The 243,793-nt window shown below is 37.7% G+C and overlaps 7 protein-coding genes and 2 long non-coding RNA genes across 9 annotated transcripts; 3 read left to right on the plus strand and 6 right to left on the minus strand.

Moving 5' to 3' along the window:
- The first annotated feature begins 15,763 nt into the window (after positions 1–15,763).
- Positions 15,764–33,544, plus strand: LOC123879063 (glucose-6-phosphatase catalytic subunit 1). Its single transcript, XM_045926568.1, has 7 exons — positions 15,764–15,953; positions 16,616–16,780; positions 17,850–18,041; positions 18,471–18,601; positions 19,323–19,519; positions 20,529–20,650; positions 32,786–33,544. The coding sequence occupies exons 1-7, from the start codon at positions 15,901–15,903 to the stop codon at positions 33,012–33,014; spliced, it is 1,089 nt and encodes a 362-aa protein (XP_045782524.1). The 5' UTR covers positions 15,764–15,900; the 3' UTR covers positions 33,015–33,544.
- Positions 33,545–50,651: 17,107 nt separating this feature from the next.
- Positions 50,652–59,290, minus strand: LOC123879070 (cuticle protein 1-like). Its single transcript, XM_045926579.1, has 3 exons — positions 59,169–59,290; positions 51,568–51,749; positions 50,652–51,147 (listed from the first exon to the last, which is right to left on the minus strand). Exons 1-3 carry the CDS (start codon positions 59,181–59,183, stop codon positions 51,069–51,071), a joined length of 276 nt encoding a protein of 91 aa, XP_045782535.1. The 5' UTR covers positions 59,184–59,290; the 3' UTR covers positions 50,652–51,068.
- A 48,815-nt stretch (positions 59,291–108,105) lies between these two features.
- Positions 108,106–192,483, minus strand: LOC123878970 (diacylglycerol kinase 1). Its single transcript, XM_045926374.1, has 24 exons — positions 192,125–192,483; positions 147,341–147,425; positions 143,392–143,459; positions 125,434–125,507; positions 124,887–124,998; positions 124,068–124,182; positions 122,663–122,827; positions 121,631–121,753; positions 120,762–120,886; positions 119,184–119,260; positions 118,340–118,500; positions 117,834–117,947; positions 117,280–117,371; positions 116,743–116,883; positions 115,842–116,094; positions 115,054–115,140; positions 114,111–114,201; positions 112,946–113,048; positions 111,850–111,936; positions 111,420–111,575; positions 109,992–110,136; positions 109,801–109,869; positions 108,747–108,859; positions 108,106–108,400 (listed from the first exon to the last, which is right to left on the minus strand). Exons 2-24 carry the CDS (start codon positions 147,420–147,422, stop codon positions 108,308–108,310), a joined length of 2,646 nt encoding a protein of 881 aa, XP_045782330.1. The 5' UTR covers positions 147,423–147,425; positions 192,125–192,483; the 3' UTR covers positions 108,106–108,307.
- On the plus strand, positions 151,747–154,296 carry LOC123878971 (protein ALP1-like). The gene is made up of 2 exons (XM_045926375.1): positions 151,747–152,042; positions 153,342–154,296. The coding sequence occupies exons 1-2, from the start codon at positions 151,747–151,749 to the stop codon at positions 154,228–154,230; spliced, it is 1,185 nt and encodes a 394-aa protein (XP_045782331.1). The 3' UTR covers positions 154,231–154,296.
- On the minus strand, positions 152,039–154,724 carry LOC123878972. The gene is made up of 2 exons (XM_045926377.1): positions 154,298–154,724; positions 152,039–152,876 (listed from the first exon to the last, which is right to left on the minus strand). Exons 1-2 carry the CDS (start codon positions 154,479–154,481, stop codon positions 152,134–152,136), a joined length of 927 nt encoding a protein of 308 aa, XP_045782333.1. The 5' UTR covers positions 154,482–154,724; the 3' UTR covers positions 152,039–152,133.
- A 3,838-nt stretch (positions 192,484–196,321) lies between the features above and the next one.
- On the minus strand, positions 196,322–199,005 carry LOC123878973. Its single transcript, XR_006798917.1, has 2 exons — positions 198,964–199,005; positions 196,322–196,557 (listed from the first exon to the last, which is right to left on the minus strand). It is a non-coding gene; the product is annotated as an uncharacterized LOC123878973 (long non-coding RNA).
- Positions 199,006–219,173: 20,168 nt separating this feature from the next.
- Positions 219,174–223,163, plus strand: LOC123879090 (dihydrofolate reductase). The gene is made up of 5 exons (XM_045926627.1): positions 219,174–219,457; positions 220,753–220,924; positions 221,640–221,750; positions 222,449–222,646; positions 223,031–223,163. The coding sequence occupies exons 1-4, from the start codon at positions 219,372–219,374 to the stop codon at positions 222,635–222,637; spliced, it is 558 nt and encodes a 185-aa protein (XP_045782583.1). The 5' UTR covers positions 219,174–219,371; the 3' UTR covers positions 222,638–222,646; positions 223,031–223,163.
- On the minus strand, positions 222,498–223,111 carry LOC123879098. The gene is made up of 3 exons (XR_006798946.1): positions 223,016–223,111; positions 222,714–222,940; positions 222,498–222,638 (listed from the first exon to the last, which is right to left on the minus strand). It is a non-coding gene; the product is annotated as an uncharacterized LOC123879098 (long non-coding RNA).
- Positions 223,164–226,000: 2,837 nt separating the features above from the next.
- On the minus strand, positions 226,001–243,301 carry LOC123879082 (ornithine decarboxylase antizyme). The gene is given in 8 exon segments (XM_045926601.1): positions 226,001–228,712; positions 229,253–229,365; positions 229,816–229,911; positions 230,630–230,748; positions 231,740–231,836; positions 231,838–231,844; positions 232,345–232,446; positions 243,018–243,301. Coding segments are annotated over 8 exon segments (789 nt in total). The 5' UTR covers positions 243,119–243,301; the 3' UTR covers positions 226,001–228,558.
- Positions 243,302–243,793: the final 492 nt, after the last annotated feature.

Consider the following 243,793-nt stretch of genomic DNA (forward strand, 5'->3'; position numbering starts at 1 on the left):
ATGTAGCTTGCATAGATTAAAGTTTTGGCGACGGCCAAATCTGGTCTTTCATGATAAGAGTAGTTTTTCTCTGAATAGGTAATATATCGAGTTATCTAATTGATTAAACTATTCAGATTAAGGAAAGTTCTTTCAGAAATAAGAAAATATCTATTTATCGAATTTTTCCGGCTTTTAAGGTGGAAGCGACGGGCCTGCCCGCGAAATTCAAATTTAATTAGGTTTTTCGCAATTTGTGAACTAATACGACAACGTAGGCTTATGGCATTCTAGTTGCGACAATACTATGCAGTATCTTTTAATATAAACCAAATTAAATTTGAATTTCGCGGGCAGGCCCGCCCGTCTCATGCCCCTTAATTCACAATTATTATCATACTTATGTTCGCAAAACTTCGTAAATTATAGCCTATTAGTTTATGCCCGCGACTTTGTCCGTGTGGACTGCACAAATTTCAAACCCCTATTTTTCCCCCTTAGAGGTTGAATTTTCAAAAATCCTATCTTATCTACGTCATAATAGCTATCTGCATGCAAAATTTCAGCCGATTCGTCCAGTGGTTTGAACTGTGCGTTTATAGATCACTCAGTCAGCATTTCCTTTTATTAACCCCCGACCCAAAAAGAGGGGTGTTATAAGTTTGACGTGTGTATCTGTGTATCTGTCTGTGGCATCGTAGCTCCTAAACTAATGAACCGATTTTAATTTAGTTTTGGTGGCTTGATCGAGAGTGTTCTTAGCTATCTATAACTAAGAAAATCGGTTCAGCCGTCTGAAAGTTATTAGCTCTTTTCTAGTTACTGTAACCATCACTTGTGGGGGGTATTATAAATTTTTAATTTACACTTGTATTAAGTACCTATTTAGATTATGTAGTGATAATCATATTTATCTATTTACGAAACTTTATTGAAAAGCCTGAACAGGAATAAACACCTTGCTCTTGGGGCGCAACTATCACACTAATATTATAAAGGCGAAAGTTTGTATGTGTGTGTGTGTGTGTGTGTGTGTGTGTGTGTATGTTTGTTACTCCTTCACGCAAAAACTACTGGACGGATTGGGCTGAAATTTAGAATGGAGATAGATTATACCCTGGATTAGCACATAGGCTACTTTTTATCCCGGAAAATCAAAGAGTTCCCACGGGATTTTTAAAAAACCTGTATCTACGCGAACAAAGTCGCGGGCATCAGCTAGTGGTCTATAATTATTATACTCTAACTAAGTATATTATTGTCTTGTATAAATAGTTCCACGCTTTTTCCGCAATAATATGGCGAGGTACTTTTCTGGCCAGGCTTTAAATTAAATAAAAAAAAAAGTATGTAACCTCCTTTCGAACGTTTCCCGTAGTAACCTAGCATAACCTAGCATTGTTAATACCATAAAGCTCGCGCAGTTTCAGAACGGTGAGCGTACAATGATGGCCGTTTATCCGAGCCGCGGGAAAATGGCGGGAAGCGTTCCGAATGACGTTAATTTTGGCGCGAACCGCCATTTTGGTCATTCATTCGCCGTGTAACTGAAATGGCTTGTCTGATTTGTTTTTGAACGACATAAATTACGTGGATATCGGTGGAATAAAACAAATAGTATCTGAAAATTGTGTTTATTTTTCGCTAGCTTAGTCACCCTGACTTACCTACTTCTTAATATAAACTTACTTCTACCGGACGTGGATTCTACGATTTTCGGAAGACTTTCTATTAAGTGTTTAACAATATTTAGACGTGCCTTTACACAAGTTTAAAAAATCTATTAAAAGTATGCTCCTGAAAAAAGCTTATTATACAATAATTGAAGATCATGTACCTACTTAAATGACAAAAAAGCTTGGATTTGACTCGCTCCAGCAATACACGGCGCTGCAATAGCTTGTATAGTAGGTACAGTATGGCATATTATTGCAAATTGAATACTTGAAAAGAGCAATTGCCGAGTTTCTTGTTGGTTCTTCTCGGTAGGAACGGCATTCCGAACCAGTGGTAGATTATTTTGACGATTCAAAAGCACTTGTAAAAGTTTAATTGAATAAAAATATTTTGAACTAGCTGATGCCCGCAGCTTCGCCCGCGTGGATTGGTCAGATCCCCTGCAGCATCAGGATTGAAGAGTTGGACTCCAAACTTTTTATAAAACAATGTTGCAAAGTTCCTCTATCGATTAAAAAAGAAATGACGCAAATCGGTTTAGAAATCTCGGAGATTTCGGTGTACATAGGTAGAAAATCATAACTCCCTTTTTGAAAGTCGGTTAAAAAAAAGTAGCCTATGTTACTCCCTGGTGAATTTTCTACTTGTCTGTGAAAATCCCGTCAAAATCGGTTCAGCCGTTCCCAAGATTAGCCTTTTCAAACAGACAGACAGACAGACAGACAGACAGACAGACAGACAGACAGACAGACAAAAATTTTAAAAACGTGTGATTCAGTTATGGTATCGTTCAAATAACCATATGAGCTTAATATGAGGTAGTTATTTCGAAATTACAGACAGACACTCCAATTTTATTTATTAGTATATAGATTGAATACCTACTTGAAAAGAGCAATCGCCGAGTTTCTTGCTGGTTCTTCTCGGTAAGAGCGGCATTCCGAACAAGTGGTAGATTATTTTGACGATTCAAAAGCACTTGTAAAAGATTAATTGAATAAAAATACATATTTTGAATTTATGAATAAATAATTTATTCTTGACATAGTCATCATCCCAATTTTCTAACTAAGTAGTAGGTATAGGTATTAGAGAAAAGTTCTATATTTTTTCACTGTAGGAAAATACCTATCTACTTATTTACGTCGGTACATGTCCTTCTGCCCTGTCAATTTACTGTTGTGTACAAGCGAATAAGTACCTACCCATACCTTTCTGTGGGGTTAGTACAAGATTTTATACCTCACTAACGTTGATAGAAATCGAGCATCAAAATAGTTTAGCGTTAGAGTAAAACGGACCATAACAACCTTGTTTTAAAGGTTAAATTTACAGCCAGCGTTCTAAGCGGAAACATTGCAAAAGTAGGTAAATTAAATATGTACATAAATTTTGAGAAAGTACTCGCCATATTTGCTCTATGAGCCAACTGTCATGTCAAAGTACGGTTTACCCTTAGATTAAGCAATAAATCGTACTCTTGATAGGACAAGGCCTTTTTCAAAATTTATTCAACTTTAAATCAAGGACCTTTAGGCAGGATTGGCCCTACCTTTCGCTCGAATCTACTCTCCTCCCCTGACAGCCTTTCCCCCTCCCTCGAACCTATAAATATTTTTAGAATTTTCGCGACCTACGCTGGTAAACATTATGGTCTTTAATTATTAATCATCAAATTCTTAAAAATGTCACTATACTTAGGATAGGAACTATCGAAACGATGATGAGAGAGATCCCCTCATATTAAGCCCCCCTCCTCGTCCCCACCTCCTCTCCTCCCCCGTATTGAAAGCCACATTGAGAGCCATCGAAACGTTGATGAGAAATAAACTCCCATACTAACCCCATTGAAATAGAAGAATAATCCGTTGAGCAAATAAAACTTTTACACCTCCCCCCGGTCTCCGCTCGGGGGCGCTCGTAAACACGGGCCGCGACCCGAATCACGGATATTCGGGCGCAATCATCCCGCCATCTGCAGTATTTTTACCCGGGACAAGTAAAATGTTACCCGGGTCACACCCGATACCTGTTTTATTCAGGGGTTAGGGAAATTGTGTTATGTTTGCGTTCAAAATGTCCGTTTTCGATACATGTCAAGTTTAGGGGTCTATAGGTAACAGCTAATAGGTCCTACCTAGTTTTTTTTTATTTGTACCAGAAAGAGAAAGGTGTAAAAATTAAGGCAAAAGGAAAGAAAAAGTTGACAGGGAAGCACGTATCTCTATTAGAGATTTCTATCAGTGACCCTTGGCAGTGCGAGAGGTTAAATAGGAATCAGAAACGGGAAGGCAAATTGCTTCGTACCTTATGAATAACTAACTATCCATGGACTCCGACAACTTTGGTTAATAAGACTGGTTTTACTCATAATATTTTTTTTTTCAAATTGGTAGCCATGAAATATCCAGTTAAATAGATAAGTACGGTCTATACCTACCTGGCTGATTGATCTGCGACTTGCCTATAGCCATTTTCTTCTTCAGGGAAAATCTTTTACTAGGACACTGCATCATCACTCACCACCAGGTGAGATAGTAGTCAATAGCTAACTTGTAATGTAAAAAAGTAGCTAGGTATGATAATAGTAGGTACTATTGTACCTCTACCTACATACTTACTCTACCATCTCCTTTTCTACCAATCTGCTTTCTCTATCATTTTGTTTTTATTCCTCAAGTTACATCAAGAAAATCACTGATTGTTACTTGTTGTTACTATTATACTTACCAAATTAATAAACATTTTTTTTTTATAATAGAAGCAATGCTTTTTCTAATAATAGAAATGCTTTATTGGGAAAATAAAAAGTTCACAATCATCAAACCAAGGCAATAAACAAAATTTTTCTAGAAATCGGCATCTCACCTAACCGTACAAAATCACTCCTTACCATTTTACAACTAACCAGAAAGAAATTGTAACAAATTATAAAACAAAACCCCGAAGGAACTCCTTTATTGCTCAGGCATAATGAATTAAAGACCTTTGTTCTCGCCACACAAAACGGCGAAAGAAAAAAAAACTTGTTTATGGTTTGGAGGGAAACATTTTGACATTTTGTAAAGAATGACGTTTATGGTTGCGTTCGGGAATCGGTCCGCAATTGTTCAAAAAAGGTTCTTTTTCATGTCGTTTAATGGAGGGTTCCCGCTGCGATTATGTTGTTTATTTCTGCTACCGGTAGCAAATGATTAGTTTCGGTGGCCATTCAAATGTGTAAATAATCTCGTCTCTTATTGTCCCTCGAGGCAATGACCAAACAGTTTAGTGTCGTTGACAAAATATTTGAAAACTAATGCATTCGTTGAAAGGTTGTGAAATTAAGTAAGGTTGAATAAAAAAAGTTGGCATTCCTTCACTCTGATATTAAATTGTTTGATAATATTTTACATTTCTCTGATGGGAGGCTTCGGCGGTGGCTACTGGCAAGTTATCACTTATCACGTACCGGCAAAGCTGTGCCGCTAAGCGATTTAGCGTTCTGTTAACTGTTAGAAACCGATTAATAATAGTATGGATTTAATAAAAACTAGATACCTTCCTGGTGAGATCGATGTCAAGGGCTAACTTGTACTTATTTGAATTAAAAAACTGTTTTACAGTCATTTTTGCTAGATGACGCCCACGGTTTTGCCCACGTGGAATTAGGTTTTTAAAAATCCCATATGTACGTACCTACCTAACCTTTATTTTCCTGGACAAAAGAAGCCTATGTTTGCCTAGCCTGAGTTTGTTGTGGGTTCTTCTCAGACCTGGGCGCGTTTGGAACTTTGGTAGCTTAAGTTTTAATTATCACCACACATAATCATCTTACAAATCCATCGATATATCAAATCTTACAATTCTGACCATCAATAGGTACTTACAATGTTACCTATTTTGGATAAATGATTTGACTTTTGACTTTTTGACTTATGGTCGTCCATGGGATGCAAGTTATCTAAATTGGATGTCAAAAATTAGCAGACAGACAGACAAACAGACACACTTTCTCAATTTTTATTAGTAGATAAACAGGAATTAGGTACGACTAGACTACTCATATCATTTCCACCCCAAGAAAATTCTCACTCATAAGCACCATAAGCAAAAACAATAAAGCTTCCATCATCCCTTGTAATATCATAACAAGATTTAACTTCATTTATTATTTAAAAAAATTCGCGTCGGAGTCAACCCTTGCGCTCGTCCCAAGACACTCATGAAAATAAAATCATGGCGTCCGACCCGCGCAGATTGAATTCAAAATTGGAATCAAAGACAATCCTGTTTTTTCTTTTTTTTTTCCTGGGAAAAGAAAATATGCGTTCTTTAACAATCAATCGAGGTGGCTTAGTAACACTGATAATAGTAACAGTGGTTTTTAGGATTTTTAGTAATTTTAGAAGACAGAGAAAAAATTCCAATTTAGTGGCTGTAAATGCGTGTATGTAAATAAATTAAATTAAATTAAAAATTGTTTATTTCATGTAACCTATGATTTCAGTATCCCGAAGAGGAAACCTTTTTTTGGGAATAGGAGAACTACATCTGTGTCAGAAGACACCGCTCTTCCATAACAATATTATCAGCATTATCATGCATATTACGTGTGTGCATTAGGTAATAGGCGTATGTAATATGTATAGGTACATGTATTTATTTGTGTGTGTGTGTGTGTGTGTGTGTGTGTGTGTGTGTGTGTGTGTGTGTGTGTGTGTGTGTGCGCGCAGGAGTGTTTGTGTGTGTGAGAGTGTGTTAGTGAATGAGTAAGGTTATGCGTGGTGTAAGTAGGTACCTATTTATGTTAATTAATAAAATTTGGCGTACCTACTTAATGGGATTTACTCATTAAGTAGTTCATTACCTATCCGAATGGGATAAAATGAGATGACATAATAATATTATTTTACACTAGATGATGCCCGCGACTTCGTCCGCGTGGATTTAAGTCTTTTGAAATCCCGTGGGAACTCTTTGATTTTCCGGGATAAAAAGTAGCCTATGTGCTAATCCTGGATATTATCTATCTCCATTCCAAATTTCAGCCAAATCCGTCCGGTAGTTTTTGCGTGAAGGAGTAACAAACATACACACACACACACACACACACACATACAAACTTTCGCCTTTATAATATTAGTGTGATGTTACAGCTATCACAATGACGTCATCACAAATCCAACATGGTGGATGAGACAAATAAATACCTAAGCAAAGACAAAGTTTTTTTCTTCTTTTTATTGCGACAAATGGCGATCGAGTGAAGGTTGGGTCGCCCGCGTTAAATATTGTATTAGCGGAGGATTGCCAGCCTTTGTGACTTGGTAAATAATGGATTTTTAGCACAGATAAGTAGATAAAATAAAATGTGAGATCAACGCAATATACCTAGTATTAGTATGCAGTACAAGAAATAATAATTGTATCTATAATTACCTATCTATAATTTCTAACAGACACAAATCATGTTAAAAGTAGTTAACTACGGCAAACATGTATAAAAATATTAATATCTATGCATGTATGTACCTAATTAGTTAAAGAAAAACGAATTAAATAGGTATGTACTTACTAAGACAACAGGAGACCTGTAGTATAGGTAGATACATTATTTTTTTTTGCTCTCTCGTCTGGCTTTACAAAGATTAGCCAATGTCAAGTTTGTAGTTATTTGTAACAAGTTAGCGAAACTATACAAGTATGGACCCCGTCTGTGCCGGCGCTCGCCGACACACGCACGGCACCCCCTTAGAGCGCTTTCCAGTCAGTCAAAAAAAAAAACACTCCAAAAAGACAGAGCACGCCCGCCAGCCAACACCAACACAGACGAAGTCCAGGTAGATACATTGGACATTGGAATGCAAGTTATTAATGTCTGAATATTATGTTGCTTTATTAAATACCTAAATAATAATGCGCAAAAAAGTTTTTTATTTCTTCTAGCTTGATTCGTGATGTCTCAATATTTGCCAATTTCTTTTGTAAGTACAAAAAATAAAAATAAAATAAAGAGTGGCTTAAAAGTTAAAACTAGATGTGACAAAGCTTTCTACCAGAGTCTTTGTGGACTTTAGCATATTAAAATCGAAAACAAAAGCAAAACGCCTCTTATCTTAAAAAAAAACAAAAGAGAAAACCTCAAAATAAGAGACAAAACGACACTATAAAAAGCGTATATCCATAATGGCACATCAAACACGCACTAAAAGCTTGCTTTATAAATGCCCCAATATGTCACAGCTGAAAGTATCAACCAATAAAGCGGCAATTAGCCGCCGGAGTTTTTTTTAAATTCATAAATAGAACGGGGGCGCCATAATGTGATATCCTTGTTTGTTTTTAAAAAGAGAACACCACTCAATTAGACGGATAAGTGTTTAAGGAGATACTTATAAGTTATAAATGGGTCTTTTTTAATGTCAGTGTGCGTGATTATTTTTGTGTTTTGGCTTTTAATTGTGCGATAGAGCTTAGAGACTTTTAGAGAACGGAAGTTTGTATAAAATAGGTAGGTAGGTACTTAACGTGTCTCGTTTTGATAAACTATACCCGGTTTAAGAGTTATAGCAACTTTTTTTACAAACACAGAATGGATTTTGATTTAAGTATAGTCATAATATCGATAGGCACCTATTCGTAATTTCAATTGTAGGAAGAGACAAAAAATTAGTCACTATTTCGGAGGGCCGAAAAAACCAGATTTTTTCCTCTTAAAATCCTTTCCATGTGTAAAGTCGTCAAAGTCGTAAGAATTTAGGTAGTAATTTTTTGTGTTATTTTTAAAGGCGCTATCTAAATTGATCTAGATCCTTTATTGGCGAAAATAGGTATCCTTTAAGCCCTATCTAAGATAAGAGATAGCTTCTGGGGGCGAAATTTGGTCAAGATACATATTATTCTCTTGACCAAATTTCAGCCATGGCAGCCGATCTCAAATTAACCAATCTATAATCTTTGATAGAGCGTAAAGGGAACATGGTTATGTATCTTCGCCAATATAATTAATTTGGCGTGATTGTCATCTAATTATCATTTATCTAATTAATTTAGTAATTGATAAGTGCCTGTCGTAGAGACGATGGCCGTTGGAGCTGGAAAGTCAAGTGTGGGACGCCCTCCAGCACGATGGACCGACGATATAAAGTGGCTGGCGGTAAGTGGCTGGATGAGGAACGCTGAGGACCGGGTGTGGTGGCGCTCTATAGGGAAGGCCTATGTCCAACAGTGGACATCCACAGGCTGATGATGATGATGAATGTCAATAGGTAGGTACGTGCGTAAACGTACACAGACGTCAACATCAGTGAATATCGCAGTTAAACCACTTATATCCAGTTGAATCCGCCCCCGATCCGGTTAAAACCGGCTAAATCCGTATTAATAGTCTGTCAAATAGACGCCGAGGGCGCCCGGCTCGCACCTGCGCCTTTTACACCCCCGGGGTTTAATCATTTAAACCAGAAACAAACAAGACGCGCAGCGGCGCTATGGCAACTGCACTGCAAGGAAATTTGATTACTACATTTTTTACCCGACTACGGCATTGCCAAAAGGAAGGGTTATGATTTTGCCAGTCTATGTACCTATGTATGTATGTTTGCTGCATACAGATTCTGTGTGTTCCACCGTAGCGCTTAAACTACTAAGCCAATTTTGATGACTGAGGTGTTAATCGATTCGTTATTATGGCCAGGGTGACTTAGGCAACATTTTATACGAAAAAAATCGACCTTAAGGATGTTACATCTAAAAAAGTGGGGTCTCCAAAGTTTTTTGTGCTTTAATATCGAGTGGGATATCAAATGAAAGAGGGAAAATTCATATAAATGTAGTGCAATGTTAAAATACACCAAGCGAAAAACAGTTTTACTATATCTATCGGAAGTTCGCGGGTAATAGTAGGTTTTTAGTGCTGTTTAACTTCATCTTGTTAGAAAATCCGTTGGAGAACTAAAGCATAGAATAATACTTATTAACTATGTACCTATAACCAGGCCGACTCTTTTGGTCATGTGGTTTGAGATATAATACAATGGTGACGTGTCCTGATACCATTTTATCTCTTAAGAGAAAGAGATATTACGCAATAGAAAAAGAATATTTTGTTAAGCTTTAGACAGTAGTGTTGTTTTAGTAGTCCACGAAGACAAAGTCACAAACATAAGCTATGTATCATTGCAAAACGTATCTTTGAAAAGAAACCATTAAGTTTCTTGCTGGCTCTTCTCGGTAGGAAAGGCATTCCAAACCAGTATAGTGGGAAGTACATAGACGATTCAAATGTAGGTATTTATTATAATAATGTATCTGAGAAATTTATTTTCAAAATAAAAAATCTTTCCTACTTAGGTATTTCTATAAGCGAGCGTGTTAGGACTTAGGAGTTAGCAGGAACGTTGAACACTTAGCCGCCCCGCGTTCTGTTTGTGTAAACCCTTATTCGGGGGTTTTAATAATTGACTGTGTTTATTTATTTTTTGTTTTGATAGGTATAATAGTTACTTGACTTCGTATAAGCCCTTCTATTCTGTTTTATTCTATGGGGAATTATGATCACTTTTTTATTGTTGATGACAGATTTGCTTGACTGATAGCTATTTCACCTGATGCTACTAATCTGTTTTTATGGAATATTAGCCATGCTTATCATGACTAATACTCCCCTTTCCCCTCCAATTAAGGGGCATGAGACGGGCCTGCCCGCGAAATTCAAATTTAATTTGGTTTTTCACATTTTTTAAACTAATACGACAACGCAGGCTTATGGCATTTTCAATTGCGACAATGGCAGTATCATCCTCACAGGTTTTATAAAAATCTTTACTTTAAAGGGTCCAGGTTAAGAAATTAGCTGTAGTATCAACTAATTCTGACACATTAGTCGATACTAGAGCTAATTTCTTAAACTGGACCCTTCCCTACCTACTAGTCAAATCAGCAACTTTATACCAATGTATGGGACCTTTTATGGAACACATAGGTAAGTCGATGTGACGTCATAAACATTTGACGTTCTTTTTTAGTTAAACTGATAACTTATATATAAAATGGTTAGCAAACTTAAAACTTACAATGGCAGTGGAGTCTGTGGACATACGAATTTTATAAGACTTTTTAATAATTACTAATAAATAATTTAAACTTGACATAGGCACCACCTCAATTGTATTTCAAAAAGTGAAGAAAATTCGTACGCTTGTGTGTGTATCGTAAATATGTATTGCTGATGCAAAAATGTCAAAATTGTTTCCCTGCCTTTCGGTCTCCCCTATTTACTATCGCATTAATTTGGGTTCCGTACCTCAAAAGGAAAAACGGAACCCTTCTAGGATCACTTTGTTGTCTGTCTGACTGTCTGTCTGTCTGTCTGTCCGTCCGTCCGTCCGTCCGCGTCGTGTCTGTTAAGAAAACCTATAGGGTAGGTACTTCCTATTGACCTAGAATCATGAAATTTGTCAGGTAGGTAGGTCTTATAGCACAAGTAAAGGAATAAATCCGAAAACCGTGAATTTGTGGTTACATCACAAAAAAAAATGTGATTCAATTTTCAAAGCAAGATAACAGATACCAAGTGGGTATCATATGAAAGAAATTTACCTGCATATTCTAAAACAGATTTTTATTTATTTTATTCATAATAATTTTTGATGTATCGTGCAAAATGTCGGAAAACTACCCGAGTACGGAACCCTCAGTGCGCGAGTCTGACTCGCACTTGGCCGGATTTTTTTCTCATGAAAAGCTTCAAATCATAATAATTATTAAATAAAGCACACAATAAAAACTCGATATTACTTTACGGCCTAAATGAGTGTACTAAACTGACTTTTAACATTTCTTTTATTACTGTTTTAGTCTGTGATGAAATATGGCGTCTCAAAGTTGCCGCCAAAACAAAAGATGTCCGAATTTTATTGCGACCAAATTGCGGTAGGAACTCTGGACTCTGGTTACAATATAACCATTATGCACTACCGTTAAATGACTAGGCAATGAATAGAGCTGTAAAACCATTTCTATTTTCACCATTTCGGCTTTCAAAGACGTAATAGTCGCTTAGAGCCTCAATAGCTCAACCGGTAAAGGAGTGGACTGAAAACCGAAAGGTCGACGGTTCAAACCCCGCCCGTTGCACTATTGTCGTACCTACTCCTAGCACAAGCCTGACGCTTAGTTGGAGAGGAAAGGGGAATATTAGTCATTTAAAATGGCTAATATTCTTTTTATAAAAAAAAATTCTAACATCATTACATCACGTAGGTACTTAGGTAAGTAACTTTTTGGCAGTTTTAACATTTCAAAGCCTAATTAAAGTTCCGCCCGCATCTATAGAAAGGAAAAAGGGACCCTCATAGGATCACTTTGTTGTCTGTCTGTCTGTCTGTCTATCTGTCAATTCGGGGGAATCAAAACCTATCAGGGTTCTTCTCGTTGACCTAGAATCATAAAAGACAGGCAGCAATGTCTTGTATGATTATAAAGCCCGCCCATGAAGCCCGCTGACAGACAGACATTGATATGTCTGCCTGCCAGCGGGCTTCATCACATGAACCATACTGGGTAGAGAGTTAGAGGATAATATTCACAGAGTAGATAATATGTACCTATTTCTATTGCCGCTGTAACAACAAAAAAAAAAAAAAAAACAAGATGGTGTGTTTCAAAATGGCTGCCATATAGTAAACTAGCTGATACCCACGAAGTCGTTCGCGTGGATGTAGGTTTTTTTAAAATCCCTTGGGAACTCTTTGATTTTCCGGGATAAAAAGTAGCCTTTGTGCTAATCCAGGGTATAATCTATCTCCATTCTAAATTTCAGCCCAATCCGTCTAGTGGTTTTTGCGTGAAGGAGTAACAAACATACACACACACACACACACACACAAACATACAAACTTTCGCCTTTATAATATTAGTGTGATAGTGTGATTAAAAAAAATTGTAAGTACTTAGTGTTTTAATAAATCCATCCTGTGTGAGTCTAACTCGCATTTGACCAGGGTTTTAGGCTTTCCTGTAAAATTGCTAATTTTGACTTAGGTACGTTTAACGTGGTGTTAGAAGTTAGAACATAAAGTGACAAAATATGTTAGTTGTTGGGACGTCCTTGAAAGAGTTTAAATGGCGGGAACGGTTTGACAGGCCGCCATGATTGTTTTGTATAAAAAGTTGTTAGCTTTTTAGCGATTGCGGTTACTTTTTTTGCAGAATTTACGATAAAGTGATGATTCAATAGAACAATCCAGTTTTAATTTGGGAATTACGGAAATTCATACTTAGTTTCTAGTCTGGTCTAGTCTGGAGGCTTCGGTCATGTCTAGTTACCATTCTACTTGCAAAATCAAGTAGGTTCAAAGTCCGCTGAGGTTCCAAAATCTACTTACCCACCCTCCCCAAAGGGCAACCCCCTTCCATAAAGAATTTTCGCCTGAGAGCTCAATAATCGGCAGGTTTGCGAATTAAACTCTATAATATGCATGTTATTACTTTATTATCTATGGTACACCCCTACATAGGAAAGAAAGGGATGGAGAGATCTATTATGTATTTTTATCTATAGGAGGAAAAGAGACGGTTAGAGGGGTAAAGGATGGGTATTGGGTAATAACCCCCCCTTTTGTAGGGAGGTGCAGATTATATTTTAATGCAATAATTCTACGTGATCATACCGCGTTTACGAGTTTGAGCGGTTCACACCAGACGAATGAGAAAAGGATCAATCTCAAGATATCAAAGAAAGCAACAAAGAAAAAAAGACCGGCCAAGTGCGAGTCAGTCTTGCGCACCGAGGGTTCCGTACTCGGGTGTTTTTTCGACACTTTGCACGATAAATCAAAAACAGTATGCATAAAAATAAATAGAAATCTGTTTTAGAATATACAGGTAAAGTCCTTTCATATGTAACCACCTTACTTTGAAAATAATAATTATTTGTTAATGAACACATTTTTTTTTGTGATGTAACCACAAATTCACGGTTTCCGGACTTTTTCCTTTACTTGTGCTATAAGACCTACCTACCTGCCAGATTTCATGATTCTAGGTCAACGAGAAGTACCTTATAGGTTTTCATGAAACACACGACAGACGAACAGACGGACAAACGAACGGACAGACAACAAAGTGATATAAGGGTTCAGTTTTTCCTTTTGAGGTACGGAACCTCAAAAAGGTTGGAGCCCTTTCCAATCTGAGAGGAGACCAGTGCTCAGTACTGACCCAGCAATGGCTGAGTCAATGCTCAGTACTGACCCAGCAATGGCTGGATCATGGTGATGATTGTAAATGGTTATAATACCTACATTAAAGTATAGCAGTATCTTCAGACTAGTTTTAACAATGTAGTCTCATGTGCGGTTGGCTGGTGAGAGCTTGAAGATTAAATTTGTCGAAATACAACAGAGGTTTACACTTTACAGAGTGTAGGTACATTCTAGCAAAAAGTTACAGCAAATTATTTAAAAATTAGCTAACGCCCGCGACTTCGTCCGCGTGGATTTAGGTTTTTTGAAATCCCGTGGGAACTCTTTGATTTTCCGGGATAAAAAGTAGCCTATGTGCTAATCCTGGATATTATCTATCTCCATTCCAAATTTCAGCCAAATCCGTCCAGTAGTTTTTGCATGAAGGAGTAACAAACATACACACACACACACACATACAAACTTTCGCCTTTATAATATTAGTGTGAAAACCCAGTCAAGTGCGAGTCGGACTCGCGCACCGAGGGTTCCGTTCTCGGGCATTTTTTCCGACATTTTGCACGATAAATCAAAAACCATGGTGCATAAAAATAAATAAAAATCTGTTTTAGAATGTAATGTGTATGTATAAGAAACCTATAGGGTACCTAACCTAGGGCTTCTTGACAGACACGACGGACGGACGGACGGACGGACGGACAGACAGACAGACAGACAACAAAGTGATCAAGCTATAAAGTGACAAGCTATAAGTGTTCCGTTTTTTCTTTTGAGGAACGGAACCCCGAAAAAGTCCTTTATTATCTTGTACTATGGTACCGAACCCTTTCTGTGCAAGTTCGACTCGCACTTAAAATGTTGCTCATACGTGGCAGTAATCACTTAACATCAGGTGAGCCGCCTGCACGTTTGCTCGCTTTTTTATAAAAAAAAAATAGGGGTTTCTTATTATTTAATTTTTTTTTTTTAAATTATCGGCGAAACTTGTTGAACGCACTGTACCGCTACCATGGAATAATATTCAATTATTAAAACAATAATACTCCTTCACAGGCCGCCCGGGACCAGCGCCATCTACAGGACGCTTAGCTGACTCAGCCTTGGGGAATTTTTCCAGCTCAATCTTAGGAAAATTAATAAAACCTCATTCCGTGCATTTTCTGCATATTTTTCCCTATTTTTGTTTTCGTAATTTCATAAATTACTACTCTCAGACTGGAACATATTTATTTTATATATCAATAACCATTGAGCTTAACATTAGGTAGTTATTTCGAAATTACAGACAGACACTTCAATTTTATTTATTAGTCTAGATATCGCTGACTATAAAATATAATGAGTGTTCATTCATAAATCATACCTACCTAGGTACCGCAGTGTTAATTTAAAATTCTTCCAAATATATAGACCCAGTAATTCCATAACCCAGTAGTAAACGTCTTAGTTTAAAAAAAATAATTTTTAAAATCTAAGAAAAGTTAGATAATCCTTTGTAAGAACCTCGTTTAATAACGCAGCGCCATCTAGTATCGAGTAGCAAAGCAAAATTATTTATAATATTATTCTATATTATGTTTCCGCCGTTCAAAATTTAATAAAAGTTAGATTATCCTTTGTAATAACCCCGTTCAACAGGCAGCGCCATCTAGTATCAGGTAGTAGAGCAAAATTATTTATAATTATATTTGTTTTCACCGTTCAAAAATAGATGCAAAATATTACAATTTTATGTGCCTAATTATCCCTTCATTATTTCAGCAAATATACAATATTTTAAGTAATTTATAAACCCATTTGTAAAAAAATTAAACCCTTTATTTTCAGATTGAAGATATTATGGAAGCTCCTACTCCACTTAATTTTGAATGGCAACACTATATCTGTCAATGTCAATTTCTATAATGAATGTCAAAAAAATTGTCGTATGGCCCATTTGTTATGATTTAAAACTCGTTTGTACAATTATCACAAAAAATTATTTTACTTCCTCAATTATTAAACCAAATTACAATGGTTATGTAAGAAGTGAGAAAAAAGCAGTGTTTCTTCCGCCATGGAGCATGTCTACGCGCTCGGCGTATCTTGCATAGAGTCCATACAGTACTGGTAATAGAAAATTATGAAATATTACAATAAAACTTAAAGTTATTCTCATCTAATTACTATACAAATCATGCCCGCGTGGAATGGTGCCAGGAATACTGGCTGCATTTCCACGCTGGACAGCCAGGCTGATCCGTTGCGCAAAAAATGAGCCAGCCCTTCTGTCACGAACGGCATTCCGAACCAGTGGTAAATTATTTGACCATTCAAAAGCACTTGTAAAAGTTTATTTGAATAAAAATCTATTCTATTCTATTCTATTGGACTTCTTGTTTTGGGCTCATCAAAATCCTAAAATGTATATATTTTTGATTTTTATTCAATTTAACTTTTACAAGTATTTTTGGATCGTCTAATGCATCTACCACTGGTTCAGAATGCTTTTCTATTCATCATAACATTATACATAACTTCTTTTATTTTCTTGAGAAAGAAAGCTTAGGAACTAGTTGCCTTAACAGCTTGGATAGTTCTAGTAAGTTTAAGTGATGTTGTGAAATGGTTATAGGAAAAAGTATACCTGGCTGAGTTTGTTGTGGGCCTCTTCGCAGACGAGGGCGCGTTGGAACCCTCATAGCCTGGTTTTAGGTTATAAATTCCACAATTGACAATCAAATTGTGTGCAATGGTAACCAATTTGAATAAATGTTTTGATTTGATTCCAGGTGTGCAGGCTGGTCCAGTTATTTCGAGTTAGTAAACCACTTTGCAAACCCACACTATGTGATGGAGATCTTGTTCCCTCTGATCTCCATAATAGACTCAGTGTTTGCCTCACAGCTGCTCCTTTGTATGGCATTTGGTGGATGGCTGAACAGTGTTATGAAATGGTGAGGCATGGTCATATCTCCTGGTACTTTTACATACTTTTTACTGTCTTAAATACATTTTTACACAAAAATAATGCCATGTGTGGACCCAGTGTAATGGGAGAGCTGTTATATATATATATATATATATTTTTTTAAATAAAGAATATTAGCCATGTTAAATGACTAATATTCCCCTTTCCTCTCCAACTAAGCGTCAGGCTTGTGCTAGGAGTAGGTACGACAATAGTGCAACGGGCGGGGTTTGAACCGTCGACCTTTCGGTTTTCAGTCCACTCCTTTACCGGTGGAGCTCTTCTTCTCTCTGGGCTGGTTTCCGCACTTAAATACCGGTGGAGCTATTGAGGCTCTAAAATGTTAAAAATATCACAATATCAAGAATAATTTCACCCACAACTTTGCTGATTTTGGTTTTTATAAATCCTGTGGAACTTTGATTTTCTGTGATGAAAAATAGCCTATCTCCATTCTCCAAGATGCAAATTGATGGCGGGAAGTGGCTGGATGAGGAAGGCTGAGGACCGGGTGTGGTGGCGCTCTTTAGGGAAGGCCTATGCCCAACAGTGGACGTCCACAGGCTGATGATGATGAAGTTCTATAGGTCTCATGTAACTCCATTTATGGGCAGTTACAAGGTGCATTGATAACAAAAGTCGTACAATCACACTAATCACACTAATATTATAAAGGCGGAAGTTTGTATGTGTGTGTGTGTGTGTGTGTGTGTGTGTGTGTGTGTGTGTGTGTGTGTGCGTGTGTATGTGCGTGCGTGCGTGCGTGCGTGCGTGTTTGTGTGTGTATGTGCGTGCGTGCGTGCGTGCGTGCGTGTTTGTGTGTGTATGTTTGTTACTCTTTCACGCAAAAACTACTGGACGGATTTGGCTGAAATTTGGAATGGAGATAGATAATATCCTGGATTAGCACATAGGCTACTTTTTATCCCGGAAAATCAAAGAGTTCCCACGGGATTTCAAAAAACCTAAATCCACGCGGGCGAAGTCGCGGGCATCGGCTAGTCAAATATAATACCTAACCTAACCTACATTTATGATTGATTAATAATTTTCAGGTGGTTATTAGAAGACCGTCCATACTGGTGGGTCCATGAGACCACATACTATGCAAACTCCCACCATCCACAACTGCAACAGACCCCACAGAGCTGCGAGACCGGTCCGGGCAGCCCCTCCGGACACAGTGTTACTGCGGCTTCCATTCTCATACTAGCTGTCATGTGGACCTCACATATTCTCAACGACAGGTAACTTCAAACCCCACAAGTATTAAAAGGGGTCAATAAACTCCTTAAGTATGAAAAGGGGTTAATAACCCCCATAAGCATGAAAGGGGTTGATTAACCCCAAAAGTATGAAAATAGGTTAATTAGCCCCATAAGTTAAAAAAGGGGTTAATAAACCCGATAAGTACGAAAAAGGGTTAATAAACCCCATATGCGGGAGTAAGGGGCCGAAAAGACCACCAAGTGCTAAAGTTCGGTAAGTGTAAATGAGAGAATTAGAAACCCTCTAAGTACAAAAAGAAGGTCAATGAGACCCATAAATATGAAAAGGGGTTCATAATACCATTAGGTAATAATAGGGGTGACCCCCTCATGTAAGAAAAGGGCTACAACAAACCCCATAATAAGTGTTAAGTCCATATTAAGAGGTTAACACTTAATTGATTGCAGGAAGTGGGATGTTCGATGGTGGAAAGCGTGCGTGTACCCGTTGTTCGGCGCGGCGCTCGGCTCGGTCATGCTCGCGCGCATGTTCGTCGCCACGCACTTCCCGCACCAGGTCCTGCTCGGCTCCTTGCTAGGTAACTCCTCATCATCAACCGATGGATGTCCACTGCTGGACATAGGTCTCTTACAGGAAGTGGGACATTCGATGGTGGAAAATTTTTTTGGAAACATCCACTTTTTTGGTGTAACATCCGTTAGGTCATTTTTCTTTGTGTCAAATCACACTAATATTATAAAGGAGAGAGTTTGTATGTGTTTGTGTTTGTGTGTGTGTGTGTGTGTGTGTGTGTGTGTGCGTGTGTGCGTGCGTACGTGCGTGCGTGCGTGCGTGCGTGCGTGCGTGCGTGCGTGCGTGCGTGCGTGCGTGCGTGTGTGTGTATGTTTGTTACTCCTTCACGCAAAAACTACTGGACGGATTGGGCTGAAATTTAGAATGGAGATAGATTATACCCTGGATTAGCACATAGGCTACTTTTTATTCCGGAAAATCAAAGAGTTCCCACGGGAATTTTAAAAACCTACATCCACGCGAACGAAGTCGCGGGGGTATCAGCTAGTATAGCCTATGGCACCCGGACCTTTACAACAAATCAATTGACACCTCATTCATCAAAATTGGCCCAGTCATTTAGGCACTACGGTGGAACACACAGAATCTGGATACAAATACATACATACATATCTAGACTGCTAAAATCATAACCCTTTCGGCTTTGCCGCAGTCGGGTAAAAATAAACGTATTTACTTTCTTTCTTTTGAATCGTAGACATTACTCAGTATACCTTATTTTTAAGGTCTATTCATGGCGCCAGCGCTATGCATCTACGTCACGGATCCGTTCATCTGGCGTTACAGCACGCACAGCACCATGCCAGTGAAGGAGGCAGTAGTGTGGCACGCGGCGTGTGCCGGCCTGGCGATGGCGATCGCTGTGCTCACCTACTGCAGTCTGAGGCTGTGCGGTATTGATCCAGACTTTACTGTGCAACTGGTAATTATAATCACACTAATAATATTATAAAGGAGAAAGTTTGTATGTGTGTGTGTGTGTGTGTGTATGTTTGTTACTCCTTCACGCAAAAACTGCTGGACAGATTGGCCTGAAATTTAGAATGGCAATAGATTATACCCTGGATTAGCATATAGGCTACTTTTTATCCCGGAAAATCAAAGAGTTCCCACGGGAATTTTAAAAAAACCTTCATCCACGCGAATGAAGTCGCGGATATCAGCTAGTATTCTACTATAGCACGCACAGTAGCATGCCAGTGAAGGAGGCAGTAGCGTGGCACGCGCTGTGCTTGGCGATGGCGATCGCTGTGCTCACCTACTACAGTCTAAGGCTGTGCGGTATTGATCCAGATTTTACTGTGCAACTGGTAACTGATATTACTATCTTTTGTTATACATATGTGTAAAAATTTATAACACCCCCGACAAGTGAAGGTTACAGTAACTAGAAAAGAGCTGATAAATTTCAAACGGCTGAACCGATTTTCTTAGGTTATAGCTAAAAACACTCTCGATCAAACCACCTTTCTAACAAAAAAAACTAAATCTAAATCGGTTCATTAGTTTAGGAGCTACGATGCCACAGACAGATACACAGATACACACGTCAAACTTATAACACCCCTTTTTTTTGGGTCGGGGGTTAAAAATTAGAAGAAAAACTGTGTTTTTACTTTTTTAATATCTTTTAAAATGAGTGAGATAATGAAGATCAAAGTGCGCTTGCGAGCTCAAAGTTATTCGAAATACTTGGGGTCTGGCCATCAATTGTAGTTATATCAAAATAATCTACAAAGAATTACAAGTAAAATTGTGTTTTTTACTTCTTTAATATCTTTGAAAATGAGTGAGACAATTGCTGTGTGCAAAATGAGAGCGTGAAAGAGTAACAAACACACACGCACGCACACGCACACACACACACAGATTACGCTACATTATACACATTTCTAATATGTAAATATTAAATAATCTTATTTTCTTTCCAGGCATACCGCTGGTGCGAGGCCCCTGACAGCATCCACGTGTCCACGACGCCGTTGTATGCGCTGGTGCAGTGCACCGCCAGCCTGCTCGGCTGGGCGCTCTGCGTCACACCCGCCGTCGCTGAGTAACTATTATTTTATCTACATTTTTAGGGTTCCGTACATCAAAAGGAAAAACGGAACCCTTACAGGATCACTTTATTGTCTGTCTTCTGTCCGTCATAGAATAGAATCATGAAATTTGGCAGGTAGGTAGGTCTTATAGCACAAGTACAGAAATAAATCTGAAAACCGCGAATTTGTGGTTACATAAAAAATTAAAATGTGTTTCAATTTTCAAAGTGTTAGCTTTTTCAAAAAAACTATTTAAAATTTAACATAATAAAACAGATATTTGACTCATTCGACGTCACACGATCGCTTCCGAGCAGCCATCTTGAATCGATTTGTATAAATACGGCTGCTTGACGGTTTTTAAGCCAGTAGACTCGCCCGTCTGCCGACGAGTGCACACGCAACGAGTTGCACCGGCGTTCGGAGCCCGTTATTCACAGTTCGGTCTTTAATCGCGCGACTTGCCTGACCGAACCACTTGCGTCCAGCAGGAGGCGTTTCGGAACCACACGATCGTGCTTCCCGGTCTGGTTTCCCGGTCTGCCACAAGCGGCAAGCCCCGGGAGCCGGGCCGGCGGGGTCGACGTGCCGACGCCTTCAGCTCGGGCCACGCCAGGCAAGACCGCTGCCGTACTTTTTCGCCGTCCCCAGCGCTCGACAGCGCTCCGCGCCCGCGACTTGCGCAGTGCGCATGCGTTCAGAAGCCGGTGGTAACGCGCGGTAAGTGCATTATGCCGCCACCGCCGCTTCCGCAGCGCCGCGCGACGCGCCCGCGCCCCATCCGCCGCAGGGTGTTTGTCCGATCGACGGACACCCTTGAGGCTATCATCGCGTCGGGCCAGGCAACTCTCGCCGCCCGCGCTGCAGCAGCCCTGCACAGCCCGGCAGTGGGCGCCGGCGAAGAATCTTTCGCCGCGAGCCCACTCGCACTATCGCCGGCTCCTTCCTCCCCGGCCTCATCGCTGCCGGCCATCGCTTGGCCGGCTAGCTCAGCCGACCCGCGCGTCGCCGATCCGCGCGCCGCCGACACGCGCGCTCCCGCGCCCCGCGCCGTGGCGCCTCGCCACGACCCGCGCGCGGCCGCGCCGCCTGTCGCCGCGCCGTCCCGCGCCGACCCGAGAGCGGCCGCGTCTCGCGCTGACGTGAGCGCCGCCCCGCGCGCCGTACCCGCGCCCGCGTCCGCGGCCACACCGACCGCCGCGCCGCGCGCATCTCTCCAACCCGCCGCGCCGGCGACTCTCTCTCCGTCGCCGCACGCGCCGCGCTTCCCGGCCCCACAGGACAACATTGCTGTGGGCCGTTTTCCCTCTCCGCCGCAAAGGAGAGGAGAGAAAACACCGGCCTTCACTCCGCCAAATATGCCGGCCCTGTCTCCGGAACCCATGGAGACCGCGCCGGCGAGTGAGCCCGGCCCCTCCTACGCAGCTGCTGCGGCCGCTGCAAAGAGGCCCAAGACGACCCCGTCGGGCACCGCTCCAGTGCGCGCTCCTGCGCCCGCGCCCGCCGCCGCCGCCTCCGTCGACCCCAGCAAGACGCCGAAGCCGAAGGCCGCCCGCTACCCTCCGCTGATCGTAGAGGTGCTGCCGGACTGGCCCACCCACTTCAGGGAGCTGAAGAAGCTCCTCGGCCACGCTCCCAACGGACGCCCATTTGGCAAGGGCGTCCGCTTCATACCCAAGTCGGACCAGGAGTTCCGCGCCATCCAGCGCTACCTTACGCAGCTGGAGAGCGCCAGCGGAATCTCCTGGTTCTGCTATTCGCTGCCGGCTGAGAGGAGCCTCAAGGTGGCGATCCGCGGCCTTCCGGCGAACACCGAGCCGGAACTCGTCGAGGCAGAGCTGCGCGAACTCGGATACGTCCCCGAGCACGTGAGGACGATCCCCGCGCGTCCAGGCAGGCCTGGATGCCTCATGTTCGCGCAGCTGCAGCGAACTCCTGACATCACACCGGGCATATACGAGGTGCATGAGCTCCTCTGTATGCCCGGCATCACCATTGAGGCCTGGCGTGGCAGAAAGGGGCCCGCCCAATGCCACAGGTGCCAGCAGTGGCGGCACAGCTCGGTGAATTGTCACCGACCCATAGTCTGCGTGGCCTGTGCGGGGAACCACGCAGCCAGGGACTGTCCGCGCCCCAAGGAGGAGCCACCGACGTGCGCCAACTGTGGCGACGCGCACACGGCGAACAACGCCAACTGCCCCGTGTTCCGCAAGGAGCTGCGGAACCGCAGGGCGGGTACCGTCGCGCGCACCGCACCGGCGCGCGCCGCCGCCGCCGCCTCAACCGAGGCCGACGCGCCCGGCTCGCTCATGGCTGCCGCCAACCAGCCACAGCAGCAACCGGGCCGCAAGCGCCGCCGCAGACGTGGCAAGCGCGCGCAGCCGCGCCAAGACACGGCGCCGGCCGCGCCACAGCCCTCTGCCAAGCGCCCGACGGCGGCCGCATCCGCGGCTCCCGCCGCGCCACAGCCTCCTACCAAGCGCCCGACGGCGGCTGCACCCGCGCCGCCCGCCGCCCAGTCCAAGCCCACCGTGGTCGCCGCTCCCGCGAGGGAGACGAAGGCGAAGCGGAAGGGCGCGCCGCGCCCGGCACCTCAGCCGGCCCCCGGCCACTTGGACTCCAGACTTACCAAAGTCATCGGCACCCTACACCAGGTTCTGTTGGCAATCCAGGAGCAGCGGGATCCAGCCCCGCTGATCCTTGCTTGCATCATGGAGCTCTGCAGCTCTGAGTGAGCTCCGTGTAGCATTCTGGAATGCCGACGGGCTTTCGTCACAAAAAGCCCGTCTTTTCAAGAACCTGATGTCTCAGCGTCGAGTGGACATCGGCCTGATCAACGAGACTCACCTCAGACCAGTAGACCGGTTGAACTTTTCGGGATACCACGTCTACCGGGAGGACCACGCCTCGCCGATCGGGACTGCTTACCGGGGATTAGCAGTTTTGGTCCGTCGGAATATCATCCACCAAGTGCTGCCAGTACCACAGCTGCAGACGACTTACGCACTGGGCGTGGAGGTCTGCATTGACCGCCAACCCACCCGTGTGTTCGCCTTCTACAAGCCGCCGACGAATCGCCTCGCAGTGACTGACGTCCACACCTTGCTGGACTCGCCACTGCCCACGATTATCGCCGGGGACTTCAACGCGAAACACACGGCGTGGAATTCCAACCACGTGTGTCCGGACGGCAGACGCCTCCTGGACGATGCAGACCGCCACGGGTACGTGGTGCTGGGGCCAGAGGTCCCTACGCACTACCCGTACGCCACAGCATATACGCCTGACGTCATCGACATAGCCGTCACCTGTGGCTTGTCCGCCACGCCGACGTTAGACGTATTGGATGACCATCTCATCTCCGACCACCAACCAGTCCTCTTGACGCTGAAGACAACGCCGATGACTTCCCTTCTCCCTCTGCCAAAGCATCGCCAGGACTGGCGAATCTTCGCCGAGCACATGGCCGAGCATTCGCCGTCCTTTAGAGTGGAGAGCCCTGCAGACGTCGACCGACTCGCCGAGGACCTCAGCGCGACTATGTCCACCGCGCTTCGAGAGTCCAGACTCGACGCTGCAGCCTTGCGAAAACCACGCCAGCTCCCATCCTACATCCAAGCGATGCTGGAGGAGAAGAGGAAACTGCGCCGGACATGGCAAAACCAGCGGTGCCCGATCATGAAGACGCGGCTCAACGCTCTGGCCGCCAAGATCTCGGAAGCGTTGCAAACTATCGCTGACGAGTCTTGGCATACGGCCATCGAGCGAGCCGGCGACGACTGGTCTGGCATCCACCGCCTTTGCCGCCGACTCTCCGGGAAACCGCCTCCGATTAGGCCCCTCTTGGCCGGTGACGGAACCCCACGTTACCGTGCCGAGGACCGCGCGGAGATCTTCGCGGACCACCTGGAGACGCAGTTCTCACCGAATCCGACCACAGATGTGCAGCACGAAGAAACCATCGAGCGACACTTGGAGGCATACTTCGAGTCGCCGATAGCGCCGACGGAAGACCCCGTCGTATTTTCCCCTGGACAAGTCCTTCGGATGATTCGACGAACTAAACTGCGCAAAGCGCCCGGCCCCGATCGAGTCACCAATGAAGCCCTGCGTCACTTACCCCCGCGAGCAATCGCGACGTTGACGCGGCTATTCAACGGGATACTCCGTACCGGGCACTTCCCATCGTCGTGGAAGCTCGGCCGAGTCATCATGATACCGAAGCAGGGGAAAAACATCATGCAGCCTGGGAGCTACCGTCCCATCACGCTGCTGTCGACGACCTCGAAAGTCTTCGAGAAGTTGCTGTTGCTGCACATCACGCCTCACATCCAGCCACGCGACGAACAGTTCGGTTTCCGTGCCGAACATTCCACCACGCTCCAAGTCTCGAGGGTACTGCACCACCTCGCTGCCGCCATGAACAAGCGAGAGCGGTGCATTGCAGTATTCCTCGACATGGAGAAGGCGTTCGATCGCGTCTGGCACACCGGGCTCATCTACAAGCTGTCCACGTCTACTACTCCTCGTCGAGTAGTCAAGACTGTGGCCACCTTTTTGCGAGACAGACGTTTTCAAGTGGCGGTTGAAGACGCCCTGTCCACGGAGCGCCCCATCCGAGCCGGTGTGCCTCAGGGAAGCTGCCTGTCGCCCGTCTGCTATGGCAGATACACGGACGACATCCCAGTGGTCGGCGACGCCATGCTGGCGTTGTACGCCGACGACGCTGCATTCATAACAAAGTCGATCAATGGACCGCACGCGGCGATCAAAATGCAGCGTGCACTGGATGCACTTCCCGCTTGGCTGAATGACTGGAGGCTGAAGGTCAACGTGGCGAAGACTCAGGCGGTATCCTTCGGGCGGACTGCCCCGCCGCCACGGGTATCGCTCTTAGGAGAGACCATCGAGTGGACGCCCTCGGCCAAATACCTGGGGGTAACCATCGATAGGGGACTCAAGATGCGATCCCACGTGAAGAACGTGGTCACGCAGACGCGCGCCGCACGGGCTCTCTTGCGCCCAGTGCTGGCGTCCCACCTGCATCTCCGTACGAGGCTGTGCGTCTACAAGACGTACGTCCGCACGCGACTCACTTACGCGGCCCCAGCTTGGTACGCGCTACTAAGCGAAACGGACCGCAAGTCGCTGCGGGCGCAGCAGTCGCTAGCGCTCCGCACCATCGCCGGAGCTCCACGCTTCGTACGGAACGCGGTCATCTCCAGGGACCTGCGCATGGAGAGCCTCGACGACCACGTCCGCCGCCTGAGCACCTCGATGTTCGCGCGCGCTGATGGAGCGCAAGCCCAGCACCTGCGGGGCATCGCGCCATACCATCGGCGTCCGCCGGACAAGTTAGGTCTGCCACGTGACCTGACCACCTGAATAGTCACCACTGCTTCCCCGCCGCTGGCTGACGGGCGCTCGCCGGAACATCGCCGGCGGGCTCGACCTCGCCGAGCCGCGGGCGTTAGCCTCAAGGACATCCCACGCCGCCGCAGTAGCCGATCGCTCGCGAACATCCGCGGGCTCGATCGCACTGCCGTGCGGCCACTACCGGACATGACAATCCGGAATTGACACCCAGACCAGTGGTCCAACCCCGTGCCCCGCCCGCAGTCGCAGGCGGCGTAGCCACCACTGAAGAGGGCCATCGCCCTGACCAGTCACCCCGGGACCCGAAAGGGTCCGCGTGGACGACCTCGAGATGATGATTTTAAGCCAGTCTCGCTCCGACTCGAGACTCAACGACTATTAAATACTTTTGTGTTTAGGTCGCCAATTTGATTGAGTGGTTGCAATAGCAATTGCGCCCCGGTCAAATTAATATTGCAGTTAGGTTATTTAAAGATTAAAACTCTTGATAAGCCTCTACGCGTTGTGGCTTATGTCCTCGCGCAAGCTTAATATGAAGGAACATTTAATAACTTATAAAAATAGTTAAATTATAACGCCCCTTTTGGTCTAAGCTTACAAAAGTAAGATAACTATGCCAAGTGGAGTATCATATGAAAGGGCTTTACGTATACATTCTAAAACAGACTTTTATGTATTTTTATGTATGATAGTTTTTGATTTATCGTGCAAAATATTAGAAAGCACTTGGCCGGTTTTTTTTTTTTTTTTATTATTTATTTATCTTTATCTTTCGTTGTTGTAGCGCATGGGGTATGTTCGCGGATTGACACATGTGCAGACTAATCAGGCCTGTCTTAGATACAGTTTTAGGATTAGATAAAGATTACTAACATTCAAATTCAAATTCAAATTCAAAATGTTTTTATTCAATTAGACTTTTACAAGTTCTTTCGAATCGTCAAAAGCATCTACCACTGGTTCGGAATGCCCCTCCCACCGAGAAGAACCAGCAAGAAACTCGGCGGTTGCTCTTTTCAAAGATTTGATATACAATATTATGCCATGTATAAAAGCAATTGAAGTCCTGCGCATTGCTGGAGCGAATCGAAGTTCAAATCCACGCTTTTTTATCATTTACATAATCTTCGATAGTATAATATGCTTTTCTCAAGAGCATATTTTTAATAGATTTTTTGAACCTGTGTAAAGGCAAGTCCAAAATTGACTGAGGAATTTTGTTATAGAAGATTATACCCATTCCCACAAATGACTTTTGGACCTTCCTGAGACGGAGTGTAGGAGTCGCAAGCCTGTTACGGTGTCTAGTCAGCCTGTTGTGTAGATCGCCAACCTTCTTGTAACTAAGAATATTTTGTCTTACAAAAATTATGTTGTTGTAAATATATTGAGAGGCTACGGTAAGGATACCTATTTCCTTAAATTTTTCTCGAAGTGAATCGCGTGGTTTTAAGTTATAAATTGCGCGTATTGCCCTTTTTTGTAATACAAAAATTCTCCCAATATCTGCCGCTCTACCCCATATTAAGATTCCATAAGACATAATACTATGAAAATAAGCAAAATATACTATCTTTGCGGTCTCCACGTCAGTTAATTGTCGAATCTTTCTAACCGCGTAAGCAGCAGAGCTTAGTTTGCCAGCAAGAGTTGATATATGGGTGCCCCATTGCAGCTTCGCATCTAAGGTTATCCCCAAAAATGTAGTAGTCTCTTCTATTTTCAAAATATCATTATTTATCATTAAATTAATGTTACTTGTGTTCTTGGTATTGGGCAGTGCGAATTCAATACACTTAGTTTTTTTTGCATTTAAAAGTAGATTATTTACAGTAAACCAGTGAGTTACCTGAGATATGGCACCATTTATATCGTCAAAATTGTCCTTATTTCTATCGACTTTAAAAATCAAAGACGTATCGTCAGCAAATAGTACGATATCGCAAATATTTTGGACTACATATGGTAAATCGTTTATGTATACTAAGAACATGAAAGGACCTAGAATAGAGCCTTGAGGAACACCCATTAGTGAGGCTGATCCGGATGACTTCACATCATTCACACATACTGTTTGAATACGATCACTAAGATAGGACGCAATGAGACCAAGCGCAGTGTCTTTGATTCCATAGTGGCTCAATTTAACTAAAAGAGTCTCGTGCTCAACGCAATCAAATGCCTTGGATAAATCACAGAAAATACCAATGGCATTCTGTGACCCCTCCCACGCATTGAATATATGCTTTAACAGCATTGCGGCCGCGTCTGTTGTTGATCGACCTTTAGTGAAGCCATACTGTTCAGAATGGAGTAGCTTATTTAAATTGAAATGCTGAAGCAGTTGGTTGAGCATGATTTTCTCAAATATCTTGCTCAGTGTTGGCAAAATTGAAATTGGCCTGTAATTGTTTGGATCACTTTTGCTACCCGATTTAAAAAGAGGTATCAATTTACTACATTTCATGAGATCTGGAAAAGCGCCTGTATCCACAGACTCATTAAAAATTAAGGCTAGATATGGCGCAATAATATCAATAATATTGTTAATTATTTTTACTGATATTCCCCACAGATCTCCGGTTTTTTTGCTTTGTAAAGATTTGAACACTTTAACAATGTCATATGGAGTAACGTATTCAAACCTAAACAACACACCGCATTCAGTGACATTGGCCCTGAGAAGATCATAGGCTTCTGTTGGTGAAGAGCTTAGGGAACTAGTAGTGATGACTGGAATGTTCTGGAAAAAATTCTCAAATGTATTTGCAATTTCAATATTGGAGTCAATAATACGGTTATTAATTTTTAGCTCCAATTTATTGTTATGCACTTTTTGTTTCCCAGTTTCATCCGTGATGATATCCCAAGCTGCTTTAATTTTATTATCAGAATTAATAATTTTTTGCTTTATGCAGAGTGACTTTGCTTGTATGCAAACCTTTTTGAATAATTTTGAATAATTTTTTACATATTCAACAAATGTGGGAGTGTAGTTATATTGTTTTTCTGCATACAAGTCGAACAACTTATTTCTACTTTTATAGATGCCAACAGTAGCCCAGTCACTAAATTTAAGATTTTTAAACAGTTTTTTTTCTACAATTTTAAAGGTAGAATTAAATTGAGAGTTTATGAGATCAAAAAAAGCATTATAGTGTTCATCCGGACCACCCTGAGTAAAGTCAAGTTTAGGTAAAGCAGTTAAAACCTTTAGTTTGAACTGCTTTACCTTTTTAGTGGTTACTGGCCTATACTTTATTAACTTTGTTATGTCTTGATTATCACTGGGAACAGATATCATTTGTCCACAGTGATCGGATCTTAGATTCGTCATGATCGATTTTGCGACAATCTTACAGTCACAGAAAATGTTATCTATACAAGTGGCTGAATTTGCAGTTATCCGTGTTGGTTCATTGAAAATTTTCTGTAAATTAAAGCTTTTAAATAAATTGAGTAATCTGTCAGTAAAAGAAGTGTGAAGCAAAATATCAATATTGAAGTCTCCACAAACTAATATCTTTTTTGATGACCTACATATCCGCCTCAAGGCCTCTTCCATAACGTCCTCAAACAGAACAAAGTCACCTGAGGGGGGTCGGTACACGCAGACGACAATATAGCGCTCCAGCTCAACACAGGACAGCTCAATAGTGCGTTCCAATGAAAGATTAACAATGTCTTTCCGTTCTTTATAATTGATATTGTTGCGGGTTAATATTAAAGACCCTCCGCGTATAGCTTTCTTTCTAGAGAACGCACTTGACAATTGATAATGTTTTAAATTTACTATTAATTGATAACTATTGAGCCAATGCTCAGTGAGGCATAAGATGTCAATATCAAATTTTTTAATAAATAGTTCTATCTCATGTTCCTTGCCAGATAAGCCCTGAATATTTTGGTGTACAAGATTGATTTTACATAGCTTATCTGTTGTCGCACTACTTAGTTTAAAATCTTATTACTGTTTACAGTAGTGTCCATGCAACTATTTGTATCCAAACTATTATAATAGTTTGTATCCAACGTAAAAAAACTGGAATTAGTAGTATTACTAATTAGGTCTATATTATTAGTACAACATGTACCGTTTTCAAAAGAACTCAAGCTAAAAATAGCTGTGTCTTGTATATTACAAGCTACCAAGGTAGCTATTTGTTTCTTATAACTAAGGGGCAAGTACATTGTATCCTTTGTCAGTGAAAATTTTTTTATAAAATTATTCGTGTCTATTATGTGAATATAATCCCTATGGCCAAAACTTAAATTATTAATAAGCATGTTGAGTTTATAGACATACCTATTTTGTGCTGGGGTTAAAGTGCAAGAGTAAGGAAAAGTGCACAATATGAATTTACAACCCGTATTTTCTTGTAGGTCCAATAGGTATGCAAAACTTCTTAAAATTTGTTTTTTTGTTATTTGCATGCTGTCACCTATCAACAAGACAACTGTACTATATTTATCTAAACAGCAGCCTTTTAAATTTTCAATTATATATTCATATGGTGCCCCTGGGTTACATATGTTGATCACTGTTTGATGTAATTTATTACTTATTAAATGACCAAAGTCTTTTCCCAATCCATCTGAAACAACAAATGTTTTCCGCTGAGGGCAATGTAACGAGGAACCATTGTTTTCACAGCCTTTTTGTTGTCCTATACACTGACTGTCCACTGGCATTTCGTCCGGAACCTTATTTGAGCACTCACATCTATTAATCAGAGAGTCAAGACGATCTATATTATAATTACTTAAGGCTAACAGCTCATCAGCGGCCAGTATATGCTCACCGACCTGTTTCTGTGACAGCTCGTACTGGGAAGTAACTGTTTTCAAGGAGTTTTCCAGTTTTAGAATCTCCTCATTAAGACTCCGAACGTCAGTTTCATATTGAACTCTCATCTCTTGCAGTGAGGAACAATATGTATTGAGCTTATTTAATAAATCTGAACGTTCTTTCCTAAGCCTAATGTTTTTATTACATAATTTCTGAAATTTTATTAATTTTTTCGTTTTTTTAATTAATTTACCAATTTTAATGTATTTTTTAATTTTTTTGTGACTATTTAAATGGATAGTTTCTGAATGTGGCTTATTATTAGCAGCACAAGGGCTGTCACAGGTCAGGTCAATTGTCAACACTGGTGCTGTTGAGGATGAAGCAAGCAGCTCATCATACAAGTTATTTGTTTTTTGTGTTTCATAACTTGCTATTTGTGACTGAAGGTCACAAATTAACTGTTGAGATTGGCTTAATTCATCCTCTAACATAGATATCTTTCCCAGAGCCTCTTCATAAGTTTGTATGCACTGATTGAACGACCCTACTGCCAACTGAAGTTGGTCGCGCTCCTCTGATAACAAAGTATGAGCGTTGTGCAGGTTTGCAAGTTCAGACTTTAACTGTGAGTTCCTAGCAATAATGATTCTCATCTCAGCTTCACTTTCATCTTGTTCCTTCAGTAATTGGGTATTTAATTGTTTAAGTGATTTTATTTCGTGTAAAGCATTTTTCAGTTTCTGTTGTTCTTCAAGAGCGGCAGCTTTTCTGGTGAACATAGGAGCCATCTTGTACTATATACCTGAAACACACCAATAGATATATGTAAGTGAAGGAAATGGAAAGTGTTAGGAGTCTAGCAGAGAGAGGATGAGAGACAGCGAGATAACAAAAGTGAGATAAGTTAATAGACTAGGAAGAAAAGTTAAAATTAGTTTCCTGGTATGTTGACTAGGTTTATTACCTATATCATAAAATAAACTAAACAAGTAATAAGTAGGTACTTGATGCAAACACAAATAAAGAGGCCATAGGAAAATTTAGTCAGACTTACACTATGCCTAATAACTATTTATACCTAACTCAGGTGGACTATGTCGTACTGTAATCATTATGTGTACAGTGGAATGTTAGTTTTGTCTGAGGCAGTAGGTACAGACTGTACAGATCATTCTTCAACTTCACTTCCACTGTAAGTCAAGCAAAGCGAGAACAAGTTTTGCCTAAGTGTGTGGAGGGACGTGTCTCGAGATTCTCGAGTATGTACGAATACCTATCGTGTAGGGAGTGTTGGATTACTGAATAAGTTGTATAAAATAATAACAGATACTCCCCCGGTAAAAGTCCGTTATAGGTTAGTTTAGTTCCATTAGTTTTAAGGTGTGTGTGTTACTAACAAAATATGATCTTTGGTCGAAATAATAGATTAAAAAAGTTATGAATAAAATATGGTATTAAATTAAAATCTTAGAAAAGCGTGAAGTTCACTCTGTCACCCAATATATATTCAGGAAAGGGATATCTACCGAAAACACGGTTATTGATCTTCTAATAAAATCGTGAGAAGAATAGACTGGGGCCAGTAATGCATAGGAGTATATTTGGATCTGGCCAAGGCATTTGATACTGTCTGTATCCCCATACTGTTAGATAAATTGGATAGAATCAGCGTTAGAGGTACTCCGTTGCGTTTATTGGAAAGTTACTATACATACAGAATACAACAGGCTAAAATTGGTGATGCCCGAACTAATGAAGCATCTGTTACGTATGGCGTACCGCAGGGTAGCGTTCTGGAATCGACCCTGTTCTTAATATTATATAAACGATCTTTCTCTCATAGATCGAAAGAAATGCAATATCTATTCATATGTAGACGATACTTTCTTAATTTTTCATGGTGACACGTGAAAAAAGGAAGGGGAAAAATAAAAAATATGTACTTCCATTTTATTCTAATAATTTTTCTTTTTTTCAGGTACCGTCATTACACAAAAAACCGATCGCTACTAGTATCGATATTCGCGACCGGAATATCGATATATTTACTGAAACGTCTAGACGCGAACATCACTAGCACTAGTGGTGTGAGTTTCTACGCACTGCAGTTTATATTGAACGTTATTAAACCAGCTTTGTTGCTTAGGGTTGTACCTACTTTGGCCATGTGGCCGTATTGTAGCGGAAAGAAACAAAAAAATCTATAAAAAATCGGTTTTATAGTGCAAAAAAGCAAACACTTCAATAATTATAACATTACATTACTAACACTTTGATAAGTCGCATCGGCAAAATGGGTTTGCGCAGAAAAGCGTCGACTAAAACCGAATGTACACCAATGAAATATAGACCTTATTGCTTGACGTTAAGATTTTAAACGCAAGAGCAAAAGAGACTCATGCTATCTCACTCATAATTCGCGCGAAACATGCAACTACCAATATAGATATTTCACAAAATACTTGATGTAAATGTCATCAGTAGCTTATTATAATGCTTCTACAATAATTACTGACAGACAAATAAAAATAGAATAAATAATAATATGTATAAATAGAATGATACTGCTCAATGTTATCGATAAAATTGATACGTATTTTCGTCACTAAAATCGATAGCGCATAAATACTGATATTTCAGATTTCAGTCACAAAAATCGATATTTCATCGATATCATTATTATAAATTAGTCGTGTTGTAATCGATGCAAAAAAATTGGTTGTCTGTGAAGTCAGTTTACTGACGATAGTTGAACGTGACAACAAAGGCCGATTGTGCTTCTTTGTCGCTCGTTCCGCGCTCTCGCTTGCACTTCAAGCCTTACATGGAACGCCTCAGACCGAGGTAACGCCGCATGAGTCATGTTTTTTCGTGCGTGCAGCCGGCTCTATCGAATTATAAGACGTTGTCACGTCAAAAAATCATAATTAGTGGAGTAAACGAAGCATTTTCGTCGGAAGTCCTCAGAAACAGCTCCGATTTTGATGATTTTTTTTTTAAATTCTTGTTTTTTAAACATTGTTTAAAATTTAAGCGTTAAGAAATTTCTTCCTTGTGCTATTGTTTTATCGTTTTTTTAGCCAATTTTCAACTTATTTTAAAGTTTTGTACATTATTAGTTAGCTGAGAATGTGTAAAAGCTTTGCAAATAATTTGCAGGCCAAAAAATTCGGTAACTTTAAAAAAAAATAGCGTTTTTGGCAAAGTAGCCCAATAGAAATTATGAAACTGGTACAGTCTTGGATCCCTAACCGGGGAACCTACAAAGATTATTTTTATTTTAGTATTCACAATTATTAATTGAGATGTCTAGTACTTAGAAATTAAATAAAAAGTCGGCAATATGCCTTACTTTTTTTTTAATGAATTTTAAAAGAAATAAATACGTATTTTTCTGAAAACGATCAACAACTCAAAAACGGGCGGTTTTTACCCATAAGTGTTTCGAGATCATTTGTAGCATTTGACCTCCTCTACAACTTCTCAAAGAGGAGGTAGCGTTTTTCTGGACTTCGTGTATAAATATCGCACATATGGATAAAAAAATTATTTCCCCGCTTCAAAACGTTTCTGATTTCAAATAATGTATAAAAAACAAGAATTTGAAAAAAAATCATCAAAATCGGAGCTGTATCTGAGGACTTCCTAAGATTGGCTATTTTACGGCTTTATTTACTCCACTAAATGGATACTTATTAGTTATTACCTATCCATATATTTTTCATACTTTATCTCTAAAGGTTATTTATTGCTGTGCATTTTTTTACATTTAGATTTAAGGTCTTCTCAACATTACAAGGACTTCTTATAATATTATTACTATGGTTTGCTCTTAGTAAGGCTAAGCTAAGTAAAATAATTGCTCTAATCCGCATAGTAGTGTGTGTTAAAAATTGAACCTTATTGTTTGGTTTTAAGGTACATGAGACGGGTCTGCCCTCGAAATTCAAATTTAATTTGTTTTTTCGCAATTTATAAACTAATACGACAAAATAGGCTTATGGCACTTTGATTGCGACAATGGCAGTATCATCCTCACAGGTTTATATAAAAATCTTTACTTGAAAGTGTCCAGTTTAAGAAATCAGCTATAGTATCGACTAATTTGTGAGTAACTTATGTCAAACTCATTATTTTGACTAATTTCTTAAACTGAACACTTTCAAGTAAAGATTTTTACATAAACACGTGGAAATGATACTGCCATTGGCGCAACTAGAATGCCATAAGCCTACTTTGTCGTATTAATTTACAAATTCCGAAAATACAAATTTTTGAATTTCGTGGTTAGACCCGTTTAGTGCGCCTTAACAATTTGTCCATAAACTAGACCAGGACTTCGTCTGTGTTGGTGTTAGCTGGCGGGCGTGCTCTGCCTTTTTGGAGTGTTTTTTTTTTGTTAAAACTGACTGGAAAGCGCTCTAAGGGGGTGCCGTGCGTGTGTCGGCGAGCGCCGGCACAGACGGGGTCCATACTTGTATAGTTTAACTAACTTGTTACAAATAACTACAAACTTGACATTGGCTAATCTTTGTAAAGCCAGACGAGAGAGAAAAAAAAACTAGACCAATTGCCTTATGAAGTTCTTATAATGTAAAGAAGCTAAGAAATTAGACTAATAGTTACCTATTGCACTAAACATATTGCTGTGATAATTGTACAAAGTACTTCGTGTTTAATATAGGTGCTTATTGTTTATCATTTGAAACACCAAATATGACTTGATTTGCAATAAAATATATTTTTGAACACATTCTGAGTTTTATTTTCGACTTGCTGATGCCCGCAGCTTCGCCCGCGTGGATTGGTCAGATCCCTTGCAGTGATATGAAACAATGTCGCAAAGTTCTTCTATCGATTAAAAAAGAAATGACGCAAATCGCTTCAGAAATCTCGGAGATTTCGGTGTACATAGGTAGAAAAACACAACTCCCTTTTTGAAAGTCGGTTAAAAAAGTGGCCTATGTTACACCCTGGTCAATCCTCTACTTGTATGTGCAAATCCCGTTAAAATCGGTTCAGCCGTTCCGAAGATTAGCCTTTTCAAACAGACAGACAGACAGACAAAAATTTTAAAAACGTGTGATTCAGTTATGGTATCGTTCAAATAACCATATGACCTTAATATGCGGTAGTTATTTCGAAATTACAGACAGACACTCCAATTTTATTTATTAGTATAGACTAGCTGATGCCCGCGACTTCGTTCGCGTGGATTTAGGTTTTTTAAAATTCCCGTGGGAATTCGGCCAATGCAATGATTTCATGTAAACACACCTTTATTTCGCCTGGCCGAATTCCTTGAGCCAATGTGTACGGGGGTCTTAAGAGGTCTTTCCGTCCCTCGCTCCATACAAACGTAGTTCCAATTTCATTTGAATATTAAGCAACCAAAGTCCATGAAACTTTGCAGACATATTCTAGAAGAAACTAATAATATCTATGTCTGTGGTTTTCCAGATTTCTGTTAAAATATTCAGTTTCAAAGTTACTCGGTCTTAAAAATTTACATACAATTCTTATAATATTAAAACTACATATTTTTGGAAAAATCTAAAACACCACAGGCACAGATATTAGTTTCTAGAATATGTCTGCAAAATTTCATGGAATTTGGTAGCTTAATATTCAAATGAAATTGGAACTACGATTGTATGGAGTAAGTGACGGAGAGAGCCCTGTTAAAGTATCAATAGACTTGTTATACAAGTTTATTACAATGACAATTTACAAGCAAGAATGTATATAAAATCAAAATAATGAATGGTATTTATTTGATGTCCTCATTTACCTTGGAAAGTTGAAAATTATGTATTGATTTCTAAAGAGTACTGGTTTAAAATATTGCCTACCTACATCAATTTGATATAAGGACTATTTGCAATTTATTAGAGTTCCGTTACTTAAACGGAAAAAAAGAACCCTTATAAAATTCAAAATTCAAAATGTTTTTATTCAATTAAACTTTTACAAGTGATTTTGTATCGTCAAAAAATCTACCACTAGTTCGGAATGCCGTTCCTACCGAGAAGAACCAGCAAGAAACTCGGCGGTTGCTCTTTTCAATTACATATTCAATTTACAATAATATGCCACTTTATAGGATCACTTTGTTATCTGTCTGTATGTTGTGTCTGTTAAGAAACTCACAATGTAGGTACTTTCCGTTGATCTAGATTTAGAATCATGAAAGGCAGGTTGGTAGGTCTTATAGCACACATAAGGGAAAAAATCCGAAAACCGTGAATTTGTGGTTACATCACAAAAACAAGTGTAAATTAAAAATTTATAACACCACCGACAAGTGAAGGTTACAGTAACTAGAAAAGAGCTGACAACTTTCAAACGGCTGAACAGATTTTCTTGGATTATAGCTAAGAACACTCTCGATCAATCCACCTTTCAAACAAAAAACTAAATTAAAATCGGTTCATTAGTTTAGGAGCTACGATGCCACAGACAGATACACACTTCAAACTCATAACAACCCTCTTTTTGGGTCGGGGGTTAAAAATTAAAATGTGGTCACGAACAAATAATTAGTATTTTCAACTTTTAAAGCAAGATAACTATACCAAGTGGGGTATCATATGAAAAGGCTTTACCTACCTGTACAATGTACATTCTAAAGTAGATTTTTATTTATTTTTACGCATAGTAGCTTTTGATTTATCATGCAAAATGTCGAAAGATTACGACTAGTACGGAACCCTCGGTCGCGATACTGACTCGCACTTGGCCGGTTTTTTATTTTTTATTTGATTATCAACCGACAGGTAAACGTCCACTGCTGGGCATAGGTGTCTTGTAGGACCTTCACTTCCACACGCCGTGGTCTTGCGCCTATTATTTTTTACCAATATCCATATCCATATCCGGATCCGAAATTATATATCCATAACATCCCTAGTTTATATTAAAAATCTTTACTTGAAAGGGTCCAGTTTAAGAAATTAGCTCTAGTATCGACTATAACTCTGCCATTCTAGCTTCTAGTTGGGGTTGGGACCGTTGGGGTCCCAACCCCAACTAGAATGTCTAACTAGTCTATCAGTTTATCAAACAACTAGCTGATGCCCGCAGCTTCACCCGCGTGGATTGGTCAGATCCCCTGCAGCATCAGGATTGAGGAGTTGGGCTCCAAATTTTTTATGAAACAATGTCGCAAAGTTCCTCTATCGATTAAAAAAGAAATGACGCAAATCGGTTCAGAAATCTCGGAGATTTCGGTGTACATAGGTAGAAAAACACAACTCCCTTTTTGAAAGTCGGTTAAAAAAGTAGCCTATGTTACTCCCTGGTCAATTCTCTACTTGTCTGTGAAAATCCCGTCAAAATCGGTTCAGCCGTTCCCAAGATTAGCCTTTTCAAACAGACAGACAGACAGACAGACAGACAGACAGACAGACAGACAGACAGACAGACAGACAGACAGACAGACAGACAGACAGACAGACAGACAGACAGACAGACAGACAGACAGACAAAAATTTTAAAAACGTGTTTTTCAGTTATAGTATCGTTCAAATAACCATATGACCTTAATATGTGGTAGTTATTTCGAAATTACAGGCAGACACTCCAATTTTATTTATTCTTAGATGTGTTCTGTTTATTGCCAAGATAACTTCGTCGGGTTGGTTTTCTTACGGATCTCCTCATTTCTCATTTGATCACGTAGAGAAACTCCAAGAATAGCTGTCTCCATCACCCGCTGGGTGACTCGGAGCTTTTTTTATGAGTCCAGCAGTGGACGTCCACAGGCTGATGATGATGATGATGATGATGATCTATCGGCAGTTCGCGGGTAGTAGTCGGGTTTTAGTGCTGTTTAACTTTACCTTGTTCGAACTATGTGCCCTGCCCATTGTTACTCTGGTTCTCCTACGGATCTCCTCATGTCTCATTTGGTCACGTAGAGAACCTCCAAGCATAGCTGTCTCCATCACCCGCTGGGTGACTCGGAGCATTTTTTATGAGTCCAGCAGTGGAAGTCCACAGGCTGATGATGATGATGATGATGATCTATCGGCAGTTCGCGGGTAGTAGTCGGGTTTTAGTGCTGTTTACTTTATCTTGTTCGAACTATGTGCCCTGCCCATTGTTACTCTGGTTCTCCTACGGATCTCCTCATGTCTTATTTGATCAGGTAGAGAAACTCCAAGCATAGCTCTCTTCATCTCTGACTCTGACCTTTTTTATGAGTCCCATATTTATAGTAAAACTAGCTGATACCCGCGACTTCGTTCGCGTGGATGTAGTTTTTTAAAAATCCCGTGGGAACTCTTTGATTTTCCGGGATAAAAAGTAGCCTATGTGCTAATCCAGAGTATAACCTATCTCCATTCTAAATTTCAGCCCAATCCGTCCAGTAGTTTTTGCGTGAAGGAGTAACAAACATACACACACACACACACACACACACGCACACACATACAAACTTTCGCCTTTATAATATTAGTGTGATGTCTCCGATCCACAAAGAGTATGTAATCTACTACGTTACCACAAATTTTTTTTTGTCATATTTATTTTGACACTCTTTTTTTTAAAGAATACTAGCCATGCTAATCATGACTAATACTCCCCTTTCCCCTCCAATTAAGCGTAAAGCTTGTGCCAGGAGTGGGTACGACAATAGTGCAACGGGTGGGGTTTGAACCGCCGACCTTTCGGAATTCAGTCCGCTCCTCAACCGTTGAGCTATCGAGGCTATACCTATTATGAGGCCCATATTTATAGTTAGTGAAAATGTCTCCGATATATTTATTTGTTTTGTCATATTTATTTTGACACTCATTTCATTGTGTTGATAATAAATACATATTTACGATAGCATTCATTGATTTTTACGACAAACTTATATGTCCTTCATCACTCGCTGCACAGTCCATACAAACGTAGAATTTGATTCTCATTTGAATATTTACCAATCAAACTCGTTGTGTTTTAGTAGACGCGTTTTAGAAACTAATATCTGTGTCAGTGGTTTGCCAGATATTCGTAAAAAACCCGATCAAGTGCAAATCGGACAAAAAATCTTACGTCGAAGTACCTATAAAGTCTAATTTTTAGGGTTCCGTAACTCAAGAGGAAAAACGGAACCCTTATAAGACCATTTTGTTGTCTGTCTGTCTGTCCGTCAGTATCCAAATGAGAGCGATATTACATAATATTATGTGTGGAGCGCACTACGAATAACCTTCTCATATTAAGTGCACTGCTATAATATTAATTTTTATAATATTATTTTGAACCTTGTAATTTTGAATGAGGTTGTTAAGGTTGTTATAGCATTGTTGACGTAGACTGGTTGAAATTTATTAAAATAGGTCCTTAAAGGTCCTTATAGGTCCTTAGGTAAAGCGAATTTATATCGACGTTGTTTATGGTCTACGGACGGACAAATAAATTGTTATTACGGTGAACCTACTTAGGTTCAAGACCTACAGAATACAGAAGTATCTAGGTACCTACCTAATATCTACATATACATATCTACACTATTTATTTATTCCGATAGGTACAAGTTAGCCCTTGACTGCAATCTCACCTGGTGGTAAGTGATGATGCAGTCTAAGATGGAAGGAGGCAACTTGGAAAGGGTATAACACTATAACATAAAAAAAATTGGACTACATTTACGGGGAAAAAAACGTTATCGCCTTTGTATGAAAAACAACTAGACGATCCTTTTAAGAGGGCTCTCTCCGTCACTCGCTCCATACAAACGTAGTTCCAATTTCATTTGAATATTAAGCAACCAAAGTCCATGAAATTTTGCAGACATATTCTAGAAACTAATATCTATGCCTGTGGTTTTCCAGATTTCCGTTAAATATTCGGTTTCAAAGTTACGCGGTCTTAAAAATTCACATACAAATCTTTGAGTCTTGTAATTTTAAAACTACATATTTAAAAAAAAAATCTAAAACACCACAGGCACAGATATTAGTTTCTAGAATATGTGTGTAAAATTTCATGGACTTTGGTTGCTTAATATTCAAATTAAATTGGAACTACGATTGTATGGAGTAAGTGACGGAGAGAGCCCTGTTAAACTAATATAGGTATAATAAATTATAGAAACTAATTAATTATGCAATCAACTTGTAAACGCTAGGTGCCGACCTAGCCGACACATGTTTTAAGGCTATAAACCATCTTGGTTGGCATTTTGCTTATCCAACCAATGATACAGATCTCAACCAAAGATAGAATCAATGAAAAATCCTTTTACAATCTATACTAATAAATAAAATTGGAGTGTCTGTCTGTAATTTCGAAATAACTACCTCATATTAAGCTCATATGGTTATTTGAACGATACCATAACTGAATCACACGTTTTTAAAATTTTTGTCTGTCTGTCTGTCTGTCTGTCTGTCTGTCTGTCTGTCTGTTTGAAAAGGCTAATCTTTGGAACGGCTGAACCGATTTTGACGGGACTTTCACAGGCAAGTAGAGGATTGACCAGGGCGTAAAATAGGCTACTTTTTTAACCGACTTTCAAAAAGGGAGTTGTGTTTTTCTACCTATGTACACCGAAATCTCCGAGATTTCTGAACCGATTTGCGTCATTTCTTTTTTAATCGATAGAGGAACTTTGCGACATTGTTTCATAAAAAATTTGGAGTCCAACTCCTCAATCCTGATGCTGCAGGGGATCTGACCAATCCACGCGGGCGTAGCTGCGGGCATCAGCTATGTAAAGTATTATTTAAATGATACGAAAGCTTGTGAATGAGTTGCCAAACAGCTTTGATATTCTAATAAGTATAAGTGATTTTGTAAAGTGTTGATAGTAAAAAAACCGGCCAAATGCGAGTCAGACTCGCGCACTGAGGGTTCCGAACTCGGGTGATTTTTCCAACATTTTGCACGATAAATCAATAACTATTATACATAAAAATGAATAAAAAACTGTTTTACGATGTACAGGTAAAACCCTTTTATATGATACCCCACTTGGTACTTATAGTTATCTTACTTTGAAAATTAAAACACATTTAATTTTTTTTTTAAATTATGTAACCACAAATTAGGGGTTTTCAGATTTATTCCTTTACGTGTGCTATACGACCTACCTACCTGCCAAACATGATTCTAGGTCAACGGGAAGTACCCTATAGGTTTCTTGACAGACAGACAGACAACAAAGTGATCCTATAAGGCTTGCGTTTTTCCTTTTGAGGTACGGAACCCTAAAAACATACGAGATTCAATTCAAAAATGTTTTTGAAAATTAAGGTTAAATTGTGATTAACCAATCACAAGCGAATTTAGTGGCTCAATGAGATATTAATTGTCTCTGTCATTTGCATGGGATTAGGTGACAGAGAGAGCGATGTACTAACTTCTTTCCGTGGATGAGATAGTAAACTTCTTTGAAAAAGTTTTTAAAACAGTGTTAAAAATCTTAGGTGTTTTATATCAACGGTTTTTAACTAGAAATGGTATCGATTGCAAGACATCTTCTTTTTTAAGGCAAAAAAAAAAATGTAATGCCAATTTTTATGGTGCTTACCATACCTAATTAATCCTTATTTAGTACTAAGTTAAACACTAATAAAGATACGTTTCTTCGTATAAGGTCAGCCTATAATGTTTTTAGTATTCAAATATACGAATAATAAAGTTATTATGCCTAATGCTAGTACCAATGTAAATATTATATCCATACTAATATTATAAATGCGAAAGTGTGTCTGTCTGTCTGTCTGCTACCTTTTCACGGCCCAACAGTTTAACCGATTCTGACGAAATTTGGTACAGGGTCAGCTTACATCCCGGGGACGGACATAGGCTACTTTTTATCCCGGAAAATCAAAGAGTTCCCACGGGATTCCTAAAAATCCATCCGCTTAACCGATTTGTATGAAATTTGCTACCGAGGTAGCTTACGTCCCTGTTATAGCTAATTTCTTAAACTGGACACTTTCAAGTAAAGATTTTTATATAAACCTCTGAGGATGATACTGCCATTGACGCTATTAAAGTGCCATAAGCCTACTTTGTCGTATTAGTTTACAAATTGCGAAAAACCAAATTAAATTTGAAAATTAACATTGTACTAAGTATATCTATATTTATGAACGCAGAATTTTTTCCTCTTTCATTTGATATGGTTCGATACAATAAAAAATTTTTTTGGAGATCTCTGCCTTTTTGGATGTAACATTCGAAAGGTCAATTTTTTTCGTATAAAATGTAGCCTATGTCACCCGGATCATAATAAAGAATCGATTGACACTTCATTCATCAAAATCGGCTCAGTAGTTTAGGCGCTACGGTGGAACACACGTAATACACACACTAACCTAATCAACATAGACTGCTAAAATCATAATAGACTACAGGCCCATGTTGAAAAATGGATGGGTCATATGAACCACCAGGTGACGTATACAGGACGATATAAGAGCATAAAATAATAAGATTCAGCACTATGCCGTCACTTGTAAGCTGTCCAACAGAGTGCTGGTGAGAATTCAAAAGTGCAGGTAGAGTGAGTACATTTTGGTCATATATTTTTGTACGGCATTTTTACCATCGATAGATCCATGAAAAATAATAAGAAAGCGCGCAGTGCCGTAAAAAAATGGTGCGCCACAAAGTCAGTAAATTGTTTGATTTTCTGACCTTTTCCGGGGTAAATTTGGTCATTTAATTCTGTACGGCACTAGTTTCATACTGTTTCAATACAGCCTCTAATCCATTATTCCGCAACGCCGTACGAAAATCATGCGACAAGGGGAAAAAATTGAGGGTAGCAACCCCCTCTCTTTTCGTGGTCCGGGGGGTGATTTGAAAAAGTACGGCTTTGATTCCAAAACATTATCTAGCACTCAAAAGTACTATTAAAAATAATGCCGTCAAAAAATTAGTGTTCATTTGAATGTGTATCAATAATTATCTTAATTTCATGGTATACTTGATTTTTAAAGCTGTAAAATCATTTGACTCTGTACGGCAACTTTTTTTTTAACATGATAGTGTAAAATACTATTGTTGTATAGTATTGCCGTTCAAAAAAAACTGTTCTAAAAAAAATTATAGAGAAATACAAAAACTGAAATTTTTCAAATTATTGCAAAAGTTTAAATATTCATAGATTAATAAAATATAGCAATTTTCTACGCTTTTCCCTTGTTTTAAATAGTATTAAGATAAATAAATTAGGAAAAAAATTTGCCGTACATTTTAATGCAGACCATATCTTTTAGGCTGATGAAAATGACGCTACCATTTTAAGGGTGTAGTACTTTATGGCCATCTGATACTGTACGGCATTAACATATTTTTGAAGAGAATAATTGATAATATGATAAAATCACTATGCCGTCTAACTGAAGTGAACGGGTGTGTATATAATATCCACATCCCCTACAAACCTTTGGACCAACGAAAATGTACGGCATGTAAAAAAATATTATCTATGCATAAAACACTTTCAAAATAAATTAATTTTATGTTGTTTCAAATCACCCCCCGGACCACGGAAAGAAAGGGGGTTGCTACCCCCAATTTTTTCCCCTTGTCGCATGATTTTTGTACGGCGTTGCGGAATAATGGATTAGAGGCTGTATTGAAACAGTATGAAACTAGTGCCGTACAGAATTAAATGACCAAATTTACCCCGGAAAATGTCAGAAAATCAAAAAATTTACTGACTTTGTGGCGCACCATTTTTTTACGGCACTGCGCGCTTTCTTATTATTTTTCATGGATCTATCGATGGTAAAAATGCCGTACAAAAATATATGACCAAAATGTACTCACTCTACCTGCACTTTTGAATTCTCACCAGCACTCTGTTGGACAGCTTACAAGTGACGGCATAGTGCTGAATCTTATTATTTTATGCTCTTATATCGTCCTGTATACGTCACCTGGTGGTTCATATGACCCATCCATTTTTCAACATGGGCCTGTAGTCTATTATGATTTTAGCAGTCTATGTTGATTAGGTTAGTGTGTGTATTACGTGTGTTCCACCGTAGCGCCTAAACTACTGAGCCATGAACCACTCATATGACCCATCCATTTTTGAACATGGGCCTGTAGTCTATAACCCTTCCTTTTGGCTTTGCCGTAGTCGGGTAGTTAAAATCGAACTTGTATTACTCGAATCATTTCCCGAATTAAAAATACAAGAAACTGTCAAAAATCAATCAATTTAATGCTTCTTGATGGAAGAGAGGGGTCTCTCCGTCACTCGCTTCATACAAACGTAGTTCCAATTTCATTTGAATATTAATTAAGCAACCAAAGTCCATGAAATTTTGCAGACATATTCTAGAAACTAATATCTATGTCTGTGGTTTTCCAGATTTCTGTTAAAATATTCGGTTTCAAAGTTACGCGGTATTAAAAATTTAAGTACATACAAATTTTTGAGCCCCTGTAATTTTAAAACTACATATTTTTAGAAAAATCTAAAACACCACAGACACAGATATTAGTTTCTAGAACATGTCTGCAAAATTTCATGGACTTTGGTTGCTTAATATTCAAATGAAATTGGAACTACGATTGTATGAAGCGAGTGACGGAGAGAGCCCTGTTAATGATACCATTGTGCTTGGATGCATATTACTTTTTAAATCAATCATTATTTATGTAAAACATTATTGCAATTCAAAAATCGTTACCTCCAAATATGTATAGTCCGCCATTTTCTTCCGCCATAATTATGTCATGCGGTCAAAGAGATGTCATATTACTAGAGGAGCACATTTCATATATCAGACGTCGAATATGCATAAAGCTTGGTATCAATATGAATAACAATAAATGTTTATTTACAAAAAACTTATGTTGACATTATGGATATATAATTTCGGATCCGGATATGGATATGGATATTGGTAAAAAATAATATCGGTTTCGGTTACGGTAATGGATATTAAATTATTTCGGATTATCCGATAGTTTCGGTTACGGATATTAATTTTTTAAGGAACTGTAAAATGTGAACTGATGAAAGTGTCGCATTCCAGCGGAGTGCACAGTTAATTCGTACGAGTGTAGTATTTAGTTAGACTCCGCCCTATCCGAAACTATCCAAAACTTTTATTACGGATTCAGTTACGGTTACGGATATTTTTTTATTTCGGATATCCGATTGTTTCGGTTACGGATATGGATATCCATAACAACACTAGTTGACATAGGTATGCTTTGGACCCCTAACTCCCAAAAAAGTAAAAACTGTGTCATGGGAGTTCCTTCCCTGTTTTTGTGTAGTGTGGTGTGTGTGTGTGTGTGTGTGTGTGTGTGTGTGTGTGTGTGTGTGTGTGTGTGTGTGTGTGTGTGTGTGTGTGTGTGTGTGTGTGTGTGTATGTGTGTGTGTGTGGGCTGGCAATTATTATGCTTCATCATCATCAGCTTGTGGATGTCCACTGTTGGACATAGGCCTTCCCTATAGAGCGCCACCACACCCGGTCCTCAGCCTTCCTCATCCAGCCACTTCCCGCCAGCCGCTTTATATCGTCGGTCCATCGTGCTGGAGGGCGTCCCACATGTATGTATGTATGTTCGTATCCAGATTCTGTGTGTTCCACCGTAGTGCCTAAACTACAGGGCTGATTTTGATGAATGGGGTATCAATTGATTCGTTGTAAAGGTCCGGGTGGAATAGGCTATATTTTATACGAAAAAATTGACCTAACGGATGTTACATCAAAAAACGGGAGTCCCCAAATATTTTTTTGCTATTGTATCGAGTGGGATGTCAAATGAAAGAGGAGAAAATTCAGAGCTCATGAATATAAATGTACAACAACATTAAAATATACCAAGCGACAGAAAAACAATTTTACTCTAATATTTTAGCGTTTATTAAGATCGCAGTTGGGTTTAAGTTTTCAACTTTATCTTTGGGTAGCCAATCTTTGGGTTTGGGTAGCCATTTATGATTCGTTATTTTAATTGATGCTGTTCTAGAAATACTTCCACTCCATGGTCACTGGTATTTAATGAAACCACCTCCAAAAGACGTTCCGACACACGTAGCAACCTTGCATTGTCAAAATAATATGTGACTGATATGGTTGGTATTGATATTGTAGGTTAGAAGGAAGGCCAGATGTTCATTGAAGAGTAACATTGACAGGTAACTTCGTTATTTGCATAAAATTACCGTTAAGTACCTATTGATTTTTAACCCCCGACCCAAAAAGAGGGGTGTTATAAGTTTGACATGTGTATCTGGCTGTGGCATCGTAGCTCCTAAACTAATGAACCGACTTTAATTTAGTTTTTTTCTTTGAAAGGTGGCTTGATTGAGTGTTCTTGGCTATAATCCAAGAAAATCGGTTCAGCCGTTTGAAAGTTATCAGCTGTTTTCTAGTTACTGTAACCTTCATTTGTCGGAGATGTTATAAATTTTTAATTTACACTTGTTATTACTCTGGCTGATGCTCGCGATTTGGATATAGATTTTTAAAAATCCCGTGGGAAATCATTGATTTTCCGGGATAAAAAGTAGCCTATGTGCTAATTCAGGGTATAATCTATCTCCATTCTAAATTTCAGCCAAATCCGTCCAGTAGTTTTTGCGTGAAAGAGTAACAAACATCCATACTTACATACAAACCTTCGCGTTTATAATATTGAGTAGGATTCTGGCATACGTTTTCCTCACGATGTTTCCTTTAAAGTTAAGAGGGGTCTCTCCGTCACTCGCTTCATACAAACGTAGTTCCAATTTCATTTGAATATTAAGCAACCAAAGTCCATGAAATTTTGGAGACATATTCTAGAAACTAATATCTTATGCCTGTAGTTTTCCAGGTTTCCGTTAAAATATTCCGTTTCAAAGTTACGCGATCTTAAAAATTTACATACATATCTTTGAGCCCCTGTAATTTTAAAACTAAGTACATATTTTTAGAAAAATCTAAAACACCACAGACACAGATAATAGTTTCTAGAATATGTCTGCAAAATTTCATGGACTTTGGTTGCTTAATATTCAAATGAAATTGGAACTACGATTGTATGTAACGAGTGACGGAGAGAGCCCTGTTAATATAATAACCTAATATCTAAGTTAGGTAGTCAAGATTTCCTTAGGCATTTTTTCCGTTTACCAAATAAATTCATTAACAAGTGTAAATTAAAAATTTATAACACCCCCGACAAGTGATAGTTACAGTAACTAGAAAAGAGCTGATAACTTTTTGAACGGCTGAACCGATTGTCTTGAATTATAGCTAAGAACACTCTCGATCAAGCCACCTTTCAAACAAAAAAAACTAAATTAAAATCGGTTACCGGAGCTACGATGCCACAGACACACAGATACACACGTCCAACTTAAAACCCCCCTCTTTTTGGGTCGGGGGTTAAAAAAAACTGATCGACACAGACCCTATTTGTAATGGATGAATCATGTTAAGTTTACTGTCACAATTAATTAAACATAGACAAAACAACATTTTTGCATGTATTTAATTAAAAAATAGCATGCTCAAATATTTGAGTAATTACATTCAATTAGCGCTTCCTTTCGGTACTTAAACGGTAAAATGCAAAAGGAAGAATTGACGTTGGATATTCTCGAACTAAAAAGCCGCGATAGCCTAGTGGTTAAAACGTCCGCTTCTTATTTGGACGGTCGGGGGTTTGATCCGAAGCTATGTGCATTTTAAGTCAGTTTTTACCCGACTGCGGCAAAGCCAAAAGGAAGGTAATGATTTTAGCAGTCTAGTATGTATGTATGTATCCAGATTCTGTGTGTTCCACCGTAGCGACTAAACTACTGGGCCGATTTTGATGAATAAGGTGTCAGTTATGTTCACACGGACCCGTATGAAGCGATTTGCTTCCTCGTTTCTAATACACAGTGCTAGAATATGGAATGCCCTTCCAGCTTCTGTTTTCCTCGCTAGCTATAATATTGGTGCCTTCAAATGAAGAGTGGATAAGCACCTCTGGGCAGGCGCGCTCCATCTTAGGCTGCATCTATACATATAATAAAATTGTAGAAAAGTGGTGTCTGTACAATGGAAATATATAAAAAAAGTAGCAGGGGTTGTTATTATATCGATGCCGAACCCGAAATTGTAATTAATTATTTTTTTGTCTGTTTGTCTGTTTGCCTGTGTGTTTGTGCACGCTAATATCAGAAACGGCTTATTCGATTTAGATACGGTTTTCACTAATATATTTTAGTAAGCTTCACTTAATATTAAGTGTTTATTTCATGTCAATCGGTTCATAAATAAAAAAGTTATGTCAATTTAAAGAATCACGGCGAACATTTTTGACGTACAGAGTACGTACTACACGCCTCGCGCCTGAGCGTCCGTGGCTATATAAAGCGCGCTGATTCCACGCGAACGAAGTCGCGGGCACAGCTAGTCATTTCCTACTTGGTGTGATTGTAGTCAATTGCAAGCCCATTTAGTTAAAAAAAAATATCGATGGCTTTAAGCAATTATTATATCACTTGCTGTTACGGTGAAGTAAAACATCGTGAGGAAACCTGCACGCCAGACTTCGTCTGTGTTGGTGTTAGCTGGCGGGCGTGCTCTGCCTTTTAAGTAATTGAGTGTTTTTTTTTGTTAAAACTGACTGGAAAGCGCTCTAAGGGGGTGCCGTGCGTGTGTCGGCGAGCACCGGCACAGACGGGGTCCATACTTGTATAGTTTAGCTAACTTGTTACAAATAACTACAAACTTGACATTAGCTAATCTTTGTAAAACCAGACGAGAGACAAAAAAAACCTACTAATGAATTCATGACGCTCAAAACAATTAAAATACCTTTCACATGCCTTAGAGACATCATACTTGGACAGATCATATTTAGATGTTACCTAGAGTTAGTCCTTGCATCACCCAAATTGGTGGATATGTTTTAATAAGTAGGTAGATAGTTACAATGTATGATAGTAGTCTTGGGCCGTAGTATTACGTAAGTGTAAATTAAAAATTTTCAACACCCCCGACAAGTGAAGGTTACAGTAACTAGAAAAGAGCTGATAACTTTCAAACGGCTGAACCGATTTTCTTGGATTATAGCTAAGAACACTCTCGGTCAAGCCACCTTTCATAGAAAAAAAAACTAAATTAAAATCGGTTCATTAGTTTAAAGTTACGATGCCACAGACAGATACACAGATACACACGTCGAACTTATAACACCCCTCTTTTTGGGCCGGGGGTTAAAAGCGGTCCTTTCAAGTTCATAGAAGTTTTGTACGAGTTCTTTTCCGCATTCAGCTTTTTGCAGGGTTATCACATTGGTCGAGTTTTAAAGAAATGCTGTAAGTCCAGTGACGGATTAACCCTTAATCAAATTAAGCAATTGCCTAGGGCATCACGTCTGAGGGGGCACCAGAAGAAGCACAAAAAATCCGTCCTTAGGGCATCACGTCTCACTCTCACGTCACCAAAACCCACACCAAAAAAAGTTTCTAGGACTAATTTGAAAATTCGCGCGTTTTAAATTGACATAGAGTCCGACCTAGAGTCATAACCCCACTCCCGCTTGCCTACTTCGAATGCCCCCGAAAGCCGCAAGGCGCATTTCAATAAATAAATAAATTATGCTTTGGTTTTTATTGTTGTCGCACCTTCTCCACTTCTATTAAGTACGTTACATCTATCTCATCATCTTATTTTACAAAAAACTAATGTTTTTAGGCGGTAAAGGTTTTCTAGTTGATATACGGATAGGGGGGCCCACAGGCATGGATTGCTTAAGGCATCATGTAGTCTTAATCCGTCACTGTGTAAGTCCTCATATCTCTCACGGGTATTACGCTACGAGACCCACTATTTACACTTTATCTAACACCTTGTATCTAGGGGAGTTAATGAAAAAAGAAAATGTTTAGTTTTACATATTTATTTACAATTTTTTACACATTTTTTTACAAAAAACCAAAACGCTGAGCAAAAATCAGTTCGAGTTATTTACAATTTCATAAGGTACGTGTAAAATATGGCAGAGACATTGCTAATTTACACAGAATTCTTACAAAACATTAATGTTATTGACATACAATATGGGCGAGTATAATAGCATTCAACTTGAAGATGAATGACATTCATATTTCATACCCAAGCAGCATAGCATTCAATTTGACAGAATGTCATTCAACTTCTGAGCTATGCTGTGTTGGTATAGAGATGAAAGCAATTAAGCCCTATTTCGAAGAGTTGTAAATGTCACAGTGACGTTTTGTGTTGAAGTCTGGCATTAACATATGTCTTGGGTCCGGAAGGCTGGCCTGGGGTCTAAACTGTTCACCAGCAGTATGGGTAGTTGGGGCAAGCAGCCGCGTTGAAGTTGGCCGGGTATTTAGGGGCAATATTAGCGTGGGGGCTGAAACAAAAAATATATATATTGTTAAATATGTAAAAGAAAAAATCTGACTGACTGACTAATCCAGTAACTCACAGCTCTACTGGACGCATCGGGCCGTTTGACATGCAGATAGCTAATATGACGAAGACAAAGGATTTTTGAAAATTCAACCCCTAATGGGCTAAAATAGGGGTCTGAAATTTGTTTAGACAACGCGGACAAAGTCCCTGTCGTAAGCTAGTTTTTTAGTTTTAGCCTACGATTCAATTAGGATTATCAAACGCAGAAAGGTCTGTTCTATTTGAGACATGTTCTTAGACGTGATCCGTCTCTTTCACACCATAACTAATGGGAAAAATTGAAGGAAAGCTTCTTTAGCGTGATGCAATTGTGCTCAGCGCCATCTAGTTTTTAATTAAGTAAACTTGCTCTACTTACTCAGCGGGTGCTACGGGCAGGATGGAGGGGTTGTACACCCACTCGGGGATAGGCTGGCCGTCCGGGGTGAAGCGCGCGAGGGTGTTGGTGTCGCAGAAGGGGTAGTTGGGGCAGATTGCGGGGTGCACGCCGGCCGGGTACTCGCGGGCGAGCGCTACCGCGGCGACGACGCAGACGATGAACTGGGGACAAGTGTTGTTAGTTAGTTAGTTAGTTTCGTGTTTGGTTATCACTACCTCACTGACACTACCCACTATACTTTCATATACCTACTATGTATAATAATATGAATACGAAAGTGTGTTTGTTCGTTCTTCAATGACGTCGCAAACGGTCGACATGATTTTTTGCATGGGTATATAGTTAAAGATGTGAAGAATCACATAGGCCTTAAAAATCCATGGAAACGAATTTTCGGACTCCGGAAAATCAAAGAGTTTCCACGGATTTTTTTAGAACCTAAATCTACGCGGATGATTTTTATCACACTAATATTATAAAGGAGAAAGTTTGTATGTGTGTGTGTGTGTGTGTGTTTGTTACTCCTTCACGCAAAAACTACTGGATGGATTGGGCTGAAATTTAGAATGGAGACAGACTATACCCTGGATTAGCACATAGGCTACTTTTTATCCCGGAAAATCAAAGAGTTCCCACGGGAATTTTAAAAAACCTACATCCACGCGAACGAAGTCGCGGGTATCAGCTAGTAGTTTATAATAAGTAGATTTTTTTTCTTAGTTGCTTTAGACTTTAGATTTTAATTTAGCCACGCTAATAATATATGTCTGGTTCACATTTTTAACCGACTTCAAAAAAAGGAGGAGGTTCTCAATTCGTCGGAATCTTTTTTTTATCTTCAAGGTAGGTACAATATTTCCCTCTAATTCTATTCCACGCAGCTATTAAAAATATGGTACGGAACCCCTTTAGGGCTCGAGTTCAACTCGCACTTGACTGTACTTTCAGTAAAATTAGTAAATAGACGGTATATATTCTGATCGCGTTTACGTACAGTTAAGCGGGGTCTCTCCGTCACTCGCTCCATACAAACGTAGTTCGTCTCTCCACAAAATTCGTCGTACAAAATTCGTCGTACAAACCAGTCATACTCAATGGAATTTTGTAGACACATTCCGGGAACTAATATCTATGCCTGTGGTTTTTCCAGATTTCCTTTAAAATATTCGGTTTCAAAGTTACGCGGTCTTAAAAATTCACATACAAATCTTTGAGCCCCTGTAATTTTAAAACTACATATTTTTAGAAAAATCTAAAACACCAGAGGCACAGATATTAGTTTCTAGAATATGTCTGCAAAATTTCATGGACTTTGGTTGCTTAATGTTCAAATGGAATTGGGACTACGATTGTATGGAGTAAGTGACGGAGAGAGCCGATAGTTCTGTTGAGTCATACTCAGTGCATCCAGTTTAGGCCAGGGACTTATTATTTCCTAACTTATGACTCCTGTACGCATTGACCCAATGGGAGAGCTAAGTTTTTTTATTCAGATACAAGTTACCACTTGGCCTGTAATTTCACCTGGTGGTAAGTGATGATGCAGTCTAAGATGTAAGCGGGCGAACCTAGAAGGGGTATGGCAGTCCGCAGTACCCCTTTGGTTTCTATACGCTAAATTGCTTGGCAGCACGGCTTTGACGGTCGGGTGGTAGCCACGGCCGAAGCCTCCCACCAAACCTTATAATATGATGTATAAGCGCTGATTGCAAATAGGGATATTTCCAATTAATCAAATCATAATATGTAATTTAGAAATTAGATATTATAAATATCAAAATCACTACCGGGAATCAAATCCAGGATCTTCTATTAAAAGTCTCGATAGCTCAACGGTTGAGGAGCGGACTGAATTCCGAAAGGTCGGCGGTTCAAACTTCACCCGTTGCACTATTGTCGCACCCACTCCTGGCACAAGCTTTACGCTTAATTGGAGGGGAAAGGGGAGTATGTCATGATTAGCATGGATAGTATTCTTTAAATAAAGAAAAGACGTTGTCTAAAGTAATCAAAAATGTATGTTTGGATGTTTGTCATACAATTTCACGAATATAAATATGTAATTCTAATTAGTTTCTGAATTTGTAAATTACATTGAACAATGGAATGCAGTTATTCAAAATCAATTGTCATCGAGTAAAGGTCGTCGCACACTACACAGACTCGAGTCCGGCTCGATCCTTATCAGAGTGAATTAGAGTGAGGGAAATCTCGGTTTTAATCCTGACCTGATCAAATATTAGGCTAGGGATGATGTATAATCTTTTTGACGTGACAACGTCTTATAATTCGATAGAGCCGGCTGCACGCACGAAAAAACATGACTCATGCGGCGTTACCTCGCTCTGAGGCGTTCCATGTAAGGCTTGAAGTGCAAGCGAGAGCGCGCAACGACCGACAAAGAAGCACAATCGGCCTTTGTTGTCACGTTCAACTATCGTCAGTAAACCGACTTTACAGACAACCAATTTTTTTTTTAATTTATAGACTAGCGCTAGGTTTCCAACACTGCGCTATCCGATGCGAAATCACCATTCTAACACGTTGGGACCCGAACTGTTATGGTTTTTCGGATAAGTGGAGTCTGTCTAATGTGCGAAGACCTTAAGTATAAAACCGGAATGTAATAAACGACATCTAAACACCGAATTTATAGAATTTATTACTCACAAACGATCTGATAATTACTATGTTATGCCACAGAATATAGTGTAACAAGCTAATGCCCGCGACTTTGTTCCTGTGGATATAGTTTTTTTATAAATCCCGTAGAAACTCATTGATTTATCGGGATAAAAAGTAGCCTATGTGCTAATCCAGGGTATAATCTATCTCCATTCCAAATTTCAGCCCAATCCGTCCAGTAGTTTTTGCGTGATTGAGTAACAAACACCCATACATCCATCCATACATACAAAATTTCGCGTTTATAATATTACTAGCTGATGCCCGCGACTTCGTCCGCGTGGATTTACATTTTTCGAAATCCCGCGGGAACTCTTTGATTTTCCGGGATAAATAGCTTAGTATTAATCCAGGGTATAATCTATCTCCATTCCAAATTTCCAAAGTAGTTTTTGCATGAAAGAGTATCAAACATCCATACTAACTTTCGCCTTTATAATATTACTAGCTATTACCCACGGCTTCGCTCGCGTGACTCAAGGTTTTAATAATAACTCTTTATTCTTTATTTATTTGCATTCATGTTTTACATCATAATAGAAAATAATTATAATATTACAACATGAAGCCCACACGCCCCGTCAGGGCGCTGCAAAGTGATTAGGTACATATAAATAAAATGTCACGTATATAAAAATTAAAAAATAAAAATTAAAAAATGTTATGATTAATGTTATGATGAATTAAAAAATTAAATAATTGAGGATTGTTACAATATTTTTGGTGCAAAGCTTAAGTTATTTTATCATGTGTTAAAGCATGCTATCCTGCGGGAACTGTTTGTTTTTCCCGGATAAAAAGTAGCCTATGTCCTTCCCTGGAATGTATCCTAAGTCCGTACTAAACATTAAAATTGGTTCAGCGGTTGAGCCGTGAAAACGGCTACGTTTTCTGTCTGCCTGCTAAGACAGACAGACACACTTTCGCATTTAAAATATTAGTATGGATCGATTTAGAATAGGTAGTGTAGGCATGTCATGTCGAATACGCGTAGGCTGGCAAACAAACTTGTCGCGGTTTGGTATTTAGATTGTTACTAGCTGACGCCCGCGACTTCGTCCGCTTGGAATTAGTTTTTTCGAAATCCGGGAGAACTCTTTGGTTTGACGGCATAAAAAGTAGCCTATGTGCTAATCTAGGATATTATCTATCTCCATTCCGAATTTCAGCCAAATCCGTCCAGTGAAGGAGTAACAAACATACACACACACACACACACACACACACACATACAAACTTTCGCCTTTATAATATTAGTGTGATGTGAAGTGTGATGACCGATTGTTGTTCAATTATGTACTACTAAAGATGCCCGCGACTTCGTCCGCGTGGATTTAGATTTTTATAGATCCCGTGGGAACTGTTTGATTTTCCGGGATAAATAGTTGCCTATGTCAATAACAGGGACGCAAGCTACCTCGGTATCAAATTTCATGCAAATCGGTTAAGCGGATAGGTTTTTCGGAATCCCGTGGGAACTCTTTGATTTTCCGGGATAAAAATTAGCCTATGTCCGTCTCCGGGATGTAAGCTAACTCTGTACCAAATTTCATTAAAATCGGTTTAGCGGTTGATCCGTGAAAACGTAGCAGACAGACAGACAGACAGACAGACACACTTTCGCATTTATAATGAAAAATCACGCTTTTCAAGGCATACTGCCAAAACTTCTACTCGGGAAGCTTGTGGGTCAACTTTTCAAAAAAGGCCATAGACACCCTAAGGGTGCAGTATAATAATGGTTTTAGGATGCTGTTGGGCTTGCCGCGGTTCTGTTCAGCCTCAGGCATGTTCGCAGACGAGCGGACTGATGACTTCTTTGCAATAATGCGGAAGAAGTCCGCATCACTGCTGAAAAGACTGCGCTCAGGTTCCAACAGCATCCTGAACATGTTTACGAGCAAGATGGACTCACCAATGCTTAAACACATTGTTAAAGTGTTGGTGAGGCCACCTTTGTAAATAATTCTGTCTGTTGCCACGAATATAGTTTAGGTAAGGTACTAACATTAGGTTTTTAAGTGTCTGTATACTAACAAATTGAGCCATAGTTGCTTTAAATAAAAGGATTATTATTATTATTATTATTATTATTATAATATTAGTATGGAGTATGGATTTGTCAACCGTTACTGTGATAGCCTAATCGTAGTGTTAGCTATTAGAGTGAGGGAATTCTCAGTTTGATCCTGAATCCTTGAAATGAATTTAAATGTAGAAACACTCTACAAATATTGTATGTTAAAAAAACCTGGCAAGCGCGAGTCAGAATCGCGCACCGAGGGTTCCGTGCTCGGGTATTTTTTCCGACATTTTGCACTATCGAAAAACTATTATGCATAAAAATAAATAAAAATCTTTTTAGAATATACAGGTCTTTCAGGCCAGCCCTTTCATATGATACCCCACTTGGTATAGTTATCTTACTTTGAAAATAGAAACACATTTTAATTTATTTTTTGTGATGTACCTAACCACAAATTCACAGTTTTCGGATTCTTACCTTTACTTGTGCTATAAGACACCTGCAAATTTCATGATTCTAGGTCAACGGAAAGTACCCTATAGCTTCTTGACAGACACGGCAGACAGACAGACAGACAACAAAGTGATCCTATAAGGGTTCCGTTATTTCTTTTCATAAAAAAGACTTCAAGAAAGGAGTTGGTAAATTCGACGCAAACATTTTTTTTTTAATTTTTTCACCATTTTAAGCCTAAAAAAGTTATTATTTGTTCATGAATGTGTCAGTTTCCAAATATCGTTCTATTATAATGTAATTAGGTAAAAACTAATTATTGTTATGAGTAACAGTGTAGGAGTAAATGGTGCATAACCTTATTGCAATAGATAGGTACGAAATAGGTATTGCTTACGTAAAACACTATTTCGTTGGCGGATTTCGTGAAATGGTCATAATATGTCACAAAATAGACGATTTTTAGGGTTCCTTAGTTTCAATATATAAAAGGTAAAGACCACAGCTCAAACTACTGGGCGAATTGGGCTGTAATTTGGCATGCAGATAGCTATTATGACGTAGACACCCACTAAAGGAGGATTTTTCAAAATTCAACCCCTAAGGGGTAAAATAGGGTTTGAAATTTATGAAGTCCACGCGGACAAAGTCGCGGGCATGTTTGGTTTCTGTATGTCTGTATGTCAAGTAAATCATACTTAAGTAAATAGAAGTAACCCGGAAAACCAAAATGAAGTAAACCGGAAATCCTACGGGAATAATTAATTAATAATTGTAAGTCTGTTAAAAATTGAACTGAAAATACGATTATTCTAATAATAAATAAATTGTTTATAAAATAAAATAAAAATTGTTTATTTTATTTTTATTTTATTAATTACATGAATTTATTTATTTATTTTTGAATACGGAACCCTATCATGTACGTTCCGAGACGAACTTAGCCAGTTATTTTCACAACTTTGTATGGACAAAGAGGCTGACAAATAATAATGATTTGTTTTGTGATAGTTCTATTACATGGTTTAAAGCGATCTTGAATACATAAAAACTAGATTTTAAATTAGATTTTTCTTCATGAGAAAATTTCAAAAGCACAACGAAAATGAGTACCTATCTGTATGTGGCTTTTATCTTTTTTTTTACTCGATTGGGGCAAAGTCAAAAGGAAGGGTTATGATTTTAGCAGTCTATGTATGTTTGTATCAAAATTCTGCGTGTTCCACCGTAGCGCCTAAACTACTGGGCCGATTTTAATGAATGAGGTGTCAATCGATTCGTCGTAAAGGTCCGGGTGTCATAGGCTACATTTTATACGGAAAAATTGACCTAACAGATGTTACATCAAAAAAAGTGGGAGACTCCAAAATTTTGTTTTGCTATTGCATCGAGTGGGATGTCAAATGAAAGAGGAGAAAATTCTGAGTTCATAAATATAAATGTACTACAACATTAAAATATACCAAGCGACAGAAAACAATTTTACTATGATATTTCAGCGTTTATTAAGACGATCGCAGTCGGGTTTTAGTTTTCAACTTTGTCTTGTTTCTTTTTTTTTACTGTTTTTTTTTAATTATAGGTGTCTACCTACTTGTAAATTGGTAAATGTTGCCTCACAAAGCTAACATCCATAACTCTCTTCTGTTTATCTGTTTGTCAAAAAAAAAAAAACATCAAAATTCAAAATGTTGTTGTTCAAAAAAAAATCTACCACTGTCTGTCTGCCTGTCTGTCTTTCAAGACCCGTCAAGGGTATCAAAATCTATACAGGGTACTTCTCATTGAATTAGAATCATGAGGTGTTAATTTCTTATAGCACAAATAAAGGGGATAGTCCGAAAACCGTAACTTTGTGGTTATTCATAAAAAAAATAGTGTTATTTCTTGTACGGAACCATTACGCAACCTTTGTGTACGAGTTCAACTCACACTTCACCGGTACTTCTTGAGCTCAATGCTAATATTAGTATCACAGATTTTCATTTTTCAGGGGCATTAATTGACCTTAGGAAAATTAGCGAACAGATTTTCCTAGCTTAAAAATTACCTATTTTCTTAACTATTTGCTTTTTGAATATAATTATTTGATTTTATTTTTATTAGCCACAAAATTGAATTTGAAAATAAAGTTGTAATTTCATATTGATTATTCCATCGATTTAAATACTATTTAGTCTTCATAATATACATCGCATAAAATTATTTATTTATTTTAATTTAAGTTATTTATTTATAAATAATATTTTTAACAATTAAATAAATTAAATTGTACTAAATTAAAACAAAAAATATATTGATAAGTTTCACCACCAATTCACAGTTTAACGTCTTCACACACATTGCAAAATTTTGATTTGATTTATTTAATTTAATTTAATTTATTTATTAATAATAATAAATAAAGGTCGCTCACCAGTTTAGCGTACATGTTTGTTATCCTCTCGACAAAGTGAGACTGATAATGCGACCCAGTATGCTCACAGTATTTATACTTTTACCGTCTGCCCTATATTATAATTATCATTTTGATATTATGGTACATATCATTTATATGAAATCACACTTCACACTAATATTATAAAGGCGAAAGTTTGTATGTGTGTGTGTGTGTGTATGTTTGTTACTCCTTCACGCAAAAACTACTGGACGGATTGGGCTGTTTAGAATGGAGATAGATTATATTCTGGATTAGCACATAGGCTACTTTTTATCCCGGAAAATCAGAGTTCCCACGGGATTTTTAAAAAACTACATCCACGCGAACGAAGTTGCGGGCATCAGCTAGTACGGTACTAAAAATGGAATGTTTTCCCTTATTAAAGTATCAAGATTGTTTTCTTTTGGAATTGCTTTTGCATTTATATGGAGCGAGATATAGCTTGAATTGAAATTCTTGATATTCGATCGTTTACGATTGAAATTCGTGTGGAATGCAAACTTTTATGAATGAACAATTAATAGGCGAACGTTTTTCTGTCTGTTTGCTAACCCCCGACCCAAAAAGAGGGGAGTTATAAGTTTGACGTGTGTATCCGTGTATCTGTCTGTGCATCGTAGCTCCTAAACTAATGAACCGATTTTAATTTAGTTTTTTTTGTTTGAAAGGTGGCTTGATCGAGAGTGTAGAGCTATAATCCAAGAAAATCGGTTCAGCCGTTTGGAAGTTATCAGCTTTTTTCTAGTTACTGTAAACTTCACTTGTCGGGGGTGTTATAAATTTTTAATTTACACTTGTTCACGGTCTATCCGTTTAACCGACTTGGACGAACATTGGTACATCTTCCATTGGTATCGGGAAACGAACCTTGGACTTCCTAGTCCTCATAAGACTATAGTAGGTACTTAGACGCTTACCACTTTGCCATAGTGGTGGTTAAAATTAATAGCGGTGTCCTTTGGAAAGTGCTTAATTTGACTATTAAAATATGCCTCTAGGCTAATACACAGTTTATTTATTTACAATTATTTTTAAATAATAAATGTCAAACGTGTTAGTTAAATTTCAATCAAGAGGGGTCTCTCCGTCGCTTGCTCCATACAAACGTAGTTCCAATTTCATTTGAATATTAAGCAACCAAAGTCCACGAAATTTTGCAGGCATTTTCTGGAAACTAATATCTATGCCTATGGTTTTCCAGATTTCTGTTAAAATATTCGGTTTCAAAGTTACGCGGTCTTAAAAATTCACATACAAATCTTTGATCCCTTGTAATTTTAAAACTATGTACATATTTTCAGAAAAATCTAAAACACCACAGGCACGGATTAATATTCAAATGAAATTGGAACTACGATTGTATGGAGTAAGTGACGGAGAAAGCCCTGTTAAAATACTTGTACGAAGCATTACGATTTTATTAGCTTTGAATTAATTTGCTTTTTCCATTGATAGCGTAGTAGAAGGCGTCCGCATTCTATTTAAAAGGTCGGGGGTTCGATCCCGGGCATGCACTTATAACTTTTAATTATAAATATCACTTGCTTTAACGGTGAGGAAAACATTGTGAGGAAACCTGCCTGAGAGAATTTTAGAGTTCTGTACCTCAAAAAGAAAAACGGAATCCTTGTAGGATCACTTTGTTGTCTGTCTGTCAGTCCGTCCGTCCGTCGTGTCTGTCAAGAAACCTATAGGGTACTTCCCGTTGACCTAGAATCAGGAAATTTGGCAGGTAGGTAGGTCTTATAGCACAAGTACAGGAATAAATCTGAAAACCGTGAATTTGTGGTTACATTGTTTAAAAAAAAATTAAAATGTGTTTTAATTTTTAAAGTAAGATAACTATACCAAGTGGGGTATAAGAAAGGGCTTTACCTGTACATCCTAAAACAGATTTTTGCTTATTTTTATGTATAACTAGCTGATGCCCGCGACTTCGTTCGCGTGGATGTAGGTTTTTTAAAATTCCCGTGGGAACTCTTTGATTTTCCGGGATAAAAAGTAGCCTATGTGCTAATCCAGGGTATAATCTATTTCCATTCTAAATTTCAGCCCAATCCGTCCAGTAATTTTTGCGTGAAGGAGTAACAAACATACACACACACACACATACAAACTTTCTCCTTTATAATATTAGTGTGATAGTTTTTCATTTATCGTGCAAAATGTTGGAAAAACACCCGAGTACGGAACCCTCAGTGCGCGAATCTGACTCGCACTTGGCCGGTTTTATAATATTCAGTATAGACTATGGATATAACTTGAAATACGATCTACATTATAGAATTAGATCATGGAATTACTACTTTTTGTGAATACATACTTGTTATTATATCAAAAGTGTCATACCTACTTACTGTTTTTGCGACATTTTTTTGTAAACCAATAAGACGTGAAGGAAGTTGTTTTTGTTTGTTTATTTTTATCTATAAATAACGATTGACATACCTACCTATATCCTACGGAATTTTGCGTCTCTTTTTAGGGTTCCGTAGCGCAAGGTTGCCAACAACGGAACCCTATTCCTAAGCCTGAGATCTAGAGTAGAGTTTATTTCTATATATTTATCTAGAGTGAATTTGCTCAGACCTAAGAGGGCTCTCTCCGTCACTCGCTCCATACAAACGTAGTTCCAATTTCATTTGAATATTAAGCAACCGAAGTCCATGAAATTTTGTAAACATATTCTGGAAACTAATATCTATGCCTGTAGTTTTCCAGATTTCAGTTAAAATATTCGGTTTCTAAGTTACGCGGTCTTAAAAATTCACATACAAATCTTTGAGCCCCTGTAATTTTAAATCTACATATGTTTAGAAAAATCTAAAACACCACAGACACAGATATTAGTTTCTAGAATATGTCTGCAAAATTTCATGGACTTTGGTTGATTAATATTCAAATGAAATTGGGACGTTAGGACTGTATGCAGTAAGTGACGGAGAGAGCCCTGTTAAGCTTCAGTTAAAACGAGACGGTTTTATGTCAGCAGTATAGCGCTGTCTCGTTTTAACCAAAGTCAAAGTGCGGTCTATAGATCTTAACCTAAGACTCTGATGTCCATCCGTCCGTCTGTCTGTCAGTGGGCTATATCTCGTGAACCGTAATAGATAGAAACTTGAAATTTACACAGAATGTGTATTTCTATTGCCGCTATAAAAACAAATACTAAAAATTTCAAAATGGTTGCTATGAAAATTAAAAAAAAAAAGTGTTAAATCTTGTACGTACGAAACGATTTGCTTCCCCGTTTCTAATCCGAACCGCTAGGATATAGAACGCCTTCCGGCATCAGTTTTCCCTTCCACTTTTAATATGGGTACCTTCAAGTCAAGAGTGAATAGGCAACTTCTAGGCAAGCGCGCTTTATCTTAGGCTGCATCATCACTTGCTAGCAAGTCTGATTGCAGCCAAGCGCTAGTCTATAAATAAAATATAGTACGGAACCTTTCGTATGTGAGTCCTACTTACACTTGCCCAATTTTTGTTATTTATAACAGGTTTGCGTTATCCGTAATCGCAAATTAATTATTATGACCAACTATAGTGCGCGACAGATTGAGATGGCAACCGGGGTGGGGATTTAGTGAATTAATTTTTTTGAAACCCTAAAGTAAAAAACCCCTAAACTTTAAAGATTTGTGTTCCCGACCAGTTAAGTAAACAGTTTACGCAACAAGATAAAGTCGAAAACTAAAACCCGACTGCGATTGTCTTAATAAACGCTGAAATATTATAGTAAAATTGTTTTCTGTCGCTTGGTATATTTTAATGCTGTAGTAAATTTATATTTATGAACTCAGAATTTTCTCCTCTTTCATTTGACACCCCACTTGATACAATAGCAAAAAAATATTTGGAGACCCCCACTTTTTTCATGTAATATCCGTCAGGTCAATTTTTTTCGTATAAAATGTAGCCTATGTCACCCGGACCTTTACGACGAATCGATTGACACCTCATTCATCAAAATCGGCCCAGTGGTTTAGGCGCTACGGTGGAACACACAGAATCTGGATACAAACATACACACATTCACACATACATACATAGACTGCTAATATCATAACCCTTCCTTTTGGCTTTGCCGCAGTCAGGTAAAAAATCTTCAGCGTGATTAAAGGACAAACTTATAAAGAAACACATTTACGCATTAAAATATTGGTATAAGGTCGGAAGTATGGATAGGTATTTATTTATGAATGAAATTACAAATTATAAAATCACTAAATCATTTTAATTAAATTGAACCTCACGTACCGTCTACAAACTGTCATTCACTGTCAATTAACTACAATATGGAAGTAATTATTCCAGTTTCATTTAAAAAACACGATTATTGTTGTCTTAATTGACAATTAAAAAGAATACCATATCGAAGTGGCATCGATTATTTATCTTTACTTATCATGCCGACGAAAGCCGGTCAGCAAATCGGCTGTAAAGGTTAATCGATTTAGGTCAATGACTGGATGGGTGACCGACTTTTGAGGTCTTTTAAAAAAAAAAGAATATTAGTCATTTAAATCATGACCAACATTCCCCTTTCCCCTCCAACTAAGCGTTAAGCTTGTGCTAGGAGTGGGTACGACAATAGTCCAACGGGTGGGGTTTGAACCGTCGACCTTTCGGATTTCAGTCCGCTCCTATAACCGTTGAGTTATTGAGGTCCTTGGTCTAAATCTACTAAGGTCTAAATATATTTACTAGATAATTCCCCGGCATCTATTTGGGTTTTTATAAATCTCGCGAGAACTCTTTGATTTTCCGGGATAAAAAGTAAAGTTCCATGTATTTCTTCGGATTACAAGTTATATCCAGGTAACCTATGGTCAAAATTGGTTAAACGGATGGGGCTTTAAAAATTCCTTGAGAACTTTTTGATTTTCCGGGATAAAAAGTAGCCCATCTCTGTAAGTATCTAGCCGTCAATTTGGTTAAACAGATGTGTCGTGAAAACCTAGCAGATAGACTGACATACTTTCGCATTTAAAATATTGGTATGAGATATGAAGCATATTATTTTGTTCATGAATATGCAAATTTACAAATGTCGGTCTTTAATAATGTAATTAGATAAGTATAACATAATATTATTGTTATGAGTAACATAGAATAAATACCTACTTAGCTTCAGCAAAGGTTGCCTGGTGGAGATTGCTCTAAGCAATAAGGCCGCCTTTGCACACAATTGTTTTTTTTTTCTGTTTCTTCCTTTCGTGTTGTGTTCCTTTTCATGTTTTTTTCCCACTAATATTATAAAGGCGAAAGTTTGTATGTGTGTGCGTGTGTGCGTGTGTGTGTATGTTTGTTACTCTTTCACGCAATAACTACTGAATGGATTTGGTTGAAATTTGGAACGGAGATAGATAATATCCTGGATTATAATATAATAATTATAATAATAATAATAATCTTTATTCCAGATATTATATCCATTTTGTTAGTAATACAAACAATTGCCTAAGACTATGTTAGTAACTAGGTTAGTTTATTTATTATATTATATTTTAATTGACTAGATACCCACCCATGAGACACTAAGAGTGCATGTGCAAACCAATCCAGTGTCTCATAAATGGATTATCTAGTTTTTCAGACAAAGTCTTCAGAATGCCGTTGGAGCTACCACGGACTCTGCTCATCACCGATGCTGCTCTTTTTCTCATTTTTTAGCACATAGGCTACTTTTTATCCCGGAAAATCAAAGAGTTCCTACGGGATTTTAAAAAACCGAAATCCACGCGGGCGAAGCCGCGGGCATCTTCTAGTATGCAATAAAGATTTCATCTATCTATCTAAATTCACCATAGTACTTACCTGGATTACCTATAATTATTCTGTGAGAATACATGACTTATTCGGTGACTTAACAGAGCTCTCTCCGTCACTTACTCCATACAATCGTAGTTCCCATTTCATTTGAATATTAAGCAACCAAAGTCCATGAAATTTTGCAGACATAGTCTAGAAACTAATATCTGTGTCTGTGGTGTTTTAGATTTTTCTAAAAATATGTAGTTTTAAAATTACAGGGGCTCAAAGATTTGTATTTTTCTTTAAAAAAAGGCCCAACTTTGTGCTCGTTTTTCTAGACAACGAAGCAATTTAATGAAATTTGGAAAAACCACAGACCTAGAAAATTTAATGAATATTATGTAGTAAAAAAATTATCGTTATATATTTTATATTGTTATAATTATGTGGGAACTACGAAAACCAGAAATTACACCCAGAAATCTTGAAAATTTCGTGCTGTCTCGATTTGTGCAAGCGGGGTGGTGAAGTGCGGGGGACGACACGTGAAACTGACAGAAACGGACAGTCTAAACACACGGGCCACATTTAGACTGCACCCGACTCCAAACTTGTCGATAGGTCTAACTGAATACATTTCAACTTGCGTTAGACGTATGCGTTACCTACTCAGACGTTGCCTGTAGATAAAAATATGTCTCATGTTTGCTGGCAATAGCGTATGCATCAAACCCTGCAAGTTGCAACTCTCTTGCAACCTATTCCTCACGCAATACGCACAGCTTTAATATTATAATTTTTGACAATGTATACTATATGTAATGCCATATCACAGGTCACTCTCTGATTTATTGCTAACAATTTACTTCCAAATGCAAAGAAATCTAAGTGTGTTGAATTCACACTGCCCAATACCAGGACCGTAAATGACATAAATTCATTGATAAATAATCATATGTTGAAAATAAAGGAGAACCCCGTGTTTCTCGGTATAATGTTAGATGCAAAGCTTCTATGGAACACCCACATATCAACACTTGATGGTAAACTCAGCTCTGCTGCTTACACTGTTAGAAAAATTCGACAGGTACTGACGTGGAAACTGCAAAAATTGTATATTTTGACTATTTTCACTGTATTATGTCTTACAGACTCTTGCTATGAGATAAAGCGGTAGATATTGAGAAAAAAATGTATTACAGAAAAGGACAGGACGTGCAATTTATAATTTAAAACCGCGCGCTGCCATACATTAAAAATATAAGGAAATAAGTACCTTATCTATTATCTTATAGTAGTTTCTAAACATATTTACAACTAGCTAATACCCGCAGCTTCGCTCGCGTGGATTTAGGTTTTTAAAAATCCCGATCCTTTCATTTCCCAGAACAAAAGTTGCCTCTCCGTAATAGCCCGTCCCCGGGATGCAACTTGTTTCTGTATCACGTAAGAATATTTAAACGGATTATCCTTTTCAAATCCCGAGGGATCACCAGGATTTAGGAATGCAATTTCTTACAGCATCAGGGTTGAGGTCAACGACAAAGTGTTTACTTGGTATAGATACCTTCAATATCAATTAATAATCGACACTTTTTAAATCCCATTAGCTTTAGTAGTCAGGTCCCCTGCAACATCAGGATTGAGGAGTTGGAATCCAAATTTTTTATTGAACAATGTCGCAAACTTTCTTTATCGATTAAAAAAACTACCCAAAATTACGCAGTTAGGTTACCTGCCAAATTTCATGGTTTTGAGTCAACGGGAAGTACCCTAGAGGTTTTCTTGACACACACGACAGACAGAGAGATAGACAACAAAGTGATCCTATAAGAGTTCCGTTTTTCATTTTGAGGTACGAAACCCTAGAAAACGTAGGAACGGCATTCCGAACCAGTGGTAAATTTTTCTGACCATCCAAAAACACTTTGAAGTTTACCTAAAAGTTTACAGGAATAAAAATTTATCATTGTATTCCATTCCATTTCATTCTATTCCATTCTGTTCAAAGATAAATAGATAATAAAAATATTTGTCACCGAAACAATAATTTACGATACATCGACCAATATCAATTTTACTGATGACAATCTGACTATTACCAAAGTGAACGACTACTATAATATCTATTATATACGACTAACATAATATGTATTATAAATTGTGTGCCGTTTGCATTCTCACTAGGTTCTCATTAAGTTTGTTTTATTTGGTTAAACTTTCTGGCATTTATATTGTTATGACGTTTAATTGGCAAACAGTCTGTTTATTGGCTGAAACTCAAAAATTCAGCCAATCACAACAAAGAAAATATTGTAATAATGATTGATGCAGCTTTCTGTAATTGAAAACAAAATATTTGACATTAACTTGAATGTGACAGTGTTTTCCGAATAGGGTTGCCAGAGGCCCCGTATTTTACTGGTTACCCCGTATGTCAGGATAGAGAAACCGGTAATTATGAAAATAAAATACGGGGCAAATAAAACTAAATATTTTAAGGGTTCCGTAACTCAAAAGCAAAAAAAAACTCTTATAGGATCACTTCGTTGTCTATCAGTCTGTCTGTCTTTCCGTCTGTCCGTCTGTCCATCTGTCCTTCTATCCGTCTGTCATGTGTTCATGAACAAATATTAGTATTTTCAATTTTCAAAGTAAGATAATACTACATAATAAATAATAATACTACATAGTAAACTACATAATATATCAAGTGGGTTATCATATGAAAGGGCTTTACCTGTTCATTCTAAAACAGATTTTTATTTATTTTTATGCATATTTTTTTTAATGCATAACAGTTTTTGATTTCTCGTGTAAAATGTCGAAAAAAATACCCGAATCGGAACCCTCGGTGCGTGAGTCTGACTCGCACTTGGCTGGCGAAACCGAACACTGACGTTATGTCCAGTAGAAAGAATATTTTCCTTTTGCGGCAATGCGTAGCCGAAACCCACTCGATATTGATCATGGTCGTAGCCAAGGCGGCGGGGCTTGGTTTGAGGATGTTAGCCTTTTTTTATACAAGTTAGCCCGTGACTTTAATCTTTTCTAGTGGTAAGTGATGATGCAGTCTAATTTCTTGGCCGTTAGGGCCATACTAACCATATAACTAGCCATGACCGAAGCCTCCCACCAGACCAGAAATTTAGAAATGGCGACTGCGCCTGGGAAGCCGTCAAAAACCTAAGCCTAAAATAATACTTATACTATTTCTTGCATTTGCTTACCAATTTTTTTTTGGAAATATATCAAACATTTCGCGCTCACTTCACTCGCGCTTTGAATTTGTATTACTTGGTGTAAGCCCCGCAATTTCGTTTGCATGAATTTAGAGTTTTAAAAATTCCGTGGGGGATTTTCCGGGCTAAAAAGTTTATGTCTGGGATGCAAGTTACCTCTGAATAGTAAGTACCAAAATTTTGGTAAAGAAGATGGGCCGTGAAAGGGTAACAAATAGATAGGCAAATAGATATACTGTCGTATTTGTAATATTAGTATGGATAGGGAGCTTTAAAAATAAAATCTTGCTATGGCTAAACTCGTTTCCCTTTCACTTTAATTCTTTCTGTAATTGAACCAAAAACACTTACGCTCACTGCGCTCGCGCTTTTTTATTGTTGTATTTTATCTCACTGTCAAATTGAAAGGCGAAATTCCACTAACCAGGTAATTAGCCCATAAAGTTGAGCGAATGTTTTTTTCCTCATGACAGGATTCAGTTCCGGCCCTGATAAAACCTCTCCCGAAATCGATTCCTGGCTACGGCCATAGTATTGATACTGTGAAGGTGGAATTACAAGTTAAATGTAAATTTAAGTTAAAATGCAAAGATTGTATGCATGAAATGTATAACATTTTGCTTTACAAAACTAGAGTTTTTAAAAGCTATTTAAATAAATAAATCTTTTATTTAAAATCACATTGCAAACACAGTTCACCAATCAAGACACGGCAACATACAGAGAAAAAATACAAAACTTACAAATAAACTGAAATATCTAAATAGGCTTTCCATGCATTTCAGAGAGAACCACCGCCTATTTCTTCAAATACTTCAAATTTTTAAATTTCTTCAAATCTAAACCCCGTATTTTTGATGGTGGTAGCCTGTAAATCAAAAAGAGGCAGGTGGCAACCCTACTTGCCACATGACATTACAGAATGAAAAATTGTTTTCATTACTCGGTAAGCCTACTGCCATAGTTTCACAGAAAGTGTGACGGTAGTTGTGACCTCTGATTGGTCGACTCTCTTTCACTATTTGCTAAAATTGATGATTGCAACAACAATTTTTTCTTTTTTGTAATCAAAAACAGAACACGGACGTCATACAGGTTGACTAATTGCAATCATTTCTGACCGGCTAACATTGTTCCGCTAGTGGCTCAAACTCACTGTCGCAGCAAGAACATGGTAAATTCAGCCAATCACAGCAATTAGAATTGGTTATCACAAATGCACCGATCTAGGAACCGAGAATACACGAACCAGGGCAGATAGAGATGAGAACAATAATATCATACGTAGGAAATCGACGGGGGATCGTTGACAATGATCCTCTTAAGTAGGTCACAGACTTATAATAATCAACTAGCTGATGCCCGCAGCTTCGCCCGCGTGGATTGGTCAGATCCCCTGCAGCATCAGGATTGAGGAGTTGGACTCCAAGTTTTTTATGAAACAATGTCGCAAAGTTCCTCTATCGATTAAAAAAGAAATGACGCAAATCGGTTCAGAAATCTCGGAGATTTCGGTGTACATAGGTAGAAAAACACAACTCCCTTTTTGAAAGTCGGTTAAAAAAGTAGCCTATGTTACTCCCTGGTCAATTCTCTACTTGTCAGTGAAAATCCCGTCAAAATCGGTTCAGCCTTTCCCAAGATTAGCCTTTTCAAACAGACAGACAGACAGACAGACAGACAGACAAAAATTTTAAAAACGTGTGATTCGGTTACAGTATCGTTCAAATAACCATATGACCTTAATATGCGGTAGTTATTTCGAAATTACAGACAGACACTCCAATTTTATTTTTATTAGTAAGTATAGATTAATTTAAAAAAAATAGAGTTCAAAACTCTGAGGAGCTGTACTCGCGTTGAAATCTTTATGAAGTTGTTTTACTTTTTTGGGTTGCGTACCCAAAGGTACCAACGGGGCCCTATTATCGGTTTGATTTGAATGTTGATATTCGAGGTCAAATATCGATCCATAGTATATCGATCCATTTGTCCAGTGGTTCTTGACACTAACTTGACACAAATATATAATTACTGAAAGCGATATGGAGACCGCGGTTATGTATGTCGTGCTTAATTTCATAGCCTCGATAGCTCAACGGTTGAGGAGCGGACTGAATTCCGAAAGGTCGGCGATTCAAACCCCACCCGTTGCACTATTGTCGTACCCACTCCTGGCACAAGCTTTACGCTTGATTGGAGGGGAAAGGGGAGTATTAGTCATGATTAGCATGGCTAATATTCTTTTTCTTAAAAAAAAAAATTAAGTTACATAGTATACTAGCTTGGGCCCGCGACTTCGTCCGCGTGGACTGCACAATGGAGGTTGGCGAATTTGGACCCAGCATTTTTAAAAACCGTTCAGATTCAGAAATCGTTCAATTTTAAAAATATTTTTCAGAGTATTTTTCTGTGTAAGCCTGATACTTTTAGAAGATGGGGATCAAAAATAATTCACAAGTGCAAAAAATTTTTTACGAGACATTTCACCGCGTTTAATAGCCTCATCGGGTGACAGAAGGGCTGGCTCATTTTTTGCGCAACGGATCAGCCTGGCTGTCCAAAGCGGAAATGCAGCCAGTATTCTTGGCCCCATTCCACGCGGGCATGATTTGTATAGTAATTAGATAAGGCTAACTTTAAGTTTTATTGTAATATTTTCATTAAAAAAAAATTAAAAAAAAAAGTACACATTATAAATAACCGTTACATGGCAATACAAGTGAATATCTTTTTTCTCCCAACTTTATTTGATAGACTTTGATGAAGTTTTTTGTTAGACTGGTTTACTAGAACAAGCATGAGAAGTTTGATTCTTGAACGTGGGCTAGAGACCCACGGTTCTGTTAGTTTGGGTCTGAAACTCTATGGAATTCGCCAATCTCCATTGAAACCCCTATTGGATTAGGACCCCCATTCATCAATGACCTCGTTTACACAAAGGGCGTTCATGAATTCGCAATCAATGTATCAAAAATATAATTATTCAGAAGCACACATTATAAATAACCGTTACATGGCAATACATGTAAATATCTTTTTCTCCCAACTTTATTTGATAGACTTTGATGAAGTTTTTTGTAAGACTATGAGAAGTTTGATTCTTGAACGCGGGCTAGAGACTCACGGTTCTGTTAGTTTGGGTCCGAAACTCTATGGAATTCGCCAATCTCTTTTGAAACCCCTATTGGATTAGGACCCCCATCCATCAATGACCTCGTTTACACAGAGGGCGTTCATGAATTCGCAATCAGTGTAACATTGTGGGTATTCAATGTTGGCACATTCCTGCCCATAATGGCCAATCAATATGCAGCATTCCGGCCTTATGTAATTCACATGAGCCTAATAATTGCGGGTAATCGCTTATTTATTATTTATATCATTCATTTATTGGTTTGCAAGTGCGACAAAAAAGTTTAAAGAGCATTTTGCACTAGATTGTATGAATGTATGAATTTGTACTATATTTCAATGATATCTTGCCAATGCCCGGAGTGTGTTAAAATGTCAACAAGAAAAATCTGCCAAGTGCGAGTCAGACTCGGGCACTGAGGGTTCCGTACTCGGGTTCTTTTCCACGATAAATCAAAAACTAGTATACATAAAAAATAAATAAAAATCTGTTTTAGGATGTGCAGATAAAGCCCTTTCATATGTTACCCCACTTGGTATAGTTATCTTATTTTGAAAAATTGAAACACAGTTTTAATTTTTTTTTTTTAATAATGATGTAACCACATATTCGCGGTTTTCAGATTTATTCCTGTACTTGTGCTATAAGACTTACTTACCTACCAAATTACATGATTCTAGGTCAACGGGAAGTACCCTATAGGTTGCTTGACAGACAGACAACAAAGTGATCCTATAAGGGTTCCGTTTTATCTTTTGAAGTACGGAACCCTTAAAACGCGCGACTGCAGCGCTACACCCAGGCTGCGGCCGCGCGTCATTTCATTGATCGAAATTATATCGATTTACAAATCCTCCGCGCGACCACTTAGCGACAAATTCGAAGGCGCCCCAAGGGCCGATCAGTTGGCTACTAAATATTTTACATAAATGATATTCTATAAACACACAGTTGCAATTTACATAAATATGAATAATTAATTAAAATAATCAACAGTGAGATAATATTATGTATTTAAATCATATATTACCTAGTGGTATGCCCGCGACCTCGTCCACATGGACGAAACCGCCTTATTTTTCCTCCCTAGGGATTGAATTTTTAACCCCTGACCCAAAAAGAGGGGTGTTATAAGTTTGACGTGTGTATCTGTGTATCTGTCTGTGGCATCGTAGCTCCTAAGCTAATGAACCGATTTTAATTTAGTTTTTTTTTTAAAGGTGGCTTGATCGAGAGTTCTTAGCTACAATCCAAGAAAATCGGTTCACCCGTTTGAAAGTTATCAGCTCTTTTCTAGTTACTGTAACCTTCACTTGTCGGGGTGTTATAAATTTTTAATTTACACTTCTCGAGAATCCTTCCTTAGAGGTTGTCTACGTCATAATAGCAATAGCTAAGTATCTGCATGCCTTTCAGCCCGATCCGTCCAGTAGTTAGAGCTGTGCGTTGATAGATCAGTCAGTCAGTCAGCTTTTCCTTTCATAATTTAGACTGGCTTAAGCCCGTGACTTCGTTCGCGTGGAGTATACTTTCAAAGCCCTATTTTACCCCCGTAGGGGTTGAATTTTCAAATTTTCTTAGCAGGTATAGTACGTGTTAATAGCTATCTGCATGCCAACAGCCCGATCCGTCCAGTAGTTAGAGTTGTGCGTTGATAGATCAGTCAGTCAGTCAGCTTTCCTTTTATAATTTAGACTGGCTTAAGCCGGTGACTTCGTCCGCGTGGAGTATACAAATTTCAAAGGCCTATTTTACCCCCGTAGGGGTTGAATTTTCAAATTTTCTTAGCAGATATCTACGTCTTAATAGCTATCTGCATGCCAACAGCCCGATCCGTCCAGTAGTTTGAGCTGTGCGTTGATAGATCAGTCAGTCAGTCAGCTTTTCCTTTCATAATTTAGACTGGCTTAAGCCCGTGACTTCGTTCGCGTGGAGTATACTTTCAAAGCCCTATTTTACCCCCGTAGGGGTTGAATTTTCAAATTTTCTTAGCAGGTATAGTACGTGTTAATAGCTATCTGCATGCCAACAGCCCGATCCGTCCAGTAGTTAGAGTTGTGCGTTGATAGATCAGTCAGTCAGTCACCTTTCCTTTTATAATTTAGACTGGCTTAAGCCGGTGACTTCGTCCGCGTGGAGTATACAAATTTCAAAGCCCTATTTTACCCCCGTAGGGGTTGAATTTTCAAATTTTCTTAGCAGATATCTACGTCTTAATAGCTATCTGCATGCCAACAGCCCGATCCGTCCAGTAGTTTGAGCTGTGCGTTGATAGATCAGTCAGTCAGTCAGCTTTTCCTTTTTTATATAATACTAGCTGATGCCCGCGACTTCGTTCGCGTGGATGTAGGTTTTTTAAAATTCCCGTGGGAACTCTTTGATTTTCCGGGATAAAAAGTAGCCTATGTGCTAATCCAGGGTATAATCTATCTCCATTCTAAATTTCAGCCCAATCCGTCCAGTAGTTTTTGCGTGAAGGAGTAACAAACATACACACATACACACACACACACACATACAAACTTTCTCCTTTATAATATTAGTGTGACTAGCTGATGCCCGCGACTTCGTTCGCGTGAATATAAGTTTTTAAAAATCCCGTGGGAAGTCATTGATTTTCCTGGATAAAAAGTAGCCTATGTGTTCCAGGGTATAATCTATCTTCATCCCAAAGAGCCAAATCAGTAGTTTTTGCGTGAAAGAGTAACAAACATACACACACACATACACTGTATTTATAATATTAAGTGTGATTTAGATTACCATGAGTCATAAGATCCATAAGACATGATAATAAATGTTCATATAATTAATACATTATGTATTAGATATAACACCATAACTCATAACTCATGTATTATGACTGGTTATTGGATATCAAGTAGAGCATTCTTTTTTTTTTAATCTTGACAGGTTGGTATGCGCTTCACTACGTTTTCATCTGACAGAATTATACATTTTTTTGAAGTCTACGCACTTCAAAAAAAACCTGCCAAGTGCGAGTCAGACTCGCGCACTGAGGGTTCCGTGCTCGGGTATCTTTTCCGACATTTTGCACGATAAATCAAAAACTGTTATGCATAAAAATAAATGATAATCTGTTTTAGAATGTACAGGTAAAGCCCTTTCATATGATACCCCACTTGGTATAGTTATCTTTGAAAATTGAAACACATTTTAATTATTTTTTTAATGATGTAACCACAAATTCGCGGTTTTCAGATTTATTCCTGTACTTGTGCTATAAAACCTAGCTACCTACCAAATTTCATGATTCTAGGTCAACGGGAAGTACCCTATAGGTTTCTTGACAGACACGACGGACGGACAGACAGACAGACAGACAACAAAGTGATCCTATAAGGGTTCCGTTTTTCCTTTTGAGGTACGGAACCCTAAAATGACTTCTCACGCAACATTTTGACTCTATGGGTCAATTTTCGTGTCTAAAGTACGGTTCACCTTTAAAATAAGGACTAAAATCGTACTTTTAACATGAAATTTGACACAGAGTTAAAATGGCCCATGATAATTCATTTTTTAACCCCTGACCCAAGAAGAGGGGTGTTATAAGTTTGACGTGTGTATCTGTCTATCTGTGTATCTATCTGTGGCATCGTAGCTCCTAAACTGTTGAACCGATTTTAATTTAGTTTTTTTTGTTTGAAAGGTGGCTTGATCGAGAGTGTTCTTAGCTATAATCCAAGAAAATCGGTTCAGCCGTTTGAGAGTTATCAGCTCTTTTCTAGTTACTGTAACCTTCACTTGTCGGGGGTGTTATAAATTTTTAATTTACACTTTCGTAATACTACAGCCCAAGACTTCTACTATCATACATTATAACTACCTACTTACTTATTAAAACACTAGAGGATGCCCGCGACTTCGTCCGCGTGGATTTAGATTTTTATAGATCCCGTGGGAATTCTTTGATTTTTCGGGATAAAAAGTAGCCTATGTCCGTCCCCGGGATATAAGCTAACCCTGTACCTAATTTCGTTAGAAATCGGTTACGCTGTTGGGCCGTGAAAAGGTAACAGATAGACAGACAGACATACAGACAGACACACTTTCGCATTTATAATATTAGTATGGATATCCACCAATTTGGGTGATGCAAGGACTAACTCTAGGTAACATCCAAATATGATCTGTCATGTGTAAGGCATGTGAAAGGTATTTTAATTGTTTTGAGCGTCATGAATTCATCAGTTTTTTTTCTCTCTCGTCTGGCTTTAACAATGATTAGCCAATGTCAAGTTTGTAGTTATTTGTAACAAGTTATGGTGGCTGAAACCACAATATGGTATATTGTGGTTTCAGCCTTCATACCGGATCGCTAAGTCGTCCTTAAGTAGGTAACTTCATTATCCTTGTACATACATAGAGACAACAAGTGACATTTTATTGGGTGATAAGTATGCTCGCGATATGGAGTGAGTAGGTTCAGCATGCAATACCATAATTTTTTTTAAAAATTTTTTTTTGACGTGACAATGTCTTATAATTCGATAGAGCCGGCTGCACGCACGAAAAAACATGACTCATGCGGCGTTACCTCGCTCTGAGGCGTTCCATGTAAGGCTTGAAGTGCAAGCGAGAGCGCGGAACGAGCGACAAAGAAGCACAATCGGCCTTTGTTGTCACGTTCAACTATCGTCAGTAAACCGACTTTACAGACAACCAATTTTTTTAAAAAGACTATTAGCCATGCTAATCGTGACTAATATTCCCCTTTCCCCTCCAACTAAGTGCAAAGCTTTGTTAGGAGTAGGTACGACAATAGTGCAACGGATGGAGTTTGAACCGCCGACCTTTCGGAATTCAGTCCGCTCCTCAACCGTTGAGCTATTGAGGCTCAACGGGTAGTTATAAAATAAAATGAATAAAAATAACAAAGCCTTTCATTTCTTAAATTTTACAGTAGTTGATATGTGTTTACTAGTGGTTTTTAACCCCCGGCCTAAAAAAGAGGGGTGTTATAAGTTAAGACGTGTGTATCTGTGTATCTGTCTGTGGTATCGTAGCTCGTAAACTAATGGACCGATTTTAATTTAGTTTTTTTCGTTTGAAAGGTGGCTTAATCGAGAGTGTTCTTAGCTATAATCCAAGAAAATCGGTTCAGCCGTTTGAAAGTTATCAGCTCTTTTCTAGTTACTGTAACCTTCACTTGTCGGGGGTGTTGTAAATTTGTAATTTACACTTGTTTTGTTATTCATCATCTCGAGCGACAGACTGACTTTTCAATTTTGTGAAAAAATATCTAATGGCAGGACAGTCGTGTTTTGTTTATATCGAAAATTCTCGTAATATTTCATAAGCACAAAGATTTTTAACCCCCGACCCAAAAAGAGGGGTGTTATAAGTTTAATTTGCTTATTTATTTCGATTTTCTTTTGATTTCAATTGTTTTGTTAAATAAATAAAAAAATTATTTCAGAAGTTCTGAGTATTTTTAATCAATTTTGTTTTTAGGACTATTCCGATAAAGTTCTGTTGAATGGTCACCGTACAACTGCCCCATCTGTACAATTGCTAAAATAAAATCTTGTCCAGTACATCGCAAAAACAGCTGCTCTTAAAAAGTTATTGATTTACACACAGATGCAAGAAAGTGTTTTACAATGGATGCGACATTTTAAAAATCCATACTATTATAAATGCGAAAGTGTGTCTGTCTGTCTGTCTGCTACCTTTTCACGGCCCAACAGTTTAACCGATTCTGAAGAAATTTGGTACAGGGTTAGCTTATATCCTGGGGACGGACATAGGCTACTTTTTATCCCGGAAAATCAAAGAGTCCCCACGGGATTCCCAAGAACCCATCCGCTTAACCGATTTGTATGTTTGGTACCGAGGTTGCTAGCGTCTCTGTAATTGACATAGGCAACTTTTTATCCCGGAAAATCAAAAAGATCCCACGGGACCTTTGTAAACCTAAATCCACGCGGACGAAGTCGCGGGCATCCTCTAGTATTATATAAAAAATAATGTTTTGCATAAGACAGCTCACACTCATGGCGATGGATATTGATATGCTTGGAGTTTCTCTACATGATCAAGTCAGAAATGAGGAAATCTGTAGGCACATAGTTTAATAAACCAATAGACATCTGACTGTATGTCTGTCTGTCTGTCTCTCTGTCTGTCTGTCTGTCTGTCTATCTGTCTGTCTGTCTGTCTGTCTCTCTGTCTGTCTCTCTGTTTGTCTGTCTGTCTGTCCGTCCATCCGTCCATCCGTCCGTCCGCTCGTGAAATTATTTTCACATGATTTCACAGGTGATTTTTCACACAAAGTGATTTCAAGATTATTATATAATTATAATGCCGAATCCATATAATTTCATAGTTCCTGCATATATGTAGTTAAATTATAAAATACCTACGTCCGTCAAGCTGTTAGTGTGGGCTCCTTCCGCGTTCCTGCGGCGGGCGCGGCGCGCCGGGGCGACCTACATGTATGTAGGGTGGAAGGCTTCCAAGGTTTTTGTTTAACAGGGCTCTCCCCGTCACTTACTCCATACAATCGTAGTTCCAATTTCATTTGAATATTAAGCTACCAAAGTCCATGAAATTTTGCAGACATAGTCTAGAAACTAATATCTGTGCCTGTGGTGTTTTAGATTTTTCTAAAAATATGTAGTTTTAAAATGACAGGGGCTCAAAGATTTGTATGTGAATTTTTAAGACCGCGTAACTTTGAAACCGAATATTTTAACAGAAATCTGGAAAACCACAGACATAGATATTAGTTTCTAGAATATGTCTGAAAAATTTAATGGACTTCGGTTGCTTAATATTCAAATGAAATTGGAACTACGTTTGTATGGAGCGAGTGACGGAGAGACCCCTCTTAAACTGGTTCATTTAAGGCGAGTTTAGGTGATAATGCCAGTAATATTGATAAAATTTGTCATTGGTAGATCGAATGCAAAGAAATGATTGATTGATTGAGAGAACAAATGGAAGATCATAGTAGCCCAGATCGCGTCAAAGGGTTCAAATGATTCAGGTTGTTAGGGTTCTGGTAACTCAAAAGGACCAAAAAAGTCAAAGAAAAATTGAAAATTGAAACATATTTTAATTTTTTTTTTAAATGATTTAACCACAATTTCGCGGTTTTCAGATTTATTCCCGTACTTGTGCTATAAGACCTACCTACCTACCAAATTTCATGATTCTAGGTCAACGGGAATTACCCTCTTGGTTTCTTTGATAGACACGACGGACGGACGGACAAACAGACAGACAGACAGACAACAAAGCGATCCTATAAGGGTTCCGTTTTTCCTTTTGATGTACGGAACCCTAAAAACCTTTACATCTCTTGCTACTGCAAATTATACGGTCATCCATCTTTTAAAATTACATCTGAAGGTACCACATGTTGGGAGATCGCCCTGATTAAATAAAAAAATAATTAATGTAAAGTATCTTCGGTTCGGTGTCCATTTTATTTCCCGGGTCAAAGTACCGATGACATTTATTTATTGTTTCATATTATATTGTTTATTACTTATTAGCTTTTTCACGCAACGTTGTTCGCGTAGATTCATATTGTTGATATTTCTGAATACTTTTTCTTTCTTTTTTACCCCCGACCCAATAAGAGGGGTGTCATAAGTTTGACGTGTGTATGTATCTGTTTATCTGTGTATCTGTCTGTGGCAACGTAGCTCCTAAACTAATGAACCTTTTTTAATTTAGTTTTTTTTGTTTTATTGTTCTTAGCTATAATAATAAATCGGTTCAGCCGTTTGAAAGTTATCAGCTCTTTTCTAGTTACTGTAACCTTCACTTGTCGGGAGTGTTATAAATTTTTAATTTACACTTGTTATTGAAAATGTTAACAATAAAACTTAAAGTGCCATATCTAATTATTGTACTAATAATGCCCGCGTGGAATGGTCCCAAGAATTCCGCACTGCATTCCACACCCCTCAGGTTTCTACACAGCATCGTACCGAAACGCTAAATCGCTCGGCACGGCTTTGCCTGTAGGCTGGTAACTACCCACGGTCGAAGACCTCCAACCAGAATATCAGACATACATATTATGCCAATCCACCTATCGCGGATGATTAAATTTTTTTATTCACACTTGTGTTACAATATAATGTGTAGGTATTGTACAGTGTAACCCCGGTTATCCGGCCCCTGTCTAATCCGGCACCCCCTGTAATCCGACATGTCTAAATTATTATTGAATTTACTAAATTTGACATACATAGTGAAGTATGATTTGTACTTCAGAGTATGTATAACATATAGAATCTTATTATTGGATCTATAATTTGTCAGATTACAAGGTACTCTTTTGTATAAAAATCCGGACTATAGGGGGTCTCTATAATGCGACAAATTCGTTAATTCGACTATGTCCTGCAAAAAATTTGTCGGATTACCGGGGGTCCACTGTATTTAGCTTCGCAAACAATGTTGTTCGCTAAGCAATTATTATTGGATTCATAAATTTCAATTTGATTATCCAGCCACAAAGGTGGGCGTAGACAACATAACATAGTAAACATTAATATTTAAGAGGGGTCGCTCCTTCACTCGCTCCATACAAACGTAGTTCGTCTCTCATTGAATACTAACCAATCATACTCAATGGAATTTTGTAGAAACGTTCCAGGAACGTCTATCTATCTATCTACCACGCAACCACAGGCATAGGATCTATGCCTGTGGTTTTCCAGATTTCCGTTAAATATTCGGTTTCAAAGTTACGCGGTCTTGAAAATTCAGATACAAATCTTTGAGCCCCTGTAATTTTAAAACTACATATTTTTAGAAAAATCTAAAACACCACAGACACAGATATTAGTTTCTAAAATATGTCTGCTTTTCATGGACTTTGGTTGCTTAATATTCAAATGAAATTGGGGCTACGATTGTATGGAGTAAGTGACGGAGAGAGCCCTGTTAAGATGTAAATTGGCATACCTACATAATGGGTATGTGCAGTTATTTTCCTAATAGTTGTAAGTATTCAATTCTATATTGGTCACTTACCTACTTCACTTATAAGTATATTGGGTTTTAAACAAGAGGAGCAATAGGGCAAGCAGCCCCTAATGGCCATACCTACCTTTACAATTATTACCTGTGGCCATTGGATCCGTTAACCTGGAGACCACCATTGTTGCATTATTGATCAAATTCTTGCTTGCAACGCATTGGCAGTTTTTCTGGTACGGCAAATGTTCATGGGCCGCGGTCATCACTTAAGAGGATACTTGTCAACAAGCCCCCGTCGATTTCCTACGTATGATATTATTGTTCTTATCTCTATTTGCCCTGGTTCGTGCATTCTCGGTTCCTAGATCGGTACATTTGTGATAACCAAATTTCAAATTGCTGTGATTGGCTGAATTTACCATGTTCTTGCTGCGACAGTGAGTTTGAGCCACTAGCGGAACAATGTTAGCCGGTCAGAAATGATTGCAATTAGTCAACCTGTTTGACGTCCGTGTTCTGTTTTCGATTACAAAAAAGCAAAAATTGTTGTTGCAATCATCAATTTTAGCAAATAGTGAAAGAGAGTCGGCCAATCAGAGGTCACAACTACCGCCACACTTTCTGTCAAACTTTGGCAGTAGGCCTGCCGAGTAATGAAAACAAATTTTTCATTCTGTCTAGGTGTAGGGTAGGTGTAGGGTTGCCACCTGCCTCTTTTAGATTTACAGGCTACCACCATCAAAAATACGGGGTTTAGATTTGTTTACGGGAGACATTGTTTCTTATATATTGTTGTATTATTGTATTGTTTATTATTGTATTTGAAGAAATAGGCGGTGGTTCTCTCTGAAAGCTTATTTAGATATTTCAGTTTAATTGTATGTTTTGTATTTTTTCTCTGTATGTTGCCGGGTCTTGATCGGTGAACTGTGTTTGCAATGTGGTTTTAAATAAAAGATTATTTATTTATTTCAATAGCTTTTAAAAACTCTTCATTTTGTAAAACAAAATGCATGTTAACTTAAAATTACATTTAACTTGTAATTCCACCTTCAAAGTATCAATACCATGGCCGTAGCCAGGAATTGATTTCGGGAGAGGTTTTATCAGGGCCAGAACTGAATCCTGTCATGAGGAAAAATACGTTCGCTCAACTTTATGGGCTAATTACCTGGTTAGTTGAATTTCGCCTTTCAATTTGATAGTGGAATAAAATACAACAATGAAAAAGCGCAGCGCAGTGAGCGTAAGTGTTTTTGGTTCAATACAGAAAAAAATAAGTGAAAGGGAAACGAGTTTAGCCATAGCAAGATACTTCTTTACCAAAATTTTGATACTTACTATTCAGAGGTAACTTGCACCCCAGAAACGAACATAAGCTTTTTATCCCGGAAAATCCCCCACGGAATTTTTAAAAACCTAAATTCATGCAGACGAAATTGCGGGGCATACACCAAGTAATACAAATTCAAAACGCGAGTGAAGCGAGCGCGAAATGTTTGATATATTTCCAAAAAAAATTGGTAAGCAAATGCAAGAAATAGTGTAAGTATTATTTTAGGTTTAGGTTTTTGACGGTCTCCCAGACGCAGTGGCCATTTCTAAATTTCTGGTCTGGTGGGAGGCTTGGGTCATGGTTAGTATGGCCCTACCGGCCAAGAAATTAGACTGCACTATTACCACTAGGAGAGATTAAAGTCAAGGGCTAACTTGTATAAAAAAAGGCTTAGATCCTAAAACCAACCTCCGCCTCTTTGGCTACGGCCATGATCAAAATCGAGTGGGTTTCGGCTACGCAGGTATTATTCTACGCATTGTCGCACAAGGAAAATATGTATTCTTTCTACTGGACATAACGTCAGCGTTTGGTTTCGCAAGCCAGCCCGGCTGAATTAGTAAAAAACCGGCCAAGTGCGAGTCAGACTCACGCACCGAGGGTTCCGTATTCGGGTATTTTTTTTCGACATTTTACACAAGAAATCAAAACTGTTATGCATTAAAAAAAATATGCATAAAAATAAATAAAAATCTGTCTTAGAATGTACTGGTAAAGTCCTTTCATATAATAACCCACTTGATTTAATATTTAGTTACTTTGAAAATTGAAAATACTAATATTTGTTCATGAACACATGACAGACGAAGAGACGGACAGACGGACAGATGGACTGACAGACAGACGGACAGACGGAAAGACAGACAGACGGACAGACAGACAGACAGCGAATTGATCCTATTTCCTTTTTGCTTTTGAGGTACGGAACCCTAAAAATATTTAGTTTTATTTGCCTCATATTTTATTTTCATAATTACGGGTTTCTGTATCCTGAAATACCAACCAGTAACCAGTAAAATACGGGGCCTCTGGCAACCCTACTCGGAAATCACTGTCACATTCAAGTTAATGTCAAATATTTTGTTTTCGATTACAGAAAGCTGCATCAATCATTATTAAAATATTTTATTTGTTGTGATTGGCTGAATTTTTGAGTTTCAGCCAATAAACAGACTGTTTGCCAATTAAACGTCATAACAATATAAATGCCAGAAAGTTTAACCAAATAAAACAAACTTAATGAGAACTTAGTGAGAATGCAAACGGCACACAATTTATAATACATATTATGTTAGTCGTATATAATAGATACTATAGTAGTCGTTCACTTTGGTAATAGTCAGATTGTCATCAGTAAAATTGATATTGGTTGATGTATCGTAAATTAGGTATTGATTCGGTGACAAATATTTTTATAATCTATTTATCTTTGAACAGAATGGAATAGAATGAAATGGAATGGAATACAATGATTAATTTTTATTCCTGTAAACTTTTAGGTAAACTTCAAAGTGTTTTTGAATGGTCAGAAAAATTTACCACTGGTTCGGAATGCCGTTCCTACGTTTCTAGGGTTTCGTACCTCAAAACGAAAAACAGAACTCTTATAGGATCACTTTGTTGTCTATCTCTCTGTCTGTCGAGTGTGTCAAGAAAACCTCTAGGGTACTTCCCGTTGACTCAAAACCATGAAATTTGGCAGGTAACCTAACTGCGTAATTTTGGCTAGTTTTTTTAATCGATAAAGAAAGTTTGCGACATTGTTCAATAAAAAATTTGGATTCCAACTCCTCAATCCTGATGTTGCAGGGGACCTGACTACTAAAGCTAATGGGATTTAAAAAGTGTTGATTATTAATTGATATTGAAGGTATCTATACCAAGTAAATACTTTGTCGTTGACCTCAACCCTGATGCTGTAAGAAATTGCATTCCTAAATCCTGGTGATCCCTCGGGATTTGAAAAGGATCATCCGTTTAAATGTTCTTACGTGATACAGAAACAAGTTGCATCCCGGGGACGGGCTATTACGGAGAGGCAACTTTTGTTCTGGGAAATGAAAGGATCGGGATTTTCAAAAACCTAAATCCACGCGAGCAAAGCTGTGGGCATTAGCTAGTTGTAAATATATTTAAAAGCTACTATAAGATAATAAATAAGGTACTTATTTCCTTATATTTTTATTGTATGGCAGCGCGCGGTTTTAAATTATAAATTGCACGTCCTGTCCTTTTCTGTAATACATTTTTTTCTCAATATCTATCGCTTTATCTCATAGCAAGAGTCCGTAAGACATAATACAGTGAATATAGGCAAAATATACAATTTTTGCAGTTTCCACGTCAGTACCTGTCGAATTTTTCTAACAGTGTAAGCAGCAGAGTTGAGTTTACCATCAAGTGTTGATATGTGGGTGTTCCATAGAAGCTTTGCATCTAACGTTATACCGAGAAACACGGGGTTCTCCTTTATTTTCAACATATGATTATTAATCAATGAATTTATGTCATTTAAGGTCCTGGTATTGGGCAGTGTGAATTGAACACACTTAGATTTCTTTGCATTTGGAATTGATTTGGAAGTAAATTGTTAGCAATAAATCAGAGAGTGACCTGTGATATGGCATTACATATAGTATACATTGTCAAAAATTATAATATTAAAGCTGTGCGTATTGCGTGAGAAATTGCGTATTGCGTGAGGAATAGGTGCAACTTGCAGGGTTTGATGCATGCGCTATTGCCAGCAAACATGAGACATATTTTTATCTACAGGCAACGTCTGAGTAGGTAACGCATACGTCTAACGCAAGTTGAAATGTACCAGTGTATTTAGTTAGACCTATCGACAAGTTTAGAGTCGGGTGTAGTTTAAATGTGGCCCGTGTGTTTAGACCAGTTTAGACTGTCAGTTCCGCCCCCCGTCACCGTCGGGGGTTGGTCGTCCCCCGCACCTCACCACCCCTCTTGCAGAAATCGAGACAGCACGAAATTTTCAAGATTTCTGGGTGTAATTTCTGGTTTTCGTAGTTCCAACATAATTATAACAATATAAAATATATAACAATAATTTTTTTACTGCATGATATTCATTAAATTTTCTAGGTCTGTGGTTTTTCCAAATTTCATTAAATTGCTTCGTTGTCTAGAAAAACGAGCACAAAGTTGGGCCTTTTTTTAAAGAAAAATACAAATCTTTGAACCCCTGTAATTTTAAAACTACATATTTTTAGAAAAATCTAAAACACCACAGACACAGATATTAGTTTCTAGACTATGTCTGCAAAATTTCATGGACTTTGGTTGCTTAATATTCAAATGAAATGGGAACTACGATTGTATGGAGTAAGTGACGGAGAGAGCTCTGTTAACATCAGGTGACCCGCCTGCTATTTTGGTATTTAAAAGTAGCGAACTAGCAGTCGACCTTTTAAGAGGGCTCTCTCCGTCACTCGTTTCATACAATCGTAGTTCCAATTTCATTTGAATATTAAGCAACCAAAGTCCATGAAATTTTGCAGACATATTTTAGAAACTAATATGAAATTGGAACTACGATTGTATGAAACGAGTGACGGAGAGAGCCCTAGTAACTTGATAAATTCTACCTAATCAGGAGGCGTATTTTTGACCGTGTATGAACCAGTACCAGTCAGGCTCGCGCATTGAGGGTTCCGAACTCGGGTATTTTTTCCAACATTATGCACGATAAATCAAAAACTATTACACATAAAAATAAATAAAAATCTGTTTTAGAATTTACAGGTGTAAAGCCCTTTCATATGATACCCCACTTGGCATACTTTTAAAATTGAAACACATTTTAATTTTTTAAATAACGTAACCACAAATTCACGGTTTTCGGATTTATTCCTTTACTTGTGCTAAAAGACCTACCTACCTGCCGAATTTCATGATTCTAGGTCAACGGGAAGTACCCTATAGGTTTTCTTGACAGACACGCACAGACAGACAGACATAACAAAGTGATCCTATAAGGGTTCCGTTTTTCCTTTTGAGGTACGGAACCCTAAGATTGTAAAGATCTGAGAATTCGTTAAAGGAGCCAATCAAGTCATTTACCATACTTATCTATCTTTCGACATAAGAGATATGCTTGTAGGTGGCAAAAAGATACCTCCCGTCCTTGACATTCTGTTGTCTTTGTACGTAGCGATATGTGGAGTACGCCGACTGGTTTATACTGTGTGGATGTGTGTATGCAATAGCAAGACAAGAACAAGAAGAATTAAATTGTACATACCTACTTTGAATAAAATATGATTTTGACTTTGACTTTGACTTTAAACCTCCTCTTTTCGGCAGTAAGTAAATGCCATTGGATACCTCCCGTCCTTGACATTTTGCTGTCTTTGTATGTAGCGATATGTGGAGTACAACGACCGGTTTATATTGCGTGGATGGTTGTATGCAAAACCAAGTCAATTGCAGGTTTTTTGGGTGGGGTTTGAACCGCTGACATTTCAGATTTCAGCCCGCTCCTATAACCGTTGAACTATTGAAGCTTCCGGAATATATCCTAATGCGTATAAGCCATGTATAGGCAAAGTATTTTCTTGATTAAGACATTTAATTTACTTACTATTGTTTATCTTCTTTGATACTATTTGTTTAATGGTTTAGAATTATTTAAAAATGTAGGTACATATTAGTTTTATTTTTAGTTTTGTAATAATGTAACTCCATATTTGCATGCAGTGTTTCTTTATATTAATTACTAGCTGATGTAGTAGTTTTTTAAAAATCCCGTGGGAACTCTTTGATTTTCCGGAATAAAAAGTAGCCTATGTGCTAATCCAGGGTATAATCTATCTCCATTCTAAATTTCAACCCAATCCGTCTAGTAGTTTTAGCGTGATATCGCCTTTATAATATTAGTGTGATTAGCTAATCATTTTGCCTAAGCTATATTATAAGCTGTTTGTAAAGTTATATTTGACACAATATTACTTAGTTCACTGTTGCATAAACAATTTAATGCAATCAATTTATAACTCGTCGGCACCTACAAAAATAAGTACAGCATAGCCCAAGAGTTGACGCAAATGCAAACGACGTTATAGGCCAAGAGCTGGAGATAAATATCTTTATGCAAATTGAAATCACTTCATTTAATTGTATTTGTATCAACATAGCTGGTTTGGGAGTTAAGTGTAGTTTACACAGTTTTTAATTTAATTTAATTATTCTCAATATATGTTTAGAAATAACTTAATGTTTATTAAAATCAACAATAAAGGATGGGGCGCCAGCCAGGTAACCTCCCAGTGTGCCTGGATGCTGCTGGTCCCTTTTGGATGCGTCCGAGGGGAAGAGCAGTGTTCGGGCCGGTGCGCCCCGGTAACATGGCTAATAATTTCTCTTCGGAGATATTGTTGGCTATGGCTAACGATCTGGCAGGGGGGGAGGTTTCTCCGCGTGTCCCTCTGACTAGCAGAGGGCACGGCGGACGAAGCGTAGAATAGGACACGGGCGACGTTCGCGTCCCAGGGTCGGGGGACGCACTTCGTTGGTCCCGGAGGCGCTACGGTGGAACACACAGAATTTGGATACAAACATACAAACATAGACTGCTAAAATCATAACCCTTCTATTTGGATTTGCCGCAGTTGGATAAAAATAAATGTCAAATGAACTCCGTGGCTATCAATTAGTACAGATAAGTTAGCGAATCAGCCCAAAGCTCGCACGAGTGTAAACCAGGCATTAGTGTTTATAGAAAAGGGTAAGGAAAACTACGCAAATATACCTAGTTATAATATTGTTGTTTAATTAAATCGACAGTTTTATCTATTTTACGATTATTTTGTATATGTACTTGTATTATACACTACTAGCTGATACCCGCGACTTCGTTCGCGTGTATGTAGGTTTTTTAAATTCCCGTGGGAACTCTTTGATTTTCCGGGATAAAAAGTTGCCTATGTGCTAATCCAGGGTATAATCTATCTCCATTCTAAATTTCAGCCCAATCCGTTTAGTAGTTTTTGCGTGAAGGAGTAACAAACATACACACACACACACACATACAAACTTTCTCCTTTATAATATTAGTGTGATAGTGTGATGCGTTTCAACATCAGACTAATATTTCAATTCAGACTAATTTTCGTCCCGACTCGCTCGGATGCAATGCTGATACTAGATTATGTGTCTTAAAAAGTAATGGACAAAAAAACCGGCCAAGTGCGAGTCTGACTTGCGCACCGTGGGTTCCGTACTCGGGTATTTTTCCAACATTTTGCACGATAAATCAAAAACTATCATACATAAAAATATATAAAAATCTGTTTTAGAATTTATACGTAAAGCCCTTTCATATGATACCCCACTTGGTATAGTTATCTTACTTTGAAAATTGAAACACATTTTAATTTTTTTTTCTGTGATGTAACCACAAATCCACGGTTTCAAGATTTATTCCTTTACATGTGCTATAAGACACCTACCTGCCAAATTTTATGATTCTAGGTCAACGGGAAGCACCCTATAGGTTTTTTTGATAGACACGACGGACGGACGGACAGACAGACAACAAAGTGATCCTTTAAGGGTTCCGTTTTTCCTTTTGAGGTACGGAACCTTAACAATTGAATTATAATTATAGGTACGAGTACCTACGTTTGTATGGAGAAGAGCGTAAGAAACGTAACCTTAAAGACATTAACAGGGCTCTCTCCGTCACTCGCTTCATACATTCGTAGTTCCAATTTCATTTGAATATTAAGCAACCAAAGTCCATGAAATTTTGCAGACATGTTCTAGAAACTAATATCTGTGTCTGTGGTGTTTTAGATTTTTCTAAAAATATGTAGTTTTAAAATTACAGGGGCTCAAAGATTTGTATGTAAATTTTTAAGACCGCGTAACTTTGAAACCGAATATTTTAACAGAAATCTGGAAAACCACAGACATAGATATTAGTTTCTAGTATATGTCTGCATTTCATGGACTTTGGTTGGTTAAAATTCAAATGAAATTGGAACTACGTTTGTATGAAGCGAGTGACGGAGAGAGCCCTGTTAATGCCTTTTTGATGATTATTGCATTACTATGCCCTACATATTTAATTTCATTTTAATCGATATGCATTCTTTAAATCAATTACCTATTACCATTACCTATTTAAGACACATTTTCGCATACTTTCGCAATTATAGAGTTGATAGAAAAATGTATTTTTACATTTTTGGATTTGAAGACCTTTTTCGAAAAGATTTTCTTGTATTCACTTCATATGATGAAATTTTAATAGTACCTATATGGCCCGCAGTTCTTAGATAAGACCAAGGGCATGACTATTATAAAATGCCAAAGTGTGTGTGGTATGGATATGGTACGGAACCCTTTGTGCGTTCGTACTTAATCGATTTTTAGGGTACCGTACCTCAAAAGGAAAAACGGAATCCTTAAAGGATCACTTTGTTGTCTGTCTGTCTGTCTGTCAAGAAACCTATAGGGTACTTCCCGTTGGCCTAGAATCATGAAATTTGGCAGGTAGGTAGGCACAAGTACAGGAATAAATCTGAAAACCGCGAATTTGTGGTCACATCATTTAAAAAAAAATGTTTAAATCTTCAAAGTAAGATAACTATACCAAGTGCGGTATCATAATATGAAAGGGCTTTACTTGTACACTCTAAAACAGATTTTTATTTATTTTTATGCATAACAGTTTTTGATTTATCGTACCTACAAAATGTCGGAAAAATACCCTAGTACGGAACCCTCGGTGCGCGAGTCTTACTGACACTTGACCGGCATTTTAAATAGCTGCCATTTAAAAAATTAAAGTGATATGTCTTGTACGATAGAACGGAACCCTTAGTGCGGCCGCACTTGACCGATTTTGACGTGACGTCTTATAATTCGATAGAGCCGGCTGCACGCACGAAAAAACATGACTCATGCGGCGTTACCTCGCTCTGAGGCGTTCCATGTAAGGCTTGAAGTGCAAGCGAGAGCGCGGAACGAGCGACAAAGAAGCACAATCGGCCTTTGTTGTCACGTTCAACTATCGTCAGTAAACCGACTTTACAGACAACCAATTTTTTTAAACAAAGTAGATTTATAGCCAGCATTTTTATTAATGAACCGCTTTATTTAAAGATCGCCTGTGAGATAAGGAAGTGAGTTTACGGGCACGTTTTGTACAACAGCTTGTAATTGTACGAGTTTTATTGACATTTTGAACATTACCCACATGCCTTTATCTTAATTACATGGATATAATTTCTTTCTGGATGCCGCTAGCTGTTAATTGGGGGGCTTAGCACGGAAGTTGTGACTTTCATCATTATCAACTGACTAGCTGATGCCCGCGACTTCGTTCGCGTGGATGAAGGTTTTTTAAAAATCCCGTGGGAGCTCTTTGATTTTCCGGGATAAAAAGTAGCCTATGTGCTAATCCAGGGTATAATCTATCTCCATTCTAAATTTCAGCCAAATCCGTCCAGTAGTTTTTGCGTGAAGGAGTAACAAACATACACACACACACATACAAACTTTCGCCTTTATAATATTAGTGTGATGTGATAGTGTGATTGATCCACTGCTATTAGGTACCTAGGTATCTTGTAATAAAACATCGAGGCTTCGATGTAGTGGCAGGCGTCAAATGTTCCTATATTTGACGCTAGGTAGCCTATTTTTAGGGGTCCGTATCTCAAAAGGAAAAACGGAACCCTTATAGTATCACTTTCAAACTATGTGCCCCGACCATTGCCTTTTTTTGGGCAGCCGTTCTTCAATCTAAAAAACTTAAACGACTTTATTTAAATGAATATCAAAAAAATTCGTTTGATTAGAAAAAAAACCGGCCAAGTGCGAGTCAGACTTGCACACCGATGGTTCCGTACTCAGGTGATTTTTTCCGACATTTTGCACGATAAACGAAAAACTACTATGCGTAAAAATAAATAAAAATCTGTTTTTGAATATACAGGTAAAACCCTTTCAAATGATACCCCACTTGATATAGTTATCTTACTATTAAAATTAAAATCACAAATTCACGGCTTTCGGATTTATTCCTTTACTTGTGCTATAAGACCTACCTACCTGCCTTTCATGATTTTAGGTCAACGGGAATTACCCTATAGGTTTCTTGACAGACACGACGGACGGACGGCCGGACGGACAGACAGACAGACAGCAAAGTTGTCCTATAAGGGTTCCGTTTTTCCTTCTGAGGTACGGAACCCTAAAAACGGAACTCTTATAGGATCACTTTCAAACTATGTGCCCCGTCCATTGCCTTTTTTAACCCCCGACCCAAAAAGAGGGTGTTATAAGTTTGACGTGTGTATCTGCGTATCTGTGTGTCTGTGGCATCGTAGCTCCTAAAGTAATGAACCGATTTTAATTTAGTTTTTTTTTGTTTGAAAGGTGGCTTGATCGAAAGTGTTCTTAGCTATATTCCAAGAAAATCGGTTCAGCCATTTGAAAGCTATCAGCTCTTTTCTAGTTACTGTAACCTTCACCTGTCGGGGGTGTTATAAATTAATTTACACTTGTTTGGGCAGTCGTTCTTCATCAATAAATAAAAAATCAAAATTAGAGAAAAATGAGTAGGTAAGTATAATATTAGTGTGATTATTTTTATTCAAATAAACTTTTACAAGCTTAGGTTTAGGTTAAATTATTAGTAGTGTGAAGTAATTAGTGTCAAATTACGAATGAAACAATCTGGCAATAACTAATAACTTAGTAAGTGAATTAGTTTAGTAACCAACCTTTTGAGCATGAGTTTCATACTGAGTACTGCGTAACATTGTTTGGTACGTTAATTAGGGTTGCATACTGTTCAATGAAATATTGCTTGCTAAATTCGCTGAAATTATCGATTAACAAAATATCCTTGACGTTGCATACTTTTCCAAGGAATCCTTAACAGGGCTCTCTCCGTCACTTACTCCATACAATCGTAGTCCCAATTTCATTTGAATACTAAGCAACCAAAGTCCATGAAATTTTGCAGACATATTCTAGAAACTAATATCTGTGCCTGTGGTGTTTTAGATTTTTCAAAACATATGTAGTTTTAAAATTACAGGGGCTCATGCATTGCCAAACAGTGTCGTGGCAACAGTGTCGAGGGGTCTCTCCGTCACTCGCTCCATACAAACGTAGTTCGTCTCTCATTGGAATACTAACCAATCGTACTCATTGGAATTTTGTAGAAACGTTCCGGGAACTAATATCTATGGTTTTCTGGTTAACCTGTGGTTTTCCAGATTTCTGTTAAAATATTCGGTTTCAAAGTTACGTCTTAAAAATTCACATACAAATCTTTGAGCTCCTGTAATTTTGAAACTACATATTTTAGAAAAATCTAAAAACACCACAGGCAACGATATTAGTTTCTAGAATATATCTGCAAAATTTCATGGACTTGGTTGCTTAATAATCAAATGAAATTGGAACTACGATTGTATGGAGCAAGTGACGGAGAGAGCCCTGTTAAGATATAATACACCTAGGCTACTTTTTGTCCCAGAAAATCAAAGAGTTCCTGCAGGATTCTTAAAAAAACTAGATCCAGTAGACGAATTCACGGGTATCGTCTGTTTGTGCAGAAATAGCTTCTTGCATCTTGGAGACAGGCAGGAGGAATTTTCCGGCATGAAAACCTAAATCCATGCGGACTTAGCCACTGGCATCCTCTAGAGTCTAGCTAGTTACACTAATATTATAAAGGTGAAAGTTTGTATGTGTGTGTGTGTGTGTGTATGTTTGTTACTCCTTGACGCAAAAACTACTGGACGGATTGGGCTGAAATTTAGAATGGAGATAGTTACTACCCTGGATTAGCACATAGGCTATTTTTTATCCCGGAAAATCAAAGAGTTCCTACGGGTTTTTAAAAAACCTACATCCACGCGAACGAAGTAGCGGGTATCAGCTAGTACATAATATTTTTGCCAATCAAAAAATACTTATTGATAGTGAAATTGCTATTAGCTCAAATTACGCATAATTAGCTTAATTAGCATACAATAAATCATTGTTGTCAGTGTTATAATGTGTTTGGCGATTGCATTCTTCGATTATTATTATTTGTTTAACTAGGTTTCGCCCGTGACTTTGTTTATTTGAGTTAAGATCCGTTCAGAATTTCTCGAAAACGTTTCTTAGTCTAGGTACCAGTTTTTTTTAAGTTTACAGAGAAAACCTACATAAAAGTCTAAAGTTGATACCTTAAACCCATCTCAAACCACGGGATCTACAAAGATATTATGTATGCCTTTCCGGCGTCCGTGTTTCCTGCCAAGTAGGTATAACTTAAATATCATCAAGGGCAAAAGTTAAGCCTCAATAGCTCAACGGTTATAGGAGCGGACTGAAAACCGAAAGGTCGGAGGTTCAAACCCCATCAGTTAAACTATAGTCGTACTCACTCCTAGCACAAGCTTAACGCTTAGTTGGAGGGGAAAGGGGAATCTTAGTCATGATTAAAATGACGAATATTCTTTTTCTTTTTTTTTTAAAAAAAGCACCTTCTGAGCAAGCTCGCTCCAATCTAGACCTCATCATTGCTCTGTTTCTCAGACATGATTGTCGTCAAGGCCAAGGCTATCACAATCAAAAAAAAAGTTAAATTCAGCACTAAAACTCGACTACTACCCGCGAACTGCTGATATATTATAGATAGATACTTATAATAAAAACGTTTTTCTGTCGCTCGGTATGTTGTAACATTGTACTATGTTTATATTTATAAAAAAAGTTTTTCCTTTTTACCCGACTACGGCAAAGCCAAAAGGAAGGGTTATGATTTTAGCTGTCTATGTGTGTATGTAATATGTGTGTATGTTTGTATCCAGATTCTGTGTGTTCCACCGTAGCGCCTAAACTACTGGGCCGATTTTGAAGAATGAGGTGTCAATCGATTCGTCGTAAAGGTCTGGGTGACATAGGCTACATTTTGTATGAAAAAATGACCTAACGGATATTACATGAAAAAAGTGGGGTTCTCCAAATTTTTTTTTACTATTGTATCGAGTGGGGTGTCAAATGAAAGAGGAGAAAATTCTGAGTTCATAAATATAAACGTAAATATTTGGAGTTCTGTGACTACAACATTAAAATATACCAAGCGACAGAAAAACAATTTTACTATAATATTTCAGCGTTTATTAAGACGATCGCAGTCGGGTTTTAGTTTTCAACTTTATCTGGTTCATTTGATATCCAGCTCGATACAATAGCAGTAGAACATTTTTTTGAAGACCCCCAGTTTTTTGGATGTAACCATCCGTCAGGACGATTTTTTATAACGATTCGATGACATTGCCATCTCATTCATCAAAATCGGCTCATAACCACAAACATCTGGGATATGTCTGCAAAATTTCATGGACAATTGGAACTACGTTTGTATGAAGCGAGTGACGGAGAGAAAACTTGGGTGATAAAAGAAAAACAGCAAAAATTTTCAAATGCACATATATTCGTTTACAATAATAGTAATATAATTATTAATAATAATTGTAATACAATAATAAATAATTGTCATAGTAATAAATATTCTCTTAAACACTATTAAAGCTGGCACAGATTTCAATTGTTTCATCGCGACACTAAATAGTAAATACTTATTTATTAATAAATACTTAATTTAATAACAGATAATTTATTAATGATAATTAATTGGGGACTGTCGGTACCTTAGCATACCTAACTGTATAGGCTCATAGATTTTGCACGTGCGTAACTAGCCACGGCCGAAGCCGCCCACCACATCAAATCTAAGCCAATTTCAGAAATAATAACTTTTCAAATTGTCCCAGCCAGAAGCGAATCCTGGACGTCTTACGTTTTTCTTATTCTATAACAAGTTAGCCCTTGACTGTAATCTCACCTGGTGGTAAGTGATGATGCAGTCTAAGATGGAAGCGGGATAACCTGCAAAGGGTTTGGCAGTTTTCATTAAACCCATACTCCTTTGGTTTCTACACGGCATCGTAGCGCAACGCTAAATCGCTTGGCGGCACGGCTTTGCCGGTAGGGTGGTTAACTAGCCACGGCCGAAGCCTCCCCTGGTGGGAGGCTTCGGCCGTGGCCAGACTAGAAATTTTAACCAAGTACCCCTGCGCTAGGGTGGTCATCTTTAAACCGATAATAGGTCGATATTATACCGACAGTCTCAAATTGTTTTTATATAGTTATTTATACATACAAACAGACATACAACGTTGGTACTCATATACAATTATACATTTAACAACATTTAGTGGTGTACACATATGTAAGTGTCTATACAGACGGACCACATCACAACCACACCGGAAACAATATCGACAGGTACTGATCGCGTGTGAATGATTTAGATTCTGAAAGAACATGTGTGCGAATCCCACTCGTTTGTTTAGTATAGTACCCATTCTTAAAGTGTATAGTACCCATTTTCAAAGTGTCATCTGAAGCGGAGCGAAGCGAAGCGTAGAAGTATCAGTCAACTCATTAAATTAATAATAGATGAATGATATTTTAATGATAATTTTATTATGTCATCTCTCAAAAATCTGATAGGTCGACTGGACACATCTCCGCTCTGCTTCACTTTACTGTGTAAAGGTACCCTTAACTGTCCATTAGACAACATGTTTTGCTGTTAGTTTTGTCACATGGACGGATAACCCGCCGTCTAAGGGCGATTACGCACTGCATCCTATCCGAATCCGTGAAAATACGATCCGAAGTAGTCATAGAACTATTTGTATGGTAACTTGCGCACTAGCGCCGACTTCCGTCATCCGAGTTTTCTCCGTCATCCATAAGGATATCTCGGATGTGCCTCGGATTCAAATCGGATGTTTGACCGTTGACGTAGATATTTCAAAGATGAACACTGAATAGCTTGGATTTGGACCGAGATCGGATTAGTAGATTAGCAATATTCGAGTTTTTTATATCCGTATTTTCACAGACTCGGAACGGATTAGTGCGTTACCGCTTTAATCACACTAATATTATAAAGGCGAAAGTTTGTATGTGTGTGTGTGTGTGTGTGTATGTTTGTTACTCCTTTACGCAAAAACCACTGGATGTATTTGGCTGAAATATCAGAATGGAGATAGATAATATCCTGGATTAGCCTATAGGCTACTTTTTATCCCGGAAAACCAAAGAGGACTCCCGTGATTTCGAAAAACCTAAATCCACGAGGACGAAGTCGCGGGCGTCAGCTAGTGCGATAATGAATGTTTGCATAACAACTAAGTCATCGTCAACAACCCATCGCCGGCTCACTACTGAGTACGGGTCTCTCATAATGAGAAGGCTTTGGCCGTAGCACGCTGGCCAAGTGCAGATTGGCAGACTTTACACACCTTTGAGAACATAGTGGGGAACTCTCAGGGATGCAGGTTTCCTCGCGATGTTTTCCTTCACCGTTAAAACAAGTGATATTTAATCGAATGCACATAGATCCGGAAAGTTGAGAGATATAGAAAAGAGAGAGATATGTGCCCCGAATTGGAGGCCAACGTTGTAAACGCTGTAACCCCTAGATTGTCACCGCTTTTGACAGCTAAGTATGTGGATAATTCTCTGCTCCATCAATCATTCATTACTCCTGATTGAAGATTGACAGATGCAGAATCTATCGTCTAGTGGACGCCGTAGTTTCATCTTTAGTTGAAGAGGGAAGGGAATATTAGTCATTATTAATTTTATTAAAAATGCCTAGTGTTTAAAAAGTAATGCGTGATTTGTGGGACAATAAGCGACCCGCAAAGTATCTTAGCGTAAAAAACTTAAAAATATGGGACGTGTTGTACATTTTTGTACAACTAATTCAATTCCCTATTTAAAAACTAGCGCAGCTACCCCATTTGTCTGAAAAGTTTTGACAGTTGAAAAGAGTTGTCCGATTTAACGCACAATATTGTTCGTTTGCGTATATCCACTCGTAATCCATACTAATGTTATAAATGCGAAAGTGTGTCTGTCTGTCTGTCTGTCTGCTACCTTTTCACGGCCCAACAGTTTAACCGATTCTGACGAAATTTGGAACAGGGTTAGCTTATATCCCGGGGACGGACATAGGCTACTTTTTTTCCCGGAAAATCAAAGATTTCCCACGGGATTCACAAAAAACCCATCTGCTTAACCGATTTGTATGTTTGGTACCGAGGTAGCTTGCATCCCTGTAGTTGACATAGGCAACTTTTTATCCCGGAAAATCAAACAGTTCCCACGGGATCTTTAAAAACCTAAATCTACGCGGACGAAGTCGCGGGCATCCTCTTGTATGTTCTATATCTCTCCAGCAAAAATTGAATTGAGTCGGTGAGAGTTGGTTGTAAATATTCAAATTATCAAAGGACCGTTGTTTGTAAAAGTCTACGTTAACGTAGCAATTTCTTGTGATCTAAATTTTCGGTGGCTTTCGGCGGATAGACTATTATAGTATACTAGCTGACGCCCGCGACTTCGTCCGCGTGGATTTAGATTTTTCGAAATTCCGTGGGAATCCTTTGATTTTCCGGGATAAAAAGTAGCCTATGTGCTAATTCAGGGTATATTCTATCTCCATTCTAAATTTCAGCCCAATCCGTCCAGTAGTTTTTGCGTGAAGGAGTAACAAATATACACACACACACACACACACATACAAACTTTCACCTTTATAATATTAGTGTGATTTTGTCGGATGTCTGCGTTAGCGCAATACACATAATATCACAACTATATTTTTTTTCAATAATCTTCTTAACATACATAAACACTTAACTTACAATTTTATAATTTATTTATAGTTTATTACTATAACAATACATTAACAATAAAAGCTTATAGTACTAGTTATAGACAATAAATAATAGGTAATAAATACGATTAATTAAATAATCATACAATAATTTAATAATTTTAATAAAAACCACCGCCGTAAAAATGAGATTTCAGATAGAAGACAAAATTGTAAAACAAAGTGAGGTGTTTGTGGTACGTGGTAAATCTCAATAGATGGCGCCACATACCTCAAATTACTGTACTAATTAATGTATCATAACGGGTCTTCATAGATCATAGATCTTCGCACTCACTCTATCCTATATATCCTTTCCTTTCCCACTCATGGACTTCAAGCATACGCAAGTGTAATGCGCTAAGCTGAGATTCAGTGCAACATAATCCATCGCCGGCGTGAGACACTACTTTTCGTGCATAATAAACCACCGCAATACCACGTGCGCGCCGCCATTGTGAAGTTATACATACCGCTCATCGAAAACTGTGTCTACACCCAACACGACACATAGTGCAACAGCGATTTACAAAACCCTGGCCAGGGATCAGTGATGGTAAAAGTGTGGTGACGAGAAAGCTGCAGTTCGGAACAGACTTTGAACCATTCCAGCCACGTAAGTCCAAATTTACCTAACCACTCCCTGGAGGACACACCCATTTTTTCTCCTTCGTTAAATGCTACGTTTTTATGGGGCAATTAACCGCAAAATACAGTCCATTAAAATCAAAAATAATTTTGACCGCACGTTTTCAAGTATGGTGGCATAAGGCCCCCTTTAATTTTTATTTTGGAGCTACCATATTTTATGGTCCTTCGAGCCGGATTTCATAATCTTTTAATCGGATTTATGGGCTTATCCATCCGATTTCATAATAAAATTGACTCGACTCTAATTTAATCAAATTATAGTAATATAATTTTTAGTACCGCCTACCTACGTCGAGTCAATAAGTTTGAATTATTTCAAGTAGCATTCACGATTTATGGATACCTAATGTTGCATTGTGTCGTAATATTGCAGAATTATTAGATTATAAGTACGGCCTACGATATACCTACGTAATTCTATCGTTTGATATTCTAGGTTAGAAGTAATAAAGTATTTTTTATAAAATTTCATATTTACCCGCATGCTTTATTATTTCGGTATAAGATTTAACCATAATAATATAATCCCGCAAACCTGGAAAATAAAACGTATAGATCTACTTATAGGTACGTAGTAGTTAACATTTTAAGTTGTCGTTACTTATAAGACGCAAATAAGGTACCTACATAAGTTCCGCTGTCGATTTTATGAATAGACTAATGTAGGTACGAGCCATTGCGCGCGGAGTAGGTATTCAACCAGCATTGTGATTATTGTTGCACTCAAATACGCGTTCCGTAAATAATATTTTTACGTTTGCAACGCAATAATTTAACCGCTCGCCTAAATATAGGAGTTGTGTGTTTTCACAGTATAACCAACGCATTTTATAGTATATATTTACCGCTAAACTATATTGGTTGCATAATATAGATATTTTTTAACTGACATATTTAACCAACATAGGTAAATACCATATTACCTTGTGTTCGATTTATTTAGGTACTTTGAGTTTTCAAAATGACTACAAAGGGTGATTCAGATATACCGCGTACACATGACGAATGTCAAATGTTAATATTAGAATCGAAACGCGATGCGATGTTTGCCCGAATGCAACGAATCTACGATGCCGCCTTGCAAGTAGAAATTGATGCTAGTAAACTACCTAATCTTTTATGCCAGTCAGGTAACCTAGACACTTTACGGAAGGAATTCGAGCAAACATTAGATTCATATAACGCTATACAGTTAAGATTAAATCCTAAAAATCCTATTAATTATCAATCATGGATGTCATTCGAGGAATTATTTTGTTATGTCAAACAAGTCTTAGCGACTAACAGCAATAAAGAATCTGAATCTAACATGGCGTCTTTGTCAAAGTTCCCTAAATTAAAATCGCATCTTCCGCCTATTGATCTTATCTCATTTAATGGTGATTTAACGAAATGGCCGTTGTTTTATCAGCAGTTTAAAAGTATGATTCATGATAACCCGAATTTAAATAATAGTGAAAGGGTATTTTACCTAGTCGGAAAATTAACTGATAGGGCTGCCGCAGTTTGTTCAGGGTTGCCAGCAACAGCTGAAAATTATAATATCATCTGGGATGCCTTAATACAGAAGTACGACGACCCCCGCTCGCTCGCTTCCGCTTATTTAAATCAAGTGTTGCAATTTAAGCCACTTGCTAATAATAATGATACCGCACTAGATAATTTCATAAACACTTTTGATTCATCGGTAGAGGCACTTAAACAGTTAAAAATTGATTTGACTGATTTTATATTTCTTCATTTGGCTACGCTTAAATTAGATGAAGATACCGTTAAAATGTTTGAGCTTATTAATCGTAAAAAACAAATTCCAACATATAAAAGTCTTATAGATTTCGTGAAGGAACAGAGCAAGCTGCTGTCTAGAGGGAGCAATGTTAATGCACAGTTGCAAAATAAAGCTCGCTCTAGACACATACCTACACCTGTCACGAGGTCTACTAAGTCTACTAAGTCTACTAAGTCTTTTGTCAATACGGAAAGCGCTCGTAGCTCACATGAAAATCATAAGTGTGTCATCTGTAAAAATGAAAAGCATGACCACTTATACAAGTGCACTGAGTTTATGAAATTAACTCCTAGGCAAAGGCACGAAATTGTTAAAAATAATTCATACTGTACAAACTGCTTAAGCACCTCGCATAAATATCCCGCTTGTAGCAGCACTAAAAACTGCTCAAATTGCTTTCCGCTTAAACGTCACCATTCAAGTTTGTGTTTCGCTAAATCTAGTAAATCAAACTGTAGTGTCGTTGTCAATGCGCCAACGTCACATATCTGTCCGCACCTTTATAATTGCACACTGTCGCAACCCGCTAATTCGGATGATATGTCTCGCACTGTGCCGAGCAATCACTCTGAAAATAATGTAATTCAACCCGCTCATGCGTCAGCTTCGACGTCCGCTCCGACGTCCGCTTCGACGTCCGCTAGTTCTCCCGCAAAAATTAATGTATCAGAATCGTCCAATGATTCATCCGCTAACATTGCCTCTTCTATATGTACTATATCTCGTGAACATCACGACCATCCCGCTACAACCGCCTTGTTGGGCACCGCTAAAATTAAAGTACTAGATAAGTACAATCGCTCTCACTTTGTGCGTTGTCTCATTGACCCCGGCTCACAAAGTGATTATATTTCTATGACTTGCTGCAAGAGATTATCATTACCTGTTCACACGCAAAGCCGCTTCTCTGAAGTTCAGGGAATCGGTGGGACTTCTCAAAAGATACTTGGGATTTCCGACTTTAAATTCAAATCTCGTTTTGATGATACTAAAGAATATTCCATACGCCCGCTTGTGGTCGAGCAGATTACGTCACAGCTGCCCGATGCGCGTGTAGACGTAGCAGCTATGAAGTCGTTAATACAAAATATACCTCTCGCAGACGATGACTTCTCGGAGCCCGGAACTATTGATGTGTTATTGGGAGTAAATCGCTATTGTGAAATCTTACTTTTCAATAAACTGACAGGTGGTGATAATTCGCCTTCCGCCGTTGAAACCACGCTAGGTTATATAATTCTGGGTGACGCACCAGTCGTCCCTCAGCTCCCGCATACCGCTGCTTTTTGTGCATTTGCTCGCGAACCGCTTCATAAAAATAATAATTTAGAAAACCTTCCGATCTTGACAGAACCTGAAATAGGATTCTTGAACATTGCTCAGCCAGATTGTAAAAATATTAACACCGCAACAATTAATCTTAACTCTGACGATAGTTTCGCTGTTAACATTCTTTCTAAGGACACCTCTGCAAAAACAATCAATACGTGTATCGCAGGTGAAGAGAATGATTTGATGCTTGATATTAAAATTTCCAAATCTGACTTACGCGTAAGAGACAGTGAAGCTATTCAGAAGGGTTCGGAGAAGGATTCTATTTCAGAGGTTCCCTTTGAGAAAGGTACCGCGTCTGGGTTTAAATTGTCACATAACTCTGTCATATCTAATGATGTTGTGTCGACCACTCTTTCAGAACTCTTCGTTCATATTGTAACCTGCACGCTGAGATCCTTAATACTTTGTTCAATGTTAGGTTTTGTAAAATCGCTTTCTTTGAAAACGTGAGGCAAATGCACATATATTTCGAAATAAATTCCCCGCACCGCAAACATCAAATAATCTTATATAGATTTGATAGTGATGACCCGCCTTGTAAACATACATTTAACCGCGTCACTTTCGAATTGCGCTCCTCTCCCTTTTTGGCTCTTTGCACTCTGCGTGAAGTTGCTAAGAAGGAGAGAAAGAGATGGCCTCTTGCCGCTGCAATTTTCGAAGGGGGCATCTGTATGGGTGACCTTGCTTCCGCTGCTTCTTCCACTGAGGAAGCAGTTGCGATAGCAAACGAGCCAATCCAGATGTTCAAGTCTGGAGGATTTGATCTAGTCAATCGGACTAGCAACCCCTCTGAACTGATACAATGTATACCGCAGTCTGAAAGTACATCTTTTGCAGATGAGCATGCTTTCAAGCTTCTAGATATACATTGGTTTTCCGCATTTGATAATTTTGTTTTTAAAGTTTCGCAACCGCCTACATCTTGTACAAAAAGAGCTATCCTCTCAGCTACCGCACGCCTGTATGATGTTTTGGGCCTTGTAGGTCCAGTCATTTTAGTTGCTAAATTACTCATAAAAGAGTTATGGCTTCTGAACATGGGATGGGATAATTCTCCACCGCAACACTTTGTTGACCAAAATGAAATTGTTTTGCTTACTCATCTAGTAAGTTCGGTCTACAATATAATATCCTCTCGCGTAAAAATAAAAGAAGTTCTCGCATTCCCAGATTCAGAAGTCGCCCTCTCCTGGGCACTCTCGTCACCGCAAAAATTTAGTATTTATGTAGCTAACCGTATTTCTGAAATTCATACGAATTTGTCGCCACATAAGATGAATTTTTATCATATCGCAGGGATTCAACGTCCTGCTGACTGTGTATCTCGTGGTCTTATGCCCACACAGTCCTCAGGATACGCTCTTCGGTTGGAGGGTCCTTCATTGATTTCTGTAACTTCAGAAGAATGGCTTCTAACCAAGCGCTCACCTCATGATAATTCATACTTACCTGACGATGAATTTTCTTTTCAAGGGTTTTCACCCGTTAAGAGCTCTATTGTCGTTAAAGGTTTAATTAACACCTCTCAATATTTTGATTATAATTCAGTAATTGATTTGAGTAAAAGAATTTTAGTTCGAATTATTTATTTAAAAACCGCTACATTTGTGCTAGTTCTATTAAACGGCTACCTAAATGCGAGATTATATTCGCTATTATTAAATAGGTTTCTATTATTGTACTCTATAATTCAGTCCTTCTGGAAACATTTAAAATTTAAACACTTGTACTCATTGCGAGTTCACATAAAGTTCAAAGTCGCTTCGCATCCAGTTAAGGAAAGAGTTGTAGTTTTCATTATTGTGGAAAACGCACCACCCCTCCAATGGCCAATTGGAATTATTACGAAGGTGATGCCTGGCCGAGACGGAGTGGTTCGTGTCGCGCAAGTTAGAACTAAGTCTGGAACTTACGACAGGCCTATAGTTAAGATTTGTCCGTTGCCAACTCAGTAGTTTTAATTTATATTTAAGTTGTAGTTTTACTTAGTTTTAAGTTATCTGCAATATTACGCACCCTTGCAATATGGGTTTTAATTTATAAGTTTAACGCTACTTTATATCCTTTTTACTTAATAATTTGATGAAGCAGAGCCTTCATGCTGAGGGGCGTGGTAAATCTCAATAGATGGCGCCACATACTTCAAATTACTGTACTAATTAATGTATCATAACGGGTCTTCATAGATCATAGATCTTCGCACTCACTCTATCCTATATATCCTTTCCTTTCCCACTCATGGACTTCAAGCATACGCAAGTGTAATGCGCTAAGCTGAGATTCAGTGCAACATAATCCATCGCCGGCGTGAGACACTACTTTTCGTGCATAATAAACCACCGCAATACCACGTGCGCGCCGCCATTGTGAAGTTATACATACCGCTCATCGAAAACTGTGTCTACACCCAACACGACACATAGTGCAACAGCGATTTACAAAACCCTGGCCAGGGATCAGTGATGGTAAAAGTGTGGTGACGAGAAAGCTGCAGTTCGGAACAGACTTTGAACCATTCCAGCCACGTAAGTCCAAATTTACCTAACCACTCCCTGGAGGACACACCCATTTTTTCTCCTTCGTTAAATGCTACGTTTTTATGGGGCAATTAACCGCAAAATACAGTCCATTAAAATCAAAAATAATTTTGACCGCACGTTTTCAAGTATGGTGGCATAAGGCCCCCTTTAATTTTTATTTTGGAGCTACCAGTACGTCTACAAGAACTTCAAGAATGGCAGATTATTATTTACGATATTATATTCTAGAATTCGATATTTTTCGTAATAAAATTACAATCCTAAATAAAATATTCAGAAATTCGTATTTTTCATTATTTTTCGTAAAATTTTGGCAAATTGATTATGGCGTCACATTGTGTAAAACATTTCTAAAATTAGTTTGCGCAGTAAAAAACGAACAAGACCTAAATTAATCTAAATGAATGAACGACTAATGGCTGAAATTAATAATCAATCTATCTTTAATCTGTCGATAAGTAACTGAGCCACTTTGTTATTTGTCAAAAAAGATCATATAGGTACCTAATTCTTGACAGCGTCACATTATGTAAAACATTTTCTAAAATTCGTTTACGCAAAAAAAAACGAACAAGACCTAAATTAATCTAAATGAATGAACGACTTACGGCCGAAATTAATAATTAATCTATCTTTAATCTGTCGATAAGTAACTTAGCAACTTTGTAATTTGTCAAAAAAGATCATATAATTCTTGACAAATAACAACGTTGCTAAGAAACTTATTGACAGTTTCTTTTTTTTTTCTCTCTCGTCTGGCTTTACAAAGATTAGCTAATGTCAAGTTTGTAGTTATTTGTAAAAAGTTAGTTAAACTATACAAGTATGGACCCCGTCTGTGCCGGCGCTCGCCGACACACGCACGGCACCCCCTTAGAGCGCTTTCCAGTCAGTTTTAACAAAAAAAAAACACTCCAAAAAGGCAGAGCACGCCCGCCAGCTAACACCAACACAGACGAAGTCTATTGACAGTTTACAGATAGATAAGTTATTAATTTCTGCCGTAAATGAACGACTGATGAACGAACAGTGAGTGAATGTATGAATGAGTGTAGATATTTTTAACCCCCGGCTCAAAAAGAGGGGTGTTATAAGTTTGACGTGTGTATCTGTGTATCTGTCTGTGGCATCGTAGCTCCTAAACTAATGAACCGATTTAATTTTGGTTTTTTTTTGAAAGGTGGCTTGATCGAGAGTGTTCTTAGCTATATTCCAAGAAAATCGGTTCAGCCGTTTGAAAGTTATCAGCTCTTTACTAGTTACTGTAACCTTCACTTGTCGGGGGTGTTATAAATTTGTAATTTACACTTGTATAGCATAATTTTTTTACTATAAACAAAAAATGCTCAATTCAGTTTAAATGCGTTGCCTGAGTATCCAAGTTTGAAAGCATGCTATCAATGTGGGTAACATTAGATTCACGCTTATATATTTTTTCAAATAAACTTTACAAGTGCGAATCTATCTATGCAACTGGTTTAGAACGCCATCCCTACGAGAAATCTCAGCAAGAAACTCGACGGTTGCTCTTTTCAAATGTTCAATTTACGATAATACTAGTATGCCATATTGTATAAGTAATTGCAGTCCCATGTATTGCTTGGACAAATCAAATCATTGTCTTTTCACAACTAAAAGTATGCTCATATCTAAAAAAAAGCATCGAAGTTTATGTAAATGATAAAAGAGCTTTGATTTTTTTTTAACTGCAATAACTATTATGAATGGCAAAATGGTATTCCAAATCAAACCTTTGAAAAGAGCTACCGCCGAGTTTCTTGCTGGTTATTTTCGGTAGGCAAGGCATTCCGTACGAGCGGTAAATGCATTTGACGATACAAAAGTACTTTTAAAAGTTGAATAAAAGTCTTACTATTTTTAAAAGAGTTGAACATGAATCTAAAATTACCCGCAGTTAGAAAAGTAAATTATAAAAGAAGTAAGGCTTATTACTAATAATAATATCTATAATAACGCTAAAATATATTTACAGGGTGTTTGGTAATTAGTATATAATGACGACACGTACCCATGCTACTTTGATCTGATAAATACATTGCTGAAGTATAATGACGAAATAAAATTATAAAAATTTCCATACAAAATTTTAATTTTTTTTATGACCAAGTTATCATGGCCCTAACGTGCCCTAACTCACTGAGATCGTTGGCCTCGGCTTATCTAAAGATGGCCAACGATCTCAGTGAGTTAGGGCACGTTAGGATCATGAAAACTTAGACATATTTTTTTTTAAATTTTGTATGGAAATTTTATAATTTTATTTCGTCATTATACTTCAGCATTGTGTTTATCAGATCAAAGTAGCATGGGTACGTGTCGTCATTATATACTAATTACCAAACACCCTGTATATATGTTTGCGTATAAATTTCCTAATTTTTATAATATATAATATGTGTCGTATAATTTCGCAAAAATGGACGTAACTTTTTATTTTTGGTTCATTTTCGAAGCTAAATCAGATTTAAGCAAAAATACCGTCTTATAAGCTATCGATTGAAATATTTTGTATGAATATTACCTATAATAGTCTTTTTTATGTTTTTTACAATACATTTTTAAAGTAATATAAATACAAAAAAAAATTACTTACAATTTTCTAGTGGGTAAAAATTAAAAATAATACAACAAAAACTTGCAAAAATTAAAAAAAAAACTAGGTATTTTTTTCTAAATTTATAACATACAATTATTCATAACATAGACATACTCTTTATACATTTAACACTCATCCATAATTAATAACATTTAAATACTACTAACAACACTAAGGCGTCATTCACACAGACAGAGGTCAATAATTCAGACTTTTCAGAGTCACTGAGATCTATTGAGTAGTTGAATTTCCCTGGACATGTACGAAGCGATTTGCTTCCTCGTTTCTAATCCGAACCGCTAGGATATGGAACGTCCTTCCGGCATCAGTTTTCCCCTCCACTTATAATATGGGTAGGTACCTTCAAGTCAAGAGTGAATAGGCATCTTCTAGGCAAGCGCGCACCATCTTATACTGCATCATCACTTGCTAGCAGGTCTGATTGTAGCCAAGCGCTAGTCTGAAAAAAAATTTCGTGACATCGCTGATATAATGTGATTGATACTAGCTGACGCCCGCGACTTCGTCCGCGTGGATTTAGGTTTTTTGAAATCCCATGGAAACTCTTTGGTTTTTCGGGATAAAAAGAAGCCTATGTGCTAATCCAGGATATTATCTATCTCCATTTCGAATTTCAGGCAAATCCGTCCAGTGGTTTTTGCGTGAAGGAGTAACAAACATATAGACACACACACACACACACACACACACACACACACACACACACACACAAACTTTCGCCTTTATAATATTAGTGTGATGTCCCTCAATAAATTCGTCTCATTTAACTCTAACTTAAGTCTGAGTAAAGCAAAGTCAAAATATGCCCTATAGGTCTCAGCCTCAAGAGTCAAACTCAGAAATGATAAGACCTCTGGATGTGAAATAGACGCCTAATATCTCAAAACAATGAATATAAGGAGCTTTAGAAATTTTTCGTATGAGATATGCATCGATGTATATGGATAGGCCCTTCGAAGATAAAAAACGCGCTCAAAAAGTCAATAGAATTTGCAAAAGTCTATTGACTTTTTCAATGACGATGACGTAAGATTCAAGCGGTTCAATTTTTGCGTATGGAATTGTATGGGAAAGGCTAATCCATATACATCGATGGAGATATTATGTCATTAAAAATGTACCCAACGCGTCCAAACTCCAAAATCCCTGAGTGTCTCTGAAAAGGTCTTTAAATTATTTCAAAGTTCATCGAATACCTATCTATCACGCGACAGATCAAGATGGCAGTTTGCGTATAAAGCTAAGGTTAAGTGGCGTATTTATAGAAAAACGGCCAAGTGCGAGTCAGACTCGCGCACTGAGGGTTCCGTACTCGGGTATTTTTTCCAGCATTTTGCACGATAAATCAAAAACTATACATAAAACTAAATAAAAATCTAAATAAACTAGACATAAAAATAAATAAAAATCTGTTTTACAATGAACAAGTAAAGCCTTTTTATATGATACCCCACTTGGTATAGTTATCTTACTTTGAAAATTGGAACACATTTTAATTTCTTTTTTAAATGATGTAACCACAAATTCGCGGTTTTCAGATTTATTCCTGTACTTGTGCAGTATAAGAACTACCTACCTACCAAATTTCATGATTCTAGGTCCACGGGAAGTACCCTATAGGTTTCTTGACAGACTCGACGGACGGACGGACGGACAGACAGACAGATAACAAAGAGATCCTATAAGGGTTTCGTTTTTCGTTTTGAGGTACGGAACCCTAAAAAGGTCATAAATGTGACAGGTTTTTGATGCAATAGTTCCGCGGAATTGCTACTCGAATTCTGAGACCGACCGTACATTTAGACCAGTCAATTTAGTTTAGAGAATTTACCCAACAGAATTGCAATACTATTCATTGTTCTGAGGTTAACATCGATGCTGTCGCAACAGAGTCGATATATGTCTCTTTCTGACCTGTAACGAGTTATATTGGAATGAGTGAGCGAGACCTAACAGTGAGTGAACAGTTTGAAGAAACTTCGTCCCTTTTCTGGCGCTGGCCCCATCAGCATTGGTACTTGGTTCTTATGGGTTATGGTGATCTGAAAATAGAAACCAGGATCATTAAAATTCAAATCATCATTTTCTGAATCATATTCGATAACTTTTCCTGGATAAAAATTACTCATCACAAGCTATCATTGTACTAGCAGACAGATAGACAGAGCGAGACACTTTCGCATTTTATAATACTAAGTATGAATTCGTTTTTTTTTTCAATTCTTTGATGTAAGCGTTTGTATATGATAAAAGATTTATTATTTTTATGCACAATAGTTTTTGTTTTATGGTGCAAAATATCGGATAAAATACCCGAGTACGGAACCCTCGCTGCACGAGTCTGACTGACACTTGACCGTTTTTTTTTAAAGTAAGACTATATTTTACCTTGCAAGGAGGCTGCATCCACGGTTCACCATCGATTTGCATGGGGAACGTGCGCTTGGTGGTAATTGTTATTGAACTGCACTGCGCCAAACGACGCCCTGACGCTCGGAGACCTGCACATAAACCATCAGTTGCTCATCATTCATTCGTCTATACTAGTATTATAAATCCGACCGACATAGCTCAAAGGATTAGCAAGCTGAAGTGGCAATGGGCAGGTCATGTCTGTCGTAGAACCGACGGCCGATGGGGCAGACATGTTCTGGAGTGGAGACCGCGTACCGGCAAGCGCAGTGTGGGACGAACTCCTGCCCGCTGGACCGATGACCTGAAGAAGGTGGCGGGGAGCGGGTGGATGAGGAAGGCGGAGGACCGTGTTTGGTGGCGCGCTCTTGGAAAGGCCTATGTCCAGTCGTGGACGCATACAGGCTGATGGAATGGAATACGAGTATTATATCCTTCACGCCCTTACTAAGCAAACAATTGAATTGATTTTTGGTATAGAGATAGTTGAAATGACGGACGGACGAACGGACATTTAAGGCTACTTGTTATCCCGGAAAATCAATGATTTCCCGCGGGATTTTTTGAAAACCTAGATCCACGCGAACGAAGTCATCAGTTAGTTGTAAAATAATATAAATAAATATGCATTCAATCATTCGTTCTTTCATTCATTAAAATAAAAAAAATTGAATTTATATCCATACTAATATTATAAATACGAAAGTGTCTGTCTGTCTGTCTGTCTGCTACCTTTTCACGGCCCAACAGTTTAATAAATTCTAACGAAATTTGGTACAGGGTTAGCTTATATCCCGGGACGGACATAGGCTACTTTTTATCCTGGAAAATCAAAGAGTTCCCACGGGATTCAAGAACCCATCCGCTTAACCGATTTGTATGAAATTTGGTACCGAGGTAGCTTGCGTCCCTATAATTGACATAGGCATTTTATCCCGAAAAATCAAACAGTTCCCACGGGATCTTTAAAAACCTAAATCCACGCGGACGAAGTCGCGGGCATCTTCTAGTATTTTATATTTTTACTTACCTGTCCGGACTTGCCCCATATGTAAACAGTTTTCTAAGCCGATCACTTCTATTAACTTGTCACCTATATCTGTAACAAAAAATTCTAAGTTCACTTCTTAATTATGCTATTCTACGTAAAATATTAAGTTACGGAACCCTTCGTGTGTGAGTCCGTCTCGCACTTGGCCAGTATTTCTATGATTCTCTAACCTTGTTGTGCGTTAGGGAAGCGCCCCCGCCTGTGCGCCCCACTAGCACCCCATAAGTTGGAGCCCCCGTGCGCGTACGGAATGTTGAGTAGAGCTACGCCTTGTAGGGCTACGCCTTTTGACAGCTCCAGAGAGGATCCATCACACTGAAAGATTAATACTTAATACAATATAAACTAAGTTACTTCAAGTAATAGATAACAGTCGGACTTCGTGTGTGTTGGTGTTAGTTATCGGGCGTGCCCTGCTTTTTTGGAGTGTTTTTTTTTTTGTTAAACTGACTGGAAAGCGCTCTAAAGGGGTGCCGTCCGTGTGTCGGCGAGACGAAGTACATACTTGTATAGTTTCCCTAACTTGTTACTAATTACTACAAACTTGGTTTATCATTGGCTAATCTTTGTAAAGCCAGATGAGAGAGAAAAAAAAAGATAACAGTCAATGGCGCCGATTCTGTTGTCTTTCTCCGAACTAAATTTAGAGTATCTGCATCCTCCTCCTTTTAGTATTGCTAAAAAAGGATGGAACATAAATTTTACATTTGAAGACTCTAAGTTTTAGTACAAGCTAGCAGCTAAAGTCGCGAGGTTTGTCAGCTCTAAATTTAAATTAAAACTGTCAAATTGTGCCTGGTTTACCGTTAAAGCAAGTGATATTTACGCACATAAGTCCAAAAATTTAGTGGTGCGTTCCCGGGATCGAACCCCCGGGGCTAATGGATACTAATATGTACCTAAAATGAACTTAGTGTAAATAATGTAATTCAAGGAACCAAAAGCTTATTTTGCTATAATCCGCCAAACCAAAGAAATCTGTATGGTGCAACATGCAGCATGCGACATGCACTGCCCGCCCTCCCACTGATAAACATGCAGGAAAAGCCAGCCACCAAGCAAGCCACACGCACCACCACGCTGCATGCTCCGGTGTCGGGGCGAAACGCGCGTCGAGTGGTGTTGGGATTTTTGTGGCGCTGCGTGGTGGTGGTGCGTGTGGCTTGCTTGGTGGCTGGCTTTTCCTGCATGTTTATCAGTGGGAGGGCGGTGCATGTCGCATGCTGCATGTTGCACCATACAGATTTCTTTGGTTTGGCGGATTATAGCAAATTAAGCTTTTGGTTCCTTGTATATCATGGACTTCCGCAAAATAACGCCTGCTTCTATACTACAATTTTATATATATTTAAATTTTTTATATATATACATTATGTTTATTTATTTTATTTTATTAGTACACCCCTTCCACTTTCTTTAATTTTTATTATCTCCTCACCCTAAGGTTGCCTGGAAGAGATCGCTATTTTAGCGATAAGGCCGCCTTTTGTACATAAATCTATAATGTTATTTATATGTTACTATGTCTTGTTGGTGTACAATAAAGAATATTTTACTTTTACTTTTACAAATAATAATATTGTTCCCATGATAGTTACCACAATATCAATATTCTCATGTAGATTCTTGCAGCTCGCAGCGAATTGCTCCGACGTAGCGAACTCAAAATACCACAATTTATTCTTCATCCGGGAACTGAATTTGTCCGGGTTTCGTTCCCTTTCTGTGTGGAACTTTACGCAGATTGCTGCATCCTGGAAAATCATTATTTTAATTATCTTAGGGTTCCGTACCTCAAAAGGAAAAACGGAACCCTTATAGGATCACTTTGTTGTCTGTCTGTCTGTCCAGAAACCTATAGGGTACTTCCCATTGATCTAGAATCATGAAATTTGGCAGGTAGGTAGGTCTTATAGCACAAGTACAGGAATAAAGCTGAAAACTGCGAATTTGTGGTCACATCATTCAATCAAGCCGCTATCTTGACTATGAATTCCAGTGTTAAAGAAGGTAGTAGTTAATACTTACAACGCCTACAGAGAAATAATTGTTGATTATGTTGTATGGGACGGACGTAGGGTGCGGCGCCGAGTCTGGCATTTGGACGAATTCGCACTGAAAACACACACACAAGTAGATAGGTATGTCAATCAAGAGCCTGAAAAGTATACAATACGATACAATCACACTAATATTATAAAAGCGAAAGTTTGTATGTATGTGTGTGTGTGTGTGTGTGTGTGTGTGTGTGTGTGTGTGTGTATGTTTGTTACTCCTTCACGCAAAAACTACTGGACGGATTGGGCTGAAATTTAGAATGGAGATAGATTATACCCTGGATTAGCACATAGGCTACTTTTTATCCCGGAAAATCAAAGAGTTCCCACGGGATTTTTAAAAAACTACATCCACGCGAACGAAGTCGCGGGCATCAGCTATTTCTTTATATGCTTAAGGGGCATGAGACCGGCCTGCTCGCGAAATTCAAATTTAATTTGGTTTTTCGCAATTTGTTCACTAATACGACAACGTAGGCTTATGGTATTCTAATTCCGACAATGGCAGTATCATCCTTACAGGTTTATATAAAAATCTTTACTTGAAAAGGTCCAGTTTAAGAAATTAGTTCTAGTATCGACTATTCTCATAAATTAGTCGATACTAGAACTAATTTCTTAAACTGGACCTTTTCAAGTAAAGATTTTTATATAAACCTGTGAGGATGATACTGCCACTGTCGGAATAAGAATGCCATAAGCCTACGTTGTCGTATTAGTTTACAAAGACCCCTGGTCTTTGAGTAATCGAAGAACATACATAAAAGAAAAAAAAGATTCCGACGAATTGAGAACCTCCTCCTTTTTTGGAAGTCGGTTAAAAATATAGTTTAGCCAAAAATGTCTGAGCTTTCAGTTTCCCACAAGATGGTGTAGTTGTATTGCTACATATTGTAACTTTTTACGATTTGAATAGAGCAGCTGCTGAGTTTCTTGCGAGCTCTTCTCACTAGAATTTCATACCAAACCGGTGGTAGAGTTGTGACTCATAGCATAAGGGAAACTAATTGTCTTACATAAAATAAATAAAGCTTTAATTTTGATTTTTTGCTGTTTTTTTTTTTTACCTCGTCATTGGAATTTTCAACATGAATCTGCCATCTATCCATCATGACGGTGCTCGCTCGTGCTATCTTATCTAATATCTTGTGAATTGATTCTCCTTCATATCTGAAAACGTTGGAAATTGAGATAATTATCATAAAACCATACCAATGTTATAAATGCGAAAGTGTGCCTGTCTATGGCTAGATTTAACCAATTTTTATGTGTGGTACAGAGTTAGCTTATATCCCGGGGACTAAGATAGGTACTTTTTATCCCGGAAAATCAAAGAGTTCCCACGGGATTCTTAAAGGTCCATCCGTTTTTACCGATTTATATGAAATTTGGTATTGAATTATTAACGACTAGAGGATACCCGCGACTTCGTCCGCGCGGATTTAGATTTCTATAGTTCCCGTGGGAACTGTTTAATTTTCCGGGATAATAAGTTACCTATTTCGATAACAGGAACGCAAGCTACTTCAGTACCAAATTTCATACAAATCGGTTAAGTAGATGGATCTTTAGGAATCCCGCGGGATCTCTTTGACTTTTCGGGATAAAAAGTAGCATATGTCCGTCCCCGGGATATAAGCTAACTCTGTACCAAATTTCGTCAGAATCAGTTAAACTGTTGGGCCGTAAAAAGGTAGCAAACAGATAGACAGACAGACAGACACACTTTCGCATTTATTATATTAGTATGGATGGGTATAAGGGCATCATAGTCTGATTTGTAGTTTGATAGGATTGGTCTAATATTATTAAGTACAAGTAGGTGTTGAAGCGCCTACAGCTTCATCTCGGCAAATGCACTTTGTTGCGAATAGTTTTAATAATGTTGACAAAGACTATAAATAATTGTTTATCCTATTAGTATTTTTTGTATTGTATATATTTTAAATATAAATTAACTAACTACATAACATATATTTCATGTATTAAATTCAAATCTTACTTATCTAAAATCATACATTTGTTATCTGTTTGTTAAATGTCAGTTCATACAACATATTTTCTTTACTAACCCTCAATTTTGTATATTTCTAGATTGTCATTTTACGTTTTTATAATTTTCCTTTGTTCTCTTCTCTTTGTTAAAAACCCAAACGGTCTGCGCGCCAATAAATTCATTTTTAGAAGAAATATCTTTAATTTATCATCCACGCATCAACAGTAGGTACGTACCCTCCACCCCACCGAAGACACCTAGCCAAATCATTGCCTGTACCGAGTGGTATTACTCCGACTGCGGGCCGAATCTCCGTCTCCACTTTATCTGTAGCACAAACAATATACTCGGTGTAATAATATAAGACTAGTGAAAACTTAGCACACTATCCAATACTAATTACCATTTGCCTTATAATTGTAGTTTTAGGTAGGTATTCAGTATTTTTCAAACCCACAATGCTCCTGCCACGTGTAGGCGGGGCCATTGACCCCGCGACACATATCTACGCAATGTTCGTTGACCTCTAGCGTCAGTCAGGTGTTTTATTTGCAATACATTGTGAACTTTATCAATATTATAGCGTTTATTATTTATTTTTTGCGTTCTTTGTGAAGAATACCTCAATTGAAGTCACAGTCAAAAGCAAATTTTTCATTAAAAATAAAAAATATAATTAAAAATCGGTCAAGTGCGAATCGATCTTACAGACGAAGGGTTCCATACCATCGTACAAGAAATAACACTTGAATAATTTAAATTTATTTAAAAAATTTAAGGCGGCTATTTTGAAATTTTTATTATTTGTCGTTACAGCCAGCGGCAATAAAAATACACATTCTGTGAAAATTTCAACTCTACCTATTACAATTTACGAGATACAGTCTGCTGACAGACAGACGGACGGAAGGGCAGCGGAGGCTTAGTAATAGGGTCCCGTTGGTACCCTTCGGCACGGAACCCTAATAAAGCGTTATAAAGTTTTTTTTAAAAAGAATATTAGCCATGTGAAATGACTAATATTCCCCTTTCCTCTCCAACTAAGCGTCAGGCTTGTGCTAGGAGTAGGTACGACAATAGTACAACGGGCGGGGTTTGAACCGTCGACCTTTCGGTTTTCAGTCCACTCCTTTACCGGTTGAGCTATTGAGGCTCTGAAAAAGTAAAAAGGAATCTCACCCATGGTTTCCAAAACCCAGCCAACTGTACCGTCGCCCCCGCAGCATATCACCCTGTAGTTTCTTACGTCTTTGAACATTTGTAAACCTAGCCAACAAAAAAAACGTTTAAAAATAAAGGAATCTCACATGAAATCATTTCAAAAACTAAAGAACGAATGATTGAATGAATGATTTTTATGAGAGTGATGTTTACAGAATGTATGATATTAATTAATGAATTAATAAAGAAAAGATTTATATTTTACTAGTTGATGCCCACGACATCGTCCCTGAGGATTTAGGTTTTTAAAAATCCCGTGGAAACTAATTAATTTGCTGGTATAAAAAGTAGCGTATATCAGCCTTCAACCCTTTAATTATATCCATACAAAATGTCACAGCAGCCAAAGATCTGTTGGAATGTATTTTTTTATATGTGTGTGTTAATGTGTGTTGTTGTTTTTTTTTTTTTATAAAAGAATATTAGCCATGTTAAATGACTAATATTCCCCTTTCCTCTCCAACTAAGCGTCAGGCTTGTGCTAGGAGTGGGTACGACAATAGTGCAACGGGCCGGGTTTGAACCGTCGGCCTTTCGGTTTTCAGTCCACTCCTTTACCGGTTGAGCTATTGAGGCTCAATTGTTTAAAGAACAAACCAACAAAACTAACACACATTGATGAACAAATAAAAAAATAGTTTTTAAGTGAACGGTCTAAAGGTCGACTGAAAAAATTAATAAATGAGGTTTCAGTGAGATCGTATTAAAAGAAATATAAGCATAGAAAAATCATAAAACAAACCAACCTTGCATTGGCCCGCCTTTCGCTATATCATGAACCTGTCTAGGGTTCAAAATATACTGGAGCTTCCTCAAAACCCTGGACCCTTGCCTCCCCCCAGACTTAGGGTTGATAAACACGAGTAAAGGGCATGTCCCTTCGAGTGGACTTATTTGGAAAGAGATGGGAGGAGCTCGGTGTTCCTTTTTCTCTTCTTTCCTCTCTTCTGTCGGAGTGGACATTGAGATCGGGAGGGAGATTGAGACTGGTATCGATTGCTGAAAATATAATTTAAATAAATCTCACTCAAATATTTTAGTTTCGTTAGTTAAAACAAAGAGTATTAGTACGTAATCACTGGTTAAAATTTTAATAATCACTGGTTATAATTTTGACGCATACAAAACAAAACAAAACAAAATAAAATTAACTTTTTAACTTTCATCGGGACCATATCTCGAAAATAGTTTACAAGCCAGTTTAAAAAAGCTTAAATTAAAAGTTATTCGTAAAGTAAAACAAGCGCAGATAAAAGCTAAATTAAATGACCAAACAATACCGAATCATTTATCCAATAAACGATTTTATTTCGCTATCACACGTATATATTTTATTTTATTTTTTATTTTATTTAATAGGAAGCCAACGGTATACAAAGAACACTAATTATGACGACTTATATAAACTTAGGACTATCAATGTATACTCACTTACAGGCTAACTCAACATGCTTAATCTAAAACTCCTAAATAGTAAAACTTAAATTAAGACATTCCTTGCATAAAATCTATAATAATTAAATTAATTACTCAATAAGCCAAAAATAGATTTATGACTGACATTCATTCGACATCATTCACTCACACTTTAGGACTTTCATTACACCACCTTTCTCCATTCGTTCGCTCTTTAATTCATTCACCTACCTGTTCAGTGTTATTCCGATGTGGCAACGATCGTTGTCGGTCCAGCACGAGTGGTCGGATAGCCGTTGGTGGTAGAATATGTTTCGCATGACGACCCAAAGTACAAGCGCCACCAGCACTGCCCACGCAACGGTTATGAAGCTGAAAATTTATAAAAATACGTTAATTAGAGCTAAAGAACTGAAAGAATGAGTGAATGAATGTGAACGAATAAAAAATCATTGAATAACGGATGAATGAAATGTTAATTAAATGGTTGACTAATATGTCAAGAACTAATATGTGAATGAATTAATAAATTAAAACAAGGAAAGGGACCAAGAAATCCATTATTGTAGTATAAGCAAGAAAATCCTCATTACAAAGCAAGAAAACTGTTATCCTGGGCGGGGTATAGCAGTTTTTACTAAACCCATAGGGTACCCCTTTAGTTTCTACACGGCATTATACCGGAACCCAACATTGCTTGGCGGTGTAGCCAACAGAGTGGTAGCTAGCCACGACCGAAGCCTCCCAGCAGACAAAAGCATTACTTACAGTGATATGACACCATCGGCAGTGCAGGCCAGTGATTCCATTGTATCCCTTGATCTTTTTCCGACACCGCGCGCATTTGCCGTGGCAATTCCCTGAAACCAACACCTTCCAGATATACACGGTGAAATTACATATGTATGTACCTACTTGCTATCATTTAAATGTACGAAGACTTCCTTGTCATAAACTATATTAATTAGTTCAAGGAACCAAAAGCTTAATACCTTACAATTATAGGCAATTATTTGCAATTATAGGCATCGTAAGGTCTACATCTCCTGAGGATGCTCCGGTGTCGGGGAGAAACGCGCGTCGAGTGGTGTTGGGATTTGTGTGATGCTGCGTGGTGGTGGTACGTGTGGCTTGCTTGGTGGCTGTCTTTTCCTGCATGTTTATCAGTGGGAGGGCGGGTGGTGCATGTCGCATGCTGCATGTTGCACCATATAGATTTCGTTGGTTGGCGGATTATACCATTAAGCTATTGGTTCCTTGTATATCATGGACTTCCGCAAAGTAAAGCCTGCTTCTATACAAGATATCTCTAGAGTTTATACCTTCCACCCAATGATGCGCCAGCGTAGCCGGAGCGCGTCTGGACTTGGAGTAGGTAGCGATGCACGACGCCGGCGCGCGTTGCACGCAACGTTCGTGCACCGTGAACTTGCAAACTGTACGCACAATTTCGTACATTATTTTTTTGTAAAGTTAAAGAAAATTTACGAGCTCGCTTCGCTCGTGCTCCATGATGGAACTTTGTTTGGTTTCGAATCTAGTATAAGTTTATTTTGCTAAACTTAAGAGTGCTTTCCATGCGTTATGCGTGAACAACGCGAATCAACGTTTAGTGTTAATTTTACAAGTTAGTAATTACTAACTACAAGCTAACCCTGTACCAAATTTCATCAGAATCGGTTAAAATGTTGGGCCGTAAAAAGGTAGCAGACAGACAGACAGACACACTTCCGCATTTATAATATTAGTATGCATTATTTTTTACAAATTAATATTTTTTTAACAAAGTAAAGAAACTTGAAATTATTGAAAATTGAACTCTACTCACATATACAACAGAGTCCCTTCTTCCCTAAACCGACGAGCATGTTGAGACAAAGGTTGCAATACGCCGGTCGGTTGAAGTGTTTCAACCTCCACGCATGTTCGCCGTCCTCCTTTACATTCGTATCAAGACCCAGGAGTACTAGTAGGGGTATTGTTGTCATACTGTAAAATAAAATATCCTTAAAATTCAAAATTCAAAATATTTTTATTCAATTAGACTTTTACAAGTTCTTTTGAATCGTCAAAAGCATCTACCACTGGTTCGGAATGCCTTTCCTACCGAGAAGAACCAGCAAGAAACTCGGCGGTTGCTCTTTTCAAAGATTTGATATACAATATTATTATTAGAACTTGGCTTGGACACACTGCCGTGTATCTTGGTAAGGTCAGATTTTTTAAAATCCAAGTTAGCCTTTGACTGCAATCTCATCTGGCGGTAAGTGATGATGCAGTCTAAGATGGAAGAGCCTCGATAGCTCAACGGTTGAGGAGCGGAGTGAATTCCGAAAGGTCAACGGTTCAAACCCCACCCGTTGCACTATGTCGTACCCACTCCTGGCACAAGCTTTACGCTTAATTGGAGGGGAAAGGGGAGCAGGTATTCATGATTAACATGGTTAATATTCTATAAAAAAAATTGGTTGTCTGTAAAGTCGGTTTACTGACGATAGTTGAACGTGACAACAAAGGCCGATTGTGCTTCTTTGTCGCTCATTCCGCGCTCTCGCTTGCACTTCAAGCCTTACATGGAACGCCTCAGAGCGAGGTAACGCCGCATGAGTCATGTTTTTTCGTGCATGCAGTTGCGTTGTCACGTCAAAAAAAATATTTTCAAGGTAACTCACCCCCCTCTTTTCCACTCATCGAGCGAGACGGTGCCATCCGCGTCGTAATCTATCTCGACCATCATGTCTTGGAGAATCTGTAACAGACTTTTTTGGGTGAATAATAGGTAGAAGCCGATAGCCTAGTGGTTACGTCCGCCTCCTTGGAGGTCGGGGGTTCGATCTCGGACGCACCTCTAACTTTTCAGAGTTATTTGCGTTTTTAACCCCCGACCCAAAAAGAGGGCTGTTATAAGTTTGACGTGTGTATCTGTGTGTCTGTCTGTGGCATCGTAGCTCCTAAAGTAATGAACCGATTTTAATTTAGTTTTTTTGTTTAAAAGGTGGCTTGATCGAGAGTGTCCTTAGCCATAATCCAAGAAAATCGGTTCAGGCGTTTGAAAGTTATCAGCTCTTTTCTAGTTACTGTAACCTTTACTTGTCGGGGGTGTTATAAATTTTTAATTTACACTTGTAAGTAATTAAATATCACTTGATTTAACAGTGTAGGAAAACATCGTGAGGAAACCTGCATGCCTGCGAGTTCTCCATGTTCTCAAAGGTGTGTGAAGTCTGCAAATCCGCACTTGGCCAACGAGGTAGACTATTTTTTGGGGTTCTGTACCTCAAAAGGAAAAACGGAACCCTTATAGGATCACTTGGTTGTCTGTCTGTCTGTCCGTCCGTCCATCCGTCCGAGTACGGAACCCTGGGTGTGTGAGTCTGACTCGCATTTGGCCGGTTTTTTATACAATACGAGTTAGCTTGACTGCAATCTCACCTGGTGGTAAGTGATATACCGTCTAAGATGGAAGCGGGCTACCCTGGAAAGGGTATGGCAGTTTTCCATAAACCCATACTCCTATGGTTTCTACACGGCATCGTACTGGAACGCTAAATCGCTTGGCGGTATGACTTAGCCAGAAGGTTTTTTTTAATGTAAAGACTAGTGCTTGGCAATCAGACCTTCTAGCAAGTGATGATGCAGCCTAAGACCTAGCCACGATGGATGGTAACTAGCCACGGCCGAAGCCTTCCACCAGACCAGACTAGAAATTTAGAAATTATAAAATTCCGAACCCCTGCCGGTAATCGAACCTAGAACTCTACTAACCCTTTTTTCCGTCAGTCGTCCCGTCAAACCCGTCAGTTTTCCCTTCCACCTATAAATATGGGTACCTTCAAGTCAAGAGTGAATAGGCAACTTCTAGGCAAGCGCGCTCCATTTTAGGCTGCATCATCACTTGCTAGCAGGTCTGATTGCAGCCAAGCGCTAGTCTATATAATTTTAAAAAAAAATTGGTTGTCTGTAAAGTCGGTTTACTGACGATAGTTGAACGTGACAACAAAGGCCGATTGTGCTTCTTTGTCGCTCGTTCCGCGCTCTCGCTTGCACTTCAAGCCTTACATGGAACGCCTCAGAGCGAGGTAACGCTGCATGAGTCATGTTTTTTCGTGCGTGCAGCCGGCTCTATCGAATTATAAGACGTTGTCACGTCAAAAACTCGGAACTATGGCCAAAACCCTTCTCACTCTGAGAGGAGACCTGTGCTCTGTAGTGCGCCGGCGATGGCTTGACCATGATCACAGATATCTCACCGGTTTTAACTCCGACGTCTCCCAGCCCAGGTACTCAGCAACTGTCATCATCTGGTTAACGATGCAGTCCATCTCGTTGGTGTCCAAAACGCCGTTACCATCCGTGTCGTAAAGGCGGAACATGACTGAAAGTTAAAATACGAATCAATATATCGTTAAAAACTAGCTGATGTCCGCGACTTCGTTCGCGTGGATGAAGTTTTTTTTGAAAATCCCGTGGGAACTCTTTGATTTTCCGGGATAAAGAGTAGCCTATGTGCTAATCCAGGATATTATCTATTTCCATTCCGAATTTCAGCCAAATCCGTCGAGTAGTTTTTGCGTGAAGGAGTAACAAACACACACACACACACACACACACACACACACACACACACACACACACACACACACACACACACACACAAACTTTCGCCTTTATAATATTAGTGTGATATATAGTGTGATGATAGTATGATCTATTTAGGAATGTACAGGTACAGCCCTTTCATATTATGATACCCCACTTTGGTATATTTATCTTACTTTGAAAATTAAAAATACTAATTTATTTGTTCATGAACACATTTTTTTTTGTGATGTAACCACAAATTCACCATTTTCGGATTTTTTTCTTTACTTGTGCTACAAGACCTACCTATCTGCCTTTCATGATTCTAGGTCAACGGGAAGTACCCTATAGGTTTACTTCACAGACACTACAGATGAACAGCTAGACAGACAGACAGACAACAAAGTGATCCTATAAAGGTTCCATTTTTCCTTTTGAGGTACATACGGGACACCAAAAACCGGCCAAGACTCGCACTTGACCGGGGTTTTTTTATTTTATTCATCTTAGGTATCAGTAAAAGATCTTTTTTACTCACACTCCAACTTATCTTCTGGTCTGCCAGCTTCTAGAAGGGAGAGGTAGCATACGATGTCCTTGAGGGAAACCCTCGCTGTGTGGACTTCTATAGTGGAGGGTCGACGCATGAGGTGTTTGTAGTCTGCAAAATGTATGAAATGTTCATAAAATAACTAGAGGCATAACTCATAACAACAATAAGTACAAATCCAAGAAAGAAAACTTCAAAAACCGACTTCAAACTACACAACATGTTGAGGTCTTAATTTTAAGGTCCATACGACTTTATCATAATATATTTTTATTTAAAAAAAAAATGAGTGCAGTTCTCCTGTAGCATTAGGGTTGAGGAGTTGGGATCCAGAGATCAATGATTAATGATACTTGGTACATAATATCAATTCACTATCATTTTTAGCAAATTTTGCTAAATTTCTACGACTTAGGAGTACTGTACTCCTGCAAAATCAGGGTTGAGGGGTTGGGACCCGACGTACTACTCTTTGTTCCGGTTCTTCTCGGTAGGCACTGCATTCCGGACCAGTGGTAAATTATTTATTTGACGATTCAAAAGCACTTGTAAAACTTTATTTGGATAAAAATCTATTCTATTCTATTCTACGATTTATTCCGTACCTACTTGGTACACAATATCTATTCACCATCAACAGTACCTTAATCTCCACGGCGTCGGAATGCAGTATCCAGACAGCATCAGGGTTGAAGAGTTGAGACCAGAACTTCAACGATCTATTCCATATTTGGTACACAATATCAATAAACCATAATTTTTTGCAAAATTTGCTGAACTTCCCAGTTCTGTACTCTAAATCTCATCTAATTCTAAAAATGAGTGCAATTCTCCTGTAGCATCAGGGTTGAGGACTTCGAACCCGAATAACAACGATTTATTCCGTACTTGGTACACAATATCAATTCACCATCAACAGTACTTAGCTTGCTACATCAGGGTTAAAAGGTTTGAAGAACAACTAAGTATTTTCTGAGTACAAGCCTATTGAGGTTATAGAGAGAAAAAGAGAGCAGGTACCTTCTATTTTAGTGGACTGGTTGACTCGCAAGGAGTTGCTGCTCTTCCTACTAGAGTTGCGTGACATCTGGCTGTGACTCGGACTGTTCTCCAGACGACCCAGACACAGTTCGTGTGATGAATATGAGGGGTGCGTTGTCACGGAGAACATTGGGTGGACGCTGCCTGTGAAAGAAGAAGTTTCTTCAGAATCCTACATTAAACTCTTCCTTCCCCGCCTTGTTCCCACCAACATTATCAGCCGATAGACGTCCACGGCTTCCACATACCGCGGCATTGCATCGTCTTTTTTTTAACCCCCAACCCAAAAAGAGGGGTGTTATAAGTTTGACGTGTGTATCTGTGTATCTGTCTGTGGCATCGTAGCTCCTAAAGTAATGAACCGATTCTAATTTAGTTTTTTTGTTTGAAATGTGGCTTGATCGAGAGTGTTCTCAGCTATAATCCAAGAAAATCGGTTCAGCCGTTTGAAAGTTATCAGCTCTTTTCTAGTTACTTGTAACCTTCACTTGTCGGGGGTGTTATAAATTTTTAATTTACACTTGTTAATTTATTTATTTACTGTGATAAAGCACATGAATTTAAAACTTAAACCTCGCCAAACTGCACAGCAGTTTGTTGGTAAAAGGTAACGCCGTGCCTTTAGCTCTAGGTAAAGTCAAGGTCAAAATCATTTATTCAAAGTAATAATTCAATTGTACTCCTTTTGATAGTCGAAATTGTTAAATTTGTACGATATAGTGCTGATAATAATTAATTACGTAACTTAAAACTAAAGCTACGAGGGCAATACTTACTGAATTATTCTGAATTACTCTGAATCCAACAGTACCCTACAACTCATTTAATGTCGTCAGTCCACCTAATGGGCCGTTGTCTTCTAACCTTGCTTTTTCCCCGGTGCAAGGTCTCCTTGGGACCCCAAAGTCTATCGGTTATTCGAACTATGTTCCTTGCCCATGGCGACTTCAGCTTCTCAACCCATTGAGCTATGTCTATTCTAGTTCTCCTACGATTCTTTTTTTAATTCGTCATAGGCAAGCTCTTGACCACAATCATACCTGATGGAAAGTGATCATGTGGCTTGAAATGGATCGCATTTACCTAGAAAATGTCTTGACACAATCACACCTGATGGATAGTGATGATGTGGCCTAAGATTTGACTTAGAAAATGACTAAAGATCTCTTCATTTCTGATTTGATCACGTAGATAAACTTTAAGCTCTCTTCATCGCCCGCTATAACATCATAGACTAACGATATAATTATGGTGGAAAGAAGCAGCCTGATGAGGTAGAGTGGGGATAGTATGGTGGCACTCATTGGTGGAAGCCTGTGCCCAACAGTGGGCATCCGCAAGCTGACGATGATGAACAAATAGCATAGAGCTCCTATGTACCCACCAGTTCTACTCCGAGAAGCTTTGTCAGCGCCATCAACCGAGTCCGCTGAACTCTTCCCTAGTTGCTGTAATCTTTCTGCCAAACCGTGGATCTTTGACGCGAGGCTGAGTTTGCCCTGCAAAATAAAACATTACCATATTTTTTATTTTATTTAATTATTTAATTGTTAAAGTACGATATAGTGGCGATAATTAATTACGTAACTTAAAACTAAATCTACGAGTGTTCCAAACGCGACCAAGTCTGAGAAGAGCCCACAACAAACTCAGCCGGGTATAAGTCTTGTCGACTTGTCTGGGCGCTGCACATTTCTCTATATATAGACATTACATGAAATATTACACGGATGAGACGCAAATGCAGCGATGTATCAGCCTAACGAGAAGCCTATGCACGGGAGCGTGGCTGTGTGCTCAACCGTACCAATAGGGAAATTTCCCAACCGAGCGGTGTTGTGCTCGGTAGCGCCAGCTGGGCCGACGGTAGTACGTTGAAACTTCTATATATAGTCCAATTTGGTAAACGCTCTGTCGATGCGAAGTTGCGTGTTTCTCCTTGTATGCCAATTAAGCTACCCGTGCTGCCATCTAGGCCGTAGGTCGTGTATCGAGCGTTGTTGATTGATTGAGTATAGAAGCGACATCTTCTTGCGAATGTGGCAACCGCTACACCTACATTGGCTCCCCAGCAACCCTTCCTGAAGTCCTCGCTGACTTGGGTGGCCTGGTAAGATTTTGGAGTTCGGCTGGAGTGGAGTGTCGGTTAGCCGCACCAAAGGAGGAAAAGAAACCTAGGAAGAGATAGAAGATCAGCAGGTACCTGGTGGTCAGCATGAGCGGTGACGGCAGCGCATGCGGTAGTAGAACTGGCGGCGGCCATTTCCCGTAGGGCTGGCCTCTTGTCCCTACGCACGAACGATAGGAACAGATGCCTGGAAAAGAGAACATAGCTTTAAAGGACCCCAGGACTTCGTCTGTGTTGGTGTTAACTGGCGGGCGTACTCTGCCTTTTTGGAGTGTTTTTTTTTTGTTAAAACTGATTGGAAAGCGCTCTAAGGGGGTGCCGTGCGTGTGTCGGCGAGCACCGGCACAGACGGGGTCCATAGTGGTATAGTTTAACTAACTTGTTACAAATAACTACAAACTTGACATTGGCTAATCTTTGTAAAGTCAGACGAGAGAGAGAGAAAAAAAAGGACCCCAGATAGATTCGAAATTAGTCGGGCTTGATTGAATATGTGAATATAGCTGGTACAGATATAGACGCCTTTAAGATATTGAGGACTTCTTTGGTTTTTGACGAAGATCCGTGCTCAGTAATGAGCCGGCAATGTGTTGATGGTGATCTTGACGGTCGATTTATTTACCTGGACAGTTCATCCGGCGTAGTGACTTCAAGGAATGTGTCCAAGAACCACCGGAAGCCTTCAAAGTCGATGTCCTGAAACAATATTAAACGACAATCGTAAGAAGAGAGTACAATTTCTCATTCAGACAGACTAGATGGGATTATTCAAGGGGCGGACCAACAAATTTCTGAAAGACTGGCAACGCATCGGCGGTTCCTTTGGTGCTACAAATGTTCATGGGCGGCGGTAATCACTTGACATCTGGTGACCCGCCTGCTCGTTTACTCGCTACTTTTTATAGTCAGACTCGCGCATCAGGGTTCCGTACTCGGGTATTTTTCTGACATTTTGCACGATAAATCAAAAATTATTCATAAAAATAAATAGAAATCTGTTTTAGAATGTACAGGTAAGACCATTTCATATGATACCCCACTTGGTATAGTTATCTTACTTTGAAAATTGAAACAAATTTTAGTTTCTTTTTAAATGATGTGACCACAAATTCGCAGTTTTCAGATTTATTCCTGTACTTGTGCTATGAGACCTACCTACCTGCCAAATTTCATGATTCTAGGTCAACGGGAAGTACCCTATAGGTTTCTTGACAGACACGACGGACGGACGGACGGACGGACAGACAGACAGACAGACAACAAAGTGATCCTTTAGGGCTAACGGAACGATAGGGAACCCTAAAATTTTTGAAAAGCCGCTCTACAATTTAGTAAAATCTCTGTTTTGTCAATGTTGTCATAATATTCCCAGATAACGCCCTTGAATACCTGAAACGCGCGTTTTCAAAGCCCTGCCGGTTGCCATGCAACGGTGGCCATGGCAACGGCGCCATCTTCGATTCTTCAGAATTTCACAGATTAGAATATTATTAGGTAGTGGGTGGGTACTCTGTTTGTTGACGATGCGACTCCCACACAAATCCTTTGAATGGTTTCAATTTTTTCTATAATAGGTATTTTCCTTTAACATTTTCTACTAGAAGATGCCAGCGACTTCGTCCGCTTCGCAGGTTTTAAAAGATCCTGTGGGAACTGTTTGATTTTCCGGGATAAAAAGTTGCCTATGTCAATTATAACAGGGACGAAAGCTACCTCGCTACCTTTCATACAAATCGGTTAAGCGGACGGGTTTTTAGGAATCCCGTGGGAACTCTTTGATTTTCTGGGATAAAAAGTTGCCTATGTCCGTCCCCGGGATATAAGCTAACCCTGTACTTTTTGTCAGAATCGGTAAAGCTGTTGGACCGTGAAAAGGTAGCAGTCAGACAGACAGACACACTTTCGCATTTATAATATTAAGTATGGATAGATAGGTGGGTATCGTCGATTTGGAAGCGCCACCCCTACACTAGTACACGACAGATCGACATGGCAATTGGGGGTATGAGGTGAGTAGCGTGGGTGCTGTGCGGGTATTCGGGGCGTCCCCACCCCGATCGCCATGTCGACCTGTCGCGAACTATCGGTGCACTTAAGGTTACACGGGTCTGCCCGCGAAATTCAAATTTAATTTGGTTTTTCGCAATTCGTAAACTAATACGACAAAGTAGGCTATTATGGCATTCTAATAGCGCCAATGGCAGTATCATCTCCACAGGTTTATATGAAAATCTTTATTTGAAAGTGTCCAGTTTAAGAAATTAGTATCGACTATCGACTAATTTGTGAGTAACTCTCGTCAAACTCATTATTTTGACTGATTTCTTAAAACGTAAGTATTAACTAAGTGTAAATAAAAAAATTATAACACCCCCGACAAGTGAAGGTTGCAGTAACTAGAAAAGAGCTGATAACTTTCAAACGGCTGAACCGATTTTCTTGGATTATAGCTAAGAACACTCTCGATCAAGCCACCTTTCAAACTAAAAAAACTACTTAAATTAAAATCGGTTCATTAGTTTAGGAGCTACGATGCCACAGACAGATACACAGATACACACGTCAAACTTATAACACCCCTCTTTTTGGGTCGGGGTTAAAATGAGATAGATTACGACGCAGACGGCACCGTCTCGCTCGATGAGTGGAAAAGAGGTGGTGAGTTACCTAAAAAGTTTTTTTTAAAGAATATTAACCATGCTAATGATGAATAATACTACCCTTTCCCCTCCAATTAAGCGTAAAGCTTGTGCCAGGAGTGGGTACGACAATAGTGCAACGGGTGGGGTTTGAACCGTCAACCGTCGAATTCAATCCGCTCCTCAACCGTTGAGCTATCGAGGGCTCTTCCATTTAGGCCAGGGGGTGAGTTAAAAAACTCACACTTGTCCTAATGTTTTCTTCAATTGAATGTTTACTACCACATTGTATCTCTTACTTTATTTCTCTCTGCAAATAATTTTCCTACCATAAAAAAGGCAATATGAAATTAATGTGAACAAATGCGATAGGGGTAGCATGAACACATATTTATTAGGGACTAAGGGTCTTTACAAACTAGACGTTTATCCATACTAAAGGCTGGGCCAGACTGTTTTAAACAAGCCCTCCACATCGGTCTCCAACGGCGGTTTACAATACAACACGCGGTTTTACACTGTTGTAAACCGCCGTTGGTAATGTGAAGGGCTTGTTTAAAACAGTCTGGCCCAGCCTTAATGTTATACAAGATCAGAGGTTGCCAGACTTTTTTTAGGGCTCCATAGCTCAAAAGGAAAAACGGAACTCTTATAGGATCACTTTGTTGTCTGTCTGTCTGTCAAGAAATCCTATAGGGTACTTCCCGTTGACCTAGAATCATGAAATTTGGTAGGTAGGTAGGTCTTATAGCACAAGTACAGGAATAAATCTGAAAACCGCTTTGTGGTTACATCATTAAAAAAAAATTAAAATGAGTTTTAATTTTCAAAGTAAGATAACTATACCAAGTGGGGTATCATATTAAAGGGCCTTACCTGTACATTCTAAAACGGATTTTTATTTATTTTTATGCATAACAGTTTTTGATTTATCGTGCAAAATGTTAGAAAAAATACCCGAGTACGGAACTCTCAGTGCGCGAGTCTGACTCGCACTTGGCCGGTTTTCGTTTTTCTAAAACTTATTATCCGGTATCCGGTACGTATGTAGAGACCCTAGCGTTAACAGGGCTCTCTCCGTCACTCGCTTCATACAATCGTAGTTCCAATTTCATTTGAATATTAAGCAACCAAAGTCCATGAAATTTTGCAGACATATTCTAGAAACTAATATCTGTGTCTGTGGTGTTTTAGATTTTTCTAAAAATATGTAGTTTTAAAATTACAGGGGCTCAAAGATTTGTATGTAAATTTTTAAGACCGCGTGTAACTTTGAAACCGAATTTTTAACAGAAATCTGGAAAACCACAGACATAGATATTAGTTAGTAGACTTTGGTTGCTTAATATTCAAATGAAATTGGAACTACGTTTGTATGAAGCGAGTGACGGAGAGACCCCTCTTAACGAATGAATGTTAGTACGGTAGGTAATAGGTATTACACGCATCTGTTTTAGTTACGGGCTAGTGCCCAGCCATTATTGCAAACTGCCTTGTTAGGGGCAGGCATCAGACTTCACACTAGTATTATAAAGGCGAAAGTTTGTGTGTATGTATATGTGTGTATGTTTGTTACTCCTTCACGCAAAAACTACAAGACGGGTTTGGATGAAATTTAGAATGGAGATAGATTATACCCTGGATTAGCACATAGGCTACTTTTTATCCCGGAAAATCAAAGAGTTCCCACGGGATTTCGAAAAACCTAAATCCACGCGGACGAAGTCGCGGGCGTCAGCTAGTAAATTATAAAGGCGAAAGTTTGTGTGTATGTATGTGTGTGTGTTTGTGTTTGTTACTCAAATATCAAATAAAAATAGTTTTTTTTTCTATCTCCTTTCTTATATCCCGGAAAATCAAAAAGTTCCCACGCGATTTTTGAAAATCAAAACCATCGCAGGCATCATTTGATATTTAATGAATATAGAGTTACAAGTACCTCGAAAGCCTTTTGTGAATTTTACACGGAATTCTAAAAATACACAGTCCACCCATTTCCATACGAATCGATATCACAACGCTATTCAAATACCCACTTTACGAACAAACAAATAGAGTCTATTTTGAATTGGTATTCGCTTGGGTCACTATTAAGACAGAGATTTACTTACAGGGTAGAGCGGGCTAAGAGAAATATTATCATAACATGAATATAAAGTCAAAGTCAAAGTCATTTATTGAAATTGGGTACTATTGTACACTTTCTGATTGTCAAACAATGATGTTGTAAATATATTTTAGTAAGGCTGATTTTAGATAATCCTATTTCAGTGAGGTTGATGGTTGAATATAATATAATAGCGAGTTCGGGGATTCACTGCGCCAAATTTTCGGAGTTATGCGCGTTTTAAGCAATTAAATATCACTTGGTTTAGCGGTGAAGGAAAACATTGTCAGGAAACCTGCATGCCTGAGTAATCTTCATGAAAGCAAATAAATAAATCTGAATCTGAATCTGAATCTTCATGACGTTCTTAAAGGTGTGTGACGTTTGTCAATCCTCACTTGGTTTGCATGGTGGACTAAGACCAGAACCCTTCTCATTCTGAGAGAAACCCATGCTCAGTAGTGAGCTGGGCATGGGTTGATGAATGAATTGCAATCACAATTGGCCAAGATCGTGTCTGGAAATCCTTGTATTTAACCTATGTTTAGTCGTCAGAGGGCGTCTATCGATTGACAAGACAACTCTCATTAACTCTTCCTTTTGGCTTTGCCGCTGTCGGGTAAGTCAAAGTCAAAGTCAAAATTATTCAAAGTAGGTACTATTGTACTCCTTTTGATGTTCGGAGTTGTTATATTTGGGCGATAAGTGGTGATAATTAATTACGTAACTTAAAATTAAAGCTACGAGACTTCCAAACGCGCCCAAGTAAAAATACCCTTGTACAATACTAAAGCGAAAAGTGGCCAATTGGCTACTCTTGCTTTATTTTAACTTTTATTACTTTGTCCTATCTATCACAAACATAGTTCAAATATCTATCTATTCCGCGCAATGCTAATATCTACCAAAACTCTGTAACAACAAAGCTCATATTCAATTGACATTTGCATACAATAATATTAAAATCTATTCAAATGTATACTTTAAAGCTTTCAATACAAAGTTCATTTTCATTTTACATTTGCATCTGTTATTACAGGCTATTCAAATATATGCTTTGATGTTGTTTGAATAAAGTTCATTTTCAATTTACATTTGCATATATCGTTATTCAAATATGTACTTTAACATTGTTGAAATAAAGTCCATTTTCATTTGAAAGTTCCTCAACACGGTAGTATTTGAACAACCTGGGAGGCTAAAGGATTATTTAATGAGCTCGTTGCTTTGAAGGGGCGTAGGTTCAATCCGAAGGTTAATAATAATGAATTGCCTAATGCCTTAGTAATGGATTTTGACTTCGTCTGTGTTGGTGTTAGCTGGTGGGCGTGCTCTGCCTTTTTGGAGTGTTTTTTTTTTTTTTTGTTAAAACAGACTGGAAAGCGCTCTAAGGGGGTGCCGTGCGTGTGTCGGCGAGCGCCGGCACAGACGGGGTCCATACTTGTATAGATTCAATAACTTGAAAATAACTACAAACTTGACATTGGCTAATCAGAGTAAAGCCAGATTTAAAGAAGAAAAAAAGTAATGGATTCTTGCAGGTATCGCCACGGAATACTTGATGGTATAGGTATAGAAGGTACACTGCTGTTAATACCCGGCCGAGTTTGTTGTGGGCTCTTCTCAGACTTGGGCGCGTTAAGAACCCTCGTAGCTTTAGTTTTAAGTTACGTAATTAATTATCACCACTATATCGTACAATTTAACAATTCCGACCATCAAAAGGAGTACAATTGTACCTACTTTGAATAAATGATTTTGACTTTGACTTTGACTGTGCAAAGACGAATAAATCGTCGTGTCCTACGAATAACGCCACTGTTACAAAAGGTCTACTTTTCAGGAGGGGCATTTTTGTGTTTTAATACTGGACGAATCGGGCTGAAAGGCCGGATTTTCAACCCCTAAGGGGTAAAATAGGGGTTTGAAATTTGTGTAGTCTACGTGGATGAAGCCGCAGGTATAAGTTAGAATTAGTATAAACTAGCCGATGCCCGCGACTTCGCCCGCGTGGATTTAGGTTTTTCGAAATCCCGTGGGAACTGTCTGTACCAAATTTCATTAAAATCGGTTCAGTGGTTAGGCCGTGAAAACGTAGCAGACAAACAGACAGACAGACACACTTTCGCATTTATAATATTAGTATGGACACGGTAATATTAAATATTACCGTGGTATGGATTAGCGAGGCTATACATATATTTTTAGAACTGGAAAAACATTCGTCACCGAATGGAAGCGATAAAAACTAACAGTAAAATTGAATTGTGTGATCCGGATCCGATGGTCAAAGGTCCGAACACATCACAACTAATTCACATTCATTGCCAATGTTTATTTATCACTGAAATGGACGTATACAAGTACGCTGGAAGAGGCGTGTCATAAACAAGTGTAAATTAAAAATTTATAACACCCCCGAGAAGTGAAGGTTACAGTAACTAGAAAAGAGCTGACAACTTTCAAACGGCTGAACCGATTTTCTTGGATTATAACTAAGAACACTCTCGATCAAGCCACCTTCCAAACAAAATACTAAATTAAAATCGGTTCATTAGTTTAGGAGCTACGGTGCCTCAGACAGATACACACATACACGCGTCAAACTTCTAACACCCCCTCTTTTTGGGTCGGTGTTTAATAAATTCAGCCAAATCGTAATAATGGTTGATGCAGGTTTTTCGGAATCGAGCCACAGATCTGCAATTACATGTCCAGCGTACCTATTTGTATTAGTACGGGTCAGTGTTATTTATGTTTGTAATGCCTTTATCCTTCAATGAATTCGATGTCTCTATCATTTATTGGTTATTCTGAGATACATAGTTTTATTTTGAAGATATAATATTTCATACATAAACCATGTAATCTCGAGGAAAAGTAACATAATATTAATGGATTTAGGTTTTTAGGGTTCTGTAATCTGTACCTGAAAGCTGCCTAGGACCCTATTACTAAGCCTCCGCTATCCGTGCGTCCGTCCGTCTGTCTGTCTATCTGTCTGTCATCGGGCTGTATCTCGCGTACCGTAATAGATGGAGAGTTGTAACTACATATCTATGGTTGTAACATAATGTGTGTTTATTTCTATTGCCCCTATCATGTTCAAACCATTGCCAGTCCACTACAGCTGTGTACGGGTCTCTTCTCAGAGTGAGAAGGGTTTAGGCCATAGTCTGCCACGCTGGCCCAATGCGGATTGGCAGACTTCACACACCTTTGAGAACATGGAGAACTCTCAGGCATGCAGGATTCCTCGCGATGTTTTCCTTCACCGTTAAAGCAAGTGATATTTTTCTGAAAAGTTAGAGGTGCGTGTCCGGGATCGAACCCGCGACTTCCGATTAGGAGCCGGACGTTCTAACCACTAGGTGGTTAAATCACAGCTTCATTGCAACTATAATAACAAAAAAAAAATTTGAAATAGCTGCTATGAAAATTTAAAAACAAGTGTAAATTAAAAATTTATAACACCCCCGACAAGTGAAGGTTACAGTAACTAGAAAAGAGGTGATAACTTTCAAACGGCTGAACCGATTTTCTTGGATTATAGCTAAGAACACTCTCGATCAAGTCACCTTTCAAACAAAAAAAACTAAATTAAAATCGGTTCATTAGTTTAGGCGCTACGGTGCCACAGACAGATACACAGATACACAGACACACAGATACACAGATACACACGTCAAACTTATAACACCCCTCTTTTTGGGTCGGGGGTTAAAAAAATACTTCTTGTATGATGGCCGTTAGCTATCGTACAAGATCTCGTATCTTACCATGGTACGGAACCCTGTCTGAGTCAAACTTGCATACGAAGAACAGTTTTTAATTAAGTTTTCCTGAGGTTTTCACTTTAATTATAGAAATCACACTAATATTATAAAGGCGAAAGTTTGTATGTGTGTGTGTGTGTGTGTGTGTGTGTGTGTGTGTGTGTGTGTGTGTGTGTGTGTGTGTGTGTGTGTGTGTTTGTTACTCCTTCACGCAAAAACTACTGGACGGATTGGGCTGAAAATGGAGATAGATTATACCCTGGATTAGCACATAGGCTACTTTTTATCCCGGGAAATCAAAGAGTTCCCACGGGAATTTTAAAAAACCTACATCCACGCGAACGAAGTCGCGGGCATCAGCTAATAATAAGTAAAACTTGTGTTCTTTTGTAAGCCATGGAACCTAATTGCTTGTACCTGCTATGTAAGTCTGTTTAATTTAATTAAGCCTTCCTAAACGGTTGTTCCTGAGAAAAATAATTAAATTATGTATCCTGGGATGCTCCTGGGGTTAAAACCGACTATAACATTAATTTATATGAATATCTACATCCATAATTAATATTATAAATGCGAAAGTGTCTGTTTGTCTTTCTGCTAGCTTTTCACGGCCCAACAGTTTAACCGTTTTTGATGAAAGATACAGAGTTACCTTATATCCCGAGAAAGGACATAGAATGCTTTTTATCCCGGAAAATCATAGAGCTCCCACGGGATTCTTAAAGGCTCATCCGATTAACCAATTTATATAAAATAAAATTTGGTAGGTAATTTTGTACTTACAGAGTTAGCTTACATCTCGGGAAAGGACATAGAATACTTTTTATCCCGGAAAATCAAAGAGTTCCCACGGGATTCTGAAAGACCCATCTATTTATCTGATTTATATGAAATTTTGTACAGAGGTGTAGCTAGTATCCCGGAAACTGATATAGACAATTTTTATCCCGGAAAATGAAAGAGTTCCTACGGGATCAAAAAAAACCTAAATCCACGCGGACCAGATGGGTCTTTTAGAAGCCCATGGGAACTTTTTGATTTTCCGGGATAAAAAGTAGTCTATGTTTGTCCCCGGGATATAAGCTAACCCTGTACCAAACGTCAGAATCGGTTAAACTGTTGGGCCTTGACAGGAAACTCTTTGATTTTCCGGGATAAAAAGTAGCCTATGTGCTAATCCAGGGTATAATCCAGCCCAATCCGTCCAGTAGTTTGTGCGTGAAGGAGTAACAAACAAACATACACACACGCACACACACACACACACACACACATACAAACTTTCTCCTTTATAATATTATTCTCCTTCATAATATTATAGTGTGATGTGATGTGATAGTATGGATTGTGTCGGTCTCAACGAAAGAGACGGCGCTCTACGAAACCGCTATCCCTTTCTAAAGGCCGATGGACAATATTTCCTGCCGGGTACTGTAGTCGGTATTAATACAATAGCCGTATTCAATAGGTGATGATGATGGTGATGATTCTTCTAAAGTCTGTAATAATCCGTCCCTCGCCATCTCTATAACAAATTAGATCCCATTTTAACTTTGTTACTTTAGAAGTTCGCGCCCTTTGGGAATTGGCGCTAGGGTTGCCTCCTGTAAAATTTATAAACTAATAAAATAAAGAGAACTCCAGATTTCCGAGCGAAAAGGTACGTACACACAGGCACATCCGATTCTTTGCGGGAACCGTTTTTTACCCGACTACGGCCGCCAAAGCCAAAAGGAAGGGTTATGATTTTAGCAGTCTATGTAAGTATGTGTGTATATTTATATCAGATTCTGTGTGTACACGTAGCGTCTAATTTAGGCGCTACGCGTACCTGGTGTACGATATAACTGAACCAATTTTGATGAATGATGTGTCAACTGTCAATCATTTCGTTATTATGGTCTGGGTGACATAGGCTACATATTTTTATACAAAAACTGACCTGAAGGACGTTAAACATTAAAAAAAACCGGCCAAGTGCGAGTCAGACTCGCGCACCGAGGGTGCCGCACTCGGGTATTTTTCCGACATTTTGCACGATAAATCAAAAACGATAATGCATAAAAATAAAAAAAAATCTGTTTTAGAATGTAAAGCCCTTTCATAATATGATACCCCACTTGGTATAGACTATATACGAGGTGAGATATAGACTATGTCTTGGTTGTTATAGACTATGTCTTGGTTGGTATAGACTATGTCTTGGTATAGACTATAGGTGACTTGCACTTGGCCGGTTTTTTTTTTAATTTACAGACTAGCGCTTGGCTGCAATCAGACCTGCTAGCAAGTGATGATGCAGCCTAAGATGGAGCGCGCTTGCCTAGAAGTTGCCTATTCACTCTTGACTGAAGGTACCCATATTAAAAGGTTGAACGGGTTTTTTACTCAGTAAAATTCCGCAGGATATACATTTACTGAAAAACTTTTGAAATCCTTCCTGGGCGCTACCCAAACTGAGAAAACCTCTGACTGATGACCCTATCTTGTGACCCACAAAAGGTTTAAACATTAACAAACTTTTGCTACGGATCTGGACATTGATAGAAATAAAGGATACTTTGCGGACTTTGCGAAGAAATAAACAAACTAAGAACTTTCTTTGTTCGGGATTTGTTCGATTGATATGTTTAGGGCAAGGGACGTATTGAAAACTTTTGGTAGGTAATGCGACTTTTGGTAACCTATAAGTTTTTTCATAAATATTTTCTTTTTGGGCAGATAGTATGCCCTAGTTGATACAGGTATGGCATAATATAAACAAGTGTAAATTAAAAATTTTCAACACCCCCGACAAGTGAAGGTTACAGTAACTAGAAAAGAGCTGATAACTTCCAAACGGCTGAACCGATTTTCTTGGACTATTCCGCTATGATTCCGCGCCTACGATCCAAAGTATCTGAGTTTTCCAAAACATCATTTTCAAATAAATAATTATGTATCTAGGCAACGTCCATCGTGACAGCTTGACATTTGTCAATTGACACTTGAATATTATGAACCTAAGGGTTATCTAACCTTCTTTTCTACAAGAAAACTAGAAAAGAGCTGATAACTTTTCAACAGCTGAACCATTTTTTTTGGATTATAGCTAAGAACACTCTTGATCAAGCCAAGCCACCTTTCAAACAAAAAAAAGTAAATTAAAATCGGTTCATTCGTTTAGGCGCTACGATGCCACAGACAGATACACAGATACACAGACTCTTTTTGGGTCGGGGGTTAATAAAATAAATACTTAACTAGTGTAAATTAAAAAATAACACCCGCGACAAGTGAAGGTTACAGTAACTAGATAACTAGAAAAGAGCTGATAATTTATAACTAAGCTAGCCTGGCTTGGTTATAGATGCAGAATTATAAAAAAACAGCCAAGTGCGAGTCAGACTCACACGCACCGAGGGTTCCGTACTCGGATATTTTTACGACTTTTTACACGATAAATCAAAAACTATTATGCATTAAAATAAGTTAAAATAGTTTTTTTTTTAATGAAGTAACCACAAATTCGCAGTTTTTGGATTTTTCCTTTACTTGTGTTATAAGACTCTTAGTACCTACTTGACTTGCATGATTCTAAGTCAACGGGAAGTACCCTATAAGTTTTCTTGACAGACACGACAGACGGACCGACGGACAGACAGCCAGACAACAAAGTGTTCCTATAAGGGTTTCGTTTTTCCTTTTGTCGTACGGAACCCTAAAAATGGCTGTAACTACAATGATGACAGTAGCCAGCATCAGTTATCAGTGGAATGACAAAGCGCGCGATAATCGCGGTGTTGGTGTCAACAACTAAACGTACAGAATAACGACTTATAACGTAGGGTTGTCACTTTTACACAAACTCTCTAGTTTTGTCTACCACTTTTTTAAAAATCTTTAATAGGTATAAGGAGTTTTTTAGGGTTCCGTACCTCAAAAGGAAAAATGGAACCCTTATAAGGGAACCAAGGGCCCGACAACCCTTTTTTTCTTTTTTTTTTTGTTCGTGAGGAAAATCCGTCATGGATACAAGACCAAAGACCGAAAATACCTCGTTACTCCGCCAGCGGATGTCCGCCTCAGCAGACCCACCACTGGGACACTACGTGCCCCCAAACACCGTTAGAGGCATGCCGGAACTACAGCACGCCAACCTACCCGAGAATCACACTGTTAGCGACGGACCACCCCATGTCCATCATCCACAGGTCCTCTCGAGGGCTAGGGTTCGCGGAAATCCCCTTTCCACGTTCCCTATCCTCAACATCTCCCTCGCCCGTCACCACACTGGACAGGCGAGAGACCGGTGGGGCAGCTAGTGACTGGATGGGTGATGAAGCCCCACCACCAACCACCCAACACAGCCACACCTTCCGCTCCTGGGGCTATGCCCCATGGATGCGTCTACTGCGCCCTCTGCTAGGGACACTCAGAGGGACGCACGGACAACACCCCCTCCCCGCCAGGTCAATTAGCCATGGCTAACAATATCCGATGAAGAGAAATCGTTAACCATGTTACCAGGGTACACCGGCCCAAGCGCTGCTGCACACGAGGAGGTTACCTTGCTGGTACCCCACACTTGACAACCCTAATGTAACCCTTATTTGGGACGCCGTTGTGTCGGAGTCGTTGGCGTCCGCAAGGATTCCCTTGTTAGGGTGGCCAGGGCATTGTTTACAAACTGGTTACCAAATCGGTCCATCCGTTTAAGACACTACCTACAGACAAACAGACAAAGCTGTCTCACAGATGACACAGTTTATTTCGGCGCTCGTTCTGCTTGAGGTCTTGAAGAGGCGCCGGGATAACCTAACCCGTAGGTATAACTGGTAATGTGTGGCACAGCTTTAAAAAACCGGCCAAGTGCGAGTCAGACTCGCGCATCGAGGGTTCAGTACTCGGTTTTATTTCCGACATTTTGCACGATAAATCAAAAAGGTATTATGTATAAAAATAAATAACAAGTGTAAATTAAAAATTTATAACACCCCCGACAAGTGAAGGTTACAGTTACTAGAAAAGAACTGATAACTTTCAAACGGCTGAACCGATTTTCTTGGATTATAGCTAACAACACTTTCGATCAAGCCACCTTTCAAACAAAAAAAAACTAAATTAAAATCGGTTCATTAGTTTAGGAGCTACGATGTCACAGACAGATACACAGATATACAGATACACACGTCAAACTTATAACACCCCTCTTTTTGGGTCGGGGGTTAAAAATCTGTTTTAGAATGTACAGGTAAAGCCTTCATTATGGTAGGTACTCCACTTGGTATAGTTATCCTACTTTGAAAATTGAAACCACTATTAATTTTTTTTTTGTGATGTAACCACAAATTCACGGTTCACAAATTCGTCCGTGTGCTTTTAGGTTTTTCAAAAATCCCGTAGGAACCCTTTGATTTTCCGGGATAAAAAATAGCCTATGTCCGTCCTCGGGATATAAGCTAACTCTGTACCAAATTTCATCAAAATCGGTTAAATCGTTGGGCCGTGAAAGCTAGCAGACAGACAGACACATTTTCACATTTACAATATTAAGTATGGAATAAGCTTTTGATTCTATATAATACTAGCTAACGCCCGTGACTTCGTCCGCGTGGATTTATGTTTTTCGAAATCTCGTGGGAACTCTTTGATTTTCCGGGATAAAAAGTAGCCTATGTACTAATCCAGCATTTTGAATTTTAGGCAAATCCGTCCAGTAGTTTTTGCGTGAAGGAGTAACAAACACACACACACACACACATACACACAAACTTTCGCCTTTATAATATTAAAGTGTGATCATTCATGGACTTCAGAAAAATAACGCCTGCTTCTATACAATGAGAAAATTGTTAACATCGTGGTCACCCTACTTGAAATAGGACCACCCGCGATTCAAGTTTCAATGGCATCAATAATAATTAATTTATTGAGTACGACCTTAGAAGTTAGAAAGACCCCAGGGGTCGCAGGTTCGATTGTCGCCATTATCGTAAATCCATCCATACTAATATTTACTAATCCATACTAATATTATAAATGCGAAAGTGTGTCTGTCTGTCTGTCTGCTACCTCTTCACGGCCCAACAGTTTAACTAATTCTGACGTTTGGTACAGGGTTAGCTTATATCCCGGGGACGGACATAGGCTACTTTATATCTCGGAAAATCAAAGAGTTCCCACGGGATTCTTAAAGTCCTATCCGTTCAACCGATTTAAATGAAAGGGTACAGAGTTAGTTTGACATTCCGGAAATTGACATAGACAACTTTTATCCCGAAAAATCAAGGAGTTCCCACGGGATTTAAAAAGGAAACCTAAATCCACGCGGATGAAGTCGCGGGCATCATCTAGATTCTAGATACATCTTATATTCCGATGATATTAATTTATAGGAAAACTAGCTAACATCGTCCGTGTGAAACGCGTAGGTATTAATTAATTATTCACCTTCATTTTTTTAGTTTCATTCAGGAAAATCGGATATTTGAGCTGTTGCAGTTGGTTAAAAATTAAGAAATCCGTGTTTCAGGTTTTTGGAAATTTCGCCCCCGAGGTTTCCACCAAAAGCGACAAAAGCAGATCAGCCCCCCCCCAATTGTGTAAGAAAAACGATGAAAAAAATCTTTCCCTTGATTGGCTGTGAAAAAAAATCACATGTCGGTGGTTATTGAAGTCGGTTTTTTTTTAATTTTACAATTTTTAGTGACCCTACTGTATTAAAATATGCTATACCTGGTAAAAAATTCTACTGTTTACTAAGCTATTACACTGCTCGCGAGCAATTTGCTCTTATCCATTGAGGAGTTCTGTTGTCCATCTACGAAGATGTTCATCAGATCTTCACCAAACTTAAATGGCGGAGTAATCGCGTGACAAACATACAAAAAAAAAACTGACTGAAAATAAACAATTGGGGAGTTAGTTCTTGATATTTTACAGTTTGCACAAAGGCTCGTTAAACCATACGAATGAAACAGCATCATGTGACGTCATATCTACCCTCTCTGTCTATCATGACGTCACAAGTCACAACCAGGTCACATACTATTCCAGGGTCTCTATACTCTACACGTAACGTGACATTTAATAGAAATGCAACTTTATTTAGAACGATATACAGTCTAAAATTGTTTGACAATATTTACTAGGATATGGTGTAGTACTATTTAAGGACATGGTAGGTAATTTAATGGAAAAGCAACTTCAAACGTTCTAGTGTAGAGTTGAGTATCGTTTAACACGTTTTTAATAGATAGGTTTGATGGGTCATGACGTCACAGGGAACCATGTCGAGGTCTTCCGTGATGGAGTATGTGACCTATGACCTTTGTCGTAAAGCACAAAATGTCAAGCTATTTGCCTTGAATAATAGATGATGTTTACAGGAAAGTTGAAGAGATAAGGGTTTGGACAGACGGAAAGAGTGATGTTTGGAACTTAGATTTACATTGTTAGGGTTCCGTACCCGACGGTTGCCAACGGTTACGGGTTACGGGTCCCTATTACTAAGCCTCCGCTGTCCGTCCGTCTGTCTGTCAGCGGACTGTATTCCAAATTATAATATTTTTTTTTCTCTCTCGTCTGGCTTTACAAAGAATAGCCAATGTCAAGTTTGTAGTTATTTGTAACAAGTTATTTAAACTATACCAGTATGGACCCCGTCTGTGCTGGTGCTCGCCGACACACGCACGACACCCCCTTAGAGCGCTTTCCAGTCAGTTTTAACAAAAAAAAAACACTCCAAAAAGGCAGAACACGCCCGCCAGCTAACACCAACACAGACGAAGTCCATAATAAATAATAGAAAGAGAGAGTTATTTCAAAGTGGCCGCCATATATAAAAAAAAAATTAAAAAGTTAATTAGTACCTATATAATATTGTATCTCAGGCATGCAGGTTTCCTCACGATGTACTCCTTCACTATTTAATAGTTTTAAACGCACACAACTCCGAAAATTTAGAGGTGCGTGCCCGGGATCGAACCTCCGACCTCCTGAATATGAGGCAGACGTCCTAACTACTAAGCTATAACGGCTCTTTCTTTCACTGTACTCTATGCTCGAAAAGAAGTTAGTATAGTGTAGTCTGTCATGTAATCCCATACAAATGACAGAGACAAAAATCTCACTGGGCGTTAACCATTTTGAGGCACCAACCAATCACAAACATGTTTTCAAAAACATTCGAAATTCAATTTCAAAATCTTTTCAAAAAACATTCGGAATTCAATTCCAAAACTGTTTCGTTTATGATTGGTTGGTGCCTCAAAATGGTTGAAGCACACTGAGATTTTTGTCTCTGTCATTTGTATGGGATTACATGACAGAGAGAGCGCCACATTCTAACTTCTTTCCGTGGAAAGAATATAGGCTATCACTGATATATATTCTTTATTAACTTCGTTCGCGTGGATGTAGGTTTTTAAATTCCCGTGGGAACTCTTTGATTTTCCGGGATAAAAAGTAGCCTATGTGCTAATCCAGGATATTATCTATTCCCATTCCGAATTTCAGCCAAATCCGTCGAGTGGTTTTTGCGTGAAGGAGTAACAAACATACACACACACACACACATACAAACTTCCTCCTTTATAATATTAGTGTGATATCTAGTATCGATTGTGAATAATAAAGAACTAGGTCAAAGAATAAAATCGAACAATACCTACAAAAGCATTAATTTGAAAAGTTTTAACTATACATCCAGACAACCACTCAATTACTTGTTATTTGGTCTGGACTAGTTATTACGAATTGTTTTTAACTAGAAACGAGTTTCCGACATTTCCCATTAATTTAACTTGTCATTGGATTTTTTCTTTTGAACTATTTTATTCGATAACAAGTCTGGTTAAAAAAAAAAATTAAGAGGGGTCTCTCCGTCACTCGCTTCATACAAACGTAGTTCCAATTTCATTTGAATATTAAGCAACCAAAGTCCATGAAATTTTGCAGACATATTCTAGAAACTAATATCTATGTCTGTGGTTTTCCAGATTTCTGTTAAAATATTCGGTTTTAAAGTTACGCGGTCTTAAAAATTTTCATACAAATCTTTGCGCCCCTGAAATTTTAAAACTACATATTTTTAGAAAAATCTAAAACACCACAGATACAGATATTAGTTTCTAGAATATGTCTGCAAAATCTCATGGACTTTGGTTGCTTAATATTCTAATGAAATTGGAACTACGATTGTATGAAACGAGTGACGGAGAGAGCCCTGTTAACTAGAAACGAGTTTTCCGACATTTCCCATTAATTTAACTTGTCATTGGATTTTTCTTTTGAACTATTTTATTCGATAACAAGTCTGGTTAAAAAATTAATTAACGGGCAGAAATACGACAGCTCTGCCAAATAAAAACCAGCCAAGTGCGAGTCAGACTCGCGCACTAAGGGTTCCGTATTAGTCGTATTTTTTCGTCATTTCTCACGATGAATCAAAAGCTATTCGTACTCCATACTAATATTATTAATGCGAAAGTGTGTCTGTCTGTCTATCTGTCTGTCTGTCTGCTACGTTTTCACGGCCCAACCGCTGAACCGATTTTAATGAAAGGTACCGACTTGGGATACATCCCGGGAAGGACATCTACTTTTTATCCCGGAAAATCATCGAGTTCCCACGGGATTTTAAAAAACCCGGAATCCACGCGGTCGAAGCCGCGGGCCTCCTCTAGTTTTTAATAAAATAAATAAAAATCTGTTTTAGAATGTATGTAAAGCCCTTTCATATGATGCCCCACTTGGTATAGTTATGTATATGAAAACTGAAAATACACAAATTATTTGTTCATGAACACATTTAAATTTTTTTGTGATGTATGTAACCATAAATTCTCGGTTTCCGGATTTTCTCCTTTACTTGTACTATAAGACCTACCTACCAAACATGATTCTAGGTCAAGGGAAGTACCTTATATGTTTTCTTGACAGACAGGACAGACAGATAGACGGACAGACAGACAGACAACATTGACCCTATATGGGTTCCGTTTTTCCTTTTGAGATACGGAACTCTAAAAATCATTTAAAAGTAGCAATAATGCCCTCTGTCAATGTATACTTACCCCATCTGGATTCTGTTTCTTAACTTCCGCCAATTCCTTGAGAACATCTTCGAGTTTTCTGGTCGAATCTGAAAAAGAACATAGTGATATTAATTATTTTCTTAACCAACCCCCCGACCCAAAAAGAGGGGTGTTATAAGTTTGACGTGTGTATCTGTGTATCTGTCTGTGGCATCGTAGCTCCTAAACGAATGAACCGATTTTAATTTTGTTTTTTTTTTGTTTGAAAGGTGGCTTGATCGAGAGTGTTCTTAGCTATAATCCAAGAAAATCGGTTCAGCCGTTTGAAAGTAATCAGCTCTTTTCTAGTTTTCTTGTAAAAAAAGAAGGTTAGATAACCGTTAGGTTCATAATATTATGTCAATTGACAAATGTCAAGCTGTCAAGATGGACGTTGCCTACATACATAATTATTTATTTGAAAATGATGTTTTGGAAACTCAGATACTTTACATCGTAGGCGCGGAATAGTCCAAGAAAATCAGTTCAGCCGTTTGAAAGTTATCAGGTCTTTTTGGTCTTTTCTAGTTACTGTAACCTTCACTTGTCCGGGGGTGTTATAAATTTTTAATTTACACTTGTTAAATTTTAAGTTATTACTTCTACGATCCATGCCCTTAGCCCAATATTTGACAGGTGTCGATTCAGGACCAAAACCGACAGTTTCCTAACCCTAGTTCACTTTGGGTCAATATAGGATAGGTAATGTTAGTAAACCGCACCACGCAATACCTCTGGGATAGAAATTAATTTACTGAAGTGGAACGCGGACCATGTAAGTACTTGTATGTGGTTATGATATGGAGGTACGGCTATTATTGAGCGCTCGTCTCAGGGGAGTTATTAGTAATCCGACTATGGAAGCGGGTTATATTTATAGGCTGCTAGAGGATGCCCGCGACTTCGTCCGCGTGGATTTAGGTTTTTAAAGATCCCGTGGGAACTGTTTGATTTTCCGGGATAAAAAGTTGTAAGTATGTCAACTACAGAGACGCAAGCTGAGCTACCTTGGTACTTTTCTTACAAATCGGTTAAGCGGATGAGTTTTTAGCATCGATGTATAAGGAATCCCGTGGGAACTCTTTGATTTTCCGGGATAAAAAGTAGCCTATGTCCGTCCCCAGGATATAAGCTAACCTTGTACTAAATTTCGTCAAAATCGGTAAAACTGTTGGGCCGTGAAAAGGTAGCAGACAGACAGAGAGACAGACAGATAGACAGACAGACAGATACACTTTCGCATTTATAATATTAGTATGGATGAGTTAGGTAATCAATGTGTCTAGGAATAGTGATAGGAATTGGATGATTTCTGTTCTTCTAAATATATTCAAAAGGAAAAGGTGAGTGAGTGATCTATATCAACGCACAGCTCCAACTACTGAACGGATCGGGCTGATATTTGGTATGCAGAATTGGAAATATTAAGACAAATATATCCGCTAAAGGCCGATTCACACCAATTGCGTACACGTGATACGTGCGTAGTGACGCGCGTAAACCCCTAACACCCCGGGTTGCGCATACGTCCACGCTTTACGCAAGCGGTGTGACATGTGTCATACAGTTCCATACATTAGAACGCAATGGTACACAGCCTGTGTGACCGAGCTATTAGAAAGGATCTTTCAAAATTCTACCCCTAGGGCGGCAAAATAGGGGGTTGAAATTGAGTAATCCACGTGGATAAGTTAGTTAGATCATATAACGTGATTACCGCAGAGTAAATGTGCCTTTACCGTTGAAATTACTCTAGGGAGTAAAAAGAAACTCGATAAAGTGCGCCGGGGCCGGGTTACCCATATCCGTAATTGCGTCAGCCACGAGGGGGCAATTCCGGTAAAACCTTTTGCTATTACTTATTATATTACCATAAAAGCTCTCTTAACTAACATTATAGCTAAAAATTCGATCTAGCTTTGATGAATTACTAGAGGATGCCCGCGACTTCATCCGCGTGGATTTAGGTTTTTAAAGATCCCGTGGTAACTGTTTGATTTTCCGGGATAAAAAGCTGCCTATGTCAATTACAGGGACGCAAGCTACCTCGGTAGTCTCGACTCTCGGTACTTTTATAAAAATCGGTGAAGTGGATGAGTCTTTAGAAATCCCGCGGGAACTGTTTGTTTTTCCGGGATAAAAAGTAGCCTATGTCCTTCCCCGGAATGTATTCTAAGTCTGTACAAAATTTCGTCAAAATCGGCTCAGTGGTCGAGCCTTGAAAGCGTAGCAGACAGACAGACACACTTTCGCATTTATAATATTAGTATGGATAATAGAGCTGAATAAGGGCTGGCTCTTTCATAATACTGACGGTACGACGTCGCGCCTCAATGCGACTCCATACCATTGCCTATTTCATTCCCACGAGGCGTTTTAAGTGCCATGGAATTATGCGATTCGACGTCACACCGCAAGTATTGTGGAAGGACCTTTAGCTAATATAATATAGCCCTATAATCCCGGCTAGTATCAGCCTTACTGGAAGCGGTTCCAACCCTCAGCAATGAGGAATACGAGTAACAGAGAGATTAGTATTTATATTTCTTCTGTATCCATCCTATGTACTGTGTTCGCGCCTAGCTTATAGTCCCAAATAAAAACTTATTTATTTATTTATTATTAGATCATATAACTCGGTTACAGAATAATATGCCTTTTCCGTGGAAATTACTCTGGGGAGTAAAAAGTAACTCAATAAAGTGCGCCGGGGCCGGGTTACCCATATCCGTAATTGCCGTCAGCCACGAGGGGGCAATTCCGGTAAAACCTTTTGCTATTACTTATTATATTAGCGTAAAAGCACTCTATAGACAGAAATTCAACAACTTTTAGGTAAAACCCCTATTTGTAAGAAAAAAGTTAAAATGAAGTAGTTCTGAAAATCACTAGAAAGTTGCAAGCAGATCTTTTGCTCTGTGGCACTAACTATTTAGTACAATAAAATACATCTCGCTAAAAAAAATTCTCGATAAAAAATGACGGCTTCAAAACAGTCGTTCTGTTTGGCGGCCACGCAAAACATCTTCAGAACTTTTTATTAGGTCTTATAACGAGATTACCGAAACGTAGGTATATGTGCTTTTACCGTGGAAATTACTCGCGGAAGTAAAACGTAACTCAATAAAATGCGCCGGGGCCGGGTTACCCATATCCGTAATTGCCGTCAGCCATGAGGGGGCAATTCCGGTAAAACCTTTTGCAATTACCTATTATATTACCGTAAAAGCTCTCTATAGACAGAAATTCATCAACTTTTAGGTAAAACCCATATTCGTAAGATAAAAGACACATATTAGTGAGATTTTATATGAGTGATACCCTTAGATTAAGGAACGTCGTATCTACCTTAACAGGGCTCTCTCCGTCACTTACTCCATACAATCGTAGTCCCAATTTCATTTGAATATTAAGCAACCAAAGTCCATGAAATTTTGCAGTATCTGTGCCTGTGGTGTTTTAGATTTTTCTAAAAATATGTAGTATTAAAATTACAGGGGCTCAAAGATTTGTAATATGTAATTAAGACCGCGTAACTTTGAAACCGAATATTTTAACGGAAATCTGGAAAACCACAGACATAGATATTAGTTCCCGGAACGTTTCTACGAAATTCCATTGTGTATGATTGGTTAGTATTCCAATGAGAGACGAATTACGTTTGTATGGAGCGAGTGACGGAGAGACCCCTCTTAAAAAGAGAGATACTGAGAGTGAATATGGAGATTTTGACGTGACAACGTCTTATAATTCGATAGAGCCGGCTGCACGCACGAAAAAACATGACTCATGCAGCGTTACCTCGCTCTGAGGCGTTCCATGTAAGGCTTGAAGTGCAAGCGAGAGCGCGGAACGAGCGACAAAGAAGCACAATCGGCCTTTGTTGTCACGTTCAACTATCGTCAGTAAACCGACTTTACAGACAACCAATTTTTTTTTTAAAACTTACATGACGTCAGTTCCTGTAGCTGCTGGAACTCGGCGGGTGACAGCTTGTCCCACTGGAAACCAGTTCCGGTTGCATTCGGCATGCTCTGTAGACAAAGGAAAAACTCTTGTTAAGACTCTACTTTTTAGGGTTTCGTACCTCAAAAGGAAAACGGAACCCTTATAAGATAACTTTGTTATCTGCCTATCTGTCTGTCTGTCTGTATGTCTATCTATCCGTCCGTCCGTCGTGTTTGTCAAGAAAACCTATAGGGTACTTCCCGTTAACCTAGAATCATGAAAGGCAAGTAGCTCTTATAGCACAAGTAAAGGAATAAATCTGAAAATCGTGAATTTGTGGTTAAATCACAGAAAAAAATTGAAATGTGTTTAAATTTTCAAAGTAAGATAACTATACCAAGTGGGGTATCGTATGAAAGGGCTTTACCTGTACATTCTAAAACAGATTTTTATTTATTTTTATGTATAATAAGTTTTTGATTTATCGTGCAAAATGCTGGAAAAAATACCCGAGTACGGAACCCTCAGTGCGCGAGTCTGACTCGCACTTGGCAGGTTTTTTACCTTTTAAATCTTCCCTGTTCTTTTATATTCACGTAATAAGATAACCTCATTGGCAAGGCTTTATCCGATCTTCGTAAAGAACGCGTTTTGAATGAAAATAATATGAATAAACAGAATGCAACAGGTGGTCGCTTTGAGCTTTCCATTTATCTTTCTCAAGGTGTTAAGGGTGTATTCACGGTGCTGTATTTTATCTTTAACCGAGTTCCCACGGTGCGTAATATTACGGACGGACGTGGATGAAATTTTATAACTTTTTTTTAAAGAATATTAAAAAGGTCGGCGGTTCAACCCCGCCCCCCCCCCCCCCGCCCCGTTGCACTATTGTCGTACCTACTCCTAATACAGCTTTGCGCTTAGTTGGAGGGGAAAGGGGAATATTAGTCATGATTAACATGGCCAATATTCTTTAAAAAAAAACTCGTCCCCTTTCCCCTCCAACTAAGCCTAAAGCTTGTGATAGGAATAGGCACGACAATAGTGCAACGGGTAGGGTTGAACCGTCGGCGTCGGTCTTTCGGAATTCAGTCCGCTCCTCAACCGTTGAGCTATTGAGGCTCAAATAGAATATAATGAATATAATGAAAGTGGTCAGCCATATGACGGTCAGAATGGCTGACCACTTTCATTATAAAGTTTCTCCCTATTTATTGAGGTACTAATTTTATTTATTTGTTGTCAGGTACCAAAGGTTGCCTGGTAGAGACTGCTCCAAGCAATAAGGCCGCCTTTTCCTTTTCCTTTTCAGAGAGATCCCCAACATAGCCCGCTCCATAGCACGTTGATTGACTTTTAACTTGTGGACAAGGCCAATTATCAGTTCAATTGAATTCAATTCAATTTATTTATTTGCTGATACAGGTCATTGTCCACGTTTCAGCGGTAGGAGGAGAATTAACGAATCTAGTAGCGTATCTTTCATCATAACCGGTTGAGTTGTTGAGTAGTTACGAATGGACATACATACCTACAGGTCAAACACATAACTCTCCTTTTGGGCTTTGCAGCCGGATAAAAAGTACCCGGATAACATGAAATATGAACAGGTTACGGCAAAGCAACACCCTCCAAGCGCCTTATATCGAATATTCAGCTCACAAAGGTAATTTAATATCCAATATGCAGCCATCATGCAGCGCCTGGCACTATGCATGCTAATATGCTAATATTATGCGCATAAAGTGAACAGGTAAAACCTTGGGGTATATTTTGTACCTTGCTAGTCCTTATAAAACAAAGCTTGGTTCTTACAAAATCCATGCATACGATTACCTAAGCATCTAGGAAATGTTTTTAACCCCCGACCCAAAAAGAGGGGTGTTATAAGTTTGACGTGTGTATCTGTCTGTGGCATCGTAGCTCCTAAACTAATGAACCGATTTTAATTTAGTTTATTTTTGTTTGAAAGGTGGTTTGATCGAGAGTGTTCTTAGCTAAATCCTATAATCCAAGTAAATCGGTTCAGCCGTTAGAAAGTTATAAGCTCTTTTCTAGTTACTGTAACCTTCACCTACATACAGGTCAATTCGCTCCACCAATTCGAGGGTTCCGTACCTCGAAATGAAAAACGGAACCCTTATAGGATCACTTTATTTTCTGTCTGTCTGTCTGTCTGTCGTGTCTGTCAAGAAACCTATAGGGTACTTCCCGTTGACCTAGAATCATGTTTGGCAGGTAGGTAGGTAGGTCTTAAGCACAAGTAGAGGAATAAATCTGAAAACCGTGAATTTGTGGTTACATCATTTAAAAAATTAAAATGTGTTTCAATTTTCAAAGTAAGATAACTATACGAAGTGGGGTATCATATGAAAGGACTTTACCTGTACATTCTAAAACAGATTTTTATTTATTTTTATAGTTTTTTATTTATCGTGCAAAATGTTGGAAAAAATACCCGAGTACGGAACCCTCAGTGCGCGAGTCTGACTCGCACTTGGCCGGTTTTTTGTAAAGGTCACGAGGTCATGCGTCCATTAGATAATGCCAGAGTGAACTGTTAAAGTGCTGTCGCGCTCCTTCGGGGTTTGAGAGATTCGGTGTTGACATTAACGACTCATCCGTCTTTATGTTCCTGACACTCGAGATTGGAGATTATAGGTCCTTGCCAAAACTATCTTTTCGGGTTCCGTACCTCAAAAGGAAAAAGGAACCCTTATAGGATCAGTTCGTTGTCCGTCTGTCCGTCTGTCGTGTCTGTCAAGAAAACTTATAGGGTACTTCATGTGACCTAGAATCATGAAAGGCTGGTAAAAAATGATTAGGTATACACACAAACATAGACTACTAATTTCATTCCATTATCCGTAGTCGAGTAAAATTGCGTGACTGGCAGTTCCTAGATAATTACCTACCGAAGATTTATTGAATTTTTCATAATATCTTAACGTTACGGGGTGGAAACTGGGAAAGAGGCTGGCATTGCTTATATAGGAAGGAAAGTATAATATCTACCCCCTTTTGAACGATGAATGCGCGTTATTGGACCTTCAAAGGGCGTAGGAATATAAGGGGTCGGAAAATTTGAAAAGAAATTAAGTCATTAAGGAGGCTACGTAACATAATACGGGTCTTAACTCTTATGTCATCTTTATTTAAACCTGAAAAGAAATTCCTGAAAGGCCGGCAAAGCATCGGCGGTACCTCTGGTGCTGTAAATGGGCGGCGGCAATCACTTAACATCAAGTGATCCATCTGCATGTTTCCTCGCTATTTTTAACCCCCGACCCAAAAAGAGGGGTGTTATAAGTTTGACGTGTGTATCTGTGTATCTGTGTATCTGTGTATCTGTCTGTGGCCTCGTAGCGCCTAAACGAATGAACCGATTTTAATTTAGTTTTTTTTGTTTGAAAGGTGGCTTGATCGAGAGTGTTCTTAGCTATAATCCAAAAAAATTGGTTCAGCCGTTTGGAAGTTATCAGCTCTTTTCTGGTTTTCTTATTACTTTTATCCCAGGACCACCAGAGGTTACGTATTTTCTGACACAGGAAATATGTACGATTGAGTAGTGTTAGTAAGTACTAAGAAAGCAAGCCTAGCCTACGTGCTAGCTTGCTTAGACGGCCAATTTTCAGGTATCTGATAATCAAGGTACATAAAACCATTACTTACCTCACGTAAATTCTCCAAACTGATTTTTACGTATATTTTAGGCAATATCCTTAAAAATATGTCGCCAATACTCCCAGACACTTCCCGCGTCGGCCGTATTGCTTTGCAGACGCTTTAAAGCTCCCAAAATAAGTAATAACTTAACTGCACGTAAATTCTGACGCTCCATTTTTATATATGTCCACCAGACAACTATTTTAAAACCTTTTACAAGAAGACCGACCGATCCAGAGGGCCAATCATCCCCTAAATTCAATTTTAACGCCTCTGTGGGTTTGAACGCGAGGGCATCATTATCTACGCGCATGAGACTCAGTAAGACATGTATTAGGATATATTGACTTCTCTCTCACTCTCTTATAGTTTACTTATGTCAATTAATTATTAATATTAAAAAAAATCTGCTAAAAATTAAAAAAATTGGAGAATTTACGTGAGGTAAGTAATGTTTTTATGTACCTTGATTACCTGATACCTGAAAATTGGCCGTCTAAGCAAGCTAGCAGGTCTGTAGGCATGCGTTCTTAGTACATAGTAACACTACTCAATCGTCCACATTTCGTTCGTCAGAAAATACGTGACACGGCTGGTGGCCCTGGGATCTTTCACTATTGTAACAGAGGTTCATAAGGCTAAGTTCATATGGCCGCGCGGCACCGCGCGCCGCCGCGCGATGTTAGAGTTCACATGACAGGGTATATACGAGCGCCAGTCTGGCATTAACATTGATATACAATGGACGTGGAGGAGGCAATTTGCTTGTGGATTTTATATAGAAGACTGAGACGTCGCAGAAGACGACAAAGGCGATACTGGGTGCATCCAATATTAAGTGACAGACTTTCTTCAAGCCTGTTTGTCACCTTATACCCTGAGTTGAGGTTACATGAAGAAAAATTTTTTAATTATTTCCGTATGTCAGTTGCAACCTTTGATTTTTTATACGATTTCATTGAAAATGATTTAAAATCCAGTGAAAATGCTGTAAGATATTGCATATCACCAAAAGAAAAACTCATTGTAACATTGCGGTAAGTTAACTGTTTATTAATCATAATCACAGTAAAAATTATAAAAAATAAGAAATTATGAGCGAGGCTTCTTGGCAAATTAACTTTTAGTTTAATTGAACAGATCTAATTCTTGAGAATCTTCGTATGACGGGTCACAAGTAACATCACCCGGGGGTGATGTTACTTGCGATGAACTTGTGGGAGGTGAAGTGTATGAACTAGTTGTATAGCCATATTGTGTTGATTCTCTATCAGAGTACTGCATTGGGTTGCTATATTGAGAACTTTGAAATGAAGCATGATAGTTTCTGGGTGGTCGTTGTGAGCTATATGAAGTAGACGGGTAGTTAAAATCTTCAAGTGGCTGTGCTCGTGTAGCTTGGTATCGTTCTAATAAATTATAAATTTCAATTTTCAGTTTTAAACGCCGGTTTTCAGGAACTTTTTTTATTTCCCTAACCAATGAAAGACAAAATAATTTATCTTCATCGTCATCTTTCTTTTCTGCTGCATTATTATTTCGAGTATTTATGCTTTGTTGTAAAAGATTTGCAAAATGTTCATCGGCAGGGTGAAGTTTGAATTTTTTCCGGAGCACATTTTCTGTTGAAGCTTGAACGCCGCTGCTGTTAACTGCACTATCCAAATCAGGATTCTCTGTAACTTCCGCAACATCAAGGCTGTTGTCAGTTTTTCGTTTCTGGACAACTTGTTTAAGAAATGACAATCTTTGGAAATACGCAAATGAAGATGGTGTTGATGCTGAGGAACCGGACTTCAAATGTTTTGTTTTCTTAAGTTCTTTTACATAGGCATCTCGTAAATTTTTCCATTTTTTTTGCAAAATCGATCCTAGAAAGTAAATAATTAATTATTAGTTTTCATTGCAAAACTATTGAAAAATGTTGTACGATACGGGTGCATAAAGAGTCCTTATGACCTACTTTATGCAAATTGTACTTTGTGCACTTTATGCTCACGTGCCACACTGTAAACACTCGCTATGAATGTGTTTTCTTTGTAGCACTTATTCAGTAAAGATTTACTTAAAAGAAATAGACATAGACATAGAATTAGGAATAGGAATAGGAGTAGGCATAGGAGTAAGTAGGGGTAGGAATAGGTATGGGAATAGGAATTTGACGAGGAATAGGAGTAGGAATAGAAATGGAATATTTATCGTGGCACGTGAGCATATGCACTTTATGCTCGCGTGCCACACTGTAAACACTCGCTATGCTTGTGTTTTCACTGTAGCACTTATTCGGTAAAGATCTACTTTATGCACGTGTATCTTAAATAACTATTATGTTACAGGTACCTAGCAACTGGTTCTTCATTTGCAGAGTTACAATATGGTTATAAAATTGGCAAGTCTACGATATCGGGTATAATTAAGCAAGTGTGCCAAGTTTTATGGAGAAATTTAAAAACTTTGGTCATGAGTCCACCAACAAAAGAAATCTGGACACAAATATCTATACAATTTGAAAATAAAGCATATTTTCCAAATTGTGTTGGAGCGTTGGACGGCAAACACGTTCGTTTAATACAGCCACCAGAATCAGGATCAATGTATTACAATTACAAACACTTTTTCTCATTAGTTTTAATGGCTTTATGTGATGCTAACTATTGCTTCATATGGATAGACGTTGGAGCTTACGGAAAAGACAGTGATTCGGGTGTTTTCAAGGAAACGTCATTATTCAAAAAACTCTCAGAAAATTCGTTGAACTTACCAGAGCCTAGATCTATCACAAATAATGAGAGCGATGCATTTAAACTACCATACGTAATTGTAGCTGACGAGGCTTTCGCTATGACTAAAAATTTGATGAGACCCTATGGTGGTAAAATGTTGTCAAAAGAAAAAAATATATTTAACTACCGCCTTTCTTTAGCACGAAGGTATGTCGAATGTACATTTGGCATAATGTGTAACAAGTGGCGTATCTTACACCGGCCAATAGACGTGAAGATAGATTTTGCTGTTGATATCGTCAAAGCTATTTGTGTTTTACATAACTTGGTAAGGATGAGAGATGGTATAAATCAGGATGATATGATCAATCCAGCGCCATTACCTAATGTGAATCCAACTAACAGTGGACGAGCAATCCATGAAGTAGATAATATTCGAACTAAATTCACAAATTATTTTGTTACTGAAGGTAAATTAGATTGGCAAGATAAAATGGTGTAATAGGTACCTACCTATGATTTTATAAAACTTATTTTAAATAAATAAAACTAATTAAAAAAAAACTTACCCAAATTTTTCTTTTTTTCTTCGGAATCATCATTTTTGCAAAAAATTAAAACTAGTTCTTCCCAAGACCTTCTTTTTAATATTTTATTTGAATAATCCTTAGAGTTAAGATTCCAAATCGCATCTCTTTTTTCGATTTCGTCGATAAGCAAATCGATAGGCACAATGTCATCTTCGGTACTCATTGCATCGATCTATGTGTCTTTCCGTCTCAAGGCGCGCGGATCAACTGAACAGGTCGATACAGGTTTGAAATACTTGTGCCGCGCGGCAGCGCGCGGTTCTAGATCTTGCGCGCGGGTCAGAGCGCGCCGCGCGTTGGCGTGCGGTACCGCGCGGTAATGTAGACGATAATTATCGTTTATATTGATCTTGTGCCGCGCGGTTCGTAGTTCCGCGCGGTACCGCGCGGCCATATGAACTTAGCCTAATATTATGTCAATTGGCAAATGTCAAGTTGTCAAGATGGACGTTGCCTAGATACATAATTATTTATTTGAAAATAATGTTTTAGAAAACTCCGATACTTTGGATCGTAGGCGCGGAGTTTCTAATTTATAAAATATTATAATCACAGTTAAACGAGAAAACATCAATTCAATTATAATATCCAACAGTCAACCAAAGGCCACGAACAATCAACCCAAACCCAAACCATAGTCAAACTATTTTTAGGGTTCAGTAGGTATCTGTAGAAAAAAAAAGATGTAGCCTCGACTGTTGTAGTCGCGTAGGTGTGCATGGCACCATTAAATATCGTAGGAGGCGATGACCCTCCGCGCGGCTGAGGTTCCCGCATCGTAGTCGCTTTGTCGCGCAGGTTTGGATGATGCATTAGGCGCACCTTCTTTATATTTCGTCTGCTTGAACTCAGCTTATTTACTTTGACAAAATACGTTTAAAATTCATCATCATCAGGATCAACCTATCGCCGGCTCACTACTGAGCTCAAGTCTCCTCTCAGAATGAGAAGCTACCACACTGGCCAAGCACGTATTGGCAGACCTCACGCACCTTTGAGGGAGCATTATGGCCAACTCTCAAGCATGCAGGTTTCCTGACGGTGTTTTCCTTCACCACTTCGTTGTCTGTCTGTGTGTCATCTTTCAAGAGAATCAAAATTTATAAATTGGGTACTTCCCGTTTACGTAGAATCATGAAAGGCAGGTAGCAATATCTAATAGCCCAAGCACTCTACTTCTGTGGCCCAAGTAAAGAGAAAAATCCGACAACTGAATTGTCATTACATAAAAAAAAAACTTGTACGGAACTCTTCATGTGTGAGGCAGACTCGCACTTGACCGGTTTTTGAAAGTTATGTCAAATAAAAATTTGACATGCAATAACAAACAAAATGAAATACGAGCCAATTTATTCCTTATTTCATCGGGTGAAAGTCGATTTCAATTTAATCGTAGGTATATCTTGAAAAGCGAACTATTATACGACTAAAATGGGTACATTTTTAAAGCAACGACATGTTAGAAACAGATATTTCGTTTTGGTCGTGTTAAACTATGTGAGTCATTCAGATAATTCTTGATTTATGTTCGGTCAAAAATATTTCATGGAACGTATGATTAACATAACATTGATGTTACTTTTGAAGAGATATTAGCTGCCTTATTGGATTTATATTATTATAGAAATTGGGTTTTAGAATGGCACAAATAAACGGTAATTTATGAATAAAGTTTAAAAAGCATGAAATAAAAATTAAATTAAAAATTTAAATAACCCCCGACACATAAACCTCTAAAAAGTAAAAAAATAATAGGTAAATATGTATGGGCCCTTTAAGAATAGTATAAATAGTAAAGTTTTTATCCAAGCGTTCGTTGCGTCGGGGGACCGCTAAAGACTATTCTTTCTACAACAGATGACTTTCATAGTTTATGATAGGTAGCGGTCCCCTGGCGCAACGAGCGCTTGGATAAAACTTTACTATTTATACTATTCTTAAAGGGCCCATACATATTTACCTATTATTTTTTTACTTTTTAGAGGTTTATGTGTCGGGGGTTATTTAAATTTTTAATTTAATTTTTATATTATTAAAAAAAAACTCAAACACTGTTCTGTTCAGGGTTTTCTCAAAATTCGAAATTCAGAATATTTTTATTCAATGAAACTTCCACAAGTAAGTACTTTTGAATCGTCAAGAGCGTCTACCACTGGTTTGGAATATCTTTCCTACTGAGAAGAACCTGCAATAAACTCGGCGGTTGCTCTTTTCAAAGATTTGATATACATACAAACAAATCTTTGATAGATATAATATACCTAATACAATCTTCTCTCAGAATAAGAAAGGTTTAGGCCCTAATCCACCTCGTTGGCTAAATGTGGATTATGAGACCTCACACATCTCGCCTATATCGATCGATCGCGGAAATGAACTATTCCGTGAACTCGAAGGTCCATTACTTTGAACGTTTTTTCAAGCACATACCAGAGACAACGAAGGAATCTATGGCGCTTTTTATTTGGTACTAGCGACTCGCCCCGGCTTCGCACGGGTGAATTACTTTTATTCTATGGAAAAGTGGTTATAATGGCTAAAATATAAATGTTTGGTTTATACTATCGCGGACTTTTTTGTAGGCATTATAGAGTTCTACAACTTTTCTATAGAAGTCAACCATACATCTCTAACCATTTAGGCAGCGTTCGCGAGAATCGTTAACGTACGGCAGTTTTTTCGACGCCTTACTCCACAATTTTCACTACCACGAAAAATCCTATCTATTTTCCGGGATAAAATATAGCCTATACGGATTCGGAAGAATCCCTCTAAGTAATGGTAAAAGAAATTTTGAAATCGGTCCAGTAGTTTTTGAGCCTATTCAATACAAACATACAAAAATACAAAAATACAAAAATTCAAAAATACAAAGGTTTCCTCTTTATAATATTAAGTATAGACTACAGATCGTTAAACTGTGATACTACTTACCTAACTTATCGTTATTAGGGTTCCGTACCTAAAAAGGAAAAACGGAACCCTTATAGGGTCAGTTTGTTGTCTGTCTGTCTGTCCGTCTGTCGTGTCTGTAAAGAAAACCTATAGGGTACTTCCCGTTGACCTAGAAGGCAGGTAGATAGTTCTTATAGCACAAATAAAGAAAAAACCGCAAACCCTGAATTTGTGGTTACATCACAAAGAAAAAAATTAAAATGTATTCATGAGCAAATAATTATTATTATCTACTAGAAGATGCCCGCGGCTTCGCCCGCGTGGATTTCAGTTTTTTAAAATCCCGTAGGAACTCTTTGATTTTCTGGGATAAAAAGTAGCCTATGTACTAATCCAGGATATTATCTATCTCCATTCCGAATTTCAGCCAAATCCATTCGGTAGTTATTGCGTGAAAGAGTAACAAACATACACACACACACACACACACACACACACACACACACACACACACACACACACACACACACACACACACACACACACACATACAAACTTTCGCCTTTATAATATTAGTGTGATTTTCAAAGTAAGGTAACTGTTACGGTATTGTATTAGTCTGTGATATTAGTCTGTGTAATATCCTAATGTCATCTGTCACTTGTCACACACTTGTCACCTATCGCTGTCTTGATACAATGTCTGTCTGTGTCGTGTGAATGGAAATAAAATGAATGGAAATAAAATCAAATCCAAGAGCATCCATCTTTTATTTGTAACACACCAATGAAATATGGTGTCAGAAGTGGGATCACAATAAAGAAAAACAATGCAGGACGAAGATTTTGTGAACACAAAGCCTAGAAGACCACTAGGTCACAGCGAGTCGTCAACCAGCCACGCCATGACGCCATTGCCAGTAGGCATGACCCTGCCGCCGTTCATCGTTGAAGGTAACAACGTCCCATTGTTATGGAAAAAATGGCTCACACGACTGAAAGTCTATTTAAAGGCAAATAATTTAGATGAAGCCGAAGATGCACGTAAAACAGCCATTCTCTTGCAATTCATCGGATCAGATTGTCTGGAAATTTTTTACTCATTTGACCTAGATATCGAAAAAGTTAGTTTTGGCGATCTCTGTAACAAATTTACACAGTATTTCACTCCGAAAATAAACGTCACGGTAGAAAGGCATAAATTATTTAGCAGGAAACAACTACCAAATGAATCTATAGACACCTATGTCACGGATCTAAAAAATTTAAGTCACACTTGTGAATTTGGTGACATACGTGAAAGCTTGCTCAGAGACATATTTAGCTGGAACTGCAACAACACTTACTATAAAGAAAGGATTCTAATTGAAAAACCGAACACCCTAGAGGAGGCAATAAACATAGCCAAGCGCTGTGAGTCTACTAAACAACAAGCAAAAGCATTGGAAGACGCATCATTACATTTCATAGGACGCGTGTCAAGATCACCAAGTCGCAGAGACTCTTCCCATAGAAACAGGTCCAGACACCAGTCACAGCAAACACGTCAACGCACACCATCAACGTCAAGTCAGAGGAATACATCATGTGGTCGGTGCGGTCAGGTACATAGATTCAAGTGCCCAGCTCAAGGTGTCAAGTGCAGAAAGTGTAATAAGTCCAATCATTTCGCTCAGTTTTGCCGTTCACATCAAGTAAAAGTAGTCAATTGTGAAAATCAGTCTGTAAATAATGAATCTTTGTTTTATGTTGGTTCTGTCTACTGTATACAGGATGATAAGTCTAATTTGTCAAAACCTTGGAATATTGATCTATGTATAAACCAAATACAGGTAAATTTTTTATTAGACACTGGAGCAGACACAAATATTCTATCCATTCACACATACAACTCATTAAATCTGCCACTTTCCAACATACACAAAAGTAAGAACACACTTTCTACATACAGTGGAGAAATTATCCCTCTGGTAGGTCAATGCAATTTGTCAGTGATTCATAAAAATAAGTCATATACAGTTAACTTTCATATTGTCGACATGAAAAGTCAAAATATTATAGGTAGGGATACCTGTAAAACTTTAAATTTAATAAGAAAAATTAATAGTGTTTCTTTCCAGAATTTAACATGTCAAGATATAGTTGATACAAATAAGGACTTGTTTGAAGGTTTAGGTTGTCTAACAGATTTTCAATGCGAACTAACCTTGAAGCCTAATGCAACTCCATCTATAGAGGCATGCAGAAGGGTTCCATTCCGTCTTCATCAACCACTAAAACAAGAGCTAGAATCTATGGAAAAAAGTGGAGTCATACAACGAGTTGAAGAGCCTACTGAATGGGTAAGCGCTCTAGTCTTAACCTCAAAAAAGAATGGTAAATTACGTCTGTGCATTGATCCTAGAAAGCTAAATCAGTCAATTTTAAGATCACATTTCCAATTTCCAACCTTAGATGAAATTAAATCTAGTCTTGCTGGAGCTCAGTATTTTTCAACATTAGATGCCAATAAAGGCTATTGGATGCTCAAGTTGTCAGAAGCTTCTTCTAAGCTCTGTACATTTATTACACCTTTTGGACGATATAGATTCACTAGGTTACCCTTTGGTATTAATGCAGCTCCAGAAATATTTCATAGAGAAATGATAAAAAGATTTGGTGATATTGAAGGTGTTAAAATTATGATGGATGATTTTCTTATTTATGGTAGAACTGTAGAAGAGCATAATCAACGGTTACAAAAAGTCTTAGAAAGAGCACGTCAAATTAATGTAAAATTTAACAAAGAAAAGTCTGTGTTTTGTCAAAAAGAAGTCAAATATTTAGGTCATATATTTAGTAAAGAAGGTGTACAAGTTGATAAGTCTAGAGTAAAAGCTATTTGTAACATGCCAAGTCCTAAAAATATAACAGATCTTCAAAGATTCCTAGGTATGGTCAATTATCTTAGTCCATTTATTAAAAATTTGTCACAGCAAATAAGTCATTTGCGAGCACTTTTATCAAAAAATACTGAATGGTATTGGTCAGAGCACCATGAGTCTCAATTTAATAATATTAAAAAAGTTATTTGTTCAACACCTGTCTTAACATACTATGACCCTAAAAAGGAAATAATTTTATCTGTAGACGCATCGAAGGATGCCATGGGTGCAGTGTTATCCCATGACAAGCAACCCATTGCATATTCATCTGCTTCTCTAAGTAAAATACAACAGTCCTACTCGCAGATAGAGAAAGAACTACTAGCTGTCCTCTTTGGTTGTACTAAGTACCACCAATACATATATGGTCATAACATAACAGTGGAGACAGACCACAAACCTCTCATAACTCTTTTCAAAAAAGCTCTATATGACATTCCCCCAAGATTGCAAAGAATCATGCTTAGATTGCAGCCGTATGATCTAACTGTTGTATACAAGCCTGGTCGTTACTTATATATTGCAGATACTTTGTCTAGAGCAGCATTAAGTGAAACTTGTTTGTCAGAAGTTGATCAAGATATAGATTTACATGTTAATATAATAATGTCTAATTTGTCAGTCAGTCCAGAGAAATTAAAAGAAATTCAAGAGTCTACAGTCCAAGATCAAACATTAAGTCAAATAATTCAATATTGTCACAACGGATGGCCTGAACATAAGCGTTCAGTTAGTCAGTCAGTCAAATCTTATTATAGTCTCAAAGATCAAATATATGTCATTGATAACGTTGTCTTCAAATCTAACTGCATTATAATCCCAGAGTCAATGAGAGAGTATATATTAAAACTAATTCATTCTGCCCATCAAGGTATAAACAGCTCAATCCGTCTAGCAAAAACTACAGTCTTTTGGCCAAATATGCAAAATGACATAGAAAAATATATAGGTCAATGTAACATTTGTCTATCTTACCGTCGAAATAATAGTAAAGAACCAATTATGCAACATGAGTATGAAAACATACCATGGTACAAAATTGGTATAGATATTTTTGAATTTGAACGAACTAAATACTTAATGGTAGTTGACTATTATTCAAAGTATATAGAACTTGCCAAGTTAACATCAGGCTATTCAGCTAGCCAAGTAATTACACATTTAAAGTCAATATTGGCCCGTCATGGAATTTGCAGGATTGCAATAACAGACAATGGCCCCCCGTTTAATAGCAAAGAGTTTAAGTTATTCACTCAAGAATGGGACATAGAACACATAACTTCTAGTCCATACTTAAGTAGGTCAAATGGTTTAGTTGAAAGGACTATTGGAACTATAAAAAATATGTTAATTAAGTGTAAAACAGACAAATCTGATATGTATTTAGCATTACTTTTGTACAGAAATACCCCTAAACAAAGTCAATATTCACCAGCAGAGTTATGTATGTCTAGACAACTGCGTACAGTAGTTCCTACTGGAAAAGAAAACTTGCTACCTAAGCTTTGTGATATGAATAAAATAAAGAAATTAAATGAAAAACAAAAGTCATACACAAAATTTTATTATAATAAACATACAAAAATGCTTAAACCATTACATGTAGGTGATAAAATCTTATTTAAACACAAACCTGAACACAAAAAATGGGTTCCTGGAGTTATTATCCAGATAGGTCCTGAACCTAGAAGTTATCTAATAAATAGTGAACTAGGACAGTTCAGGAGAAACCGTCAGTTTATCATTAAACAGTCAGTACACACATAATATCATTTTCCACAGCACACAACACAGTCAGTATACCTATAAAGATGTAAACAAAATGAAATTGTTATTTGTTAGTAAGTTTGTTAGTATTTCAATTATTTAAAGATGTAAACAAAATGTTAGTATTTAAATTATTTTTCAGGAAAGGTAAAGGTTCAAAAAACAAATGTCAATTTTAGTAGTAGTCTGTCAATGTATCGAGAAAGGCAAAGGTTGTAAACCATGCAGCCTGGATAGTCATAAGTGATTTTCTTGTGGTGTTATAAAAAATAATGTTGTACTTGTACTATGTATATACTTGTGTTTATAAAATATAAAAAATCTGTCGTTGTCATAATAATAAAATTGTTAACAGTTAGTACCTAAAGTGTAAAAAAAAAAAAAAAAGGGAGATGTTACGGTATTGTATTAGTCTGTGATATTAGTCTGTGTAATATCCTAATGTCATCTGTCACTTGTCACACACTTGTCACCTATCGCTGTCTTGATACAATGTCTGTCTGTGTCGTGTGAATGGAAATAAAATGAATGGAAATAAAATCAAATCCAAGAGCATCCATCTTTTATTTGTAACACACCAATGAAATAGTAACTAAACCAAGTGGGGTATCATATGAAAGGGTTTTTTTACCTGTACCTACTACATTCTAAAACAGATTTTTATTTATTTTTATGCACAATAATTTTTGATTTATCGTGCAAAATGTCAAAAAATACGACGAATACGGAACCCTAAGTGCGGGAGTCTGACTCGCACTTAGCCGGTTTTATTATACCTAGGTACGATTTATGAAACACGTTGTTGGTATAAAGGTATGATGTGGATTTCAGATTTCACCTTACTTCATGGGTAACGACAAGTGTAAATTAAACATTTATAACACCCCCGGCAAGTGAAGTGAATGCAGGTCAATTTGCTCCACGTAAAAACACCTCTGACCTTGATCGATTACCAGTGCCTATTAGCAAAGTGAACCAGAGTAAGGAAACTCAGTTTGACCCTGAATCCACATCTGTCAAATATTAGGCTAACTAGGGGCGACCTGAAATTAAAGACCTTTTTTTAAGGTTTGCGTACCTCAAAAGGAAAAACGGAACCCTTATAGGATCACTTTGTTGTCTGTCTGTCTGTTTTATCTACGCAATCTACTTTTATGTGTGACGGGAGAGAAAAGAGCTGATGTTAGCACGTATGGCGTTGTTCTTGTCCCACTGAATTCGCTGCGCTCAGATCTCAGCCCTACCATCAGTCCTATTATACCGTTATCCGCACACACAAATCGTGTGCAGACAGACCGGTGTCCCGGTAGTAGTAATACGTAACTAGATCAGTTCGTTTGTGTTGACTAACTGTCAGGGGTGCGCTAAAGCAGTCAAACTACGATGACTAATTATTCTCGATTTATTCGAGACCCCCCTCCATTTTGGGGGTTCAGGAATGCAATAACACAAATGTCACGAGGTCACTTTCGTCTCGCGGTCAATAAAGCCGCCAAAAAATGCCGCCTTCAGTTAGTCTTCGAGTCTTATCTACTTTTATGGGCGGCGGGAGTGAAAAGAACTGATGTTGGCATGTATAGCGTTGTCCTTGTTCCACTGGGCTCGCTTCACTCAGATCTCAGCCCTAGCAATACCCACACAAGCAAATCGTGTGCGGACAGGCCGGTGTACCGGTAGTAGTAATACGTAACCAGATCAGTTCGTTTGTGTTGACTAACTGTCAGGGGTGCGCTAAAGCAGTCAAACTATGATGACAAATTATTCTCGATTTATTCGAGACCCCCCTCCATTTTGGGGGTTCAGGAATGCAATAACACAAATGTCACGAGGTCACTTTCGTCTCGCGGTCAATAAAGCCGCCAAAGAATGCCGCCTTCAGTTGGTCTGCCAGTCTTATCTGAGCAATCTACTTTTATGGGCGGCGGGAGCGATATGAAATTCCAAAGCCTCTGGGAGTCTGGCCTAAGTAATGAGTAGTTATCGGGTTTTTTGCCGATCGTACTTATTTCGGTCCCAAGCCTTGAAATTATAAAAAAAACCGGCCAAGTGCGAGTCGGCTCTCGCTATTTTAAGGTTCCGTACGTAATTATGAATATCATATTTTGAGTGTATGAAATGTTGCTTGTTCAAGCTAGAAACCGTGAAAGAAAACTCCAAAACATGTTCGTTTATTTTTGTCACAGCTTACAAACTATTTTATAAGTCGTTGTGTTTAGTACTTATTGTTTAAATACAGTAGGTATATATGGTACATCATATACCGAAAGTTCATATTCCTAACTTAGTTTAGTTATGGAGATAGCCCCCGTTACAAAAATGATCTAAAATTGTCAATTTTGACGACCCACTATTTCCTTATTTTTTAAGATAATTCAGCTTTTATAAAATAACGCAGGTCTGGTATTTGGCACTTGGTTTTGAATCCATAACTTTCCTCACGTTTTTCCCACCTTTAAAGCAAGTGTTATTCAATTGCTTCGTAACTCTGAACAAGTGTAAATCAAAAATTTATAACACCCCCGACAAGTGAAGGTTACAGTTAATAGAAAAGAGTTGATAACTTTCAAACGGCTGAACCGATTTTCTTGGATTATAGCTAAGAACACTCTCGATTAAGCCACCATTTAAAGAAAAAAAAAACTAAAACAAAATCGGTTCATTAGTTTAGGAGCTACGATGCCACAGACAGATACACAGACACACACGTCAAACTTATAACACCCCTCTTTTTGGGTGGGAGGTTAAAAATTAGAGGTGCGTCCCCGGGATGGAAACCCAGACTTTTCATGTAGGAGCTAACGTGTTTATCACTAGCCTATCATCGCTTGTAGCTTGTACCATACGTAAAATAGATCGTTACGCTTTCGCGGTTTTTCCTTATCAACGCGCAATCAAAGAGAATAAATTTCTCTCGACATGTAGATACATAGATATAAAAGCCCCTAAATCATCTATACCTACTGTATTCTTATATTATAAATGAGAAAGTGTGTCTGTCTGTCTGTCAGCAGTTTAACCGGGCACAGAGTTAGCTTTCATCCCGGGGACGGACGTAGGCTACTTTTTATCCCGGAAAATCAAAGAGTTCCCACGGGATTCCTAAAGATCCCTCCGCTCAACCGATTTGTATGTTTGGTACCGAGGTAGCTTGCGTCCATGTTATTGACATAGACAACTTTTTATCCCGAAACCTAACAGTTCCCACAGGATCTTCAAAAACCTACATCCACGCGGACGAAGTCGCGGGCATTCTCTAGTAATAAATAAAACATAAAAATAGTTCGCCTCCCAGGTGCGGAGTAGTAAAGTATTTCCAGTGTGGTTTATGAGATAACAGCGAACTAACACACGGTCGCGAGCTGAAGTTACAATGAGCCATACGCTGGATAAATATAGCGCGCCGCCACGGGACGTTGATCTGGTGTACGGATAGCAGAAAAACAATACTTTGACTTAAATAAAATGACTTTGATTTTGACTTTGCCTTTGAATGTTGATATTGACTGATCATCATCATCATGAATCCATTGGTGGGCTGAAAACTGGTCTCCTCTCAAAATGTGTTTCCAGTGTGGTTTATGAGATAACAGCTAACAAACACACGGTCGCGAGCTGAAGTTACAATGGGCCATACGCTGGATAAATATAGCGCACCACCACGGGCCGTTGATCTGGGGTACGGACAGCAGAAAAACAATAATTTGACTTTAAAAAATACTTTATTTATTTATTTATTTACTATAGTACCGCCCACAGAGTTACACATTTAAATTAAACATGTGGTTCCTTAAATTCTACTTTGATTTTAAATTTTGATATTGACTTACCCATCATCATCAACAACACATCGGCGAGCTGAATGTACGGATAGCAGAAATACAAATTTGACTTAAAAAAATACTTTGATTTTGACTTTGACTTTGAATGTCGATATTGACCTCATCATCATGAATCCATCGGCGGGCTGAAAACGGGTCTCCTCTTAGAATATGAAGAGTTTATTTTTTTTTAAATGATGGACAAGCGCTTTACTGCAATCAGACCTGCTGGCAAGTAATGATGAAGCCTAAGATGGAGCGCGCTTACCTAGAAGATGCCTATTCACTCTTGACTTGAATATACATTTTTAACCCCCGACCCAAAAAGAGGGGTGTTATAAGTTTGACGTGTGTATCTGTGTATCTGTATATCTATCTGTCTGTGGCATCGTAGCTCCTAAACTAATGAACCGATTTTAATTTAGTTTTTTGTTAGAATGGTGGCTTGATCGAGAGTGTTCTTAGCTATAATTCAAGAGATTTTAATTTCGTTTATTTTTGTTTGAAAGGTGTCTTGATCGAGAGTTTTCTTAGTTATAATTCAAGAAGGTTCAGCCGTTCGAAAGTTATCAGCTCTTTTCTAGTTACTGTAACCTTCACTTGTCGGGAGTGTTATAAATTTTTAATGTACACTTGTAATTTGAGGGGAAAACTGATGCCGGAACTCTTTGTTTTTCCGGGATGAAAACTTGCCTATTTCAATTTCCGGGACGCAAGCTACCTCTGTAGTCTGTACCTTTCACATATAAATCGATTGAACGGAGGAGCCTATAAGAATCCCGTGGGAACTCTTCAATTTTCCGGGATAGAAGTAGACTATGTCCCCGGGATGTAAGCTACATAAAAATCGGTTTAACTGCTGGGCCGTGAAAAGCTAACAAACAGACAGTCAGACAGACACATTTTCGTATAATATTAGTATGGGTTTAGCTGTTTTGCTGACGGTATCAGCGGCAGTATTCCCGTAACTCATAACCTTATTACGCCATTCACATTGCTCGAGCACCGGGAACATTAAAAACAATATAACATACAAACATACAAACATACATCCATCATAAATAGCATACAAACATTGTTCCTTATGGCTGCTTACATAACGTGTTCGCGAATTTGTACTATAGGTAAAGTTTGTACTATCTACTGCACCTAGGTAAAGTTAGTACGTAGGTATATGGTGGATTACTAGTTTTCCGTGTTAAAAAAAACCGGCCGAGTGCGAGTCAGACTCGCGCACTGAGGGTTCCGTACTCGGGTATTTTTTTCAACATTTTGCTCGATAAATCAAAAACTATCACACTTCACACTAATATTATAAAGGAGAAAGTTTGTATGTGTGTGTTTGTTACTCTTTCACGCAATAACTACTGAATGGATTTGGCTGAAATTTGGAATGGAGATAGATAATATCCTGGATTAGCACAAAGGCTACTTTTTATCCCGGAAAATCAAAGAGTTTTCACGGGATTTCGAAAAACCTAAATACACGCGGGCAAAGTCGCGGGCATCGGCTAGTTATACATAAAAATAAATAAAAATCTGTTTTAGGATGTACAGGTAAAGCCCTTTCATATAATACCTACCCCACTTGGTATAGGTATCTTATTTTGAAAATTGAAACACATTTTAATTTTTTTTTTAATGATGTAACCACAAATTAACGGTTTTCAGACTTATTCCTGTACTTAGGCTATAAGACCTACCAGTGGCGTAACTATATCATCTAGGGCCCGTGGCAAATTCTTTTAATGAGGCCCTATCAGTAAAAATCGCCACGTTGTACTCAGTTTAATTTTAATAAACTTCGAGAGTTTCAGCATACCTACTCAATTACACGTTGTACCTACATATCCCACTAATGGCCATAGGCAAGGCCGTAGCCAGGACAGCCGTTTCAATTTGACAGCAAGATAGAAAACAACAAGATATAGGAGCGCGAGCGCAATTTATTTTGTTTAATACAGATAAAAAAGCGAGAGATGAACGAGCTCAGCCATAAAAAATGTTATGTTTTAAAGCACCTCACTCAACTTTTCTCATGAAAAATAAAGAGTTTCTAGGGATATTTATTAATGTTAACCCATGCGGATAAAGTTCCGGGTAAGTACTACAATAACAACTAATACAACAAAAGCGCGAGCAAAGCGAGAGCGAAATTTTTATTAATTGTATTTACAAAAATCTATATTAATATTAGCGACCTTTTCAGGGCTTATCTTCTTGGGCAAAATTTGGTACTATTCAGTGGTAGCTTGCATTGTAATTTGTATAGGTATTTTATCCCAAAAAATCAGAATTTCCACGGGGTTTGAACGAAGTTCCGGTAATCTAATACAATATAAAAGCGCGAGCGAAGCGAGCGCAAAATTTTTGATAGATTGTAAATTCGAGAACTAGTTATCATGCATTTTGAAAACAATTTCTCTTTGTCTGGGATTTCGGGGCATCTTGGGCCGGGGCCCTCTTGGGTCGGGGGCCCGTGGCAATTTGCCAGCCCTGCCACCCTATTGTTACGCCACTGAGACCTACCTACCTGCCAAATTTCATGATTCTAGGTCAACGGGAAGTACCCTATAGGTTTCTTGACAGACAGACAGACAGAAAGACAGGCAGACAACAAAGTGATCCTATGATGTTCCGTTATTCCTTTGAGGTACCGACTACCGAACCCTAAAAAGTTAAAATAATTCTACACTAGTTTTTAGGGTTCCGTAACCAAACCTACAATTTTTTTTTAGGATTCTAAAACCTTCTCATTCTGGTGGAGACAGCGTTCAGTAATGAACTGATGATGGACAAGAGGTAATTAAAGCAACAAAATAATTACACGTAGGTATCTCTCCAAGATACAGAACCCTCGGGTGCAAACCCAACTCGCACTTGGCCGGTTATTACTCAGTTTTTGAATTCCCTATTGTTCAATGTTCATGTTTATGAAAATAAATGTACTGAAAGAATTCAGCGTGAAAAATAACACCTATTAAACATATTTTTCGAAGCAGAAATATGAGGGTAGTCTAAAAATAAACACATCGCAATGACCCCTAATACATAACGATGATAAGTTGGGCTCTCCAAAATAAAATATTTCTATTTGATGTTTCTCATAAATTCATACGAAACGTGGCATAGCACTGTCCCCTCTATGGGGAGACGTTATAGGTGACCATAACCTCTGCCAAAGTATAAGACCACTTGGTCAAGTAGTTTAAGGCTTAGATAGACACGTGGCACATCTTCACATCTGTCACATTACAATATGTAAAGAACTTATGTTCTTGTCCATAATATTGCAGAGCGCGAACGCAAAACTCATAGTGGGATTGTCAAATGTCAATATTTGCGAGACATGCGCATGAATGCAAATGTTAAATTTTGGCTGTTAACGTAGAGTATTTTTGAAAATTCGGATTGAATTTTTGGAAATCCTCAGTGAAGAAGGCATAACCTAGTATGTGATGATAAGTAGATTTTCTATTTATATTTTACATATAATAAAATTGTAGAAAAGTGGTGTCTGTACAATGGAAATATATAAAAAAAAGTAGCAGGGGTTGTTATTATATCGATGCCGAACCCGAAATTGTATTTAAGTTTTTTTTGTCTGTTTGTCTGTGTGTTTGTGCACGCTAATATCAGAAACGGCTTATTCGATTTAGATACGGGTTTCACTAATATATTGTAGTAAGCTTCACTTAACATTTAGTGTTTATTTCATGTCAATCGGTTCATAAATAAAAAAGTTATGTCAATTTAAAGAATCACGGCGCCTGAGCGTCCGTGGCTATATAAAGCGCGGTCACTATTCCACGCGAACGAAGTCGCGGGCACAGCTAGTATAAAATATTTTTTTGATCTTCCTAATAAATAATGTAGTGTGGTCAAAAAGGTTTATCTCTCCTCTGGAGATACACTACAGGTAACCTTATCATCTGCCAAAGTCTTTGACCACGTGGTCAAGTAGTTTATTTAGCACGACAAAATTTCATAGAAATAGAAATTCTTTATTTGCGTAATGTGTGTTACAAAAGATGATAGTATATCATTACATATTCGTGTATAGTACGTATGAGAAAGGACTTGCAATATTTGTTATACGTGCCAACTGTCATGTCAAAAGTATAACGGTAAATCGCACTTTTAACATAGCAGTTGTCACATAGAGCAAACATGGCAAGTCCTTTCTCAGAATGTATGCACTATGTCAAAATTGGATGAGATTGTAAAAACAGTGTTACAGGTTTATAAAAACGCTAAAATTCACTCTCACCTTTCGTTTGACTCTATCGTGCGTGACTCTTAATCATCATCATCATGTTCACCCAATAATGCCGGCTCACTACGGAGCACGGGTCTCCTCTCAGAATAGAAGAATATTTTGGCCGTAGTAGACCACGCTGGCCAAGTATGGATTAGCAGACTTTACATACCTTTGGAAACACGGAGAACTCTCAAGCAGGTTTCCTCACGATGTTTTCCTTAACTCCGAAGAGTTAGTGGTGCGTGCCCGGGATCGAACCCCTAACCTCTCGAATAGAAAGCGGACGTCCTAACGACTATGCTATCACGGTTCACGGTGACTTCTAATAATAATGACAAATTGGTTAATCTTCTACACAAAATATTTCTTTGATGTTCTTAATGAATAATGTAACGCGTACAAAAAGCTAGCACCCCACTTTTGATGGGGAGACGATATACATAATCTTTATCATCATCATTCTACCACCGGCCAACTACTGAGCAACAACAGGTATTCACTCTTTTTAGGTCTTCGTCAACCGATAGACGTCCACGGTTGGACATAGGTACAAGACAAAATAATGAGTTTGACGTGAGTTACTCACAAATTAGTCGATACTCTGACTAATTAACCGACTTCCAAAAAAGGAGGAGGTTCTCAATTCGCCGGGATCTTTTTTTTTTTTTTTATTTTTTTTTTTTATGTATGTTCCCCGATTACTCAAAGACCCCTGGACCGATTTGGAAATTATTTTTTTTGTTTGAAAGGGTATACTGTGCAGGTGGTCCCATATAAATTTGGTGAAGATCTGATGAATATCTTCGGAGATGGAGAACAGTCCTCAATGGATAAGAGCAAATTGCTCGCGATCACTGTAATAGCTTAGTAAACATTAGGGTTTTAACTGGGCATAGCATATTATAGTACAGTGGGGCCACTAAAAATTGTGAAATGAAAAATTTTCAAAAGAAAAATAAAACCGACTTCAAAAACCAAAAACACTAAAATTATTTTCTACTTTTTAGTGTTTTTGGTTTTTGAAGTCGGTTTTATTTTTCTTTTGAAATTTTTTTATTTCTTAAACTAGACATTTTCAAGTAATGATTTTTATATAAACCTGTGGAGATGATACTGACATTGGCGCAATTAAATTGCCATAAGCCTACTTTGTCGTATTAGTTAACAAATTGCGAAAAACCAAATTAAATTTAAATTTCGCGGGCAGACCCGTGTAGTGTACCTTAACGGAAAACCTGCAATCCAACTAGTTTTCGCATATTAGCTGTAACATATAAGTTTAGTAGAGATATAAATCCTCAGTGAATTGGCGGATGTTAAATTAAATATATATACGCAGGGATTATTCTGTCAGGCCGTCAGTTAATCCACTTCTGTAATATATCGAGATTCGAGACGCTCTTAGGTTGTATCTACGTATGGCTACGATATCCATGCTAATATTATAAATGCGAAAGTGTGTCTGTTTGTCTGTCTGTCTGCTACCTTTTCACGGCTCAACAGTTTAACCGATTCTGACGTTTGGTACAGGGTAAGCTTATATCCCAGGGACGGACATAGGCTACTTTTATCCCGGAAAATCAAAGAGTTCCCACGGGATTTCTAAAAATCCATCCGCTTAACTGATTTGTATGTTTGGTACCGATGTAGATTGCGTCCCTATATTGACGTAGGCATTTTATCCCGGAAAATCAAACAGTTCCCACGGGATCTTTAAAAACCTAAATCCACGCGGACGAAGTCGCGGGCATCCTCTAGCTAGTAAATAATAATAATAACGTTTATTTCACACATTACTGCAACGTTATCGTGAAGTTACGACAAAAATTCTGATTCCCATTGAAAATGAAATAATTTCGTTTCTATTTTTAACCGACTTTCAAAAACAAAAGAGGATGTTCTCAATTCGTCGGAATTTTCTTTTTTTTTATCAATGTTCCCCGATTTTACTTTTTAGTGCTTGTGGTTTTTGAAGTCGGTTTTATTTTTCTTTGTATTTGTTGTTCAAGTACAGGATATAACTGAAATTATACACAAGTTTCAGTACCTAATATGTAGCCTCGGATGAATAAATACTCTATGTAGCCTGATTTTCACATACAGAGTCGAATTCAGTCTCCACACAAAATCGCGAACAACAGGTCAGTTTGGTTTTATTCAAATCTACAGGGTGTTTGGTAATTAGTATATAATGACGAAACGTACTTATGCTACTTTGATCTGATAAACATAATGCTGAAATATAATGACGAAATAAAATTACAAAATTTTAAATTTTTTTATATGACCAAGTTTTCATGGCCCAATGTGCCCTAACTCACTGAGATCGTTGGCCTCGGCCTATCTAAAGATGGCCAACGATCTCAGTGAGTTAGGGCATGTTAGGGTCATGAAAACTTTGACATATTTTTTTTTTTTTAATTTAGTATGGAAATTTTTACAATTTTATTTCGCCATTATACTTTAGCATTGTGTTTATCAGATCAAAGTAGCATAAGTACGTGTCGTCATTATATACTAATTACCAAACACCCTGTATATCACCTATTTGTGTCTAAAAAACACATACGACTAGGTACTTAGTATAGGTAACTTGGTAAGTACTCATATCACTAAAAAATGCTAAAACAATTCAATGTTGCTTGTTTGTGAATCAATGAATCCCACTGATCTCGCGTTGTACACACAAACAATCTGTCAGTCCGTCTGTATCGTCGTATAATCTAAACTATGAGTGCTTACATCTGGCATCGATTAGGTATGTGTTCTAAACTGATTTGTGAATCGCTCGAGATGGATTTTTTAGAATCTAACGCAATTTTGGGGCTCTTTTTTTAACCCCTGACCCAAAAAGAGGGGTGTTATAAGTTTTACGTGTGTATCTGTGTATCTGTCTGTGGCACCCTAGCGCCTAAACTAATGAATCAATTTAGTTTTTTTTTGTTTAAAAGGTGGCTTGATCGAGAGTGTTCTTAGCTATAATCCAAGAAAATCGGTTCAGCCGTTTGAAAGTTATCAGCTCTTTTCTAGTTACTGCAACCTTCACTTGTCGGGGGTGTTATAAATTTTTAATTTACACTTGTTAATTCATTATAGGTTTGCCACAATCACACATGATGGAAAGTGATGATGTGGTCTAAGATGGGACGCGTTTACCTAGAAGGTGCCTATTCACTCTTGTTTTAAAGATACCCGGATTGTAATTGGTAGGAAACACAGATCGCGGAAGAGTATTCCAAACCTTAGCCATGCGTATGAGGAATGATGACGCAAAACGTTTCGTGCGTGTAGATGGAATGTCGACGACATAAGGATAGAAACTCGCCCGACGTCTTGCGTTTCGGTGGTAAAATGGTGAAGGGGGGACAAGATCGAAAAGTTCCTGTGCACACTCTCCGTTTTTTTTACGTGACAACGTTTTATAATTCGATAGAGCCGGCTGCACGCACGAAAAAACATGACTCATGCGGCGTTACCTCGCTCTGAGGCGTTCCATGTAAGGCTTGAAGTGCAAGCGAGAGCGCGGAACGAGCGACAAAGAAGCACAATCGGCCTTTGTTGTCACGTTCAAATATCGTCAGTAAACCGACTTTACAGACAACCAATTTTTTTTTTAAGGAATATTAGCCATGATTATCAAGACTAATACTCTCCTTTCCCCTCCAATTAAGCGTAAAGCTTAAGTGCTAGGAGTGGGTACGACAATAGTGGGTGGAGTTTGAACCGCCGACCTTTCGGAATTCAGTCCGCTCCTTAACCGTTGAGCCATTGAGGCTTTTATTACATCCTGTAAAACATCAATAGGCCGGCGACCTTACGGCGGAAAAATTTCCTACTAATTTGCAAAATTTTGGGCCCGTAATTTCTTATTTATTTCAACGATTTTTTTGAAAGAGCAAAATTTTTACCAATATTAGAGGGGTGCCAACCCCTGTTACTGAGCCTCCGCTGTCCGTCCGTCCGTCTGTCAGCGGGTTGAACCGTATGAGTAGGAAATTTTACGTATTTCATTGCCGCTATAACAATCACACTAATATTACAAAGGCGAAAGTTTGTGTGTATGTGTGTATATTTGTCACTCCTTCACGCAAAAACTACTATAGACGGATTTGGCTGAAAGGAATATATAATACAACAAAGATAAGATAACTATACCAAGTGGTTCATATAAAAGGGCTTTACCTGTACATTCTAAAACTGATTTTAATTTATTTTTATGCATTTGTAATTGTTTTGATTTATCGTGCAAAATGTCGGAAAAATTACCCGAGTACGGAACCCTCGGTGCGCGAGTCTGACTCGCTCTTGGCCGGTTTTTGTCGAATCATGTCTCTAATGTTACCCACCTATGCTGGAACTATAAATAAAATTAATTTTTCCACCAATATTCGCGAATGAATCGCACAGATAAAAATAATAAAACGTAACCTCAACAGCTGTCTGGTTGGCCGCCAAGAAGTCTCCTGTTCCAAATTTAAATAGCGTAGAGTTCAATTACAAGGAGTTTTTTATTTCGCGTTCGTAATTTTTTTAATGTAAGTAGTAAACGAGCGTTATTAGAACGGTTTTGCTGTGGGTATTTAACAATAAACGTTAGTTGTCATCCTACACACCTTTCATCATCATCATCATCAGGCTGTGGACGTCCACTGTTGGACATAGGCCTTCCCTAAAGAGCGCCACCACACCCGGTCCTCAGCCTTCCTCATCCAGCCACTTCCCGCCAGCCGCTTTATATCGTCGGTCCATCGTGCTGGAGGGCGTCCCACACTACGCTTGCATAAACGCGGTCTCCACTCAAGGACTTTCCGGCTCCAACGGACATTACCTCTACGACAGGCATGGCCTGTCCACTGCCACTTCAGCTTGCTATTGGGCTATGTTAGCCTAAACTATATTACACGCCTTTCATTCACACAAAAATATGGTGACAGCAGTGGGATGACAACTAACGTTTACTAAATACTGTCAACAAAACCGTTCTAAAAACACTCTCTCTCTGTCACTTACTCTTACTGTCTCTTCTAGGATCACTTTGGTGTCTGTCTGTCTGTCTATCCATCTGTCTGTCGTGTCTGTCAAGAAAACCTACAGGGTACTTCCCGTTGATCTAGAATCATGAAACTTGGCAGATAGGTAGGTCTTATAGCACAAGTAAAGGAAAAAATCCGTAATATTTAGTTGCTTATAACCCGTGATTGTTTAAGTTCCCGGAATCGAACCCCCAACCTCTCGAGTAGGAAGCGGACGTCTTAAACACTAGGCTATTACGGCTCTGTAGTACTATAAAAAAAAATCAAAAGAAAAATAAAACCGACTTCAAAAACCAAAAACACGACCAACTACACAGTAAACCCTTTCAATCAAAAAAAAATTTTCCAAATCGGTCCAGGGGTCTTTGAGTAATCGGGGAACATACATAAAAAAAAAATCCCGACGAATTGAGAACCTCCTCCTTTTTTGGAAATCGGTTAAAAATAGAAATGCTTGACGTTAGGTATAGGCAGTGAAAACGCCCGTCTGCGGCGTATTATCAAACGCGATACGCAAGTTGGTCCCGAGCCAACTCTATCAAACGATTTGCGTCTATTCTCCTTTGTAGAACCTGCACAACACTTTATAATCTACTAACTAGCGCCAAAGATATAATTACACTTTTTATTACTCATAGATAGGACAACAGTGAATAGTTAGGACAACAGTTTTTCTTAGTTCAGAGTCAGATTTATTCCTGTACTTGTGCTATAAGACCTACCTACCTGCCTTTCATGATTCTAGGTCAACGGGAAATACCCTATTGGTTTTCTTGACAGACACGACAGACGGACGGACGGACGGACGGAGAGCGAACAGGCAGACAGACAAACAGACAGACAGACAGACGACAAAGTGATCTTATAAGGATTCCGTTTTTCCTTTTGAGGTACGGAACCCTAAGAAGAGGAGAGGAAGAACAAAGCAAAGGTGGATGGATTGCGTGAAAGAGGATAGTGTTGTCACAGAGTTAGTTTACATCCCGGGGACGGACATAGGCTACTTTTTATCCCGGTAAATCAAAGAGTTCCCACGGGATTTATAAAAAACCTAAATCCACGCGGGCGAAGTCTCGGGTATCGGCTAGTCTATAATAAATGCTAATAAAATAAACGCTAAGTACCTACTCACTTAATTGTTTTATCATAATCGTTTTACAAGTTAAAATTGGTTTCTAAACTTCCAATCGCTTGTTAAAACTTACAAATTAATTTGTTAAGCTAAACACAGATGACCTCGTTTAGATTATTTTGGCGGATACAATTATCAATAACTAATGACTGCCCGCGGCTCCGCTAGGCGAAAATATCCTCTTTATTCTGTACTAGCTGATGCCCGCAGCTTCGCCCGCGTGGATTGGTCAGATCCCCTGCAGCATCAGGATTGAGGAGTTGGAATCCAAATTTTTTGTGAAACAATGTTGCAAAGTTCCTCTATCGATTAAAAAAGAAATGACGCAAATCGGTTCAGAAATCTCGGAGATTTCGGTGTAAATAGGTAGAAAAACACAGCTCCCTTTTTGAAAGTCGGTTAAAAAAGTAGCCTATGTTGTTCTCAATCCTCTACTTGTCTGTGAAAATCCCGTCAAAATCGGTTCAGCCGTTCCAAAGATTAGCCTTTTCAAACAGACAGACAGACAGACTTGAAAAAGTGTGATTCAGTTATGGTATCGTTGAAATAACCATATGACCTTAATATGCGGTAGTTATTTCGAAATTACAGACAGACAATCTAATTTTATTTATTTTAAAGTATATAGATTCCCTGGAAATTTTGAAAATTCTGGCCTTATTCCTTGTCTCAATTATTATAAGGGAACCTCAGTTGGGTGTTGATGAAGGAGTCATTATAGGCGAGGACGTTTATTTTTATATAGAGAGAGAGCCAGCGAGAACCAGACCTTCGTCACACTTCACACTAATATTATAAAGGCGAAAGTTTGTATTCGTGTGTGTGTGTGTGTGTGTGTGTGTGTGTGTGTGTGTGTGTGTGTGTGTGTGTGTGTGTGTGTGTGTGTGTGTGTGTGTGTGTGTGTGTGTGTGTGTGTGTGTGTGTGTGTGTGTGTGTGTGTGTGTGTGTGTGTGTGTGTGTGTGTGTGTGTGTGTGTGTGTGTGTGTGTGTGTGTGTGTGTGTTTTATAAACGCTGAAAGTTTCTCTGCGCATTGCCCCCAACACAGGGAGGAACAATCAGTGACTATTAATTGTTTGGATCACTGTGGCCAACTGTTGTGTGTGGTGTGGTGTGTGTGTGGTGATAAGGTCTATAGTTTGTTAAAAATGTCCCAGCCGTAAATGTTGATAGCAATAGCTTGCTCACACGCTCTTGAAAAGTACTCTTAACATATCCTTTTGGCTTTGCCGTAGTCGGCTAAAATATAGTTGCTCTATCATTTGAGTAAATATCTCTGTTCTTAACATACAGGTCGTAAGTCGTAACTGCGTCATCGCCATGTTTATTTTTATAATCTGTTTATTGACGTTTGACAGCTGACAATTAGCGCGCGCTTTTTCCCGCAGATAACGAAATAATATTGAATTTATGTATTTATAGAGAAAGGGCCCGTGGGGACTTCGTCTGTGGTGGCGTTTGTTGGCGCGCGTGTTGTGACTTTTTGGAGTGTTTTTTTTGTTAGAAGTGGCCGGTTTTTGTGTCCCGCTGGTGTTTATTGGTGGTGGAACTGACCGAGGAACTGACTGAGAAGCGCTCTAAAGGGGCGCCGCGTGTATGTCGGCGGGCGCCAGCACAGACGAAGTTCATACTTATACATATAGTTTTCCTAACTTGTAAATAACTACACACTTGACATTGGCTAATCAGTGTAAAAAGCCAGACGAGAGAAAAAAAAAAAAAAGGGCCCGTGGGATTTCGTCTGTGTTGGTGTTAGCTGGCGGGCGTGCTCTGCCTTTTTGCAGTGTTTTTTTTTTTTTTTTGTTAAAACTCACTGGAAAGCGCTCTAAAAGGGTGCCGTGCGTATGTCGGCGAGCGCCGGCACAGACGGGGTCCATACTTGTATGGTTTAACTAACTTGTTACAAATAACTACAAACTTGACATTGGCTAATCTTTGTAAAGCCAGACGAAAGAGAAAAAAAAAAGGGGCCGTGAGACGTGAACAAAGACGTATAAAATCTTTCGTCTAAATATAAAGTCTAATTTTATTATATTTTCTTCAGAATAATATTAGAAAGCGCATCATGCATTGCCAAAATATACTTAAGTACCTATCGTGGCAACCCCCTGTTAGTCACCCAAGACATATTATAGTTTAAGGGTGTCTGGCAAGGGGTCGCCACGATACTAAGTGTCTGTCTTTGTTACCTGTTATCTGCTAAAGCCTTTATGATCCAAACTTTAGAGTTGCTGACCGTTCCTCCCGGTGTTGGGTAAAATGCGCATAGAAACTTTCAGCTTTTATAAAATAACGAAGGTCTGGTCCCTCACGGGCTTTTAGTCCAATATGACAAAGACCTGAATTATTACTTCCTACTTTCATGGTGGTAAGTATCAGATAGTTCATTTCCAGGGTTCCGTACCCGATGGTGGCAACGGGACCCTAATACTAGGGACCCTAAAACGTCCGTCTGTCTGTCAGCAGGCTGTATCTCGTGAACCGTATTTAATAGTTGGAGAGTTGAAATTTTCACACAATATGTACCTATTTCTATTGCCGATATAACAACAAATAATAAAAATTTCCATGTCCAAGTCGCCATGAAAATTAAAAATAAATAAAAAGTGTTATTTCTTTTGCGATGGTACGGAACCCTTCGTGTGCGAGGCCGACTCGCACTTGACCGATTTATCTATAGATAAATATAGCAAAATGCGTACAGGCCAATACACACATGTTTATACAAAGGTAGTATAAACAGACAGACTTTCGTTGTTATGTTTACGTTAGTAACTGCTTCTAATAAATCCGCATTACAAGATAATTATTTTTAGATACGTGTACCTACGTTGGATTTAAATAAACAATTTTTCGGGTTCCGTACCTCAAAAGGGAAAAGGAACCCTTCTAGGATCACTTTTGTTCTCTGTCTGTCCGTCGTGTCTGTCAAGAAAACCTATAGGGTACTTCCCGTTGACCTAAAATCATGAAAGGCAGATAGGTCTTATAGCACAAACTTTAAAAATAATTCGAAAACCGTGAATTTTTGGATACATCACCGTGAAATTGTAAATACCGTCAGATTATAATCTAACGAATCAAACTCGTGAGATTGTAAACTGTCGAAAGATTGTGAACCTCCCTATTGTGAGATTTATAGGTATACTAGCTGATACCCGCGACTTCGTTCGCATGGATGTAGGTTTTTTAAAATTCCCGTGGGAACTCTTTGATTTTCCGGGATAAAAAGTAGCCTATGTGCTAATCCAGGATATTATCTATCGCCATTCCAAATTTCCGCCAAATCCGTCCAGTAGTTTTTGCGTGAAGGAGTAACAAACATACACACACACACACACACACACACACACACACACACACACACACACACACATACACAAACTTTCGCCTTTATAATATTAGTGTGATATGTCGCAGCGAAATGGCATAAACTGGGAGTGGGCCATATCCCTTAGGGATATGACTAACTCCCGGGAGATGTTAAAACGGCAACACAATTAGACCATTTCACTAAACAAATCCAGTGATATAGAGGAATAACACGTAGAAATAGAGATACGGGTTATTATTCGAATTTTATTAGTCCTACATGCGTACATTGCGTAGGTACGTTTCAGCCAGATTTTACGAGATCTATATCTACCTATGAAAACAAGTTTAACGACCTATTGATTTAGATGTTTGTCTGATATCTAGGCAGATTATAATATACCTAACTGCATTGAGATTCAATATCTGACAAAGGCACCAGTATTATACTGGTATAGCTGTTTTAACCCCCGAAAAGAGGGGTGTTATAAGTTTGACGTGTGTATCTGTGTATCTGCCTGTGGCATCGTAGCTCCTAAACGAATGAACCGATTTCAATTTAGTTTTTTTTGTTTGAAAGGTGGCTTGATCGAGTGTTCTTAGCTATAATCGAAGAAAATCGGTTCAGCCGTTTGAAAGTTATCAGCTCTTTTCTTCAAGCTAAGAGGCTAAAGAGCGTGCAAGCAAGAACACTCGCGTGTGTTAAAAGTTAAAAGGAACGGTCGTGGACCCGAGCTAAGACGCTAAAGAACCCGCGAGCGAGAACATACATAGAAGTAATTAAATAGTTACAAATAAAACTAATTGAACTATTTGATTTACACAATCCAGTGATGGGCTTAGACTCCGGAGATCGTTAAATCTTTACGATTATTTTAATTACCGCGCCGCAACCGACCAATCTAGAGACCAATAAAAGCTAACAATAAAAATTAGATTATACTTTTATTACTCGACGCGAATATTGTTTACTAGCTGATGCCCGCGACTTCATTCGCGTGGATGTAGGTTTTTTAAAATTCCCGTGGGAACTCTTTGATTTTCCGGGATAAAAAGTAGCCTATGTGCTAATTCAGGGTATAATCTATCTCCATTCTAAATGTCAGCCCAATCCGTTCAGTAGTTTTTGCGTGAAGGAGTAACAAACATACACACACACACACACATACAAACTTTCTCCTTTATAATATTAGTGTGAAGTGTGATGGCAGACTCCGACTTCAAAAAAGGAAGTTTTGTATTCGATCCATATGTATATGTTACGGGCAATTTGATAAGTCCGGGCACTATTAATAATGGCCGGTCTGTATTCATAATGCCCGATTCAATAATTGAATCGGGCATTATGAATATTAGGCAATGTGATTAAAACAGCATGATTAATCCCTTTTCCCGGCCATTATGAACAATGCCCACCCTATCTTGGGCAAAGTAATAAAAAAGGTGAACTGTAATGTTTTTGTTTATTAAATGAAAGAACCTAACCTAACCTCCTGCCGCCGGCCGCGGTCCAATTTATCACATTGCCCGGCTACAAGTAGGGAATTATTCATACTGCCCGGTCCAAGTGATAAATTCAAGCTATCTCAAACACTGACTTATTACATGGACCACGGGCCGTCGGGCATTATTAATAATGGCCGGTCCTCATTAATAATGCCCAGTTAATCACGTTGCCCGTATATACTGATTTGATCACGTAGAGAAACAGCATTGGCCGAAAGAGATGAGTTAACGTGTACACGGCCATTTAAATGTAGGTGGATAGTGTGTACGGACCCTTAGAAAACAGATAAGAAACTGAGTTCGTGGCAGGAATAATAATGGCAGCAATTTGTTTTAATTATATGAATTGTCGGTTGACCAACCACGCTGATAGGTATTAGATACAAGTAAGGAGATAATATTATAGGCGAAAGTTTGTGTGTGTGTGTGTGCGTGTGTGTGTGTGTGTGTGTGTATGTTTGTTACTCCTTCACGCAAAAACTACCAGACGGATTGGGCTGAAATTTAGAATGGAGATAGATTATACCCTGGATTAGCACATAGGCTACTTTTTATCCCGAAAAGTCAAAGAGTTCCCACGGGATTTTTAGAAAACCTATATCCACGCGAACGAAGTCGCGGGCATCAGCTAGTCGCAAATAAAGTTTTTATGACTTTATGGACCATCAATTTACATTACATTCATTAGTGAATTTGTATTTTTTTTTTTCTTTAAATCTGGCTTTACTCTGATTAGCCAATGTCAAGTTTGTGATATTTTCAAGTTATTGAATTTATACAAGTATGGACTCCGTCTGCGCCGGCGCCCGCCGACATACGCGCGGCGCCCCTTTAGAGCGCTTCCCAGTCAGTTCCACCGCCAAAAAACACCAACTAACACAAAAACCAGCCACTCTTAACAAAAAAAAAAAACACCCCAAACAAGCACAGCACGCGCGCCAGTAAACGCCATTGCAGACGAAGTCCGTGAATTTGTATCATACCTACTAGTGTATGGGTTCGTCATTCGTCGGGCCAATGTGTTCACTCCTTTACCATTACTCGTACAATGTCATTTGACCCCGAACACGTGCGATAAACTTTGGCTTGGCGTAAACTGATGAGTGATGCATGAACGAAATGATAATACTTGAGAAAGTTAGAACAAGGCCGAATGATATCATTTTACTTACTAGAGGATGCCCGCGGCTTCACCCGCGTGGATTTCGGTTTTGTAAATCCCGTGGGAACTTTTGATTTTCCGGGATAAAAAGTAGCCTATGTCCTTCCCTGGGATGTATCCCAAGTCTGTACCAAACATTAAAATCTGTTCAGCGGTTGGGCCGTGAAAACGTAGCAGACCGACAGACGGACAGACAACCTTTCGCTTTTATTATATTAGTATGGACTAGAGGATGCCCGCGACTTCGCCCGCGTGGATTTAGGTTTTTAAAGATTTCGTGGGAATTGTTTGATTTTCCAGGATGAAAAGTTGCCTATGTCAATTACAGGGACGCAAGCTACCTCGGTACCAAAATTTCGTACGAATCGATCAAGCGGGTGAGTATTTAGGAATCCCGCGGGAACTGTTTGTTTTTCCGGGATAAAAAGTAGCCTATGTCCTTCCCCGGAATGTATCCTAAGTCTGTACAAAATTTCATTAAAATCGGTTCAGCGGTTGGCCCGTGAAAACGTAGCAGACCGACAGACAGACAGACACACTTTCGCATTTATAATATTAAGTATGGATTTTGTCCTGTGGTTTTTCCTGTGGTAATGCGTGAATAAAATCTAAAAGACCACATATACCTATTATTGGGTTGCCTCGAACTAAGACCTTGTCCTTTATATTGATACCTTTTGGCAAAGGGAACATTTTTGCAAGGAAAAATGCAAAAAGTATATTTATTTTATTTCTATTTAAGACTCGACTGATTGTTTAAGTACATGATATTACCAAAATTATAGGTAGATAAGTTACTGCTTTGATAAAAAGCCGTTTTGGACATAGACCCTGGAACAAAAAGGTCTAAAAATAGCGACTTTGATAGCTCCCCAAATGATTAGTTTTCCCCTAAAAAATACCCCTTTGAATTTTCAAAAATCCTTTCTTTGCGTATAATTATCTACATCATAATAGCTATCTGCTAATAAGTTTTTGATTTATCGAGCAAAATGTTGGAAAAAGTACCCGAGTACGGAACCTTCGGTGCGCGAGTCTGACTCGCACTTGGGCGGTTTTTTTTAAAGAATATTAGCCATGCTTATCATGACTAATATAATTTCCCCTACAATCACACTTCACACTAATATTATAAAGGCGAAAGTTTGTGTGTGTGTGTGTGTGTGTGTGTGTGTGTGTGTGTGTGTGTGTGTGTGTGTGTGTGTGTGTGCGCGCGTGTGTGTGTGTGTGTGTGTGTGTGTGTGTGTGTGTGTGTGTGTGTGTATGTTTGTCACTCTTTCACGCAATAACTACTGAATGGAATTGGCTGAAAGCAATGAAGATAGATAATACCCTGGATTAGCACATAGGCTACTTTTTATCCCGGAAAATCAAAGAGTTCCTACGGGATTTTAAAAAACCGAAATCCACGCGGGCGAAGCCGCGAGCATATTCTAGTTAAACATAAAACTTATGCTAGGAGTATGACAATAGCACAACTTGTGGGGTTTGAACCGCCGACCTTTCGGAATTCAGTCCGCTCCCCATCCGTTGATCTATCGAGGCTCTACCTACTATCTAGTTTGCTTTGCTTCGCATTGCTTTGCTTTGCTTTCCGTTGATTTGCTTTGATGATCTTTTCTCTTTGACTGTACGATTTCCCATATTGATCGAATTATGACGCAATGACGCTAGAGGTCGTCGAAAAACGTTTTTTGATGTTTTGGAAAATATTTTCCAAAGCTCCGTGGAAAATGTAAATGTTTTTCAAGCGAGGCCTTTTCCGCGCGGACGGACATAATCCCGTTTTCCGAGTTTCAACTCGACTTATTTCCAATAACAACATTTTAGCCGGAAATTCGGTTAGGAAAATTTCATTACTTCACCTTCCTATTTCATGTATATTTCCTAGCTTATAGCTGATCTGTTTATTCATACAAAAAGTAAATAAAACGAATTGGTATTTATCAAGCGAAACGTTTTATTTCCTTATTTATGTTATAAATGAATAAATAAAAATATCTTTTATTCAATTAAACTTTTACAAGTAAGTACTTTTGAATCGTCAAAAGTATCCACGGTTCGGAATGCCAAGAAACTCGGTGATTGCTCTCCTTGATGTCCGCGACTCCATTCGTGTGTTTTTTTAAAACCTGGAAACTTTTTAAATTTGCGAGATAAAAGTAACCTGTGCCACTTTACATGTCCTTAATATAATTATTTTATACTAGAGGATGCCCGCGACTTCGTTCGCGTGGATTTAGATTTTTATAGATCCCGTGGGAACTGTTTGATTTTCCGGGATAAAAAGTTGCCTATTTCGATAACAGGGACGCAAGTTACTTCGGTACCAAACATACAAATCGGTTAAGTGGATGGGTCTTTAGGAATCCCGCCGGATCTCTTTGATTTTCCGGGATAAAAAGAGGTCTATGTCCGTCCCCGGGATATAAGTTAACCTGTCAGAATCGGTTACACTGTTGGGCCGTGAAAAGGTAGCAGACAAACAGACAGACAGACAGACAGACATACAAACTTTCGCATTTATAATATTAGTATGGATCATAAATACTAGGTAGTATAGACCAATTATTTAGCCTAATCTATGCCTAAGCTCACCAAAAATTAGAGTTAATTACAGAAATTACACAAAAACAAATGGTTGTGTAATTCGTGTTTCCACTGACGAGAAGTAATTACTGTTGTAATTGAATTCTAGTAGCGAGCAATATTGGAAAAGTGCTACGAATCTTAATTAGGACAAGCATACGAGCAAAAACTCTGTCGGAAAACGCTAGTTTGTTTGAAATTAGGTTATTTGTATATTAACAGGGCTCTCTCCGTCACTCGCTTCATACAATCGTAGTTCCAATTTCATTTGAATATTAAGCAACCAAAGTCCATGAAATTTTGCAGACATATTCTAGAAAATAATATCTATGTCTGTGGTTTTCCAGATTTCTGTTAAAATATTCGGTTTCAAAGTTACGCGGTCTTGAAAATTTTCATACAAATCTTTGAGCCCCTGTAATTTTAAAACTACATATTTTAAGAAAAATCTAAAGCACCACAGACACAGATATTAGTTTCTAGAATATGTCTGCAAAATTTCATGGACTTTGGTTGCTTAATATTCAAATGAAATTGGAACTACGATTGTATGAAATGAGTGACGGAGAGAGCCTACTTAATGGTGAGCAATATAAATGCCATGGTCGAGGCAAGTTGGAATCCAATTATTATCAGACGGTTACTTTTCAAAATGTTTATTTTGACTATTTCTGGAACTAGATGTTCGTGTCTTTGTTTGCGTGAATTGAGGTTTTTATAAATTAAGTGGGAGCTCTTTTATTTTCCGAGTTAAAAAGTAGCCTCCACGGAAAGGATCACGTCGATCTTTTCCTCTTTTGCGGCGTGATTGAAGGACAAAAAATAAATTTACACACATTCGCTTTATAAGTATAACATTAGTAGTACTTAGTGTTAGATCAACTGTTTTGTCTAAACTTACCTAAAATTAGGGTTAATTACAGAAATTACACAAATTCAAATTCAAATTCAAATTATTTTTATTCAAGTAAACTTTTACAAGTGCTTTCGAATCGTCAAAATTATCTACCACTGGTTCGGAATGCCGTTCCTAGCAAGAACCAGCAAGAAACTCGGCGGTTGCTCTTTTCAAGTATTCAATTTACAATAATATGCCACAAAAGCAAATGGTTGTGTAATTCGTGTTTCCACTGACGAGGAGTTACTGTTGTAATTGAATTCTAGTAGCGAGCAATATTGGAAAAGTGCTACGAATCTTAATTAGCAGAAACATACGGGCGAAAGTTAGATCTGAACACACTAGATTATTTTTAATTAGGTTAGTTGATTAATTAATTTTAATAACTTATACCTAACTAGAGGATGCCCACAACTTCGTCCGCGTGGATTTCGGTTTTTAAAGATCACATGGGAACTATTCGATTTTCCAGGATAAAATCAATTGCAGGGACGCAAGCTACCTCGGTTCCTTTCATGCAAATCGGTTAAGCGGATGGGCATTTAGGAATCCCGTGGGAACTCTTTGATTTTCCGGGATAAAAAGTAGCCTGTGTCCATCCCCGGGATATAAGGTAACTCTGTACCTTTCGTCAAAATCAGTTAAACTGTTGGGCCGTGAAAAGGTAGCAGACAGACAGACAGACAGACACACTTTCGCATTTATAATATTAGTATGGATGTAAGTATAGATTTTTTATTTTTTTTTTTGAATAACGCAAGGAATAGCGGCAAATTCTATTTATTTGTATACGACATAATATGTGTATCATACTCTCCCGCGATCTGTGTTTCCTACCAATTACAATCCGGGTATCTTTAAAACAAGAGTGAATAGGCACCTTCTAGGTAAACGCGTCCCATCTTAGACCACATCATCACTTTCCATCAGGTGTGATTGTGGTCAAGCGCTTACCTATAGTGAATAAAAAAAAAAGTCAAATAAGGAAAGCTAAAGTATAAACTTGCGTTGTTCAACGTGATTTGCATGCGTGTGTTACCTAGAAAGCAATATTTTAACGTAACACCTCAATACTCATTACTGGAACACTGTACTTGGTCGACGCAAATACGTTGAGTACTCAGTTCATCACACTTCACACTTCACACTAATATTATAAAGCCGAAAGTTTGTATGTGTGTGTGTGTGTGTGTGTGCGTGTGTGTGTATGTTTGTTACTCCTTCACGCAAAAACTACCAGACGGATTTGGCTGAAATTTGGAATGGAGATAGATAATATCCTGGATTAGCACATAGGCTACTTTTTATCCCGGAAAATCAAAGAATTCCCACGGGATTTCGAAAAACCTAAATCCACGCGGGCGAAGCCGCGGGCATCGGCTAGTCTTTCATACAAATTCAAAATGATTTTTAACCGACTTCCAAAAAAGGGGGAGGATTCGTCGGATTTTTTTTTTTTATGTATGTTCCCCGATTACTCAAAGACCCCCGGACCGATTTGGAATTTTTTTTTTGATTGGGTATACTGTGCAGGTGGGCCCATATAAATTTGGTGAAGATCTGATGAATATCTTCGGAGATGGAGAACAGAACTCCTCAATGGATAAGAGCAAATTGCTCGCGATCAGTGTAATAGCTTAGTAAACAGTAGGGTTTTAACTGGGCATAGCATATTATAGTACAGTGGGGCCACTAAAAATTGTGAAATAAAAAAAAAATCAAAAGAAAAATAAAACCGACTTCAAAAACCACAAACACTAAAAAGTAAAAAATAATTTCTGTTTAGCTACACGTGTAATGTGACTAGGTATGAAGTCGGGCGAGCTTCACTCTTGGATGTCTAATTTTGTTTTAATATGCTCGCTCGACTTCATACCTAGGTACATTGCACGTGTAGCGAAACAGAAATTATTTTTTTCAATTAAAATCTAACAAGTGCTTTTGAATCGTCAAAATAATCTACCACTGGTCCGGAATGCCGCTCCTACCGAGAAGAACCAGCAAGAAACTCAGCGGTTGCTCTTTTCAAGTACATATTCAATCTATACTAAAATTATAAAGAGGAAACCTTTGTATTTTTGTATGTTTGTATTGAATAGGCTCAAAAACTACTGGACCGATTTCAAAATTTCTTTTACCATTACTTAGAGGGATTCTTCCGAATCCGTATAGGCTATATTTTATCCCGGAAAATAGATAGGAATTTTCGTGGTAGTGTCCACCCTTGCGAAGTCGGGGCGGGTCGCTAGTTAACAATAATATGCCATACTGTATACAAGCAATTGTAGCGCCGTGTATTGCTGGAGCGAGTCAAATCCAAGCTTTTTTGTCATTTAGATAATCTTCGATTGTATAATAAGCTTTTTTCAGGTGCTAGATTTTTTAAAATTGTGTAAAGGCTATAATTCTAAAATTGACTCTGACATTCGTTAGGGACGTAGAAAAATATTTCCGGAGTACGAATAAAGAATGAAAATGTACATAACATGAAAGTTCGTCATTTTTCAAGTTGACGTTGTATCCTTGTAAATATGAATTTACGCAAAAAAATTGTATTTACGAGTTACGGATAAAAAATTAACAAGTGTAAATTAAAAATTTATAACACCCCCAACAAGTAAAGATTACAGTAACTAGAAAAGAGCTGATAACCTTCAAAAGCCTGAACCGATTTTCTTGGATTATAGCTAAGAACACTCTCGATCAAGCCACCTTTCAAACAAAAAAAAAACAAAATTAATTGGTTCATTAGTTTAGGAGCTACGATGCAACAGATAGATACACAGATACTCAGATACACAGATACAAACGTCAAACTTATAACACCCCTCTTTTTGGGCTGGGGGTTAAAAAGTACGTGTTTCAGCACTTCTAGAAATTCCACCCCCTCACTGATTTTCAAAATTTCTACTGTGAAGCCGGAGTTTGTGAGTTAGCCATCACAACTAATATTATAAAGGCGAAAGTTTGTGTGTACGCGTGTGTGTGTGTATGTTTGTTACTCCTTCACGCAAGAACTACTAGACGGATTTGGCTGGGAATGTAGATTGATAATATCCTGGATTAGCACACAGGCTACTTTTTATCCCGGAAAATCAAACAGTTCCCAAGGGATTTCGAAAAACCTAAATCCACGCAGGCGAAGTCGCGGGGATCGGCTAGTTAGTAATAATATTAAAAACTTGGCAACGCACAACGAAACATTAAATACCTTCAAAAATACGACTACCTCTATAAAACCAAACCAATCAAGTGCGATTCGGACTCGCACAGAAGGGTTCCGTGCCATCAAGCAAAATTAACACTTTAATTTTTTGTGTGATGTGACCACAAATTAACGGTTTTCGGATTTTTTCCTGTACTTGTGCTATAAGACCTACCTACCTGCCAAATTTCATGATTCTAGGACAACGGGAAGTATCCATAGGCAAGGGTTCCCTTTTTCTTTGCAAATACGGAACCGATTATTGTACGTAGCAGCACGCAGTCTCAACTCAGAAAAAGGACCCGGATGAGTTCGAAACTAGTCGGGCTTACATCATGAGTACAGGTGAGTTCATCTATTTTTTCTTTAAATAATAAAATAGCGAGCAAACGGCAGGCGGGTCGCCTGATGTTAAGTGATTACCGCCCATGAACATTTGCAGCACCAGAGGCACCGCCGATGCGTTGCCGGCCTTTCAGGAATTTGTTGGTCCGCCCCTTGAATAACCCCATGTTGTAATCTAGTGGGAACACCGCCAATGGGAGTTGATTCCACGGTTTGCATGTGCGTGGGAAAAAGGATCTGGATATTTTGTACGGATCCCTAAAAAAGTGTAAATTATGAGTGAAGTTACCGTATTATTACGCTGTCATGTTAGTGCTTAAATTATGGCGCATGAAAAAATATTACAAACACGTTGACACAGACTAGTGGAAGAACATGGGCGGAGCTTTTGCGAATAGAATATCCTACTAATATATGATGCCCGCGACTTCGTCCGCGTGGATTTAGGTTTTTCGAAATCCCGTCGGAACTCTTTGATTTTCCGGGAGAAAAAGTAGCCTATGTGCTAATCCTGGATATCCCATCTATCTCCATTCCTAATTTCAGCCAAATCCGTCCAGGAGATTTTGCGTGAAGGAGTAACAAACATACACACACACACACACACACACACACACACACACACACACACACATACACAAACTTTCGCGTTTATACTAATATTAGTGTGAAGTGTGATCTTTGGAATATATTTTTTTACTAGATGATGCCCGCGATTTTATCTATTGTACAATTCCGTGAGAGCTCTTTGATTTTCCATAGTAAAAAGTAAGCACCTAGCCAATGTATTAATTCAGTAATCAGTATTCCTAAATAAATAAATCGGCCGTGAACGTGTTTAATTTTTTTTGGTGGCCTGTTTCTTATCTATCATTTCTTTAGTCTGTGTTGCGTATAAAGAAAAAAATAGTACAAACATATTGGGAGAGAAATATTGTTTCCAACTGATGAAGGCGTATTGAAATAAATTCAGGATTTTTGTAGTAATATGTAGTAGTTTGTTGTGGGCTTTTCTCAGACTTGGGCGCGTTTGGAACCCTCGTAGCTTTAGTTTTAAGTTACGTAATTAATTATCACCACTACATCGTACAAATTTAACAATTTCGACCATCAAAAGGAGTACAATTGTACCTACTTTAAATAAATGATTTTGACTTTGACTTTATGTATGTCACTTGCTTTAAAGGTGAAGGAAATCATTGTGAGGCAACCTGCATGCAATGAGTTCTCTAATATGTTCCAACGCCATAACTATCGCAATATTAAACTGAGTGGCCACACTTAAACGGTTAACGTCTAATGCCAATTGAATTGGGGATAAAATCGTCTAACGCCAAACGGCATTGCGAATGCCGTTGTACGTTGATCGTGGCTATATCTACGCTTAACGGGAAACGCCGTTGTACATCATGTTGTAGGCCGTTGGTTGTGTACGTCCCCAGCAGTGCGTGCCCGGGATCGAATCCTGGACCCTCCCTATAGAAGGCCACTTCATAACTACTTAACTATCACCCGCTTTCTGCGCATTGAATTGGGGTTAAAACCGTCTAACGCCAAACGGCATTGCGAATGCCGTTGTACGTTGATCGTGGCTATATCTACGCTTAACGGGAAACGCCGTTGTACATCGCGTTGTTGGCCGTTGGTTGTGTAGTCCCCAGCAGTGCGTGCCCGGGATCGAATCCTGGACTCCCAATAGGAGGTCACTTCTTAGCTACTAAACTATCACCGCTTCCTTAGATATCTTAGTGACGTAAGTACTTATTCCTACTATAATGTTTACTTTTTCTTATCAGTGACCTTCTGCGTACGTTTAATAGTTACATACCAACATTAAGTTCATATCATATTACGTACCTTCCTACAATACTAGATAATGCCCGCGACTTCGTTCGCCTGCATATATCAGTTTTTTTTAATCCCGTGGGGAACTCTTTGATTTTCCGTGACAATAAGGAGCATAATGTGTTAATCTATCTCTACTCTAAATTTCAGCCAAATCCGTCCAGTAGTTTTTGCGTGAAATAATAACAAACATACACACAAACTTTCGCCTTTAAGCTAACCCTGTACCTTTCATCAAAATCGGTTAAACTGTTGGGCCGTGAAAAGGTAGCAAACATACAGACAGACACTTTCGCATTTATAACATTAGTACGAAAGTACAGATTATTTAAAACGCAAAGGTATGACTCCGAAAACTTAGAGGTGCGTGCCCGGGATCAACCCCCGGTCCTTAGGTACCACTACTCTACCACTACTCTACGTGTCTATATCTCTATCTTATCACACTTCACACTAATATTATAAAGGCGAAAGTTTGTATGTGTGTGTGTGTGTGTGTGTGTGTGTATGTTTGTTACTCCTTCACGCAAAAACTACTGGACGGATTTGGCTGAAATTTGGAATGGAGATAGATAATATCCTGGATTAGCACATAGGGTACTTTTTATCCCGGAAAATCAAAGAGTTCCCACGGGATTTCAAAAAACCTAAATCCACGCGGGCGAAGTCGCGGGCATCGGCTAGTCTTCTATACATAAAATAAAATATTAGAAAAGTGGTGTCTGTACAATGGAAATATATAAGAAAAAGTAGTAGGGGTTGTTATTATATCGATGCCCAACCCGAAATTGTAAATAATTTTTTTTTGTCTGTTTGTCTGTGTGTTTGCGCACGCTAATATCAGAAACGGCTTGTTCGATTTAGATACGGTTTTCACTAATATATTGTAGTAAGCTTCACTTAAGATTTAGTGTTTATTTCATGTCAATCGGTTCATAAATAAAAAAGTTATGTCAATTTAAAGAATCACGCTGCCCGAAAAGTCACTATTCCACGCGAACGAAGTCGCGGGCACAGCTAGTCCATAATAATATTATGAGCTTCATAAGATTTCTAAATTAAATACACTCTTCTATTTTAATTATTTGGTAACAAAATCTGTCGTAAAAAGACTTACCAGTTTTCAAAACGCAAATTCGATTTTCAAAATCACTGCACCAGGCATATGCACTCAATCTATTATTTACATAACTCTTTGCTTTTCAAAATTGGTACACAACACAGATTAAAAATCGAAACGAGTATTTATTTGTTATATGAATATTCAAGCAAATCACATTTGAATACGTTTTTCCTCATGTTTAATTAACTCAGTAATTATTCTCGTCCAACCAATCTCATTATCACTAAAATCCTTCCAAACAAACATAATGAACAGGGTCCTATAAAAAAAAAAAAAAAAACACCATGTAACTGAGGGAATTTTTTTACGGAAAATTTGTGGAACGGAGAAAATTCCGATACGTCCGCACTCAACCGTGGTTCGATGGATACTGAACTGATTATTTTCCCTGAAGCCTGAAGCAGAAGCGTGTAGAGTAGTCAAGCTTTCAGCAAATCTATAAGAGAAAGCACACAATATTACTGTCGCTTTCTAACCCGTTGGTTTGGTATACTGTCTCTTTCATTTCGTCCTGGCTAGGTAGCGTTGGGTATGCTTGCTATCCAAATCATTTTCATTTAGTGAATTTTTTTTCACGATGATTTTTCATGGAAAGTGATCTTTCAATTTTTAACCCCCGACCCAAAAAGAGGGGTGTTATAAGTTTGACGTGTGTATCTGTGTATCTGTCTGTGGCAACGTAGCTCCTAAACTAATGAACCGATTTTAATTTAGTTTTTTTGTTTGAAAGGTGGCTTGATCGAGAGTGTTCTTAGCTATAATCCAAGAAAATCGGTTCAGCCGTTTGGAAGTTATCAGCTCTTTTCTAGTTACTGTAACCTTCACTTGTCGGGGGTGTTATAAATTTTTAATTTACACTTGTCATACAAGTACGTTCATTTGCTACATTAATTTTAATTAACTAGGAATTATGATCAAAATCAATAGCGCTGGTATTCCGTAGGTTGGTTTTCACGGAAAGTGAATTTTCGCACTTATGGTTGTAAGTGCAATAATTCGCTTTTCATGAAACGAAACGATTTTTTACTAGGTATATTAATTATTGAACTAGATGTTTATCTTTTTAAAAAACGCTGCAATGCGAGTGTTGTCGCTCGCGCGCTCTTTAGCTCTGGTCCATTTAAAAACAATAAACCTCGATGATAATCTCAACGTGGTTTAGAATTTAGATGATATTTTGGATTTGTGATTTATATTACATTTGTTGTGATTTTACTAAAGGGCCAATAAAAAAATAAGCTCGATTAAAAATAATTTTCAAACCTTATCTATGTGATTTTCGTAAATATTCACAGGATTTTTTAAATAAGGTAGCAAGTGTTACATATGAAAAGGCTTTTCATATGAATTTTCACATGCACCTGTGAAATTTCCCATATCTAGTGGCAGCTACTTGCTGAACTAAAAAACGTGGTACCGTGGGACAATATTATCGAATAATTCTCTCGTTACACGTTCTTCGGCAGTATCATGAGTGTAAACAAGGAAACTATGATCCTATAAGATGTTAATCCTGATGTAAATATCCTGTTTCAGTTCAGTTTAGTTCAGCCAGGTGCTAGGGCTGATAAATTCAAAATTTATTTACCTCCTGGATCGACACCCATATAGGAACATAGTTTCCACAAAGGATCATAGTTTCCTTGTTAACACTTTTGATACGACTGAAGAATGTGTAACAAAAGAATTATTAGAGGGTATTATTATCCCACGCTACCACGTTTTTAGGGTTCCGTACCTCAAAAGGAAAAACGGAACCCTTATAGGATCACTTTGTTGTCTGTCTGTCTGTCCGTCCGTCCGTCGTACGGACAATACCCTAAAAATGCCTTTGCACTAAGCTTTTTGGAGGGTTGTTTAACTTAATTTAAAGGCATCTTCCAAATGAACCCCGAAATTGGACCTTTCTCGAAATGTGGACTCCGAAAATTCCAATGCTATTTGAAGGGTGAGGGGAGTGCCCTGAAAGAGCAAGACGAAAGAGAGGAACTTGTGTTTTGTTATTTGGTAGCATAGTAGGTACTTACTGTGTTACCAAGGGCCACAACTAAGTAATAATTAAGCAAAACCAATAAAAGAAATTAATCTACCAAAGAAGATAAAATAGTTTATTAAGGACGCTACTGGTTGATCGTTAATTTCCCCTCCTTGCCATAAATTTTGTCTTAATGTCCAGTGGGCGGCCATCTTTTTGGGGTTCCGTAATCAAAATAAGCGGTGATAAATGACAGCCCAGTGGTTAAGACGTCTCCTATTCATGGGTTCAATAGAAATAGATTTTTATATTCAAATAAACTTTTACAAGTGCTTTTGAATCGTCAAAATAATTTACCACTGGTTCGGAATGCCGTTCCTACCGAGAAGAGCCAGCAAGAAACTCGGCATAGAACAAGAAGAATATCAAGAACATACCTCTAAGTTTTCAGAGTTACGTATGTGCTAAAACCAATTACATAATTTTTTTGTGGGCGGCTACGGCCGTGGCTAGTTACCAGTTACTACCTGGAATGTTAAATTGCTTGGCGACAAAACCGTTGTGGCAAGCAATTTATAGCCTCAACAGCTCAACGGTTAAAAAGTGGACGAAACCCGAAAGGTCCGCGGTTCAAATCCCACCCGTTGTACTATTGTCGTACCCACTCCGTACTGGCACAAGCTTTACGCTTAGTTGGAGGGGAAAGGGGAATATTAGTGATGACTAATATGGGTAATATTCTTTAAAAAAAATTGCATTCCAGTACGATGCATGCCGCGTAGAAGCCGGTTAGAGATTCCAAGTTAGCCCGCTTCCATTTTTTTTTAAAGAATAATAGCCATACTAATCATGACTTATACTCCTCTTTCCCCTCCAATTAAGCGTAAAGCTTGTACCAAGAGTGGGAACGACAATAGCGCAACGGGTGGGGTTTGAACCGCCGACCTTTCGGAATTCAGTCCGCTCCTCAACCGTTGAGCTATCGAGACTCTATCTTAGACTGCATCATCACTTATCACCAAGTAAGATTGCAGTCAAGGGCTAACTTGTAATGGAATATAAAAATGATATCATGCAAGCTTCGTGAGGAAACCTGCATGCCTTAGAGTTCTTCATAATGTTCTCAAAGGTGTCAGAAGTCTGCCAATCTGCACTGGGCCAGGGTGGTGGACTCTGGCCGAACCCTTCTCATTCTGAGAGGAGACCCGTACTTAGTAGTGGGCCGGCGATGGGTTGATCATGATGATTGCCCGGCATACCTTGCAATGTTAGGATGCAATGCAATGCCTGGTCTGGTTCGGCCGCGACTAGATACCTTCCTACCGAGAAAGAAGTATCGCTAAGCAATGTTTTGAAGTCCTAAATAAATACCGTTCGTAATAATTAAATTAAAGATTTCTTTACTATTATGGTTCGACTCCACTATCGGGTTTCGGCAGCGAATAGTGTGACCGACGGCAATCGCATAGTTCCACACATTCGCGTTAACCCAAATGGTTGGCACCAGGCGCGTATCACATCACACTTAATCTATACTACTAATAAATAAAATTGGAGTGTCTGTCTGTAATTTCTAAATAACTACCTCATATTAAGCTCATATGGTTATTTGAACGATACCATAACTGAATCACACGTTTTTAAAATTTTTGTCTGTCTGTCTGTCTGTCTGTCTGTCTGTCTGTTTGAAAAGGCTAATCTTTGGAACGGCTGAACCGATTTTGACGGGACTTTCACAGGCAAGTAGAGGATTGACCAGGGCGTAAAATAGGCTACTTTTTTAACCGACTTTTAAAAAGGGAGTTGTGTTTTTCTACCTATGTACACCGAAATCTCCGAGATTTCTGAACCGATTTGTGTCATTTCTTTTTTAATCGATAGAGGAACTTTGCGACATTGTTTCATAAAAAATTTGGAGTCCAACTCCTCAATCCTGATGCTGCAGGGGATCTGACCAATCCACGCGGGCGAAGCTGCGGGCATCAGCTAGTAATATTATAAAGCTGAAAGTTTGTGTATGTTTATTACTCTTTCACGCACAAACTACTGGACGGATTTGGCTGAAATTTGAAACAGAGATAGTTTAGGTATACATAGGCTATTTTTTATCCGTGAAAATCAAAAAGTTCCCTCGGGATTTTAAAAATATATATCCACGCGATCGGAGTCGCGGGCATCAGCTTAGTATAATATATTCTTATAAAATGAACAAAAAGGGCAATTTGGAATAATATAATCGTAGGAAGATATCGAAATTGTAGAGCTTGAGATATCAACAATTAATTAATGATTGTTTGACGTGATGTATCCATGACAATCGAAAGATGACAGCTATCTTCATAAGTCTCGTTGCACTTCTAAGGAGGTTCTTCATAACACGGCCAGACTGACCACGGCGCCGTCCTCGGTGCCCTCTTCTTCCGCTATTCATAGACTGAGCAGTCACCACAACCTGTAACCAGAACAATCATTTAGCACACAATCTAGGTGCTGATTTCACCAACGTTGAATGATGTTTAACCGTAGAACGTAAGCATAAACGTAGACCGTAGGTGTAAAGACAGTTTTATATGGATAATCTGTCAAAATTTCAGATTTAACCTCGGATAAGACTTATTTTATGTTGATAAAATTGGTCCTTAATTACATTTTTTTTTTTTGTTCAATATGTAAAACTTTCGAAGAACTTCACGGTAATTATTATTAATCAGCAATTAAAAAGCATTTAATGATTATGGTTCAACCTATTTTGTCTATGTCCAGCCTATGTACCGAACAACACAATCAGTCAGTCACACGCGACAACTCATCACAGTTGAAAGTATACTTACGAACATAATCAGACAGTCGCACGCAACAATTCAGTCGCACGCGACAATTCAGTCGCACACAACAATTTAGTCGCACGCGACAATTCATCATAGTTGCAAGTACACTTATGACATTAAAACACACAAAATAACACGTCTCGACGATCACAATAGTAGGAATTACACGGTGGTATATTCCCACACCGAATGCCACGTGCACTAAGGACTTACTCCAGTTAAAGTAGGTCACCCACACGATACCTACCGAGGATTTATAACGCAGGTTCAGCATGGGCCCCTACTGACACCTCGCCACCTCGTCTGCAAGCCAGACCCTCGACTGGTAAGACTCACAGCCAAAACGCAAGCCATACCCTCAGCTGGTATGCTCACAGGCACAAAATGGGCCACAACACAACGGTCGATCCCCTTTTCAAACACGGAGGCCTCCATAAAGATTCTGTTAAAATAATGTTTATTTCATCTGTAAATATCAAAGATTCTGTTAAAATAATATTTTTTTTTCATCTGTAAGTATATCCTCTCTAATACGTCATTCTGACATTTGACTTATATGCTGTCAAGCTGACAGTTTCCTTCAATCTCTCTTCCATCGGCTATAGCACGGTTCACATTGTTCGTTGCATCATGTAATTATATCCAATGTAATCTTTACTTCATTTTATTAAAACAATGACATAGTGATATCAATAAACAGTGCTAACATCACAGTATAATAGTTGATTGCTTTTCGACGAATAAACTTCGTTACCACACCAGTTTCATTGCGTGCAACACCACATTCAATTCAATTCAATTTCATTTATTTGCACATTTTTATGATTTTCACATAGCACTAACTCTGCTTAGGGGATCACCAACAACATCACAAACAGAAGAACAGAACGAAGAGACATGTATCACAAAAGACGAAAGCAACTTATGATTGTTTGGTTGGTACATAGATTGTAAAATTCAAAATCACTAAAGCAAACGAAAGTTGGGTTCAAATAGTACTTAATTTTAAAACTCAGGAGGTTCTCAACATGTTCTTAACCATCGATGTTCTTGAATAACTTTCAAAATACTGTAATTTAATAATTAAGGTGTCATCGCTCAAAGCACGACACAATGAACTCAGTCAGTATTGCTCTTGCCATAAGCATCAGCACAAAAATCCACGATAAGTATCACATAAGCTAAAAACTTCATAGCCAAAAGTCACATAGCTAAAAGCCACGTTCAAAAGACACGTTCATTTCAAATACTTGAACCAACTTCATTTACTTTATTCGGACCTCTCATGCCGCTGTCTAATTAACCAGTATTTTACGAACGTTTATAACACAAACATATTCATTATTATGAACCAAATCGTTAATCAGAAACTTTCAAGAAGAATTAGAACCCAATTTTGTGTACATAGTCGTCACGACTATCTAGCAATACCTGGTAATATGCACGTTGTCAATGTAAAACAAGCATCTGTCAAGTTTTAGACGCACCTGTACAAGTTCTCTAAACAACTCTTTAAACTCTTAAAGTTTTAACTAAAAGTTCATTAGATACCCAGTATTAAGTACTCGTATTGACGTATTCACAACGATATTTGTCTCCACTTCGATGAGTTCATAAAACTATTAAACCGATAGATTTGCTTTAACCAAATCAATTAGTTGAACTGATAGAGTTTACAACCCCAAAATTAGTAAAGCGTTGTTCAAATTCGCTTTTATTAATCATTCGAGTATGATCGCACCCTAATTGCTTAAAAGTGCTAAACAACGAGATAATTCTGATCACAGTCTTGTCATAGACCGTATAGCAAGTAATATATGGACACATCAGTTATTTATCGGAATGTACTTAAAATCCAGTTGAAACTATTTAATTATCTCATTCAACCGAGTTGATCGGCATAATTTTCGTTTCATTAATACTTTCGAACGATACGAGCCTTTTGTCACGAAGATAACATAAGTTGCAAAGATGCAATAAGCTATAACGATACACGAGGTATTTTATACGAAAAAGTTACCTAAGCTTACTATGCCTGTTATATTTCTCTACAGTAGTGAAAACATTATCCTGGTTTGCATCAAGGTAGGTATATCAAAAACTTGCATGTTAATCTATCACCGAGTAATGAAAATTAAATACTTCTACAGAAAGTAAAACTTTACATCGTTACGCATTGACATTCATTTTCGCTTTGTTGTGTAAAATATTGTAGTTCCGTAGGTAATTTTATAATATTGAATTTAGTCAGTACAGGATTGGCGATGAAATAAAAATAAACTTTCCGTGATGAGGGTGTGAAAATAAAAACTCAACTACCTATGTAAATTAATTCCCAAGTAGGCGTATAACAGCATACGCTAACAAGACTAGTCTGCGTAACTGAGAACATAGGTATCATTAGTTAGTCTGATTAATTTTAGAACCGTTCGGTCTACCTGACCCTAATTATTATTTGTCTTGTCTTTTATTGTCATTAATCTTGTCATTCAGTGGAGATAAGTCATATGCATAGGATTAGATTCATACAAGTACGCGAGAAAAGATGTAAATATTACACAAATTACAATAGTTTTTGTAATAACTTGATACGAATTGAAATTGTCACTGTTTCAGTAATTGGTAGTCTTCTCGTCGATATTACATTGGCGTTGGCAGATAGATATCTCAACACTAACGTTTAGTTCACCTTCACTCACTGCTGCTAACCGTACCAGAATGACGAAAATGATTTGCTACAAAACTAAGTTATTCAATCGCAAATCCAGCGTACTCACTTGTAGTAGAGGTTAATGGTTACATGTATACATAAGCGCAATGGGGATGATGCCTATGTCATCATAATAAATTATTTCTTAGTAATTATTTACTAGAGTATCTTCCAAAGTTCTTAAAATGCGCATTCGATGCTAGTTATAATATTGCTAACCATTTTAAATTATCGATTTAACTAAAAGAAATATGTTAAATTACGTCAAATGTTATGACGTCACATCTGTGAATTTCATTCGAGCTCCCTTACTAAGCGAGTAAAAAGCAAGTAAAAAATCGCCGATTTGACTAGTAGTCATCATCCCTATTCTTTCATAAGACAATGCCACTAGGTTTCTCAAAATCATAACAATAGGTGCCTCGAAGGCCTAGGTCGAAGGTGTTAACAAAAGCTTATCAGCTATCATTAAGCAGAATTATCATTTAAAACTAAAAGGGAACTGGGATGCCGACCTTTGCGTAACGCTGATAATATCTCTTTAAAAGGAGGTTCACGCACTAACTACGGTACAAAGAATATAACTTTTGAAGGAGCACAAATGTTTAATAAATTACCTACAGAAATAAAAAATATTAGTAAGATAAACATTTTCAAAAAGAAACTTAAAGATTTTGTGATTAAAAATATCTGAATCGGCTCGGGCAATGTGTAAAGAGCATTGCCGGGTACATTACTAGAAATTAGACTACCTTGTCCGCTACTATTTTACGATTGTGTTGTTTCTTACCGCTGTGCCGAAACATAAAATTTGCTTAAGTTTATTACTGTAATTTCTCATTAAGTGTTTGTATAATTTCTTTTGAGAATAAAATTCTTCAAATTCTTCATTAAATGATGTCATCTCATACGATTTTTAAACCGAGACAAAGTGCGTAGAACAGACTTACATCTATGAGACTATGAACTCGATTGGAGGAATTCCTGAACTGATTTTCGTTGAAACATACTGTTACTATGAATCGTCCTATCCAGTAGAATGTATAAATTGCTGACAAAAATAAATTTCTTACTTGTAAAGTAATGTAATGCATTCCTTGGTAGACCAATATTGAATTACTCATTGCTTAATAAAATTAGATACTTTTCGATTATAAACTTCACTACTTAACTTGACCATGTATTCTAGATCTTACATCTTCTAAATCTGCCTTCAGTCATTTTCGGACAAAACTGTGTTTTTATTTGGACTGATACACACACAAGGAACAATATTTTTGATGTAATATAATGCATACCTACTTCCTAACACGTCATTATTTGAATCGTAATAAATCACAACTAATTTGAAGATTGGTTGACTGGTTCAAAAACATTTCACGACTGGTTTGATTAGACACGTTATGAGAGTTTGTTATCTCAGCAGTTTGACAAATATTCCACAGTGCTATCAATAAAAATCAACTCATCTAAGCATAGGCACAAATCTATGGGTCAGCAACATGATGTAATCCAGGTATTATATTTCGATTCGTCAATCAAATAAACAGCAAACAGCAAAATGTTAAAGCAATTAATTTAACATGCATATTTTCAGCAAAAATCTCAAAAATCGCATCGCAAGCATTCTGGAAAAGTGGGAAATTTGTCTGGCTTACTGAATCTAAACTATAAACAAACAAAGAATGTTCGTAATATCGACAACTCGTGAGCATAACTTATAAAGAAAAGAGATAAAATGTGTACAGCGCTAGTCTGTTCACATTCACTGAGCTAGGTATGCTTCACCTTTAAAGCAATGATTGTGGTTTTCTATTTTCCCAATGATACAAAGCAAGTATTTTACCAGACCATATCGATATCATGAACACTCGTAGTGATAAAAAGGGAACGATAGGTTTATACAAACGGTCTGCAGCGCTATGCATATCGCTGCACGGCGCGGCATCGATGTTGTAGCACACAGATACCCGTTGACTGCAACCTGGCGCTGGCGGCGCGCACTTGGATACCGTGACGAGGCGTTTCGTCTGGCAGTGACGTGCAGAAGGCCTCGTACTAGCGGAGAGCGTCGAAACCCGTAGCGATGTACTCGGCGTCGTGCCACAGCACAACAAAGCCTCGCGCTCCGGAGAGCGCTGAAGCTCGCAAAGACATTCGTGGCATCCCGCCACGGCACGACAGCAAGGCCTCACGCCCGCGGAGAGCAGCGAAGCTCACGGCGACGTGCTGTGTAGCACCAGAGCCTGGCTAGGCTCCGCAATCGGCACCGACACGGATCGCGTCTGACTGATCCCATGCATCAGCACCACCGAAGCTAGTAGCGGCTACCGGATCCATACCCGCACGTGACATTTCTTCAAACGTGAAAACACTGTAAAAGCTTTTCCAAACAATTAGTGGTTGAGAGAGTCCGCAAAGGACGTCCCTCTTTACTTTTACTACGTCTGCTAGATATCAGACGGTATTGTAAGTATCTCTGCTCAATGTTAACAGAACAATGAAAAATTTTCTCGAAAATTTTAGAACATATCAAAATTTAGATAATTGTTCAAATTTATAAAATCAGAGATGGTATCGAACGAAATAGGCCTTCAATCCCGCTTCTGATCTTATAAAATGAACAAAAAGGGCAATTTGGAATAATATAATCGTAGGAAGATATCGAAATTGTAGAGCTTGAGATATCAACAATTAATTAATGATTGTTTGACGTGATGTATCCATGACAATCGAAAGATGACAGCTATCTTCATAAGTCTCGTTGCACTTCTAAGGAGGTTCTTCATAACAATATATTATTACATAGGTTTATTAAAATTCCTTCGGAAATCTTCCTTTTTCTACTCTACTCTACTCTACTCTACTCTACTCTACTCTTCTATCCTCTCCTATCCTATCCTATCCTCTCCTATCCTATCCTATCCTATCCTATTTTATCCTATCCTACCGGTCATCCTATCCTATAGGTCTCAACGACAGAGACAATGCTCTACGAAACCGCTACCTCTTTGTAAAGGTCGATGTACAATATTTCATGCCGGGTATATAGGTATGTTGTAAATGTAAAATCTGCCCGAACTCGAATACTTTGCTGAATACCGATAGTAGAATCATATCATAAGAAAATTGCTGCAAAACTATTATCTTGTTTAACAACTGTGCATGTAACTTTTTGAAATCAAATTAAAAATGGCGGACGTCTCCGCAAAGTTGGATTGTAAAATATAAGTATGATGGAAAACTTTTGTTTACCCTCCTCTTTGTTAGTGTCAAGAAAGTACTTGGACCATAACTAAGTTATGATTTAATCTAGATTCTTACATTCTAGACAAAAACTTAAGTCTGCATTTTATTCAATAAAAGCAGTCCTTAAATTTTATCTCAACCAAGTTGTTTTGTAAACTTGTCCCAGTTGTATGACAGGCGGTTAAAATTAAGTAACCTACCGTTTATACTGATTTAATGCGCACAATACAAGTATGTAGTCCAATCTGAATTCTGAGCACGAAGAGTGAAGTTGCGTGTTGTGCAAAAACAGATAGTAGCCGAGCTTTTGTCATAGTTTTAACATAAGGCCATCATTTTTAATTAAAATGAATTGGACAATTTCACGATCATTTATAACCCTACCTTTAAACTTAATCATGGTGGAGGATTAGGAATACATACTGATTTCTGTAGATCACTTAGTTTTGGTGGTTAAACGTAACTTAATTTTAACCGCCTGTCATACAACTGGCTATTTTCTGCTTTTAGTGAGCTTTTTCATTCCACTATTTGATTTTGATGACCTTCCTGGTGCAGTGGTAAGCGGTGTGGTGAATGTGGCTATGGTCCCGTATTCGATTCCTAGCAGGGGTTCAAAATTTGGTAATTTCTAAAATTTCCTTGTCTGGTCTGGGAGGCTTCGGCCGGAGCTAGTTACCACCCTACTGGCAAAGCCGTGCCGCCAAGCAATTTGTGCTGTTGTGTGTAGAAACCAAAGGGTCGTGTGGCTTTAATGAAAACTGCCATAGCCTTTCCAAGTTAGTCCGATTCCATCTTAGACTGCATCATCACTTACCACCAGATTAGATTGCAGTCGAGGGCTAACTTTGCATCTGAACAAATGAACATAAAAAATTAAAAAAAAAATGATTATATTAAGCTAGAAATGAGAACCGGAATGAAACCGGGCAGTGTAATACCTTCACATTGATTTTTATCTGTGCACTTTGACATTGTTTTTTAAAAATCGTTACGTTATTTGTCTGTGGTATCACGTCAAAATCACACGTCAAAATTTTCAAAAATCTATCGTTGCTGTGGACTGGTTGCTAAATTAATTTTAAAAATTGAAATTATAAATGAAATCTTAAATAAGAACTAACGTTCCATATCTCTGGATGAAAATTCCATTTCTCGACGGCTCTGTGCTTATTCCCAGTTTATAAGCAAATAAGTTTCTCACGTGTAAAGTTATCGTGAATTTTTTACTACGATGTCAAAGGTGAAATTGAATTTGATAGCGGCGGCATGTGAGAACATGGGTATTGGAGCAAATGGTGCTCTACCATGGAGACTGAAGTAAGTGCTAAGCGATCTACCATTCAATAAAGTACCTAGTAAGTACAGTAGAATCTCAAGTGAATCTCACTAGAATCTGCTTGATGGCTGGCTTTTCCTGCATGTTTATCAGTGGGAGGGCGGGCGTTGCATGCCGCATGTTGCACCATACAGATTTCTTTGGTTTGGCGGATTATAGCAAATTAAGCTTTTGGTTCCTTGTATATCATGGACTTCTGCAAAGTAACGCATGCTTCTATACTACATTTAAAGAAGCAAGTAAAGTAAAATATTCTTTATTGTGAACCAAATTTACATACAGATATTATAAGCCTATAAAGCAGATATAAAGCCTTTTATTTATCCTTAATAAATTACTAAACAAACAATTGGTTGACAAAAAATAATTAAAATTCACAGTTATATAAATTAATTTACAGTAGGGTAAAATTGGGAGTTGTAGCTCACGTCTCTAGATAAAGCGCGGCGCGTCTAGCGGTGTAGCTGCACCGCGCCGCGCATCGTATAGACGTGAGCTACAACTTCCAATTTCACGATCGATGTTAAATATAATCAGTAACAAGAGAATGATCAGGTTGTCACAAACTCCTCGAAGATGATTCAATGGTGATATTATTCTTGGATAGCCTACATCGCTATTGACATCTCATTTTAGAATTATTTGGATTTATATAAGTAATCGTTTATTTTAAATCGTTCAACAAATTACTTTTAATGTGTCAATTTCAGATAAATCCTAATGACTCAGCTTTATAAGGTTATTTATGAAAATCAGACGGTTTTAGTTACACATTAATCAGCTGATGGTATCAAGTCAACATACTTATTATTTATTCTTAATACGCGTGCGGAAACTTTAAGACCTTTATAATAAATGTTGGATTTCTTTGAGATCGTTGATATCAGAATACCATCGTATTCCTTATAGTGTAATATATGTACATGATGCAGCCCACACAAATTCCATTTTACAATAACAACGTCAACTAAATCATTAACTTTTAATATCATTTTTATTTGTTTATAATTATGATGATTACTTTGAGTTTTTAAAAAGGAATGACTTTCTTAGACCATGTACATGAATAAACTAAAGTCGTATTAATCAACAACTAATAAAAATATTGACTATACTTTGCTAGTCATACTTATATTACTAATCAACCCTTAACAAAAGGAAAGTAAATAAAAACTACTAGATATATATATTTTTTTAGAAAATTTTATTATCGAGACACCATTTTCTTAAAACAAGCACGTTTTTTAATGCACATATTGAAGGATGGTATAAACAACTAAACACATCACTATTCGTTTCGTATTGTTCATACAAACTTAATAAGCTAGGGCAAGATTTATCTTCCAAATTATAAACACTATCGCAACCAAACATTTTCGATATCCACTGCACTTTTTCTACACCTTTAGCATAAACACGTTTATTATTTAAATAATTATTCATGTTTACATAATCTTTGTAGTTTAAGTATGAAATAAAACCTTCTTTCCAATGTATTCCTCTGTTTTTTTCTATCCAACAAACTTGTTTTCTTTCCGTTTTCGTTAAATTATAAAATGGGTATGGTGGCCTGATTAAATAAGTCTGGATATGGTTATTACACAATATAGCTATTTCTTTTACTATAAACTCATTGGAATCCGTCTTGAATCCTTGTACATCAATGATGACACTCATGACAACTTGCGAACAATATTACTTAAGGGTTTATATTCAAAGAGGCGATCGTTTATTATAAGACAATATGCTGATGTTTTATCCGGGATATCTTGCGAACTTTCAATTTCCAAACGTACGTCTACAGGTCCTGTCTTTAAATTCTCGTTTTGTCTTGAACAGTCAATTACAAACAGTGGTGCCTTTTCTTTAAATGTGATCAGATCAAACAACGGGTCAACAGGAAGATTATAATAAGACTGACGAAATTGAGTGTACATTTCGTATAATATACTGTATTTATTTTCATCAAATTTCAAATTAAGTGAATCGTATGGGTAATACTGTGAATTTAAAAACAGTGTTACATTCGTTAATTTGCAATGATCAAATATAGAACTATCATTAGTCTTACTGTTTTTCCTATTAGTTTGTAGACCAAAAATAACATATCGAGGCTTTTCAAGTTGAGAAGTAGTTTTAATTGACCACGAATGTTTTGTAGTTTTAGGAAGTAAAGGATATTCATATAAATCCCAATTTCTGAATGCTATTTGAATAGGTTTGTCTTTTTCTAAATACTTAAGTAGTGAGAGTCTTTCACGATCCGAAACTTTTATATGCGGCACACGCCACTGAATTGTTCGTACTTCTATATCTATATTATCATCCTTGTGAATTGTTACACTATTTAAATTACTATTACTTCTATTCAGAATAAGTTCATGTTTACAGTTTATAATAATTTTATTATAATCCTCGGCAAATCCCATTATTTTATTCAATGGTATAACAGCATTAAAATATCCCTCTGTCATTTTAAAACCATCCATTTGCCAACCCCACAATGCTGCGACTTTGCTATCCCCCTCATTCATCGATATGTATGATTTTAATGTTGTGGTTATTCCAGGGTTTCTTACGCGATCTATTTCAATACCGTTCATTTCATACCTTATGTCTTGAAATAGAAACATAACAGGGTTATTAGTAAAATTTACAGGTTTCTTTATTTCTTTCCCCGATTGATCTTTTCCAGTCACTGTGGCAAAGCCTTCAACATAAATTGAACTATTACATGGTAATATGTATATGTCTTGCTGATGTATTGGAATGCGAATTTCATCATTTTCTTTAAAGCTGTTATTGTATGGATTGTACGTGTGGATCTCATAACTTTCGATAGAATTATCGAATACTGGGGTGTTATTAATATTTAGAATATTCATACTTTGAATCCGAGTGATCGGAGAAAATCTTTGTTTCTTTTTGTTACAATATTACGATTTGCTTTAATACGTGTACGCGCTCTAGTAGCAGGCAAATGATTGATTCTTTTCACCTCATATCCAAGTGTTTTATTAAACACTATCATTTTGCTCTACGTAAATGAAGTCTCAGTTGGATATTTTCTTCTCTAAAATCAATATTGTTACCGTTTTCGTCAATGATTTTAACAGTTACGGATGATATATTACTCTTATTAACAGGAAGATAAATAATATTTTTTGGAATTTCTATATATCGATATCCTGGAGGAACGTTAGGAATAAATTCATGAATAATATGTGATGCAAACCCATTATTAAATGATCCGAATATAAGATCACATTCGATCCTGATGACAGACAAGGGAAGAATGTTAACTGGATTAACAGACTCATGCCATTTATTTGCTTCAAGTTTTACATTTGGGAAACCAAGTAAGCATCCTAAACTGTTTTCTACGTCAAAATGTACAGTTTTGGAACAAAAAAGCGAGCATGTTAAAGTATTATTATTTGGTTTTATTTCAATTTCACAGTTGTCTAACTTACTCGCAAGATATTCTCTTATGTCATATAAATCATAAGTACCATATGGAATTTTTAAATATTTACATTCATCACCATATGCAAATATGTTATTGCTATGATTTATGTTTGGTATTGAGTTCAGAGCAGAAAAATATAATAAACCGCATTCATATTCACCATCGAGAATAAGAGGAGGTTGAAAAAATGATTCCAACACAGATTTGTGCCCGGTAATAGTGATTGTTACAGACATGATCGTAAACTAAATATTTACTGATTTCACTGAACTATTTATACATTTTATTTTGTGTATTCCAAAAACTTCTTAAAAACTTTATACATAGATGACCGCAGTTATAAGGATGACTACCTTGAAAATTTTTGTAATTATAACTCATACCAGTTCCTAAATATTGAATTAACTCTTTAGGTGGTTTTAAATTTCCATAGCTGTCAAAGTATTGAATTTCATTATTTACTTTTGCATAGGCTACCCAATGAGAGCCAGGATTATTGGAGCTATCCAAATTAACTATACCACATTCTTTTCGAAAAGGATGTTTTGGCATCTCATCTCTCATAAACACCCCTCGAAAGTAAGGAATGTCTTGCGAATGGTTGATGATGTCGATATTGGTGAGCGCTCGTTTGGGTAGCCTTTCTCTTAGTTTTTTTCATTTGAAATGTAAATTCCTAAACTACCTCTATGCGGTTTGATATGTAAACCTTTGCCTATATGGAGGGTTTCCATTTTTTCATGATGCCTCTTTAATTCTGTAAAACGTTTTTTAGCGTCTTTCAAATCATTTATAACTTTAGCGATTCCTGCAGCACCACCAGCTAAGCTACCCGCAGCAGATAATCCGGCAAAAATAGGTATCAAAGGAAGTACTCCACCAGTTTTTGGAATTGGTATAATTCGAGGAAGTTTTATTGACGAGTCTTTAGTCAATTCTTTAGCCGCTGCTATGGCTAATTCTATAGCCATTTTCTTACATTTGGGTTTCATTTTTTGCACATGCTTTTTTGCATGAGCAACAACATGTTTAAAGTGTTTTTTCAAACCAGTGCCTGAAGCGGATTTTTTTGGCGACACTGTTTTAGAATTGTTGGCTTTACTAGTCAGTCCCGACCCGGTATACAATTTAGCTATCATAGCTTTATTAACTAAATTTGCTGCTATCTTTTCTCCCAAAGTTGCATCAGATGCTAAAGCACGTTGCTTAGCCCTTTTCATCAATATTTTATCAGCCTTATGACGATCACTTAATGAAGTTGATAAGTCGTATGCAATATCGTGTTGTTTACAATATTCATCCAATTTATTTACACCTTGATCTCCCCGTGCAAGCCTTTTATACAATTTTGTACCAGCACCACAGTAATTATATCCAGGTAGATGAAGTTCAAATGGTAAATGATTTATAAACCAATTGAGAATACTGCTCTCTTTCATTACTTTTATTACAATGAATGTAAAATAACTATACTATCACTTAAATAACAATAAATAAATTGGGAACTAGTTAGTTATAAAATATTCGTTCTATCTATCCAACTATTTTCACTCGATGGAAATCCTAACCACTTTACAAATATCTTGTTTCCTTTTCTTTTTAAAACTTTTTCAATAAGATAGACATTAGGATTTTCTGTTTTTTGAAGTTCTTCTGCATAAAATGAGCCCAAAATTGGCTGATGTTTAGCATCTTCTATAAGGTAAGTAACAGGATTCGTTTTCTGTACTTTTTTAATATGGAATATTTCGGTGGACCAATTAGGAGTGTAACCTTTTTCAAAAACACCTTTATACTTACTAATCCGCACAAAATCTCCAACTTTTAAATTTCTCTTCTTAAGGATTTTTAACTGTTTTCCTACATTAAATCTTTGAAGTATAAGTTTCTTATTATTTTCATTAACTGCGTTAGGAGATAAACCGATCGTTCTATGTTTAGAGGTGTTATAATTTTCAACTATTTCTTCTAGCACACCTTTAGTCCAAGTGTAGTTTCCTTGGAAACTGAATTGTTTATACATTTTATTTTTTAAAGTTCTTATAAGTCTTTCAACTATAGAAGCTTTTTTAGTGGAATATGTAGAATAATGATTGATGTTAAACTTTTTGACTATCTTTTTAAAATTTTCGTTGTAAAACTCAGTTCCAAAATCTGTTTGAAGGTTTTTTGGAATACGTCCTTTCTTTAATATAGATTCAAACGCTTTAGAGACCTGATCTTTATTTTTAAACTTTAGTGGAAATGCCCAAGCATATTTTGAGAATGTATCAATTACAACTAAAATATATTTATAACCTGAATTTTGTTTCGAAAGAGATTTCATATCAATCAAGTCAGCTTGCCATAAATCGTCTATATCTCTCATGACAACATGTCGACGAGGAAAGTTTACTCTTGCATTTTTATGTATTTCATTTACGACGCTGTTTTTGCTCATGTTTTACTTTACTAGCCTCGGTGATTTCGATCAAATTACTTACTTTAATATTTATTTCTGTAATAAACTGATTAATTGATGATATTTTTTTTGAAAGATTCTCTGCCAAAACATCAACGTATTCTTTTGTAACACAATCGTTAGAATCTACCGGCTGCGCAAGATTTTTTACTCTTTTATGCTGAGCATCCAAATTATTGTTTGTACACTTCAAAGCGCATTCTAATAACACTCCTTTCATTCTTCGCATCTTATTAACATGATGTCCAAACTTATCAACTTTCATGTTCAACCTGCTTATCAATACTGAACACGCTCCATAAATGTGCTTTCTTTTATTCTTTTATTATACCCGCTTCTTTTAACTCTTCAATAATCGAAAGAATTTCATTATCATGATTAGTGTTGCCAGCGTCTCTGGACGCAATAATCAATCTTAATCTTTCAATTAACTCATTTGGATCATCCCAATAGATGAGATCAGTATCAGTTTTGTATTTCTTTAAAACTGGTAGCCTACCACCGTACTTTAATTTGTTTGTTTCACACATATCCTTTTCATAAAATAATGGTTTGATGATTTGAGAATATTTTTTTCCTTTGTCACCTTTAATTTGATTAGCAGGATTGTAATCCCTTTTATGAGCACTAGTACTAATTAAGATATCTTTATATGTGATTTTATCACTTTCAGTTACTTTATTCAAGTTTGGTTTATTTCTTAATAAAAGTTCTATTAAACCAGCAGTTAGTTCATAACTTTTATCATCAATAGTAATAAAAGTTAATTTGTTTGAAGACATATCATCTACAGTTGAAAATTTGACGGGGGTATTTCCTATCATCAATTTTTTGTTAATGCGACGTATACCAAATGGTATAGATACATTGCTTTGCTCGCCAAACAGATCATTGTCTGCCAGTGTTTCGGAAATGTTGACTTCATCATTTAGAAATTCCAAAGGTTCAGACATTTCCTCTTGTTTTTTCGGATTTTCTTCAAAGTTATTATCGTTGTGAGTAATTTCAATATCACCATCTTGTTTTGAGTTTATATTTGGAACTTCAGGCGATTGATTATTTTCAACACTTGCGTTGTTACAATTAGTTTCATGATAAGATTTGTTTGTAGCATATTTACTTAGTGTAACAATTGCTTTCAAAGGATCAGACAGTGGTTTAAATATTTTTTTCCGCCTCAGTTCTAACTCTTCATCTTCATCACGTAATCTTTTTACTTTACTTTTAATAGCCTTTACTGATTTAATTAACTCTTTTTTCAAACTTGTTTCCATTTCTTTTTTTAATTATTTTACACAACCATTGAACTATGTAGTAAAAATTAAAATGAAACTAATTTTAAATTACAATCTGTTTAAATAATTTCATTCAAAATTTTACAAAAACGTCGAAAGATTTTCTATATCTACCGTTATTTAATTCACAATCTTTGTTAATTATTAAACATGTGTATGGATCTTTCCATATATCTGAACATAATTTTTTGAAGTCTGACCAAGTCATGTCAGAATTGACATGTTCGTTATAGATGTGTTTCAAATTTATATCATCTTGTTTAAAAATTATTAAAAAATTTACGTTATCTCGAATTAATTGTTTTGGTATCTTAGAATATGTTTGAGTCAAATAAAAACAGTCGATGTTCTTATGTCTACCCATTGAAAAATAATCTCGGATATTTACTTGGTTCTCGCAAGTAACATCATCAAAAATAAATACAGAATTTTTCAAGGCTTCAGTAGGAGGAATAACCTCTTTATCATCTTTGAAGGTAAAGAGCTTAACAGCTGGAACCATGCTTAAAACTTTATTCAAAAAACAATATTTTGGTTGAAATGTTGTTTTAGAATATAGGTAAACATTTTGAAACTTGAGACCATTTTGATGTAGTAATAAGCTTAACATTGTGTTTGTTTTGCCACAATTTGACGGTCCACATATTATACAGCGAATCGTATCGGGCAATAGCAAACTATGCCTTTTTTGGATTGATGACGCTTCTATATTTAAATTGTTAATTTCCAATGTTACTGGTTGTTTGATCAACTTCATTGTGTTTTCTGTTAAAAAAGATAAAATCCTGTTATAAAGTCTTCACATTATATTCTATATAATTTTATAACTAAAATGTAACATAATGTTAATAACCAATTTAAAGAAATGACACCATACACGTGTAAACTCGGAATGCGTTGCTGTGTCACTAAAGATTTGTTTTCACTTTGCTCAAATTACCCATTTGAGAATACAAGATTATATAAGATTTTACTATCGATGCATGTTCATTCCTGTTACAGCTCTCGGGAAAAACTTGGAATGTGATGCTGTGTCACTAAAGCATTATGTTTTCGTTTTGCTCAAATTACATCGTTTTAGATCGCAAGACAGTATTAGATTAATTATTATTTATTAAAGCTTCATTCCTGCTACAGCTCCCGAAGAAAACAGTAGCCGCGCTCATAATTTTATCATAATAAATATCGAGTATTTTACTTGGTAAGTTATTATAATTATTTTATAACAATGTGCTGACTTTTAATAAAGCATGTATTTTTTTACCGTTATTTATTAATTATTTTTCTTTTTGTTTCAGAATTATGTCGACTCCTATCTTACCCAACGAAAATCTAACAAATCCTTTTTACTACGCACAAGATGTAAACGGGTTCGCGGAAACTGAATTTCAGAGACTTTGCGAGGATTTAGCTCAAAAACAAGCAGCAGAACCAGTTCAAGCATCTAGTAAGGAGATGAAAAAAAAGAAAAAATGCAGTTTATCACTATTGAAGCCTGTTTCACCCCCGACTTCTACATCAACATCCTATGTTATTCGCAAAGCAACTGGAAGACGGCTTCATTTAATAAAAATAAATATTTATGGACTAAATGGAGGAGAACAAGATGAAAATATAAATGGTGATACTCCTAGTGTTAGTGCACAGTATGTAGTCAAGGATAATTACGATGAAGTTATGGATGCTACAGAAAATTTGATAGGTAAAATAATGTCAAAAATTACTCACTCCATATAAATGTGAACTATTGTTGAAATGTAATTTGCTTATTTTTAAATATCATCATATTTTTTGTTTATAAAAATAGTGTTTTTTAGAGTAAGGAGCTGTAGCATGAATTCATTATTTATGAAATAAACGTGGTTAAAAGAATAAAATTGTTTTTTTAAATTTTAAACTATTAATTGAAAACATTATGATTGTACTAAGTACCTAATAATATTAACGTATTCCATGTAAATATTAGGTAGTACAATCAAGTTTTTTCAAATATTTCAAGGGTTCGATTCCCTTCAATGTAAAGGTTTTTTTAATTTTGCTTAATGTTTGCTTACTGCATTTTCATTTCTTGACCAAGGTGATAAGGATATAATGTTGAAATTGAAGGTCTATATAAACAAACGTAAAGGTCAGTAAGCAAACATTATCACCTGCTATGATATCACTATAACTCAAGTTATTGATCTCGATAAATATAAAAATAAAAAACTAAAAGGTAAAATAATAAAATGACAGTGATGATGAGTAGTAAATATTTATTTCAATATTTGCATGCATACATGAACAATCAAAATTGCACAGTAATGAATAACATAAAATCTTGTACAAATTAACAACTAAAAAATTGTACTGTAGTGCCCCCACGGCAACGTTTTAAATTGCTTCTTTAAAATTTGTCTTTTATCATCTTCACTATTTAAAACTAACTTATTAATTTTTTGGGTATATACATTATGATTTTTAGATCTAATAACACACATATTCTTTCTGACTGATTGATTGTAGTATAACACATTTTTGTATTTATCTATATCCAACCTTTTGGTAACAGATGTTGTCACTCCTTTTGCCTTTTTAATAGACATTTTTTGTGATTCAATACAATACAATTTTGCTCGTAAGCCAACAAATTCAACAATAACATCTCCACCCATCTCATCTTTAAAAAACCCCGGAATTTTCATATTTGCTTGAGGGATATTGTAAACATTTTTATTGCTAAAATTGCTGGTATCGAAAAACTTAATATTCTTTTTCATGTCTGAATAAAAATCATCAGTATATATGCGATATAGTAAGCTATCAGTATCAGTATAACAAAGTTCAATATTTTCTTTATATAATGGTTTCATTATAGAATAGTGAAAGTTATATAAATGTGTTTTAGCTAACTCTAAAACAGTAAACCCCACATAAATTGGTCTATCCAAAATTAATTTCGTTTGTTCTAATTGGATTGCAACCAAATTATCTGTAAATATCGACAAACATTTAAAGTTAGGCGCACTTACATACTTTTCTGCTCCAATAATCCTGTTTGTCTTATTATTCTTATCTGTCCATGTATTAACAAGTTTTACATTTACTTGTTTTCTTTTATTTTCTATGGTTTTACCAAAAATAGCATTATTTTGTTTTTTGAAAAAGTCTTTTTCAAATTCAGACTCTGCTTTTTGCCTCAAAGAGGTATTCAATTCAATATATGGTTTCAAAAATTCTTTTTGTTCAAATGATAGAATTCTATGAATTTTTAACAATTTTAGACCGTTTTTAAGACATTCTTTTAAATGGATGTAGTGAATAACATAGGAACATTTGTCGTATAAATTTGCAATAAGCTTGGCATTTCTATGACCAAAAGGTGTAAATTTTTCAGCAGCAAATGGTAAATCTGAGTGAGCGTCATGTATTTCAGATGGATAACTAAGATCTACTTCAAGTATATAACCAATGTTACTATCAACAGTAATAGAATCAATTTCAAAAGTCTCAATTTGGTCTTTGTTCAAAAATTTAAAATTACTTGTAGGAAGTTTCATCATCATTGCATAACCATACAGGTTCACACAGTCTAAATATACCAAAAAGCTACTTGATTTGTTGATATCATAGTCAGACATATATTTATTGTTAGCTTTAGCATACCTTAAAGAACACTGAGCTAGACCACCTCGTATACCTTTTTCAATCATTTGATACATCTCCACATCAGTTATAAGGTCTAATTTTACATTGGTATGCAAAAGCATTGCATCCCAACTTAAAGAAGGTGAAGAAACATAATAGCACGGATCTAAGCAATAGGTTGCTAAGCTAATTTTTCTGAATTTTTCAAAACTATCTGCTAGTAATAGTACATCACATTTTAAATATAAATCTGTATATTCGCCTAAATTTTTTATTTTAAAAGTTTTCCAAACTTTCAATGCATGTTTATAATCTTCTTCCGAAATAAGTTCTGAAGTAAGTTTATTAAAAAAATGTTTTCGTTTTGGTAACTCAGTTTCATCGTAACGTTTTAAAGAGTCTATATAATCATAGCAGTACACACCCTTTCTGCAAATCAAATCAAATAAATACTGATCACTGTAATACCTACGCAAGTTTACGAAGTCGTCTTGATGTAAAGATCTAGCTAATTTATCTAAGCTACAACTGAGAAAATTAAAAGAATCGATGAATTTCAGCTGAGCAGCAGTTTTTGAATCAATTGATATAAATTTTGTGAAAGATATGTATTTTTCTTTATTTTTTGGAATAATATTTATACGACCATTAATACTCGCTAACTCTTTAATAAAAAGATGGCAATCGTAATTACTTAAATTATGAAATATAATAGGTATAAAAGGACATTTCTTTGCACTCAAGTTGCAAATGTTGTGAGCCGCGCCTCTATATTCCCCTGTAAAATGATCGTGATCTGCTACAATTTTATCTGTGGATGTAAATTTTTGTTTACATATACAGCAAACTTTTGCATTATGAAAACATTTCTTTTCAGTTTCAGTAAGTAGTTTCATGGGATTATTTTCTAACAAAATTGCATGTAATCGTTTGACATCATTTGAAATTGTTTCTACAAATTTTTGAGCACAGTTAGCTCCTATGTATGAAACCAGTTCATTAAGTTCAGGTTTAGATTCACAACAAATATAGTACGCGAAAGATGTGGCTTCATGAACCTGTATGGTTTCAGTATGCCCAGATTTACTTTTATCAGAATATTCTCTTAATAAACTTTCAAAATCACCATAAATCACAATTGGTATTCTTTGAGTTCTTTCATAATTATCAAAATATAATTTACTATTTTTCTCTGGAAGAACAGTTTTAATTCTAGCACAATTATGTTTGCATAATTTTTCTTCTGAATTGAAATAAATGAAGCACTCCTCACATAAAAAAATTTTAGACTTATTTTTAGTAAGTTGACTATGAACCAACCGTTCAAAGTTTCTTATCAAACAAAAATGTCTTTTATTGTTTTTAGTAATGTAAAGCAAATTAACATGAACAAGTTTACGCTTGCTGGTTTTGTACAGAGGTCCGTTAATATCACCATTTTTTTCTAAACTGTATATATTAACACTTATGTCAGAATTATTTTTTTCAAATAATGTGATATCCTCAAAAGATGGTGGAAACGACATACCATCTGTTTTTAAAACTTTTGAATAATGAGGATATGAAGATACTCTATTACAGTTTTTATCGGTGGGATACATATGTGCTAATATACTCCACAGAAAACACTTATCATCACTATTTTTAATATTTACACAAGATCTAGTTTTCAGAATTTTTATTGGTAGTGGAATATAGGAGCCTGTCCTTAAAGGATTATATTTATTAATGTTTACTTCTAAATTATTCAAAGAGTCAAAAGACCAGCCTGATTCTGAATGTTCAAACTCTGATAATTTGTTAAGCAGGCTTTTTACACACTCTAAATATATATTTTTTATGTTTGTGGATTGAAAAATTTGTACATATTTAGTATTAAACGACTTCAAAGATTTTTCATTATTTTTTGGCAAAGTAAAAGTCGCAAATAGTTCAAAATTTATTTTAAGAGCATTATGTTTCTCAAGACTTCTTTTTACTAAATTACATATCGTATTTACAACTTCAGATAAAAATTGCTCAGGTAACAAAATTTTTTTTGATGGACATACACGATAGCTTAGTATTCTGTTCTTAAAAGCAGTTCCAATTATTTGAACATTATCGAATTCTGTGCGAAGTAAACAATTAGACTTATGTATATAACTTTTCTTATGTGAAAAGTATTTTGGCACTGTTATATTACAAATATCACAAAAAGTCATTATGAGATTATACTAAGTAAGAGTACTTATTATTTGAAGTTAGTAAAATGCAGTTAAAATTTTCATGCTGGGTATAGTGTAGGTTTAACCCCTTTAAAATCTTCCTTAGCAGCAGCGACCAAGCGATTCGTTGCCTGCCAAATTTCTGAGTTGGTATCCATACATGACTTATAAGTAAAAAGGGCGTGACGCCATCGATTACCCGGGCTTATCTTTGATGCTTCAGCAGCGTTATAGATGCGGAGTTCTAAGTAATAATCGCCTTCCGTTATTAATTTCTCTGGTTTTCGCTGGGTAGAATACCCAGATGCTATTTTTTTGGTGATAAAATTTTTAAGTGGTTCAAGCTTTTGCACCACTTCTTCTTCGTACTGAAAAGACAAAAATAATATTTTTAGTTATTAAAAAATATTAACTCAGTTAATAAAATGTTTATTAATAAATAGGTTTCCATCAATAAATTCAACAACCCAGAGTTGAGTTGCGAAACCTCCCCTAAAGCTAACAATTTATTTGATCCAGCTCAAGAATCGAACTTGAGACCTTAGGCTCCATATTCAAACGTGCTAAGCTAATATTAACTAATAATTAAATAATTAAATATAATGATGTAAAAAAACCATTAATATCTTCTTAAAGGGTTTAGTTGATGCTTATATTCAGTCAGAATTCTAATATTTCTTGAAAACAATTGTAATAATATTATATTTACAGTAAAAATAAAGTGTAATAACTCACCTCAGACTCCCATGAAGGACGTGCAGCCTTGACAGGCTTTTTTTGAAGCGCTTTCTTACGCTTTACAGGTGGTTCCGGTTCAGATTCTGAATCTGACTGCCGCTTTTTTGATTTCTTCAATTTATTGAGTGATTTACTCTTTGAAGTTGAATTTGAAGTTATAGGTAATTCGTCATCCGAATTAAAAGGATTATTACTAAAGTTCGAAGCCCTGTTATAGAAAAAACATTTTTTTAATGTTGTTACATCATACTATTAACTAGTTCTGAAACAATTAAAGATTTTTTGGTGAAATGAAATTTAAACATGTATGTACTTAATGTAACTTTTTAAAATACTATTAGGTAAGAAGTTAATATTAAAAAAAATATTATTTCTCTGTAGATGCAACAACTCTTTCATTAAAATATGTAAAAAATAAAAAAATAAAAAAATACATACATACTGAAGCTAAACAACTGCTTTTTGAAATTTAAAAAATGATTTTTTAAGTGAATTAAGTAAACGTTTGCTCGTTGAAGTGCTCACAAAAGAAATGCGTAGTGAAAACAGTGCTTACAGAATTTAGGTTCTTCTAATAGTCAATCAATAAAGTCAAAAGTTCATAGTATTTGCATAGAATAATGACTCTTAAACATAAAAGTAATTAGAATGACATTCAAAGATCTCATTATTACACACATACATAAGATGCCGCATGCATGTTTAGGATTCCCTATTAGGAAGCAAACTGCAAATATGCAATCCTGCAATACGAGTCATTAGACACCGAAAAAGAATCACTTTTAGTTAACACATGATGTATCCCGACTATACCTACTTTGATATTATTTTTTAACACTCATGGCGTCTGTTCTGTATTTCTACATTAGATAAGTATGCATATTATGCACTATGTAGGTAATGTTTACAGCAATTGAAATAGTGTAATGCCAAAATACAGTATAATATTTCATTAGTTACTTACCAAAAGCGGATCGATTAATAATAATTTTATAAAAATTATCGCCCATTTAGAGAATAAAAAGTACTTATACTTACTTAAATGAAATATGATTTTATCGGCAAAAATAGTTAGGTAGAAAAGTGTTAGTAGTAGTAGTGTCTACAAGTTGTCTGTGGTATCACGTCAAAATCACACGTCAAAATTTTCAAAAATCTATCGTTGCTGTGGACTGGTTGCTAAATTAATTTTAAAAATTGAAATTATAAATGAAATCTTAAATAAGAACTAACGTTCCATATCTCTGGATGAAAATTCCATTTCTCGACGGCTCTGTGCTTATTCCCAGTTTATAAGCAAATAAGTTTCTCACGTGTAAAGTTATCGTGAATTTTTTACTACGATGTCAAAGGTGAAATTGAATTTGATAGCGGCGGCATGTGAGAACATGGGTATTGGAGCAAATGGTGCTCTACCATGGAGACTGAAGTAAGTGCTAAGCGATCTACCATTCAATAAAGTACCTAGTAAGTACAGTAGAATCTCAAGTGAATCTCACTAGAATCTGCTTGATGGCTGGCTTTTCCTGCATGTTTATCAGTGGGAGGGCGGGCGTTGCATGCCGCATGTTGCACCATACAGATTTCTTTGGTTTGGCGGATTATAGCAAATTAAGCTTTTGGTTCCTTGTATATCATGGACTTCTGCAAAGTAACGCATGCTTCTATACTACATTTAAAGAAGCAAGTAAAGTAAAATATTCTTTATTGTGAACCAAATTTACATACAGATATTATAAGCCTATAAAGCAGATATAAAGCCTTTTATTTATCCTTAATAAATTACTAAACAAACAATTGGTTGACAAAAAATAATTAAAATTCACAGTTATATAAATTAATTTACTTGTGCATGCATTACCTAGTTAATATTTATTATTTAATCTTAAAATATAATAATAATTAGAAATGTGATTATTTGCATTTTTATTTTAAGGACCTCTCATCGAGTAAAGTCCTCCTCCAGATTTTTCCAGGTCTTCCTGTTTAGAGCATTTTTTCTCCAGTTTATACCTCCTGTTTCTTTAATTTCATTTTCCCAACAGATATAATTATAACAAAATAGATGTCACTACAATAGGTGGCCTTATCACTAAAATCACAATTACAATCCGGGTATCTTTAAAACAAGAATAGGCACCTTCTAGGTAAACGCGTCCCATCTTAGACCACATCATCACTTTCCATCAGGTGTGATTGTGGTCAAGCGCTTGCCTATAGTGAATAAAAAAAAAAATAGTGATCGCTTCCAGTCAACTTGAGGGTAGAAGATACAATCAAATAAAGCCGATAAACTTTTTTAACCCCCGACCCAAAAAGAGGGGTGTCATAAGTTTGACGTGTGTATCTGTGTATCTGTGTGTCTGTGTATCTGTGTATCTGTGTATCTGTCTGTGGCATCGTAGCGCCTAAACGAATGAACCGATTTTAATTTAGTTTTTTTTTGTTTGAAAGGTGGCTTGATCGAGAGTGTTCTTAGCTATAATCTAAAAAAATTGGTTCAGCCGTTTAAGAGTTATCAGCTCTTTTCTAGTTTTCTTGTAGAAAAGAAGGTTAGATAACCGTTAGGTTCATAATATTATGTCAATTGACAAATGTCAAGCTGTCAAGATGGACGTTGCCTACATAATACATAATTATTTATTTGAAAATGATGTTTTGGAAAACTCAAATACTTTGGATCGTCGGGGGTGTTATAAATTTTTAATTTACACTTGTTTCCAGAAAAGAAATGGCGTACTTCACCACAATGACAAGTAAAGTGTCATCACCAGACAAGACAAATGCTGTCATCATGGGACGTAGAACATGGGACTGCATACCATTGAAGTACAGGCCTTTGCCAAATAGAGTCAATATTGTACTGACAGGACAAGTTGATGCTATCAAAGAAACGGTAAAGTAGTTGAAATTCCTCATACACATTTGCAATTTGCTTTCTTTTTTCTCATCTGAACTGCTAAGATAAATAGATAGACACCATTTTACCACCGAACCGCAAGACGTTGGGCGAGTTTCCATCCTTATGTCGTCGACATTCCATCTACACGCACGAAACGTTTTGCGTCTTCATTCCTCATACGCATGGCTAAGGTTTGGAATACTCTTCCGCGATCTGTGTTTCCTACCAAATACTATCCGGGTATCTTTAAAACAAGAGTGAATAGGCACCTTCTAGGTAAACGTGTCCCATCTTAGACCACATCATCACTTTCCATCAGGTGTAACTGTGGTCAAGCGCTTACCTATAGTGAATAAAAAAAAATATAAAAAAAAAATAGATAGATAGATATAGATAGATAGAAGTCTTCATTGCACACAAAAACATGTAAATGAACACAACACAGAAGGATGAGAACAAAAAAAAACAAATGTGTGCAAACGCGGCCTTATTGCTTAAAGAGAGCAATCTCTACCAGGCAACCTTTGCTGAAAGGAGAAGCTAGTGTTGGATAGTACCAAGTCCCAAAGAATTATTCGAAATTACTTATATATTATTAAGTATATTAATAACCATAATAAATATACATACATACATAACTATTCTAAGTAATAATATATAGATATTGTTCCTAACTACTTTTTAAAACGTTTTTGATCATGTTTTTCAGGTTCCAGAAGGTGTGATAGTTGTTCCAGGTCTGGATGAAGCCATCAGCTACATTGAAGGTCGAGAGGATATTGAGTCCACCTGGGTTATAGGCGGCTCATCTATTTACAAGGTGATTAAACTTTTTTATCCATCATCATCATCATAGATCCTCAATAGCTCAACAGTTGAGAAGCGGACTGAACTCTGAAGGGTCGGCAGTTCAATACCCATCAGCTGCACTACCGTACCTACTCCTAGCACAAGCTTAACGCTTAGTTGGAGAGGAAAGGGGAATATAAGTCGCATTTGACATGGCTAATATTCTTTAAAAACCGGCCAAGTGCGAGTCAGACTCGCGCACCGAGGGTTCCGTGCTCGGATATTTTTCCGACATTTTGCACGATAAATCAAAAACTATTATACATAAAAATAAATAAAAATCTATTTTAGAGTGTGCAGGTAAAGCCCTTTCATATGATACCCCACTTGGTATAGTTATCTTACTTTGAAAATTGAAACACATTTAAAAAAAATTTAATGATGTAACCACAAATTCGCGGTTTTCAGATTTATTCCTGTACTTGTGCTATAACACCTACCTACCTGGCAAATTTCATGATTCTAGGTCAACGGGTAGTACCCTATAGGTTTTCTTGACAGACACGACGGACGGACGGACAGACAGACAACAAAATGATCCTATAAGGGTTCCGCTTTTCCTTTTGAGGTACAGAACCCTAAAAGAAGCTCATTGACCCACTACTGAGCACAGATCTTTTCTCAAAATATGTTTTATTCTAATTTGATTTTCAATATTTTATGTTCCAGGCAGCAATGCAGCATCCAAACTGTGGCAAAATATATCTAACAGAGATACAGAAGTCATTTGACTGTGACACATTCTTTCCCAACATCGACAAGCAACAGTTCCACTTGGTGGACGAAGAGGAGGTCCCAGGGGACAGACAGATGGAAGGCGATATTAGCTATTACTACAGAGTTTATAAGCGGTTATAAACTACAATAATATATTATAGAGAATAGTTACCAAGGTGCATAGGGATATACCACTGGCAGATGATAAATTATAAACTTATACCATAGGAACAGAAGCCAGGGTACTGACGCAATTATAAAGTAAACCACATCCAAATCGTAAAATATACCTAACAGAGATACAAAAGTCATTTGACTGTGACACATTCTTTCCCAACATCGACAAGCAACAGTTCCACTTAGTGGACGAAGAGGAGGTCCCAGGGGACAGACAGATGGAAGGCGATATTAGCTATTACTACAGAGTTTATAAGCGGTTATAAACTACAATAATATATTATAGAGAATAGTTACCAAAGTGCATAGGGATATACCACTGGCAGATGATAAATTATAAACTTATACCATAGGAACAGAAGCCGGGAGACTGACGCGATTGTAAAGTGAACCAAATTACATTTAATGAATGAAGAGGTGGACCAAATTACACCAAGTTCACAAAAGGAGATACCAGAGGACATTTAGATGGACGGAAATATATTTAGGTATTACTACATAGTCTTTAAACGATAAGAAACTACGATAGGAAGAGAAGCCAAAGGACTGACGCGATTGTAAAGTAAACCAAATGAATGAAATGAATGAAAACTTAATGAATGAAGGGACATGAAATGAAATTACTCCTAGTTTATAAAAAGGAGATACCAGAGGACTGTCAGATGGAACGAAATATTTAGCTAATTATTACAGAGTTTATAAACTGTCTACTAACAAATTGAACCCTAGTTGCTTCATAGGATTACATAAAAATCTTTACTTGAAAGTGTTCAGTTTAAGAAATTAGTCAAAATAATGAGTTTGACATAAGTTACTCACAAATTAGTCAATACTATAACTAATTTCTTAAACTGGACCCTTTCAAGTAAAGATTTTTATATAAACCTGTGAGGATGATACCGCCATTGGTGCAATTAAAATGCCATAAGCCTGCTTTGTCGTATTAGTTTACAAATTGCGAAAAACCAAATTAAATTTGAATATCGCGGGCAGACCCGTGTCATGCACCTTAAAAAGTGAAGACAAATTCGTACGCTTGTGTGTGTATATGTATGTAATATATGCGTAGTGATACAGACTACATAGATAATCAAATTATAGAGCCATAAAGGGACTTCGTCTGTGTTGGTGTTAGCTGGCGGGCGTGCTCTGCCTTTTTGGAGTGTCTTTTTTTTTTGTTAAAACTGACTGGAAAGCGCTCTAAGGGGGTGCCGTGCGTGTGTCGGCGAGCGCCGGCACAGACGGGGTCCATACTTGTATAGTTTAACTAACTTGTTACAAATAACTACAAACTTGACATTGGCTAATCTTTGTACTTCGTATAAATTTAAAACTCTCCACTTATTAAAAATATTTGATTATCTAATTAGGTATAGTAATAAGACTGTTGTTTGCCTGACTTGGATGCCTAAAACAAAGGAGAGGGTTATGTATTTAAAGATTATGTATGTTAGGGTTGTACGTTATAGGGACCTATAATATCTGTTGAAAAGGTTATTGTATTTGTTCAAATTAAAAAGACCGCTGACCTTGTACCTGTGCAGTAGGTGATATATCGATCTATTTGATGGTACGAAGTGAGGGTCTATTCTGCCGCGCATTGGTTCGTTCAGTCAACCTTTCCGAATGTATTCCGTACTTATAAAGTTAGCTATGTAAAATATGCGCTTCCATTGTAACTATTGTTATTAATTAACTAGGTATATTTAAGTTCAATAAAAATGTTTCATTTTACGTTATTGTTTTTATTTTGGATGCATTTCCATGTCCTTCTAAGGAACCCCAATTTGATTAAATGTATGTATGTATGTATACTGATTTAACCAGAACGCTCTCAAAAACTTATCGTTATTATTATACTACCTTAACACAAGCCAATGCCAATAACCATTTACCTTATCTTGTAGTTTTAGTGATTTAGTATTTTTCAAACCCGCATTGTATAGCGTGCAAAACTCTGGTCAATGCCCTACCTACGACACGGCATTGACTTCGAGTGACCTATTTACGGAACGTTCGTTCACCTCTAGCGTCAGTCAGATGTTTTATTTGCGTAAATCTTATCAGTAATCATCAGTCCTATCACCAGTCTTCGTTTTTGCTAGCATTCTGGTTACATCCTGTATTCTTCAGTGCACCACAAAACACAAAAATGAAAGAATAAATGATTTGGTTTATTAACTAATACAATACTGGTATTTTAAGGATTCCGAAATTGAATTCCAAAGGAAAAACAAAAACCCTTATAGGATGACTTTGTTCTCAGTTAAGAAAAAACCTATAAGGGTACTTTACTTGACCTAGAATCATGAAATTTGGCAGGTAGGTAGGTCTTACAACACAAGTAAAGGAAAAAATCCCAAAAAAGTGAATTTGTGGTTAGTTACATCACAAAAAAAATGTGTTCTATTACTAAAGTGCAATCTATATATTATATAGATGGCGCTGTTACCATTATTTTGCACTGTTGCATATAAAAATGTTAAAATATTTTGCATGCGAGTTTTGTTCATGAACAGGTTTAAATTATTTTTTTTCGTGATGTAACCACAAATTCACGACAGACCACAATAAAAGGATCATAGAAGGCCTACGACACACTTGACGGAAATTCCGACGCCGAACTTCCGCGTCGGAACGCCAATACATGTTAAATGCATATAAATAAGCGTTCCATGGCGGACCGCTCGCCTTCAGCGTCTGTTCCGTCCTTTAGTCTATATAGCAATAATAACATGTATTGGCGTTCCGACGCGCAAGTTCAGCGTCGGAATTTCCGTCAAGTGTGGCGTAGGCCTAAAGCTTTGGTCTGGTGATCTTAACGCACAACGCTGCGGTATGCGTCGCAACGCAGCATTTAGCGTCCCTGCGGTGGTGGTGGTCATTTGATTTTGCCGCAGCTACCAAGGTAGACGTGAACATGAACAATTTTTCTGTAATTTGTGCTTTGCTTGAAGAGGAAGATGTTTTTGTTTTTTGTCTTTATTTTTATATAAAGAAGGATAGTTGCGAACTAATTCTATTAAATGGTCTTCGAAAAATTCCATATTGACCCGTGACGCACACCGCACACCGCAGCGTTGAACCGAGAATGACGCCGCGTTGTGCGGGAGTACACCTCCCCACTTCACCGCGCTTGCCCCTCGCCGCTGACGCATACTGCGACGGAACAAGAGAACACTCTCGACGTTTTTCATATGATTGAGTGTCCGGCAACGCATACCGCATACCGCAGCGTTGTGCGTTATGATCACCAGACCAAAGCTTATGGGTTCCTTTTGAAAGGTACCCTAAAAAGGAAAAGGAGATCACAAATAAAACACGCAATGATTAATATTATTTTTAATAGCTTGTCCAATATTTATTACATTAAACTTATAAACTAAAACTATTCACAAGGCCCCGAGAAATAAAGTAATACTCAACCAAAACGTACTGCAATGGGAATTGCATTGGATTCTGTCATAGAAGAAACAATTTGACCAGTACCTATATTAGGGTAGATATAATCATTTTAAGTCAAAGTCAAAATCATTTATTCAAAGTAGGTACAATTGTACTCTTTTTGATGGTCGAAATTGTTATTGTACGATATAGTGGTGATAATTAATTACGTAACTTAAAACTAAAGCTACGAGGGTTCAAAACGCGCCCAAGTCTGAGAAGAGAAGAGGGGTTCCTTTTTGAATTTAATCCTACTTTGAACTTCGATGTGTACATAAAATTATTACAAGTATAAAGTAAATTATTATAAGTATTACATTAACATATTTTCACTCAATTTCTTAATTTTTCTAAATAATCAAATTATGTAGTAGTTTTTTTTTTTAAATATGGGTATGATAAAATTGACAGAATTAAAAAATCAAGCAATTCTTTTCATGGATGAAAAATGGGGATGGAAAAGGACCTTTAAATTGTCAATTTAAATCTATTTTGGGTGTGAATGTTAGGCATTAAACTGTTGGAAAAGTTGTTAATTTCTAGTCGCATTATTTTATTCTATGGCATTATGGGGGCCTATGTGAAAATAAATCTATACTTAAAATAAAACCTAATGAGTAACCGTTACTAGAATACAGTAAAGTAAGATTACTTAAAAGATTAAAGTAACGCCTTACTTTATGTTCGTTTTTCTGGAGCCAATAAAAATTCAAGGTCAAAATATGGCGCAATTTTTTTAATTTTATTTTTTATCTCCTTCAGGAAAGGCAAAGGTCGTAGACCATGCAGCCTGCAATTGTTTTATCAATTTTAATTGTATTTCCAAACATAAAATAAAGCGTTTTTTTTTTACAATAATACAAAATGAAATAAAGGAATTAAAAAAAACACAAACCACTTACGATCTAGGTTATTTATAGATTTTTTAGGTGTTACGTCACAGTGTTAGGCCGTGTACACATCGAGTAGAAACACTGGCGTGTTTGTATATATTTTTTTAAATTGCGTCCAAATTCGTGTGTAAACGACCCTAAATTTCCAAAATATGGTGAATATTTTACAAAAATTAGGTGAATAGTGAAAAAATTACGTACGAACGCGTATGAAAAAAAAAATGCTACTATAAAAAATGCAGTAGCTATTGCTAAGATGTTTTAAAATGGTGTGGAGTTTTTTTTTTTTCAGAAAAGTATCGGCGAACGTACGTGAAAAAAACTTGTTTTTTTTTTTTTATAATATATAGTACGTAGATGGGAACCGTATAATAATATTAAACTAAGATTTTTTTTGTCATTTTTGTTTTTTTTTTGTTTTTTTTTTAAATTTTCGGGCTCTACCCCGGAGTGGGTAAACATATTGACATACACGACGACATATACTTTCCGATGATAGGTACAATAATAATATAACTAAGTAAAGTTAAAAGAGAAAAAATGATGAAAATTATAATATATTTCTACGATATCAGTTTTGATACGCAAAAAGTTACACGAAAAATTAGGTATGACTTCAAAGCTGAAATTGTAGAAATAAAAATCACTACCAAGTACCAACTTAAATTTCATTTGATTAGTCTATGTTATGGTATTTTTTTTTTAATTATTATTGGAGCTGGATTCTAGCCTTTTTTACAAAGTAATTTTTTTTTTTGATTTTTGGCTCTGAAATCTTGTCTTTGAAGATGATGTTTTGTAATAGAATTCAGAGGTATGGATTCAAGCTTTTTGATAGTCAAAGTGTTGCTATACATAAAAAAAAATACTACTAAAAATCAAACGAAATCCAAGTTTCTACAATGATAATATACTAAATCTAAATACTAATAACGCGACTTATTTTTGCGCCTTACCACTATGCAAGCGAGTGATTTTACATGAAAAAAGTGCAATGGAATACTGTTATTTTTTTTATAATACACTTGAGACAGCTTTGAAAAACTTTATCTATACCAAAAAAAAAATGCTGTCATTCGAATATTGAAACGATTATTAAAATTTAAGGTTACATACCTCTAAGTGACGTATTTTGGCGTTGGTCGGTTTCACAAATTTAATTTTTTTTTTTTTCATAAAGCAAACGTCAAAAATGAATTAATATCGTTTCAATATACGTTTACTGTCTTCGGCGACACCAAAAAACTACCACTAGCTTTTCTAAATACGAGAGAAATAATCTTTTTCTTCTTTTTCATAAAATGACAAGGAAGAGCGTCAAAAAAGCTACTATAACGGTAGGAATTCGTTGGCAACACCAGATTAATTGCGTGTTGTGTTGACACTGAATTTTAAAAACTACCACTAGTGTTGCTAACATGAGAATTTTTTTTTTCTAAAACGAAACTAAAAAGATATTTTTTCGATGAAATGATTAAAAAGTGTGGCGATGTGTCGAAAAAGCTACTATAATGGTACAAATTCGTTATCTGGCAAGACCGAAGACAGTTAATTCATGTTGTAGTGCAAGAAGATGTATTCCGGGTTGTTTATCTCTTGCATGAGCGGTGAGTTGGGCGGTAACAGCTGGAATCCCATGAACATGAAGGTGCGGAGAAGGGTGGCGCGGTCGGAGCGGTTCTTGAGCACGCAGATGATACAGCTGGAAAGATTATGGCAACATTATTATAGGTTAGGAGTAAGAGGTCGATTTAAGGGTTTTGTGCCTCATAAGGAAATAAATTTTGAATGGAAGTATGGTGCCAAAAGACACTGGCTATAAATTTTTGAAAAAAAAAAGGAATCCATCATTTGTCCGTCCGTTTGAACAGTCAATCTGGGGAAATCAAAATCCATGTATCCCGTTGACCTGGAATGATAAAATTTGGCAGATACTTATAGCACAAGTAAAAAATCCAAAAATCGTGAATCACAAAAAAAAAGTGTTCACAAACAATTTACTAAATCACATAATAGATGGCGCTATCCATAATTAACTTGCAGTGTTGCTCATAAAAGTGCATGAAAACGATGGTTACGCTTTGAGTGCAAATCCAACTCTCACCGGTTTTAGAAATATGCCCCCGGACCTCATTGGCGGGGTTTGATCTGTCACCCTGTTTACAAAGCTTATCTCTCTGTTTGAGTTGTTCCCACCAGTTCGGAAAGCAGATTCTACTGAGTAAAGTAAGACTTTACTCACTTGGTGCAGCCGAGACGCTCCTCAGCGAAGTCCAAGAGAAGCATGAAGCTCTCCTTGCTACCAGACTGCAGGATGCCTGGCACGCGCAGATAGATGGTACCACCTTTTACCACCTACAATACAAAGAAATATATATTTAAACATATAAAAGCAAAAGCTAACTGACTGGCTGATTGATCTATCAATACACAGCTCAAAATTCTAGATCGATAGGGCTGAAATTTGACATGCAGATATAGCTATTTTTTTAAAATCTAACAAATTAGACAAACAAAGGTGTACAATAGTACCTATTTTTAACCCTGACCCAAAAAGAGGGGTGTTATAAGTTTGACGTGTGTATCTGTGTATCTGTCTGTAACATCGCAGCTCCTAAACTAATGAACCGATTTTAATTTAGTTTTTTTTTTGTTTGAAAGGTGGCTTGATCGAGAGTGTTCTTAGTTATAATCCAAGAAAATCGGTTCAGCCGTTTGAAAGTTATCAGCTCTTTTCTAGTTACTGTAATCTTCACTTGTCGGTGGTGTTGTAAATTAATTTACACTTGTAAAAAAACCACTCACAGCCTCCCAGCGAGTGAGAGTATTCTCGGTGAGGAAGATCTTGAAGTCAATCTTCACTGGTTGGCGATCTTTGCGCTCGAGGATCTTGCTGATTACCTGCAATTTAAAAAAACAACATAAGAAATTGATGAACAAAGAGTGGAAATAGTAGTGAAAGAGGAGTGGAACATGAGGTGAACCAAGAAGTGAAATACGAGTGAAAGAAAAAGGAGAGTGAAATTGTAGTGAAATAGAGGTAGAAGGCATGGCATTAAGTGTATTAGAGGTGGATTGTGTGATGAACTAAAGGTGAAATGTAAAGTGAAATGGGGATAACTAAGTCGGCATTATAGAAAACTTATAATAAAGTGTCAGTTCCCATCATGAACTCGTTGGATTCACAACATGAAAAGTGAAATAGGGGTGGACTATCGAGTGAAACACGTGGTGTAATATTGGTGGAAAGTGAAGTGAAACTAGGGATAAAATGAAAAGAAGGTGATGGAAAAGTGAAATAGGAGTGATAGAAGTCATTTTACCACCGAACCGCAAGACGTCGGGCGAGTTTCCATCCTTATGTCGTCGACATTCCATCTACACGCACGAAACGTTTTGCGTCATCATTCCTCATACGCATGGCTAAGGTTAGGAATACTCTTCCGCGATCTGTGTTTCCTACCAATTACAATCCGGGTATCTTTAAAACAAGAGTGAATAGGCACCTTCTAGGTAAACGCGTCCCATCTTAGACCACATCATCACTTTCCATCAGGTGTGATTGTGGTCAAGCGCTTACCTATAGTGAATAAAAAAAAAAAAAGAAAGGTGTACTAACCGCTTCCCGTTGTTCAGGGTGTAGAGCAGGGTGGGTCTGCGCGGCCTCGGTGGCGAGGCTTTCGGCGCTGCTGCTCAGAGAACTGGCGCTGGCCCATAGCAGGGCGCTCAACAAGTCACCTGCAAGACATATTATTTTTTATTTATTTAGTAACTAGATGATGCCCGCGACTTCGTCCGCGTGGATTTAAGTTTTTGAAATCCCGTGGGAACTCTATGATTTTCCGGGATAAAAAGTAGCCTATGTGCTAATCCTGGATATTATCTATCTCTATTCCAAATTTCAGCCAAATCCGTCTAGTAGTTTTTGCGTGAAGGAGTAACAAACATACACACACACACACACACACATACAAACTTTCACCTTTATAATATTATAGTGTGATAGACTTAATTTAAAGAGAAACATTTTTCACCATTTTTTATAGACCAAAGCACTAGATAAAAAACAGACTGGTGTTTGGAATTTTGCAGCCCAAATAGACCGTAGTCTGTGCTAGGGCTGACAAAAAAGAAAAAAAGATTAATTTATTTTGTGAGTTTACGATTTAAAAAAAAAAGAGTTAAGCCTATATTTCCATTTTTTACAAACAAAAGAATAAAAAAATAAATTATTTTTATAATTACATATTTGACGGTTTTATCTTAAGAAAAAAAACTTAGGTTAGCTCAGGTTTTAATTACATGTCCCATTAGTGGGATAGAGTTCCGTACAGCGCCATCTAGTTTAGAAATATGAAAAACTAGGTGATGCCCGATGTATGGACCTTTAAGAATCCCGTGGGAACTCTTCGATATTCCGGAATGACAGTAACCTATGTACGTCCCCGGGATGTAAGCTAACTTTGTGCCTTTCTTCAAAATCAGTTTAACTGTTGGGCCGTGAAGAGCTAGAAGACAGACACACTTTCGCCTTTATAATATTAGTATGGAAATATGGATAATGCTACAAAAAATCAGAATCCACCTATTAAGAAAATGTCTGTCTCCTATCAGGGGCACGGTGTTGCACCCGCCAAGACGTATAATATTTTCTGCGAAACTCCTGTAGCGAGACTGAACTCCGTACAGCGCCATCTAGTTTGTAATACGGGAGTAATTGGACACTCACGGTTGTTGTCGTCGTGGATGGGGGTGGACGGGGTCGCAGGGGTCGCGACCCCGCTGCTCACCCCTCCGGGCGGTGCTGAGCCGTGAGCAGGGACATCAGGACCACCTGATCACACAGACAAATATTTTGCTATAGTATCGATGGTTCAATTCTTTTAGCCGAATATTCAATTGAGATTTAGGCCGAATATTCCCTTGAATTTCAGCCGAATATACAGTAGAAATCCAGTTGTATATTCCTTTGAGTTTCGCCGAATATTTTATTGAAATTCAGTTGTATATTTAGTTGAATTATGGTCGAATATTTGGTTGAATTTCGTTGCACGAATATTCATTTCAGCCAAATATTCTGTTGAAATTTAGCTTACTATTCAGTCGAAATTCAGCCAAATATTAGCTTCAAATTTCGCTGAATATGAAACAATAGCGATGAAATTTCGTTATTTTGAATGTTTGTCAGCTAGTAAGGTACAGTCAGCAACAAAGCTAGGTTTGCACCCGCCACTACAAGCGACTATGGACGTGTTCAAACCTAGCATTGTTGCTGACTGTACAAGCTTTAAATAAGGGATGCATTCTCTTATACTGTACGAGATAACCACTTACCACAGAGGCCCGGCACCCAGGCAGAGCGAAAAACACTCGGCGTCCGAAGCCGACAAAGCCGACCGCTTGCTGCCGGCCGCGCTCAGAGACGCGCCGTCGCCACTGCGAACAAACGATTACTATTAGCCGAATGCAACGAAAAATAAAATAGTTTAGCCGAATATTCAGCTGAGTTTCGAAAAAAACCGGCCAAGTGCAAGTCAGACTCGCGCACTGGTCTCCCCTTTACTTGTGCTATAAGACCTACCTACCTACCTTTCATGTTTCTAGGTCAACGGGAAGTACCCTATAGGTTTTCTTGACAGATACGACAGACGGACCGATAGACAGACAGACAACAAAGCGATGCTATAAAAGTTTCATTTTCCTTTTGAGGTACGAAACCCTAAAATCAACAGCCGCGCTCAGAGATGCGCCGTCGAATATTCTATTCAACCCAAACCTCGCTTCACTGAAGTGAACCAAGTCACGCCAAAAGCAACAACGCATTTACGGAAATAACCTTCATATTAATGCAATCGACCTTAAGAGGGGTCTCTCCGTCACTCGCTCCATACAAACCTAGTTCGTCTCTCATTGGAATACTAACCAATCATGCTCAATGGAATTTTGTAAAAACGTTCCGGGAAATAATAGCTTTTATTAGCCTGTGGTTTTCCAGATTTCCGTTAAAATATTCGGTTTCAAAGTTACGCGGTCTTAAAAATTCACATACAAATCTTTGAGCCCTACATATTTTTAGAACAATCTAAAACACCACAGGCACAAATATTAGTTTCTAGAATATGTCTGCAAAATTTCATGGACTTTGGTTGCTTAATATTCAAATGAAATTGGAACTACGATTGTATGGACTAACTGACGGAGAGAGCCCTGTTAAAGTTTACGACGACCGACCTAATTGTACAACTATTGGAATTTTTTATACTTAATTATTATTTTTAACCCTCGACCCAAAAAGAGGGGTGTTATAAGTTTGACGTGTGTATCTTCTGTGTGTCTGTGGCATCGTAGCTCCTAAACGAATGAACCAATTTGGATTTAGTTTTTTTTTTGTTTGAAAGGCGGTATGTTCTTTGCTATAATCCAAGATAATCGGTTCAGCCGTTTGAAAGTTATCAGCTCTTGTCTAGTTACTGTAAACTTCACTTGTCGGGGGTGTTATAAATTTTTAATTTACACTTGTTAAATATGTATAAATTTCTTCCGAATATGAAATTGCAAGTTTTACAAAATATAACTAAATATTCTAAATCGTACCTGATAAGTTTCACAACCATTGCTCTCCAGAAAAATTATCCAAAAAAAAAAAACAAGCGAGATATCTTAATACTAATCAATATCTTTACTAACTAATTAAATAATTAAATACACTTAAAATCACAGCAAATAATAATAAATATAAAATAAATAAATAATTTATAATAATATACTGATAGCAACACTTTCAAATATCACATCAAAATGGAATGTTTCGAATTTCCAAAAAAAAAAAAAAAACAATATCACAATTATTTGAATCGATTTTTGAGCGGTATTTTCCGATACACAATCCGTAAGCTGTATGCCATATACAGCATATTATTTTTGGGATTTTTTTGAAATATATTTATAGATTTTTTTTTGAGAATTTCTATCGTCTATTGATCCCTCCGATTAAAAAGGAAGCTTGATATGTACTGATGCTAAAACCCATCGGGATTCTGGATACAAAATAACAAACATCTTGCCAAATTATAAAAATAGATACGTTAAGACGTAAAAGACAAAGTGATTATTTTCGGATGGGGATAAGTAATTGAAAAGCAAGCTATAATAGCCCAGTGGTTAAGGCCTAGCCACGGCCGAAGCCTCCCACCAAACCAGAACAGAGAAATTATAAAATTCCAACCCCCTGCCGGGAAACGAACCCGGGACCTCCCACTAATAAGACCACATCGCTGGTCTGGTGGGTGGGAGGCTTCGGCCGTGGCTAGTTACCACCCTACCGACAAAGCCGTGCCGCCAAGCGATTTAGCGTTCCGGAACGATGCCATGTAGAAACCAAAGGAGTATGGGTTTAATGAAAACTGCCATACCCCTTCCTTAGCTTGCTTCCATCTTAGACTGCATCATCACTTACCACCAGGCGAGATCGCAGTCAAAGGCTAACTTGTATCTGAATATCTGAATTCTTGGGATCTGGGGTTCACTTTCTTAAACGGCGTAGGAAAACTTCATGAGGAAGGACTATGGTCAAAACCCTTCTCGTTCTGAGAGCGGTTCTGTGCACACACACACACACACACACACACACACACACACGCGCACACGCGCACGCTCGCACACACACACACACACACAGTACAGCACAAACTACTAATCGAATCAGGCTGGGCATGCAGATTATGACATAGCATCTGCTAAGGATTTTTGAGATTTCAACCCCTAAGGGGGTAAATTTTAGTTTGTCTATTTACTGCACGCGGACGAAGTCTCGGGCATAAAATAGTATAGAAATAAATGACGTGTGCATTCAAAAATAGTTCTATAATGATAATGAATGTATCTCTAATGATTGCCAAAACATTTTGTGGCTATCACTTGGCATTTCTAAACAAACGTGTTATTTATTGTTTGTTTTGAAGAAAAAAACCGGCCAAGTGCGAGTTGACCTCGCATTTGAAGGGTTCCGAACCATCATACAAGATATTTTAATGCACTTGACCGTTTTTTTTAGGGTTCCGTACCCCAGAAGGAAAAACGGAACCCTTATAGGATCACTTTGTTGTCCGTCCGTCGTGTCTGTCAAGAAAACTATAGGGTACTTCCCGTTGACCTAGAATCATGAAATTGGTAGGTAGGTAGGTCTTATAGCACAAGTACAGGAATAAATCTGAAAACCGCGAATTTGTGGTTACATCATTAAAAAAAAAATGTGTTTCAATTTTCAAAGTAAGATAACTATACCAAGTGGGCTATCATATGAAAGGACTTTACCTGTACATTGTACAATCTAAAACAGATTTTTATTTATTTTTATGTATAATAGTTTTCGAAAAAATACCCGAGTACGGAACCCTCAGTGCGCAAGTGAGGAGCTCGAATCCAAATTTTTTATGAAACAATGTCGCAAAGTTCTTCTATCGATTAAAAAAGAAATGACGCAAATCGGTTTAGAAATCTCGGTGATTTCGGTGTACATAGGTAGAAAAACACAACTCCCTTTTTGAAAGTCGGTTAAAAAAGTAGCCTATGTTACTCCCTGGTCAATTCTCTACTTGTCTGTGAAAATTCCGTCAAAATCGATTCAGCCGTTCCGAAGATTAGCCTTTTCAAACAGACAGACAGACAGACAGATAGACAAAAATTTTAAAAACGTGTGATTCAGTTATAGTATCGTTCAAATAACCATATGACCTTAATATGCGGTAGTTATTTCGATATAACAGACAGACACTCCAATTTTATTTATTAGTAAGTATATAGTATATAGATATCTTTATGCCTAAGTATAACTGCACACTGATAAGAGTGATAACACAAAATGTAGGTATACACTTAGATTAGTATTGTTTGATTGTACCTAGTTATATCAATTCAACATAGTAACGCTTTATTTATTGGACTCATTGCTCGCTGTACTTTTCCACTATTAAAGTAGGTTGAAACTGCGCCATAAGTTTTTATAAATATAATGAAGTCGGGGAAAACTGTTTTTTTTTTCTCTCTCGTCTGGCTTTACAAAGCATTAGCCAATGTCAAGTTTGTAGTTATTTGTAACAAGTTAGTTAAACTATACAAGTGTGGACCCCGTCTGTGCCGGCGCTCGCCGACACACGCACGGCACCCCCTTAGAGCGCTTTCCAGTCAGTTTTAACAAAAAAAAAAAACACTCAAAAAAGGCAGAGCACGCCCGCCAGCTAACACCAACACAGACGAAGTCCGGGAAAACTATTTAACCAAGCATAAATATTATTCTTAGGGTTCCGTACCTAAAAAGGAAAAACGGAACCCTTATAGGATCACTTTGTTGTCTGTCTGTCTGTCCTGTCTATAGGGTACTTCCCGTTGACCTAGAATCATGAAATTTGGCCGGTAGGTAGGTCATATAGCACAAGTAAAGTAACTAATCCGAAAACCGTAAAGTGGTTAGATCATAAAAAACAAATTAAAATGACCAGACCAGACCAGATCAGAGATTTGTAGAAATTATAAACCTCCAAACCCTTGCTGGACAACTAGACCAGACCATGAGAAATTGTAAAATTTCAAATCCCATCTATCGGTCCGCAACATCACGCACCGTGGGAAGCCGGTATAAAAACAATTGGCGTCGAGGCGTGTAATGTGCGAAGACCTTTAGGAATTCGAATTTGGAAGTGCAGGCGTCGGCCATTTTAAAAATAAATGTAAACAGAATTCGCGCCAACTTTGCACGTGACATTATTTGGGTTGGGCCTCATTATCTATGATTAGGGTTGCCATGTCCAAATACGTGAATCCCGGGCAAAAACTCTAAATTTTCCATCACATCACATTAATATTATAAAGGAGAAAGTTTGTATGTGTGTATGTGTGTGTGTATGTTTGTTACTCCTTCACGCAAAAACTGCTGGACGGATTGGGCTGAAATTTAGAATGGAGATAGATTATACCCTGGATTTGCGCACAGGCTACTTTTTACCCCGGAAAATCAAAGAGTTCCCACGGGAATTTTAAAAACCTACGTCCACGCGAACGAAGTCGCGGGTATCAGCTAGTAGTTAATATTACCTTTAGGAATTCGAATTTGGAAGTGCAGGCGTCAACCATTTTAAAAGTAACAGAATTAACGCCAACTTCGCGCGTGACATTGTTTTTTATTATTCAGATACAAGTTTGCAATCTCACCTGATGGTAAGTGACGCTGCAGTCTAATATGGAAGCGGGCTAACTTGGCAGTTTCATTAAACGCTTCATACCCCTAATCGGTACGGATTTCTTGTACGATGGTACCCTACGTGCGGAACTCCGACTCGCACTTGACCGTTTTTCATAAAGCACGATTGTCGTCAAGTGCAAGCCTGTCTATACTACTAATAAATAAAATTGAAGTGTCGTGTCTGTTTGAACGGGCAAATCTTCGGAATGCCTGAACCTATTTTGACGGGACTTTCACAGACAAGTAGAGGATTAACCAAGGAGTAACATAGGCTACTTTTTTAACCGACTTTGAAAAATGGAGTTGTGTTTTTCTAACTATGTACACTGATATCTCCGAGATTTCTGAACGGATTGGCGTTTTTTTTTTTTTTTATTGTTAAGGTAACTTTGCGACATTGTTCCATAAAAAATTTGGATTCCAACTCCTCAGTCCTGATGCTGCAGGGGATCTGACCAATCCACGCGGGCGAAGCGGCGGGCATCATCTAGTCTTGCAATAAAAAAATATCTGGAAAATTTCGGTCATCTGGTAACCCTATCCGCAATAATTTACAAATGGCCGACAAGGCAGCTGTTATTTTTTTTTATATCTGGCACTGTGAGTCATTGATATTATAAGGACTTTATTATCATTTCTGTTGTTGAAGTATTTTTAGGGTTCTGTACTTCAAAATGAAAAACGGAACCCTTATAGGATCACTTTGTTGTCTGTCTGTCCGTCTTTAGTGTCTGTCAAGAAAACCTATAGGGTAGGTAGGTACTTGCTTTCCGTTGACCTAGAATCATGAAATTTGGCAGGTAGGTAGATCTTATAGCACAAGTAAAGTAAAAAATCCGAAAACCTTAAAGTGGTTACATCACAAAAAACAAATTAAAATGTGTTCATGAACAAATAATTAGTATTTTAAATTTTCAAAGTGGGATAACTGTACAAGTGGGGTATCAAATTATGAAAAGGCTTTCTTTACCTGTACATTCTAAAACAGATTTTTATGCTTTATAGTTTTTGATTTATAATGCAAAATGTCGAAAAAAACCCGAGTACGGAACCTTCGGTGCGCGATTCTGAGTCGCACTTGGTTGGTTTTTTCTTAATTGACTAAATAGTTGATTTCCAAAATTCATATTCAATATGGATACCATCAATAGATCCTATATTTTTAACCCCCAATCCAAAAAGAGGGGTGTTATATGTTTGACGTGTGTATCTGTCTGTGGCATCGTAGCTCCTAAACGAATGGACCGATTTTAATTAAGTTTTTTTGTTGAAAGGTGGCTTGATCGAGAGTGTTCTTAGCTATAATCGAAGAAAATCGGTTCAGCCGTTTGAAGGTTATCAGCTCTTTTCTAGTTTTCTTAGAGGTTTTTGTGTCTGGGTTTTTTAAATTTTAAGTTATGCAAGATGTCAAATACCTACCCTATTTCTTTACACTCTAGTTCACTTTGCCATTGTAAAGATCACAAGGCAGAGAAATATGGTCAGAGGAACCTACATATTATTAGGTACTTATTTTAACAGGGCTCTCTCCGTCACTCGCTTCATACAATCGTATTTCCAATTTCATTTGAATATTTCAAACCAAAGTCCATGAAATTTTGCAGACATATTCAAGAAACTAATATCTGTGTCTGTGGTGTTTTAGTATTTTTCTAAAAGTATGTAGTTTTACAATTACAGGGGCTCAAAGATTTGTATGTAAATTTTTAAGACAGTGTAACTTTGAAATTGAATATTTTAACCGAAATCTGGAAAACCACAGACATAGATATTAGTTTCTAGAATATGTCTGCAAAATTTTATGGACTTTGGTTGCTTAATATCCAAATGAAATTGGAACTACGTTTGTATGAAGCGAGTGACGGAGAGACCCTTCTTAAAAAACGTTCTAGATCTTACAATTTGCAAGGTCAATTCTTTTATTGAGACAACATACGATTCGCTCATATGTACTCTCAATTTAGAACCTTGTCACTATGTAATCTATACTAATAAATAAAATTGGAGTGTCTGTCTGTAATTTAGAAATAACTACCGCATATTAAGGTCACATGGTTATTTGAACGATACTATAACTGAATCACACGTTTTTAAAATTTTTGTCTGTCTGTCTGTCTGTCTGTTTGAAAAGACTAATCTTGGGAACGGCTGAACCGATTTTGACGGGATTTTCAGAGACAAGTAGAGAATTGACCAGGGAGTAACATAGGCTACTTTTTTAACCGACTTTCAAAAAGGGAGTTGTGTTTTTCTACCTATGTACACCGAAATCTCCGAGATTTCTGAACCGATTTGCGTCATTTCTTTTTTAATCGATAGAGGAACTTTGCGACATTGTTTCCTAAAAAATTTGGATTCCAACTCCTCAATCCTGATGCTGCAGGGGATCTGACCAATCCACGCGGGCGAAGCTGCGGGCATCAGCTAGTTAGAACTAATTTTGCCTTGACTTATGTTGCGACAGTGTTTGGATGAATGACCTATACATTGTGACGTTATTGTAAATTGATCCTTATTTTCTACACGTTTAAGTGCATAATGTTGTGGTTCAAGAATCATGATCATTAAAATTTAAAATAGTCATCATCACTGCCTATATTATGAACTAGCTGATGCCCGCAGCTTCGCCCGCGTGGATTGGTCAGATCCCCTGCAGCACCAGGATTGAGGAGTTGGAATCCAAATTTTTTATGAAACAATGTCGCAAAGTTCCTCTATCGATTAAAAAAGAAATGACGCAAATCGGTTCAGAAATCTCGGAAATTTCGGTGTACATAGGTAGAAAAACACAACTCCCTTTTTGAAAGTCGGTTAAAAAAGTAGCCTATGTTACTCCCTGGTCAATCCTCTACTTGTCTGGAAAAATCCCGTCAAAATCGGTTCAGCCGTTCCGAAGATTTTTTCAAACAGACAGACAAAAATTTTAAAAACGTGTGATTCAGTTATAGTATCATTCAAATAACCATATGGCCTTAATATGCGGTAGTTATTTCGAAATTACAGACAGACACTCCAATTTTATTTATTAGGTATAGATACGAAAGTGTTTCGTTTGTTGGTTTGTCCTTCAATCACGTTTTAGCATGGGTATAGGTGAAGACTTGGAGAGTGACATAAGCTACTTTCTATCCCGGAAAATCAAAGAGTTTCCATGGGATTTTAAAAACCTACGAAGTCGCGGGCATCAGCTAGTAAATCCATATCTATACTAATATTATAAAGAGGAAACCTTTGTATTTTTGTATGTTTGTATTGAATAGGCTCAAAAACTACTGGACCGATTTCAAAATTTCTTTTACCATTACTTAGAGGGATTCTTCCGAATCCGTATAGGCTATATTTTATCCCGGAAAATAGAAAAAATAAATGTCCACCCGTGCGAAGCCGGGGCGGGTTGCTAGTCCATACTAATATTATAAATGAGAAAGTGTATCTGTCTGTCTGTCTGCTACCTTTTCACGGCCCAACAGTTTAACCGATTCTGATGAAGGGTACAGCGAGTTAGCTTATATCCCGGGGACGGACATAGGCTACTTTTTATCACGGAAAATCAAAGAGTTCCCACAGGATTCCTAAAGACCCATCCGCTCAACCGATTTGTATGAAATTTGGCACCGAGGTAGCTTGCGTCCATGTTATTGACATAGACAACTTTTTATCCCAGAAAACCAAACAGTTCATCATCAGCTAGTATTACATAATATTTTGTTGAGCAAAGATAGATCTATACAAAGTTTAATGGGGAATCTCATTTAAAATACATTCATAGTCTACGTAGTTACAAAGAATACAACAATTAAAACAATCTTATCACAGTTAACCTTACTAATGACCTTAAATGGCAAAAATTAATATTTATGCTATAAATTCAATGAGAAAAAAAAATATTTTTAGGGTTCTGTACCAATGGAACCCTATTACCAAATCTAAACTGTCTGTCCATCTGTCAGCAGGCTGTATCTCATGAGTATGCATTTCTATTGCCTGTTATAATACAGGACAAAAATTTCAAAATGGCTGCCATGGAATTATCTAAACTGTGTGACTAACTGAACTGCTTTGCTTGAGTAGATTTTTTGAAAATTGTTAAACGGGTGGAACTTCCAAAAATGATGAAACATATCTTATATTCCATACTAGCCGATGCCCGCGACTTCGCCCGCGTGGATTTAGGTTTTTCGAAATCCCGTGGGAACTCTTTGATTTTCCGGGATAAAAAGTAGCCTATGTGCTAATCCAGGATATTATCTATCTTCATTCCAAATTTCAGCCGTCCAGTAGTTTTTGCGTGAAGTAGTAACAAACATACACACACATACAAACTTTCACCTTTATAATATTATAGTGTGATCATTAATCCAATAGTAAATCCAGCCTAAATAGTAAATACTAATTTTCATCAATATAACTTGAAAAATGAGATACAAACTTTCATCCCTTATTTAAGACCCTAGGGACCGAATTTCCAAAAATCCTTTATCAGTGAGTGACAGTGTGTTATATGAAAGAAAAACTACTGTCAAGATTTCTAGTTTCTAAGACAAGCTGTCTATGCATTGTGTTCATAGATTAGTCAGTCATAACAAGTCCTTTTAATAAGGGTTCCATATCCAAAGGAAGCCAACGAGACCCTAATACTAAGCCTCCACTGACCATTTTCTTTTTTTTTAAATTATATAGACTAGCGCTTGGCTGCAATCAGACCAGCTAGCAAGTGATGCAGCCTAAGATGGAGCGCGCTTGCCTAGAAGTTGCCTATTCACTCTTGACTTGAAGGTACCCATATTATAGGTGGAACGGAAAACTAATGCCGGAAGGGTGTTCCAAAGATCTTTCAGCCTGATCCATTTATCTGATTTGTTTATCTTACTTTCTCTATTTCTTTGATCTGATTATCGTTCTCTGGTGTGTTTATATTTCAGTGGGTTATACTTATTATCTTATATCTGATCTGTTTATCTTAATTTCTCTGTTTCTCTGATCTGATTATCTTTTTCTGGTCTGTTTATATTTCAGCTGGTTATACTTATTATCTCATGAACCATAATAGATGTATGTTGAAATTTTCAATGTATTTCTATTGGTGCTATGACAAGAAAAGAAATAATAAAAAATCCAAAATGGCCACCATGCAAATAAAAAAATTACTTATATATGTGTTATATCTTGTACAATGGTGCAAACCCTAAATTAAGGATTATAAGTAGTGTTACATAGGTACCTTCCTGTTCAAGTCTGAGTCGCATTTGATGGGGTTTTTTGTATAAATTATGGAGATTGTGAGAGGAAAAGCAATTCATGAAGCACATCGCCCAGGACTGCGCCATTCACTCGTACCAGGGATCACCTAAAGATCTTTTAGACCTGTCTAGATTGTTGTATGATTAGGAAAGGTAGGTATCTACTTAATTTCGACAAAATAATTTGAGATAATATGTTAAAACGACCAAAAAACCACAGTTCAAAAACCATAGAGAATAGAACAAAATACAATTGCATAAGTATCTAACAATTAAAATTTAAAAAATCTACATTCCATATTCAAAATTTAACCTAAAAGTTGTATATCATCTTTTTTTTCTTACAAAGAAGCGAAGGTAATATTAAAAATTCATTTAGATAGTGATGGTTTGATGACGTAGGTAGGTATGCAAGTTAGACCAAGGACGGCGATGGTGCACGTACCACTTACTTTCATATCATTAGAATTATTTACCACGTGTCCTATTATATGAAATGTAGGTAAAATAATACTTAAAATGGCACTTACTAGAACTTCTTGAGCTGGGGTGACTCGGGTTCTAAAATGGTAGTCGCGACGTCATAATAATTACTACTACTAAAATTAAATTGTTGTAATAACTTGGTCATCTTGGATAATCGTAGTTGAGCCTTTACAAAACGTGGAAATAAAAACACGGACGGACCGCTGGTTATTCAATATCGCGACGAAATTGCGCACTTGCAAAGTCACTTGTTTCACTACAGCAAAACGAATGGCGAAAAAATTACAGGATTTCACAAAACTTTTTACAAATCAAGTCAAATGTAGAACTATAGCAAAGAATAACGTCAAAAACAATAATCCTACTTATTATAATACAACTAACTCTGTATAGCGCGAACACCTGTTTCGCGGTCGTCTAAAATTAGCCGTATAATAATATTTTCATTATGGCCACCGGTTCTGACGTTCATAGAAGGCCGTGCGTTCCAATTCACGTTTAGTTCTACAAATTGTAACAATAATTTTGCTTTTCATTAAAAATATTACCTATAAAAATACTAATATTTAGTCAAGTTGCTCATAATATGGTCAAAACTAAAATGTAGTTTTAAAGTTAGTCGTAGTTAGTAAGTTAAAAATTAATATGTTTAGTTACTTAGGTACCTATATAACCCCTCAGTAAAAGATGGTGTCCTCAAAATAACTGTTCTGTTTGGTGGTTATTTTGATACAGAGGGAAGTAACGTTCGGTGGTTATTTTGATACAGAGGGAAGTAACGTAAATAACGAGAATTCAAGTAACTACATTCATTCCTCGT

The sequence above is a fragment of the Maniola jurtina genome, chromosome 27, assembly GCF_905333055.1.
Source record: "Maniola jurtina chromosome 27, ilManJurt1.1, whole genome shotgun sequence".
NCBI lineage: Eukaryota > Metazoa > Arthropoda > Insecta > Lepidoptera > Nymphalidae > Maniola > Maniola jurtina.

Bases quoted from the DNA above. Each gene is read 5' to 3' on its own strand.
- LOC123879090 (XM_045926627.1), top strand. From the start codon at position 219,372: ATGTCAAAGGTGAAATTGAATTTGATAGCGGCGGCATGTGAGAACATG. The intron at 220,925-221,639 runs GTAAAGTAGTTG...CATGTTTTTCAG, and splicing joins TTGATGCTATCAAAGAAACG to GTTCCAGAAGGTGTGATAGT. The intron at 221,751-222,448 runs GTGATTAAACTT...TTTATGTTCCAG, and splicing joins GCGGCTCATCTATTTACAAG to GCAGCAATGCAGCATCCAAA.
- LOC123878970 (XM_045926374.1), bottom strand. From the start codon at position 147,422: ATGCCGAATGCAACCGGAACTGGTTTCCAGTGGGACAAGCTGTCACCC. The intron at 125,508-143,391 runs GTAAGTATACAT...ATATTGTTTCAG, and splicing joins AGAAACAGAATCCAGATGGG to GACATCGACTTTGAAGGCTT. The intron at 116,095-116,742 runs GTAGGTGAATGA...TTATATTTTCAG, and splicing joins ATCGGAATAACACTGAACAG to CAATCGATACCAGTCTCAAT.
- LOC123879063 (XM_045926568.1), top strand. From the start codon at position 15,901: ATGGAGCATGTCTACGCGCTCGGCGTATCTTGCATAGAGTCCATACAG. The intron at 16,781-17,849 runs GTGAGGCATGGT...AATAATTTTCAG, and splicing joins CTGAACAGTGTTATGAAATG to GTGGTTATTAGAAGACCGTC. The intron at 18,042-18,470 runs GTAACTTCAAAC...AATTGATTGCAG, and splicing joins TCACATATTCTCAACGACAG to GAAGTGGGATGTTCGATGGT.
- LOC123878972 (XM_045926377.1), bottom strand. From the start codon at position 154,481: ATGAGTACCGAAGATGACATTGTGCCTATCGATTTGCTTATCGACGAA. The intron at 152,877-154,297 runs GTAAGTTTTTTT...TTTACTTTCTAG, and splicing joins AGAAAAAAAGAAAAATTTGG to GATCGATTTTGCAAAAAAAA.
- LOC123879070 (XM_045926579.1), bottom strand. The intron at 51,148-51,567 runs GTAAGTAGAGCA...TTTTTGTTTCAG, and splicing joins CTGCCCGTAGCACCCGCTGA to CCCCCACGCTAATATTGCCC.
- LOC123878971 (XM_045926375.1), top strand. From the start codon at position 151,747: ATGGACGTGGAGGAGGCAATTTGCTTGTGGATTTTATATAGAAGACTG. The intron at 152,043-153,341 runs GTAAGTTAACTG...ATTATGTTACAG, and splicing joins AAACTCATTGTAACATTGCG to GTACCTAGCAACTGGTTCTT.